The sequence below is a fragment of the Erpetoichthys calabaricus genome, chromosome 6, assembly GCF_900747795.2.
Source record: "Erpetoichthys calabaricus chromosome 6, fErpCal1.3, whole genome shotgun sequence".
NCBI lineage: Eukaryota > Metazoa > Chordata > Cladistia > Polypteriformes > Polypteridae > Erpetoichthys > Erpetoichthys calabaricus.
Window position 1 is genome coordinate 209,555,221 of NC_041399.2, and position 243,793 is coordinate 209,799,013.

A 243,793-nucleotide genomic window follows, 5' to 3' on the forward strand; every position below is an offset into this window, starting at 1 on the left:
CTTGGGCTCTCACTCTCTCACTCTCTCACTCTCTCTCTCACTCTCTCTCTCTCTCTCTCTCTCTCACTCTCTCACTCTCTCACTCTCTCACTCTCTCTCTCTCTCTCTCTCTCTCGCACACACGCACGACAGAAGAAAGAAAAACTTTCGGCATGCAACAAAAACAGAAGAGCATTTCACGGAAAACGTGCCCTAAACGCTTGCTATACAATTACAACGCGCGTCGTACACGGGGCAGAACAGCTGTCATGATTTTCTTAAAAATTTCTAATAATTAGGGTGCGCGTCTTACATGAGGGCGTGTGGTACACGAGTAAAAACGATATTATCATACACTGATCATTTCTCTGTTATCTATATCTATTATCCATCCATCCATTTTCCAACCCGCTTTATCCTAACTACAGGGTCACGGGGGTCTGCTGGAGCCAATCCCAGCCAACACAGGGCACAAGGCAGGAAGCAATCCCAGGCAGGGTGCCAACCCACCGCATATCTATTGACTGTATTTATGTACTGTATCTAGATTGCTAATACCATACATTGCATCAGGTGGCACAGTGGTAGTGCTGCTGCTGCTTTGCAGTAAGGAGACTGTTAAAGATTGTGAGTTCGCTTCCCGGTTCCTCCCTGTGTGGATAGCGCTTTGAGTACTGAGAAAAGCGCTATATAAATGTAATGAATTATTATTATTAATGTTCATATTGCTAACTGCATGTGAATATTGCTGCTACTTCTTTGTCTTGTCTTTGCACAATGTCTTGCCTTGTTTGTGTTTTAATTTTAAATTTTAATTTTAAATCTATTTTTATTATTTGCACTTCATGTTGTTGTGGACCCTGAGCTTCGCAATTTCGGCTATCTGTATACTTGTATATGGATGAGATGACAATGAAGTTCACTTTGACTTTGATACTCAGATATGGGGATGGATATTTGAGGAAAATACTCTTAGAAAAGAGAAAATCCACACTTTCTGAAATGTCTGCTATTGCACCACGAGAGCAACAAGCCACGGAATTAGAGAGCGGGTTTAATTAACGACAAGAATCGGCGCCTCATTAAGCAGCAGGTTGGAGTGAAATTGGTTTGAGTTTGAGGCCTTCACTTAGTTGGTCTCCTGTTGACTCCCTCACTTTACATTTCATTTCTGTTTGGGTGCCATTTAAGGAAAGAAATGAAGCAATTCAGGGGAACAAATATTAAAAAACAAGCCCATTAAAATGAATGGAAAAGAAGTTAATTAGCAACAAAAACAGGTCACTGATTAAGAAAAGGGTTAGAATGAAAACCTGCAGCCTCTGTGGCCCACCAGGACTGGAGTTTGAGACCACTGCCCTACTCGGACCTCGCAGCACAGAGAAACGTCCACCAACGGGCACAGACATCCTTCAAAACTGGCCCAATCCACACCGGACCCTGCTGCCGTGCCCACCGCTGCCAATCAAAGGCTCCACCCGGTGAAAGAGTGCCGTCCTCCCACCGCTGCCAGTCACAGACCCCATGCGGCGAGAGGATCCTCCTGAGCGTAACGATCACTCCCTGCTCCTGGCCACATGCTACCTCCTGGGCTGCCATTCCCATCCGCCTGCTTCCACTTGCTGCTGCTGCTCCTGCCATTCTCACTGTCCTTTAACCTCCACTCTCTTTTGTTCCGATACTCTTTTTCTTTATTGTCTGGTGGAGCGGTTGCAGGTGCGATTGTCTGATTACCTGATAGCAAAGCCATCAAACTGCCAGCACGTGCCAGCAAGGCAACGCACAGACGGCTGACCACCTCGTACCAACCCAGAGATGGGGCGTCTTTGGCAGACCACTCACACCTGCTCACCCTCCTCAGCGCGAGCGCGTTCATCATTTATTCTTTTATTAAAACGGCCACTCTTTTTGAGCCACGGACCCCCTATACCATGTAAACAAATGCGTCACCAACAGCCTGATGCTTTGTATCAACAGTCCAGGCTGGTGGTCTAACAATGTGGGGCACGTTTTCTTGGCACACTTTGTGCCCATTAATACCACACAATCATCGCTTGAAGGCCACAACCTATCTGAGGATTGTCCACAGTTTTCCCATCTTCTAGTGGCTACTTCCAGCACGAAAGCACACCGCGTCACCAATGCCATGACAGTGGCTTCAGTGCTCTTCAGTGGCCTTCCCAGTCACCTGATCTGAAAACACCAGAAACACCTTTGGGATGCGGTGGAATGTGAGACTCGCAGCATGAAGGTGCACCTGACAGAACTGCGGAAATTGTGTGATGCGATCCTGTTGGTGTGGAGGAGAGTCTCAAAGGAACGTGTCCAACATCTTGTGGAATCCATGCTATGAAGAAGTGAGGCTGTTTTGAGAGCACCAAGGAGATTTCAGACCTGGAGAGGCTTGGACCCTCCACATCGAGAGGAGTCAACTGAAGTGGTTCAGCCATCTGAGATGGATGCCTCCCTGTGAAAGTTTTATGGGCACAACCAACAGGGAGGAGACCCCCATGGTAGACCCAGGGCTTGTTGGGAGGATTATATCCCCCAGATGGCCTGGGAATTCCTTGGGATCCCACAAAGTTGGCGATTGTGTCTGGGGAGAGAAGCATGTGAGTCTCATTGCTAAGACTGTTGCCCCCCATGACCTGGTCTTGGGTAAGTGACAGAAAATGAATGAATGAAGTTGGGTGACCGGGTGGAAGGCCATCAGAGGGGGTCTACTCATATTCACCAGTTTAGAGCTGCTAGTTGACCTCAAGTTTACATCTTTGGAAATAACCTGAGTACCCCCTGGAACAGCCACAATGGCACGAGGAGAATGTGGACATGTCCCTTGAGACATTTGACGGTAGGGTGGCGGGACCTTCAGAGAGCAGGTCACCTAAGGTTCCGTTTTCTTACGCAGCCCTTTTGAGCCATAAAACTATTAGACATCAAAACTCCATCCAACGCTAAAAATAAAATTCTTTGCATAAAACAATGAAACGACCGAAAAAAATTTGAATTCTCTTTCCGTTTCCATCATGGTTTCCGAGAGAACGAAATACGAGAAGTGAAGCGTGACCCTGGCCCCACTTCTTCATCCTTTTAGATTATTCAGCAGCTGCGGATTTTTTTGGCCTTTTTTTTTTGTTCCACTAAAACTGTGTGCCTAGGGAAATTAACTGCATGTTCCCAAGGGTGTGACAATGTCCCCCCCCACCCCGGCCCCCCAACCAACCACACACACATTCAAATAACACACACCCCTGCAAGATTAGCTAATCCCTCGTAACGTTAAGTGAGTTGCAAGTCAATTTCTAAGAAGTTTGCTGGCTCTGGCTGAGACCACCCTAAACCCACTTCCTCTAATTCGTTAACTGAAGTCAAAAGGCAATCGGTGGAGTGGGGGCTGCTGCTGCTGCTGCTTTTGCAAGTGGTCTCGAACATCTCGTAGTGTGTGCTCTGGAAGTGGGCACAGCTCTGCAGAGTGCATTCTGGGTGAACGGGCCAACTCCCTGAGCCAGGGGTCTCCATTAGACCTCCGACATAATGGGAAATATTGAAGGGTTATTCAACTTCCATCCATCCATTTTCCAACCCACTGAATCTGAACACAGGGTCACGGGGGTCTGCTGGAGCCAATCCCAGCCAACACAGGGCACAAGGCAGGGAACCAATCCCAGGCAGGGCACCAACCCACCGCAGGGTGCACACACACACACACACACACCAAGCACAATTTAGAATTGCCAATCGACCTAACCTGCATGTCTTTGGACTGTGGGAGGAAACCCAGGCAGACACGGGGAGAACATGCAAACTCGGGAACCCAGGTCTCCTAACTGCGAGGCAGCAGCGCTACCCACTGCGCCACCGTGCCGCCGGTTATTCAACTTGACCGACTAAATTACACTTTACATTCTGGTTACTTTTGTAAAAAATTTGAAATGCCACACACGCCGTACCCACCACACACACGTGCGCATCTCTTTATGGTCTGCGCTGCCTTCCTATTTTGCAGCACCAACAACCTTTCACTTTGTTCCCCCTTTTCGTATGTTCCCCAAAAGATACGTTTTTTTATGATCCAAACTTTTTTATTTTAGGTTCAGTAATCACAAAAAAGGGGCGGCATGGTGGTGCAGTTAGGAGACCTGGATTCACGTCTTGGGTCCTTCCTGCGTGGAGTTTGCATGTTCTCCCCGTGTCTGCGTGGGTTTCCTCCCACAGTCCAAAGACATGCAGGTTAGGTGGATTGGTGATCCTAAATTGTCCCTAGTGTGTGCTTGGTGTGTGTGCCCTGCAGTGGACTGGCACCCTGCCCGGGGTTTGTTTCCTACCTTGCGCCCTGTGCTGGCTTTGATTGGCTCCAGCAGTCCCCCGTGACCTTGTAGTTAGGATATAGCAGGTTGGATAATGGATGGATGGATGGATGTGACATCAGTTACCCACTGACTTAGAATCGGTGAGTTAGGATTCAAGGACAAGTCAACGTGCCAATAGTGTAGTAAAGGTAATCACAGTTTGTTTGTCCTTCTCCACTTTAAATCCCCTCTGTGAGCCCACCAAACACAGCCATTAGTGGATTAGGAGGGATTGTGACCCCAAGGCTTTTTGAAAGGCATTTAAAGATGTTGGTCCAGAATGTTGTTAATTTAGTGCAGGCCCAGAACATGTGGCCCAGTGAGGCTGGAGCTCGATTGTAACATTCGCAGGTCGGCTCTCGCCCCGGAAACATTTTGGACAATTTTAAATGAGACAGATGTGCTCGATAGATCATTTTGAGTTTAATAATTGTGTGGTAGCGCTGCTGCCTCGCAGTTAGGAGACCTGTGGTTCGCTTCTCGGGTCCTCCCTGTGTGGAGTTTGCATGTTCTCCCCGTGTCTGCGTGGGTTTCCTCCCACAGTTCAAAGACATGCAGGTTAGGTGCATTGGCGATCCTAAATTGTCCCTACTGTATGCTGGGTGTGCGTGTGTGCCCTGCCCAGGGTTTGTTTCCTGCCTTGTGCCCTGTGCTGGCTGTGATTGGCTCCAGCAGACTCCCGTGACCCTGTGTTAGGATATAGTGGGTTGGATGATGACTGACTGACTGACTAATCAGAACCCCCCCCCCCCCCCCCGATAAAGGGCGCCATCTTGATATTTAAAAACTACCACTACATAGACAGACACAATCAGCCCCACAGAAGTGGAGAATGAGGGATTCAGATTAGGGGCGCGACGCGGACCCCTCGAAGGCCACCACCGAACTGAGGGCGCAGCAGGTTGAACATTTTTCTACAGACGGGGACAACTTTGTCGATCCCCTTATAGTTCATTGAAGAAGTGCTGTCTGCCTCCTGATACGGGGTGACATGAAGTGCCGTCGACCCCCCGTGTACCTGCAGGCCTTTGACGTGGCATCGAGTAAACCAAAGCCAGTGTGACAAGAGGTCCGGTGTTGCTTCATCTACAACACTGTCGGGCAACCGGTGCAGTGCGCCGCAGCATTTTCTAGGGGCGCCATGAAAACTTTTGTAAAATATTTAAAATTGCTAGTGTTTTTGAACTTTTGGTTGATTAAAAAGATAATGTTTAAAAAAAAATATTTTATGTTGGAAAAACAGATAACAGTTAATCAGATTGTTGAATAAACGAATGTATTTAAGTTAAAATTTTCACTGTTCACCATTCATCATAATATCAACACCAGCGGTGTCAAAAACACATCTCGTGAGACTTAAAAAGTCTCGTTGTTAGAAGATCTCGCTCACTGTACGGATAGAAGAAGGCGGAGCAAATATGTGCTGAAAAACAAACTTGTAAAATGAACTGTTTTTATTGGCGATTGTCCATAGATTGTGTCGTCACGACTTTATTTATGGGCAGTCCTTCAGCTGCGCCGCAAAAGAAAATTTTTGGACTTAGTGCGCCGCAACTCGAAAAAGGTTGCCTTTCGCTGATCTACAAAGATCTCCTAAAACTGTACACGTTTGTTGGGACCCCTAGAGCCAGTGAACGAGTTCAAAAGAGGCGCATCCATTGAACAAGCTAATTTTTCTAAGAACGGCGAACTTAACGTAACGTATTTGCAAGTGAAGACTTGAACGTGAGCGAGTTCAGTTTTAGGTGACATTCTGGATCTGGTTTAGGTCCCAATTAAACGTTTGGCCTTATCCTGTAATGTAGGGGTGGAGCCGAATACGGTATTTGGATAAGCAGAAATAAAGGATTTTTACGAATATTTATTTCGTACGAATTTTTTGCCGTTTATTTGTATTCGGAAAAAATAACGTCAAATCAAATAGGCGCTGTCTGTGTCTGCCTGCTTGTGCTTGACATGAGCATGAGGTGAAGCTCCGCTTTCACTTTAAGGAAAACGTTGTACTTCACGAGGCTACTTTATATTTTTCCCTGTTGGACATGCAGCATAATTTGACCGGCAGCGTAATAACTTAGTTCACCTACATGCTGGTTTCACAGTCACCATTTGTGTCACACGGTTGGAAATAGAGCGGTCATTTACATGTATACTTGCATCTATTTCATTTCTTTTTTGACCGGCAGGATATTAGCATATATGGTTATACTTGTTTGTTGCTGAGTGTGTGATACGCCTGGACACCACCAGACTGAGATCTTTATCCAAATCACACGTTTTATTTCTCCAAATTGCACACAGCACACTGTGCCCCCAGCACCAATCACCCCTACTCCGGACTTCTCTCTCACTGTCTGTGGGCTGCCTTTCCAATCTCCACGGGAGCCTCGTCCTGCTCCCACTCCCGACTCCAGCTCCCTGATTGTAGGGAGGCGGCCCCTTTTATATTGACCCGGATGGGCTCCAGGTGCTCCATCTGATGACACTTCCTGGTGTGGCAGAGGTTTCAGAAGAGCACCCGGAAGCACCCCAGGCGTCCCTGGAAGGATCATCCTCCATGTTCCTGGGTGTGGCGGAAGTAAATGTTTCCCGGGCTCTCTCAGACTCGGGGTGCCCCCTGGCGGTGGCCATGGGCCTCAATGGGCTTGAGCCTCCTTGATGCAGGGTGGTTGCCCCCTCGTGGCCTGGAGGACGAATACGCCACCTCCCGGTCCTTCCTGGGTCTGTCCCCCAGCCGCTTGTGACATGAGTATAACTAAATAAAGTGTCTCTCTATTATAAAAGAAAATCTTGGGACGCGACGAGACTTTTTTTCCTGCCACGAGACATGATCTTTTGAAGAGAGACAGAGAGACACTTTCACGTCCCGCGAGATGGTCAAGTCACGTGATACTTACAACCATTTTCAAACAAGACCACGGTCATCTAACCTCTCAGTTGTTGGAATGCTTTTGGCAGACACACTTCCTGTGCTCTCAGCTCTTAAAATGTTTATACGTTCTAGATGACACGTCAACGACTAAGTGAAGAAGAAAGAGCAGCGCGTCGAAAAGAGACCCAAAAGCGTTGGAGAGAAAAGAATGCAGAAAAGAACAAAAATAATCTAATGTGCAAATTCAGAAAATAAGGAAAGTACAGTAATCCCTCCTCGATTGCAGGGGTTGCGTTCCAGAACCCCCCGCGAAAGGTGAAAATCCGCAAAGTAGAAACCATATGTTCATATGGTTATTTTTTATATTTTAAGCCCTTATAAACTCACCCACACTCTTATAAACATTTCCTGCACAATTACAGGTGCTGGTCATAAAATTAGAATATCATGACAAAGTTGATTTATTTCAGTAATTCCATTCAAAAAGTGAAACTTGTATATTAGATTCATTCATTACACACAGACTGAATCCACTGCAGTTGATTCTCCATGATTGACAGGAGTCTGCTCAGCGCCCGTCGCTCTGCCGCTCTGTCAAACTGTCCAGCTCCATGCCTACAATAGTGCCTGCCTTCCTCACCAGTTTGTCCAGGCGTGAGGTGTCCCTCTTCTTTATGCTGCCTCCCCAGCACACCACCGCATAGAAGAGGGCGCTCGCCACAACTGTCTGATAGAACATCTGCAGCATCTTATTGCAGATGTTGAAGGACGCCAGCCTTCTAAGGAAGTATAGTCGGCTCTGTCCTTTCTTACACAGAGCATCAGCATTGGCAGTCCAGTCTAATTTATCATCCAGCTGCACTCCCAGGTATTTATAGGTCTGCACCCTCTGCACACAGTCACCTCTGATGATCACGGGGTCCATGAGGGGTCTGGGTCTGCGGGAAAGGGACAAAAAGAGAAAAAAAGTCAGTCCCCTCTGCCACATCTCGGTATGACTCGGAACTGCCCTCACTCAAGCCCTTTAGTTGCCTCCCATGCGCACGTGTGTGACAATACATACATATATATATATATGAGCTCTACCAACTTGAGCTCCAGATAGATCTGACTAAGGTTACATCCTGGCTGATATATATATATACCAGACAGGAGGGGTGGGTTTAGGAAGTGATGTAGACCACAGGGTGGAATCCTGAGAACCAGAAAATGTAAAAGTGAAAAGAGATCAAATATATGGACAGAGGTGATACGACAGAAGTATGTAGATATTGTTCGGATTTCATCTTTGAGTCGGAGACTTGTAGATCGTCTAATTCGTGTTGCCATCAGGGAAAAATCGTGTTACTTCCCAATGAAGAGGCATTTCCACGAGAATTAAAAGATTTGTTGTTTGGTGAAAATCCTGCGAGAGAAAATTTCAAGCCCTGCGAGACAAGACTTTGTAAAAGCCCCACCCACATCTAAAACATTTACAACCACGCACACGGTCCAATCATTTCTCATTTGTGTCAATGCTATTGTCAGACGCAATTCGTGTAGAGAGAAAGAAACGAGATTCACTCACGGGCAGTTATACGTTGCGTTGTCACAAAGTAATTCCAAGTATGGAATCAAAATTCAATGCGATATTGACGAAAAGGTAAAAGCGAGAAGAGAGCGCATATATGAACACGGGTGATATGACAGAAGTGCGCTGTCCGAGATGACGATCACATGGCAGCAGCAGTAATCCAGCAGCTGATCGAGCAAAGAGGAGGTAAACTGTATTTGTTTCCCATTGTATCACCGTTTAAGAGGGGGTTTCGGAGGAGCGATCGCGTCTCCTTGGGGTGCGTTCAGCCCCCCCCCCCCTTCACAATGCCGTATAGCACTGGCAGGGAGGAAGGGGGCAAAGCCCCCTAGTATTTAAATAAAAAAGTCTTCATAATTATTGTATTTTATTCAGGAGCACTGTAATAGCCTCATATAAGGCGTGCAAAATTGAAAAAAGTAAACTCCTGGGTCATTTATTCTCACTCCTTAAAAAATACAAAATGAACTGAAGATGAACGAGTTCAAATTTGAAATGGTGGACTAGGAACGTGAATGGATTCATTTTAATCTGTGTGAACTGAACTTTGAGTGAGTCCTTGTGAGCTGTGAACTTCCACAACACTGGATTGGAGTTTGTCAGAATCGTTGCGGTTTTTCTTTGCCCACCCACCTCTTGAAGATTTGACCACAAGTTCTCAATGGGATTACAGGTCTCGGGAGTTTCCTGGCCATGGACCCCAAATTTCGATGTTTTGTTCCCCGAGCCACTTAGTTCTCACTTGTGCCTTATGGCCTGGTGTTCCATCATGTTGGTCACCAAACTGTTCTTGGATGGTTGGCAGAAGTTGCTCTCGGAGGATGTTTAGATCCCATTCTTCATTCATGGCTGTGTTCTTAGGCCAAATTGTGAGTGAACCCACCGCCTTGGCTGACATGAATGGTCTCAAGATGTTTTACTGTTGGCCTGACACAGGACTGATGGTAGCCCTCTTCACCTTTTCTTTTTTATCCGGATGCCCCAAACAATCGGAAAGGGGATTCATCAGAGACAATGACTCAACTCCAGCAGTCCTCAGCCGTCCAATCCCTACAAAATGAGCTGAACATGAACGAGTTCAAAATTGAAATGATGGACTAGGAACGTGAATGGATTCATTTGAATCTGTGTGAACTGAACTTTGAGAGAGTCCTTGGGAGATGTGAACTTGAACAGCACTGCTCAGAGAAGACCCTAAATAACTGGATTTGAGTATTTTTTTCAAAACTCACTCTTTTCTTGAATTCGTATCACATACACACACGCGTCTCCAATCGTGCAATCAGTCCATCGGCCGATTCAAATGGAGATGAGCAGTCACTCTGCTGTTTGGTGTCTTTGTGTGTCCAACATGGAGCCAAGAAAGCAAAGGAGAGAGTCGTGTGAGGAGATCAGAAAGAAAATGATAGACAGGCAAAGGCTAGAAGACCACCTTCAAGGAGTTTGATGTTCTGGTGACAACAACTGCAAATATTATGAAGAAGTTGAAGATCCATGGGCCTGTAGCCCACCACCCTGGACGTGGCCACAAGAGGAAAACAGACCCCAGAATGGGCAGAAGGAGAGTGAAAATGGTGGACAAAAAGCTGAGGACAACTTCCAAGCTGAACTCCAAGGTCGAGGTCCATCAGTGTCTGATTGCAGTGTCGGAGTGGCAGTGGGCTCAATGGAAGAAGACCCAGGAGGACCCCACATAACAAAGTCAGACTGGAATTTGCTCAGATGCACATCGAGAAGCCTTTGGACAAATGGGACAACACTGGGACTTTTTGTCAAGTCACATCAGCTCTGTGTCCACAGAGCTTTCAAAGATAAGACCACCAGGCCTACTGTGAGACATGAAGGAGGCTTGGTTATGTTTGGGGGCTGCTTTGCCACGTCTAACATTGGGGGCCTCGAGTCTGTGCAGGGAAACAATGAAATCTCAAGACCATCAAGACATTGTGGAGCAAAATGTCCTGCTCAGTGTTAGAAAGCCCAGTCTCAGTCGCAGGTCATGGACCCTCCAACAGGATAAGGAGCCGAAACACACAGAGACAAGCCCCCAAGAACATTGGACTCATCTGAGAGTCGTCAAAAAAGACTGATCTTTTAGTTATGTCTATCATACAGTGGACACATGGGTACAGTCATTGGTGTTCTTATGTATCGGATATGAGAGGAAGTGAAATCAACAAACACAGGAACAGGAAATGATGTCTTCAAGGAGGCGAAGGAAGTGGCATCATTAGTTGGGGGACCAGAAGTGATGTCATCAGCTGGGGACCGGAAGTGGCGTCATCAGTTGGGGGACCGGAAGTGATGTCATCCGCTGGGGGCCGGAAGTGACATGATTGTTTGGGGCCAGAAGTGATGTCATCAGCTGGGAACCGGAAGTGACGTGATTGTTTGGGGCCAGAAGTGATGTCATCAGTGGGGACCGGAAGTGACATCATCAGTTGGGGGACCAGAAGTGACGTCATCAGCTGGTGACCAGAAGTAACGTCATCAGTTGGGGTACCAGAAGTGACATCATCACCTGGTGACAGGAAGTAACGTCATCAGTTGGAGGACCAGAAGTGACATCATTAGCTGGGGACCGGAAGTGGCGTCATCAGTTGGGGGATCGGAAGTGACGTCATCAGTTGGGGGACCAGAAGTGGCGTGATTGTTTATGGCCAGAAGTGATGTCATCAGCTGGGGACCGGAAGTGACGTGATTGTTTGGGGCCAGAAGTGATGCCATCAGCTGGGGACCGGAAGTGACGTCATCAGTTGGGGGACCAGAAGTTACGTCATCAGCTGGTGACCAGAAGTAACGTCATCAGTTGGGGGACCAGAAGTGACGTCATCAGCTGGTGACAGGAAGTAACGTCATCAGTTGGGGACCGGAAGTGACATCATCAGTTGGGGGACCAGAAGTGGAGTAATTGTTTGGGGCCAGAAGTGACGTCATCAGCTGGGGACCGGAAGTGACATCATCAGTTGGGGGACCAGAAGTGGAGTAATTGTTTGGGGCCAGAAGTGACGTCATCAGCTGGTGACTGGAAGTAACGTCATCAGTTGGGGGACCAGAAGTAATGTCATCAGTTGGGGGGCCAGAAGTGACATCATCAGTTGGGGGGCCAGAAGTGACGTCGTAGCTGGGGACCAGAAGTGACATCATCAGTTGGGGGAACCGGAAGTGACGTCATCAGTTGGGGGACCAGAAGTGACGTAATCAGCTGGTGACCAGAAGTAACGTCATCAGTTGGGGGACCAGAAGTGACGTCATCACCTGGTGACAGGAAGTAACGTCATCAGTTGGGGGACCAGAAGTGACATCATCAGCTGGGGACCGGAAGTGGCGTCATCAGTTGGGGGATCGGAAGTGACGTCATCAGTTGGGGGACCAGAAGTGGCGTGATTGTTTATGGCCAGAAGTGATGCCATCAGCTGGGGACCAGAAGTGACGTCATCAGTTGGGGACCAGAAGTTACGCCATCAGCTGGTGACCAGAAGTAACGTCATCAGTTGGGGGACCAGAAGTGACGTCATCAGCTGGTGACAGGAAGTAACTTCATCAGCTGGGGACTGGAAGTGACGTCATCAGTTGGGGACCGGAAGTGACATCATCAGTTGGGGGACCAGAAGTGGGGTAATTGTTTGGGGCCAGAAGTGACGTCATCAGCTGGTGACTGGAAGTAACGTCATCAGTTGGGGGACCAGAAGTAATGTCATCAGTTGGGGGGCCAGAAATGATGTCATCAGTTGGGGGACCAGAAGTGACATGATTGTTTGGGGCCGGAAATGGTGTCGTCAAACAGGTAATGGAAGTGTTGTCTTCTGGTAAGGATGAAAAAGAGAGAATATTCTTTGGTCGGCCTGTTGGGAAAGGGAGAAAGGCGCTAGTGCTTGTGTTCAACCCTGAACCCCTTGAGTTCTCTGTTGTGCTTTCACTCTGTCTCTTAAGTGCACGTGTGTGACAAGACTTAGGAGACTCGAAGCTGGAAGTGCTGCCAAAGGGGCTTCAACAAAGTACCTCAATGAAGGGTCCAAGTACTTCTGGGAACACGTGGTCATTATGGGTTATTGAGTGTAGACCGAGGGGCGAAACGTGCCTCCATTTTTTAACACTAAATCTACAATAGAGAGTGAGAGCATAAAAAACAAAGGAGGGGTTCTGAATATTTTCTGGATCTTTTGGCACGTTTTGGGACCACCATTAACGACACTCTGAAGTGGGACGTTTGTCCCTACGCCATCTTGTTAAGCTCATTACTTATTTTTTCAATTTGTGTTAACGAGTTTTTAGGATGTGGCCGGAGGTCCAACGTGCGTTTGCTCTGCAGAGAAGACCGCTGGCCGTCAGGTTCCAACCATCAAGAACTTCATTGCCAAGATTAAGAATGGAGCAGAGAAGATTGTGGCAGATGCCACTTGCCCAGGCAGGCATTTATTCACCAGGCATCCATCCCAGAGGTGGCACAAGTCCATTAGCTGCAACTTGGTCTTGGTGGGCCGCAGTAGGATTTTTGCAGGAGTGGGCTGAACTCTCTCAGCTTTGTCATTTTGGTTGGATCTCTTCTGGCTGTCACCGATGCCCAGACCGGTTCCTGTATGGTGTTCTGACTAACCAGCCCAGAATAGGATGCCAGTCCACAGCAGAGCCCACTCACCCACACACACACACAGATGGACTCCCAGTTCTTCAAGTAGAATCCACGCCGAGGAGAGCCTGCAGTGCAGAGAGCGCCCATTAAAATGTAACCAGCTAAATCGAGCAGATCAGCTCCCCACGTGAGAGCCAGCGGGCTGCCAGGCACAGAGTCCTCCGGTGTGCGCCACTTTTTAATGGCCATCCCATGGTGAAGCAGGTGAGCGCAGAAAGGCAAAGTTCAACTTGGGAGCTTTCTCTACTGGGGCGTAAAATTGCTGCAACATGTTCTTCAAGCACCACTGCAAGAAGACGAAAAAGACTGAAGGTCGTTGAGCATTGCGGAGGGCCGATTGGGCAGAAAGGAGCTCCGTTTACAAACGACAGCCTGGCATTTTTTGTGGATGTGGTATTCATTAACTGGCAGGAGTGGCACACGCAGGTTAAACATTTCGGTGCCCCTTATTTAAAAAGTAGTGGCAGAACTAGTGACATTATCACGAGTTAACACGCCACCACCACGGGCCCACGAGTGTCAAAGCTCAAACGGCAACCCCCCTTCACCCTGGCACACCTCCCACCATTCACTCTGAGGAACCAACTGATGGCCCTGGCCGGGACATCTTACAAACATCATAGGCCCCCGGGCAAAGCAGTGCACTGGGACCCTTGTTTTGATAACAAAACCGAAACATACATTGGCATCAGAAACATCGTGGGCCCCCGGCCAGTACCCATTGTGCCCAAACATTAAGACAGCCCTGCTACCGAGACGGGTCCTGCTTCTTTACCAGGCTAGGAGGCCATGAGAAACAACGGACAGCTGGGGAGCGGCGATATCCCCCTGGCGTGCCAGGACACGGGCACAGGAAGATACTGCAGTGGCAGCAGCTACACCAGGGTTGGCATCCCAGCAGTCTCGGGATGACCACTCTGAGTGGTACCTGGGATATTGGGACAGTAGGGGACTGCCTGCTATAATATTAATAATGATACAGTTTATTTATATAGCGCCTTTCCCATGCTCAAGGTGTTTGCTATGGGTAGAACATTCCTCTGTACCCTCTGTACCCTTGTACCCCTGTAGCTTCCCTTCTGGTGATTCCCAGTATGGATACCTGCAGGGCAGCATGGGAGTTGTGGTCCTGGGGGCTTGCCCTGCTGGGTTCTGTGGGGGGGGTCACCAGGGGGAACTGTGGGATACGGATGGCAACAAAGACTGTCAGGGGTCCTGTCTGACCCAGAAGTGCTTTCCAGGGAGGGGCTTAAGCACTGGAAGTGCCCCCCAGTTCTGGAGTTAAAAGTGAGCCCTCCACTCGACTCTGGGGGGAGTCGGACGTGGGGAGTGGAGAAGAAAGAAAGAGTTGTGCTGTATTGCCGAGTTGTTTAAATTAAAAACACTGTAATTGAAGTGGAACTCTTGTGGTGCAATTGTGTCCGGGGGGGCAGGGGGTTGGGGTGCTGATGCCACATCCCACATTAAAGACATCCAGTACAGTGGATTCAGGAATTGTTCAGCCCCCTTCACTTGAGACAAGACGTTCCACCCGCCTACCCAGATGGGCCGCCTCAAACTGGGACCCAAGTGCTGCCATGCAGCGGGCGACGCCGCAGCGCCACACCAGTTCTGATCCCAGACAAGCCGGACCTCATTGACTCCCAAGGATCCGAGCGGCTGGACCGGGCCACGTAACACCTGGGTGCGGCAGAGAGAGGGTCATTTCCAGAGGGTGGGACTGGACCGGGTGTCTGCTTTTGGGGGTTGCCAACCGGGATCCCCAGCTGTTTTGTTGTGAGGTGGGTGTGCATCGTGGAAAACATCTTCATGGAGACCAAAATAAAAATGGCACCAGAAAAGACATGAAATGAATGTCCACTTGTAAACGGAAGCTCCTATCACAAAGCTATTGACATGAATCGACTTTCTGGATGTCAAAACCTCAGAAATGACATGAGATCGTTTTTTAAGTCCGCAGGAAACTCGTTAAAAATGTAATAAAGACGGCCAAACGTAACAGGACTCTGTGTCTGACAAGTGAAAGAAACGATTTGAAAACATCTGTGCTAAGGAGCCTCACAGGTGGCTTACAGTGACGGTGACCACACCATCATAATGTCACCGAGGCAGACCTCATCTCAACGTCTGTCTGTCCGCTTTTCACGAGAGGACTACTTCACGGATTTAGGTCGGGGTTTTTTTTCGATAATTTGCTGGAACATTCCGGTTGATTTTGCGACTTCTCTCATCGCGCTAAGCGTCATAGTTCGGTTGCAGTACCGATGCATTTGCACAAATCCGAGAGAGAGGCTGCAGGCCGAGGGGAGGGAGAGGCGGGGCCTCATGGGTAGGGAGCTGGGCAGGGCCCTCCCCCTCACTCACGCGCCAGCCTCCGTTCGATTTGCTCTCCCTCTCGCCATGCGTTGGAGTGTTTTAGAGTTTGTCCTGTCTCACCTCAATGTGGGCGCAGCCACGGGGGACATCTAGTACCTGTATATTTACAAAAAATCCAACGTCTGCCCGTCTGTCTGTCTGTCTGTCCACTTTTCACGACAGAACTACTTCATGGATTTCGATCGGGTTTTTTTCTATAATTTGCTTGAACATTCCTGTTGATTTGGCGACTTCTCTCATCACACTAAGTATTAGAGTTCGCTTGCGGTACCAATTTGTTTATGCAAATCCAAGAGAGAGGCTACGGGCTGAGGGGAGGAGGGAGGTGGGCATCACCTCAGAGGTAGGGAGGTGGGCGGGGCCTCAGGGGTATGGAGGTGGGCATCACCTCAGAGGTAGGGAGGTGGGTGTCACCTCAGGGGTAGGGAGGTGGGCGGGGCCTCAGGGGTATGGAGGTGGGTGTCACCTCAGAGGTAGGGAGGTGGGTGGGGCCTCAGGGGTATGGAGGTGGGTGTCACCTCAGGGGTAGGGAGGTGGGCGGGGCCTCAGGGGTATGGAGGTGGGGGTCACCTCAGGGGTAGGGAGGTGGGCGGGGCCTCAGGGGTATGGAGGTGGGTGTCACCTCAGGGGTAGGGAGGCGGGTGGGGCCTCAGGGGTATGGAGGTGGGTGTCACCTCAGGGGTAGGGAGGTGGGCAGGGCCTGTGGGGTAGGGAGCTGGGCGTCACCTCAGGGGTAGGGAGGTGGGCAGGGCCTCACTGGTAGGGAGGTGGGTGTCACATCAGGGGTAGGGAGGTGGGCAGGGCCTATGGGGTAGGGAGGTGGGTGTCACATCAGGGGTAGGGAGGTGGGCGGGGCCTCAGGGGTATGGAGGTGGGTGTCACCTCAGGGGTAGGGAGGTGGGCGGGGCCTCAGGGGGATGGAGGTGGGTGTCACCTCAGGGGTAGGGAGGTGGGCGGGGCCTCAGGGGTAGGGAGGTGGGTGTCACCTCAGGGGTAGGGAGGTGGGCGGGGCCTCAGGGGTATGGAGGTGGGTGTCACATCAGAGGTAGGGAGGTGGGCGGGGCCTCAGGGGTATGGAGGTGGGTGTCACCTCAGAGGTAGGGAGGTGGGCGGGGCCTCAGGGGTATGGAGGTGGGTGTCACCTCAGGGGTAGGGAGGTGGGTGGGGCCTCAGGGGTATGGAGGTGGGTGTCACCTCAGGGGTAGGGAGGTGGGCAGGGCCTGTGGGGTAGGGAGCTGGGCGTCACCTCAGGGGTAGGGAGGTGGGCAGGGCCTCACTGGTAGGGAGGTGGGTGTCACATCAGGGGTAGGGAGGTGGGCAGGGCCTATGGGGTAGGGAGCTGGGCGTCACCTCAGGGGTAGGGAGCCAGGCAGGGCCCTCCTCCTCATTCACTTGCCAGCCTCTGTTCGAGTCACTCTACCTCTCGCCACCTGTTGGAGTGCACTTTGCCTCTGCTTAGCTAGCGATACCCGTTTGTTCAGCAGACATTACCATCTAGAGACTGTTAAGGAATAACGTTTGACGTTTTTGAGAGAGAGATCAGAGCTCCGTGTGTTTTAGAGGGTAGCTGTTGATTGGCAGAGATATCACAGCCTTGTGCTTTTCTCACGGGGGACGCTCTCCCGTCAGAGCTGAACACGATCAGATACAGTGGCGACGTTTGACGTTAGAGCATACTAACCTTCTGCTTGGCCAACATTTTACATTTTTGCCAAAGAGATCACAGCGACATTCTCGCCCCTGATAGCAAAACCAAAAATATTGTTAATGAAGAGGCCCTCGGATAAGAACGCTATCAACATCAATTCTTCTCAATACAAATTATTATTGATTTTTAAAGTTTGTCCTCTTTCACTACTATGTTGGTGGAGCCACTTTGCAACTAATACAATAATAAACTGACAAGCCTAATGTACTCACAAAACAGAATGAAATCAAAGTATAATAATCATCTCTAAACATTTATCTCTTTAATTCCCATTTACTGTACACTCACTAACATATGCAAAGAATGCAATACCACCGTCCAATCAGTGCACAGTGCAAGACCGATGATGAAGAACGTGCTTCAAACCTCTCATAGATAGTGATGAACCCCCAGACCGGTGGTCTCCATTGAATTAACTCTGGGACTCCTAAGACCAAACCAGCGTGGATTTGGGGGTGTCCCATTAAAGGGGATGAATATTAATCCTATTTTTGTTTTAAATTTGTAAATATTTTAGACCACTTGGCAGAGATCTGTTTTCATTTTGACGTAAAGAGTCTGAGCCTAACACTATAGGACTTGAGAAATGACCCACCCGCAAATGGCACCAATGACACTCCTCTCACTCGCCTTCTCTGTCACCTCTGTTTGTCACCTCTGCCATTTCTTTCTTCCAGTGATCTTGTCACTCATCGTTACCAAACCCCAAGCTCAGTCACTGACTAAATGGAGGGGACTTTTAAAGTGGGAATCGTTTCTGGGTTAAAGGTGGTCCTTGGGGACTCCATCTTAGAAATTCCCCCTACAGATCTCGGGATGTCCCTGACATTGTGGACGTCGGGTCTCCTGTCAAAGAAGACCCCCGGTGACCTGCTCACTATGACAGGGAGACACTCACATGTTGTGGCCGATACCTGCTGGCACTTGCTGTCTTGGTGGAGTCAGAGACGTCTCTGCCTTCACTCTGCTGCCCACCATACTTTCCCTTTTTGGTTACACTTGTCGTTTTGGAGTTCTTCCTAACCGTTCCTAATGATAATCCCGTTTTACTCCCACTATGGCCACCTGTAGTGTCTCTAACCTCTGGAATGTGTAGGGGGTGACTGCATACGAGATCCGTTATTTTACATTTGCTATGACCTGAGACCACTTTGCAGAGATCTGCATTCACGTTGACATTTCTCTTGATTTGTGTCATTATTATTAACAAAATGTGAAAACTTCCAAGGACCCCCGTAAACGGCTTGTTCTCTCTCACGGACATTGCTGTTCTCCACTACTTTGCTTTGGTCACCTGGACCCTCCAGACCCCTTGCACTGTGGATTGTAAGTGTTGTCGGAGATCATCTGACGTCCTGACCAGGTCAAGAAGTATGAAGGGATCAAAGAAGTTGGCTTTTCCAGACCCTGATAGACTGCAGGGCTGTATTCTTGTGTTGCCGACCCTGCTTTTTAACCCAGAGGCATGCTGGGAAGTGTAGTCCGGTGATACTGCCCTGTGGTATCCCATGCTTGCTGCCAGGGGGAGCTGCAGGGATGAAACCATCTGTGCCTTCTAGAGACTTCTGCCTGATTATGGGGAGACACACTGGAAGTACCCCCGGGAGGGGGGGGTCTGGTTTAAAGGGGGACACCCTGCCACACTTGAGGAGGTCCAAGTCGGAGTGGCAGAGGACAACACTTGCAGGAGGACGAGGATTTGGGAAAAGAAGAAAGAAAAGGAAGAATTCACCTCATAACTTGGTATCGTATTGTTTAGAAGGTACTTGGAGGAATAAGATCCATTATTTGAACCCGTGACTATGTGAGTGTCAGTCGTGTTGGGGGTTAGGGGGTTGAGGAGTGCCCCCTGTCTTCCACAGGATATATTACCTTTCCCTGACCAGCCCCATGACAAAGAATTACAATTTTCAGCCCCCGTACTTGTGCTCGCCTGACAATCATTAAACCCGCGCCACAGCAGACCGGTTTGTACCACCCTAAACACTTCAGCATAGCTGAGCCCACCTTTTCGTGCAGTCTGCACACTCCGCCTCACGTTACAGTGCTGTGCCAGTTGACTGCGTCCTCATTTATTAACACCAGCGCCTAATGAACCTCTGAAGGCTCCGACGCGACGCCGAATGCTGACTAAAGTTTAACTTCTCGCCAGCGCGGGCGGCTCACCCTCACATCTCGCCACTGAAGGCTCCGTCTGGTTCTTTATGTGTTAACAGGGCAGCTGAATGTTGGCAACCCGGCAAACTCTGGCACGGCCGGCTAATCCGATCATCCAAGCTTACGAATTACTCTACTGGGCTCTCCTCTGGCACGTGGAGTCATACGGCGGGCTGAGAAAATGCAAAGTCCTGCGTGCTTTAGACTTCATGGTGGTGATGGTTGCTACACAACTCCAAGCTTTTCTTCTCGACAGAACACTCCATGAGCCTTTTCAGTCTGGCATTCGCACACAGCACAGCACTGAGACGGCTCTCCTCCGTGTAGTTAATGATCTTCTCCGCTCTGCAGATTGCGGTTCTCTTCATATTCTCCTCCTTCTTGACTTACAGTCGGTATAGAAATGAATCCCCGTCTTTGAAATATTCCCATTGTTTTTGCTTTACAGCCTTAAATGATAACACACTCAAACTGATGTTTCTTCCCAGCTTTACTTACTCAATGCAACCGATAACATCCAAGTGAAAGACATCACAGCTACAGTTCATCCATCCATCCATTTTCCAACCCGCTGAATCCAAACACAGGGTCACGGGGGTCTGCTGGAGCCAATCCCAGCCAGCACAGGGCACAAGGCAGGAACCAATCCCGGGCAGGGTGCCAACCCACCGCAGGACACACACAAACACACCAAGCACACACTAGGGCCAATTTAGAATCGCCAAGCCACCTAACCTGCATGTCTTTGGACTGTGGGAGGAAACCGGAGCCCACGGAGGAAACCCACGCAGACACGGGGAGAACATGCAAACTCCACGCAGGGATGACCCGGGAAGCGAACCCAGGTCCCCAGGTCTCCCAACTGCGAGGCAGCAGCGCTACCCACTGTGCCACCGTGCCACCCACAGATAGAAATATTATCCACTTTTTGCATCTTGAAGATGTGTGCATATAAATGTCAAAGGAAGTGTTAAAATATCCATCTATCCAACCCGCTATATCCTAACTACAGGGTCACGGGGGTCTGCTGGAACACCTTTAAATCACATAGTAAATGTATTAAATGTGCTTAATTACTGTAAGGTATAAAATTCAGGCTTCACAACTATTAAAATATCATAACATATTACAGGCAAGGAGGATGCAGCTAACAACTATGCCCGCAGACATTATACCATTGATCAGTCAGTCAGTCAGTCATTATCCAACCCGCTATATCCTAACTACAGGGTCACGGGGGTCTGCTGGAGCCAATCCCAGCCAGCACAGGGCACAAGGCAGGAACCAATCCCAGGCAGGGTGCCAACCCACCACAGGACACACACAAACACACCAAGCACACACTAGGGCCAATTTAGAATCGCCAATCCACCTAAGCTGCATGTCTTTGGACTGTGGGAGGAAACCCACGCAGACACGGGGAGAACATGCAAACTCCACGCAGGGAGGACCCGGGAAGCGAACCCAGGTCCCCAGGTCTCCCAACTGCGAGGCAGCAGCGCTACCCACTGCGCCACCGTGCCGCCCTATACAAATCTTTTCTTTGTAAAATTGTCGAGATGGTGGATTTCGACATGCTGTACATATTAGCGAGATCGGTCACATGAACACCACTCTCATATTTCCGCACAATTTCCTTCTTCGTTTCGATTGTGATCGCTTTCTTTACCTTCGTTACCTTCTCTTCCTTCCTTAGCAATTATCGAAATAAATTATATAAATCACTGCACTGACCGAAATTACGTCCACAAACACACATATCTGGGCTCCGACTGACGCTTACAAACGCTCTCGTCTGTTTGTTTACAATCGCACAAGTGGATACACGTGACTGCATTCAGGTCGTAACGCAAGACGTTGGTCGTAATTCAAAACAAACATTTTGGTCGTAAATCAAGTTGTTTGCATGTCAGGCCGGTCGTACATCAAGGGTCGACTGTATTTTGCCCCATCCATTTTATCCTCCTACCCTAACGAGAGCCACAGGCCCCCCACAACAGGGTGCTGCCACCTCCATGCTTGACTGTAGGTATGGTGTGTTGTGGATGGTAAGCTGCATTGGTGGACCATTTGGTGTTGAGGCCAAATAGTTTGATTTTGGTCTCCTCTGACCAGAAGACCTTTTTCCACTTGGCATCAGAACCTTCAAGGTACATTCTGACAAAGCTCAAGCGAGCCTTCATGTGGCCTTTCTTGAGAAGTGTGACCCTCCAGAACAAGTCACAATTGTGGAGCTCTTGTGAAATTGTTGTCACATGCACACCATTAATGACCACTCTGTGCCATCAAATCCTGTAACTCCTTCAAAGTGGCCATTGGCCTCTCGGTAGCCTCTCCTACCAGTTTCCTTCTTGCTCTTCCATCCAGTTTGGAGGGTCCTAGTCGTACCAAACACTTGGCACTTCTTTATGATGGACTTTACTGAGCTCCTTGGGATTGAGAAAGCCTTTCAGATTTTTGTTGTGGGCGGCACGGTGGCACAGTGGGTAGCGCTGCTGCCTCGCAGTTGCGAGACCTGGGGACCTGGGTTCGCTTCCCGGGTCCTCCCTGCGTGGAGTTTGCATGTTCTCCCCGTGTCTGCGTGGGTTTCCTCCCACAGTCCAAAGACATGCAGGTTAGGTGGATTGGCGATTCTAAATTGTCCCTAGTGTGTGCTGTGTTTGTGTGTGTCCTGCGGTGGGTTGGCAACCTGCCCAGGGTTTGGTTCATGCCTTGTGCCCTGTGTTAGCTGGGATTGGCTCCAGCAGACCCCCCGTGACCCTGTAGTTAGAATACAGAGGGTTGGAAAATGGATGGATGGATGGATTTTTGTTGTCTCCATCTCCTGCCTTATGTCCGTCCACAACTCTGAGATCTTCTGAAAGTTGATTGCCACCCACAGTCAGTTGTTTGCTGTCAGTTGCACTAGATAGATAGATACTTTATTAATCCCAGGGGAAAATTCACATACTCCAGCAGCAAAAAATATTAAATTAAAGAGTAATAAAAAATGCAGGTAAAAAACAGACAATAACTTGAATAATGTTAACGTTTACCCCCTCTGGTGGAATTGAAGAGTCGCATAGTTTGGGGGAGGAATGATCTTCTCAGTCTGTCAGTGGAGCAGGACGGTGACAGCAGTCTGTCGCTGAAACTGCTCCTCTGTCTGGAGATGATCCTGTTTAGTGGATGTAGTGGATTCTCCATGATTGACAGGAGTCTGCTCAGCGCCCGTCGCTCTGCCACAGATGTCAAGCTGTCCAGCTCCATGCCAACAATAGAGCCTGCCTTCCTCACCAGTTTGTCCAGGCGTGAGGCGTCCTTCTACTTTATGCTGCCTCCCCAGCACACCACCGCGTAGAAGAGGGCGCTCACCACAACCATCTAATAGAACATCTGCAGCATCTTACTGCAGATGTTGAAGGATGCCAGTCTTCTAAGGAAGTATAGTCGGCTCTGTCCTTTCTTGCACAGAGCATCAGTATTGGCAGTCCAGTCTAATTTATCATCCAGCTGCACTCCCAGGTATTTATAGGTCTGCACCCTCTGCACACAGTCACCTCTGATGATCACGGGGTCCATGAGGGGTCTGGTCCTCCTAAAATCCACCACCACTTCCTTGGTTTTGCTGGTGTTCAGGTGTAGGTGGTTTGAGTTGCACCATTTAACAAAGTCCTTGATTAGGTCCCTATACTCCTCCTCCTGCCCACTCCTGATACAGCCCACGATAGCAGTGTCCTCAGTGAACTTTTGCACGTGGCAGGACTCCGAGTTGTATTGGAAGTCCGATGTATATAGGCTGAACAGGACCGGAGAAAGTACAGTCCACTGCGGCGCTCCTGTGTTGCTGACCACAATGTCAGGCCTGCAGTTCCCGAGACGCACATACTGAGGTCTGTCTGTAAGATAGTCCACGATCCATGCCACCAGGTATGAATCTACTCCCATCTCTGTCAGCTTGTCCCTAAGGAGTAGAGGTTGGATGGTGTTGAAGGCGCTAGAGAAGTCTAGAAACATAATTCTTACAGCACCACTGCCTCTGTCCAGTGGGAGAGGGATCGGTGTAGCATATAGATGATGGCATCCTCCGCTCTCACCTTCTCCTGGTATGTGAACTGCAGAGGGTCGAGGGCATGTTGGACCTGTGGACTCAGGTGATGAAGCAGCAGCCGCTCCATGGTCTTCATCACATGTGATGTTAGAGCGACAGGCCGGAAGTCATTCAGCTCACTAGGACGTGATACCTTTGGGACTGGGGTGATGCAAGATGTTTTCCAAAGCCTCGGGACTCTCCCCTGTTCCAGGCTCAGGTTGAAGATGCGCTGTAGAGGACCCCCCAGCTCTGATGCACAGGACCTCAGCAGTCGTGGCGATACTCCAACACTAACACTACCAAGGAAGGGAATGAATTCTCCAGGAACAGCTTCACTAATCACACTCATTACTATTGATCACAGGTGGAAGGAAACCAGTAACCGTAATGGAAATGGTGGGCACTGACACCTGAGTGAGTTTAGGGGGCGGGGGTCCTTTATTCATCTCAGGATTTCTTGTTTTTGATTTTTTAAGATTCTTCTGAACTGTAGCTGTGATATCCTTCACTTCGATGTTATTGATTGCATTGAGTAAGTAAAGCTGGAAAAAATATCACTTTGTGTTTTCATTTAAGGCTGTAAAGTAAAAATAATGGGAATATTTCAAAGGGGGGTTCTTTTCTATCCCCACTGTTAGTGCAGCATTTGACCGCGTTAATCGTGAAATCCTCCTGGCAACAGTTTGTCGGCCGCTGGAAATCCTTCACCTCACCTGTGTGTCGCGTGGTGTCCCTCAGGGTTCGGTCCTTGGGCCGTCTACTCTTTCTTCTTTATATCTTTCCTTAGTCTCAGATTATTCACAGACTCGGCCTTAACTCCCACTGGTGTGCAGACGATACTCAGTTCTATCTGAGGACCCACGGCTCCCCTCCCAGCACACTCACTGATCTCACACTATGGATGGAGAATCACTTTCTCAAACTTAAACTGAAGTGTTACTGGTAGGTCCAAACTCCCTTACTTTCCAGGGCCTCTGACGTCTCTGTTTCTATTGATGGTCCACTTGTCAAAGCGGCTCCTCTTGGTGTTTTGTTTGATTCTTCACTTAACCTTGAGCTACACTTTAGGCCTCTTTCCAAAAATTTCATTCTATGATCTCCGTAACTTTGCTCGACTCCGTCCATTTCTGTCCTTTAATGAGATGAAGTCACAAGGGGGCTAACAGAGTCTGACAAGTCCACCACCGGGCAAACTAACACACACACCCACAGTAAAGCATATTTAGAGGTCCATGGCAGCGTGAGGACTTTATAAAAATAAAAACAGTGTGTCTCTGGGGTCTGTGGGGGCGGCCGCAGGGTGTTCAGTGTGGAGGCGGGTGGGTTGTATGGTTAGGTCCACATCGGCACTCCGCAGAAAGGTTCTGGAAAATAAAAAAGCTCTGAGTACTTTGAAGTAGCAAACCTTTTGTTGCTATGTGTCCATCCTTGGATTACGTCTACTAACGTCCCGGGTTCGAGGGAGGAGTATCCGAGCTGTCGGCAATCACAGCATCGCGACGTAACCACAGAATAAAAATATCATTTACATTTATTTGCTTGGCAGACTTCGCCCGTCTCCGTCCATTTCTGTCCTCGTCTGATGCTCAAACTCCGGCTCGTTGTTTCAAGATGTCTCGTAATTCCCTCTTCGTCGGCCTCCAAGCAAAGTCTACACAGAAGCTCCAGTACATTCAGGACTCCAGTTCACTCTGCTGCCCACCATACTTTCCCTTTTTGGTTACACTTGACGTTTTGGAGTTCTTCCTAACCGTTCCTAATGATAATCCCGTTTTACTCCCACTACGGCCACCTGTAGTGTCTCTAACCTCTGGAATGTGTAGGGGGTGACTGCATACGAGATCCGTTATTTTACATTTGCTATGACCTGAGACCACTTTGCAGAGATCTGCGTTCACGTTGACATTTCTCTTGATTAGTGTCATTATTATTAACAAAATGTGAAAACTTCCAAGGACCCCCATAAACGGCTTGTTCTCTCACACGGACATTCGTGTTCTCCACTACTTGCTAGTCCACTGCAAGTGCTGTTTTTCTCACCTGAACCCTCCAGACCCCCACAACTGTGGATTGTAAGTGTTGTCTGGGATCATCTGACGTCCTGACCAGGTCAAGAAGTGATCCCTTGGCAGGAAGGGAGGCCAGAAGGACGAAGGGATCAAAGAAGTTGGCTTTTCCAGACCCTGTACTCCTCACCGAGAAACTGGAGGGCAGCATTCTTGTGTCGCCGACTCTGCTTTTTAACCCAGAGGCCTGCTGGGAAGTGTAGTCCGATGCTACCGCCCTGTGGTATCCCATGCTTACCGCCAGGGGGAGCTGCAGGGAGGATCCATCCCTGCCTTCTAGACAGAAGCTCCAGTACATTCAGAACTCAGCAGCCACACAAAGCGTTTTCTGCTCACATCTCTTCTGTTCTCTCCCAGCTTCACTGGTTATTGGCTCCATCAAGGATTAAATTCAAGATTCTTCTTCTCACCTTCAAAGCCCTACATAACCTTGCCCCTCTCTACCTCACTCAGCTCTTAGCTCCGTACACTCCTTGTCACTCTCTCAGGTCCTTACTGTCCCACACATCGGACTCTCCACCCTGAGAGGTGTTATGGCCCCTCTCTTCCTCAGCTTCTCCAAGATTGTTCCTCTTTCTTCACCTTTACATCTCAACTCAAAACTTTCCTCTTCGACAAACTTTTCTTTTTTTTCCCCATCTTGGGTTTTTTCCACATTTTGTTATGTTACAGCCTTATTCCAAAATGGATTAAATTCATTTTTTTCCTCAGAATTCTACACACAACACCCCATAATGACAACGTGAAAAAAGTTTACTTGAGGTTTTTGCATTTATTAAAAATAAATAAATTGAGAAAGCAACATGTCCATAAGTATTCACAGCCTTTGCCATGAAGCTCAAAATTGAGCTCAGGTGCATCCTGTTTCCCCTGATCATCCTTGAGATGTTTCTGCAGCTTCATTGGAGTCCACCTGTGGTAAATTCAGTTGACTGGACATGATTTGGAAAGGCACACACCTGTCTATATAAGGTCCCACAGTTGACAGCTCATGTCAGAGCACAAACCAAGCATGAAGTCAAAGGAATTGTCTGTAGACCTCCGAGACAGGATTGTCTCGAGGCACAAATCTGGGGAAGGTTACAGAAAAATTTCTGCTGCTTTGAAGGTCCCAATGAGCACAGTGGCCTCCATCATCTGTAAGTGGAAGAAGTTCGAAACCACTAGGACTCTTCCTAGAGCTGGCCGGCCATCTAAACTGAGCGATCGGGGGAGAAGGGCCTTAGTCAGGGAGGTGACCAAGAACCCGATGATCACTCTGTCAGAGCTCCAGAGGTCCTCTGTGGAGAGAGGAGAACCTTCCAGAAGGACAACCATCTCTGCAGCAATCCACCAATCAGGCCTGTATGGTAGAGTGGCCAGACGGAAGCCACTCCTTAGTAAAAGGCACATGGCAGCCCACCTGGAGTTTGCCAAAAACTCACCTGAAGGACTCTCAGACCATGAGAAAGAAAATTCTCTGGTCTGATGAGACAAAGATTGAACTCTTTGGTGTGAATGCCAGGCGTCATGTTTGGAGGAAACCTGGCACCATCCCTACAGTGAAGCATGGTGGTGGCAGCATCATGCTGTGGGGATGTTTTTCAGCAGCAGGGACTGGGAGACTAGTCAGGATAAAGGGAAAGATGACTGCAGCAATGTACAGAGACATCCTGGATGAAAACCTGCTCCAGAGCGCTCTTGACCTCAGACTGGGGCGACGTTCATCTTTCAGCAGGACAACGACCCTAAGCACACAGCCAAGATATCAAAGGAGTGGCTTCAGGACAACTCTGTGAATGTCCTTGAGTGGCCCAGCCAGAGCCCAGACTTGAATCTGATTGAACATCTCTGGAGAGATCTTAAAATGGCTGTGCACCGACGCTTCCCATCCAACCTGATGGAGCTTGAGAGGTGCTGCAAAGAGGAATGGGCGAAACTGGCCAAGGATAGGTGTGCCAAGCTTGTGGCATCATATTCAACAAGTCTTGAGGCTGGAATTGCTGCCAAAGGGGCATCAACAAAGTATTGAGCAAAGGCTGTGAATACTTATGGACATGGGATTTCTCAGTTTTTTTTATTTTTAATAAATTTGCAAAAACCTCAAGTAAACTTTTTTCATGTTGTCATTATGGGGTGTTGTGTGTAGAATTCTGAGGAAAAAAATGAATTTAATGCATTTTGGAATAAGGCTGTAACATAACAAAATGTGGAAAAAGTGATGCGCTGTGAATACTTTCTGGATGCACTGTAAGTTCAAAGTGAAGACACATCTTCAGAAAGGTCCACACAATTTATTTCTATTAAAAATAACTCCCCAGGTTAAGCCAGTCCCGTGCAAATCGATGTGTTGGTACAATTCAGCAGATATGGAGGGGACTAAATTACAGAGGACCTCCTTCAGTGCCTGAAGCCGAATAAAAGACCTAGTGGGGTTCTGTGATAATTAGAATTTGTTACTCACCCTCACCTCTTCTGTTCATCTTCTCAGTACTCAAATGTGCCAGTTGGTGCCCACTGCCCACCTGCCAAGTTGTTTTGCCTGCCTAAGATAAAGTCATCTCTGATGGAGGATCGCAGGAATCATCAGGTAGAAAGGTCCTTCCGTCGGATTGGCTGGCCCAGCGCTGACTCAGCTGTGGAATGGCCAATAGGAGGAGGCAGCTTGATGGCTGAGGTCTCCAGGACTCTGAACAAATCTGAATCCTATTATGGGATATCATCTACTGTTAAATTCTGCTCTGTACTTGTAATATTTCTATTGTACTATTGTATTGAACCAGAAGAAAAGGGCTTTTAATGGCGGTGATCAGCATGAGCTCAAGCGCATGCAGAAAGAACTCCGAGTCCAGCTCAGGGCGGCGAAGGAGCAGTACAGGAGAAAGCTGGAGCAGAAGTTGCAGAATAACAGCATGAAGGAAGTGTGGGATGGGATGAAGATCATCACTGGCTGCAGCTCAATGTGGGATGCCACCATCGAGGGAGACGTGGAGAGAGCAAATCAAATTAACAACTTCTTTAACAGGTTTGACCACCCTAACCCACTCTCACCTCAGAGTACTGCACCCTCCACCCATCCTTCTACTGATACCAGCATAGGAGAGAGTTTACCTCAACCCATAATTACAGTAGCGCAGGTGAGCAGAGAGCTGAGGAGACTTTGTGCCAGCAAAGCAGCGGGTCCAGATGGAGTATCGCTACGACTGATGAAGGCCTGTGCATTGGAGCTGGGGAGTCCTCTACAGCGCATCTTCAACCTGAGCCTGGAACAGGGGAGAGTCCCGAGGCTTTGGAAAACATCTTGTATTACCCCAGTCCCAAAGGTATCAAGTCCTAGATAGATAGTGAAAGGCGCTATATGATAGATAGATAGATAGTGAAAGGTGCTATATGATAGATAGATAGATAGATAGATAGATAGATAGATGGTGGTGGTGAAGCAGCAGCCTGTCCATGATCACCTTCCGGCCTGTCGCTCTGACATCACATGTGATGAACACCATGGAGCGGCTGCTGCTTCACCACCTGAGGCCACAGGTTCAACACGCCCTCGACCCTCTGCAGTTTGCATACCAGGAGAAGGTGGACGCGGAGGATGCCATCATCTATATGCTACACTGATCCCTCTCCCACTTGCACAGAGGCAGTGGTGAAGTAAGAATTATGTTTCTGGACTTCTCTAGCGCCTTCAACACCATCCAACCTCTGCTCCTTAGGGACAAGCTGACAGAGATGGGAGTAGATTCATACCTGGTGGCATGGATCGTGGACTATCTTACAGACAGACCTCAGTATGTACATCTCAGGAACTGCAGGTCTGACATTGTGGTCAGCAGCACAGGAGCGCCACAGGGGACTGTACTTTCTCCGGTCCTGTTCAGCCTATATACATCAGACTTCCAATACAACTCGGAGTCCTGCCACGTGCAAAAGTTCACTGACGACACTGCTATCGTGGGCTGAATCAGGAGTGGGCAGGAGGAGGAGTATAGGAACCTAATCAAGGACTTTGTTAAATGGTGCGACTCAAACCACCTACACCTGAACACCAGCAAAACCAAGGAGCTGGTGGTGGATTTTAGGAGGACCAGACCCCTCATGGACCCCGTGATCATCAGAGGTGACTGTGTGCAGAGGGTGCAGACCTATAAATACCTGGGAGTGCAGCTGGATGATAAATTGGACTGGACTGCCAATACTGATGATCTGTGCAAGAGAGGACAGAGGCGGTTATACTTCCTTAGAAGACTGGCATCCTTCAACATCTGCAATAAGATGCTGCAGATGTTCTATCAGACGGTTGTGACGAGCGCCCTCTTCTACGCGGTGGTGTGCTGGGGAGGCAGCATAAAGAAGAAGGACACCTCACGCCTGGACAACCTGGTGAGGAAGGCAGGCTCTATTGTTGGCATGGAGCTGGACAGTTTGACATCTGTGGCAGAGTGACGGGCGCTGAGCAGACTCCTGTCAATCATGGAGAATCCAATGCATCCACTGAACAGGATCATCTCCAGACAGAGGAGCAGCTTCAGCGACAGACTGCTGTCACCGTCCTGCTCCACTGACAGACTGAGGAGATCGTTCTTCCCCCACACTATGCGACTCTTCAATTCCACCCGGGGGGGTAAACGTTAATATTATATAAAGTTATTGTCTGTTTTACCTGCATTGTTATCACTCTTTAATTTAATATTGTTCTTTATCAGTATGCTGCTGCTGGAGTATGGGAATTTCCCCTTGGGATTAATAAAGTATCTATCTATCTATCTATCTATTATATAGTGCCTTTCATGTCTATCTATCTATCTATCTATTGTATTGAGGATTTGTTCTGTTCTGTGTATTGTATTGACCCCCCCTTTCTTTTTGACACCCACTGCACACCCACCCTACCTGGTAATGGGGTCTCGCTCTCTGAAGTGCCTTTCCTGAGGTTTCTTCCATTTTTTCCCTACAAGGGTTTTATTTTCTTGTCTTAGAGAGTCGAGGCTGGGGGGCTGTCAAGAGGCAGGGCCTGTTAAAGCCCGTTGCGGCATTTCTTGTGTGATTGTATTGTATTGTACTATTGGAGCCTGTAAAGTGTCCCCCATGCCCCTGTGTGTGACAGCTGACATACACAGTTCAATGTATCTTGGGAAGCAGGTGGGTGTGCAAATGGATGCACTGCTCTAATAAAAAAGGTGACTCTCAGGTTTGACCTCAACTCGTTTTTTGACTTTGCGTATCTCCTGGTCCTTTTCCTAAAACGCTGCACTGCGTCTCTTTGAGTTGGTAGACTGATGTCCACATGATGGGGTTCATCAGACCAGGCAACATCCTTCTGTTAATCCAATGCTCCAAACATGGACACCTGGAGAGGTCTCCTACAAGGCAGGGTTCAGTGCACCACGTCCTGTGACACGACTTCAGTAACTGTCACTAAAATTATCTGGGATTTGTGCCACAGTAGCCGCTCCTGTTGGCCTGGACCTGACAGGATGGCCTTTATTGAGCTCTCATATTGTTGAGCCTTGGCAGCCCCAACATCAATGTCGCCAATTTGTGGTTTTTGTCTCCTCAGGCCACTATTGGTAGGTGATCACCATGGCTGACTATCTGTAGCGGTCATGGAGATGCTCAGATTGTCGGTGGTTTGTTTCTTTTATTGAGGGACATCAGGAACGCGCCCAGCCCTGAGCCACAGCTGGCACACGATTCACATACAGAGATGGCACACGGCAGCAACTCCATGCATTTCGGCCTGTAGACTTTGTCAAGACAACCTGCTGAAGTTCAGAATGTTGAAGAAGGTGACTGAAGTGACTTTGAACGTGACGTTTGCTGCTCTCTTTCAGAAACTGCTGATCTGCTGAGATTTTCACACACAGCCATCTCTAAGGTTTACAGAGAATGGTCTGAAAAATGGAAAATATCAATGAGCGGCAGTTCTCTGGGTGAATATGCCCCATTGATGCCAGAGGTCAGAGGAGAATGGCCAGACTGGTGTGAGCTGACAGAAAGGAGACAGGAACTTAAATAAGCACTCGTTATAACTGAGGTGTGCAGAAGAGCAGCTCTGAACACACAACACGTCAAACCTTGAAGCAGGTGGGCTACAGCAGTAGGAGACCCCACCACTGACACTCCTGTCAGCTAAGAACAGGCAGCTGAGGCTACAAGTCACATGGGCTCAGCATAACTGGACAACAGAAGATTTGGAGAAACATTGCCTGGTCTGACGAGTCTCAATTTCTACTGTGACTTTCAGATGGTGGGATCAGACTTTGCAGTCAACAACATGAAAGCAGGGTACCATCCTGCCTTGTATCATCGGTTCAGGCCACTGGTGGGGGTGTAATGGTGGTAAATGATATTTTCTTGGCACACTTTGGGCCCCTTAGTACCAACTGAGCATCCTTTAAATGCCACAGCCTACCTGAGAATTGTTGCTGACCGTGTCCATCCCTTTGACCGCCATCTTCTGATGGCTCCTTCTAGTGGTATAACACACCACGTCACAAAGCTCAGATCATCTCCAACTGGTTTCTTGAACATGACAGTGAGTTCACCGGACTCCAATGGCCTCCACACTCCCCAGATCTCAGTCCAGTTGAGCACCTTTGGGATGTGGTGGGACAGGAGATTCACATCATGGATGTGCAGCTGACAAATCTGCAGCAACTGTGTGAGGCTATCAGGTCAATGTGGAGCAAAATGTGCAGCACCTTGTTAAATTAACGCCATGAAGAATTACGGCAGTTCTGAAGACTAAAGGGGGTCCAACCAGGTACTGGCAGAGTGTACCTAATAAAGTGGCCAGTGATATGATGATGATGATGATTATTATTACCCCAGAATGACAAAGTGACAACAGGACTCACTAAATGGGACGCACCTCCTCCAGATTTCTCACTGGTCTGAGTGCTGGTGTCAATGAGATATTTCAGTTTTATTTTATTTTTAATGCATTTGCACACATTTCTAAAATCCTGTTTTTCATTTGTCATTCTTTGGGGTTTCTTGATGAGGGGGAAAAAATGAATTAAAAAACATTTTAGCTCAAGGCTGCAACGTAACAAAACGTGTAAAAGGTGAGGGGTCTGAAGACGTTGTGAGGCCGCCGTGTTCTGCATCCATCCATCCAGTATCCAACCCGCTGAATCCGAACACAGGGTCACGGGGGTCTGCTGGAGCCAATCCCAGCCACCACAGGGCACAAGGCAGGGAACCAATCCCGGGCAGGGTGCCAACCCACCACAGGTATTCTGCATTTCGGCCTTTTATTCCACCCATCAATTCTGCAAACCCACACCTTCCTGAATGGGGTCACCGTCACTATTCTGAGGGTTAGCACCTTTAAAGAGTTAGTCACTTAAAACACCCACAAAAAAAAAAAGACAATATGTCTCCCCCCTTTAGTAGCAGTAATTAAGAAAGGTGGTATTGGCCATTGTAGCCCTCCAGAAAATGACTTGCAGCCCTCCAGGATGAACTGGTCAAGTTGAAGGGACTTTGTGTAGCTGTCTTTACGAGTGGGTCCTGCCACCCTGTACCCACCTTGTACCCCGAGCTGTTGGCATATATCATTACCCCCCCCCCCCCCGTGTGACAGTAACTGGTTCAAAACAAGCATGAATGTCATTGTCCCCTGTCCATGTGACAGTAGTGACCCTGTAAGCCTGCACTTCAGAAAGGGCCGCAGATTCTAATTTACAATGTGAAGTTACTGCCATCTGGTGGTTAGAGACAGAAACTGCGCAGTTAATTGTTGTATTACAGATCTGAAGGCTCAGTGTGGTCTATTTAAATAAAAGGAAATAAAATATCATTGGAGTAAAACCTACAAATTACAGCAAAGTCATTAAGACCAAGTTAAGGTTTTTCGTCACATGTGCGCTAAGGCTATTATCCATCCATCCATCCATTTTCCAACCCGCTGAATCCGAACACAGGGTCACGGGGGTCTGCTGGAGCCAATCCCAGCCAACACAGGGCACAAGGCAGGGAACCAATCCCGGGCAGGGTGCCAACCCACCACAGGACACACCAAGCACACACTAGGGCCAATTTAGAATCGCCAATCCACCTAACCTGCATGTCTTTGGACTGTGGGAGGAAACCCACGCAGACACGGGGAGAACATGCAAACTCCACCCAGGGAGGACCCGGGAAGCGAACCCAGGTCCCCAGGTCTCACAACTGCGAGGCAGCAGCACTACCCACTGCGCCACCGTGCCGCCCAAGGCTATTATTATGAGTGAAAAGATGAAACTTAATAAAAATATAAAAATGACAAGAAACTTCTGACTCAAAATAAAACGCTAAACTACAAAGAAAATGTTCAGTTATCGTCACACCCGGACTTACAGGTGGGCTGCCAGATCCCAAACATGACCCCAAATATTCACCTATCCATTGTCCTGAGCCAAGCAGGACAGCGAGCATCGGGCACAAGGCAGGAACAATCAATCCCAGAGGAGCCACAACCAACTAAACGACGCAAAGTCAGCTAACCTGCAGGGAGCCCCCACTCAGACACGGGGACAACATGCAAACTCCACGCCGAGAGGGGACCCTCGACACAAGCCCCCAGTCTCCTTATTGTGGGAGGCATCAGCGGCACCCACTGTGCCGTGACCCTTCAGGTCATGTGACCGAATTGTTTCTCGTTGCTTTGTTTCTGCCGCTAGGTGGGCCGGTCTACTCGTCTCCTTACTGCTCGTCGCCCCCCAAATATACACACCTGGTGGACGGCGGTCATTGGAACAGCAACAGGATGAGCTGATGATGGAGCAAAATGCACGTGAGAAGAAGAAGATGATGATGATGAAGAAGAAAGTGATTACTTGTATGGTAATGTGGTGGATTCTTCGGACCCCCTTCATTCTCTCTTTGCTGTAGATTTCAGTTGCAATGGATGAATTTGCCATTTTCATCCACCATTCAGTAGTCCACCATGACAAAGTGAAGACGTGTTTGCAAATTTATGGAGAATCCAAAAATGGGAATCTCTCATCCCTAGGAGATCCTTTGCTGGGACTCTCCAAATTGTGGTCCAGTGCCTCCAGTTTGCTTTAATTTCTTCTTGAGATGTTTGAAGAACTTCACCAGTGCCAAACTGATCTGATTAGACATCGTTCAGGACGGCAGATACGTCTTCATCTGTAGAGGAGGTCCCACCATTCATACCCAAAACAAACCATGAAGTCCAAGGAGTTCTCTGTAGACCTCAAACGGTGGGGAGGCAGCGATCAGGACATCTGAGAGGATCACACCATTTGGAAAGCTTTGAATGTTTCAAGCGAGCATGGTGGCCTCAATTGGTGTGAAACAGAAGAAGTTTGGGACCACCAGGGCTCTTCCTAGAGTCAGCCAAACCGAGTGACCCGTCTAGTAGGACCTTAAGTCAGGGAGGTGAACCCAATGGTTGCTCTAACGGGGGTCCTCTGTTGAGATGGGAGACCCTGCACTTGGCTGCACTCCATCAACGAGGTGTTTGTGGTAGCGTGGTTGGACAGAAGCCCCCCTTGAAAAAAAAAGCACATGACAGTTCAGAGGACTCGGAGGACTTGGAGGAGGAGAAAAGATTCTCTGCTCTGATGAGCACAAAAATTGGAACTCTTTGGACGGAACTCCAAGCCCCTGTGTCTGGTGAAGATTCAGGCACTGCTCATCACCAGTGGTCTTTCAGTCAGAGGGCAGGCACGTCTCAATGTCTCTTCATACCGTACCATCCTGGAGAGACCCCCCACCCCCACCCCGAGGTAGAGCTCAGACCACCTGAGGGCAGTCTCAGGGATACCAATGTCAAAAAGAAGGATCCGGTGGTTGACCGTGAGGATGAGCACAGATGACACGTTGGTAGCTCTAGCCCACCATGACGTGGCCGACACCAGTGAGATGAGCCCCTTCTTGAAGCTGGGCTGATTAGGTTCAAGCAGACTGTTCTGGAGAAGAAAGGAAGAGGCTTGGTTAGAGATGACATCTTCAAGGAGTTTAAGAGAGAGGAAGAGGAGAGACCCCAGTCTGTGACGACCTGCCTGGGATCAGAGATGTCTTAACAGCATCACAGGCCCGTCGACAAAATAGTGCGCTGGGCCCCCTTGGTTTGATAGCAAAACAGAAACCTACAAAGGGATCAGAAACATGGTGGGTCCCTGGGCAGTGCCCATTGTGCCCGTATGTTAAGATAGCCCTGCCTGGGATGGGTCAAGTGGGGGTGTCTAGAGAAGAGGACTTTGTTAGGGGTCTGTTTGAATGCAGTTGGGAAGGTGTGGATGAATTCTGCAAATCTCCAGCTCTCCTTAATTTTACACACACAGCAAGACCTCCCATCAAACACTGGGGGACTCGATGCAACACCATGTCCCCAATCAGGGTGACCTGCATGTCATTTCTAAGAAGGGGCTTTAGAGGGCCAGAGTTGGAAATGCTTCAGTGATCTAATCAGCGTGAGAAGCTCAGGTGTTAACTTTTGTCACGCTCCGCCATCGGGCTTTGATGTGGGGAGGCAAACCAGAAAGGTGGTCTGCAAAACAAAACTTCATTCAGACCCCTGCAGAACTTCCTGCCGAGACCCCGAAGCGCCTGACAAGTCTGCAGGTCTGATCTCAGTAGCAGAAGCTTGACGTTTGCCACATCGTTCACAAGGGGCTGAAAATGACCTGCTAGCTAGCGGTGGGCTGAGCAGACCCCTGAATGTGAGGCCATCAGTAATGTGCCCCTAATGTGGAGCGGGCATGTCTGCTCTGAGCTCCTCCACCAGTCGAGGCCCCAGCTCTTAGCTTACAGAAACTTCTCCAATGGCTCCCTCTGCAGGACTTCATTAGGCATTGCAACAACAACTAGGAGCAGCCAGTTTAGGAAAAGAAATAACTGAGGGCGGCGTTAAGGGGGCAGCCGGACTGGCAGAAGGCGTTTAGTGTGAAGGTGAGCCTAACATACTGGGCAAGAGCCCCGCTTTACTGGGGCACCACAATGCGGCGCCATACTGAAATACGGGGACACAGTCTACCTATCTCTCTATTATATAGCGCCTTCCAAATTATAACCTGATTATTAAATAGTACCTTTCCCACTTATTTATTATTTCACAACATTCATACCTGTTATAGAGTACATTTCACATCTACATATTTACTGTATTAAATAGTGTAATTCATTACCACCTTTCATTTCTACTTATCTATAATACAACAACAGTAATATCAACAGTAATAATAATATTGCATTGATAAATATTATCTATACACATACCCAAAGTACTTCATAGTGCCTTTCATATTTATTACATATCACCCTTCAGACCCCTCTCTAATATATACTGCCTTTTGAATCTATTTGAGTATTAAGCAGGGGAGTCGAACTCCAGGCCTGGTGGGCCGCAGTGGCTGCAGGTTTTCATTCTCACCCTTCTCCTAATCAGTTTTCACTGCCAGTTAACTTAACTTTCCCTTCATTTTAATAGCCCTGTTTTTAAGGAGTCAGCCCTCTGAGTTGATTCTTTTGTTCATTAAATGGCAGCCAAACAGAAATGAGACGTGAGACGAGCCGACAGATCACCAGCTAAACGGTGGCTTCAAACTCCAACCAAACTCTTAATAAGAAGCCGATTCTTGCTGTCAATGAACATCAGGATGTGTTGCTGCTCTCATTCTGCCACAGCTGACTGTTGATTTTGTGTTTTTTTTCTAAGACCACCGTCACAATGATTTGACGACCTGAGAGATCAACCTTACTGAGACCTTTCTTTATTTTGAGATATTGTGTGATGGACACAGGTGAGATGCTCACGTGGCGTTGTTTTGTGTCTCATAATTGTTTGGCTGCTAAGTGAGGAAAAAGAAACAACTAAAGGGTCTGAGCCAAGTTAACTAAAATTAAAGCAAAAGAAGCTGAACATTTATTAAGAAGATGGTTAGAATGAAAACCTGCAGCCACGGTGGCCCACCAGGACCGGAGTTTGACCCCCCTAAAATGGAGCCTTTAATAACTGATATATAGTGCCTTTCATATCTCTCTATTACGGAGCACCTTTCTGTCTATGTCTATTATGTGCCACCTTTCATTTCTATTGATTTATTATACACAATATTTCATATAAATCTGTTATATAGTGCCTTTCATATCTATCAATTTATTATATAGAATATTTCACATGTATTTCTCTATATAGTGCCTTCAATGCATATTTATTTTATAAAACATTTCAGTGAGTCATTTTCTAATCTGCTCAGTCACGAACACAAACACAGGGTGTGCTGGAGCCTAACGCAGCGAGAAAAGAGCACAAGGCAGGAACAATTTATTACTCCATTTCTATACATAGTGCCTTTCATACTCTATCTATGTGATACATAGATAGATAGTGAAAGGTGCTATATGATAGATAGATAGATAGATAGATAGATAGATAGATAGATAGATAGATAGATAGTAAAAGGCGCTATATGATAGATAGATAGATAGATAGATAGATAGATAGATAGATAGATAGATAGATAGATAGATAGATAGTAAAAGGTGCTATATGATAGATAGATAGATAGATAGATAGATAGATAGATAGATAGATAGATAGATAGATAGATAGTAAAAGGCGCTATATGATAGATAGATAGATAGATAGATAGATAGATAGATAGATAGATAGATAGATAGATAGTAAAAGGTGCTATATGATAGATAGATAGATAGATAGATAGATAGTAAAAGGTGCTATATGATAGATAGATAGATAGATAGATAGATAGATAGATAGATAGATAGATAGATAGATAGATAGATAGATAGTAAAAGGTGCTATATGATAGATAGATAGATAGATAGATAGATAGATAGATAGATAGATAGATAGATAGATAGATAGTAAAAGGCGCTATATGATAGATAGATAGATAGATAGATAGATAGATAGATAGATAGATAGATAGATAGATAGATAGATAGATAGATAGATAGATAGATACTTTATTAATCCCAAGGGGAAATTCACATACTCCAGCAGCAGCATACTGATAATTAAATTAAAGATTGATAACAATGCAGGTATACAGACAGACAATAACTTTGTATAATGTTAACGTTTACCCCCCCGGGTGGAATTGAAGAGTCGCATAGTGTGGTGGAGGAACGAACTACTCAGTCTGTCAGTGGAGCAGGATGGTGACAGCAGTCTGTCGCTGGAGCTGCTCCTCTGTCTGGAGATGATCCTGTTCAGTGGATTCTCCATGATGGACAGGAGTCTGCTCAGCGCCCGTCGCTCTGCCACAGATGTCAAACTGTCCAGCTCCATGCCTACAATAGAGCTTGCCTTCCTCACCAGTTTGTTCAGGTGTGAGGCATCCCTCTTCTTTATGCTGCCTCAGCAGCACACCACTGCGTAGAAGAGGGCGCTCGCCACAACCGTCTGATAGAACATCTGCAGCATCTTATTGCAGATGTTGAAGGAAGCCAGCCTTCTAAGGAAGTATACTCGGCTCTGTCCTCTCTTGCACAGAGCATCAGTATTGGCAGTCCAGTCTAATTTATCATCCAGCTGCACTCCCAGGTATTTATAGGTCTGCACCATCTGCACACAGTCACCTCTGATGACCACGGGGTCCATGATGGGTCTGGTCCTCCTAAAATCCACCACTAGCTCCTTGGTTTTGCTGGTGTTCAGGTGTAGGTGGTTTGAGTCACACCATTTAACAAAGTCCTTGATTAGGTCCCTATACTCCTCCTCCTGCCCACTCCTGATGCAGCCTACGATAGCAGTGTCATCAGCGAACTTTTGCACGTGGCAGGACTCCGAGTTGAATTGGAAGTCTGATGTATATAGGCTGAACAGGACCGGAGAAAGTACAGTCCCCTGTGGCGCTCCTGTGCTGCTGACCACAATGTCAGACGTGCAGTTCCCAAGACGCACATACTGAGGTCTGTCTGTAAGATAGTCCACGATCCATGCCACCAGGTATGACTTTACTCCCATCTCTGTCAGCTTGTCCCTAAGGAGCAGAGGTTGGATTGTGTTGAAGGCGCTAGAGAAGTCTAGAAACATAATTCTTACAGCACCACTGCCTCTGTCCAAGTGGGAGAGGGATCAGTGTAGCATGTAGATGATGGCATCCTCCACTCCCACCTTCTCCTGGTATGTGAACTGCAGAGGGTCGAGGGCGTGGCGAACCTGTGGCATCAGGTGGTGAAGCAGCAGCCGCTCCATGGTCTTCATCACATGTGACTTCAGGGCGACAGGCTGGAAGTCGTTCAGCTCACTAGGACGTGATACCTTTGGGACTGGGGTAATACAAGATGTTTTCCAAAGCCTCGGGACTCTCCCCTGTTCCAGGCTCAGGTTGAAGATGTGCTGTAGAGGACTCCATTGTACAGACCTTCTGCAGTTGTGGAGATACTCCATCTGGACCCGCTGCTTTGCTGGCACAAGGTCTCCTCAGCTCTCTGCTCACCTTGCGCTGTTGTAATTGTGGGTGGGGATGTCTCTCCTATGCTGGTATCAGCAGAAGGATGGTTGGAGGGTGCAATACTCCGAGGTGAGAGTAAGAGTGGGTTAGGGTGGTCAAACCTGTTAAAGAAGTTGTTCATTTGGTTTGCTCTCTTCATGTCTCTCTCGATGGTGGTACCCTGCTTTGAGCTGCAGCCAGTGATGATCTTCATCCCATCCCACACTTCCTTCATGCTGTTATTCTGCAACTTCTGCTCCAGCTTTCTCCTGTACTGCTCCTTCGCCGCCCTGAGCTGGACTCGGAGTTCCTTCTGCACGCGCTTGAGCTCATGCTGATCACTGCCTCTTAAAGCCCTTTTCTTCTGGTTCAAAAGGCCCTTGATGTCACTTGTAATCCATGGCTTGTTGTTAGCATAGCAGCGTACTGTTCTTACTGGAACTACAATGTCCATACAGAAGATGATGTAGTCAGTAGTGCAGTCAACAACCTCCTCAATGTTCTCACTATGTGATCCCTGCAGGATATCCCAGTCTGTAGTGTTATATAGTGCCTTTCACGTCTATCTATCTATCATATTGTGCCTTTCCTGTGTATTGATTGTATTCTTGATCCAAGCAGACTTACCAAATGGGGTACAAAGCCACCCCTCAGTCAGGCTGCACAGCATCCCGGTGCTGAAGGTCCGCTGCGTGAGCCGCTACATCCCACAATCCACCACCTCCTGTTTGTATTTTTTTTTTTTCGTCTGGTTTGGCCGGTTTTTCTTTTCTTCAGCAAGAACTCCACTCCTTCTTCTCTCCTCCTCTCCTCTCCTCTCCTCTGAGGGTCTTTTGTCATTTTGTAGGCCCTGATTATAATTAATAACAACTGATATAATTATAAGAGTGAAGATGGTGGCAGTGCCTCACGCTGGAGAGATCAATTATTGAAGCACATGCAGCACTTTTATTTCAAAGCCGGATAACAAAACAAATAAGAAGAAATGAACATAAAAGACATCTGAGGAAGAGAAAACACAAAGTCTCTCGCTCTCTCTCTTTTCTTTTTGGTCATTTTGACGACAGGCTGCTGCGGTCCTGGCACACGTGTGGCACACGTTTACTGCACGCCAAGTCATGTGACTGCGCCCCCACAACAGTACGACACACTCCGTGACCACAAAGGCGACGGTGGGCATCTGAAGAAGGGGTGCAGTCGGTGGGCTTCACCGCCGGCTGCCCGTGATGTTAACACCCACCCTTTGTGTTTATTGGGGAGGATGACGTGAAGTTCGGAGTGGAGCTGAGGACACTCTGTGCACCACTAAGGGGTGACGGAGATTCGACTCCCACCAATTCTGTTATCGTTTTCTTCATCAAACAACACTCGGTACCCAAAACTGAGATAAGCGTAAAGAGAATTTTAGAAAATTTTGTAAATGTATTAAAAATAATCAAAAACCGAAATCTCCCATCGACACAAGTTATGCAGACCTTTTACTCGGTTCTTAGTTGAAGCCCCTTTGGCAGCCATTCCAGCCAGGAGTCTCCTTCGGGTTGACGTGATAAGCTCGACACACCTGGACTTGGGGGGGTCTTCTGTCATCCTTCTCTGCAGATCCTCTCAAGCTCTGTCAGGTTGGACGGAGACCCTCAGTGGACTGCAGTTTTCAGGTGGGTTCAAGTTCAGAATCTAGGTGGGCCATTCAAGGACATTTGCAGATTTGTTTCTAAGCCACACACGTCTTGCCTTGGCTTTGTCCTGTTGGAAGGTCGGAGGTCCCAGAGCACACTGGAGCAGGTTTTCATTAAGGTCCTCTGTGCAGTTTGCTCCGTTCAGCTTTCCTTCCACCCGGACTAGTCTCCTGTTCCATGATGCCACCACCAGCACCACCACACGCATTCGGAATGGCAGTGTGCAGGAGATGAGCGGTGCCCGTTTTCCTCCAGACATGACACTGATCTTGGTTTCATCAGGTCAGGTCTTTAGGTGTCTTCTTGTGAACTCCAAGCAGGCCTCCATGTCTCTTCTACTAAAGAGAGACCTCTGTCTGGCCCACATTGGTGGAATGTTGCAGTCACAGTTGTCCTTAATAATATGGTGTTGCAGTGATGGAAGTTTCTCTCATCTCCATGCAGGTTCTCTAAAGCTCAGCCAGAGTGACCATCGGGTTCTCTGTCACCTCTCTCTTTTCGAGGTCCTTCTCTCACAATTCCTAGGTTTGGCTGGGCAGCTCAGCTCTAGGTAGAGTGGTGGTTGTTCCGAATGTCTTCTGCTTAAGAAATATGAAGGCCGCTGTGCTCTTGGGAGCCTTCAACGCTGCAGATCTCAGCAGGTCTTCCTTTCCCAAGCTGTGTAAACCAATGTAGGCCTGGCGTCCGTCTCTTCACTCAGGCTAAGGAAAAGGCCTACAGAAGTGGGGTCAGAATCCTGTACAATCAGGCCAGAAACACATTGACAAAGGAGAGGCGCTACACTGAAAAGCTGGAAGATAGGTTTTCAGCCAATGACCCTGCATCAGTGTGGAGAGATCTGAAAGACATCACCAACTACAGGCAACCATCCCACCATACTGAAGAGAACCATCAACTGGCCAACGAGCTGAATTTGTTCTACTGCAGGTTTGATAATCCCTCTTTCATACCTCTCACAATACACTCCCAGCACTCACTACCATGCCCCTGCCCCTGCCCACTGACACCATACCTGCACTCAGGATCTGTGAAGGAGATGTGAGTCAGCTCTTCAGGAGACAGAAGATCAGGAAGGCACCAGGTCCAGATGGCGTGTCAACCTCCCATCTCAATGTCTGTGCTGCTCAGCTGGCCCCCATATTTACACAGATCTTCAACAGATCCCTGGAGCTATGTGAAGTTCCCTCCTGCTATCCCGGTTCCCAAGAAAACCTCCATCGCAGGGTTAAATGACTACAGGCCAGTCGCCCTGACGTCTGTGGTCATGAAATCCTTTGAAAGACTGGTGTTGACCTACCTGAAGGACATTACAGACCCCCTGCTTGACCCCCTACAGTTTGCTTACCGAGCAAACAGGTCAGTGGATGATGCAATCAACATGGGACTGCACTACATCCTGCAACATCTCGACTCTCCAGGGACATATGCTAGGATCCTGTTTGTGGACTTCAGCTCGGCGTTCAATACTATCATTCCAGAAGTCCTCCACACCAAACTCACTGTACCAGCTCCCATCTGCCAGTGGATCACAAACTTCCTGACAGATAGGAAGCAGCAAGTGAGACTGGGAAAAAAATCACATCCAGTACACAAACAGTCAACACTGGCGCCCCCCAGGGATGTGTCCTCTCCTCTCTGCACAAATGAGTGCACCTCAAGTGACCCGTCTGTTAAACTCCTGAAGTTTGCAGATGATATGACAGTCATTGGCCTCATCAAGGACAGTGACGAGTCTGTATACAGACGAGAGGTCGAACAGCTGGCCCTCTGGTGTGGTCAAAACAACCTGGAGCTGAACAAGCTTAAAACTGTGGAGATGACAGTGGACTTCAGGAGGAGCCCCCCAGTGTTGCCCCCCTCTCACACTACTCAACAGCATTGTGTCCGCTGTGGAAAACTTTAGGTTTCTGGGATCCACAATTTCCAAAGGACCTGAAGTGGGCACCAAACAGAGACACAATTGTTAAAAAGGCCCAGCAGAGGTTGTGCTTCCTGCATCAGCTCAAGAAGTTCAACCTGCCTCAGGAGCTGCTCATCCAATTTTACTCTGCAGTCTGTTCTCTGTTCATCTATCACAGTCTGGTTTGGTTCGGCCACAAAACAGGACAGGAACAGACAACATGGACAGTCAGGACTGCAGAAAACATCATTGGTGCTGATCTGCCCTCCATTCAGGACATATAAAGCTCTCGAGTCAGGAAACGGGCAGAAAACATCACTGCAGACCCATCACACCCTGGTCACAACCTTTTTCAACTACTACCCTCTGGTAGGCGCTACAGAGCACTGTACGCCAAAACTACCAGACATACAGTGCATCCAGAAAGTATTCACAGCGCATCACTTTTTCCACATTTTCTTATGTTACAGCCTTATTCTAAAATGGATTAAATTCATTTTTTTCCTCAGAATTCTACACACAACACCCCATAATGACAACGTGAAAAAAGTTTACTTGAGGATTTTGCAAATTTATTAAAAATAAAAAAACTGAGAAATCCCATGTTCATAAGTATTCACAGCCTTTGCCATGAAGCTCAAAATTGAGCTCAGGTGCATCCTGTTTCCCCTGATCATCCTTGAGATGTTTCTGCAGCTTCATTGGAGTCCACCTGTGGTAAATTCAGTTGACTGGACATGATTTGGAAAGGCACACACCTGTCTATAGAAGGTCCCACAGTTGACAGTTCATGTCAGAGCACAAATTAAGCATGAAGTCAAAGGAATTGTCTGTAGACCTCCGAGACAGGATTGTCTCGAGGCACAAATCTGGGGAAGGTTACAGAAAAATTTCTGCTGCTTTGAAGGTCCCAATGAGCACAGTGGCCTCCATCATCCGTAAGTGGAAGAAGTTCGAAACCACCAGGACTCTTCCTAGAGCTGGCCGGCCATCTAAACTGAGCGATCGGGGGAGAAGGGCCTTAGTCAGGGAGGTGACCAAGAACCCGATGATCACTCTGTCAGAGCTCCAGAGGTCCTCTGTGGAGAGAGGAGAACCTTCCAGAAGGACAATCATCTCTGCAGCAATCCACCAATCAGGCCTGTATGGTAGAGTGGCCAGACGGAAGCCACTCCTTAGTAAAAGGCACATGGCAGCCCACCTGGAGTTTGCCAAAAACTCACCTCAAGAACTCTCAGACCATGAGAAAGAAAATTCTCTGGTCTGATGAGACAAAGATTGAACTCTTTGGTGTGAATGCCAGGTGTCACGTTTGGAGGAAACCAGGCACCGCTCATCACCAGGCCAATACCATCCCTACAGTGAACCATGGTGGTGGCAGCATCATGCTGTGGGGATTGGGGATCAGCGGCAGGGACTGGGAGACTGGTCAGGATAAAGGGAAAGATGACTGCAGCAATGTACAGAGACATCCTGGATGAAAACCTGCTCCAGAGCGCTCTTGACCTCAGACTGGGGCGACGGTTCATCTTTCAGCAGGACAACGACCCTAAGCACACAGCCAAGATATCAAAGGAGTGGCTTCAGGACAACTCTGTGAATGTCCTTGAGTGGCCCAGCCAGAGCCCAGACTTGAATCCGACTGAACATCTCTGGAGAGATCTTAAAATGGCTGTGCACCGACGCTTCCCATCCAACCTGATGGAGCTTGAGAGGTGCTGCAAAGAGGAATGGGCGAAACTGGCCAAGGATAGGTGTGCCAAGCTTGTGGCATCATATTCAAAAAGACTTGAGGTTGTAATTGCTGCCAAAGGTGCATCGACAAAGTATTCAGCAAAGGCTGTGAATACTTATGGACATGGGATTTCTCAGTTTTTTTATTTTTAATAAATTTGCAGAAACCTCAAGTAAACTTTTTTCACATTGTCATTATGGGGTGTTGTGTGTAGAATTCTGAGGAAAAAAATGAATTGAATCCATTTTGGAATAAGGCTGTAACATAACAAAATGTGGAAAAAGTGATGCGCTGTGAATACTTTCCGGACGCACTGTATGAGCAGTTTCTACCCTCAGGCCATCACTCTCATGAACACTTAAGTCAATTTCACATATTTTTCATATTTTCGATTCTTGTTTTTTTTTTTTCCACATCTTCTCGCCCCCCTATTTGACAACCACTGGATTGATAAATACTGTCCAAGTATGGGGGGGTACCCCCCCACCTGGAAATGTAAAGACTGAATGGGTGTATACCGGCCCACACCAGGCAGAAGCAGGGCGCCAGCATTGAGAATGATGGATTAGGTACATATCCTCAAAGTCTGAGTGGGGGTATCCCCCTTCGGAGATTTGAGAAAGACAGTATTGGTATATACTGTCCCACACCAGGCAGCGTCTCTGCAGAGATTTTAGAACAATAAAGTGCGTACGTATACAGGAGCAAACGGAAGGGGAAGATTTGGTGGACTGATGTAATACACAGTAATAATGCAGGCTGGTGGAGGGTTTTCAAAAATAACCCCAAATAGCATGTTGTTTTTCAAAGGGTATCCCAAGGCCATTCCCCATCCCGACTGTGATCAAAAATAGCCCAATTGTGCAAAAAAAAAAAAAGCATGGACCTGACAATATTGTTTCAGATCATTCTCAAATTTTCTGCTGTGTAAAAATCAAGTTGTTATGATGATCAGTACCAAAGCAGGTAAGTCGCAAAGGCACTTCCAAAATTGCCCACTAGAGGGGGAAGTCCTGTCCAAAAGCCTGGCTAGACACAAGAGCGGTGTTGTAAAAATTTATTTATCCTGTATTAAAATACATTTATCCTTCACAAAAATGCTCTTCAATAACAATGAAGCTCCATGGAGCACAAAGGCAAAAAGATTTACCCAAAAGTAACAAGACATTCCAATGTAATCAGGAGTTCCAATACGAAACCCCAAGAAGAGTCGAAATACAAAGCAAAATGCCAAAAATCTGGTGAATAAGAACAAAAAGCACAGGAACTCACCAACTCTCTAGTGCATTCAGATGAACTAACAGGAACTGCATGAGACCCTCTGGTTTTCTAGGACAGAGACTGGCAGGTGATCCGCCTCTCGGAGGACACAGGTGAAGACAAAAACAGCAGATAATTAACAAAAGTGACATTAACATAAATACACGGCTCGAGTAAAAACATAAAGGTCATGAAATGTGAATTTGAACCCTGGCAGAAAAATAGCAAAGGTGACATAAAGATGCATTCCAATTGGCCGTTCAGCAGATCTCCAGCAGTTCATGTTCCGTACTTTAGGTTGATGCTTCTTGACATGTTGCACTTCAAAAGCAGAAAGTGCCACATATCGCTACAGATTCGTGTTCTGCATTCACTCTTGCTAATCTTGGTAGTGTCAGGAATCCATCAAACGTGGAGTCCAAATGCAAAGCCACAGGAAAACATGCAACATATTAGCATCATTAAGCGATTAAACACAGTAAACTCTCCAACTTCTTAAGTGATACAACCTGAAATTCTACTTGTGTTCAACTTGAAGCTGTCATAATCTGCAAAAGTATTTCAAGAAGTAAGACTTCTCTTTGTTCATTGTTGTTGTCTCTTTAAACATTTGACCTTGTAGTCATTTACACAGCATTGCACACCAATTACCTTGGCTCATCTGATAGACCTTCCTTTATTTATTTATAAAATGTTTTGCATTACACATCAGTAAAATCCAACATACAGCTTATAGCCCAGATAACAATCAGGATAGTATTCTTCTGCCACCTAGTGGATAAAATAACATTATGCAACAAAATCATGAATATTTCAATATGTTTTGCCAATCTAAAGTAACTCATCAATATTTATGAGTGGGGCGGAGCCTTTAGCTAAAACACAAAGGTGTGTGAAGGAGTTGTAAAACCAGTTTTAGAACAAACTGAATTAATAGTTGAACCAACTGTTAGTGATGACAATGTGATAGAGAAACTGGTGCATACGTCACTGGACAACAAACTGCTATGACATGCCTGGTCAATTTGGTCACCCGATAGTTAGCCGTGTTGCAAGAAGCTGCATGGCAAAAAGACAAAATGATTGCATTCAAGTGGAAGAACAAGAAAAACGTTAGCCACCTAAGCTCTCTTCACAATGCAGCAACTGTCAAAGTTCATGCCAAGAAAAATGTGGAAGTCACTAAGTCTTGTGCTGTGGTAGCCCTACAATAACACAAGGGTATGGCTCAGGCCAACTGGCATTCAACCATCTCATGTGTAAGAAACAGAAAAAAAAAAAAAGTGGTTGCAGAAACTGGCGACATCGGGCTGTGATCTGGCGATTGTTTCAAAACGTATCACATGAAGGACGTGTACTGAATCAGCATCACTCGACACACCAGACGTTTCCTGTATTTAGTTTGATGTTTTGCTATTTACACATAATGCTTTTTTTTTGGTGAGAAACGTTAAGCAATTTTTGGCTCGGGGTTAAACACAACGCTAATGAGGTCAAGTCTGTTATCACCAAAGTGTCAGTTTAGTAAAGTGTTGCAATGAGTCTGAACAAGGCTTGGTGTTTACGACAGTGCAGACGTTTGGAAATTAACAAATGGTGGGAAAATGTAGCTAGACACCTAACACCATCTACAATAATTGATTAAATCGAGGGCAGATGAACCTGAACATTTAACACTAGAATTACCAGAGTCTACGAAAAAACTCGTATATCCAGCCCACCTCAAAACCGTTCTCACCTCTCCGCCAGCGTCTTTTGTCTTCTAAATGTGCCGATTAAGACAAGCAACCGGCTATTCCATCCGCCACCGTCGCAGAACGTTCACTAAGTTCTCCCAGCTCAGGCCTTGTTTGATTATCTGGGAGTGACTGAAGTGCTGGAGTTTTAGAGTGGAAATAATAGATCGTTATTTGGAACACATGCATTTCATGCGTGTTCCGTTTCTACAGTAACCTGTGTAAACACATTGTTAAAACAGAAACTTTTTCATATTTTAGTAATAAATATTACAAAATGTAGGCATAAACTATAGAACATGTGAAGCCGGATTTCCAAAGACCAAATAAACACTTTCACAAAAGGTTCAAGAATGCTACAACAGCTTCTGTGGCATAGCACTAAGATTTGCTGTCTCGGAGCGCAGCAGGCTTGCCGTGCTTCAGAGACCCGAGTTTGATTCCCCTTTGGGGAGAAAGTGTTATTTTTTTCTTTTTAACCTTCGCCGCTCTGCCTGCCTGCACGCGTCTGCTTTCTGCGTGCTGGGGCATTTTTCTTTTTCTTAAGTAAATCGTTAAGTTTGAAATGTCGATCGCGGTTATTTCTGTTGATTAATTCATGCTTTCATTCATTATAGCTAATATTGTTATCAAGTGGTCGCTATTTTTGCCTGTTGTATACAATCTATCTAGCGTCTTTATCTCCACTCTCACTGTCCGCTTGCCTGTGTACAGCGTGTGTTGATTGATATATGATTTAATGTATTTCTTTTTGACAGTTCTCCAAGTTGTAAAATACATATACATCATATATAAAATAAAACTACTATATAGCTAATACAGTTACGTATCTGTCTAGTGCCTTCTCTGTCTACCTATTATATAAGTGTCTTCCCTATCAATCCATTTATCTAGTGCCTTTCACATGTGAATGTACTCTCACTGCCTGCTTGCCTTTCTGCAGCACCTGTCATATAGTGCCTTTCACATCTATCTATCTATCTATCTATCTATCTACAGTATCTACTTCTGTCTGTGCATATTCAGTGATCTGTCTTACAGAACTTAAAAATATGAACAGTTATAAGGACACTTGTTCATGTTAATTGCAGTCTCATTTGTTAAAAAACATTTTAAAAGGGGCATCCCACATGAAAATATAACGATCTCATTAACTGACAGTGCATACCAATTTATAAATTTTATGTCCGTTTGAGGTTAAAAAGAAAAAAAAAAATAACCCTTTCAGCCCAGCGGGGAATCGAACTCAGGTCTCTGTGGCACAGCAGGCCTGCTACGCTATGAGACAGCGAATCTTAGTGCTACGCCACAGAAGCTGCTGTTAGCACTCTTGAACCTTTTGTGAAAGTGTTCATTTGATCTTTGCAAATCAGGCTTCACACATTCTATAGTTTATGCCTACATTTTGTAACATTTATTACTAAAATATGAAAACATTTCTTCAGAAACTGAAGGATTGCCAAGAGAAACCACCTGGAACAGGGGTGGCAACGATGGCCCTGGAAGGCCAGAATGGCTACAGGTTTTTGTTCCAACTCAGTTGCTGAATTAGATACCAATCCTTGCCCGTCTCAGACCTTATTTAATTTTATGGCTTGTTGGTCTACAACGTTAGGTTCTTACATTTTAGATTTTTTCTTATTTGGCTGACACTTTTGTCCAAGGTGACTTTAGATAGATAGATACTTTATTAATCCCAATGGGAAATTCACATTCTCCAGCAGCAGCATACTGATAGAATAAATAATATTAAAGAATGATAATAATGCAGGTGAAAAACAGACAATAACTGCTGAGCGCTCTTCTCTCAGCCACAGATGTCAAACTGTCCAGCTCCGTGCCTACAATAGAGCCTGCCTTCCTCACCAGTTTGTCCAGGGGTGAGGCGTCTTTCCTCTTAATGCTGCCTCCCCAGCACACCACTGCGTAGAAGAGGGCGCTCGCCACAACCATCTGATAGAACATCTGCAGCATCTTATTGCACATGTTGAAGGACGCCAGCCTTCTAAGGAAGTATAGTCAGCTCTGTCCTTTCTTGCACAGAGAATCAGTATTGGCAGTCCAGTCTAATTTATCATCCAGCTGCACTCCCAGGTATTTATAGGTCTGCACACAGTCACCTCTGATGATCACGGGGTCCATGAGGGGTCTGGTCCTCCTAAAATCCACCACCAGTTCCTTGGTTTTGCTGGTGTTCAGGTGTAGGTGGTTTGAGTTGCACCATTTAACAAAGTCATTGATTAGGTCCCTATACTCCTCCTCCTGCCCACTCCTGATGCAGCCCATGATAGCAGTGTCATCAGCAAACTTCTGCACGTGGCAGGACTCCGAGTTGTATTGGAAGTCCGATGTATATAGGCTGAACAGGACCGGAGAAAGTACAGTCCACTGTGGTGCTCCTGACCTCAATGTCAGACGTGCAGTTCCCAAGACGCACATACTGAGGTCTGTCTGTAAGATAGTCCACGATCCATGCCACCAGGTATGAATCTAATCCCATCTCTGTCAGCTTGACCCTAAGGAGCAGAGGTTGGATGGTGTTGAAGGCGCTAGAGAAGTCTAGAAACATAATTCTTACAGCACCACTGCCTCTGTCCAAGTGAGAGAGGGATCAGTGTAGCATATAGATGATGGCATCCTCCGCTCTCACCTTCTCCTGATATGCAAACTGCAGAGGGTCAAGGGCGTGTTGAACCTGTGGCCTAAGCTGGTGAAGCAGCAGCCTCTCCATGGTCTTCATCACATGTGACACATGTGCTCACTAGGACATGATACCTTTGGGACTGGGGTGATGCAAGATGTTTTCCAAAGCCTCGGGACTCTCCCCTGTTCCAGGCTCAGGTTGAAGATGCGCTGAGGAGGACCCCCCAGCTCCGATGCACAGACCTTCAGCAGTCGTGGCGATACTCCATCTGGACCCGCTGCTTTGCTGGCATGTAGTCTCCTCAGCTCTCTGCTCACTTGCGCTGTTGTAATTATGGGTGGGGATGTCTTTCCTATGCTGGTATCAGCAGAAGGATGTGTGGAGGGTGCAGTACTCCGAGGTGAGAGTAAGAGTGGGTTAGGGTGGTCAAACCTGTTAAAGAAGTTGTTTATTTGGTTTGCTCTTTTCACGTCTCTCTCGATGGTGGCTCCCCGCTTTGAGCTGCAGCCAGTGATGATCTTCATCCCATCCCACACTTCCTTCATGCTGTTATTCTGCAACTTCTGCTCCAGCTTTCTCCTGTACTGCTCCTTCGCCGCCCTGAGTTGGACTCGGAGTTCCTTCTGCACGCGCTTGAGCTCATGCTGATCACCGCCATTAAAAGCCCTTTTCTTCTGGTTCAAAAGGCCCTTGAAGTCACTTGTAATCCATGGCTTGTTGTTAGCATTCATGATACAACCGGTTATATTTCTTCTGGTTTTCCAATTCTGAGCACAGGCAGGTTGAGTGACTTGCTCCTGATCCCACTGGGTCAGTAGCGGGATTTAAATTCACTACCTCAGGGTTTAAAGCCTTAACCACTACACCACACTGCCTACTTTTCAGTCTGTCACATTTTTCCCGTATGCATTTTATTAAGCCAAATAGTGCAGGATGAATCCACACAGGTGTAAATGGAAACAAATTAGATAGCAGGCTCTATTGTAGCCATGGAGCTGGACAGTTTGACATCTGTGGCAGAGCGACGGGCGCTGAGCAGACTCCTGTCAATCATGGAGAATCCACTGCAGGATCATCTCCAGACAGAGGAGCAGCTTCAGCGACAGACTGCTGTCACCGTCCTGCTCCACTGACAGACTGAGGAGATCGTTCCTCCATCACACACACTATGCGACTCTTCAATTCTACCCGGGGGGGTGGGGGGTGGGGGTAAACGTTAACATATAAAGTTATTGTCTGTTATACCTGCATTTTTATTACTCTTTAATTTGTTTTTGTATAAGTATGCTGCTGCTGGAGTACGTGAATGTCCCCTTGGGATTAATAAAGTATCTATCTATCTATCTATCTATCTATCTATCTATCTATCTATCTATCTATCTATCTATCTATCTATCTATCTATCTATCTAATGAAACCCTCTGCCAGAGATATGCTGCGTATTGTCAATGACTTGGATTCTGCACGGTTAGATGACGATTTTGAGTGATAGAGTGCTGCTGAAAAACCGTTTTGTGTTTTTTCACAATCTGGATAATAAAAAAAAGAAGTTTGATAAAACAAAACAAATGAAGCATCTAAACAGAATTTATAAATACAGTAAATAACTGACATTTGAAAATGTTTCATTTTTTAAAAGAACCCACAATATCAGTTTTAGAAAAACAAAAGCTTTTTATTTATTCCACAGCCATTCATTTTATAAGTACATGCATACGCATTTTTCCTGTTACGCACACATCACAGTTTAAAGTTAGTTATCAAATTAAAGGTCAACTTAAAACACACACTCATACAAAAATAATAATAAACAAAACACAAGTATAAAAAAAAAATCCAAAACATTACAATCTGAATTCCATTGTGCTGGGTACCTCTTGTACAACAAAACACATAATTTAAACAATTTCAGATTTATTTTTTTAATGTTCACACAAATCAGAATTAGAAAAAAAAAAATGAAGATGCACTAATTCTTAAATAGCGGAGAGGCAATCCTGTCATGCTGAAAAAGCAGTATTAAATATTAGTTGAAACAAAAATATTTTTTTTTTCTTGAAGTCTTTTACTTTCAAGTCGATTAATTACCCCTTTTGCAGACAATCCCCCGGAGTATGCATCATTAGCTGCCACTTGCATTATGGCCATTCTGAAACATAAAACATTTAGGTTTACAGTTTTCTTTAACTTTTTTCACTTTTTTGAACAAAATTTTGGCACGGAAAATGAAGATATCTGCTTAATTTAAGAGCAATAAACTTTTTTTTTTTTATTTAAAAAAAAAAAAAAGGTAGCAATTTCATTATATTAAAACAATCTGTGCATCTCAGCCATAAGGGAATACTGTCTCCCATGTCTTTCTGCAGTCAAGGCGCTATATCCCAAGGAGTCGGTGTTACTGCAGCATAGACTTGATTTGCTTGGAGGTAGTCTCATCATTCAAATGCTTAGTTGTGTACCTGGTAAGAGAGGAAAAAAAACAATTTTTTTTTTTTTTGCTACTAACTGATAATGACAGGCAATTATAAAACAATAAGACAAATATGTCTTTAATAAACACATTTCTTGAATACCCTAATCTTAATGATTATTATGCATTAATGAAAATGGCATACAGATACAGTGCCCTCCATGATGCTTGGAGCAAAGACCCATTTGTCCTTGATTTAACCTTCTGCTCCCACAGTTAAAAGTTACAAATCCAGCAATTCAGATATCGTGATTAAGGTGTACTGTACACTGCAAACTTTAATTTAAGGGGATTTGCACATATTTCTGTCACATAACACCCATTTCAGCACTGGCAGGTCTATTAGAGCGGTCATATTTGGGACTCTGTCACAAATCCCCACCATGCAATGACTGTTTGAAGTCTGCCATTCATCAACATTGCCAGGTGCTGAGGGTCTTCTCTAGTGAGGTTCTGCCAAGCCTCTAATGTACTCACATTCAGCTCCTGCTTGCTTTGGAGGGGCTTGTTCCCTTAAGTTTTCTCTTCAGCATATGGAAATCCTGCTCAATTGGATTGAAATTGGTTGACTGGCTTGGACATTCAATAATTTTCCAGTTTTTAGCTTTGATAAACTCCTGTGTATCCTCAGCAGTGTGTTTGGTTCATTATCTTGTGGAAGGATGAGGAGCCATCCAGTGAATGTGGACGCATTTACTGGAATTTGAGCAGATCAGATGCTTCTACACACCTCAAAATTCATTATGCCACTGCAGTCAGCAGTTCCATCATCAGTGAAGTGTGACAGGACCTGTGGTAGCCATACATGGCCAAATCATAACACCCCCCCATCACTGCCATGTTTAATACATGAGGTGGTCTTTGCTCTTGCCATCATTCTGATGAGGTTCATCTTTGTCTCGTCTCTCCACAAGACCTTATTCCAGACTTCTGCAGGCTCTCTGAAGTCCTTTTTCACAAACTGTAATCTGGCCAATCTTGTTTTGCTGGATAATTAGTGGTTTGCACCTTGCAGTGTGTCCTCTGGATTTCTCTTCATGAAATCTTCTCCTTACACATCCACATCTGTCTCCTGAAGACGGGTTCTGGCTTTTTCTTTACCATAGTGAGTTTAAGAGCCATTTGCTAGTTATTTAAACTATATTAAATGCATGCCTAAATATTAGTGTATAGTCTATGTGAGGTTCTGATAACCCCCACAAGTTGAATTGAATTGGTATATTCCAACAACTTTTTGCCCCTTTCACTATAGAATAGTTTCAGTAAGTGACTTGCCTTGCCATGTGTAAGGCATGGAGGGCACATAGTTTTAAACCGTGCCTTATGTGCTCAATAATATGAAAGTTAACGTGCTCTATTAAATGTGCAGTGCCATATGTTAGAAAGTACTGAAGACAAATTAAAGCATCTTTAAGTATAGAAACAACTGAGGTTTGACAAGAGAAGATAAGTTTCTTCTATAAACACTTTCTCACATATTTTTTTTGCTTTTTATTCTACTTGTGTAACAACCCTTTTTCTTTATTCTTGTGTGGATTTTTTGCTTTGAATTTTCACTAATTCTTTTAAAACAAACTGTTGGACTGAGAGAATTCTTTCAGCACGCATTTTACCCGTGCTTGATCCTGCCTTATGCACCCAGAGCTACAGTGAGGATTCTCCTGTTATCAGCAGTGGTGGTCTTCCTTGGCCTACCAGGCCCTTTGTGATTACTGAGCTCACCAGTACATTTTTTCTACTTCATGATTTACCAGACAGTTGATTTTGGTCATTGTAAGGTTTTACTGATGTCTCCGATGGTTTTATTCTTGTTTTTCAGCCTCGAAATGGCTTCTTTGACTTTCATTAGCACAACTCCTGTCCTCATGTTGAACAATGGCAACTATAGACTCCAAAGGGTAGAAGCAAACCGAGGTATCTCATAAAGCCATGAAACCAACCTGAGGAATCACAAACACCTCTGACACTAATTGTTCCAAACAATATGTTACATGTGTTCTCAGTGGTTTACACTATTTTTCAGATAAATTGAGTCAATGGCAGCAAACATAGTTCCAAAGAAAGTGTTTCGGCAAGTGCTCCTAAGCATAAACTCATTGTAATGGGCTTAGCTGGTGTTTGTCAAACAAAACTGTGTGTTTATGGTAAAGGGTAGCAGACGTGTATAGTGAACAGGGTTTACCAGAACCTAACCTTATTTTTCCCATTGGGTCAATGCTTCAGTATTCACGGTTTTCATTTCTGTGATAGCTTTGAGGAACACAAGCTAAACGGATAACAAGAATCGACTGGAAGTAAATATTTTCATGTATTTGAACTTAGGCCAGTGATTCTAGCTGTCACATGTACATTGATACTTTTGTTTTTTTTTTTTTTTTAATACTGTATTTTTATGGTAACATTGGCAGTGTGGTAACAGCAAAAACAAAAGTCAGCCCCTACTGTGCAGAAAAAAAAAATCATAGTGGCACTCTGGGAAGGGTTATGTAAATGCAGGTGCCCACTCAATTTTCCCTCTGGGACAATAAAATCTACCTAACTGAACCCCCATAAAAGGGAAGTGTCTGCACAATCCACTTGTCTTCAGTCTAGAATTGAAAGCTGGGTGTAGAGTTTTTTTTTTGAGATGGCAAGCCATAAAATAAGCATGAAAAAAAGGTTAAAACCTTACGAACCACAAGGGTTGTACCATGCCGAACTACATTTATATATATATATTTTTTACTCAAAGCGAGTTGCTTTAATATTTTTAATCGTACCTCTTTGTTTTAGGTATTATGGTTCAAACCAACATCCACATACAGAGACACTAAGTGCTGGCTGAGTTAACTAAATGTGCACTGCTGACACTGAAAAGTCTCTTTAAAAGCAGGAGGTATAATAAAAGGAACATTAGAATTATTAAGTTATTTTCCATTTGCATTTGTGAGAACATACAAGTATGTTGTGAAAGGTTGTGATTGTAAATTCAAATTAAATCAACAAGCTAACTATTCAAAAAGACAAAATGGCTGGTCATGGAAGTGATGAGCAAAAAGAGATCTGAAAAAAAAAAGGCAGTGCTGCATAGCGTGATTGGAGTTAATAAGATGCAAAGTTCATGCAAGGTAACAAAGTAAATGCTAGCTTTTGCCATTTAATGAGACCTTTGCCAAATAATTCAGAATTATTTTAGAATAGGGACAATCAGTCTGACAGCCCTGTTCAATCCTGTTACTTAATTGAAAGTCAGCTCTTACTCTTAATTTTATTAAGTGGCTTCAGATAAGCTACAGATGTTACTAAAATTGAAGATGTACATTTTCAAACAACGTCATCAGTGTTTTGAGGACTGGGTCAGTCCCATATGCCTCAGTTTGGCCAAAATGATTTACAGAAGCAGATACTTTACAAAGAGCACACAAAGGATATCAGTTAGCTGTTGCTCTCCTTGTTATTTACATCTGTGTTACTAAAAGCTTCTTAAAAATGCAATTAATATTACACAGCATTCTGAATCTTAACCAATGATGTACAGGAATGGTTTGGTTGGTTTAGGTGCAATATTTGGCCTCTTATATAAAATATTTGTCAAAACACAAACCTTCCTTCCACTGATATAATGGTAGACACCCCTCCACAGAAACATAGGATCGCTATAGCTTCATGATACCCATACATATATTTGGGTTGCAAATAGACCTCCAGAATGTACTTGGTGGTACAGTAAAGTGAAGGAGCTTCTTTGCTTATGACTTGCTTGGTCTCTTTTCACCAAATCAAATTGAATCAACCTGCACCCATATTTATGAAAAATGTACATCAGATACAGCTGTAGGAGACTGCACTAATATCGGATTAAATGGTCAGGAAACAGGTTGATGGATATCTAAAACAGCTATAAGTATATAAAAAAGAACAAACCAACCAAATCTATAAGAATGCATTTTTTTAAGTTTATTCACCCGCTCACCATATACCTGCTAAAAAAAAGTGCTTTTTTCCACCATCTGTAAATTCACATACCTGAGAGCATTAAGTAGGCCTTCTACACTGTTTACAGGCTGTTCTCGCAAGACTTTAATACACCCTTTCATCTAGGAGGAAAAAAACAAAAACAAACATTACTGATCCTAAACAAGAAAAAATGGCTGTGATAAACTGTAAAAAAAAGCAAACACAAAACAACCACTAAAAGAAAATACAATACAATCTGCTCAAGGGAAACATTACTAATCATGTAAAAAAAAAAATTAAAGGATGTTAAATCTACTAATATGTATTTTATATCCTGATTCCTCTGTTCAGGTGGCAAGGGATGCAGCTGTAATAAACATGAACTATGCAGGTTAAAGGATTTTTCAGCTAAAATTTTTATAGTCTATACAGTAGTCCTCTTTGCCAAGTACAGAATCATAGTGCTACTTAACTACTGAATTACTATTAAATTAGAGAGCATGTAACATTTACATACACATATATACAGTGCATCTGGAAAGTATTCACAGTGCATCACTTTTTCCACATTTTGTTATGTTACAGCCTTATTCCAAAATGGATTAAATTCATTTTTTCCCTCAGAATTCTACACACAACACCCCATAATGACAACGTGAGAAAAGTTTACTTGAGATTTTTGCAAATTTATTAAAAATAAAAAAAAATTGAGAAAGCACATGTACATAAGTATTCACAGCCTTTGCCATGAAGCTCAAAATTGAGCTCAGGTGCATCCAGTTTCCCCTGATCACCCTTGAGATGTTTCTGCAGCTTCATTGGAGTCCACCTGTGGTAAATTCAGTTGACTGGACATGATTTGGAAAGGCACACACCTGTCTATAGAAGGTCCCACAGTTGACAGTTCATGTCAGAGCACAAACCAAGCATGAAGTCAAAGGAATTGTCTGTAGACCTCTGAGACAGGATTGTCTCGAGGCACAAATCTGGGGAAGGTTACAGAAAAATTTCTGCTGCTTTGGAGGTCCCAATGAGCACAGTGGCCTCCATCATCCGTAAGTGGAAGAAGTTCGAAACCACCAGGACTTTTCCTAGAGCTGGCCAGCCATCTAAACTGAGTGATCGGGGGAGAAGGGCCTTAGTCAGGGAGGTGACCAAGAACCCGATGGTCACTCTGTCAGAGCTCCGGAGGTCCTCTGTGGAGAGAGGAGAACCTTCCAGAAGGACAACCATCTCTGCAGCAATCCACCAATCAGGCCTGTATGGTAGAGTGGCCAGACGGAAGCCACTCCTTAGAGAAAGGCACATGGTAGCCCGCCTGGAGTTTGCCAAAAGGCACCTGAAGGACTCTCAGGCCATGAGAAAGAAAATTCTCTGGTCTGATGAGACAAAGATTGAACTCAGTGGTGTGAATGCCAGTCGTCACGTTTGAAGGAAACCAGGCACCGCTCATCACCAGGCCAATACCATCCCTACAGTGAAGCATGGTGGTGGCAGCATCATGCTGTGGGGATTGGGGATCAGCGGCAGGGACTTGGAGACTAGTCAGGATAAAGGGAAAGATGGCTACAGCAATGTACAGAGACATCCTGGATGAAAACCTGCTCCAGAGAGCTCTTGATCTCAGACTGGGGCGACGGTTCATCTTTCAGCAGGACAACGACCCTAAGCACACAGCCAAGATATCAAAGGAGTGGCTTCAGGACAACTCTGTGAATGTCCTTGAGTGGCCCAGCCAGAGCCCAGACTTGAATCTGATTGAACATCTCTGGAGAGATCTTAAAATGGCTGTGCACCGACGCTTCCCATCCAACCTGATGGAGCTTGAGAGGTGCTGCAAAGAGGAATGGGCGAAACTGGCCAAAGATAGGTGTGCCAAGCTTGTGGCATCATATTCAAAAAGACTTGAGGCTGTAATTGCTGCCAAAGGTGCATCAACAAAGTATTGAGCAATGGCTGTGAATACTTATGTATATGTGATTTCTCAGTTTTTTTATTTTTAATAAATTTGCAAAAACCTCAAGTAAACTTTTTTCACGTTGTCATTATGGGGTGTTGTGTGTAGAATTCTGAGGAAAGAAATGAATTGAATCCATTTTGGAATAAGGCTGTAACGTAACAAAATGTGGAAAAACTGATGCGCTGTGAATACTTTCCAGATGCACTGTATAAATTGCCTGAAAAACCCAGTAAAATTGAATAATCTCATTGATTAATATTTTTGAAATTGAACTTTTCATTTTTTTTGTCATTGCTGTAGGCTGAACATCTTTTTTGAAAAGCTCATTTTTTGTGGAAGATAAGAAAATTACTCAATTTGTGGAAAAAATATAATCTTAATACATAATTCGCCTGCCTCCTCACTCACTCACTCACGTCCGTCTGAAGCCGAATGCGCAGTCGCCTTCTGTGCAGCTGCTTGAAAAACCTTACGAGACCGACATCCAACCCCAACATCGCGGCAGGCGGCGGATTTACGGCCGCAAAAATTCAAAGAGAACGGCAACTTCGATTAAAGCTCTAGAGGCCTGAAAGGCGATTTCGACTACAGCTCGAGGCCTAATTACGCATTCTGATTCAATTACGCATTCATTCAATACACCTATATCAGGTTTGTGGTGCTTATACTTATTACTATTCCATATTGTACTGGAACATTCATCATTCAATATTATACTATAGGCCTGGAAAATTCATCAACTAACAGTACAAGCCTGTACAGTAATGAGTAAAGCGGACTACAATCATTACAAAACAACTTCTTCGTTACTTATCATTTGTTCTTCATACACTGCTGACACAAACTTGTGCCCGTTTCATCCTACGTTGTCGAAACGGGCTCTTTGTCTAGTTACAAAATATATGAAGATCCTATAAATGGTAACTCTGAAGCAAATATAATACCTCAGAGCAACTAAGTGCATGCAGTGGTAATGCACACTGTTAACAATATGCATCACAACACCCAAGCAGGTTTTTCTACTGTTGTTACTGCATTTCATTCTCCTTGTTTACACAATTGGTTAGAAAATAATGAAATGGCAATGTGTGGGCAAGTCAAAGGGAAAATTAAAACAAAGTTCTCTGTCTCCACACTCATCAGAGTATGATTATTGGAAATAACCACCTTTCTTGTATTGTAGTCTGTAGGCTCTCAGGTATCAACCTTTGGAGATTCTTTTCAAATGACAGAGGCTGGAATTTGTAAGGTGACATCTCTCTTAACTCACACTTGGGGACATTTCAGCAGCTCCCTGATTGTTTGTCTTCTGAAAGTTCAAAATTCTCAACTGACAGAAATATAAGTTTGTATGGTCTTCCACCTCTCAGACTGTCTCCTTACTAGCACAGGTGCTCCTCAAAGCTGTGTGTAGTGATCCCTCGCTATATCGCGCTTCGCCTTTCGCGGCTTCACTCTATCGCGGATTTTATATGTAAGCATATTTAAATATATATCGCAGATTTTTTGCTGGTTCGCGGATTTCTGCGGACAATGGGTCTTTTAATTTCTGCTACATGCTTCCTCAGTTGGTTTGCCCAGTTGATTTCATACAAGGGACGCTATTGGCAGATGGCTGAGAAGCTACCCAACTTACTTTTCTTTCTCTCTCTCTTGCGCTGACTATCTGTGATCCTGACGTAGGGGGTGTGAGCAGGGGGGCTGTTCGCACACCTAGACGATACGGACGCTCGTCTAAAAATGCTGAAAGATTATCTTCACGTTGTTACCTTCTGTGTGCAGCTTTTAACTATGCTGCACGGTGCTTCGCATACTTAAAAGCTCAAAGGGCACGTATTGATTTTTGACTTTGTCTCTCTCTCTCTCTGCTCCTGACGGAGGGGGTGTGAGCTGCCGCCTTCAACAACTTTGTACTGGCGGTGCTTCGCATACTTAAAAGCAAACAGCTCTATTGATTTATTTGCTTTCCTCTCTGTTTCCTTTGAAGAGGAAGATATGTTTGCATTCTTTTAATTGTGAGACAGAACTGTCATCTCTGTCTTGTCATGGAGCACAGTTTAAACTTTTGAAAAGAGACAAATGTTTGTTTGCAGTGTTTGAATAACGTTCCTGTCTCTCTACAACCTTCTGTGTTTCTGCGCAAATCTGTGACCCAAGCATGACAATATAAAAATAACCATATAAACATATGGTTTCTACTTCGCGGATTTTCTTATTTCGCGGGTGGCTCTGGAACGCAACCCCCGCGATGGAGGAGGGATTACTGTAATTCCCCCCACCTTATTCTTTGTATAACCAATGACTGATCCTTCAGTAAAAATAGTTAACTTGGCTGATGAAAGTACCATTATTGGACTAACTACTAATGGTAACAAACAGCTTACAGAAAGGAAGCGTCTCATCTTGTGTCTTGGTGTGCTACCAATTAAGTTGGTCCTCAGTACAACCAAGACATAGTCATTGTCTTGCATTAATAGCAGTTACAGCCTCTCCAACTGGTAATTAAGGTTTCTGCAGTCAATATGGTACAAAACTTTAAATATGTGGGCAAAACAAGCACAAACACACTCAAACTGGGGCATTACGTTTTACACCAACTAAAGAAATTAAATATAGTATTTCTCAGCCTTCTAGCAGAGATGACCACAAAATACATTATAGTCAACCCAACCCTTGATGGAGACTTTAGTCACAATCCACCTTCCTACCCTTTATGTCAATTTTTGACAACTCCCTGGCTGGAAACAGTTAATACACAGTAATTAAACATTCTTATAATGTAAATGAGATGTTGTGGGTTGTGTATTGGTGGTGCACGCTTTAACAGCATTTCTGAGAAAAATTAATTGGTTCCTATGACCTGAGGCTACTGGACATACACCACCTCCTGATCATCAAGTATGCTCTAGATGGACTGATACAAGGATTTAATGTGCTTCTTATAAGTGCTGTACAATGGCAAGGAGCATAACGATTAATTCATGCCAGCAAATCGTTACGAATTAAGAATTGTGAGGTTGTCCGTAAATACGGTATGGATCTCTGCAATGTTTAATGTACTTGCTGACAGTCAAATGGTGGGACAGTGAAGTGAAAATTGGTATTTTTAAAGCATACTTGAGCATTTCAAACTAAAAAGTTAATATGAGGCAAAGGTTTATAAGGGACCCGAGTATTTATTAATATAATGCATTAATAAAGTGGATAACACCTCACACTTGCAAAATATTTTATTAACAAGGTCTGTCTGTCTTGCTTGTTGCTGGCATTCCAGTTTTCTTGGAGGGTAATACTTAAGCTTGGTGGGAACAACAATGTCAATGTCAACTCATTTCTTTAAAGACAACCGGAGCCAGAAACACCCCTGGCCTGAATATTTCTGCCAAAAGAAATTACTAAAAGTGTGCTCATGCATTTGAGATAATATGTGAAGTATCTGGAATGCTCCTATGGCTAATTTTTCCCTTTTGTCATTCACTATTGTCTGACCAAGAATATGTAAGATGGCAAAGTCTAGGTATATCCAGGCCATGACACTTAAACTAATTGTTCTCTTTAAGCTTTCAGGTCAGATAAAATTAAAAAACTAACTATTTCATAAGCAAGAGCAGTCATGTGGTAAGCAAATCATGTTACGTTACCTTGGACCTTATTATCAGAACATTTTAATGCTACCAGAAATTAACTGATGTGCTGCTAATTTATCACACCCATTTGTGGTTGCCTACTATTTGATTCAACTTTTTGCACAGGCTGTGTGTCTCACAAGCTGAATAAATAATGACACGATACCCAAGCAAAAGAACCATACACATAAATAAAATTTGGCATTTCCAGTAAACACTGTGGTTATTTTAGTTTCAGTTTTTGAATTAGTTTTTATTTCTATTTTTCTCTTAAACACTAACTAACACCTATTGAATGTTAAATTTCAGTTTTGATTTTAGGTGTATCTTTCACTAACAGAATGACATTTATTTCAAATAAAATTTGCTCTGTGATATGCTAGGCTAGACAAAGCTTGCTTTGGGCACCTTTAATAATGTCTAACAACTTTATCAAGGAAGTGTTCATATTAATGGGATTCATTTGTCCGAGGGTGTACGAAATGGCCTGAGACTTTGCATCCTCTTCTGTGCCCACCTTGCCAAAAAAAATGACTGCAAAACTAATGTTCATATTTTCTGTTTATTGTCACTTCTAATTTTATTGAGGTGACTCTGCCTATTCCTCTTTGGGTGCAGAACTGTAAACTTAAAAAACAAAGGATGGTTGTGCTTGTTCTTTAGACCTAAGACTTTGTTGATTATGCAGGTGGAGAGGATTCAACACGCCACTGCAATCAGTGTTGTCAGTGGAAGGAAACGCAATGATGAAAATGGGTGTTAAGGTGAATCTTCACCTGTATCTGTACAATTTTAGTTTGCTAAAGTATTCTAAAATATAATCTTTGTCTTTGTGGAAATTTACTGATGCATGACAGACAAACACTAAATGTCTGTAAAATCTACTCACCTGAAAAACTGAGAGCAATATACAGGTCATTACATATACTTCTCACAACCACCAGCCAAAAATGTGTTTGGCTTTGTATGTATGTTTTTATACCTGTTCTGACAGTAGCTAAAAAGTGACAGCTGATGAGCAAATTTTTTTTATTATTTTAGTCAACAAATTTGTTTTTTCAAAGTTTAAGTTTTTATTAATGACAGTAACCATGGTTAACACAACAGTAATACTTTTAAAAAATCCAGATAAAAACAAATGCAAAAAAAGGGGGCACATTTTTTACACTGAGTACAGTTTATTTAAAGTATTTAAATGTTACATACTGCGCACTGTTGACTGAATGGGAAAACATACATAAAGGGCACTTTAATATGGCATCATACTTCTCGACTCCACAATTTCTACTTCAAAAGCATAGCAAATTACACAATTGCAATTGCTGAATTTTGTTCTCTGATAGTGTCAAACTAACTTCAAATCACAGGGAGTGAGTGACGTTTTCCTTAAGACTTTTCAGCACGCTTCCTGGGACAAACGGTTGCCTCATTTCAGCAGCCAAAGAACATGAACTTACATGCCTAGTGATTGAGCAAGCCTTTACTGGGTAAATTGGGTTCAGCTACAACTGGACCAATTTTTTCTTCTTTCAAATGAGGCGACGTATACGCTAGCCTCCGTTTGCACAGTACAAAACTTTGACTGCTGTCCCTTTCTTGCAGCCTATCTTGTTTGGTTACTGCTTTGATCTTTTTATGCATGGTAGTGCTCATTGGCTGTCAATTCTCACACAAACAAGAGTCTTACCTATCACATGCAACTTACTGCAAGGAAAATTGATTTTGTCCTAGCAAGTCGCAGTGGGTATCACGCTATATAGATCACAATCATCATGAGTACATACTACCAAGTATCTACAACTGGTACAACTTATTTAAAATTATGTATATGAAGGTTACAACTGAAAACTGTTGATGTGCGACACTGGCTTTAGATAAAAAGTAGCAAACAATCTTTTGCACTTACATCAATCTTGGAAGTCTTTGCAAAAGCCCCAACAGGATGAACATAGTCATAAAGAATTATGACGCCCACCATGACCCGTAAGCAGAATGAGGCTGTTTCTTCACTTGCAAACCTGCTTCTGTATTCCCTAAATAAAATACAAAATTACAGTTATACAATGAAAAGTTTAGCAATAACCTTTAACTAGTTCTTAAATATGAAATGATTTTGTCTTTTCTACTAAATTAATGATCAAATTTATTGAATATTACGTATTTATAGTAAAAGGAAGAATGTACAAAGAAGGAAAGAATAGAGCAAAAAGAAGTCAATTATCACTTTACCTTCACTATTAAAATACTCAATAGTTTGAAGTCAAAATTCAAATACAGTACATTTAATAAACTCCCATTAAAGTTAGCCGGTTATTTTCTAACCCACTTAGTTCTGAACATGGTCGTGGGGGTCTGCATAAAAAATACTAATTATTTTCAACTTTGTCTTCTTAAAACATTTACTTCTTATTAGAACATCCATATTAATAGTTGCAAATGTAGCACATGGGTTTTTTTTTTTTTTTAAATGAAAAATAATTCTGTAGGAGTACAGCATTAATTCTGAAATGTGAAATGGTACACAAGATATGACACACAATCTGTTGGCTGCTTTGGAAAAAAGCATCTGCTAAATAAATATACATACTATAAAAGTCAAACAAAGAAAACTAAACTATTAATAAAGTTTCGAGGATTCAGACTTACGGCGTTTCCAGCATGACTTTACATACACTGGCCATTGTGCTTAAACAGTCTGTGGTATTTTCTATTGGCAGGTTTTTGTGCTGCAAATAAAAGAACCTAATAATCAGTTATTTCTAAACAGAAATTATAAAAACCATTCCAAAATGTTATTACAAAGATTCTACATGTATATATTGTAAACATACGCTAAATGCCTTTCGTCCATTTTTTAAAAAGTAATGATTACAGTAAACTCTTTAACTAAAGTCTAAAAGTACTGTATATTGAGGATGTTATACACACACGCATTATATATCAATTTATTAGTTATATACATGAGGTTGTATTCTTGCATAGATAATAACTGCATACTAATACAATCCTTGTATTAAATTACGATTTCCATAAGAGTAAATACATGACATTAGGTTAAAAGAAAATATTTGTCATCACATTGTCATAACATGCTTTGCATCCTTGAAATTCATTAAAATTACAGAGATGTGGGAAACATGCATATTTTATTTTTAATAAAAAAACATACAGCTTCTAATTATAACATCAAACAGGACTTGAGTGCAAAAAATACTTCAAGTTAAGAAATTTTCTATCACCGGCCTTAACCCGATATAAAGTAGGGTCACAATATGGTGCAAAAATGTGTAATGAAGAGCTTAATATGCATTTGAAATGCTTACACAGTACTCACCTCTGATACAAACTTTGTTGTGGCATCACTTAAAGTTTTTAGCATTGGCGTTGCTTCAGCATAAAACAGGGACATTCGGTTAGCTAATTCATTATTTACTTCATTTTCTCCCTCTGCCTATATATAATAGAAAACCAGTAACAGAAGAAAACATGATTTTTTTTTCTTTTATCATAAAAAATGTTGTAATACTGAATATATCTACTAACATAATGCATATAATATAGCACTCTTACTGTACCTAAGGGTTATGCCTGTAGTTATCTTTGATTTGCCAAAAACAACAATAAATTAACCACAGTATTTTTTAACGAAACTGCAAAAGCAGTTTTAAAATTGTTTACACACTGTTTTGACCAATCTATACGTGTGTGTATACATACAATACTGGAAAAATATCTGGCTCCCAACTGCTTTCCACATAAATGATTGTCATAACATAAGATTCATAAATCAATTTGCCTGGAAAGTTTGATTAGTAAATCAAACAATCTGTTTTCACAACACTGCACAAAAATGAAAGAAAAAGGTAAACCATTAAATTTAATTCCAAAAACTACCATGTCAATAGTTTGCAAGTACTCCACCCAAAATCGTGGTTACTGACATCAGCAACTCCGTCAGGATTGACAACTGACACCACAGTAGCCACTCTGACAAATGCCATTCTTGAGGGGTAGCCTGACCTTGGCAGTGAGGCTGTAGTTTTAGATTTAATCCAGTTATGTATTATGGACTTTACTGATATCTAAGGTATGTTCAGTGCATTTGAGATGGTCTTGTACCCTTCCTGTGCTCCTCTATAATTTTATTATTTTTTATATATATATATATATATATATATATATATATATATATATATATATATATATAATTTGTCTTTATTTTGTTTTGCTTTGAGATTTACCTTCTTAAATTAACTGAAAACAGGTGAACTACCCATTTCCTACACAGGAGAAGACCATTAAACATTTGGGGCAAGTTAGTAAGGTGACTCTGCAAAACCAAAATACACTGCACCTGAGCAAAGTTACCACTAGATTTACAAAGGGTATGGATATAAACCTCACAACACTGACCTCCCTATATAACAGAGATCTGAAAACCTTTCAAACTTTGTTTGATTTGGCATTACACACACTACTTTGTAGATCAGCTGAAAAAAAAAAAATTCTACTTAAATATTTTATAAGCCATTACAATTGGAAAATGGTTCTGGGGCTGAACTCTTTTCCAAAGCACTGTATGGACAAAAGTAATTGTAAGGAATTCTTAAATGCATTTAATTCAGTTCTGGGTTGCAGATATCCAGATCCGATTCCAACGGCACTTCAGTTTAAGATAGGAATCAGTTTATTGAAAGGCATACTCATGCATACAGTGACACTGGGCCAGGTTAGAGCTGACAGCTAACCTAATGTACCTGCAGGAAAACCATAGCAGACTCAAAGAGAACAGGCAAACTCCACAAGGACAATAACCTAGGGTGTGTAATTTGAACCAGGATACTGGGTCTGTGAGGCAGCTGCACTAACCATTGCAACCAAAACAATGATGAATACACATTCCTAAGAAACTGTACTTATTCTAAAAACAATAACAGAAGTTTTAAAGAAATGTACCTGGACATTGTTAATCCTCATGCGGTTCAAAGTTCTTCTGTAATAGCTGAAGTCATTTTGTATTGCAGGGTTAGTCATCTATGGAAAAAAAAAGCAAAAAGATTATTGTTGCTGATCAGAGCTATTAAGAGTGCCCTATTAAGTGATCCCATTTATAGTTATATAGACCTATAAACTAGTAAGAAAATGGGGCATAATTATTATCTCTCTCTCTCTCTCTATTATATACAGTGATCCCTCGCTATATCGCGCTTCGCCTTTCGCGGCTTCACTCCATCGCGGATTTTATATGTAAGCATATTTAAATATATATCGCGGATTTTTTGCTGGTTGCGGATTTCTGAGGACATTGGGTCTTTTAATTTCTGGTACATGCTTCCTCAGTTGGTTTGCCCAGTTGATTTCATACAAGGGACGCTATTGGCAGATGGCTGAGCAGCTACCCAGCTTACTTTTCTTTCTCTCTCTCTTGCGCTGACTATCTGTGATCCTGACGTAGGGGGTGTGAGCAGGGGGGCTGTTCGCACACCTAGACGATACGGACACTCGTCTAAAAATGCTGAAAGATTATCTTCACGTTGCTACCTTCTGTGTGCAGCTTTTAAGTATGCTGCACGGTGCTTCGCATACTTAAAAGCTCAAAGGGCACGTATTGATTTTTGACTTTGTTTCTCTCTCTCTATCCCTCTCTCTCTGCTCCTGACAGAGGGGGTGTGAGCTGCCGCCTTCAACAGCTTTGTACCAGCGGTGCATACTTAAAAACAAACAGCCCTATTGATTTGTTTGCATTCCTCTCTGTTTCCTTTGAAGAGGAAGATATGTTTGCATTCTTTTAATTGTGAGACAGAACTGTCATCTCTGTCTTGTCATGGAGCACAGTTTAAACTTTTGAAAAAGAGACAAATGTTTGTTTGCAGTGTTTGAATAACGTTCCTGTCTCTCTACAACCTCCTGTGTTTCTGCGCAAATCTGTGACCCAAGCATGACAATATAAAAATAACCATATAAACATATGGTTTCTACTTCGCGGATTTTCTTATTTTGCGGGTGGCTCTGGAACTCAACCCCCGCGATGGAGGAGGGATTACTGTATACACGTATACATATATACATATACATATATTATTTATATATATTATATATATATATATATATATATATATATATATATATATATATATATATATATACACACACTAAAAATTTCTGACAATATTAACGTCAACTAAGTTAATGGATATTCTATAGCTTTGATAGGAGACTTCAGGTATTGTGATTATAGCTGTAAACATTCCACTTTGATGATTTTGTTAAATACAACCCATAACTTGAAAATCTACTTAAATTATAAATGGCTTTTGTGGAATTCTAATGTGAGCAGACATTCTGCTACCTACTTGGAACAGGTAAATATCCAGGCCCCATTAAAAAGGACTTACTTAATCAACCCTCCGACTGGTAATCACTTTGTGCCTTACATAAGAAATCTGACAAATGAGAGCCTACCAATCAGTTTATCAAGCCTTTTTATTTAGCTAACAGCTAAGCTTTCCCAGTCTCTCATCCAGGTTTGTCTTAAAGGTTGACAATGTTTCTGCTTCAACTCCATGTCTTGGTCATCTATTCCAGAGTCCCATAACTCTTTGGGTAAAGAAGAGCTTCCTGGCTTCAGTCTTAAATGCACTTCCCCTTAATTTCCACTGATGTCCTTTTGAGTATGTGATTCACTCTTAAACTAAAAGAATGGTGCTGGATCTTCTTTGGCATTGTCTTTAAGGACACAGTTTCCTTTGCTTGAGACTAAACAGGCTTAATTCACCGAGTCTGCCCATGAGACTTGGGATGCTACATAGCTTCAAGTACTGCTATGTCTTTCTTTCTTGTACCACAGTGGCCAGAACTTCACATAATACAACCCCAATTCCAATGAAGTTGGGAAGTTGTGTAAAACGTAAATAAAAACAGAATACAATGATTTGCAAATCCTTTTCAACCTATATTCAATTGAATGCACTACAAAGACAAGATATTGAATGTTCAAACTGATAAATTTTATTGTTGTTTTGCAAATCTTCACTCATTTTGAATTTGATGCCTGCAACACGTTCCAAAAAAGCTGGCACAGGGGCATGTTTACCACTGTGTTATATCACCTTTCCTTTTAACAACACTCAATAAGCGTTTGGGAACAAACGACACTAATTGTTGAAGCTGTGCAGGTGGAATTCTTTCCCATTCTTGCTTGATGTACAACTTCAGTTGCTCAATAGTCCGAGGTCTCCGTTGTCATATTTTGCGCTTCATAATGCGCCACACATTTTCAATGGGAGACAGGTGTGGACTGCAGGCAGGCCAGTCTAGTACCCGCACTCTTTTACTACGAAGCCACGCTGTTGTAACACATGCAGAATGTGGCTTTGCATTGTCCTGCTGAAATAAGCAGGGACATCCCTGAAAAAGACGTCGCTAGGATGGCAGCATATGTTGCTCCAAAACCTGTATGTACCTTTCAGCATTAATGGTGCCTTCACAGATGTGCAAGTTACCCATACCAAGGGCACTAACACACCCCCATACCATCACAGATGCTGGCTTTTGAACTTTGTGCTGATAACAATCCGGATGGTCCTTTTCCTCTTTGGCTTGGAGGACACGACATCCATGATTTCCAAAAACAATTTGAAATGTGGACTCGTCAGACCACAGCACATTTTTCCACTTTGCGTCAGTCCATCTCAAACGAGCTCGGGCCCAGAGAAGCCGGCGGCGTTTCTGGGTGTTGTTGATATATGGCTTTCGCTTTGCATGGTAGAGTTTTAACTTGCACTTGTAGATGTAGCAACGAACTGTGTTAACTGACAATGGTTTTCTGAAGTATTCCTGAGCCCACGTGGTAATATCCTTTACAGAATGATGTTGGTTTTTAATGCAGTGCCACCTGAGGGATCGAAGGTCACGGGCATCCAGTGTTAGTATTTGGCCTTGCCGCTTACGTGCAGAGATTTCTCCAGATTCTCTGAATCTTTTGATGATATAATGGACAGTAGATGATGAAATCCCTAGATTCCTTGCAATTGTATGTTGAAAAACGTTGTTCTTAAACTGCTGGACTATTTGCCCACGCAGTTGTTCACAAAGCGGTGAACCTCGCCCCATCCTTGCTTGTGAACGACTGAGCCTTTTGGGGATGTTCCTTTTATACCCAATCATGACAAACACCTGTTTCCAATTAACCTGTTCACCTGTGGAATGTTCAAGACAGGTGTTTTTTGAACATTCCTCAACTTTCCCAGTCCTTTGCTGCCCCTGTCCCAGCTTTATTGGAACGTGTTGCAGGCATCAAATTCAAAATGAGTGAAGATTTGCAAAACAACAATAAAGTTTATCAGTTTGAACATTTGATATCTTGTCTTCGTAGTGTATTCAATTGAATATAGGTTGAAAAGGATTTGCAAATCATTGTATTCTGTTTTTATTTACGTTTTACACAACGTACCAACTTCATTGGAATTGGGGTTGTACTCTAGATGTTGTCTTACAATTGCATTACATAGTTTGAGCAAAACGTCCCTTGACCTAAATTCAGCAGTTTTTATGATATAATCTAGCATTCAGTTTTTGCTTGTTAAATACTTCTGTACATTGCTTAGTCGATGGAAATGTGTCAACATAAACCTCTAAATCTTTTCCATACATTGCCACTACAAACCTGCTGCCAAGAATTTTCAGATGGAGAAGACATGCGTTTGGAAGTAAAGTAGCTGTAAAGCATGTTGAGTAGCACAAGCAAGTAAGAATTTCAGGGTACTCTGTACATTTGACAATAATGACCCTACATAAACCTGTATAATGATTAAGACAGTTTGGGCTAGTTGTAACAAGGTTTCATTAAACTGAATTTCACCTTGAGTTCATCAAATCTGAGAGTGAAGTGCAGAATTTCCGCAAACTGCTTAGCAAGAGCCTGCTCTCGCTCTAAATGCTGAGTGGGACTGTAAGGCGTACTGGTCAAGGCCCCAAGGAGGCCATGCAATGCTGCCTCTGCAAAAAAAAAAAAAAAAAAAACAGATTTAAATGAAAATGAACACTGGACACGTTTAAAACCAGCTGTACATAAATTTTTTCAAAACATGTACTTCACAAACATTCATTTTGTTTAAATTATTGTATGTTTGGTCAAAAACTATATTACTCAAGGCAATATAATAAAAACGTAGACACCTGATAATTAAAAATTTAAGTCTATAAATATGCATATACTACATTAATACTGTGTCATTAATTTAATTTCATACAAGTAACTAACTTGCTTACCTAACCTCTGGGAGAATTCATAAAACTTTTTTAGTTTTCCAACTAATGGTACCACAGCACCCCATGCTTTTTCCTGTAAATTATCATCATTTGGATGTTGTATTGCCTTTATTAGAAATAATAAAAAGACAAGACACTGCTGTTACTGGTTATGCAATGACGACTATGAGCAGAAATCAAATTAGTAACTTGTTTTGTATAATCCACACATCAAGTCATACTTTCACAACATCCCAAACACATGTATCTTTAGCTCAGAAAATATTGAAAAATCAAACACACACAACCCAGCCCCACATATACAATATAGCTTAAAGACAAACATAACCATGAATTAAAAAATGTGAAAATGGTAACAAAAACAGTAAATTCAACAAACGTACAAATTGTGCTTTGTACATTTTTCCATAATATGCATCCTGCCTACCTCTCTTATTTCCTCTCCTGCCCCTTTGTATGCTTGGAGATCATCCAGAATACCCCTTGCGTCTTTTAATACTACATTCACTTGGTTCCATACCTCCCGTTCAGCTTCAGTGGGTTGTGCATCTGAACAGAGGATTGTTGAAGTAAATATGGGAAAAAATGCAATCACAGAAGTTTAAAAAGACATCAACAGAATACTACACCACCTTTATAAGCTGCATGGTAAACATAAACTAAACAGAAAATTGCATGAACAAAAGTTTGCAAAAAAGCCAGAATGCTGACCTCTGAAGAAATTTCTGAAACTGTGCTTCAGATCCATTCATTTGCTAAAACTGCTTTGTTCTTGGTCAAGACTACATGAGCTGGAGCACATGGGCACAAGGTAAGAAAACACCCAAAAGAAAGCAGTACTCAATTACAGATAGCACCATGACTCGTACTGGACCAGTGTAACATCGCCAACTGAGAAGAGTTTGATTAAGGAATGTGGGAGGAAACTTGCACGAAAATGAATTCCATATAGAAGGCTAATGGCATGAACCACTATTCAAGTGCACTTAGATCACCATATTGATTAATCACAGTATTGCAGTATTTCAATAAACCTAACTATAACCTGAAGCAAGCGAAAAACCTTTCTGTAGCATCACATTATATATTGGCATTCCGCAGCCTCAATGGATGAATAATATGTTTCCACAGGTGCTGTGTGTGCTCTCTATTGTTAAGTAAGCTTAAAAGAATTGGCATCTAAAATCATGAAAATATGAACTACAAAATATGCATCTGAAGTAAACGGGTAAATGAAAGTCTGCAATCTGTACTTTTAATCACATCTGAATAGAAGGGCAATTCAAGGAAAAATGGGGCCTTGTCCCAAACATTATTGAGGGCAGTGTATTTGCCAAAACCTTTACAATGAACAGCCTGCATAAAAAGTTCCTTTTGATATATACATTATTGTGTTATTTTGTTTGTGTTTTTGTGTTTAAGAGTACCTTTGCAGTTTTTTTATTCAAAAAAGTTATAACTAAAACAGAAACCTATGTGGACTCAGGATAAAAAATGTTATATCTTAAAACAACTGCATAATCCTCAAATATGTCAAACTCTAAAAAGAAAAACAATGAAACTTGATATGTCCGCCACGTTGGTTATAGGCCCAAAATCTATAGCTGGTTACCATTTAATATCAGAAAAAAAAAACTTTTAAGCTTCTCTTTAACTGCATATATAGAGTGGCATGCAAAAGTTTGAGCCCCCTTGCTTAAAATGTCTGTTACTGTAAATACTGATCCCCAAAAGGCATAGGTTAAAGATGACACTTCATTTTAGTATTTTATGCAAGATTAGCGTCTTGTTTTTGCTTTGTACAACTGTAAAGTGAAAAAAGGTAAGGAGCACCATGCAAAACTTTGGGCACCCCAAGATACTTGAGGTCTCAGAACTTCACCAGCTCATTAGGGCTATGGCTTGTTCACAGTCTTCGTTAGCAAACCCCAAGTGATGCAAATATCAAAGCTGTATACATTCTTGGACTCCTCAAACCTTGTCCCAACAATCAGCCATGGGCTCCTCTAAGCAGCTGCTAAGCAGTCTGAAACATAAAAGAATTGAGGCTCAAGAAGCAGGAGAAGTCTACAAGCAGATAGAAAAGCATTTCAGGTAGCTGTTTCATCAGTTCGTAATGTTAATAAGAAATGGCAGTTAATAGGAATGGTGGAGGTCAAATTGAGATCTAGAAAACCAATAAAAGTTTCTCAAAGAACTGCTCGTTGGATTGCTAGAAAGGCAAATAAAAAACCCTGTTTGACTGCAAAAGACCTTCAGGAACATTTAGCAGACTCTGGGGCGGTGGTGCACTGTTCTACTGTGCAGCAATACCTCAACAAATATGACCTTCATATTAGAGTCAGCAGAAAAAAAAACCTTTCCTACGTCCTAGCCACAAAATTCAGTGCTTTAAGTTTGCAAATGAAAATCTAAATGAGCCTGATGCGTTATGGAAACAAGTCCTGTGGACTGATGATTTGTAGCCACAATGTGCAAAGATATGTTTGTAGAAAAAAACGCTGCTGAATTCCAGGAAGAAACACATCTCCAGCTGTTAAGCATAGGGGTGGATCGATCAGGCTTTGGACTTGTGTTGCAGCCAGTGGCATAGGGAACATGTCAATGGTAGAGGGAAGGATGGTTTCAAACTGTGAATTTCCCCTTAGATAGATAGATACTTTATTAATCCCATCTATCTATCTATCTATCTATCTATCTATCTATCTATCTATCTATCTATCTATCTATCTATCTATCTATCTATCTAATAAATAAATAAATACCAGCAATTCTGGAAGCAAACATCACACCTTCTCTAAAAAGTTAAAGTTAAAAAGAGGATGGGTCCTACAACAAGATCATGATCCAAAACATATCTCCAAATCTATACAGTAATCCCTCGCTACTTCGCGGTTCACTTTTCGCGGATTCACGACTTCGCGGATTTTATATGTAAGCATATCTAAATATATAACGCGGATTTTTCGCTGCTTCGCGGGTTTCTGCAGACAATGGGTCTTTTTACTTCTGGTATTTGCTTCCTCAGTTGGTTTGCCCAGTTGATTTCATACAAGAGATGCTATTGGCGGATGGCTGAGAAGCTACCCAATCAGAGCACGCAGTTAAGTTCCTGTGTGCTGCTGATTGGCTCAGCGACGGAGTGCTGCATTAACCAGGGAGTCTCATCTCACTCATTCAGCATTAACGTGCTCTTGCTACTGCATTCAGGGGATTATCACTTTCATCGTCATCATTTTTACTGCGCAGCATATTCATCACCATCATCACGTCATATATAGCTACGTGTACTTCGCTATACAGTAAGTGTAAACTTATCTACCGATTTCATATTGCTTAGCAGTTGTCCCTGTTATTAATAGAGTAAAGGGTGGGTTGTAAACAATACAGGGAGGGTTTAAAAACGTCCAAATACACGTTAAATAATAAATATGGTGTCCCTACTTCGTGAAAATTCAGTTATCGCGGTCGGCCTTGGAACCTATCTCCCGTGATAAGTGAGGGATTACTGTAATGGAATACCTCAGGAGGTGCAAGCTGAAAGTTTTGCCATGGCCCTCACAGTCCGCCGACCTAAACACCATTGAAGATCTGTGGAGAGCTCTCAAAAGGGCAGTGCATGCAAGACGGCCAAAAAATCTGGCAGAGTTAGAAGCTTTTTGCAAGGACGAATAGGCAAAAGCACCCCAAGTAAGAAGTGAAAGACTCTCATAGCTGGCTACAAAAAGTGTCTGCAAGTTGGAATACTTGACAAAGTACTGACCAAGTTGGGGGCCCAAAAATTTGCTTCAGGCCCTTTTCATTTTTTGGAATTTTGTACCTGTGAATGATGGAAATAAAAATGTAATCTTAAAATATTAAAGAAATGTGTCATCTTGTAAGTTTATCCCTTTTGGTGATCAGTTCATCTTCTGCTCACTTAACTATTCACAGTAATAGACACTTTAAACAAAGATGTCCTAACTTTTGCATGCCACTGTATTTCAGGCACTGATATAATGTTACTGCACATACATACCTACACATGGCTGTACAGTACAAATGGTCACTATCTTTGTACAGTTTTACACATTTTGCTTTCTCTGGGTATTCCAGTTTCCTCCAAAATGTCAGAGATGAGCAGGCTACTTTGCAACTACAAGAAGGTCCAGTATACGGGTATATGCAAGTATGTATGAGCTTGAGTGGTAATCAAATGCCTTCCCATCTTGGGGTTGTTCCTACCTTGTGCTCCATGTTCTGGGGAAGCCTCTGTCCCCCAACCCCAAGATGCCACTGAAACCAGTAGGCTCCAAAAATATATGTGTATATTTTCAGACAATGAGAAATTAAAACACACTTACAGTAAATAATTAAGTCAAACAAAAGCAAAAATGCACGTTAAGGATAGACAAAGTTAGCAGAGTTGAATAACAGCATGGGTGACTTGAGCAGAGCAGGGAGTTAAAAGGATTTTTAACTGGACATTTTAATGACCTTGTATTTTATTTAAAGTATAATCTACATTATGAACCAGAGTCATGTGGACCCTAACCCACCTACACCAAACATTTCAATTTCATCCACTCAAATCCCTGCTGCATTTATAATGGTTGCATGTTTATGCAGTTTGCTGGCCACACAAAGTTTACTTTTACAATTATGGGCAAGCTGATTTAGTATATAATACAGAAGAGATTAAGCAGTGTAATGTGTACTTTCCAAATAAAATTTAAGTTAATAATTCAAATGTAATATTGCATAGAAACACTATTTTTTTGTCTAAATGTAATGATAAAGTGGCAAACAATGCAAGACATAAGACTATAATAAATTCTGCATTAAATGTAAAAATCAGCTTGCACCAAAAATACTAAATTTTCACACTATACATTAATAAACTACTGGTCTTAAGTTTTAGAACACCTCAATTTTTTTCAGCTTTTATGGAAATGCACATAGTTTAATGTCCTTGTGAAAGTTTCATGAAATCAAGGCACGGAACAAAAACACAATGGCAAATAAAATCAATAAGTCAGGAATCATTAAGTGTGTAAAAATTTTATTCAAAGTTTTGTTTCATCAAAGTAGCAGCCCACTTGTGCTAACCGATTTGATTCAGAAGGCCAGTCACTCTGTACAAGTCACCAACTCTCCCTCCAGATAAAGATCTCCAAACCATTACACTTCCTCCACTGTGTTTGACAGTTGGTGTCACGCACTAAGGAACCATCCGGTCACCAACTCAATGGCGTACAAACACCCTGCTTGATGAACTGAAGATTTCAAATTTTGATTCTTCGTTCCATAAGACTTTCTTTCATTCTGCAGTAGTTCATAGCTGGTATTTCAAGGCCTTATTTTGTCCTTTAAAGAAAGACTTTCTTCCTGCCACTCGCCCTGTCAAACCTACAGCACAAACTCTCCTCTTCAAATTACAAACTGACACTTTTTTTTTGACCTGCTCTGTTAGCTGTGCTTGAAGCTGTTGTGCTGTGAGGCGCCTGTGATCACGCAAGCTGGTGACCCTAAGAAACTTATCTTATGATTGGCTTGTGACTTGTGCCAGATCTCATCCTATCAGAGGCTCTACCAGTTCCCAATTGCCTTGGTATTGTATAGGACACCACTGGACTCAGTGACACGTGGATTTTTTTTTTTTTTTTTGAAGTTTATCTAAATGAAAGGCCTACACTTCTAAGGGTAATAACGCTCTCTCTCATTTCGTTTGTTAATTGCCGTTTTTTCTTGCCATTCTACAGTGTAACACTGTCCATGTAGCACTTCAGAGTGTAGTAACACAGTCTGTTCCAACTCTGCTTTAAGATGCACAGGGGTTTTTTAAGTAATCAACAGATGTTGGGACACCTGTACAAATTGTTTGCTTCAACTTATAAGGCTTAATTTACTTTTATTGTTAATAATAATTAATTCTTTGCATTTATACAGCGCTTTTCTCACTACTCAAAGTGCTCAGCAATTGCAGGTTAAGGGCCTTGCTCAAGGGCCCAACAGAGCAGAGTCCCTATTGGCATTTTACGGGAATCGAACCGGCAACCTTCCGATTACCAGTGCGGATCTCTAGCCTCAGAGCCACCACACCATTGCTGCAGAACATTTGTAGGTTGTAACCTATTAGTTGTTCCCTAAACAATAATGGGTAGTTGTGCCCATTTGTAATATTCTAAAAATTTCCTTTTTTTCAGTTTTTAACAACTTTAAATTTAAACCTCTGGCAGTTTGCAGCTTACCTTTTCACCATTTCGGGTCATTCATTGCATTTCAACCGATTAAATTTGAAGAAAAACTGGGAAACCCGATGCTCTAAAACTTTTGACCAGTAGTGTAAATATAAACCAGTTTTATAAAACACCTTTTGCATTTTTTTTTTGTAACATGGTTAAGGTAAAAGTTACTTGCACTCTTATTTACAGACACAGAAGCTAAACACATGCAAGCATGCAAGAGACATCACAAAAATCACAAAGGATGTAAAAGCACATGCCAGCAAGGATAACAGGGTGAAAATGAAAATCATTAAATCTCACTTTCAAAATCAAGGAAAAAATTTGGTCCCTGTTCAAGGTCTGTGCAAGTCAATACTTTAAGAAGGTTTCCCATGATAATGTACCTGCCAAGACAAGAGAGAAAAAAAGAGAGAATTCCCCTTTATATGAAAGAACATTCCCTTGTTTATCCCAAGAAGGAAAAAAAAAGCAAGGTGAAAAAGTACCAAAGTTATCTACTTCTGGCGTCCAATGTGGATTTCAGTGGCAGATGCATGGCCAGAAGCAGTTTCCATCAAGTAGAATCACCAAGTGACACGGAATGCTTCATGGTGACCAGTCTACAGAAACAATCCATTTTTTTTTTTTTTTTTTAAGGGAAAATTTTATCCAAAAGAACAAACACCTGATTTATAGATGGTGTGTAACGATGGCCTCAGAGCTATAACTGAATGATGGGAAATGTTGACTGCACACTGAGAAACTTATTTGCCTTTGTGTGATGCAGTCGTTTGGACTGAACTGGTGAGCTTGTAGTTTTCAATGTACTTCCACATTCATCAGAACATACAGTCCGAGCAATGCAAAGGACATTTGTGCCCTAGCTTTAAGACTAACCATAGTGAAAGTCAGAGCATTGTGAATGCTGACACTGCAGCCTCTACTGAAATCTAAATTTGACAGTATATTAGGCAATGCTATCGAGTGAAAGCAGACCTGCTGATGGTGAGTCAAATTCTTTAACCATGCGCTACTATAAACTTTAAAAAGCAGTTCTCATGCCCAGTCATTAAAGCTAATCCAATCCTGCGCAAGTGTCAGAGTCTTTTGCTAAATTTTACCGAAAATGGTACAACTCCATCACTGACACAATGATAAACTCCACAGACACTAAAACATGTGGGATTGAGTTTATGATGTGCTTTACTCTGCACAGGTACACTAAATTAAGCACTTATCCGATGTTACCACTGCATTATAATTGGTCTTTTGCAGGCCCCAATTGTTTGCTAGCTATAAACCTAGTCAAGTAACAAAGTGCAAATTATAGAATTGAGTGCTGCTAATGATCACTGCACATGTATTGAGTTTTTGCCCTTCTAACAGAGGAAGGTGAAACTCTTAACACAGATGGTTAATTTCATGAGTAGCATTGTCAAAAAAAGTCAATTTATTTAAAAAAAAAAAAAAAAAAAAATAGATTCTGAAATTTTGAAAAGCGAGACTGGACACAGACGCGCACACTGCTCCCCGACACAGAGAAGCAACCCTGCATCCTCTCACTCATTGTGCAGCAGTTCAAAATTAGTAACGAAAACTGCAGCCTTCAAACAAAATTGTCCTTTTGAACTTGTGCTCAATACCTTAGATTGTCACTTCCCCATTTGATTCAACGCATGCTATGCCAGTAAGGTGCACACGCAGCTTCTTCTTCTGCTGTTTATTCCGGGAGTCAACATTTTTAGTTTATGGATGTTTTATGTGTTATTTTCACTTTGACAGAGTGCTCTTTCTTTGAAGGTTGACACTAAACTTAGTTTAGAGAGTATAGAAAAACGGCACTTTTCAGAAGGAGTTGTTTTTTTGTTAACCGAACTATTGTGAATACTGTGTTCTATTATTAATACATTAAATTTACTAAAAATGCAACATGTAAATATGATATAAGCTGAATAAAATAAAAATTATAGTAGTAATAATAAAGTATGAGGGATATCCCGGCCAGAATGGACCACGGCCAGGAGACCTTTGAAAACTAAAGGTCAGTGAAAGGAGCGACAATATATCCTTTCAATGTAATGACCAGGATGTAGAAGGACGATACAGCGGGGCTGGTGTCCTAACAGCCACTAAGCAGCACCTGGAATGGACAGCACAGAGGGTGACTGCCTACTATTAACAATGTAGTGGTGGCTCTGAGGCTAAGGATCTGCACTGGCAATCGGAAGGTTGCCGGTTCGAATCCTGTAAAATGCCAATAGAGACTCTGCTCTGTTGGGCCCTTAAGCAAGGCCCTTAACCTGCAATTGCTGAGCGCTTTGAGTAGTGAGAAAAGCGCTATATAAATGCAAAGAATTATTATTAATGTGCCCCCTGCTCGTTTGGCAAGCCCCAGTATAGACACCTGCAGGGCAGTATGTGAATTATGGTTTGGGCTGCCAGGAGGAGCTCATGTATAGTGATGACAGAAGCACCACTCTAGTCCTGCCTGACCTGGAAGTACTTCCCGGATGCAAATGATTAGGCACCGGGAGTGCATCCTGGTCCGGAATTAAAGGAGAGCCGTCCACTTGGGCTAATAGAGTCTTGAGTCGGGAGAGAGTGTAGGATAATTGTTACTTTACCCCGTATTGGAGTGTGAGGAAGCCACTATGGCACAGGGCGAAGGTCACCTGTAAATAATACACAATATTGTAAATAAAAGCACAGTATTTGCATCCGGACCTGTAGTTGTGTGAGGGGTTTGGGACTCTTTAACGGGCCCTGCTGGTCACAAATGATAATTTGTTTCTTGACAACCATGAACGTATACAAAGATACATAAAACATACACTTCCATGGTTTCCCTGCCTATCATGTTAGGGAGTCCAGCAGAATTTTGAAGTCTTCAAGTGGGTCACCACGGACAAAGTTTGGAAAGCACTGCATAGAATCCAGAAGACTGTAATACTTTACTTGTACTACTGCCTACTGAATTGTAAATGTGGCGAAGTCAGAGGCTTTTGAACCCGTGCACTACCCTTTCAACAACATTTTTTATTAATCTTAATTTCTAAACTATTGCCAATGTTTACAGATGACTACACTTCTTTTTTTGCCTTTTAATTTACTTTTGAATGCATGACAGTCTGAGAGGCGTTTGAACAAATGCACTCATTCAAGAGGAATCGAGTTACTGCTGCAGGTTTTTTTTTTCTTCTATTTTGCAAACATCTATGGCTTTGACAATTGTATCTAATATTGATATGTTTCAAAGTATTATAATGGAGATGCAAATTTTATTATCATGACTATCCTAATGGAGAGCAACAACTCTGGGTGAAAAATGATAAATCATATCTCAGGGGTGGCTCTCTGTTGATATCTTGACGGTTTCTGATTCAAATCCTGTTGCTGCTAGGAAGGATCTTCCTCCGTCGCACCCTTGAACAAGGCCGTTCACCCCGAAAATGGATCCAGGGGTGCTATACAATGGCTGACTCTGTACTCTATACCTCAAAGGTCATGACAAAACATAACTTTCCCACAGGGACTAACATAGTATATCAAATCAGAAAAAAGGGGCTCAAGGGGAGGTTTTTAGTGTAAAAATTCTTATTCAGCATCAATAATGAATTAAGGTTCAAAACCCAGCAGGCATGGCTCACATTTTATATAAGTAAGATCAAATACAGCAACACTGCCCTTTACTGATTAAGTGGTGCAATAATACTTTGACTTCTCGTTGTAGGATGTGTCAGATTTGCCAACTGCCACTGCTGAACTCATCACCAAAACATGTCAGTTTACATAACTGAAAATAGTTGGGCATGTCGCATTTAGCAACTGAGTGCCAACTTTCCAGCACAGTTGCGCTCACCCCTCTTTCTGACAGCCAATAGACTGCTGCCTGATGCAACCAGGGCTCTAAGAAGGGTTAATAGGTAGGGGGAGTTTAACCACAATCACATCCCTTTTTATCTTTCATCCATTTTGTCATGGTAAGCAAAACAAAGACATCATAAAGACGAGCTTCTATTCTATCTGTGCTCTCCAAAACACTATTGTTCCTTATTCCTCATCGCTGCATTATACATAATGTACTTCTGGGTGAGCATTCATGAGTTGACTGCTCTCATGCACCCTCCACTACATCTAGAGACAAAAATCAAACCAGTGTCATTTTGTCAGAGGGAGTTGCTTGGTATGTCACACTAGGCATAGTCCTCAGGGGAGTGCACTGTCAACTGCCTCCGACCCGCTAAGATTTTATAAATGGAGGCTACAACTGAAAATTGCTGGAAAAGATATCTAACGTTCATATTGCAGCTTTGTGAATTAGTCACTTGTACATAAATGTGTTACTGGTCCTCTTCAACTTTGTTTCTCTTCACAATATTCTGCTGTGTCAAAAGAGTTCAGCAGCATCAGCAACATACGCCTAACGCCCATGGAAAGACACAGAATACTGTAGACTTCAAGGAGCTTTGGGATTCAACAATAAATGGGATTCATTTATTAGTCTGTGATAAAGAGGAACAACCTGGACTGAAGAATGGCGTGCTGGAATAATCAGCAGAATTGTGTCCTTTACTGGTATTACTGACTGTCCAGAAATGTTATTGACTGGAGTTTTTATTTTAGTCTCCTTCCTTGTTTATTGGCCATATTTTCATTATTATGGTAACGAACTTCACATTGTGTGTCTGGGTACCAGGCTATCAAGGCTAAAAGGGGAAAAAAACAGCGACAAAATAGTGAGTTGGGTATGCCCAAGCGGAGTTCATGATAGTAATAATTTGAGTAAGCCACCAGGAGAGGAAACCTTTATTAAGTGTTCTGAAATAATTACGCCAAGGATGCTGGAGTGCAAACATGCCAATTTTGATGCAGGGACTACTTTTGAAGTATTGGGGGATTAGACATTTAAGAATGACAGGAGCTCAGCGGGTGCAGAGGAATATCTGTAAATTCTGTAAATCTGCATGACTTTCTGGGTTACACTTCTAAGCCCAGAAGTGATTCTGGGGACTGCCATGGAAGTAACTCCAAGATGGAGTATAAAAACAACCCTAAGATAAGAAGGTCTTGGAGCCAGGAATCAGAAATTTAAAGATTAGACAGATGGCACTATGCCCAAGTATATCGCTAGACAGATTAAAAGGATTTAGGAGATGGGCAGGTTGGCTTTTTAGGTAATTATGCACTGTACTGCTGGCTGATTTGTTGCAGTTGGTTCTCTTGCAGTGAAACCATCCTAATCATCTTTGTTTTGATAAAGGACAACGTTTTTGGTATTTTATTCTGGATGAGGGTGGCACAAAGTGTTGTTCCTTATTAAAAAATATCAAATTTGCTTATGTTAACAACTGACATTAATTATATTTTATTTATTGGGTTTGAAATGTAATTTGTGCATTTATGAATGCAAATGTATACTTTCACAGTTCATCGAAATACAAATAAACGTGTAAGCATTCCGAGCATGTATTATAGACTGTGAAACATATAACAATGAACTTAACTGAATATTTGTACCTATCAGCCAGATAAACTTAAATAATAAGTCACTTTGGTTAGGTGTTTTTTTTGCTATTTTAAATGATATGCACTTTCTTCATGTCATCTCTAGTTAAAGTATGTCATAAAAATGGTTTCTCTGTAATACTGGCCACCAGACAAACATGGATTCAGAGGAGTGGAATAGAAAGAAAGCTGAAATTACTTCATGTTTATTAATTAAACACAAGTGTTGGACACAGAGCACATGCAACCTGCATAACTGGCGATAGCTTCTGAGAAGCATTCCATTCTGATCAGTTTGGGCTGGAATGGTCAACGAATTTTCTTTTTTGCATAATCATATGAAATGTAAATTAAATCACCAGCTGTTAGAGCACAGACAAAACTTACTTTCAAAATCCAAGAAAAACTTGGCAGCATTGTGGTCTATATCCCTGGTTAGCACCTTAATGAGATTACCCATTCCAGCAAACCTAAAAATAAAAACATCTTTTAATTCTGGAGCACTATAAGCGAAGCCCTTTGAGGACTTCAGGGGGGAGCCTGTTTCTGTATCACTGTGTGTGTGTGTGTTTTTTTTTTAATAAATTGTATGGCAAAAGCATACGGTGAACAACAATCCAATTAAAGAAACACTGCTAAAACAAAAGCAGTCTACGGCAAGTGTCAACAGCATTATTCTAAGATTTTGAACTCTGGTAAATTTAAGATAAATGGAAGAGGAAAGGGATGTCTTTTTAGATGCCCACTTCACGTTCATTCTGAGGAACAATATGCTCAATTCCTGAAAGAGGAACCATTTGTGGTAAAAAAAAAAACTACAGCCACAAACATGAAGATCACAAAACCTGTTAAAAATACAATTAAATATAACCATTACATAATATATAGATAAAGATTCAACTAGCTTTAAAGTAACACACACTGGGGAGCTTAAAAAATGAATTTCAATGGAGTAGGTTTCATAAAATGAAAGACGTAAATACATTTTTCAATCCATGCTAAAGATAAATTAGACTTTTTTATGCTATAAACTGATACAATTTGTATTACTTCTGTTCAGGGTAATAACGGCTGTGCTGTGAACTTATATATATAAAAAAAAAAAAAAACAAACAAAAAAACAAAAACAAAATTCCAAACAAGAAGCAAAAGTTTTATGGTCTAGTCAATTCAAACAAAATAATTATAATTAGTGTTTTCAACAAATCAACAATCTGATCGCATGTATACATTTTAAAGTGTTAATAAAAGCACCCTGAAAATTATAATTGTAAATAATGAAAAGCAGCTTAGAATATTATAATGCATCTAACCTGAATAAATTTAAAGTTACAAAAAAACCCAAAAAACTACATTTTTAGTAAAAATGTCAACCAAATATACAAAATGAGATTAATTAAAAATAAAAACAGAATTAAAAATTTGCAGGATGGAGATTAAAAGAACACTTTAAAAGTTTAGTTTTTTATGAGAACCCCATACTACATAGGGGTGTCAAACTAGACTCTGAAGCAAGGGCGGCAGTGTTTCAGGTTTTCATTTGAGCCACCTTGCCTTCATTGGCATTCAATTACATTTGCTAACTTAACACCTTTTCCCCATAAAAAGCAAATAAGTAACAATTAAGATTCAGAATTCTTGTTTTTTTTGTCCCCTTAACCAGCAGCCAAACAATAACGAGATGCAGAGTGAGCCAAAAGATGACCATCTAACTCAAGGGTCTGAAACATGGATCCTGGACAGTCCAGTTTTCACCACATACAATTTCTTGATTAGAATCCAGTTCTTGCTGTTAATTAAGGTATGTTATTTTATTCTATGACTTCTTAGTGTTCCCATTCTGCCAAACAAGGCATTTCCAAAGCTGTTAACTTTCTTTTTCCTGAGAGAACCATCAACATTTTGTGTGAGCCAGGGCAGATGAATACTTCTCAGTCCTTCACTTTCTTCCTTTCAAATATTTTATTGAAACATACATTGTTTAATGGACACACAGGTGCAAATGGGATCAAGGGAGCTGGTCTTTGCTTAACATATTATTGTTTGCTGGAAATCCATCCATCAACCCATTATCTAACCTGCTATATTCTAACTACAGGATCATGGGGGTCTGCTGGAGCCAATCTCAGTCAACACAGGGTGCAAGGCAGGAAACAAACCCCGGGCAGGCTGGAAATCATTAGATGCAAGTCAGTTAATATTTAAGCAGTGAAGGCTGCATTAATTGCTTACTAATTTTGGAAAGTGGTTTGAAAAAAAGAAAAAAAAAAACGCTGTAGCTATTGTGGTCCTCCAGGATCGGAATTTGACACCCCTGCCTTAGCATAATATGCAGTATATTCTTTCACAATCTAAACCCAATCCCAATGTGGTACTAACTCACCTACTGCTGTACAACCAAGGAAAAATGGAAACTTCACCGGGAAACCATGCAGCACTACAGGAGAGTTGTTTGCCAATCTCCAGTACACTGTATAGGCAACCACCAAAAAAGGATGATGTACATTGTCAATGTTATTAAACAGTGTATCCGATATGCCTCCACAATACTTAGTTCAATTATTTTGTTGTCTTTTTGCACTAATATGACAGACTCTCTGTATCCACTTTTTCAGGAGCTCATTGTTCATCTGGTCAGAGATGTTTCCTTTTCAACATTCATGCCTGGGTGAATATATTGGCAGTTCACAAATAATACTCTCTCCTCAAAGTATTAACTTTCTCAAATATTTGCAATAAAAATGTATTTCTAAAATGGAATAATCATGAAAACAAAACACAACAAAATAGAATATGTATACTCAGTGTCCATTTTATTAGGTCCACCTAAAAACACTCTCTGGACCCCCCCCTGGGGGTAGAAGTAGAGGAGAGAATGAAGACAAAACTGAGTGCCATTATGAACAAAGCACACATCCTTTCTCTGTGACACACCAACACAGGACTTTCAGCCAACAAATTATTCAAAGTGTGTCAAGAAATACGACTGGGCTTCTTTATACCAACGGTATAACCAGACTGCCTGTATAGTGCCTTACTATGACCACCAAGTCAGAAATTCGCTTTCTTTTTACTTTTCTTCCCGTTTAGTCATTCTAGTGTGTGATCAGACCACAGTGTGTGTGTATATCTATCTCTCTACCCATATCTATGCAATTAATTTTCCCATGGGATTAATAACATTTATCCAATCTAATTTATTTATTTGCATAAAGAGCTCCTGTAAAAAGCCAAATTTCCCCCGGAGGAAAAATAAAGTTCTATCTGTCTACATACCTACCTACTCATTAATGCATACAGCCTGTTACACCACACTGTCAATCATATGTTTGAACTTTGAAGTAGCCAGAGTGAAAATGCTTAGTTATTGAACAAATCTGCCAAATGCATTTTCTAAATCACTTTGATCATAGTATGTTTGCTGATTCCAGACGGGCTGGTTCAAGACATGGACCCATATTTGTACTTCCTGTTCTCCAATCTGGAAAGGGCAATCTCAATTGGACACACTACGCCAACAACAAAGACGTCAAATCAGCTATTCAGCAGTGGCTGCATAAGCAAGACAAAATATTTTGTTTCAATGGCACAGAAAAGCACTGTGAATGTTATAACAAGTGTAAATGCATTCACAGAGATAACGTAGCAAAATTGAAACGCGTTTGGTTTTACTGATGTTTCTCTTAATAAATCAGAATCTATTGATCATCCCTGAAATGGTATACAAGTGTTTTACTGAGCTTAACCATCACAAGGATTGTGGGTGCCATGTCAAGAGTTGTAAATTCAATAGGAGAAAAAGATAAAATGACCTTAGAAGGCACTAAACTTCAGAATAATCTTTATTTTTTAAATTTAATTTACAATTTTAACTAGTTTCTGTGGGCACCTATTATCCCAGAATGTGTGAACTGCATTACTAAATATTTACTTGTTTCTCTTATCTTTGAGTGTACACATTAGCAGGACTTGGCCATTTATTTAGACATGCTAAGTACTGAGGCTCCTTGTATGCGAGTGATAGTCTCATATTTGTTTAATATGTTTTCCCAGACAGCTGGTGGTGGTGTTAGTAGTATGGTGACTGGCCTTAATTGTAACTGGCACACAGTAATACAGTACAAAGAATAACATCCTATCTGTAACTGAGGTACATAACTGTATATCATGAAGACCTCTTGTGGTAGACCACCTGTACCCACAGCAGTTGGTAATGGAGGTTGCAATTATCTATCTGTTCCACAAGGCTGGACAAAGCTGACAGTATTGTGAAGATTCATTTTTTCAATTTCTCCAGTGCCTTCAATACCATCCAGTCATCAGCTCAGAGATATGCAGGTGGATGAGCCTACGGTGTCCACAGACTGCAGTTTGTGAGATTCAAGGACTCCTCTCCTTTTCTCCTCACTCTGTACACCTCCGATTATAAATATAACAGAAGGTCATGGCACTTGCAGAAATTCTCAGATGATTCTGCACTTATGGGGTGTATTGATAAGGAAGATGAGACAGAGGAGAGGAGAACTTTCTTCCTTGGTGAAAAGAGAATAATCTGCAACTTAACATCAGCAACAGCAAGGAACTTGCTATTCAATTTCATCGTACTAAAGGGCTTCTATGTCTGGTGGATGTGGAGGTAGTGCATTCCTACAAGTACTTGGGTGTCCACATCAATGACAGGTTAGACAGGTCTTGGAAGACAGAGGAACTATATAAGAAAGGGCAGATCAGGCTCTTTCCATAAGAGACTGAATTATTATAATGTGGGGGGAGTGACATCAATCACATCTTCTACAACTCTGGTGGCCAGTGTGATTTTCTACTCTGTGGTGTGCTAGGCAGGTAACATCACTTCAAGAGAGGGCAACAGAATCAATAAGTTAATTAAAAGGGCAGGATTAGGTATGGGACACATTCTAGACCCCGTATAAATAGTAGCAAAGGATCGAATGAAGACAAAACTGAATGTTATTATGAACAATGCTGCACATCACCTCGCTGGCACACTAAAACTGAAGAATGTCAGCCAATGAATTATTCAGCACAAGCATGTCACAAAACGCTACAGGAGGCTTCTTTGTTCTTTGCAATAGACTGCAGAATGCCTCATTGTGACTGGCACTGCCAAGTCAGAAGTTTTCCTTCTTTTTTTAATTTTTGTTCCTTTGTAATCATTCTGAGGTGTGTGTGTGAATATATATATATATATTGTCACACATGTGTAATTGGAAGACGGGCCTGAATAACTTTTTATCCACTGGAACAAGGGTTGGCGCTGTCAACTAACACTTTCTCTTTTTCCTCCTTTGCAGACCATCAGAAGGAAGTCCTGCATGATCACCTCACGGCTGGTCCCGACTCTCCTGACCATATTTAACTTCCATCTTGTCTGTTACAATTCAGTTCTGTGTTGAGCTCGGTCTGAAAAGACATTTTTGTACTTTCATTGATTGATTTTCAAGTACAGTTAGTTATGCTTGAAAGTTTGTGAACCCTTTAGAATTTTCTATATTTCTGCATAAATATGACCTAAAACATCATCAGATTTTCACTCAAGTCCTAAAAGTAGATAAAGAGAAACCAGTTAAACAAATGAGATAAAAATATGACACTTGGTCATTTATTTATTAAGGAAAATGATCGAATATTACATATTTGTGAGAGGCATAAGTATGTGAACCTTTGCTTTCAGTATCTGGTGTGACCCCCCTTTGCAGCAATAACTGCAACTAAACGTTTCCTGTGACTGTTGATCAGTCCTGCACACCGGCTTGGAGGAATTTTAGCTTATTCCTCCGTAGAGAACAGCTTCAACTCTGGGATGTTGGTGGGTTTCCTCACATTAACTGCTCGCTTCAGGTCCATCCACAACATTTCGATTGGATTAAGGTCAGGACTTTGACTTGGCCATTCCAAAACATTAACTTTATTCTTCTTTGACCATTCTTTGGTAGAACGACTTGTGTGTTTAGAGTCGTCGTCTTGCTGCATGACCCACCTTCTCTTGAGATTCAATTCATGGACAGATGTCCTGACATTTTCCTTTAGAATTCTCTGATATAATTCAGAATTCATTGTTACATCAATGAAGGCAAGCCGTCCTGGCCCATATCCAGGAAAACAGGCCCAAGCCATGATACTACCACCACCATGTTTCACAGATGGGATAAGGTTCTTATGCTGGAAAGCAGTGTTTTCCTTTCTCCAAACAGAACTCATTTCATTTAAACCAAAAATTTCTATTTTGGTCTCATCCGTCCACAAAACATTCTTCCCATAGCCTTCTGGTTTGTTCACGTGATCTTCAGCAAACTGCAGACGAGCAGCAATGTTTTTTTTGGTGAGCAGTGGCTTTCTCCTTGCAACCCTGCCATGCACACCATTGTTGTTCAGTGTTCTCCTGATGGTGGACTCATGAACATGAACATTAGGCAATGTGAGAGAGGCCTTCAGTTGCTTAGAAGTTACCCTGGGCTCCTTTGTGACCTCGCCGACTATTACACGTCATGCTCTTGGAGTGATCTTTGTTGGTCGACCACTCCTGGGGAGGGTAACAATGGTCTTGAATTTCCTCCATTTGTACACAATCTGTCTGACTGTGGATTGGTGGAGTCCAAACTCTTTACAGATAGTTTTATAACCTTTTCCAGCCTGATGAGCATCAACAACTCTTTTTCTGAGGTGCTCAGAAATCTCCTTTTTTTTGTGCCATGATACACTTCCACAAGTGAAGTGAAGAGCAGACTTTGATAGATCCCTGTTCTTTAAATAACACAGGGTGCCCACTCACACCTGATTGTCATCCCATTGATTGAAAACACTGGACTCGAATTTCACCTTCAAACTAACTGCTAATCCTAGAGGTTCACATACTTTTGCCACTCACAAGTATGTAATATTCGATCATTTTCTTCAATAAATAAATGACCAAGTATAATATTTTTGTCTCATTTGTTTAACTGGTTTCTCTTTATCTACTTTTAGGACTTAAGTGAAAATCTGATGATGTTTTAGGTCATATTTATGCAGAAATATAGAAAATTCTAAAGGGTTCACAAACTTTCAAGTACAACTGTATACAGGGTGGCCATCTCAAACCCTTGTTTTTGTCCTTATGATTCCTTTACTCTATATTACTATATTATTATGACTTTTTACAGAAGCTCTTTACATAAATTATCCCTTAGGGACAAATAAAGTTCTACTTATCTAAAATCTACATATTCATAGTTTGACTGCTAATGAGCATACACTGATTAAATTACTTACATTTAAAATTGCGTATATAATATAAAAATATCACAAGAACAGCATACAATAAAGCCTGTGGATAATTTAAAAATAAAATGAAACAAGATTAAAATTTCACATGATGCGTTGTTCTTAAATAAAACTAGGCATACTTGCCCCATAATGCAACTCAGCTGAGCTATCTTCAAATACATATATAGGTTACTGGAATACAAGATTTTAAACATGACCTAGATTCACCGATAAAAATGTCATTGCAAATTAGTGTAGAGTGCTTATTATAATCTTACAGAGCTGAATGATGCTGTAGTAAAATGTCAGAATCTGACAAGCAGAAAACAGAGAAATGTTTCTTATAAAGGACTTGAAGGCATCTTCATTTTCCCTGACCTGCCAATTTATTTTCTAACCAAAGTGAATATCTGAAACCATTTAATAAACTAAAATAGGTTTGCTGTCTCTTGCGACTTCAGTGTGGTGCTGGTTATTCATTATTCAAAGGTGCAAAGAAACTCTTAAATATATTTGAAGTGCTTACGATTATACATTATTGTGTTTATTACTATGCCCTGAGCATGGGACAGGCACTATATAAATAAGATTTATTATTATTATTATACACCAAGTAGTACACTAGCATGTACACTCTAGAACTTCATACTGTATGTGTATGTCGTGATCTTATCTATTAAATCAACAGATATTTATGAATCAGTACATTAGTATCTACCGTAAACGTAATGAAGTATCCCTTCATTTTTACAGATATAACAACAGAGTTTTGGGTCAGGAAGTGAAATATAGATGGCATTAACAAAGCAAAGCTGTTAAATTGAGACTATAGGTAATTTGCCTGAAACTTTGGGAATCAGTGAGGTTATAATTGGTGGCAGAGTGGTGGCTAACTGGCTAAAGGATCTGGACTGGTAACTTGAAGGTTGCTCGTTCGAATCCTGGCAGTGAGCAAGACTCTTAACCTGCAATTGCTCCAGGGGGGTTGCACAAATAGCTGACCCAACACTCTGAACTAAAAAACTAAAAAGTTGGGGTATGTGAAAATTCCTAATACAACAAATTGTACATGGCAAATGAAGGAAAAAAAAATAATTTCAAAACCTAAAGGACATTTGCTCAAATATTCCAACAGTATTATTTTTTTCATTGAAACGAAACCTCAAACAGATAGAAGACAAACCCACTACTGCTTGACAAATTAAGCAATAAAAATGGGTAACAAGGTCAACCAACCAGTAAGTGCTATATAAATGTGATTAGTTACATTAACACTCATACCCCATATATTTTTCAGGAACAGGTCAGTTCTAATTTAGCTGCTAGGAAAATAACTTCTGCCAGACAAAGGCATGAGAAAGAGAGGAAAGGACCAGAAGAATGGTTATATGTGGTAAAATGGAGCATTAATGCGAGTGCAGTTTTCTGCACTGTGGTGTGCTGGGCTGATAACACTTCAAGAGATGCCGCCAGAATTAACAAGTCAATTAAAAGGGCAGACTCAGCTATGGGACATGCTCTGGACCCCTGGAGGTAGTGTTGGAGGGGAGAATGAAAGCAGAATTGACTGCCATTACAACCAATGCTGCACATCTTTCCCGTGACACACCAACAATAAAGACTTTCAGCAAACAAATTATTAAAGCAGAGGTTTGTCAGGAAACGTGACGGGGCCTCATTTATAAAAACAGCAACATGCTTGTATAATACCTTGCTGGGACTGGGACTCCCAATTTTAGTAATTCTGGTATATGTTAAAACCATTATTATATATACACACATACACACACACACATCTAATTATGTCTATTTATTTAAAGAGCTTCTGTAAAAAAACACATTTCCTCCTGGGGACAAGTAAAGCTTTATTTCTTTCTCTTTCTCTCTCACCTAATTGAGACAATAAAATATTCTGAAAGGTGGGCGCTCGGCTTAGATCCCCTCAGTAAACAAGAACTATGGAACAGGTAGAAGCCAAATTGATTATTTACAATACTGGGTTAATCCAACTATTAACATTGACCTTTTCTTTCCTTTAATACAGTAAGTCAAAAATAGATAAATACTACTATGTTGAACAAATAATTAAGAATGCACCTCATGATATTTCTGGATTTTGCCGATTTTAAACAGAAAAGTTACTTAATATAAAACTGGCCAATTCAATGAACTCACCAAGCCTGAGAATGTGCTTCAAATAAACATTTCTAGCACTATACTCTCACTTTTACCCTAGTGATGATATGTTTTTGCTATAGCTGCTGAGTACAAAATGAATTTCAAGTGTAACATTTGTGTATAGTTTGGTAAGTTAATAATATGTTAGTATTTACAGAAAAAAATGCTACCACATTCAACCCAGAGCAGGGCATATTATGTGGCAGAGATCAACCCAGAGCAGGGCATATTATGTGGCAGAGATTTAGTACAAGTAGATAGGTAGGTAGGTAGGTAGGTAGATAGATAGGTAGATAGATAGATAGATACTTTATTAATCCCAAGGGGAAATTCACAGATGGTATGAGTAGCTCAAGGCTATCTGCGAAATTCTGTAAAGGCAGGGAAGACATTCTCAGTTGCTGACAATGATTGTTCTGTGCCCACTACTCCCTGATCAGTAATGATTTTTGATGCAACTCCCTCAGAAGACATTTAAGTATTGTAAGTGTCCGCACACTTATTAAAATGAAAGAAATAAATGACTCAAACAGGATGTAATAACGATTGAGAAATCTTCCAGTATTTACTGTCTGCAACTGAGTGTAAATTTGGGTCACACCCATTCTAAAATGTCTGTGTGTCTGCATATGCAGGGTTGTCCAGTTTAATACAACTCCAGGGAAAAATGACATTTAATTGTTTACCTGTCTGATGAGGTCTCTTTTATGGTACATGGACGAGTACACATGCTGCTTACTTTAAATGTGTGCAATGAAATCACTGCAATTTACCCACTGCCAATGTTGCACTTGTCACTTAATTTTTCTGAACAATTAAGGATTACAGCAATGGAGCTGCATATATTTGAATATTATACAACTTAAAAGCTGGTTGTTGAAACAGAATAAGCAAGGAATGGAAAAAAGTATCTGAACATGTTATTTAGATTGAAAATTGAAATTAGAAATTAAGATTTGGGGCTGCTTTATATCATTAATGGATTGTACTTGTGTCAATTTACATTGAAATTACAGGCTGAAAAATACAAATGTGAAAAAGACAATAACCTAACACAACAAAAATTCTTTTGATTGATGAGTGAATATTATCAATGGGATATTTTGGCTACAGGAATGTAGGAAAGTAAGAAGGAATAAGTTAGCATTACTCCCATGTTGTATGTAGAAAAAAGTAGGAAGGGTTAAAGACGCAATGTTGGGGTGTATAAGCCTTGAAAGTGCTTGCACTTAAGATAAGCTAAGTTAACCACAAACCTAACAGGCAATATTTAATAAATAAGTTTAGAATAGTGTGCACACTCTAGTTTTACTGGGTGCTCTGCTGAATCCAGTAAAACATTTCAAAGTTTCTGAAAATTCTAACAATATGAATGAAGCCCTTTCATATTTCTCTGGTATCAAGATTTGATACAAGCCCGCACTGTATAATCACAGAAGACCAAAATATAAAAGCAAACCTCTGAGTACTAATATACTGCTCTCACTACCTGCCGTGTAATGCTATGTTGCTGCATTTCTTTGGGATAACTGTACAAAACAGGCACAAATGAATTCAAAATGTCATCTACTTTCCTCCCTTCAGTGCAGCCCAATCTTCTAACCAGATTCTAAAATAATCCCAAGAAATGTCAAGTCTGATACACATCTGAAACATACACGACATATGTATCCTGAGAGGATGCCACCCTGCTCTTTGTTTTAATAGCGGGATAACAGTGACCTCTACTGAAATACTGTATAAATTACATCAATGAATGAATAAATAAATCCAAAAACACAACGAAAAATCCACTTCTACCAGCAATTGTCCCTTAGGCTTTGATATTAATCCTTCTGATGTCTCAGCCACATCAATTTAATGACTGCTGGCAGCAATAACTGCTCTTCAAATGATGAAGAGAGGCAGATGTAGAGGTTACTAGAATGAAATTCCAAAAGGATATTCCTAAAATGACATTAAAACAAATTAAAATATTGTTATGCAACTTTATAACCTTTAAATATAACAGTTTTTTAAAATGAGACTGAACTGTGAATAAGATTTTGTTAAAACCAAGCAGAAGTAGTAGTACATTAACAGCTGGCTACTCTGGCACTACTCCTCACACACAAAACATTAGTTTTGGTTCTGCTTGGGTCTCAGATTTATTCTGAACCAAAATTTACTGTTCTGGTATGAGAATGATTAAAGATCAGCAGCAACAGAACAAAATGTTGTTTCCATACACTGCCATATTTACATTCAATACTCTGGGGTTGATAAGAGCATTGTATTTATTTTCACATTAATGGATACAGATTTGCTGCAGGGAAAAAATAAAATCTTACTCCGTTTTCTCCCACAGACTTGTGACAGCAGCACAATCAGCAACAGAAAAGAAATAAAAACAGATAATAAATGCAATACCACAACACTAAGTACAACGTCACACCATATACGCAAGAAACACGTCAGGTTCTCTTCATGCAGATGTTTAGCATGAATGGTGGTTGAGAAGCCTTATAATAGGAGGATAAAAAAGTCATTATCCAGTTAAATGTAATATTACATTTTATAATTAAAACACAGAATTATTTTAATAGAATATTTAAAATTTAAAACTAAATATTTTCATCAATTGATACAACTTTACCAATCCCCAGGGGATTTAGATAAATACATAGATAGATAAACAAACACAGACACTAGGGTTAAACACACACACACCATAATGACTTAAATGAAGAAAATTTATAAAGAAAGAAAAGAAACGTATTTGGCAGTCACAGTGAGGCATTATACAGGCATATTGCTGTTGGTATAAAGGAGCCCCAGTCACGTTTCTTGATACACTTTTGCTGAATAATGTGGTAGCTGAAAGTCCTTAGTGTCAGTGTGTCAGAGAAAGGATGTGCAGAATTGTTCATAATGGCACTCAGTTTTATTACAATTCCCTCCTCCTCCAATACCTCTAGTGGGTCCAAAGTGCATCCCATAACTGAGCCTGCCTATTTAATTAGCCTGTTGATTCAGTGGGCCCTCTCTTGAAGTGATGTCAAAAGCCCAGCATCACACAGAGCAAAAAACTGCACTTGGCAATCACGGAGATACAGAAGATGTGCAGGATGTCTCTTCCCACATTAAATGAACACAGTCTCCCAAGGCAGAAAAGCCTTCTGTGTCCGTTTTTTTCTATAGTTTCTCTGTGCTCCGAGTCCAGTCCAACCTGTCATTGATATGGTCTTCCAAGTATCTGTAGGAGTGCATCACCTCAACATATTTAAATTTAATTAATCATTCCATGATTTTTATGGACTGATTATTAAGGCACAGTCAAGATTTGGAGGTTATCCAGTTTCAGAACCTAAGTACTTTATTTCTACCGTTTGTAGATGACATTGCCACATATGATGTGATTGTGGTGAGAATTAACCCTTTCAAACATACAGTCATGGACCTCATTCAGAAAACAGTGGTTTGCTCCCTTTAGATAAGAGGTTAGCCGCTGCCCTAAACAAGAGAAGTGAGAGTACTGTAAAGTAGAGTGTTGTTTACAAAGTTAAGGTAGTGGAGAGAATGAGATTGAATGCTGATTGGTGCAGTGACTGGTGGTGAGGTAGGAGCTATGTCCATGGATAAAGCAGATGATTTACTGGCCAGCCTATATCCCTTCTGCAAGCACAATGAGGTTCCGGTGTAAGGTGTTGATCTGACTCTCTTACAGAATAAGCAGCTCTATAATACTGGAGAACTTCAGAACTGCGGCTTCTCCAGATTGACACGTGTAAGTTGAAATGGTTTGAACATGTAATTAGGATACACCCTGGAAATCTCCTTTGGGAGACATAAAAGATGTGGCGAATTCGGAGAAGTCAAGACAGTCAGACCCAGGACATACTAGAATGTATATATAACTAGATGCTCCTGGAAGCATCTTGAGTGTTTCTGAAGAAGAGCTGGAGGAGGCTTCTGAGGATAGACAGACCTGTCCAACCCATGACCTTCACCAGGAAGGACAGAAGCTTTAGCAAAGCTGCTCTTTGCTTTCACACCTTTCTGTATGAAGCAAACACACTTGTGTATTTTTCCAGACAAGGTGAATGCCTCATTTTTAAGTGTCCATCCACGGAAGTAGTCGCTGGTATTGTTCACGAGGTCAGACACTCATTTGTGATGCGCCCCTCTTTTGCATAATCTCTTCTCCCAGTGAAACGCAGTCAATGAACGATACACTAGGTTTAGTTTTTACCCTAACATATTGATGTATCAGGTTAAAAACTTGGGTCGATATATAGTCTATGGTCTCCTTATCAAATGAGGGTGCTGCGCAAATTTTGGCTGAGGGTGGTCCAACGATGTGGATTTATATACAAGACATACACACACACACACATTATATATATATATATATATATCTAAAAATGACTCAGCTGTTTTAGAAATTACAGACAGTAGCTCACTCACTAAAGTATACAGATATGGTACAGGTTGATCTTAATATTAAGAGAGACTATAAAAATCACCTATTTTAACTGTACAATGTGCACTTGTGTTTACATGTTAATTTATTGTGCAAGTCAACACGAACACCTCCAGTGACGTGCACTGAGACCCTTGGTATACTCCTTGATCACATGACTGGCTACAGACCAACTCCTTCATTATGTTTGCTGATGACAGTACTATAGTAGACCTGAAACACACTCTATTTTAATATCAGCAAACACAACCTTCTGACCATAGACTGCAACAAGTAGAAGGGAAACTCCGCTCACATCTGCATTGGTGGAGAGGCTGAGCAGCTTAAATTTCTTGGGGTAATCATCACTGACAACCTGAAATGGATGCAACTAATTCTGGCTAACATCAAGAAAATTCAAATCTATATATATAATTCACTAAGCCGGAAGACAGGTAGCCACCCATGGAAAGCATGCCGGAAGGGGTGTGGATTCACTAAGCCGCCGATAAGTAAGCTACCCATGGCGCACGCAGGAAGGAGCCACACCCACCAACTCTAAGACCATTGGATACGACGACAACTCGCAGAGCTACGCCCACCAACTCGGACGCGACGACTGGGAAAAAACGCCGTCATTTATGTTCGTCTGGGCTACAGTACACATGCACCTCTGAGCCACGTTGACTTTTCACTTAGCAAACTTTTTTACACGCTACATACAGCAATTTGCATCCGTGACAAACATGCGTCTTTTTAGATGGTCCTGCAGGAACACGGAAGACGTTTACCCGCCCACCAACACTCCTTTTTCCCTGTACCGCGTCTACCCTCGCTCTCTAGGCATTCACACTGCCTGCTCATGTGCCCGGACGCAAAAACTCACCGACCACCCAGTTAGTCCCTTTTGTCTGTGCTATGAGTCCACATGCACCTCTGAGCCACGTTGACTTTTCATTATTCTTTTCGGTTACGACACCAGACCGCGTCCCCCATCGAAAACCTGCCTATCAGTCAGGTTTTTTTGGAAAAATGTTATTGACGAAACTGTTGCTCTCAAACTTCGCAACATGGCTGTTGGCTTTGTTTGCCAGCATTGGAATAACTTCGGTGACGTGGTCACAAATTGCAACAACTCACCACACAAGGACGCCCTGTCTCTCGAGGCATTCACACTGCCGGAAGACAACCATGGGATACGCAGAAAATAGCCATGTCAGTCAACGCAGATCAGACACCCAGGCAAACAACACTGAATAATCAATAGCTGCAACTACTTTGCCCGCCCCAACTCCTCACCTGAGTCGGTTTCGTCTGTGTTCAGCAGTGTTTCCAAAATCAGTCCTGGTCAACCCCTGTGGCTGCAGGGTTTTGTTCCAACCAGATTCCTAATCATTAATGCCGGTGAAACTCATCAGGGATAAGTCGGTTTTTCAAACGCAGCCATGTAGCAGATTAGTCAGGATGTAATAATCCGAGATGAATGCGCGTTACGGATTTTGCAAATGTTCATTTTTTTCCCTCTGCTTAAAAAACATTTAAAAAGCGTCGTGATTATGCGGCATATACTATGCCACGGATTGGTATGCAGCGTGTAAAACAGTTTGTTTGTCGCGGATAATTTGCTATCCACACAGGGAGGAACCGGGAAGCGAACGCACATTCTTCCACTGTCTCCTTACTGCAAAGCAGCAGCACGGGCCATATGTTCATTTTTTTCCCCTGTGCTTAAAAGACATTAAAAAAGTGTTTCTCAACTGTGACTCCCGAACAACTCAGTACGCGAAAAAGCGGCCAGAACCGCAAACAACAATGAAAAGTCTACGTGACTCACATGTGCATATCGACTGTGCAAACAGGAAAACGACTCAGGTGACGAGTTGGGGGTGGGAACATGAGCAGGCAGTTCATACTGAACGAGAAATCAGCAGACTAGCATGACGGACGGGGCGTAATGGGCGTCCTTCCCCTCTCCTCCTGTTTTCTTGGTGGTTTATTAAATTACGGATTTTTCAAATGTTAATTTTTTCCCTGTGCTTAAAAATCATTAAATAAGCGGCCTGATTATGTGGCGTATGGTACGCCACGGGTTGGCTAGTGTATTTTTATTTCCTCAGACATCTGCAGGAAGTCAAGATGTCTTCAACTATTCTCACTAACATCTACAGGTGCAGAGAGGAGTCTGCCTCACTGGCTATGTAACATCCCAAAATGGCATCTGACTAGTCAAGGCACACAAAGCAATACAGGGGGTGATGGAAGTATTACTGGTACAGTTTCCCCTCTCTTCAGGACATAACACATGCTATCCTAAGAAGGCAAATAGTTATTAAGACCTTAGCCATTACATAGTCACTGTTGGACTCAAGAACTATTTTAATGTTCTTGTCATGCTGCTCATATTGATAACAGCCTGGTGAGACCTGATATGATATTGTATTTGCTGTCTGTTTTGGTATTCCAGTATTATCACTGGTCGTGGGAGACAAATAAGCAACAATTTCATAGTACTGTGTACTCAACACAAAAGTTTAAACTCGGGAATGTAGCAGCAAAAGCTGGGTACGCAGATTTAAAACAGTTACAGATTTAAAGGATTTCTGATTTCAGGTAAAATCAAGTATCCATGACTATCACATACACATAAAAATAAAAAAGGAGAGAACATGTAAAGGTTATTACCATGCAGAAAACAAACTGAAAAGACTCATTTCGACTGCATAGCTTTCAAAAGATTATGCGTGTAATACATTCGATGAAGGCTATTTAGCTGAAATATTATATCTCTGCGGACATGCAAAAGGGACAGTTTAGGGGCTTTGGTGATGGTAATTTTCCACTTCGCCAGGGCTTGGTGCTGTATGATAAAGCCTTTTCCACCTCCAATGTCACTTCTGGTGTTCGTCCACCTGAATCCGCCTATTCCTGCCGGAAGTACACATAACCAGAAGCTCCGCCATCTTCAAGTCAGTCAGAACCAGACTCCCATCTAAAAAGGTGTTTCTTTAATGCTCTTAATTGTGTTTTGTTTCTTCAGTTCTTATTGAGTCCTCTTCTTCTTACAATATACATAATAAGTTTGTCATTCTTCACAAAATTGAGCAGCTCAATACACAAATTCCCACTACTAAAATCAAGAAAACAAGGACTTATATGCTTATTTCTTAAATTAAAAAAATAAATAAATATACATTAAAAACTCAAAGTCCTCAAAAAATATTCACAAAATTTTTTGACTTTTGTTTCCACTCTACTGAGAATGCCAGTGTACAACAAAATAAAACAAATATTTGTTAATTAACTACATCTCTGGGTTTAGTAAGCATTACCATGAGCACAAAGATGAAGGACAGTACACTCTCCATAGAAAAATGACAGAGTTTTCTTTGCCATAAACTGCCAACACCTTCTAATGAAACAAAACCATTCAATTAGAAAAATGGATGAGTTAATATGCTGGTGCGGTGAAATTTTATTTTCAATTAATCATGAACATATCTGTTTAGTATATGTACAATGAGGAAAAAACAGTATGCGGACATTTCTTTATACACTTACCTATGACCAGAGTTGCACGGTGTTCAGCAGACTGTGAAGCTGGAAAACAAAATACACACAAACATTATTTAGTATACAGAAGGAATAAAAAGACATGAAATTTTTTTGATAAAACTTAAAATAGTATGACACAAAGTGGCAACTCTATTATTATTTTTATAAAATCAAGTGCATGCAGTAGCAGGTGTTTATTCAAGTCAAGTTCAAAAACTGCTCACAAAACTTCGGCAATTCAAAACAATAAAATGAACATACTTTTTTTCAGGTGACATGATTCAACTGATGAATTTCAGTCACTATTAAGCTTCTGTCACCTCTAGACTAACTGTCACCAGTACTTTTATGTTGTCATTAAACCACACAGAATGTGTCACTCGATTCTCAAATGGGGTACAACATTTACTGCGACTTACTGTAACCTTTGAATTTGTCTAACTGAAAATATAAACTGCACGTTGTCTCTTTGTTAAAGACACTTCAAAGAAACAAACTTTTACAAGTTGATGTTGAAAATGCTGTTCTCTTTTCTAGGCAGTAACATTTAAGGATAAGTCAAAGACAAACAGGCCAAGTGTCCTAATAGATAGTTTCACACAGAGCAAAAACAAACTCTTGGCAGCCTATTTAAATAATCACATAGAAAAAAGGAATGAGAAATTGCTTCAAAATGCACAGCACTTCAAGCAAAATAAGCTGCCAATGGGGCATTCCAAGACAGAACTTTCATTCCATAATCATCATTCTGATTGGAGTTATGTCCTATTACGTGATAAAACATGTCCAACACACACACTGCAGATTCTAGGAATTGGAGCACATTACACACCCTTGCAGTGTAAATCATATCCCAAAAGTCTCTTCATATGGCAGTTGTTATTCATTGATCCAGCAGTCGAGTCAATTAAGGACTGCAAGGCTTCTTTAAGTTTACAATTTCTGGATGTCTATATACAGAAGTATTTCTTAAAAGTAAAATTTTCCTAGAGTGTTAAGCCATTTTCTTTTTATCCCCCCAGCTTCTTAGAATACAGTGCAACTATTTTAAGCTCATTCATATCAAAGGAGCTACTTCCATTTTCAAGTTAAGAAAACATGTGGTATTATTTTAAAATGCAGTGAGTACAGAACTAAACATTAAAGAAAAACAGAGTTAAAACACCAGAGCTGTGCAATACTCCTCTAAGTTAAATCAAACTTTTTTTTTTTTGAAAAGTAAACATTTTATTCTGGATTAATACTTATTAGAAGATAAGGGTCCACTGTATCTAGTTTCAGCATTTTTACAGGAGGTGTTAGTGAGGTCAGCAAGGAGTGCTACACTGTGTGGTCTTTGTGCGGACCCCAATGTCGTAGTGCAGTTACAGGGACATTGTGCGGCTGAAAAAATGGCACCGTCCTTTAGAGACGGTGTGGTACCGAGGTACTAAAAGACCCCTGGAGCCTTTCAAAGGAAAATCATATCATTAAATAGTCTCTTTCAAAGACAGAAGGGTACACTCCAACATCCTGGGTAAGTTGCCCATCATGGCCTTGTCCGATGAACCCCCCCTCCCACTCAAATTTTCCCCTCTTTCACCCACTGACCACTTAATAGCTACCACTTCAGCGGTCTCAAAATACGTAACAGATCTCATTATTTAATAATCGCTAAATTAAAGGCTACAACTGTGTAAAGGTAGGCAGCACCAATGCACATTTAGTGTCTCAAGGATCCAGTGACCTTGGTTTGGATGTTTTTGTGTGCAGTCCCCAAAAATGTACTGGTTGTGTGATTTGGAGATTCTTAGACCCATACAAATGAAAGTCTATAATAGATGGCCATGCAATGGACAGTCATCCCAACTGGGGTTGCTTTTGGCCTTTTGCTGGGATAGGTTTTGGCTACCTATGCCATGTTTACTGTTATATGTTAAGGCCACATTCTGAAGGTGATTCTGAGTTTGTGATTTACGGAAAGGAAATGACTGATGAAAGGTAAAAACAGCTTAGCTCTGTTGGGAATCTGGATTAGTGCTTTTGTGGCCAGATCAAGCACAGCAAGAATTCACATCATCGGTTTTCAGAGACAGAATACAAGCAGTGTGGTCCTGTGGATAAGGCATTGGTTTAAATCCCAATGCTACTGCTTCAATTCTTGCATACTTGTATAAAACTAATAAAGTAATTTTTTGTTCTTTGTTTCGCCTTATACAATTTCTTGTATTAGGAATTTGGTAGTTTTCGCATACCCCTTGGGGTCAGAGCGCAGGGTCAGCCATTGTACAGCGCCCCTGGAGCAATTACAGGTTAAGGGCCTTGCTCAAGGGCCCAGCAGAGCAGGATCTCTTTTGGCAGTGACGGGGATCTGAACCGGCAACCTTCGGGATACCAGCGCAGATCCTTAGCCTCAGAGCCACCACTCCGCCCCAACTACAATAAGAAAAAAAACAAATAATACACATGTATGATTTTACTATCTCTCTGTGTTTGTAAAGAACCTTAAGATGCTGTTTCACTGCAGGAAGGTACTATAGAAAATATATGGTCACTGTGCCAAACTCATAGCTACAGTAGTGTCTACTTAATTTCACTGTCCACTGGATATGTGATAATAAATTTGAAATTATGACTACACAGTCTTCTTTGCTGCTATATCTCAAGGCTAAGGTTTATCTTTTGCAACTGACACACAGTTATACACACACACACACACAGTAGAACCTCTGCTCACAAACGTTTCCGAACACGTACAAATCGGATTACGATCATAAAGTTTGCCAAAACTTTGCATCTGTTCACGTGAACAAAAACACTGGTGGCTAGTTTCCCTATTCGCGTTCGTATGCACCAATGATTTCCCATTCTCTGTTTCCCATTTTCTTTTGTTTGCGTATACAGGGTCTAACAAAGCAGCTGATGTTGCAAAAGGAGTTATAATGTTAACCAAGCAGAGACCTCAAGTGCTGGAAGAGGTGGAAAAATTGTTGCTAGTGTGGTTGAATGAGAAGCAACTTGCAGGGGATAGCTTAAGTGAGACGATCATATGCGAGAAAGCCAGGAAGATTCATGGCAATTTGCTGAAAAAAAATCTAAAGCCAGTAGAGGATGGCGTGAAAAGTTTTGCAAGAGAAGTGGCATTATTTTTCCTCCTGTGCTTAAAACTCATTAAAAAAAAGTTGTTTACAGCGAGCGGTTCACAAGGGTCTAGCGCAAACTCTTACAATGTCAGTTTTCTCTGTTGTTCAAGGTTTTTACATTTAGTTTATTATGACACTATGCATTCTATGGTATAATTAACTATTTTTGTGCTAAAAAAAAAAAAAAAAATTTATATATATACACACACACACAGTTCATATAGTCTGGAACGGATTAAATGTATTTACATACAATCTTATGGGGAAATTATGTTCGGATCGTGACCAAATTGGGTCGCATCCAGAGTTTTGGAACGAATTACGGTCATGACCAGCGGTGCCACTGGGTGTGTGCGTATATATATATATATTTTTTACAGCTATTGCATATGGGGAAAACAAAAGGATTTTCTTTTGCATCTCTCTACAGCAAATTAAAGTTAAAAGGCATGTATAAGGGGAAAAACTTATAGAATCTTACACCATCTCTATATAAAATCCAACATTTGTTTGTCTGTATGACTGTCCGCTTTCACAAGAGAACTACTTAAACGGAAAGATCTGTTTTTTTCTATAATTTGCTTGAAAATTCCAGCTGATTTTGCAACTTCTCTCATCATGCTAAGGATCATAGTTCACTTGCGACATCGATTTATTTGCTTGAATCCAAGAGAGATGCAGCGGACCCAGGGGAGGCGCCAGCTCCGTTCAAGTCACTGTATTCCGTGCCATGTGTTGGAGAGTACCTCGCCTCCGCTTAGCTAGCAATACCCATTTGTTCAGCAGACGTTATCATCTACAGAGTACGTTTGACGTTTTTGAGAGCGGGAGATCAGAGTGTGTGTTTTAGGGGGTAGCTGCTGATTGGCAGAGATATCATGGCCACATGCTCTTCTCCCCACACGGGGGGCGCTCTCCCGTCAGAGCTGAACACGATCAGATACAGTAGCAGCATTTGACAGTGTTCTTCACCTATACTCCAGTGACCACACAATTTTAATGTGTTGCTTAGCTATTATTTCTATTAAGAATAAGTAATAATTTCCAGTACTTTCAAACATGTTACAAGTATATTAGCATAACCACAGGCCTCAAATATATTGTAGATCACTGGATACAAATATGTAAGGCATAGATTGCTGATGCTACTTTTCCCATATGAAAAGCATCAGAATCCATAAAGATAATTTTCCCTCGGGGATTAACAAAGTATATCCGAAAAAAGTCAACTAAGGAAATATCCACAGAACTTCATGTACTTCACTCAAAGGCAAATGCAACAAGTCAGTGAAGCACATTGAGAATACAGGTACAAGACAATCATTGTTCATTTATTTCATTTATGTAGAATTCTGTGCAAATAAATATTTTTTGTTGTGTGGTATATTTTATGATATACCAATGGTAAACCATTTTAGTTCATTTCAGGGTCAAAGGTGGCTAGAGCCTATCTTGGTGTTACTGCGCATATGGCAGGATACAACCCTGAAATATTTCAGTATATTTTGAAATAAACGCAGAAAATGCAAAATGCCTCCAAGCCAAAAATTGTCACCTGTGACAAATTTAGTCATATGAAAAAGTTTGTGATCCTCTCTCAGCCTGCATAATAATTGACTCTGCTTTCAACAAAAAAGATAACAGTGGTATGTCTTTCATTTCCTAGGAACATCTGAGTACTGCGGTGTTTTCCGAACAAAGATTTTTAGTGACGCAGTATTTAGTTGTATGAAATTAAATCAAATGTGAAAAACTGGCTGTGCACAAATGTGGGTCCCCTTGTCATTTTGCTGATTTGAATGCCTGTCACTTACAACACCAAATTGATTGGATGAGCTCGTTAAGCCTTGAACTTCATAGACAGGTGTGTCCAATCATGAGCTATAAAGGTATTTAAGGTGGTCAACTGCAAGTTGTGCTTCCTTTCCTTTGACTCTCCTCTGAAGAGTGACACCATGGGATCCTCAAAGCAACTCTCTAAAGATCAGTCTCATGGTTTAGGGGAAGGCTACACAAAGCTATCTCAGATGTTTAAACTGTCAGTTTCAACTGTAAGGAATGGAATCAGGAAATGGAAGGCCACAGGCATAGTTGCTGTTAAACCCAGCAGGTCTGGCAGGCCAAGAAAAATACAGGAGCGGCATATGAGCAGGATTGTGAGAATGGTTACAGACAACCCACAGATCACCTCCAAAGACCTGCAAGAACATCTGGCTGCAGATGGTGTATCTGTACATCGTTCTATAATTCAGCGCAATTTGCACAAAGAATATCTGTAGGGCAGGGTGATGAGAAAGAAGCCCTTTCTGCACTCACACCACAAACAGAGTCGCTTGTTGTATGCCAATGCTCATTTAGACAAGCCAGATTCAATTTGGAACAAAGTGCTTTGGACTGATGAGACACAAATTGAGTTATTTGGTCAGAACAAAAAGCGCTTTGCATGGTGGAAGAAGAACACCGCATTCCAAGAAAAACACCTGCTACCTACTGTCAAATGTGGTGGAGGTTCCATCATGCTGTGGGGCTGTGTGGCTAGTTCAGGGACTGGGGCCCTTGTTAATGTTGAGGGTCGGATGAATTCAACCCAATATCAACAAATTCTTCAGGATAATGTTCAAGCATCAGTCACAAAGTTGAAGTTACACAGGGGTTGGATATCCCAACATGACAATGACCCAAAACACAGTTGGAAATCTACAAAGGCATTCATGCAGAGGGAGAAGTACAATGTTCTGGAATGGCCGTCACAGTCCCCTGACTTGAATATCATTGAAAATCTAGGGGATGATTTGAAGCAGGCTGTCCATGCTCGGCAGCCATCAAATTGAACTGAACTGGAGAGATTTTGTATGAAGAATGGTCAACAATACCTCCATCCAGAATTCAGACACTCCTCAAAGGCTATAGGAGGACAGCGTCTAGAGGCTGTTAGATTTGCAAAAGGAGGCTCAACTAAGTATTGATGTCATATCTCTGTTGAGGTGCCTAAATTTATGCACCCGTCTAATTTTGTTATGATGTATATTGCATATTTTCTGTTAATCCAATAAACTTAATGTCACTGCTGAAATACTACTGTGTCCATAAGGCAGGTCATATATTAAAAGGAAGTTGCTACTTTGAAAGCTCAGCTAATGGGAAACAAAAATCCAAAGAATTAAGAGGAGGGTTCCCAAACTTTTTCATATGACTGTGTGTAGTATGAGATAAGTAAACTGATACAATACAAAACTGCAAGCTACAAATTCATAGAGCAAAACTTAAGGAACTTGGAGGGAGAGATCAGGTATATGGGAGTGCTTAAAATACTGATAATGTAACTCAAAAAAAAACAAGGCTGGAAAAATCATGTGGCTGTATTCACAAGGAAGGAAGGAATTAATATGATAGTGATAGAAAGATAAGGAAATTTGATTAATAATGCAAAATGTTTGTCTTTTAATGTGAGGAGCATCTTACTGCTATAAACAAGTCATCTTAAAAGGCTAGTTTCTTCTTTGTTTGAGTTCGGTCATGATAACCTTGCTTCTTCTTGGAATTCTACTTGAATTTGCAGCATTTAACTAGTTTAACTTTGGGGATTCGTTAAAAAAAATGAGTAAATATGCTGCACATTTAAAAAAAACAAAACAGTAATTTAAAGGAGGATGTTTATAACCAGACTTGGGAAAAGAAACCACATCATCCCTTACTTCAAAGGTTTTACATATTACATACACACAGCTCCTACATGCTGGCTTTTTTTTTTTTTTAAATAAATACAAAATACGTCTGTTATATATTGCATGAAATGTAAGGGTATCACATGAAAACTTCTGAATATTATAATTCAAGGAATGTTCTACTCTAGCTGGCACTAGTGAGGCCTTATCTGGATTCCTGTGTAAAGGTCTGGTTAACATGCTGCAAGGTAGGATTGAAATTCAGCATGAACAGAACCTGCTTCTGCACTGTTTAATAAAACAGGAAAATTCTGTTGCTCAAAGAAACCAGTCACAAGCATCATTAGTGTTGGTTCATTAATAACAAATATACCAGTTGTGCATAGTATGAGAGCACAATGAAGTGACCTATAAAGCTGGGAGCTGTAAAGGTTTTAATTCATATCACTCCATAGTTGATTGAGGGAATTAGAAATAGCTGGGTGGCATGTTGGTGCAGTGATAGTGCTGCAGACTCGCAGTAAGGAGGCCAGGGTTCGCATCACGGGTCCTCCCTGCATGGCTTTTGCATGTTCTCCCAGTGTCTATGTGGGTTTCCTCCCATTGTCCAAAGACATGCAGGTAACGTGAACTGGAAATTCTAAGTTGGTTGTAGTCTTTGCGTGTGTATGTCCTGCAATGGACTGCCGCCATGTCCAGGTTCCAATACCCAACCCCCCCCCCCTTTCTTGCACCCTATGCTACCTAGGAAAGGCTCCAGCAGACCCCAACTCTTTTCTGGACAAAATGGATAAGAGAATGACTGGCTGGCTGGCTGGCTTTAAAAACACCACATAGCTCACAGAAAAGAGTGCAGCCTTCACATTCATATTCTGGACATAACTGACGTGATTATAGTCGTCCATCCATTATCCAGTTCAAGCATGTGGATAGTCAATGCCTGCCCAGGCAACACTACACAGAGGTTGAAGTCAAGCTTAGACATGGTGATCCTCTATCTCAGGGTACTCATACACACACACACACTCCCCTGGCTCATAATGGGGCTCTCCGGAGGACAATTGTGTGACATAACCTTCAAGACGCAACAAACAAAAAAATACTAATACTGAAATTATACATCAAACATTAATGGAGGATAAGTTATAAACTGGTTTCCCAGTACAGATGGCAAGGTAATCTACTATTCAAAAGGTAAAGATTTATTTACCAGCAAGCAGGATCTTCAAGTGACACTGTGCAGTTCCAGCCTTGCAGACTCCCGAGACTCAAATTTCTTATCTTAGCAATCACTTTCTAGGAGAAGAAATTAACAAGAATTACTTACATAGCAGTTTCTTAACAGACTACAATTGGTACTGCCTTGAAATTTACTTATTTCATGGTCTGCTATGACATCAACAGAATATCAAAAACTTCAACATAAATTTGCAAAAACCTTAAGGAAAAAAAAGGTTTACAATGAAACACTGAAGTCTGCTAACATAAATACATTTCAAACAAAAAAAAAAAAAGCATGTACTGTATGCTACACTTGTGATGTTCACAATGTTAATACACCAACAACACAGAAGAGGGAGCTCCAAACTCACACTCATCATGAGACAGGTGTCAACGTTCTGACAACTAAATACTCTGACAAAAGGAAAAACCGAACATTGGATCACAAAACACAGGGCTGGTCAGTAAAGTCTCTCCTTATGTATGTCCTAGAAGCAAAAACGCAATTAGCTAAAATTAAACCTTTAACATTTTAGGATTAATTTGTGGAACGACAGCTTTTAGCGAAATGCAAGAAAATTTACTTACTGGGAAATTAACAACTCCCTGCAGCAAAAGAATTTCCGTATTTGTAAATGTATGGATTCTAGAAAGTACAGTGTCTTCATTAAATTTAGGACAGCACCAATACTTGTAAAAAATATCAAGTCCTAAAATTTCTCAAAATTCTACTCTGACGTTGCTGGGCAGCTAAACTAAAATACTCCACAAAATAACCATATAAACATATGGTTTCTACTTCGCAGATTTTCTTATTTCGCGGGTGGCTCTGGAACACAACCCCCGCGATGGAGGAGGGATTACTGTATTGCGAAAGCCAATGTCTGTCTGACTGTTAATTTACACTAAACAACTCTTCCACCCGCGCCATGGACCAACACTGTTGAGATGTGGCACACTTATTCTTTATAGAAATTTGTCAAGACAGTTCCATTTTTGTTGCTATATCTCAAAACACATCAAGCTGTACAAAGTTTTAAAATTTCAGTATTTCCCATTGAAAAGCACTGGGGAATGTACAAACTCCACCATCTTAAAACAGAGGAATATTCTGTGCAACTTCAGCTAGTTTACTGTTTTAGTTTTTACCTTGACACCAGTTGCTTGAACTTGTATATTTTCCTGTTTTACTTGTCCAACACCAGGCAGAGCAAACGTGCAAATGGCTGACACAGCAACACCCTTCTCCTGGTACTTTAGGTAAGTTAACTAATAGAGGACAAAAGTAAAGTCACTTCTCTGGAAATAAATGGAAGGAGAAAGCAATTATGTCAGCACATATGAGATTGAATTAACTGCACTAATATCATCTGCGGATTATTATTATAAAGAACCAATGTTATTAATCAGCAGCTAACTGGTGTTTGAACTAATTAACTATATGGGAAAGGTATAGCTGCCCTAATTGTTTATGTCAGTTTATATAAGGATGGGTTTAAAAATGGACGCTGGTGCTGGGAAGTGCGGGGGCTTCAGTGGCTTAAGCCCCTGATCTCTGGCGCAAAACCACTGATTGTTCAGTCACATATATGCACAAGTAATCGTGGCAAGACCCTGATGTTCTTGCCCATCATGTGCCATTTGTATTTCTGCTATACAATAAATCAGTCCCTTTCCAAATCTTTACTTATTTGTATCATTTCAACAAATTACTGTGTTTTAAGTCATTAATAGCTAGGTGGAGAACTTATTTCTGGTCCTTTTTTCTTTTCAAAGGGTAAAATCAATGTTGATTTTATGTGAGTATTGCCCATTTTGTATTCATAGATATTTCTCAATTGCTACTTATTGGATACAACTGAATATAATTTCAAAAATGTTATTTTAAAAAAAAGTGAACAATTAGTTGCAGACGCTCCACCAGTGACACACATCAGTCGATGCCATTGTCATGTCATTTGAATTGCAGCCTGCGGTGTATGAAAGCTACTGAGCCACCACAAGCCTCTTTGTGCTCCATTTTTAACACCAATGTAAAGTACTAATAAAAAGCATGGATTTGATGTTTTCTAATAATACATGGAATTCTATTCTGTTATGGCTATTCATTATTACAAAACAATTTAACAATAATGTAATACATGACCCCTGGATGAAGTAAGTTAAAGATGTGAATGTGAAATTCTCCATCTTTCGTAGCAGTTAACTTTAGTCGCAGAAAGCACTTGAATGTTTTGCCATGCCAACACTGGCTAACTTGTTAGCTATAGCTGATGCTGATAAGCCATATATTACTGCTGGTTTCACTACTATGAGATTCATGTTTTCTTTCACCTTCAAATGGACTTTTCTCTCACAAATTAATCTTGTCATTTTTCTGCAGTTCACCCATCCAGCTTGTATCCTTTTTTTTTTTTTTTTGATTTCCCCATCTGTAACTTTATAACTAAATTCCCTTTTTTGATGATGTATCCACATATACAATACACAACGCACAATAATGATGATAACAAGAATTCGCCAACACCAATGCACATAATGTATCGCAAGGTACTCTGGGTTTCCGCTGCCTCTAACTACCCTTGAAGCGCAAGTGGCTGTCTCTTGGGGAATCCCTCACAAAACACATAGAACATAATAAAAGAGACATAGACACATAAACACTAATGATCCACAATACTGAAAATGGCAACATAATTATACAAAAAATGAGCACGAACCACAAAATTAACATAAACAAAAGAATCAAAAATGAACAAAACAAGACATAAACAAAAACATCAACTCCAGCCAAAGGAGGGTACTAAAACATGACACAGTTCTGTATGAAGGGTTAACAGGTACTGAGAATCCTGCCTCAGTCTTTGCCCTTTTTTCTTTTTTGTCCACTCTGTCATGAAACACAACACGAGACATCACACAGTAAAGCTTCTCTTCTATTTAAGTGGTCCAAAAGACCCACTTTTCCTTATTCCACATCTCTACATTTCATGTATTGTACTTCTGAATGAGCGTTCACTGGTTGTCGGCTCTCCTGGGTATACAAGCTCACCTCTCTGACTAAATACAAAATCCAACCTGGTTGATTTTGCTGGGTCGCTGACTAGTTAGACTGAGTTGCTGCACATTACACTACTGGCCATCAGTGGTATAAACCACCGACTGGCCTCGCAATACGGTAAGACAATCAATGGAAATAAAGGCTATGACAGAAAACCAATGGAAAAGTCAAGATCAGATGAGGTTGGATGTATTCGGGGTGATGAGAACATAAGCAAGAGGTGCTGGTTTTTCATAACACTTTAGAAGCACAGAACAAAACTCACAAAAATGACAACACTATAACTTAAAGGAAAAATTAAAAATATTTAGTAGCAATGGGTTGGTTACCAATAGTGATTGTAAATGCACAATTAAAAAGTTGGCTGGTGTTCAACAGTAGCTTATTCCATATTTGGAACACTGGAGGAACTCAAACTAAAAGTAGTCACCTTAATATGACAAAACTGCAAATATCTGGTATATGTTAAGACTGGAGAATGACAAGGAACCATCCTGTCTCCATTTTTTTCTCACTCTACACCTCCAACTATAAATATAACAGCAGGTCATGTCACCTGCAGAAATTCTCAGATGACTCTACACTGATGGGGTATTTTGATAAAGAGGACGAGACAGAGGAGAGCAGTCAGGTGAAGAAAATATGTTTCTTGATGCAATGAGAATTGTCTGCATCTTAACATTAGCAAAATCGAGGAACTGCTAAATGACTTCCATTACACCAAAGAGCCTCGATATCCAGGCACCATTCAAGGAGTGGATGTAGAGGTGGTCCACATTAACTACAGGTTGGACTGGTCTTGGAACATAGAACTACTATGTATATAAGGAAAGGCAGAGCAGGTTCTTTTTCCATAGGAGATGGTGTTTCTTTAATGTGGGAAGTGGCATCCTTTGCATCTTCTATAACTCTTGTGATAGGCGGTGGGATTTTCCATGCTGTGGTGTACTGGGCTGGTAACATCACTTCAGGAGAGGCACACCAAATCAACAAGCTAATTAAAAGAGCAGGATCAGTTACAGGACGCACTCTGGACCTCCTGGAGGTTATCTCATAGGAGAGAATTAAAACAAAACTGAGCGTCATTATGAACAATACCGCACATCCTTTCTCTGACACACTGAGACTTTCAGACAAAAAATTCTTCAGCAAGTGTGTCAAGTAACAGTATAAAGGCGCCCCCATAGCAACAGCAATACATCTGCATAATGCCTTACTGTGACTGTGACTGTCAAGTCAGAAGTTTTCTTGCTTTATAGTCATTCTAGTCTGTGTTCAGATCAATATGCGAGTGTATATTTATTTACTTTTGTATTTATCTATTTATTTATTTATTTAAAGCTCTTCTGTAAAAAGACAAAGGCACAAATAAAGTTCACTCTATGACAGCAGTTTGGTGAATTATTAGGACTGGCAGTAACTATCCATATAATTGAAGACGTAACAGTAAAATTTAAATCAGAAGAAGCACTCGACAGGAGTCAGATGTTTCCCTTTCTTTTATTTTTTTCAGTTGTTCTGGTTTGTGTTCAGAGACCATAATGTATGTGCATATATATTTATTTATCTATTTTTACATTTATTTATTGAAAGAGCTTCAGTAAAATGGCAAATAAAAGTCTAGTTGTGAGTTAACCAACCATGTGATGACAGCCTGTTCCTACCATAAACCAAGAAAGTCTAATCCCAGAGAATGAAAAGACAGGATCAGCAAGACAACAGAATAAAAATGAAGAAGCCATCTTTAGAGCAACACAACAGCCCCCCCCCCCCCCCCCCCCCCCCCATTCAAAAATCTAAACAGGCAAGGCAGACAGTGATAAGCACAGGCAATTCTGTTCACCGTGAAATTATTTTTCTGCCCACCACTGCTCTGACATAACTTGCAAGGCTGATAACATTTCTATTATTAGATGTAGGGCTTCTGCTCCATACTCTTAATTCATTTTCTTATGCAAGTTGGCCACAGCCACTACCCCTTTAGTATATTTATACAAAGTATTCATCGCTGATAATGGGTGGGCAAATAGTCGTATACCTAATTTGGAGACATTTGAATTGCCTATTCTACTTACAGAATAAAAAATTCAATCTCTCAATGACAAATAGTCCATTACGTTACTTTATTTCCAAGATAACAAAACCTCCTACAATAAAATGTGAAAAAAGGAGAAATAACATGGATTTGCAAGTAATCAAATAATTTTTCCTTAAGATAATACTTAAATGGTTTAATACCTAAAGATCACATATGAAAATGTGAAAACCTAAACTTTGAATCTAAGAATTGGGTTACGTACGCAGAGTTAACAGGTAACTTTGTGTCTTGGGTTGAAACAAAACCTAAAAAAAGTTGTGCAAACTGCTGGCTTCCCCTTTTTCTGTGGAGACATGTCAACCTGTCTTTCACAAATAAATCTGCAGTGGTTGGCCACCTCTGACTTCCGTAAACTCTTTGATTAGACTTCCTTTTTTACATGTAAAAACACATGCTGAAAAAAAAGATAAGGAACTTAAAGCTCTAAGTCAGAAGTCATCTTTAGCATAACAGAAAACTATTTTATTATTCAAATTTTTTAGGATGCCTTCTCAACTAATTTCTACTTAAGTTTGCACGATATCTGGAGTTCTTTTTTTTTTTTTTAAATAAACACCCCATCTACATCACACAAGACCTGTTTTAAACAAAGTGTCGAGCCACATTTCCTTATGTGTGCTAGACATTTCTGGCTCAAAGGAAATGTGAAATAAGAACAGTTCCAATGTCAGATAAATATCAGATATGCCCCTCCATGCAAAAGCTTAAAATGTAACGATATAAAAATGTAGCAAATTTCTATTCCTTTGCATGAAAAACAAAAATGAAGTAGCAAAACTTGTCAAATCACTCAGCCATTCCAAAACAAATGAGGTTTTTGAAACTTCTCAATGTAATGTTGGGCATAGTGTCAATATTATTATGCATGAGGTATCTGTAGAATCCTCTTAGCTGCTAGTGTGCTCCCTGTTACAGGCATAGACCAGAATGAATACAATGGGCAGAGCTAACAAGGGGGATGAGTGTCATGCATCTCAAATTACCTTTAAAAATCCATTAGCATAAGACATTATTTGTGTGAATTTTAGTTGTGCGTTGTAATGATAACCCAGCATTTTACTTTACCTTTATGTACTTCACCTTTGCCACTGGACAGTATGAGAGGAGTTAAGGAAGATGGACTCTTATGTCTACAAATTGAAAGCCCAGTTTCTGGTAAAAGAGGAATGATTTAATCAATTTAATACAAATTGACTTTTAATGACCCTCCTTTTAACAAAAAGACCTGCATATTAAGCATTTCTAGTTATTATTGCTTATTATTTGGAGGACACCTTTTTTATCCAAGGTGACTTAGAACCAATTGTGTTTCAGATGTTGTATTTACTTTGTTTTTTTTTTTTTTTGTTCTTCCCTACTGGAGCACATTCAAGTGAAGTGATTAACTCGTGGTCACACAGTTTCAGTAGCAGGATTTGAACTGACAACCACAGGGTCTGAAATCCAAAGTCTTAACCATTATGACACACTGCCTGCTTTTCAATTTCAATTCATTTCAGTTTTTTTTGCCCCCACTGAGTTCTCAGGTAAAATGCAAGTATAAATTTTACAGATTACTAAATACAGATTTAGTATACACAAAGACACACATTTATTTAAACACACAGGAAAACAAAAGTAGTTTGAAACAAGACAATAAGATCTGTCCACGAATTAATTGTTGAACTCTTACTCCTCAAGGTCTGCAGTTTACTTTTCCACCTTAAATGGAATGCAGAGCTATTCTTTGCATGTTTCATTGAAAGAGAGTTGTCAGTCAGCGCAATTGTTAGTACAATATGCTGAACAAGCTCGCTCAATGCAACTTCCTCCAACCTTCAATCAGCTTCTTTTGGCAATGTCGCCAAAACGGAAGGTTGTTGTACTTCAACCTCATAAGAGGAGTGCTTCTTTTGTATGTGGTAATGCATGATTTCACTATAGTATTGTACAGCTTGCAATGAAGCTTTATTAAATATGCCTCAGTTACACTGGAATAATCTGTTCTGTTCCTGAAAGTAAAAAAGATTTGGACAAAGCTTAAATACCAACCTCATCTAACTATTTAACTTAAGTGTCTTACAATACGTGTCTTACAGTAAGTCTATTATCAGGTCTTACATAAAAGCAAGGGAACTGAATTTCTCAGTGTAAATTGAAATAATAACCATATAATCAATAAAATTACTTAGTTTAAAATCTTAATGTAGGTTAACCAGACAATGACTTATTAACATCCAAACCATTTTAACAAATTAACACAACCAATGCATTATCAACTAATGGATTTAAACTAAAACCAAAAAAATCTGGCAACGTGCTTTCCTGGAGTTTGATCATCTGTTCTTTATGTGGTAGCATTTAAAATTAAAACAGAAAGAAGAATTATGATGAAAGGCAATATATAGCAAATTAGGGGGTTGGGGCGGATCAATAAAGTGGGGTTCAGAGGATGTTGGTCATGAAGTCTTTTTTTTTTTTTTTATTATTTAGGTGTTGTTCACATACACACATATAAACATACATATACACCAGGGGTGCCCACACTTTTTCGGGTTGCGAGGCACTTTTAAAAATGACCAGGTCAAAATGATCTACCTACATTAAAAATGCTATACATATACACATATATACGCATACATATATATACTGAGTATACATAAAATATATACTGTCGTACCTTGCATAACTGAATAACCTTTATGGCACAATAACAGTTCAATACATTTATGGTCACTACAGTATTGGCGCAGTGGTAGTGCTGCTGCTTTGCTTCGCTTCCCGGTTCCTCCCTGTGTGGATAGCGCTTTGAGTACTGAGAAAATCGCTATATAAATGTAATGAATTATTATTATTTGGATTTAATAATCTTCATGTGGGAAAAGGCTGACTCACATAAATAAGTAGAGCCGAATAATGAAGTCAAGGAGGTAGCACATTTCCTCATGTTTGGGTACTTTTCCTCTGTGAGTAAGTTCCAAAACTGTCCAAGAGCCCCAGACTTCAGCTGAATGTCATCCTGTAGTGTCAAAATCTCATTCTCCACTATAGAGGAGTTTTAGGTGAAACAGTGTTGCAATTTTTGATGCGGGTGTATCCCCCTCAACATCTTCCCTAAATGGATGGCACTTAAATGTAGCGATTGGCTCAAGTAAAGCTGAGTCTTGAAACCATCTGTCAAAGTCTGACAGACAATTTTCAATCTGCTCTGTGTAGTGTATGCTGTCAAGTTGCGCATACGCCTTCCATTGGGTCTCCAGCTCTAACGCAAGGTTTTGGATGTTCCCCAAATCATGGCGCTGCAGCTCTGAGGACAGATGTTGCATTTTTCATTTGAAAGCATTTACTGAGCTAATCATATTGACCATGGAGTTCTCTTTTCCTTGCAGCTGTAAATTAAGCTCATTCAACATGTTGGTCAGATCGGAAAAAAAATGCCAAGTCTAGCGGCCATTGATCGTTATTAAGCTGCTTGTATTCTGCATGTTTAATGACAAGGAGAAACTCCTTTTTCTCCGGCCAGGGGTCTTGAAATTTCAGTAGGAGTTTCTCCCTAGCCATCTGTCTCAAAGAAGGCCTCTTTTATCATCTCTCCATCTTGGCAGGACTTCTTATGCTTAATGATCGAGTGACTCACCCGGAACGATGCTTCGGCGTGTCTGCCTTTGCTTTTGAATTCAGCCGAGTGAAAAATGACAGCTGTCAGATTAACCGCGATTTTAGTTCCCTCTCCTTTCTCTTTCTCAGATCGCTTTTCGGAGGGAAGTCAGTCTCGTAGTTTTTACGAACAGTTCAAAAGTGCCTTTCCACATTTTCCTTCTTTGGAAATGCACTTCGATTGTGACATTGTGAGAAAAAAAATCGTCTTCCAATTCCACATCCAGCCCATACCCTCCCCAAACAAATTTTTTTTAAATCCCTTCTTTAGTCGATATAAATTGGAATTTGAACTAGATCACAGACGGAGTTTTGCAGTAGGTCGCGCGTTTGATCGTGTGTGCGGGATGACCAGTGTGTTAGAAGAAGAGAGATCTCAGACTGGCCGCCCTGTATGTCAATCAAGTGGCAAATGCCATAGGGAGGATATATAGACTAATGTTTAAAAAAATTTTTTTTGAATGCAATGCGATCTACCTGTACTAACATTCCGATCTACCAGTCGATTGCGATCGACTTATTGGGCACTTCTTCACACACACACACACACACACACACACACACACACACACACACACACAGATGTACAGTATACACACATAAATAATCTGCCAAATGTTTGAGAGACTAAGTAGGTCCAGCTTGCCATACTCAAAGCATTTGTACCTCCATGCTGGAGTTCTATGTTATCATCAGGGACAGCATCAGCATCCAGTTCCAATCCTAAAACAGAGGATTGCAGAGATACTGTGTACATCTATCTATCTATCTACAGCATCAATTATCATAATTATTTATAAATTAGTGGTCACTTAAGGAAAAAGATGGTCAGATACTTCCAAAAGTTAAATTAGCTGGACGTGTTTTGGACCTGGCTTTTGCATTCAGTTATTCTGTAAAAGCATCAATCTATATGGAAACTACTCAACAGAAGTTTGATCAAAATCTGACATTAAGACCTTTATTAGATTAATTGCTTTAGCTTCTTACATTTTTACTATGCCGATTTCAAATTTGCACCATTGCTGTGGCACTGCATGATTTAGAAGAGGACCATTTTGAAATAAAACACCAGACAACACAAAAATATAACTTACAAAGCCCCTCTAAGCAGGAACTTACTGAGGGATTACGCAATGTTTCCTTCTCAGAACTCTTGCATCAGCCTAAAAGGATTCACACAACAGTACGTTGGGCAATTTAGTGCCAAAAAAGTTATTGGTAAGCTTCTTAAATTTTGTGGGCATGGTACATATGAAAACCAAAGCTGAGCAGAGATGCAAATCAATTAACAATATATTTACTAATCCACGTTCAGTCATTGCCATAGATGTAGTTTAATATATTGAGTACCATGTAGCATTGTCTCTTCCCTCCAGATTGCCTGAGTTGTTCAATGCACATCACCACCAAGAATTGTAGTTAATTCTGACCCAACGGTATCAAACAGTTCTTGCAGATTTTTTGCCTGTGATCCTCTCCCTTCTAACTCACTCCAAAAGTGTATGAAAAGAGATTTATGAATATGAAATGATAAAGGAGCATGTAAACTTTCTCTTTCTCAGGCTGTATGGGCTATAGACCTATGTTTCTCAACCTGTGGGCCACGGCCTGGCCAACCCCAGACAAAATACCCCCACCCTACTGTAACGAATACACTCAATTAGAAGCAGCAGCATTGCAGTGGGATCTCGGCTTATCTTCGACAACCTCCCCAACCCGCACTCTGATGATTGTGCTTGATTCATGAAGGAAGAAAATCACTGAAGACCATGCTTGCTTGATTTAATGCTCTGGTGATCACATAAGGAAAGAACACTTCCCCCTTTTTCTTTGATGATTGTGCTCGAGTCACGAAGAGGGACCCAGGATGGGTAAAGAACACAACGGGATATGAAAAACTGGGTTGTGACATGACAGAGGTTGGGAAACACTGCTATATACTATTTCAACAACAAAAAAAAAATCTCAAACTCACTTTCATATTCAAAATAACAGAATTCATTCATAGCACAAGAGTTATCAAAGAATTATATGTGCAGGTATACACAGGTACAAGACAATGAACAGCACAAACATAAATCTAAGCTGATTTGGTTTTCTTCTCACTTCCTCTTATAATTAAAGTTCCCCTTTTTAATTCTTGATAGCAACACATCCACGAGTACTACTCGGAGAGGATATCATACTTGATGCCTGAAGATGTCTAACTACACAACTAGTTTCACAAGGGATAATAAATTGCATGACTCCATGATAGCCTTCCTAGAACAGTTTCAGTTTTCTAACATACTGTAAGCATGCAGTAATCTGACAGCAAATAATGTGCTGTCTAACATAGCTGGTGCTGTCTAAATGCTTTCCAGCTGCAATCCCCGTCTTTCTTTCCTTTTTTTCACCCCAATATGTCATGGTACAAACACAAGACTGATAACTTGCTTCTGCAGGGACCAAAACACCCACGTTCCTTATTCTTCATGGGTGTATTCTATGCATTGTACTTCTGAATGAATGCTGATTGGTTGTTAGCTCTTATAAGCACAGAGCCCGCCCCCACAACTGAAGACCAACTGAAGACAGGTCACAGACTGGTTGGATTGAGTAACTGGGGATGTCAAATTACACGATTGTCTGTCAAGGGAGTGGAGCATAACTGTCCCCCAAACTCACTAAGACTATGGAAATTAAGTCTGCAAATGAAAAAAGAAAACAAAAATCATGTAGACCCTTACACCATGAGTACCCTGGTATCAGGCCCAGAGATCATTTAAAAATCTTTTATCATATCATACAGGTGAATTATGCCATATAGTGACCCAAACAATACCTCATTTGCAAGGGATGGGTGTCAACTTCAAACTCCTAGTAATCAAATTGTTACAATATTTATGGTCGACTTTTACTTTGGTATGAAATCATAAATGTCATGTTTCATAAATTCTTACTAACGATATTTGAAGAAAAAAATAGTAATTATTCTGTATAAGGAATACCCAGGTGTTATGCATCAATTAAAAAGTCCTGACCAATAGATTTCAACCAATGTGATAAACCCTCTCACTGACTGAGCAAGCACGAGCTACAGGTTGAAAACAGAGTTACACTGCTCTTCAGATTATTCGTGTGCTCTCACATATTACTGTACTTCGCAAAAGTAACTTAAGTACTTACAGTAGATTCTCCTGATCAAAACAAGTACATTGCATCAATCAGGAGATATCCTTCAAATAAGAGAAGTCACAAGGTGACCTTTGGTAAGTTCCACCTCACATTTCCAGGTCATTAGCTCTGACTCAATAGGTCACACATTCGCAAACCTCATACCATTGGATGGTAGCAACTGTGAGGTCTCTCCAATGATACGTACATGTCCAAATATGGACATGAGACACAGCTGAGAGCATGCGTAATGAAAACAAATACACTATTTGAAGCAGGAGCAAAGAATGTAAATAGCTTCATTTAAATGTGTAGGTGGGGTGAAGGGGTTAGAATAGAATACAGAATGCCTTTTATTCTCACTGTACACATATACAATGAGATTAAAAGCAGCTCCTTCAGTGCAGACATACAGTGGTGTGAAAAACTATTTGCCCCCTTCCTGATTTCTTATTCTTTTGCATGTTTGTCACACAAAATGTTTCTGATCATCAAACACATTTAACCATTAGTCAAATATAACACAAGTAAACACAAAATGCAGTTTTTAAATGATGGTTTTTATTATTTAGGGAGAAAAAAAATCCAAACCTACATGGCCTTGTGTGAAAAAGTAATTGCCCCCTTGTTAAAAAATAACCTAACTGTGGTGTATCACACCTGAGTTCAATTTCCGTAGCCACCCCCAGGCCTGATTACTGCCACACCTGTTTCAATCAAGAAATCACTTAAATAGGAGCTGCCTGACACAAAGAAGTAGACCAAAAGCACCTCAAAAGCTAGACATCATGCCAAGATCCAAAGAAATTCAGGAACAAATGAGAACAGAAGTAATTGAGATCTATCGGTCTGGTAAAGGTTATAAAGCCATTTCTAAAGCTTTGGGACTCCAGCGAACCACAGTGAGAGCCATTATCCACAAATGGCAAAAACATGGAACAGTGGTGAACCTTCCCAGGAGTGGCCGGCCGACCAAAATTACCCCAAGAGCGCAGAGACGACTCATCCGAGAGGTCACAAAAGACCCCAGGACAACGTCTAAAGAACTGCAGGCCTCACTTGCCTCAATTAAGGTCAGTGTTCACGACTCCACCATAAGAAAGAGACTGGGCAAAAACGGCCTGCATGGCAGATTTCCAAGACGCAAACCACTGTTAAGCAAAAAGAACATTAGGGCTCGTCTCAATTTTGCTAAGAAACATCTCAATGATTGCCAAGACTTTTGGGAAAATATCTTGTGGACTGATGAGTCAAAAGTTGAACTTTTTGGAAGGCAAATGTCCCGTTACATCTGGCATAAAAGGAACACAGCATTTCAGAAAAAGAACATCATACCAACAGTAAAATATGGTGGTGGTAGTGTGATGGTCTGGGGTTGTTTTGCTGCTTCAGGACCTGGAAGGCTTGCTGTGATAGATGGAACCATGAATTCTACTGTCTACCAAAAAATCCTGAAGGAGAATGTCCGGCCATCTGTTCGTCAACTCAAGCTGAAGCGATCTTGGGTGCTGCAACAGGACAATGACCCAAAACACACCAGCAAATCCACCTCTGAATGGCTGAAGAAAAACAAAATGAAGACTTTGGAGTGGCCTAGTCAAAGTCCTGACCTGAATCCAATTGAGATGCTATGGCATGACCTTAAAAAGGCAGTTCATGCTAGAAAACCCTCAAATAAAGCTGAATTACAACAATTTTGCAAAGATGAGTGGGCCAAAATTCCTCCAGAGCGCTGTAAAAGACTCATTGCAAGTTATCGCAAACGCTTGATTGCAGTTATTGCTGCTAAGGGTGGCCCAACCAGTTATTAGGTTCAGGGGGCAATTACTTTTTCACACAGGGCCATGTAGGTTTGGATTTTTTTTTCTCCCTAAATAATAAAAACCACCATTTACAAACTGCATTTTGTGTTTACTTGTGTTATATTTGACTAATGGTTAAATGTGTTTGATGATCAGAAACATTTTGTGTGACAAACATGCAAAAGAATAAGAAATCAGGAAGGGGGCAAATAGTTTTTCACACCACTGTATGTGTAGAACAGAACAAGTAAATAAACAAATAAACAAATGGTGCAAAAAGTTGCAAAAAAGTTCTGCGACGCTATATACATATTGAAAGAATAATAACTATTGCACTATTGGGTTATTGCACATTATTTAAATATTGCACAATCAAGATGATCATGTGCAGTGAGTAGTGGATGTTGGACCCTGAGAGTAACGATGTTTTACAGTATACAGATATTGCACAGTTATTATCAATACCATTTAGATATTGGATATTGCACAGTTGATGGATAGAAGGAAGTCCAGGGGTTGGGGGGTTAGACTGTGTAGTTAGTGCGTGTGTGAGTTTAGAATGGTTATGGCTTTTGGGGAAAAAACTGTTCTTGAGTCTGTTTGTTCTTATTGTGATGCACCTGTAGCACCTCTCTGAGGGTAACAGGTCAAACAGATCAGAACCAGGGTGGGAGCTGTCCTTGATGATGTTTTTTGCTCTGCTGAGGCAGCGGGAGGTGTAAATGTCCATCAGGGATGGGAGAGGGCAGCCGATGATCTTCTGTGCTGCCTTTACGACTCTCTGAAGCCACTCCCTGTCTGCCATGGTGCAGCTGCCGTACCATACTGTGATACAGTACGTCTTGCAGGCTCTCGATGGACGAGTGGTAGAAGGTCAGTAGCAGGTTGGAGTCCAGGTTGTGCTTTCTGAGGACCCTCAGGAAGTGTAACCGCTGCTGAGCCTTCTTGATGACTGCTGTGATGTTGTCTGTCCAGGAGATGTCAGCGGAGATAAGGACGCCTTATGCTTGGGTGTAAGAGTGTATTGGGGATGGGGTTCATTGTTTTTATACGATTAACTGTTCTATATGCAAAAAAAATGTTTTGAATCTGAATCCCTGGGGACCCATGGTGCCAAATGCTGTAACTATTTCTTTCATTGTGTTACCAACATGAAATTTTAGACAGGTACAGTTGACATGTCTGGGAACACCTCAGAGGTGAAAAAAATTCATTACTAAAAATATTACTCTAAGCACCTGTTTATTTTCAAAGTTTAGCAGCAGTTTCTAAATAAAGGAATGTTAAAATATGACACAAACACAGACTCTTTATCATATCTGAAAAGTTATCTGTTAGGTTTAAGTGAAAGAAACATTGACTATCCTGCCTTTATTTTGGGATAAGCCTCTCAAGTGGAGATTGCTGAAAAATGCCGCCAGGGTGTAAGTAAAGAAAAAGATTGGTATTCTTCAAGTCAAAGTTATTGCTCCATAAACATGGCACATACGCGTTTGCCTCTGGAAATTGTGTTCTAAAGTCAAGTGCTTTCTAAGAATTAAAAAAATATATACATCATGCCTGCTCTGGCAGTTTACATTGTAGTCTACAGGGCACGGAAGAAAGGCATAAAAATGTACCAAATACATTCATTTTTCAAGCCAAGACAGTAGGCGAGTATTGATCCATGTCTTGCGATTACACACATATTGTGAAATAGTTTTTTTGAACCAAAAAAAAATAAAACTACTAATATTATTCGATTCAGCCGTTTTAAAAGAAGACCAGCCATATGCCACAGCTCAGCACTTAATCTTGCTGTCTAACAACCTTTCTCCACCCTGGGACGTGGTTTCTCCCCAACAGACCAAATCACAGTAAACTTTTCATGCCCCTTGGTTGGTTTTCTTTTGATTTACATCCGTACTTAAGTGAGAATTCGCACAAGCGAACAGACCACCAGGAAAACAGTAGCAGAATAGGAGATAAATGATTATTTCCAGATTGCTTTTGTTATCACAAACATGTGTAAGAAACGCGGAAAGCATGGATCAATACTTGGCAACTGCAGTTATATTTCATTGAAAACTGTGACATTTCAACAACCCAGCAAAACTTTACTTTCACTTTCAATCCCAATGAACAGTTAAGTAACATCTCCCTATTAAAATTTGGCATAAAACAAAATTACATTTATATTTTAATATCCTACTGCTAACCTGTGCACACAAAGTAATATGGCTGTATTCACTTCCACCTATAATTCTTACTGATTCAAAGATCAGGAAGACAATGTTTTTGTAAATATTAAATGCAAAATGTATCTAATCTTGGGCTGTAAAATTAGCCAAAAAATAAGGTTTGAATACTGAAATTAAAAACAGCAAATATTCAAATATATGCAAACTTGCATTAATGATTTTTGATGTTACATGTACGTTTCTTTGAGGTTTTTTTTTTTTTTTTATAATTTATTATTATGGTAACAACCACACAGGTGAGTACAAAAAGAACAAACAGAATAAAAACAAATCCTATGGATGCATGAAGGGAAACCTTTGTCATGCTTGCTACATCGGCATAAATAGCAATTAACAACAATGCATAACGCTGTATTTTGCATATCTAAGCACTGTAGCAGCATGTCCTCAGATAGACGTTGGACAGTACTGTGTGTACGACTGATTTAAAGAGGCACAAACAGAAGTGCTAATAAACAGCATCAAACTACAGCTTTCACTCAAGTTCGTGGTATACATTGCCATTTCGGATTGACGTCCTACTCTAATGTCAGGCAAACTCAAAATCGACAGACCAGACCCCGGGTTTCCTAGTTTGAAACACGACTTATGGTGGCATTCCACTTCAAATGGAACACAGCATTTGAGCCATCAAAATCCCGAGCATCTGTACTATCATCTTTTCTTCACTCTAGTACCGAATGGCTGGGTGCGAAGTTGGGACGACGAGCCAAAAAATCAGCATAAAAGGAAGAGAAAACCATATGAGCCACACATGGTGACAGTGCCCTTGGCTACATTAATAATAATATTTTTTAAAACTTATTTATCTACAAAACATCAAGTGCTTTTGACACAGTTGCATTGGTCTCACTTAACACTTAGCTGGAGTCCTGCGGTGCAAACAGATTGTGATGTGTCTTGCAGTTTGATACACACACACACACAAAAAACGACCACAGACAGGCAGGCCCAGTGGTGGACCTGTATTATTCTTCTTCTTATTATTTTGGAAGGGTCCAACGAGTAGCAGCATTCAGAATAAAGAGCCATTCGGAACCTGTGCCCTCACTCAGAAAAGATCAACTGTTAATAGCAACAACGTTAATAGTTTTATATTTCAGTATAAGGACACAATTGACAAATGCTTATGGTCAGCTGCACCTATTTTGCCTGTGGTTAAAATAAAAAATAAACTAGTAGTGCAGTAGAGGAACAACACTTCTGCAAGTTTATGATGCCTTCTGCTCAAAGGCCATCTTTTCCACTTTAGGCATGGTGCATGAAGGACAGTATTTTAAGCCCTTATCTTCACTTGATTTAACCACCAGTATGCAAAGTGGGGCCCTGTTTGCATGTTTTCATCTCTAAATAAGGACAAAAAATGTAATAAAAAATGACAGGCTGTCAAATACACAAGTGCATCCATTTGCTTATTTTACAACCTTGTGCTCACAGAGAGAACTGAAGGACCATCAGTACTCAAATCCTAGATGAGAAGTCTGTCAGTGGCACATCCAATGAACCTAACAGGCTCACCTTTAGGACATAGCAGTTAAACAGAGCATTCTGAAAATAAAAAATAAAATGAGAACAGTTGGATAATATTCAAAGAAAACATAGAAAGAGAAAATGGCATGAGAATTAAACACCGGTCATGAAGACGGCTCCTTCAAAGCGTGGAGGACTGAATGACTAAGTCTAGGGGGTTGCCTGTTGGGGTTATGACATCAGTGGTGAAGAGTGACTGAAGTACCACCTAGGGTGCTGCATGAGGTGAACAGGCTCAACAGGAACCCTGAAAATGTCGGCCAACGACAGCATCAAAGACTTGGGTAGCAGGAGGTCTTGTGTTTTGTTGGGTGGAGGACCACCTTGAGGGGACAATGGCCAACATGAGCCAATAGCAGGGCTCTTACCCAGTCTAACAAGGGAATGGCTTGATAACTGCAAGGTGGAAAGAGTTAGGCACCTACCACCTTATTAGCCTAAGACAGTGAGTGGATGGAGGCTTGCAGACAGGCCCCACTCACCGCCAACCCTTCCACAAAAGGACGGCATTGAACACCAACAACAATCTGGAGGTGAAGAGGAGGCTGCGCTAACGACTGAACTGCTGCGTCACTCCAAAGATGGAGAGATGGTTACTGTTAAAGAGTATCAGAACACAGCAAGCAGCACATCAGATGCAGTAGTAGTAGCCATACTTCTTAAAACCAACAGTTACAGCTAATCTATCAGCTAAACAAGCTAGCTTGATGGTGTAGCATTAGAAGCGTGGAGCCACCTCTAACACCCTCAGGTACCACTCTGAACACCAGGTGAAAGTATAATCACTATTATTTTTATTATTATACTGTGCACAAAGCACCCTCCACTCCACACTCATAAATCACTATTCTCCAACAATACTACAATTCCTCCTCGCCCAGACACTTTGCCACCCTACCTCCCAGCTCAGCTCAGTGTACTGGGCTTCCCAGAGTCCTTTTATACACCCTGACCCGGAGGTGTTCCCGTTCAACAGTCCACAGTTCCTTTTCCCTTCCGGGTCAGGGTAAACAGTCCTTTTCTTCAACCCGGGAGCACGTCGTTTCTTCCTGTCACGTGACCGTGACGTACTCCCGGGTTATAGGGCACATGCGAGCCTACGAGCCCCCCTACAGCGACGCCTGGTGGCCCCCAAGGTATCCAGCAGGGCTGTGTATAAAAACTACATAGTCCAAGATGCCCTGCTGGAACTCGGGGCACGAATATGCTGTCCGGAGGGCTCCTCCTAGCGGCCTGGGGGTGAGGGCCGGACTTGGAAGCCGGCAATCCTCCACAATGGACTCAACGGTCTCCTCGGATTTGTCAAGTTTCTTATGTTCTAATTAGGGTTGTGCAGTATACCAATACTGGAAAAAATACAGGAAAAAAAATGTAATATTGTAAGGTACAGCATTTTGGGATTTTCAGTACTGGAAGTGAATATCAGCTTCCAATTCAATCCTATTCCATCTACCTTGAACACTCGCTATTAAAGTTATGGAAAAATATTTGCTTTGTAGACTTCACAAAACAAAACTACACACATAGATGCAATTAAAAAAACCACAAGCACCCACGGCATCACACGCTTATAGCTTCGAGGTGACAGGGAACTTCACGGCTCTCAAGATGGAAGCAATGCGTAGTGTAGTAAACTAGCACACCGCACCAGGGAGGCTGGAGGGGGGAGATGTTGGTGGGGTTTGGTAGTAGAGATGCTCTGATCTATCTGCCACTGATCTAAATCGGCAGATTTTCACTACAAAAGAGTCAATTAGTGTTCGGTAAACTGGACGATTACAAAAAAAAAAAACATCTTTTCATCCCCTGAAAATGTATTTATGTTAAATTAGTTGTAGTGCTCCTTTACACAAAATATTACAGCAGTTACATACGCCAGTGTGTGGCGAACTTCCAGTAAGTCAAGCTTGTTTTGCCAGAGAGCGAGGGACGATTGGAATATTAGCTTTTTACATTAAAGAAAGTGGAGTAATAAACTGAGAAAAAGGAATCTGACAAGTCAACCAGTGCAGTTAGACAAAACGGCAAGAAAAGCTGCTTCAATGAATTTAGAACTTCTTATTTTGTCCTTTAATTAAAATGGACACCGATTTGATTTTTGTGCAGCAGCTTACATTTTTAAATCTTTCACTTACAAACCTGTCAAGTATTTCAGCCTTTTGTATTCTTAATAAACATATTATGAACTTTTGATAAATTTGTAGCTTATAAGTTAGCACTTTGCTTATTATTTGTTTACGTGTCAAACAGTATACATTTTGAAGCAAGTACTACATAATTAAAATGGTAATCCATATTTATAATTACAGACCAAGAATTGCGTAAGTGTAGCTGGTACACACCAGTATAAATACAGTAAATGTATATTTTAACAGCAAAAAAAGCTGAAGAGCAATTCATGATTAAAATCTTTAAGTGCATGTATATTTACATTTAAGCAGTCCTTAATTGTGGGGATTCCGGGAGAGAGCAAAATATACTGAACAAAAGACTTGACACCGAGAGAAAACAAAAAGCTGAAATTGCTGTTAGCCATTTAGGAGCTCAGTAGCACAAGTAACTGAAGCTAAACCATTAATTTGCACCTTGTAATGAGCTCTGCAACAGTGGAGACAAACAGACAGAAACACATGTGAACCACCACAGTGAGAAGTGCTTCTGTCTGCTATGATATCTGTCTGTCACTTTAACTATTATACCACTATACGATATAACAGCAGCAAGTAGAGTTCAGGGGCCTCATGTATAACGCCATGCGTAGAACTCACACTATAATATGGCGTAAGCACAAAAGCGGAAATGTGTGTACGCACAGAAAAATCCAGTACGCAAACTTCCACGTTCCTCCGCTACATAAATCCCCGATCAGCGTTAAAAGTAATGCATGTGCACGCGCCTTCTGTCCCGCCCCAACTCCTCCCAGAATTACGCCTCTTTGAATATGCAAATCAATATAAATAGCCTTCTGTGAAAAGACAATGGGAAAAGCACGGGGGAAAATATAAGAATTTCAGCGAATACCAAGTGGAGGCAAAGGAAAAACGTACTATTTGTTGGTTTAAACAGTGATATAATCAACAAAAGTAAGTTGATCGAGTGACAGAGTGTCGGAGAAACTCGAAAGCTCAAGTTCACAAAGTCGCACAGTGCCTGAAATAAAAAAGTCACATATCAAAGTCGGTGTGAAAAGTCGTAGCCCACCGTCTGAGTGCCATATGAAAGCTTATTAGGGTACATACAAAAAAAATAGGCACACAGTGGGGGAAAAAAGCACGAAATGTCAACTTTAATCTAGAAATTTCCACTTTCATCACGTAGTTTATTTTGCCATTAAAGTAGAACATCATAAACTTCATCTTAAAATCGTTTAATAGTTTCTCAAATCCCATTGTAACTAAAGTAGCATGTTAAATGCTTTGTTCTGTATTTGATCTTCTATGCGCTCTGTGTGTGAATCACTACCTGCTTCTTAAACGGGCTTTCTCTTTCTCCGACAGGACACATAATCCATTTCTTTCGTGATATTACAGCTCTCTGAATAATTAAAATACTGAGATGTATACGTGATATCTTTTTCATGATGATAGGAATGAAAGCATGTTATTAAACATGGGAACATGGTGGCGCAGTGCTTGTTCATGTCTCACGCAAGAGTCTTGGTGCGCCATGCGCGAACTTCGATGAAATCATTTATTACAGAAGTACTGTCTCTTTCAAATGTACTAACCTCCAATTCCTGTTCTTACTTTTCTTTCTCCAAATACCCAGTCGCCACACAATCAGCTCTGTGATAGACGTGAAGCCATTTGAAAGCTTAGAACGCCGATTCTTCAAAACTTTTAAGGAACACTAAAATATGTTCGTAGTACATGTTTAATTGTTCTATCTGTCTATCCTTCCAGTGTCGCGTCAGCACCAGCAACAATACAACGCAATGCAGGAACAATCCCTGAACTAGCTAGCGCTGCAGCACCGTGTCCTCACATGTTTAATTATTAACAATACAGATTATTTAAATTAAGTTAAAGTTTTATCTGTATAATATAATCAACATATTTTGCTGCATTTTATCTTAAAAATGATATCGTCATCATATGTAAATACACGCTTTATAAAGTGGTGCAGGTTGTACAATATTATAACTGTAGTGCAAGTTTACAGTGAGGTAATTGTAGTTATAAGTAGAAACAGTTCTACAAGGAGCACTTGATGGACTGATTGAGTGCATTTATAGTTCTTGGGATGAAACTTTTTCTAAACCTCGAAGTCCGTCCAGGAAAGTCTCTGAAACGTTTTGCCGTGGCTCAGGCAGCGTCTGCTTCATGCTGTATACCGATAATTCTCTTTCCAATTAGCTGCTGCTGTGATTCCCCACTCAGATACAGTGATAGAAATACTCCGAGTGGTGCAGTGAGAGTAACATGGAAAAAGATGATCTGCTGTGGCAACCCTTAACGGGAGCAGCTGAAAGAAGAAGAAGATGCATTGAGAGTAACAACGCTAAAGCAGTTATGGTATTTGGAATACTATGGCTATTCCCTGGACCATTATATTGCTGCAGGTTAATTACAATCAGATGCATTACACTAATAAACAATATGCAGTTAGTTTCAGGGTATTTATAAAGCCACGTCAGGAATGTGGATCTAAGAAAGAAAGGGTGACCACATAGGAACAGTAGCACTGCTTTGAAGCTGGGTGCCGCCAGTCTGCAAAACCGAGCAGAGAAATTGCATACGCCAGGGTATGAGGTACCATGGAAATGTGCATGGCTTTACGCCAAGTTTAGGTTTTATACATCACAATTTGAGAGTGGAAACGTTCGTATGCAACATTTCTGTGCGTACACACCGTTTATACATGAGGCCCCAGGTCTGTGGATATAAAATGTGTTAAAATGTTGCAGCTATTTTGTCACAGCATGTTTGCATTTCCAGTCAGACAGCGGCGTTCAATTTCTTCAGTTATTCGTTTAGACGTGAAGTCAGAAGGTGGATGCTGTGCAGTCTCATCTGTGCATCTACTGGTGTCATTAGGCAGATTTATTGATTTGGGTGTTTTGAGATCTGAAATCTGTCTTCTGTGGCTCTTTTTTATCTACTTTCTTAATGGAAGTCCTTTTCACAGAACATGACACACTGTTTATTACAAATGTAAATTCTTCACTTCAAATTTTCATGAAAATAGCTGACAATTTTCAAGCTAACATTGACTCCCAACACTATAGTCATAACTGTGAACCACAGACAGCACATGAAACAACGTATCATTCATATTTGCCCATTGAATGCCAATGTATAGTCTGATGCTACAGAAAGGTTTTTCCCTTGCAGCAGATTATGTTTACTTTTAAAATATGCAATGTGCCCTCTGCACACGTGGCACGTTTATATGTCTAATATGGTTTTTTAAGAGCCTTTTTGACTGTAAACAGTTCATTGTGAACCGAAGCTTGCTGCCTGTCGGACTAGGTTAACGAGATCTCCTCCGATTTTTAAAGTTCAAAATCACTATCTCTGCTTTGAGTGTCCACTTCATGAGGCATTGGATTGGTTTCGAAATGTGGCAATTAAAGTGAGCTGTCTAATTGTTCCCACTAGGAACAATTGTCACTAGGCGTATACTATCAGTCATAAGTTTGACCTAAAATGGTGAAAAGGTAAGCAATAAACTGCCAGAGGTTTAAATTAAATTAAACCTTGCAAGTTGGAGTAAACAATTTGCACTGCTGTCCCAACTTCTGTTGATTACTTAAAAACCCTGTGTCTGTCTTAAAGCAGAGTTGAAACAGACTGTGTTACTACACCCTCTGAAGCACTAATTAGATAATATTCCAGTGATACTGGCAATTTACTAGAACTGTTGTAGAACATCTGAAGGTTGTAATTTGTTAGTTGTTCCCCAAAGAATCTCCCTTTGTAATATTCTGAAATTTTTTCTTTTTCCAGTTTTTGCTAACCTAAACGTTAACTTTAAACCTCTGCGGTTTACTGCTTACCTTTTCACCATTTTATGTCATTCACTGCAGTTCAACTGATTAAATTTGAAGAAAAACTGAGGTGTTCTAACCTTTTGACCGGTAATGTATATGTTATACATCTGGCTTCAGTGAGACTACCTACTCATTAATGCAAAAAGTGGACTCTGAATATAAATGGTCTTACCAAAAGAAAAAACAACTATTTAATTTCAAAGAAAAAAAAAGACTCTATAGCACACTTATAAAACTGAATTTGCAAATCATTTCCTTTTTCAGAAATAAATAATTCAACTGTTGAAATGTTTTTTAATCGATTTTTTTCTTTTTTATTTAGCTTACCAAGTACAGTGTTTTAGGAAAAACTGGCAGAGTATCAAACTCCAAAACCTTACGCACTCAGGCTTTTTTTGACAGCGATCAAGTTCTAACCATTTTATTTTTTGTACAAACATGAAGTCCATTAAGTAGAGGACATCATCAATCTTTGCACTACTCATGGTGGAGCGCACTGTGATGCAGCTTACTGAGTTACCACCTTACATCTCGGGCTAGGCTTTTGATATTTCCATTAGCCGGGCATCAAATGAGATTACCATGAACATGCAATATTTCACTATTCTGATTGAATATTTCCAGATTAAAAAAAAAAGTTATATCTAAAAATGTCAATAGAGGGGAGAATAGGCATCTTACACAGTAGTAGCAACAGTTGGTGCATTTAGAAAAACCCAAAAGGCTAAACTGAAAATAAAAATGTGAACGATTCTGGATTTAAAGGTAGATGTGTTTAAAACTCAACAGATTGTTATGTAGTTATAACAAAGTTTCATAATGTCACAAACCTGAATGATTTTTATGCATAATTTTATTTTCATACTAAATCCCTTTCTCTTTGTCTGCATCTGTGATTTTACTTTTTTATTTCTCCATTTAAAATATAATGGTCGGATTAACGATGAGTGCACATTATCCTGCTTTGTCATGAGGACATTGAGCATATTCTTGACTGTCTAACTATGCCGTGCCTCCACAAGGTTCCTAAATTTATGGGATAATAAGCTACGGTCTTTGCCAACAGAGATATTAAAATCAATTTGCTTAATCACATCAAAACCTTGTTTGTTTACAGTCATGTGGGAGACTTTCATGTTCTTTCAGTTATTTGCTTGCACAGCTGCTTTGTTCTGACATACAAATTAAAATTGTGTTAACTTCTTTTGAAATTCTTGTTTTATGTAACAGTTTACAAAATTATTAAAATGTATGCCTCATTTTTTTTTCATCTGGAGCTAAAACTGTGCCAAAGTTTGAAGCCCAGAAGATGAAAAAAACAGCATTTCCCCCCCCCCAGTGTGGTAATAAATTAAAACTAGGGCGCTAGAAAACTTGATTTGATTCTTGTACCCACTTAACAGCATGGCCCCAAGCAGTGATGAGCAAACCCGGCAGAACATGTGGGAAAGGTATGGGAAATGCATGAAAACCAAAGGGGAAATAGAAACTGAACTAGTTTCAATTGGATTATAATGGTGCAGTGGTCTATTAAGTGTCCCTGAGGGCTATGAAGTGTCTGACAACTATGCTGGACTGATTGTGGCTAAAAGTGTGACCTGGGCTGTGAGAGGCTGCTGCAATAACCACTGATCCTTCATGTCTGTGGGAAAAAAATAAGAGTACAAAATTCTCCAAATTCGATGGGTAATTGCCATCAACCGTTCTATCATCAATGAAGAGAAGTGTGCCAGGACCTGTGGCAGCCATACATGGTCAAGCCATAACAACCCCACTGCCATGTTTAACAGATGAGGTGGTCTGCTTTGGCTCTTGGGCAGTTCCTTTTGGTCTCGCCATCACTCTGATGAGGTTCATCTTTGTCTCGTCTGTCCACAACACCTTTTCCCAGAATTCTGCAGGCTCTTTGAAGTCCTTTTTCACAAACTATAATCTGGCCATCCTGTTTTTGTGGTCTGCATCTTGCAGTGTGGCATCTGTGTTTCTATTCCTGAAGTCTTCTGCTGACAGTCGTCTCTGACACATCCACATCGGCCTCCTGAAGTCCGTTTCTGATCTGTCAGACATGTGCTTGGGGCATTTTCTTTACCATAGTGAGGATTCTTCTGTCAAAAGCAGTGGAGGGAGGTCTTTTTTGGCCCACCAGTCCCTTTGCAATTACTGAGCTCACAAATGTGTTCTTACTTCTTCATGATATTTCAGAGAGTTGATTTCGGTCATCTTAAGGTTTTACTGATGACTCTGATGGTTTTATTCTTGTTTTTCTACCTCATAATGGCTTCTTTGACTTTCATTGGCATTGCACTTGTCCTCTTGTTGAACAATGGCAACTACAGACTCCAAAGGGTTAGAAGCAAGCCGAGGTACTGTATCTTATGAAGCCCTGAAACACATCCGAGGAGTCACGAACAGCTGTGATGCCCATTGCCCCAAACGTTATGGTGCCCTGAAATGGATGTATAAAAAGTGTTGTTATTTCTACATGGTGTGACCAAAATGTCTGCAAATCTCCTTAAGAGAAAGTCTGCAATGTGCACTTTAAACATGGCTGAACTGTTAATTTTGTAATTTTAAACTGTGGAGCAGTTATTTTTTAAAAAAATAAATAAAAATAAAGTGCGTTTGTCCAAAACATTATGGAGGACACGGTTAAGTTTCTGAGGCAACTGAATGTACACAATTACGAAAAATAACACACTTTAAAAACACTGACTTTACCTATTAAAGAGTAATATCCTTAGCCTGCTTGCGGCAAACCAATGATTTCAATGATGCAAACTTTAAAATACTCTAGAATTTTGATATAAAACAACATGCTGATCGACATATTTTTTCTTACAAAACAAAAGACAAAGGAAGTAATACAATTTTCCGGGTTTCTGAAGGTCCATCTTTATCTTTCAGCAAGAAAAATAAAAAGAGTCTTTGGAGAGCTTGGGAAGTCATTTATATTCTTCAAAGGCAGAAGCCAGCTTGTGAACAGTTCAAGTTGTAAATTGTGCCTTTTAACACAATTATTTCTAAAAGGAGGTGAGGCTTTTCTTTTGCCCAATGAATATTCTATAGAATATGGAGTAGAAATAAAGGAAAAGAAAAAACATTTGCAATCACATAATCATGACTACCAATCCTGTTAATCATTTTTTTACTATTGTGTAACATTTTCAAAATGCATTTAATCTAACTCAGTGTTGCAGAGAACCAGAGAGCCCATGACAAAAGCATCTTGCATCCCAGTAACAAAGTAAACCAAATAATTTCTATAACAAAAATGTAAAACAGAAGTATTTTTGGTGGTTTTCACATTTTCAAACAAAGTCTGTTTAGCCCATAGACGTATCTTGCTTAACTGGAAGAATCCCAACCTACGTTTTATAACTTAGTGAATAATGGATGTTCTATTATTTGCAATTTAAAAAAATCAAATCTACTGTTAGATCTGTCTAACATGTTTTTAAAACAAGGCAAGATTTAATGGAAAAAAAGTTTAGAATAAGCATTCATAGAGAGGGAAAAATGTTTTTTGTGTTCTTTTATCTCCCTGCTCTTGGGTCTCCTCTCTTTTTCTCGGTGGGAGTTGAATTCTTGTTCTGTGAGGTTTTGTTTTTTCTATGTTTCTTCTTTTTTTTTTTTTTTTTTAATGATCTGGAGTTTTTTCTCTCAAGGGTGACTTTGCAAATTTTGTCTGCTTGGCTGTAAACTATGTTATTTTCTTGAAACAAAGTATGCAACATGAAGACCTAGGATCACCCCCAGACAAAGCTGAGGAGAAGCAGAGATCGGGGATGGGTTATAAAAAAATATCCCAAACTTTGATTACTCCACAGAGCACTACTAAAACCATTATATCAAAATGGAAAGAATATGGTAGCAATACAAACCTGACCATAGTTTGTATGATCATAACAATATTTTGTCATCATTTAACTCAGTTGGAATCCCAATTAATTTTACTGAATCAGCCCGCAATCTAGGAGTTATCTTTGACTCTAACATGTCATTTAAAGCGCATATTACAAAGTTGTCCAAAACATGTTTCTTCCATCTTAAAAATGTTAGGAAATTAAGGTGCTTTCTAAATAAACAGGATTCTGAGAAATTAATTCATGCATTTATCTCTAGTAGGATTGACTACTGTAACACGGTGTTCACTGGATGTTCAAACTGTTCTTTATACAGCCTCCAGTTAATCCAAAATGTGGCTGCAAGAATTATTACAAGAACAAGAAAATACAAACACATAACTCCAGTTCTTAAATCCTTACACCTGCTCCCGGTTAAGTTTAGGGCAGATTTCAAAATCCTCTTTTTAACATATAAAGCATTAAATGGCCAAGGTCTGGCTTACTTGTCTGAACTAATCATGACTTACAAACCAGAGCACACATTAAGATCTCAAGATGCTGGTCTGCTTATGGTTCCAAGGATTAATAAAATAACAATGGGAGGTCGAGCTTTTAGTTACAGGGCCCCTAAACTGTGGAATGGTCTGCCTGCTACTATAAGAGATGCCCCTTCAGTCTCAGCTTTTAAATCCCGGCTGAAGACTCACTACTTCAGTTTAGCATATCCTGACTAGAGCTGCTGATTAACCGTACATACTGCATCTCTGTTGTCAGTCATTAGCACTAAAATATAAGTAACATGATAGTTAGAATTGGATACTAACCCTCACCTATTCTGTTTTTCTTCTCAGTACTCAAATGTGGCACTTGGTGCCACGGCCCACCTGCCAAGTTGTTTTGCCTGCCTAAGGTAAAGTCATCCCTGATGGAGGATCGCAGGAATCGTGAGAAAGAGGGGTCTTTTCATCGGATTGGCTGGCCCAACACTGTTTCAGCCATGGAATGGCCAAATGGGGGAGGCAGCTTGATGGACGAGGTCTCCAGGAGTCTAAAATGACCTAAATCTTATTATGTGATATCATCTACTGTTAAATTCTGCTACGTACTTCCAAAAATTTTTTTATTTTTTATTGAGGATTTGTTCCGATTATTGTATTGTATTGACCCCTTTTGACAACCACTGCACGACCACCCTACCTGGAAAGGGGTCTTTCTTTGAACTGCCTTTCCCAAGGTTTCTTCCATTTTTCCCTACTAGGTTTTTTTTGGGAGTTTTTCCTTGTCTTCTTAGAGAGTCAAGGGGCTGTCAAGAGGCAGGGCCTGTTAAAGCCCATTGCGGCATTTCCTGCGTGATTTTGGGCTATACAAAAATAAACTGTATTGTATTGTATTGTAATAGAAGGCCGCTCACAAAAACTCACAGACTGGGCAAGGCAAAAGAAATGTAAAAAATAAGGCCATCGATAACTTGACAAACCTCTCCAAAGGAGAGGAGAATTAGGAAAATGTATTTTTATTATTATTATTATTAAGAGTCTCTTCCTGGTCAGTCACTGTTTAAGTGATCAAAACATAGTAATATCTCTTGGTACAGGGGCTCACGCTGGCTTGATGGATACTACTTTGTGTCTTTCCTAGTAAACAGAAGGGCAGACATGGATTGCACCACTAGCACAAACATGACACATAAGAAACAAATTTCTACTGCTGCAGCATACTAAAACAAAACTAGGAGCAAATATTGTTTTTATTCCACAAGGAAATGGGAAGTGGAGATTAGAAACTAAAAACAATGCAATTAAAATCTGTGGAACCAACGAGTCAATGGTAGATGAGCACACTGACATTACAATGGCATGACAAGATAGATTGACGTAACATTATGTCCTAGACTAAATGCACTATAAAAACCATACATTCTATGTACTACACAGATGTGAAATTGACAATATGATAGACACACATATTTTGGAATGATTTACTTATGTATGCAGTGTGTTACAAAGTCTTCCAAAATTAAGGGTGCCCCGATCAAGGTTTTTTTTTTTTTTTTAAGGACAATGCTGATCATCGACTTCATGTTACTTAAATCAGCCAATTCCAATTTTCTTTTTTTTTTCCCCCCCTTTAAAAAAACTTTTTACATTAAGCTCCTGAATAACCAGATGCATAGAAAACATCATCAGGTTAGGTTGGGGAGCAATAACAGGTACAGCATGTTGCTACACACACCATACAACAAAACGGTTCAGGATCCTGGTTGGCAACCCCTCCAGTCCCACCGTGCGGAAATGACCATCTGTCTGCCGCAGCCAGGTGTCACGTGGGCGTCTCCTAGGACTGGTCCAGCCGATCAGGTCCTCAACAATGAGGATGAACCTCTGAGAATCACGCCACATGGCTGTAGTGCCATAATTGACATTCCCTCACAATGCGGATAATGTGCCTCATTCAAGGACTTCGTGAGCAACACGTTGTAAATATAAAAGTCAAAAGTGAAATAAATTCATTCCATGATATCGGTACAAATTTAATATCACAACTTTAATACAGGTTTTTCCTCTGTTGATGTGTGTATACATTTTTTGACCCTCTCATATATTTCAATGGGTGTGTATTTTTTTGAGGGTATCAGCTAGACATTCCATATTCTTGAGGTGTACTTATAAATATGGATTATCATTTTAATAATGCAGTTCTTGTTTCTTACCAAAATGTATACAGTACAACACACAGCCACAAATAATAAACACACTGCAAATCTTTAAAAAAGCCGCAAATGTATCAAATGTTCATAAGTCATTTATCAAGACGACCCATGATTAACATGCTTAATAGATTTATAAGTAAAAGACACATTTTCTGTTAAAACAACAAAGCAGTAATTTCAAATTTGTCTCTATTTTTTCTTTTTACAATTGAAAATTCCAATCCAAATGTAAGCTGCTGCAATTAAAACAAGCTCGCTGTCCAAACTGAAATGGTGCCTGTTTAAATTTAAAGGACAAAATAAACTGTGTCTAATTGCACGGGGTGACTTCTCACATTCCTTTTCTCAATTTATTACTCCACTTTCTTTAGCGTAAAGGTTAATATTCCAATTGTCTCTCGCTCTCTTGTAAAACAAGCCTTGACTTGCACTGTTTACAGTACAGGCCATTCGCTGCAAAAAAGACACGTGTTGGCTCCATTACCGTAATACCGCACCAAAGGAGCACTGCGACTAAATTACTGTAAAGCATAGAAAAGCAGGGCTAAAATAAAAAAAAAAAAAAGATTGTTTTTTGTGATGAATCAATTTACTGATCAAATTGTTTTTAGTAAAAAATCGGCTGATTTAGATCGGCTGCCAATCGACTGGAACATCTCTATCCAAAATGAATCGGTTCATTTATTTCTACCTGCTTTATCCATCTGTTTGAAATCTAACTGCAATGCTGGAAAAGAAATACATAAAGTGGGGTCTATGTCAAGTGACATGTTGATGAACAAGTACTAATGTACATTTAAATTCGAGTTAACTAAACTTGTCAGTTTTGTTTACAAGCAGCTCTAGAGGCAACCTATGGGACTTAAGGACATGTTGTACTCCAACAAACTAATTAAACCTGTTTAGTCTCAAGCAGAGGTCTATTCCAGGTCTTCAGAATTCATTGAAAAGTAGACTCAGCTGAATTCTTCCAATTTAAAGGTAAATCACATATATATATGGAAATTAAGGGGAAGTGCATTAGGACTGAAGCTAGGAAGCACTTCTTTACTCAAAGAATTAAGTGACTATGGAACAAAACACAGATACATGTAGTCGAAGCAGAAAACCTTTAAGAAAGATCCGAGTGAGATACTGGGACACCTTAGCTACTGGCTAAACAAATTGGCCTAATGGACTCCTCCCATCTGTCAAATTTCTGATGCTGAGTTAGTCTGGGTGTGTGACTGATTATGCTATGCAAAAGACTATCGTCACATACAAGACTGAAGCTACTGTGTATTGGAATAAGCTGATAAGGAAATTAAATTAATCTGTCAAAAACCCCAAAGACGATTTCAGCAAGGGTAAAGGGTTGGATAATATACATTATAGGATCCAATGGCCAAGTGATTTATGATCTATAGCTCCACACACCAGCTTTATTTATACAGCACATTTTCATGCAGACATATTGTTCAAAGTGTTTTATAAAGCGTAAAAGAAAAATGAAAAGGTAGATAGGGAAGAATCAATAATGAAGGTGAACAAAAATTAAGTTACACTTGAAATTAGATTGTTTGCAAGATTCTTGATTATAGATTATAGAAATGAATGATTAAAATGATCACCTGCCATCCATTCATTTGTTCATTTACTGAACCTGCTTAATTCAATTTTAGTGCTGCAGGAAGCCGGAGTTCTACCTGGCGAGACTTGTTCTTGCCTTGTGCCTTATATGTTAGATCCCTTGTGACCCTATAACTGGATTTAAGTCTTATTATTGGTTTTGGCTTGAGCCACTTTCTACATCAGCAGAATCTATATCTTTAATTAAAAATTTAAAAAAAAAAAAAAGCAGCACACCACCAGCACTACCTGGGCAAAATTGTCTTCCTCACCTTTCTTCCTGTGCTATGATATTAGTTAATTTATGGTTGTATTTATCATGCACCTTGTTGACAAGCACTTTAAGAAAACCATTTTATATGGTAATGATGGTCCATTGCTCCTGTTGTTTGTGAGCATGCACCTTTAATTTTTAACTTGCTATGCCCAAACTGTCTACTAATCATACTGCAGTTTAGATTTAGCATGGACAACCAAAGACCCTAAAACAGACTGCCACATTTTTTTTGTCCGGCCTTTCCCTTAAGATCACGGACTTGAGAACATTACTTTATAAATTACAAAATTTAAAAAGTCTTTCCACTGCCAATTGCTAAAAGGCAGTAGAAAGTTTAAATTTAGAAACAAGAAACTACTATGCAAAGACGCTTCTTCAGTGTCATAATTTGACAGGTCCCTGCCACTCAAATCCCCCCCATATCATATCACACTCTTGAATACCATTTCTGCATTAAAATCAGCAATATGCTGCCCAGTATAGCTCTAAGACCTGTACCATGATTACTTCTGTCAGAATTAGGATTTAGTTTATTCAAATAATCCATTTATCAAACAGAGACTCAAAATGTTCCAGTTCATATACAAGACAGATTGGCAGACATATTGCACATAATATCCTCTGCCAGCACACAGAGGAGCAGAACAGCAAGCTACAAAAAGTGATTAAAAACTATGAAAGAACACTGTTGACCAACATCAAATGGAGTTATTTATAATGTACATGCCGAACAATTTTAGACTAATCAAGAACATTGTTGTTAGAATTTCATCTTGTGCATTTGCATAGACCTAATGTGCACTTACTGCTGTGACGATGCTATTGTGTGTGTGCAGAGTTGCTAATATTCGCACCTGCATGAGGCTGAAATCAGCCATAAAAGCTTCACAAAAGCACTTCTGCTTAGGCTGTAACCTGCCATGGCCCAGCCATGTACATACACATTTCAGAAATAATAATTTTTGACATTTTAGGAACGCAGATTCACCAGGTTTAGCAGTACCAAAAAACAGTGACACACCTTCTAGGTTGGGACAGTGTCATCCTTGAAAATGGCACCAGACCCCTCTGATCACAAAAGGTGTGGTGACAAGATGGCCTTGACTATCATTGTATGTTCAAATTAAGCAGCCTCGTATTGTAAGAGATGGTGTCCTACATCATGATACCCACTGCTCTGCTGCACACATGGTGTGCACGCGTGCTTACTGCAGCAGAAACCCAGAAGCCAGTTTGATAACAGATTGCAGATTAACACTTCCATTACACATACAGTGCATCCGGAAAGTATTGACAGCGTATCACTTTTTCCACATTTTGTTATGTTACAGCCTTATTCCAAAATGGATTAAATTAGTTTTTTTCCTCAGAATTCTACACACAACACCCCATAATGACAACATGAAAAAAGTTTACTTGAGGTTTTCTCAAATTTATTAAAAATAAAAAAACTGAGAAATCCCATGTACATTAAGTATTCACAGCCTTTGCCATGAAGCTCAGGTGCATCCTGTTTCCCCTGATCATCCTTGAGATGTTTCTGCAGCTTCATTGGAGTCCACCTGTGGTAAATTCAGTTGATTGGACATGATTTGGAAAGGCACACACCTGGCTATAGAAGGTCCCACAGTTGACAGTTCATGTCAGAGCACAAACCAAGCATGAAGTCAAAGGAATTGTCTGTAGACCTCCGAGACAGGATTGTCTCGAGGCACAAATCTGACGAAGGTTACAGAAAAATTTCTGCTGCTTTGAAGGTCCCAATGAGCACAGTGGCCTCCATCATCCGTAAGTGGAAGAAGTTCGAAACCACCAGGACTCTTCCTAGAGCTGGCCGGCCATCATCTAAACTGAGCGATCGGGGGAGAAGGGCCTTAGTCAGGGAGGTGACCAAGAACCCGATGGTCACTCTGTCAGAGCTCCAGAGGTCCTCTGTGGAGAGAGGAGAACCTTCCAGAAGGACAATCATCTCTGCAGCAATCCACCAATCAGGTGTGTATGGTAGAGTGGCCAGACGGAAGCCACTCCTTAGTAAAAGGCACATGGCAGCCCGCCTGGAGTTTGCCAAAAGGCACCTGAAGGACTCTCAGACCATGAGAAAGAAAATTCTCTGGTCTGATGAGACAGATTGAACTCTTTGGTGTGAATGCCAGGCGTCACGTTTGGATGAAACCAGGAACCGCTCATCACCAGGCTAATACCATCCCTACAGTGAAGCATGGTGGTGGCAGCATCATGCTGTGGGGACTGGGAGACTAGTCAGGATAAAGGGAAAGATGACTGCAGCAATGTACAGAGACATCCTGGATGGGGCGACGGTTCATCTTTCAGCAGGACAACGACCCTAAGCACACAGCCAAAATATCAAAGGAGTGGCTTCAGGACAACTCCAGCCCAGCCAGAGCCCAGACTTGAATCCGATTGAACATCTCTGGAGAGATCTTAAAATGGCTGTGCACCGACGCTTCCCATCCAACCTGATGGAGCTTGAGAGGTGCTGCAAAGAGGAATGGGCGAAACTGGCCAAGGATAGGTGTGCCAAGCTTGTGGCATCATATTCAACAAGACTTGAGGCTGGAATTGCTGCCAAAGGTGCATCGACAAAGTATTGAGCAAAGGCTGTGAATACTTATGTACATGGGATTTCTCAGTTTTTTCATTTTTAATAAATTTGCAAAAACCTCAAGTAAACTTTTTTCATGTTGTCATTATGAGGTGTTGTGTGTAGAATTCTGAGGAAAAAAATTAATTTAATCCATTTTGGAATAAGGCTGTAACATAACAAAATGTGGAAAAAGTGATGCGCTGTGAATACTTTCCGGATGCACTGTAGGAAGTCGTACCTTGAATGTTGACTACAGCAACTAAAATGGCCATCTCTGATGTTGAAAAGACCCTTATAAAAGGGTGATCAGACATTTGAAACAAAGGAATCTAGCAGCTGTTTGGCTGCTAGACACATGGAATAAGCTACCAAGTAGTGTGCTTGACAGATGGACTTTTGGGACTTTCAAAACTCTACTTGATGTCCTTTAAGAAGAAATAAGTGGATAGTACTGGAGAGCTTTGTTGGGCTGAATTGCCTGTTCTTGTGTAGAAAATTCTGATCTAATGCTGTGATGCGATATTTAAATGCAATGGGCCATGCAGCACAGGTTTAAGGGCACACAATGAAGGGCTCAGAACAATACTTTTAAGGTGTAGCAGACGCATTAAAAAAAAAAATCAGTGTAGAACAAACCTAGCAGGTGGGCAAAGTAATGCAATACCCAAAACACTTTGAAGGAGCTGTACTTTCAGCAAAGAAATGAAGGCCACTTCACGACTGCTGATTAAGGCTAACCAATCAAAATATAAAAAGGATGATCGCTGAAGGGATGAGCAAAATAAGCATCTGAAAAATAGAGCAATGATGTAAAGTGTGTCAGGAGTAACTTCATGCTAAAATTAGCAGAAGGTAATTGCCTATTATACATTTGATTGCACGCTGTTGTCTTTGAATAAGGCTTATACATATATATATATATATATATATATATATATATATATATATATATATATATATATATTTAATAAATTAACTATTGCAATTCGATCTGCCAGCTGAGTGCACAGCTTGAGTGATCGAGTCTGACACGACCTGGGCACAGGGCTGTGGAATTGGAGGCGGAAGCAATTATTGGGTTACTGGAGTCAGAGTCAATAAATATGTATTAACTCAGACTAACTGTAAATTATAATAAAATGCATTAAAATTTCCAAAATTCATATATACTGATTTGACTAAGCTAAGTTTTTCTTCTAGACTTTTGATAAAAATATAGCCTATTTTTTTTATTAATTTTTATTGTAATCATTCCATACAAATAGATCAATTTATAACCAAACAAAATTGAAGACAAATCAAACCCTACCCCTGAGAAGGAGAGCTAAGCCAAAGGAGAATTGCTTAGGGCTTTTTAATAAGGCAACAATAAATAAAAGGGAGAAATAAATATATATGTAAATAAGAGATGGAGAAGGGAATTAAATGCGGTAATAGTTATTTCTCTTATTCTAAAATAATACTGATCAGATCCTGCCAGGTTTTGAAAAAATTCTGTACAGATCCTCTAACTGAGAATTTGATTTTTTCCAATTTCAAATAATATAAAACATCGGTTTCCCACTGACTTATTAGAGGAGAGTTAGGATTCTTCCAATTTAACAGTACAAGTCTGCGGGCCAAAAGTGTAGTGACTGCAATCACCGTTTGCTTGTCCTTTTCCACTTCAAGTCCGTCTGGAAGAAAACCGAACACAGCTGTTAGTGGGTTAGGAGGGATTGTGACCCCAAGGCTGTCTGAAAGGCACTTAAAAATTTTGGTCCAAAATGATGTTAGTTTGGTGCAGGCCCAGAACATGTGACCCAGTGAGGCAGGAGCTTGGTTGCACCGTTTGCAGGTTGGATCTTGCCCTGGAAACATTTTGGACAGTTTTAAGCGAGACAGATGAGCTCAATATATAATTTTTAGTTGAATAATTCTATGCTTTGCACATATGGAGCTCGAGTGAATTCTCTGCTTTGCTACCTTCCACTCCTTTTCTGATATACTGATTAAGAGATCTTCTTCCCAATGTCCTCTTGTATCTTTGAAAGGTACGGACTCTAATAGGATTTTATATAATGCGGAAATGGTGTTTAATTCCTCGGCAATGAGCAGTATTTTTTCCAGTATTGTGGAGGGTGCGAGGAAATCGGGCAATTTCTGTTTAACAAAATTTCTAATTTGAAGATAGTGAAAGAAATGTGTAGCTGGGAAGTTGAATTTTGAACATAATTGTTCAAAAGATGCAAATATGTTGTCTATATAAAGATCTCTGAGCATTTTAATCCCAAACCTTTTCCAGGTATTAAAAACTGGATATGTTTGCGAGGGTTGAAAGAGGTGGTTCTCTTGCAGAGGTGCCATAGGTAGAAGATTTTCCATCTTAAAATGCTTTCTAAGTTGGTTCCATATTCTGAGTGAGCAAAGCACAATTGGGTTATTAGTATATTTGCGATAACTTGCATTTATTGGAGAGCAGAGCAGGGAGTATAAAGAAGTACTACAGGATTTTACTTCTATTGCGGACCAAGCCTGTGTATGTTCATTTATTTGTGTCCAGGTTTTTATGGCTTGTATGTTTGCTGCCCAGTAATAAAACTGAAAATTAGGTAAAGCCATGCCACCTTCTGCCTGAGGTCTTTGTAGGGTCGCTCTTCAGATACGTGGGTGTTTTGAGTTCCAAATGAATGAGGTTATTGTTGAATCTAACTGTTTAAAAAACTATTTATTGATATATATTGGAATGTTTTGAAATAAAAAAAAGAAGTTTAGGAAGGATATTCATCTTAACAACGTTAATTCTTCCCGGCTAGAGTGAGATGAAGGGTTGACCATTTATGCAAGTCTTGCTTAATTTTTTCCATACAGACGGCAAAATTTTGTTGATAAAGATTTTTTTATTTTGTAACTTTAGGCTTATGTTTCAATGTCTCTCAGTGTAAACCACAACAGCATCACTGCAGTCTTTAAACCCAAACTTAAACAGTTTTGGGTGTGAAAAAGTCACCTGGTGATTCACAAAGGCAGTGATGAAATGCCTAGCATCTTGCATGTTGTGTGATTTCAATCAACATAGTAAATACAAGTCTAATTACAAAGATAGGGGTCCGAGGCATCAGGTATCGAGGGAGTCCGAGTCGAAGGTTTTGTGTACCGACTCCACAACTGTGCCTGTGCAAAGCAAGGCGTCAACAGATGTCCTCAATTTGTTTCCTCGTAATTAAGTCTAATATCTTTTAGTCACTGGCCCACGGTTGGAATTGTTACTTAGTGATACCCAGACTAACACAAGCTCCATTATGGCCTGTAGACTGTGACAACCACCATAATCACAGTATTATACCTGTAAAGCAAATAGGTCAAGGAATTTGTGGGTCAACCATTTTGCCTCAGAAACTCTGAGTCAGTTGCTCAATGAAACAGATGACTCTATAGATGGATATACAAATAGTACTTAATTTGTCCCAAGGAGAAAATTCAGCCACTTCTTACACTCAACTGAGCAAATTATTAGGAACACCTGTACATCAGCTTCTCTGTGCAATTATCAAATCAATCAATTATGTGACAGCAGCACAAAGCATAAAACCCTACAGTTACAGGTCAGAAGCATCAATATTAACATCAAAAACTATAATGGGGAAAAAAATGAGATCTCAGTGATTATGACCATGCCATTATTGTTGGCGGCAAGCAGGCTGGCAGAGTATTTCTGTAACTCTTGATCACCTGGGATTTTCACCACAACAGTTTGTAGAGTTTACTAAGAAGGCTGGAAAAAAAAATCTAGTGAACAGAAGTTCTACAGACATAAATGTCTTGTTGATAAAAGAGGTCAAAAGAATAATGGCCAGCCTAGTTTGAGCTGCCAGAAAGGCTCCAGTAACTCAGATAACCATCTGCTATGAGCAGAAAAGCATCTCAGAATGCACAACATGTTGAACTTTGAAGCAGACAGGCTGTAACAGCAGAACAACATGTTGGTTTCCACTTCTGTCAGCCAAGAACACAAAGCCAAGGCTGCAGTGGGCAAAGGCTCACCAAAACTGGACATTTGAAGACTTAAAAAAACAAAGCCTGGTCTGATGAACCTCGGTTTATGCTGAGACACAAATGGTTGGGTCAGAATTTGGCACCAACAACATGAATCCATGCATGCAATCTGCCTTGTGTCCACAGTTCCAGCTGGTGGTGGTGATGTAATGGTGAGGGGAATATTTTCTTGACATACTTTGATTGCTTTTATTTATTTATAAAAGCACACTTAAAACAACAGATATTGTGTCAAAGTGCTGTACAAAGAAGCTTTAAAATAAACACAACACAATCATACAGAAGCAGATTAATAAAACAACCACTTAAAACCACCCCCCCACAAACCCATTATACACAGTGAAAGGTGGAAGAAAATAAGCCAAATTTTAAAAACCTCGACAGACGACGAACACCTGATGTGGAAGGACTCTGGACCCGTCAATACCAATCAATCATCGCTCGAATGTCACAGCCTGAGTATTATTTATGACCATGTGCATCACTTCATGGCCATAATTTATCCATCTTCTAATGGCTACTTCCAGCATGATAATGCACCATGGCACAAAGCAGAAGTTGTCTCAAACTGGTTTCATGAACAAGAAAATGAGCTCAGTGTTCTACAGTGGCCTCCCCAGTCACCAGATCTGAATCCAATAGAAACACCACTGGGATGCAGTACACTAGGAGACTGAATGTGTAGCTGACAAATCTGCCAAAATTGCGTGATGCAATCACATCAACATGGACCGCAGTCTCAAAGGAATGTTTCTCACATCTTATGGAATCCATGCAGTGAAGAATGGAGGCTGCTTTCAAAGCAAAAGGAGGCACTGTGTAGTACTAGTATAGAGCTCCTAATAGTTTGCTCGCGAGTGCAAGTACCTGACATACAGCAAGAAACATTACAGGTATGCTGTTGCATCACTGCGTCCGGAAGTCATGATGACCAGATCTGGGGCCTCATGTATAAATGGTGCGTACGCACAAAAATGTTGCGTAAGCCCGTTTCTATGCTCAAATCGCGATGTATAAAACCCAAACTTGGCGTAAAGCCACGCACATTTTCACAGTAGCTCCAATCCTGGCGCACGCAAGTTCTCCGCTCAGTTTTGCAAACTGTCGGCACCCAGCGTCAAAGCAGTGCTGCTGTTCTCGGGTGGTTTCCCTTTCTTTTTTACATCCACAATGCCGACTTTATCAAATACACTGAAATTAACCGCATATTGTTCATTAGTTTAAGGCATCTGATTGTAATTAACCTGTAACAATATAATGGTCCACGGAATGGCCAAACTATTCTAAATACCACAGCTGCTTTACCGTTGTTACTCTCACTGCACCTTCTTCTTCGACTTTCAGTTGCTCCCGTTAGGGGTTGCCACAGCTGATTATCTTTTTTCCATATTACTCTCACTGCACCACTCAGAGCAGCTGATCGGAAAGAGAATTACCGGTATACAGAATCAAGCACACGCTGCCTCAGCCATTCGCTATTTGAACTGCTCTCATCTGACAAATGCTTCAGAGCCTTTCCTGTATGGACCTCACGGTTCAGAAACAGTTTCATCCCAAGAACTATAAACTCACTCAATCAGTCCATCAAGTGCTCCTTATAGAACTGTTTGTACTTACAAGTACAATTACCTTACTGTAAACTTGCGATACAGTTATAATACTGCACAACCTGCACCACTTTATAAAGTGCGTATTTACATATGATGATGATATCATTTTTAAGATGAAATGCAGCAAAATATGTTTATTGCATTATACAGATAAAATGTTAATGTCATTTAAATAACCTATATTGTTAATAATTAAACATGTGAGGACACAGTGGCGCAGCGCTAGCTAGTTCAGGGATTGTTCCTGCCTCGCGTTGTATTCTTGCTAGGGCTGGCGTGACACTGGATGGATAGATAGATAGAATAATTAAACATGTACTACGAAGATATTTCGATGTTCCTTAAAAGTTTTGAAGAATCAGAGTTCTAAGCTTACAGATGGCTTAACATCTATTACAGAGCAGATTGTGTGGCGATTGGTTACTTGGAGAAAGAAAAGGAAGGACAGGAATTGGGTGTTATTATGTTAGAAAGACACAGCACTGCTGCAATAAATTATTTCATCGAAGGTCATGCATGGCGCAGCAAGCATCTTGCGGGTGGCAGGAACAATCTGTCGACGAGGCACCTGCTTGTCAGTATCACTGCGCCACCGTGTTCCCATGTTTAATAACATGCTTTAACTCATATCATCATGAAAATGATATCACGTATACATCTCAGTATTTTAATTATTCAGAGAGCTGTAATATCACGAATGTAATGGATTCTGTGTCCTGTCGGAGGAAGAGAAAGTCCGTTTAAGAAGCACGTAGTGATTCACACACATAAGAGCACATACAAAACAAAGCATTTAACGTGCTACTTTAGTTACGATGGGATTTGAGAAACTAGTAAATTAAACGATTTAAAGATGAAGTTTATGATGTTCTACTTTAATGACAAAATAAACTATGTGATTAAAGTGGAAATTTCGAGATTAAAGTTGACATTCTGAGCTTTTTTCTCACTGTGTCCCTATTTTTTTTTTCTTTTCTCTGTACCTAATCAGCTTTCATATGACACTCAGATGGTGGGCTACAACCTCGCCTTTTCACGGCGACTTTGATATTTGACCGCTTGTTTTTTTATTTCGGGCACTGTGCATCTTTGTGAACTTGAGCTTTCAAGTTTCTCCGACACTCTGTCACTCGATCAACTTCCTTTTGTTGTTTATACCACTGTTTAAATCAATAAATAGTAAGTTTTTCCTTGCCTCCACTTGGTATTCGCTGAAATTCTTCTATTTTCCCCTACGCGTGTCTTTTGCCATTGCCTTTTCACAGAAGGCGGAGCTTAAGGGCTATTTATATTGATTTGCATATTCAAAGAGGCTTAATTTTGGGAGGAGTTGGAGTGGGAAAGCAGGCATGTGCACGTGTGTTACTGTTTATGTACCGGAAGAATATGGAAGTTGGTGTTCACACAGATTTATGCATCTGGATTTTTTTGTGTGTACGAACATTTCCGCTTTAGTCTGTACGCCATGTCATGGTGTGAATTTTGCGCACGCCGTTATACATGAGGCCCCTGGTCATAGAAGTTCAATGTCCAGCCCTGTAAAAGTGGTTATGAGTACAAAGACAAGTTAAAAATATGATGGATCTGTTAGCTAGGGTCTTGAACATCATCAAATTATCATTCCACAATGGTCTTCCATTTTACAACCAATTCAATTAAAGGATAGCCCCCGGACATCACAAATCTGGGACTGCACAAAAAAGCAAACACACTTGCCTTTTGCCATTTATGAAAACACATTGAAAAAAAAAAAAAATGTGCTTGGATATATAAACAAACTAGGGAAAGCAGTTTAAAAAAACAAAAAAAAAAAGCATCAACACATGTGAAACTTCATGTGCTTGTACACACAGCTCTTGCTTTATAATGCCGCAGGTAGTGTGGCATAGTGGTTAAATCTCTGGACTTCAAACCTCGAGGTTGTGGGTTCAAATCCTGCTGCTGACACTGTGTGATCATAAGCAAATGACTTCACAAAATAAATGTAACCAGTCGTATCTGAAACGTTGTAAGCTGTCTTGGATAAAGGCATCGGCCAAATAAATAAATAACAATGTCACAGACTAATTATAAAGCTGATTTATTAAAGGTGAATGTACGTCCCAAAACAACAAACTTCATGTGGCTTCAATAACAAAAAGAAACTCAACGATATCAGATCTCAATTCATCTAATAAATTGTATACCTGACTAACAAAAAATAAACTTAGGAAAATAACCGAACTGGGGTCTGCTCTCAGTGGACAAATCGCAATTGGGACTTAAAGAACTGTATAATAGAGGCAAAAAAAAAAAAAAAGCTGAAAAGACTGTAAAGGGTCAAACACACTCCCTGAATAGACACGATATTGCCAAAATTTAAAACAAATAGAAGTAGAAACAGTTTTACACCAACTGTAAAAACTTTTAAACAGGCCAAATTCATTTTTGTTAACATAAGTAGCCATTCCAGAATTATCTCTTTTTATTGTACAGTATGTACAATGGCTGAACCAGCACTCTGAAACCCAAAGGTCATGCAAAAAGACAATTTCTCTTCAGGGATGAACATTAAATCCAAAAAATATAAATATGAGGTTTTTTTTATTACTTTTATGTATGAATATATGTATGTATTTAGGAATGCTCTTGTATATGTTTCTGACTGGATCAATGCAAAGTTTCACTTATGGACAACAAAAGTAAACTAACTAACACGATCTCTCACGCCAGTTTTATTGCTAATGGTACCACTGACTGTAATTCTTTAGTTTTTGTCACTACCTTAATTTTAATAAGAGTCAACTAAAATTAACAAAAAGTGTGAGATTGGAACTGCATGATTTTCTGGGTGGAACCATGGGGGTATAAAAACAAAAGAATTGAGAACATCGGTAACACTTTAGTCTAGGTACTGAAAAAATTCATCTAAAAATGCAACGTTACACATTTACACTTAGATAAGAAGACGTTAACAAGGGCTTCTATTGGTGATAAAACATTTATAAAGCTTCAGTAAAGCGGTCATTCCTCTGCGCAACAAGAGATACTAAAATAACTTCACTTTGGAATGGGTCGAACTTGCATATCTTGATATTGCATACTTTTGTTTTTTTTTTTTAAAGATCTGGGAATTCTTAATATTTGTAAGTAGTTGTGAATTTCCCATTGGGATTAATAAAGTATCTATCTATCTATCTAGTTTTACCAGCATATCAAACGTCACATTGAAGAGACCAATAACCACTTTACTGATGCTTTATAACCATAATAAATACTAAAAGAACCCTTTGTTGGGGTCTTGCAAAAATGCATTATTTTACAAATTCATGTGACGTCACCTAAACTAAGGCATTAAATATAACAGCACAAAATCAATCAGTGATATTTAAGAATAAAACACACGTAAATAAAACTGCAGATGCAAGTCAAAAATCTTAAAAATGTACTGACACTGAATTTGAAGAAAAGCATGCTCCTTAAACTCTTTTGAAGCTATGCGATTCAGATGATTATATCAGCAGATACTAGAAGTCAACCATCACAACGCTGACTCAGATCTCGAGTATAACAAAAAATTATTATTAATAATAATAATAATGACAGAAGTCGATGACGCTGGGATAAGCTTTGCCTTCCAATCCTGAATTGGAAAAATTGGGTATTGAGAATGAATGAGTGAAAATGGCAACGATATCAATGACAATGACTCGTATTTAAAATACTACCACAATAAAATAACGACAAGGACTCAAATCTAAACTAATATAAGATGACAATGCTGACTCATAAACTATAATAATAGTAATAATAATGACTCAGATGTGGAGGAGGAATAAACAAACGGATTTAAAATGCTAAGATGTCAGTGACACTATAAGCAGTATGGCACCAACACACAGCTCAGCCATCACAACGGCAACAACAAGCTGACTCATATAAAATGATCAGGATGCGAAAGATGAGTAACTAAATGAAAAATTAAATGAAAAAGGAAAATTGTTGGTTTATGAATACAACCCTTCCTGATAACATAATTACTCAATAATATAGCAAGGCTAATGACGTAAATCAATTGAACCTTGTCTCAACTGCAATCTCATTCTCCCAACTTAAGTCTCGGTATGAGACTACAGCATGCAGCGGCTTGGACAAGTCTGTCTGTCCACCTGTGTCTGCCCGCCTCACGCTATTCATTTGCCGATGTTCTTCTATATGCGCTTCTCCTGCGCTGCTTTTTCCTTGAGGGGCGCTCATCAGTCCAAACCTCAGACTGTATGCCTATCCCGGCGGGAGCGCGCACTACTAACCGTCACTGCTTACGCGCGTGTCCACCCGAATTCCCTTGCCCGAGTATTCTTCTTTGCTAATGTCCAATTATGTGCGCCGACTTAAGGCTGCCAGGAGCTGCGCTAACCCTTCCTTTGATCCAATCCATCCGGCTGTACCTCTAAGCAGCTCACTCGAATATGTTTTTATCGTTCCCGGTTCGGCAGGCGCACCACAGCACGTGGACACGGGTAACGGGCAATGACAGTCATCACCCGGCACCGCAACGACTGCAAACCAACCAGGGAAGGGCGGCTCGTGCTGCTCCTCCCTTCAGCAACGGCGTGGCCAGAACGCTGCCAGCCTTTGCTATTGCTCTCGTGGTTACCGAGTACGGCGCAGACAGGCCCAGCCACTACATCGAGCTTCGAACCCGTGCCGAGTTAATCAAGGATACCGCCTTACCTGCCGCCGTTTCAGCCGCAGGAACACATATTCCTCTCTTGTTGCCCTTCCCTGAATGCGCCGGTCAGGGGCTGAACCGCAGCGGAGCGGAGCTGAGCGAAGTACACAAAGCGCCGGCGCCGCGTCAATGACGAGACGTGAGAGAGAATGGAGCGGAGTGACGCTACGCTGAAAAGAGCTGCGCGGTCCTAGCGCCCGACATGTATCACCGCGTCTTGCGCGGACTCGTGACGCCTTTTCACGCTACTGGGAATCATTGCTTCGGGTTATGATCTCCATCAGTGACGGTTACTTTGGAAGTTATATGTGTTTTGTATCTAAAAACATTATTTCAAATTAGGAAAAAATGCCTTTACTCGAAAAAGCCACACCCACCTTTTCCCACAAAATAATATATGGGGCGGGTCTACGCTCCAATTCTGACCGTAGTGAGTAACAAGGGGAGGGGAGCGGAACGAAGAGCGAAGTTTCAGGGAAAAGAATTTTGAGGTGTGACACGAGGCTGCAGTAGTTGCCTGTGGCGTTAAAAAAAAAAGCGATTCATCATCACTGAACGTGGCACAAATCGGAGGCGTCTGCCTCCTTCCCTGTAGGTAATGTATTCGTTTCGGCTCGATATTTAGTTCGTTCACAGATGAAGAGGTCTAGCAGAACATGGACCAACTCGAGCAATGCTATTAGAAGTAACCGCTGGTAGTAGATGCGCTCAAGAAAGGGCTTGTGGTGGTCTTGAAAAATGACAGATGTAAAGAAAAAAAAGCATTGCAACCAGAGGTTATGAGGCTCTAAAGAAAATAATTGTCTAACTATGAGCAGGCAACTTCTATTTGGTAATTTATAAGCGAAAAGGCAGAGCTAGTAATAACAGCTCTGGCACCAGCAATATTCAACAGTAATGGCGCTTTCTCCACCCCAGAAACATTTTTCAGGAACCATTGACTTTTTAGAAACTCAAAAACTTTTTTTTAGCATTCCCACGGCAGGGACTTGAGTCATTTGTAGCTCCTGATACTATTTTTGCTCCTACTCCAGGGTATGTATTTTTCATTCAGTCAGAAAGTACAATATTGTGGGTGGGGCTTGAGCAATGAATTGTGCTGATTGGTTGACCACAAGCATTAGCACCATGTTACAAGTCTGCTTGTAGTTTGTATTTTGGAGAATGATCAGGGAAGATGGAGTGCTGCACTTCACACCACATCAGTCTTCATAGCTGCCTCCCTGGTGTGCCGTATCAAAACACTAATCTCCATCGTGTAGTCTGGAGCACCTCGAGCTAATAATGGTGGGGTGAGAAGTGTCCCTGTCCCCATGAACTGCTGAACACACCTCACTTCGCACTGCATCGCTCTTCTTTGCACGTCACATATTTTGCATAAAGATTACAGTTCCTGTTTTGTGGTGGGAACACAACACATAAAAGTGACCAGGATCCATAAGTCACCTAGGATCTACAGGTACATTGTCCAGGAACCCATTGGCTCCTGAAAACAATGTACTTGTGGTGGGAAACGCATTAAATGTATTTGAATGTACGTGTTAGGGCACATAATAACAACTTTTCAATAATCTAAAAATAAAAATTCAAATGTGGCTAAAAGTCAAAGGTGGCATCGTTCTGTCAGTCCTAGAGTTTGACTGTGAACTGGGAGGAAGATGGATTACCTGAGACAACGGAAACTGACAGAGGGAGAACAAGTAATCTCCAAAGACAAAGTGACTGGAGTCAGATTTAAATCCATAAGCCTGGAGCAGTGAGGCATCAGCTTGCCGTCTCTGTCTGGAAATAAAAGTGATTACTAAAAAAGATGGTGAAGGACCGACAGGAAAGGACAACTTTAGTATAAGGAAACACTACTAAAGGTTAAAGTCAGATTTGTAACTGTGGATTAAATAAAGTTAATCACATGCACACTGGGGTGGGCTCCAGTTGTCCCACGAGCCTTCCCTGGATATGCAGGTTTAGAAAATGAATGGAAGATGGATCTTCTGACTTTTCAGAACAAGATAGTGTATATCTTAAGGCCAGCTAGAATTCTTCTACTACATCTAAGGACAATAGAACATTCTGAATTAAATTTTAAATTAATTTTCAATTTATTCTTATAAAGTGCACTTCAGCTTAAAAGACTGTTAAAGTATGGTTAGAAAATAACAAAGTGACATGCAACTAAAATACAACATACAACAATGAAACACAACAGAAGAAATGCGATATAATTTTATATTCAATTACAATAGAACACCAATTATCCATGCCCCGGTTTACAGAAGTTCCGCATTATCCGAGGTGAACCAGTAAGGGCAATACACTACTTTTCTTATAATTAATAGAAGCTTTGCTGTAATTACTATACTGTTTAACCTTTGGAAATATGGACATGCCTCACTCACCCCTCGGCTGTTCTCGGAAAGAATTTGATATGTGAAAGCATTTGATAAAGGTGAGAGGATGGGCATCAAACTAAAAGAAGTGGGAGTTCAGAGTGTGGAGTGTAGGTGGGTGCAAAATTGGCACAGATACAGCAAGCATATGGCGATGGTGTGAGGAACCCTCTCAGAATTGGCTGATGTTAAGACTGGTGTCCAGGAAGGGTGAGTGCTAGGGCCGCAGCTATGGTTAATATTATAATAGATATGAAAAGGAACATGAATAATAAGCTGTTCAAGTTTTACAGATGATACCAAGCTGGGTGGATTGGCAGATAATTTAGAATGCATTGAATCATTGCAGTGAGACTTTGACAGCTTACCAGCTTGGACAGACTTGTGGACAATAACATTTATTGTAAGTAAATATAAAGCATTACATGTAGGAATTAAAAATGTGTGATTTGAATACACAATGGGAGGTCTGAAAGTTGAAAGTACCCCTTATGAGAAGGACTCAGGAGTTTTAGTGGACTTGACACTGTCAACGGCCAGACGGTGTTCAGAAGCCATTAAGAAGGCTAACAGAATGTCTGGTTATATAGCGCCGTGATGTGTGGAGTACAACTCACAGGAGGTTCTGCTCAAGCTTTATAACACACTGGTGAGGCCTCATCTGGAGTCCTGTGTGCAGTTTTGGTCTCCAGACTACAAAATGGACATAGCGGCACTAGAAAAAGTCAAGAGAAGAGCAACTAGGTTGATTCAGGGCTACAGGGGATGAGTTATGGAGAAAGATGAAAAGAGCGGAGCCTTTTCATTTTGTGTAAAAGAAAATTACGAGGTGACATGACTGAAGTGTTTAATATTATGAAGGGAACAAGTCCAGTAGATCGAAACTGTGACATGTGATGAAGACCATGGAGAGGCTGCTGCTTCACCACCTGAGGCCACAGGTCCGCCACACCCTCGACCCTCTGCAGTTTGCATACCAGGAGAAGGTGGGAGCGGAGGATGCCATCATCTACATGCTACATCAATCCCTCTCCCACTTGGACAGAGGCAGTGGTGCTGTAAGAATTATGTTTCTGGACTTCTCTAGCGCCTTCAATACCATCCAACCTCTGCTCCTTAGGGACAAGCTGACAGAGATGGGAGTAGATTCATACCTGGTGGCATGGATCGTGGACTATCTTAAAGACACACCTCAGTATATGTGTCTCGGGAACTGCACGTCTGACATTGTGGTCAGCAACACAGGAGCGCCGCAGTGGACTGTACTTTCTCCGGTCCTGTTCAGCCTATATACATCAGACTTCCAATACAACTCGGAGTCCTGCCACATGCAAAAGTTCGCTGACGACACTGCTATCGTGGGCTGCATCAGGAGTGTGCAGGAGGAGGCGTATAGGAACCTAATCAAGGACTTTGTTAAATGGTGCGACTCAAACCACCTACACCTGAACACCAGCAAAACCAAAGAGCTGGTGCTGGATTTTAGGAGGCCCAGGCCCCTCATGGACCCCGTGATCATCAGAGGTGACTGTGTGCAGAGGGTGCAGACCTATAAATACCTGGGAGTGCAGCTGGATGATAAATTGGACTGGACTGCCAATACTGATGCTCTGTGTAAGAAAGGACAGAGCCGACTATACTTCCTTAGAAGGCTGGCGTCCTTCAACATCTGCAATAAGATGCTGCAGATGTTCTATCAGACGGTTGTGGCGAGCGCCCTCTTCTACGCGGTGGTGTGCTGGGGAGGCAGCATTAAGAAGAAGGATGCCTCACGCCTGGACAAACTGGTGAGGAAGGCAGGCTCTATTGTAGGCATGGAGCTGGACAGTTTGACTTCCGTGGCAGAGTGACGGGCACTGAGCAGACTCCTGTCAATCATGGAGAATCCACTGCATCCACTGAACAGGATCATCTCCAGACAGAGGAGCAGCTTCAGCAACAGACTGCTGTCACCGTCCTGCTCCACTGACAGACTGAGGAGATCGTTCCTCCACCACACTATGCAACTCTTCAATTCCACCCGGGGGGGTAAATGTTAACATTATGCAAAGTTATTGTCTGTCTGTACACCTGCATTGTTATCACTCTTTAATTTTAATATTGTTTTTTTTTTTGTTTTGTATCAGTATGCTGCTGCTGGAGTATGGGAATTTTCCCTTGGGATTAATAAAGTATCTATCTATCTATCTATCTATCTATCTATCTATCTATCTATCTATCTATCTATCTATCTATCTATCTATCTATCTTATAGTGCCTTTCTCATCTATCTATCTATCTTTAAAATGAGTTCATCGAGAACATGTGGACACAGTTGGAAACTTGTTAAGGGTAAATTTCACCCATAACATTAGGAAGTTCTTCTTCACACAGGGAACCACAGTCACATTGAATAAGTGACTAAGTAGTGGGGTAGAGTGTAGGACTTTAGGAACCTTCAAAACTCAACTTGATGTTATTTTGGTAGAATTAAGTGGATATGACTGTCTAGCTTTGTTGGGCTGAATGACCAGCTCTCATCTAGATTGTTCTAATGTATAAAAAAGGGTCTGAAGACTTTGTGAACCCCGTTGTATATTACATAAATATATAAAAATAACAAAATGATATTTCATGACTTTAAATACAGTAGATATCGGAGTTCAATTTAGTATTGCAGAGATACTCCATTTGCAAATCATGAAATTAACTTTTCCTACTTCCCTGCCTGGCTTCCATCCATCCTGCTTCATATAATTTAGGGTCATATGGGGGCGGCACTGAGCACAAAGCAGGGAGCAACCATAGACAAGGCACCTGCACATAGTTCTATAGACCCCAGATGTCACTGTCCCAGGTCAACTACAATCTTCCAGGAGGCTATGGCACAGGCAACAATAGCCACAACTACCATAAAATACCATGAAGGTCTGATAATGGGGTCTGTCATTGTCAGCACAATCCCACCAGGCCATTCACCCTACAGCTCACCAAATCCCACTGCAAGATGATAAGAAGAGAAAGAAAAAAGGGGAAACCTGATCTGCCATACAGAACTGTTACATGCACTGAAATGAAACGGGAAGGGGCTTACAGCAGCTCTAACAGGTACACACCATACTCATGAGCCTCACACCTTGATTTAAACGTTGAGACAAACGGCACTTCTTTAATATTGGCACGTAGATAAGGAAGATGCTGTACAAGGTAAGTGTTATGTGTTTTGAACCAAATTCTTTGGAGCATTCTGTTTTGATATGCACCAAGAATGAAAGAGACAGAACAGGCATTATGGAGAAAGGAATGTTGGAAAGTTTATAATTTGAAGTTTCCCATTCAGTGAACAAAACAACTGTGAACAATGTGATACTGTTTAGGGGATTTCTAGTATATTAACAACAACAAAAACAAAATAATTCATTTTTAGGAACTTATATAGGCTAAGTAAAATCCATTCACTTGAGGCAGTAACTCGCCTCACACTCAGAGAAAGACAGTCCACCTTTTTCCAACTAAGGACCACAGCCTCAGATCTGGAGGTGCTGATCCTCATCCCTGCTGCTTCATAGATGGTTGCAAACCATGTTAATGCGTGTTGGAGTTCACAGCCTGATGAACCCAACAAAAAACAAGTGACGCAGTTCTAAGGCCACTGAACTGGACCCCCTCCCTGGCAGCGCTTTGACATCTTGTACATGGAAATCACAAGCAGGATAGGAGATAACACACAGGCCTGGTGGTGTCTCACACCCACTGGAAACGCTGCTGATGCTGGTCCGAGTATGTGGGCACAGCTCTCACTGCGACTATATAGGGGCCCAACAGCCTTTATTAGGGTGACCCAGACCCCCTACGGAATCCTTCGAGGAACACAGGACCTTAAGGCTTCTTTTGGTGTTAATGATATATACAAACACCAGTACAGTGGTTATTCATCTCTCCAACATGGACTAGGAAAATGACCTCACTTTAGAATGGTTAGAAGTGGCTTAACTGGGACATATTTCTCTTCATATTGCATATTTCAGAATGAGATTGGTGAATCCTTCATATTCATAAGTCATTTTTTGAAGCATATCAAAGGCTCCTAATATGCCACACTTGCCACAGATGAATAACCCATCTACCGATGCCTGATAAGCATAATAGAGGCCAAAAGGAGCCTTTGTTAAGGTCTTATTAGGAAAGACTAAATGAGTAATAGAAGAACTTTTGCAGTACCTAAACTAAAGTGTTGCCAAAAGTTACATTCTTCTATAAACAATAAAATTTAAGATGACCGTAACCTCAGATTTGGAGGTCATGTCATTTTCTAATGTGCTTATTCCAGACCCTGGTCTGGGGTTTGAGCCTATCCCAGCTTGCATAGGGTGGAAGGCAGCATGAAAATCTGGATAGGGTGCCAGGCTGTCACAGAGTGAACACACACACACACACACACACACACACACACACACACACACACACACACACACACACTAGGGGTCAATTTACCTAACCTGCGTGTCTTTTCACCTAACATGTAAACTCCACACAGGGAGGACCTGGGATGCGAAACTTGGTCTCCTTACCTGGACCGCTACGACTGTGACATGGTGCTGCCCATATCTGAAGGTGCTAATTCTGATCTCAAATGCATTATGTGGCAAATTTCAGACTTTTCTGTATACTTCAGCACAGGACCAGGCCAGACATTCTCTCTTGCATGGCAGCTCAGTAACCCTTGTGCTCAATTTGCTAATAATGGCTTGATTCTCTGTGTCTCACATACACAAAGCCAGATGGCATGCACCCCCCCAACCACAAATAATGTAGATGTGTCAAAATCAGCCTTAATCCACCTAAGATGGGTCAGCACGGCACAAAAAGGCCACACTTACAGAAGACAGATTACAGTGAAGCACCCATTACTGTGTCAAGCTGGCGCAGCCTGTAAAACGGCATTAGAGTGGCTTACACTAAAGTGGCTTTGCTCAGTAACCGTAACCTGACTTCCTGCAAGACGCACACCACACAATTAGGTGCTTCTTAACAGGGAGCAGACTTGCCTTCTCATCAGAAATTCTAACTGCTCTGTTTAAAGAAGCAGCACTCAGTAATTTGGCCATTTAGGAAAGTTGCTGACAGGCCAAGTGCCTGCATTTTAAGAGGGCACCACGAAACTTTCACATTCGTCCTTTTCCAGAACTCTTACCTGAAAAGTGAGAATGTGTTGTCCACAGCTGTGGCGGACAGCCGGGTCCCATGCCAGGCAGGGATACCCCTGCTGCTTATGTTCTGGGGGAGCAGCCATGGACAGCTCAGTACCTCCCCCGGGCCGCTTGGTGGCAGCCTCCCTGGCCAACGGTGATTCCCCAACCTCCCGCAGGGCTCCATGGGAGATGGAGTCCTCCACAGCCTGGTTGGGGCCCAGGGGGGCCTCTGTCTGGTTTCAACAGCATGGCTGGACAACTCTTCGGCCCCACCTGGAAGTGCAATTAGGACCAGGTGGTCAAGCACCTGGAACGCTTCCGGGTGGGCTATAAAAAGGGCCGGCCACCACCACTTGAGGAACCAGGGTTGGGAGGAGGAGGACTATGCTTGCGAAGGAGTGGTGGTAAAAGAAAGGATTGTTATGTTATGTTGGGATAGTGCTTTATGGACTGTGTATTGCCTGTGGGTCACGGGGAAGACGTGTGCCCATGGGTGAAGAAAAATAAAACATGTCTTTAGTTTACACGTGCCTCTGTGTCCATCTGTGTCGGGTTGGGCGCAATATAGCGCCTTTGTTACACAGCCTAGGAGAAGATTCATACCTGGTGGCATGGATCGTGGACTATCTTACAGACAGACCTCAGCATGTGCGTCTCGGAAACTGCAGGTCTGACATTGTGGTCAGCAGCACAGGAGCTCCGCAGGGGACTGTACTTTCTCCGGTCCTGTTCAGCCAACATACATCAGACTTCCAATACAACTCGGAGTCCTGCCACGTGCAAAAGTTCACTGACGACACTGCTATCGTGGGCTGCATCAGGAGTGGGCAGGAGGTTAAAGTCATAAAACCTCAGCAAAGCTGAACAGACCACCTCCCATTTTCCAGTAAAATATTGCGACTACAAAAGAGTGGTCAGTTTGACAAGTGGCATGAGAAGAAGCAGAAAAAACAGGTGGCTTTGTTTGAAAAAGGATCAGGTACCTATTACTATACCAGATTGAGTGGCCAAACTATGAATCAGGAGGAGGATTATATGAACCTCATCAAGGACTTTGTTAAATGGTGCGACTCAAACCACCTACACCTGAACACCAGCAAAACCAAGGAGCTGGTGGTGGATGTTAGGAGAACCAGGCCCCTCATGGACCCCATGATCATCAGAGGTGACTGTGTGCAGAGGGTGCAGACCTATAAATACCTGGGAGTGCAGCTGGATGATAAATTAGACTGGACTGCCAATACTGATGCTCTGTGTAAGAGAGGACAGAGTCGGCTATACTTCCTTAGAAGGAAGATGCTGCAGATGTTCTATCAGACGGTTGTGGCGAGCGCTGGGGAGGCAGCATAAAGAAGAGGGACGCCTCACGTCTGGACAAACTGGTGAGGAAGGCAGGCTCTATTGTAGGCACTGAGCTGGACAGTTTGACATCAGTGGCAGAGTGACGGGCACTGAGCAGACTCCTGTCAATCATGGAGAATCCACTGTATCCACTGAACAGGATCATCTCCAGACAGAGGAGCAGCTTCAGCGACAGACTGCTGTCACCGTCCTGCTCCACTGACAGACTGAGGAGATCGTTCCTCCACCACACTATGCAACTCTTCAATTCAACTCGGGGGGGGGGGGGACAAACGTTAACATTATACACAGTTATTGTCTGTTATACCTGCATTGTTATCACTCTTTAATTTAATATTGTTTTTTGTATCAGTATGCTGCTGCTGGAGTATGGGAATTTTCCTCTGGGATTAATAAAGTATCTATCTATCTATCTATCTATCTATCTATCTATCTATCTATCTATCTATCTATCTATCTATCTATCTATCTATCTATCTATCTATCTATCTGCAAGAGAAGTGGCTAGTTTATGCATATGAATCCAGCAGGCATCTATAAAGAACCCAGAATCCTTTTTTTTACATTTGAACAAAACTTTTTCTTCACAGTTCCCCCCATTTCAGGACACCATAATGTATGGGACACAGCAGTGGCAGGTCTAGTAAAGCCGTTCTATTTAGTTCGTTGTTGCATATCCATTGCATGCAATGACTATTTGAAGTCTGCGATTCGTAGACATCACCTGGTGCTGAGGATCTTCTCTGCCAAGCCTCTCATGCAGCCATGATGTTTTTATTTTTTTTGGACCACAATTTTTAGTGCCAAAGAGTCTGAATACTTCTAAGGAGGAGTGTCAGTTTTTGATTTTCAGTAAATTTACAAACCTTTCTAAAAAATATGTTTTTGCATTGTCATCATAGTTTATTGAGTGTAGACTGATGGGAAAAAATGGCAAATATATCCATTTAAACTGAAATCTACAACACAAGGCAGTCTGCACAAAGTGAGGAAGGTCTGAACACTTTGTGAATCCTGGCATCACTGTGGTCAAGGATGGAAGCAGCTCTGGATGGGCCTACTCACATACACGATGGCACTAGCACAATTTGAATTGCCAGTTTACCTGAAATGTGCAACTGTGGGAATGTGGGAGGAATACGGCAGGTAGGCTGCCCAAATCCAGGTGTGTAAAGCGTGTGGAGACTTACCAAGCAGACTGAAAGCTGAAGTTGCTTCTACAATGTACTAATTAATAGTCTGAATGCTTACTGTATATAAAGGAGACATTTTGTTTTTTTATTTTTTTGTGTCATGCGTGCACACAGGAGGACCTCATCAAGGGCTTGAATGAGGTATGTGATAACTCGCCCGGGTGAGAAGGGGCTGCCGTCGGTGAAGTTCTCTTCCCCTTCTCTCCTTGCAACTCCCAGGAACTGCCCAGTGAGGGCTCTTAGCTCCACTCCTTCTGGAACACGCCGCCATAAGAAGCCCAGCTGCCCGGAAAAAGATGTAATTTTCCGCAGAGCTAACCGGCAGAGGGAGCTCCCAAACAATTGACCCTTTCCTCACAAGCAGCTACCTAGGAATAGCCTATTGTTTTGATTTTTCGAGAATTTTGTTTGTATTAAACACCACTAACTAAATGGGACAATCTGGTTGGTGTCCCAACTTTTTCTTGTTGTCTGTCCTGTCTTCCTGCACCCAGCCACAGCAGTAAAAACATGTCTTCACTTTGTCATTATGGGTTATTGGAGTGTAGATTGATGGGGGAAAAATAGCAAATTTATCCATTTAAAATTAAATGTACAAAACAATAGTGAAGGAGTCTGAAGAGTTTTTGAATCCACCATGGGCTCAGACTTTATGTAACTCTGAAATGGGTTAAGAGGGTTTTAGAATATAACTAGTCATTTAGCCCGTTCCAATAACGGGCGCTAGAACAGTAGTGCATAAACATTAGTAGGAACAGTCTGTATTAAATGGCAAGGGACCTTGACCACATTCTGTTTGTTGGTCGTATTTTTCTTTCTTTCAGCCTTTCTTTTGTTGATGTTTACTTGCTGAGCTGACCGTTCTTCGTGGGCTGCCGCCGTGTATTGTGCGTCTTTAATTTTCTGTGACAGCAATACTGTCTTGTACGGCTCTATTCAATAAGGGCGCGCACAAAAAGGCGAGCTTCAAAAGGGCGACCTCAATTGAGCGCGGCGAATAAAGGCATTCGTAGATAATTTAGTTGAAATGGCTCTGGAATATGTGAAGAGCAACAAAGGTGCAGATCTTTATTTACGCGCGCCTTTATTCGCTGCGCCCAATTGAGGTCGCCCTTTTGAGGCTCGCCTTTTTGTGCGCGCCCTTATTGAAGGATACCGTCTTGTATGTCCGCTGGCTTGTACGTCCGTAATATACCTTTAATTTTCTCTGGCTGTAATACAGGCGTGCGCGTCGGTAATATGCCTTTAATCTCCTCTGACAGTAATACTGGCTTGTATGTGGCTGTAATATGCGTCACTATATTGTGTACCTTTAATTTCCACTCGCAGTAATACTGGTTTGTATTTCCGTAAAACGACTCTAACTTTCTCTGACAGTAATATCGCGCATCGCACCGTACCCCACGCATGCGCACTTCACCAGAAGACACCCACACACGGACACCTGGACGCACACAGGGATTTTATTAAAGAGGATGTTATGTCATAAACACTCCCTGGTATTCTGTGCTCTTTGACTCGTGAACACAGTGGGCATAAAAAGTCTACACATCCCTGCCAAAATCGCAGATTTTTAGTAATAGAAAAAAAATGAAGTCAAGAGAAATCCTGTCAGAACGTATTCCACTTTTATTGCAAAATTGCAATCCATACAAAGAAGGTGAAAACAAATCAGAAGCTGTTTAGTGGAAAAAGGAAAAACAATCCTACAAAAACCTGGTTGCATTCATGTGTAGGCCCCCTAAACTAATACTCAGTTGAAGCCCCTTTTGCATTGATTACAGCACACAGTCTTTGTAGGTAAGAGTCTATCAGTTTGGCACATCTGGACTTGGCAATTTTTGCCTACTCCTCCTTGCAAAAATAAACTCCAGATTTGTCCAATCCTGAGGGCATCTCAGACATTATACATATACCACTCTTCAGGTCACCCCACAGGTCTGGGTGGGCTCTGGCTGGGACATTCCAGAACATTGAAGCCATTGCTTTGTTGATTTTGATGTATGCTTTGGATGGTCCTCTTCATCTTCATTTTTCTAGCAAATACTGGAAGGTCTTGTACCAAAACAGACTGATACTTGGAGCTCTTCATGATTCCACCCACCTTGACTAAAGCTCCAGTTCCAGCTGAACAAAAGCAGCCCCAAAGCATGATGCTGCCTCTACCATGTTTCACTGTGGGTATGGTGTGATGTGCTGTGTTTTTTTTTTTGTGTGAAACTAGGGGGCTCCGCTCGCTCACCCCCGGGTTTGGTTATCCGGATATACAATTTAAAGAGATTGTTATTTTCATGGGAATTGTAACATACTCTTTCGATTCTATGTTGCATCGCTTCTCCGTGATCATAAATATACACCTGACCGAACTGTGGTTTCTTCGAAATTAAACTTGTCGTAGCTTTAATTGTTGTGGAACCACAGATTCTCATAGCATATGCTCCATTATTGTATAAATCTACGTTTTGAGCATTGAATGATGCGATTGTGAAAAGTTTATTGTAGACTCGGATATTTTGCCTGTATTGTATTGGATTTCACTTTCACTAAACAACCAATCTTTTAATTCTCGCGGATATGCCTCTTCATTGGGAGGCAACACTACTTTTCCCTGATGTCAACACGAATTAGACGATCTACAAGTCTCCGACTTAAACTTTAAAGCCTTACAATAACTACATACTTCTGACATATCACCAATGTCCATATATTCAATCTCTTTTTGCTGTTCTGTTATTTCATTGAGTAATAATTTCCGTTTGTGCTAATTGCGATCTTTACTTTCTTCTTTTGATACTTTCGAATTCCACTGCTTTCATAATTTCTTACTTGCTCTGCGCCAACGTTTTTGAACGTCTTTATGAACTCGTTTTTTTTTTCTGACCCCGATTGGACCTACAAGGTATTCAGTTCCACTTGGTCCGGGCTGATTATTATTTTCCTTATTTTCTGAATTTGCACATAAGATTATTATCGTTCTTTTGTCCATTCTTTTCTCTCCAATGCTTTTGTGTCTCTTTTCAACACGCTGCTCTTTTTTCTTCGCTTAGTTGTTGACGTGCCATCTAGAACGTATAACATTTTTAAGTGCTCATGAAGTGTGTCTGCCAAAAGCATTCCAACAACTGAGAGGTTAGATGTCCGTGATCTTGTTTTAAATTGTTTTTAAGTAGGGCGTAACGTGCAAAAGTCACTGTCTCACGAGTCTTGCTTCCAAAGCTTGTAAAGTCTAGTCTTGTGGGACGTCAAAGTGTCTTTCGGAGAAGATCATGTCTCGACCCAAGATTTTTTTTTTTATAATAGAGAGACATATCTTTTGGAATTATGGCCAAAGAGTTCAACCTTGGTGTCATCAGACCATAATACATTTCTCCACATGGTTGTGGGAGACTGGGTTGACCTTTTTGCAACGTTTTGCTGGGCTTGGATGTTTTTCTTTGTTTTGTCTCGTTACCCTACCTCACAACCCAGACATATGAAGAACACAACTGACTGTTATCAGATGTAGGGAACAACCAGTAAGTCCTGCAGCTGGGTTAATGTTGCTGTGGGTCTCTTGGTGACCAGTTCTCTCTTTGTCTTCTCATCAATCTTAGAGGGACATCCTAATATTTGTAGAGTCACTGTTGAGCCATATTTTATCTACTTGTTGATCACTGTCTTCACCCTGCTCCATGGGATATTTCATGCTTTGGATACTTTTTTGTATCCCTGTCCTGATTGATACCTGTCAATGGTGAGTGTCCTGTTCATGTTTTAAAAGCTCTTTGCAGACCATGACTTTTGGAGTTATGTTGCAACCAAGAGGATATCAGAATAATCCTACAGGAACAGCTAACCTTTATCTGAGCTGAATCAGTGCAACTTTATTTAATGCTAGGTGTCTACTAATGACTGTTTGAGATGAGACTTACTGTGATTGGTTGTTTCTGAACGCAGCCTCATCCTCGATCGTTAAAGGGCCTGCAAACTAATGATAGGTTTTTGTAGGATGTTTTTTCCTTTCTTCACTAAACAGTTTCTGATTTGTTTTCACCTTCTTTGTACTGATTGTAATTTTGCAATAAAGGATGAATAAGTTCTGACAGGATTTGTCTTGGTTTCATTTTTTTATTACACAAAATCTGTGATTTTGGAACGAGTGTGTAGACTTTTACATCCATTGTATTTAGTTATAAGACAGTAAAATTGTATTGTGGTCCGATAGCTGGAGCTGCTGCGATGGGTTGGCGCCCTGCCCGGGGTTTGTTTCCTGCCTTGCGCCCTGTGTTGGCTGGGATTGGCTCCAGCAGACCCCCGTGACCCTGTGTTCGGATTCAGCGGGTTGGAAAATGGATGGAAGGATGGAGCTGTCATTATCTTTCTCTTCAAAGCTGACAATGTTTGCACTGAAAATAAAAGCCTTGATATAAAGTAACAGATTACAGGTTCTCTCAGTGCTGTGCTTTAAGTGTTTTTTTACAGATTTATTTTATTGTTTCTTTTCTTGGATTTATATTTTTAGGGCAGCATGGTGGGTCAGAGGTAGTGCTGCTGCCTCACAATAAGGAGACCAGAGTTTGCGTCCCAACTCCTCCCTGTGTGGAGTCTGCATGTTCTCCCCATGTCTGCCTGCATGCTGTGGCCGGACTGCAATGAGAAAATTTTGCGGTGCCAACTGGGTCGTCCCTGTTGCTTTGCCAGAGACAGAAAAGAGAGAGAGAGGTTAGGAGCAGGCGCTGATACAGTGCATTGCTGCACTCACCACATGACAAACCAACTCAGGACCCCAGATTAGGACCCGAGTGCAGCCATGCAATGGGTGACACTGCAGCACCACATGATGGAATGGAACAGTATGGCTGGAGTGCCAATTCTGTCACCAGCCCCCAGGTTTTTCCTTGCCTACATGCAGGGGTGGATGCAGATTAATGTCGTAGCCAGGATGGAGCAATTGCAGGTTAAGGGCTCAATGAAGTAAAATAATTTTTTGCCATTTACAGGCTTTGAACCAGCAACCTTCCGATTAAAAGTGCAGATTCCCATTCTCAGAGCCACCACTCCGCCCACAGATACAGAGGCCAGAGACAGAAAAGCAAAGAAAAAAATGAACAGAAATAATGCTTGATGGTGTGTGTCCCTTCAGCGGGAAAATTCAAAACACAGACTGTAAGGTAGCTGCTCCAGCAGAACTCCATCTGGTGGGTTGCTCTGGCCAGTAATGACGCCCCTTTCCCGGAATGACTTCACCGCTGGCTTTTGGGAAAGAAGGAGATGACGGCGTTAGCGCCGGTCTTGGTGGGTTATTACATACCTCGACTGAGCCTGTGAGGAGGTCCTCCAACGTGCACGCATGACACTACTTTTACTGCCACTGTCCAAAGACATGCAGGTTAGGATAATTGGTGATACTAAATTATCATGTGTGTGTGTTTGCCCTGCAATGGACTGGCGCCCTGTCCAGGGTTTGTTCCTGCTTTGTGCCCTATGCTGGCTGGGACTGGCTCCAGCACCCCAACCATGCCCCTGGTCAGGATTAAGCAGGTTAGAAAATGACATGCCATTTATATTTTTATAGTAGTCTGAGCTGAATAAAGTACAGTATATTATGGGAAAAACAATTTATTTCCTTTGGCCGCTGCCTGACACAAGAAAGTAATTTCTATGGCTGTTGTAACATACACAGCTTTTTGGAATATTTTACAATCGGGACTTACACTGTTCATGCGAACAGGAAGTTGAATCTGAATGGTATCTCCTGACACTGTCGGTTATGATAACATTTTTATTATTTTAAGATATGGGTGTTTCTATAGATTTCTATAACTGCGTTTATCTATATCTTGATAGCAAATCATTTTGATAATGCCGTCACTCTCAATATTTTCCCACCCCCCATAAGGTTTCAGCATAACTGAAATGACATGGAACCCGGCCTAAGAAGTAAATCAAGCAAACTGATTTGTGTTTTCAATTCAATTAAGCAGAGTTGTGTAAATTTTACTCCATTTTGATTTATCATTTCACTGTAAAAGTGGTTATGTGCCACAACGTTGTTGTACATTCAAAGTAAGAATTTCACTGCACTCTGCACACATGACAAGACTAAACTATTATTTGTTGTGTTTCTGCCAGAATTTCTCTGCTGGCTGGGGTTCAAAGTTGTGTTTTTTGTCTGATTTTGTATCATTTATTTGTATTAATGTTCCCTTAGTTTATTATGTACATTATTCTTTGTGTTCATTTAATTGCGTCCCTTGAAGTTTTATAGGTGGTTCCCCAAAGGTGCGGGTCCGCCTGCCAATCACTGCCCTCCACCCTATTTATTGGAGGGCGTTCCATAGTTTCTGGCAGTTCACTTTGAGCGCTCTAGGCAGTGGAGTGTTTCTTGCGTCTAACTGGGCCTTTTGCTATTGCTTATCGTGATTTCTGGATTTTTGAACCTGTGCTCTGTTTTTGACCTTGCCTTTGGGTTCTGAATTGGGACTTTGTTTGCAGTGGATTACTTTGCCTTCTCAGGCAATTCATTTTGTGCTCTTCAGAGCTTCATGGATATTGAGCCTTTGCCTCAAGTAAATCCTTTATTTTATAAAGATTATTCAAGGCGCTTTTTATATCTAGTCAGGGTTTTAACGGTATTTCCTCCCTGCAGGGCAACTTTGAAACTATTTTGGGACTTGTGTGCTTTTAGGATTCGCCAGTCACGGCACTATTACTGTCATCTGATAGACATAAAAAGAAATGTCAGATCCTCATGTTTTTCTGACATTTTTATCCCACACTCTTAAAAATGCTGGTTCTTTAATGGCACTTTATGGTTCTTTGATGGGTTGTGTGGTTCTTAGTAGAACCTTTACCTGACCGAGTGCAATTTAATTCTGGGACAGGTTCTTTGCATTTGAAGTTGGTTCTTTTTGCTTTGAAAAAACTTCCTAATATGTAGATAGATAGATACTTTATTAATCCAAAGGGGAAATTCACATACTCCAGCATGTAGGAATAAAACGAAAATCTTTAATGTATGGAAGGCAGAATTAAACGAGGGGCACACACACTCTGGGCACTGAGGACACCAGGGTCATAGAAGTATGATCATAAGGTCTGCAGCATGTACACAAAGGGACGCGGTTTGTATTTCTAAAGGCTTACACGCTCTGGACACCAAGGGGGAAGGCAACCCCAAGCCCCTATAAGTACCACAGTGGATAGACAGGCATCCCAGAGAGGATGGAGGATGGTGACCCTTACCTAGCAGGGGAGGCCAATATAATGGAAGGACCAGGGAGACAGCTTTATTGACTGGTATGTTAGATGGCAGGAACCCCTGGTTAGGATTCTCACACAGACACCCAGAGGGCATTGTATCAGAGGAAAAAAGGAACCAAACATTGCTGTCTCCCCCAGTTGGCCCTTCCATTAAATTAGCCTCCCTGCTGGGTAAAGGGTTCCTGCTACGTTCTTGCTGAAAAGCCTGTCTGTCCGCTTTCCTTTATTATGGCGCCCAAGCTGAGCAAAGACTCATCCTCCATTCCCTTCGTGTTGCCTGTTCATTCACTACGGCGACTCTGATGATAAACAGTGGGCGGCGTTACCCCCATGAGGCCATTTATGTACACCGTACACCAAGGGGTGAGCACTTCTTAAAGTCTGTGGTATATGGACAACTGGGAGCTGCTTGTACTATTGAAGGGGTACGCGCTCTGAACACCAAGGTGGGAAAAACAGGTCATCAAAGTCTTGCCTTCTGGAGCAAAGAGATAACTGCATCCGTTGAGGCAAAGGCTTAAATATAGAAAGCACAGTGTGATGATAGAGTTCAGCGATGGGGCTACTTCTCTTTTGAATTCTACAACTAAAATTCTTTCATTAGTGTATCACGCATTAGAACTGTAACGTAAGATTCCTTCTTAATTCAAGTTGTAGGTGATGAGCCCTATACTGCCATCATTGAGTGTAAGGTAGGAACCAACCTTGGACTGGATGCCAGTCCATCACAGCACCCACTCTTGGGGCTGATGTAGAATTGCCCACATGCTAAGCTAACTTTTGGAAAGTGGGAGAAAATCAATGTAGACTTTGTAGAAACCCTAAGCTGTGTACCAATTCAGGGCCTCCATCAGCCTTTCCAGCAGCTCCGTGTATGACTTTACCTTTCTACCTTTTTATCTATTTTATCTATTTAACTGATCACTCTTTAATTTAATATTTTCTTTATCAGTATGCTGCTGCTGGAGTATGTGATTTTCCCCTTGGGATTAATAAAGTATCTATCTATCTATCTATCTATCTATCTATCTATCTATCTATCTATCTATCTATCTATCTATCTATCTATCTATCTATCTATCTATCTATCTATCTATCTATCTATCTATCTATAGGTAACATTATTATTTATATAAGAAGAAGGACAGACTATGGGCAGAGTCAAAGCATAATCCTGACAAAAACACTCAATGTTTGAAATGAAAAAGCATTGGGGTCTCGAGTGCTGTCACTTACCAGGTCAGGATGCACAAGCAATTAAAAAGGCCAATGCGATGCTGCGTTGTATAACACCAAAGAAGTCAGAACATCCTTAAAATGCAAATGTCCTGGAGGCCTAAAATAGTTTTTTGGGGAATGCAGACATTTTGCTTGGAAGGCCAGAACAGACTGGTTTTTGTTGGAAGTTTTGCTCAGATGAGCTGTGGTGAAGTGTATTTGAACTCTGGGACTTTACTCACTGATATTTCATACAATGCAGCATTGGGAGACACTATGAGTGCGCACTATGAGATTTTGCTTTAATGTTTTGATACTTCTATGTACTGTACATATTTTATTTTATTTTAATTTATCTCAGTGTATAACTAGCCTTAAAATCTTAGGTTGAGATGACTAGTCAATTTATGACTCAAACACCAGATGGAAAGTATCCACCCCAAGGGATTTGGTCAGAGCCTAAGTGTTATGATTTGGAATCATAAACATGGTGAAAAGGGGTGTGAGACCTTCAAAAGACCTTTTCTCTCTGCTCAGAAGAAGTTCCCTCAAAGTCAGCCAGTACCCAACTACTACCTGCAGGCTTCGGCCTACCATGACACAAAAAAGGAGGGAGCTGGCTTTAAAAGTTCAAAAATAGCAAGGGAGTCCAAGATATCTCAAAAATGTCTCACAAGGGAGAGAAACTGTAAAAATACAGGCTCCTAAAGACAATACAAACAAAATATTGTTACAAATGAAAATGAGAGAGGGAAAAAAATAATAAAAATGCTTATAAGAGCAAAAAAGGATTTGCCTAAAGGTAGTCCCAATGCACAAACCAAACACACAGCAGAAATAATCAGAAAAAAAATCGAAATGAAAAGCAATAATTATACGATAAGACCCCCAAATACACACAATCGACCACTGCTGAATCCTTTTTTCTTGCCGACTTATAAAGCCAGAGGAAGGACTCAGAAGCAGTGATGTCAGGGTGGACCTGCCTCCTAGGGTTTCACCCATAAATGGATGCATATTAAAAGACATAGAACATAATTAAAAAATAAGTCAGCTAAAGTATTAGAAATACCAAAAACATAAACATTAATAATTCAAAATTGACAAAAAAAAAAAAAACAAAACCAGAAAATAAGCACACGCTAGGAAATAAACCTTGGCTACAACTGTGACGGTCTGGGACTGTTCATAGTCATGACCAAGATGAGCCATGCAATGAGGGCACCTAACAAAGCAAGACTATGGTGTAAATGTGCAAAAGTACTTTAATTTTTCAAGTGCAATGTCTTTAAGCAATAAATAATCCCATAAAAACAGTAATTGTCCTTCAGGTAATAAATAGACCCATTTTAAAAAAATGTATGGTTTCATGCAAAGAAAGAACACCACAGATGCGATGTTTGCTCTGAGGGTATTGATGGAGAAGTAGAGAGAAGGCCAGAAGGAGCTGCATTGCGTCTTTGTGGACCTGGAGAAAGTATATGACAGGGTGACTGGAGAGGAGCTGTGGTATTGTATGAGGAAGTCGGGAGAGGCGGAGAAGTACATAAGGGTAGTACAGGATATGTACAAGGGGAGTGTGACAGTGGTGAGGTCTGCGGTAGGAGTGACAGAGGTGGGATTACGTCAGGGATTGGCTCTGAGCCCTTTCTTATTTGCAATGGTGATGGACAGGTTGACAGACGAGATTAGACAGGAGTCCCCGTGGACTGTGATGTTTGCTGATGACATTGTGATCTGTAGTGAGAGTAGGGAGCAGGTTGAGGAGACCCTGGAGAGGTGGAGATCTGCTCTTGATAGGAGAGGAATGAAGGTCAGTAGGAACAAAATAGAATACATGTGTGTGAATAAGAGGGAGGTCAGAGGAATGGTGAGGATGAGGAAGTAGAGTTGGCGAAGGTGGATGAGTTTAAATACTTGGGATCAACAGTACAGAGTAATGGGGAGTGTGGAAGAGAAGTGAAGAAGAGAGTGCAGGCAGGGTGGAATGGGTGGAGAGGAGAGTGTCAGGAGTGATTTGTGACAGATGGGTACCACCAAGAGTGAAAGGAAAGGTCTATAGGACGGTAGTGAGACCAGCTATGTTATATGGATTAGAGATGGTGGCACTGACCAGAAAGCAGGAGACAGAGCTGGAGGTAGATGCTATGATTTGCATTGGGTGTGACGAGGATGGAGAGGATTAGAAATGAGGACATTAGAGGGTCAGCTCAGGTGGGACGGTTGAGAGACAAAGTCAGAAAGGAGAGAATGTGTTGGTTTGGACATGTGCAGAGGAGAGATGCTGAGTATATTGGGAGAAGGATGCTAAGGATAGAGTTGCCAGGGAAGAGAAAAAGAGGAAGGCCTAAAAGAAGGTTTATGGATGTGGTGACAGAGGACATGCAGGTGATGGGTATGACAGAGCAAGATGACGAGGACAAAAAGATATGGAAGAAGATGATCAGCTATGGCAACCCCTAACGGGAGCAGCCGAAAGAAGAAGAAGATTTTAAAAAATCAATAAAAAACAATCAAAAAGATATCATTCCCATTCATAGTGCCGCAATCTGTAAGCCTTTACATGCGTTCCCTCCGCTGATGGGCCTCATTGCATACCTCACCCTTTTACTAATGAAGCTCTCGATAACTAATAAATCATTTCTTGAGTTTAACTAGGAGATGCCAGTCAAAGACAAAACAAACAAAACAAATCGACCTAAACCAAGACAAGATGCAAAAATCACAGTCAAAATTCAGTCAAGAAGTCAAGAAACAGGCAAGGCATGAAAATTAATCACAAAGGGAATACAATAAAGGATTTGAATGATTTATCTGTGGATCACTGACCTTTTAACTCATTTGCTGATGTACTCAATTTTCTGCTACTACGATTCTATTTTGCATTGCCTTTAAATTTCTGTACTTTGCATATCTTGAGTGATTGAATTATCTGAGTAAATGTAGGGCACCTGTCATCCATAGTTTGCCATTTCTTTCCCAAGGGGTTAGGGCTGGGGAGAGACACCTCCAATAGTTAGCAGCACAAAAAGGATTAATTCGCTTTTGATAACCAAGGTATGTCAGCCACTAGGGTCTATCGGACATCCAAAGACCAAAGTGTGTCAGTGTTCAGTGTTTAGGGCATATCCGGAGTCTCTTGTGTTGATCTTTCAAGCCAAAGTTAGTGGGTCTCTATGTGGTGTACTAATGAATGATGGGCTCTGCAGGCATCACTCATATAATCAGTGCTTATGTGGACTGTGTCTGTGTCTTTTTAAATAAGTTTTTTAAGCTTAGGGTGTGTGAGAGTGAGCCAATCCATTAATGAACTCTGAGTCCACTCACCCAACAATAATACAGCTTGTCAGCCATATTGAGAACACGATGTGTAGGCTCATCCTCCAAATTACCAGAAAGACACAATGGTACTCGAGAAGGGCCAGAGATGAGAGTCTAGACCAAAGGCAAACTAACAGTTCTGGTCTAAGCCCATATGGAGCCCTGGGGGGTGTGTGGATGGATGTCGGCTCTCATTCTCCATAGCCGGCAATCAGTATTATTAGAGTTCAACAACCTGTGTGGTCCCCCTCTGTGTCTGGAGTGTGCACCCCTTCAGTAGCACAAATGGGGCACCATTGTATATATAACGTAGACTTTAGGGAATACGCACACCTTGGTGTACAGAGTGCGCACACTTTTATTTTCATAAATAGCTCACTCAGTATTATAAAAGCTTGATGATCGATTCTGCCTCGATGTACAAAGCACGCACCCCTTAACTTTTATAAATGGCACCCTAGGCACGTGAACCTGACATTGAGGGGGAAGGTCATCAAACTCTGATGATACATTGTTATCTGCTGGGCACCATTTATGAAAGTTAAAGTGTGCACGCTCCATACACCAAGGGGCGCCCGCTCCTTAAAGTCTGCAATACACACACAAAGGAGTGCCATTAGCTACTGAAGGGGCATGGGCTCCAGAAAACAAGGGGTCAAGTGATCAATGAATGAATTGAATAATGAATTGACCGACTCTGGTCATGAAACTCAAAATGGCGGTGCCCATGAAAAGCAAAAGTCCTAAGATGGCACTGTGGTAAAGTCGCAATCGCAAGGAACAAATATTTAAAGATCCTTCAACCCAACCTATACAGTTACAAAAAATAAGGAAAAGAACACAAGGGGAAAAGAAATCCAGATAACAACAAGAATTAAGTACAAAGAAGACAGCAGCCTAGGATGAATGCCATACTGGAACAATTCATAGTAGTCAATTAACCTAGCAAGAACGTGTTTGTCGATGTTGAAAAAAACTCGGACAAAGGGTAGATTTGGGATTTGAATCCATGGCTCTGGAGGTATGAGACAGGAGAACGTTATAACCAGTCTGCCAGACAAACAGAAGATGTCTTTATTCCATTAACCATCCATTCTGATCATCATTTCCATCATCAAAAAACACCCAATGCCCAGAATGATGGCAAAAACAGGATTTTTAGACATTTCTCCAAATTTATTAAAAAATAAAAAAAATTAAAATACCCCATTGACACAAGTATTCAGACCTGTTGCTATGACTCTTGAAATGTGGCTCAGGTTCATCCTATTCTATTGATCGTGATTAAGATGTTTCTATGCCTTGCTTAGAATCCTCATGTGGTCAATTGAATTGGTTGACTAATTAGGAAAGGCACACAACTGTCTATGGAGGGTCCCACAGTTGAGCAAAAACCAAATCATAACATTGAGGGAATTACCTGCAGATCTTAGAGACAGGAATGTACAGTGGTGTGAAAAACTATTTGCCCCCTTCCTGATTTCTTATTCTTTTGCATGTTTGTCACACAAAATGTTTCTGATCATCAAACACATTTAACCATTAGTCAAATATAACACAAGTAAACACAAAATGCAGTTTTTAAATGATGGTGTTTATTATTTAGGGAGAAAAAAAAATCCAAACCTACATGGCCCTGTGTGAAAAAGTAATTGCCCCCTTGTTAAAAAATAACCTAACTGTGGTGTATCACACCTGAGTTCAATTTCCGTAGCCACCCCCAGGCCTGATTACTGCCACACCTGTTTCAATCAAGAAATCACTTAAATAGGAGCTGCCTGACACAGAGAAGTAGACCAAAAGCACCTCAAAAGCTAGACATCATGCCAAGATCCAAAGAAATTCAGGAACAAATGAGAACAGAAGTAATTGAGATCTATCAGTCTGGTAAAGGTTATAAAGCCATTTCTAAAGCTTTGGGACTCCAGCGAACCACAGTGAGAGCCATTATCCACAAATGGCAAAAACATGGAACAGTGGTGAACCTTCCCAGGAGTGGCCGACCGACCAAAATTACCCCAAGAGCGCAGAGACGACTCATCCGAGAGGTCACAAAAGACCCCAGGACAACGTCTAAAGAACTGCAGGCCTCACTTGCCTCAATTAAGGTCAGTGTTCACGACTCCACCATAAGAAAGAGACTGGGCAAAAACGGCCTGGATGGCAGATTTCCAAGACGCAAACCACTGTTAAGCAAAAAGAACATTAGGGCTCGTCTCAATTTTGCTAAGAAACATCTCAATGATTGCCAAGACTTTTGGGAAAATACCTTGTGGACTGATGAGTCAATAGTTGAACTTTTTGGAAGGCAAATGTCCCGTTACATCTGGCGTAAAAGGAACACAGCATTTCAGAAAAAGAACATCATACCAACAGTAAAATATGGTGGTGGTAGTGTGATGGTCTGGGGTTGTTTTGCTGCTTCAGGACCTGGAAGGCTTGCTGTGATAGATGGAACCATGAATTCTACTGTCTACCAAAAAATCCTGAAGGAGAATGTCCGGCCATCTGTTCGTCAACTCAAGCTGAAGCGATCTTGGGTGCTGCAACAGGACAATGACCCAAAACACACCAGCAAATCCACCTCTGAATGGCTGAAGAAAAACAAAATGAAGACTTTGGAGTGGCCTAGTCAAAGTCCTGACCTGAATCCAATTGAGATGCTATGGCATGACCTTAAAAAGGCGGTTCATGCTAGAAAACCCTCAAATAAAGCTGAATTACAACAATTTTGCAAAGATGAGTGGGCCAAAATTCCTCCAGAGCGCTGTATAAGACTCATTGCAAGTTATCGCAAACACTTGATTGCAGTTATTGCTGCTTAGGGTGGCCCAACCAGTTATTAGGTTCAGGGGGCAATTACTTTTTCACACAGGGCCATGTAGGTTTGGATTTTTTTTTCTCCCTAAATAATAAAAACCACCATTTACAAACTGCATTTTGTGTTTACTTGTGTTATATTTGACTAATAGTTAAATGTGTTTGATGATCAGAAACATTTTGTGTGACAAACATGCAAAAGAATAAGAAATCAGGAAGGGGGCAAATAGTTTTTCACACCACTGTATTGAGGCAAAGGCTGCAAAAAATTGCTGCAGCATTGAAGGTTCCCAAGAACACAGTGGCCTCCACAGTTCTTAAATGGAAGAAGTTTAGAGCAACCATGACTCTTCCTAGAGCTGGCTGCTCAGGGCCATGGTAAGAGAGGTGACCAAGAACCTGATTGTCACTCTTGCTGAGCCCCAGAGAACCAGTGTAGAGATGGGAGAAACTTCCAGAAGGACAACCAAGACAAACCCGAGCGGGGTTTTATGGCAGAATGGTCAGACAGACAGAAGCCACTCCTTAGTAAAAGAAATATGGCTGCCTGCTTGGAGTTTGCAAAAAGGCACCTAAAGGACTTTCAGACTGTGAGGTTGAAGATTGTTTGGTCTGATGAAACCAAGATCGAACCATCTGGCCTCTAAGCGTCACTTCTGGAGGAAGCCAGGCACTACTCATCACCTGTGCAATACTATTCCAACGGTGTAGCATGGTGGTGGTGGTGGCATCATGCTGTGAGAGGCTTAGGGACCACTCTGGGAGTATCCTTTACTTGAACCCAATTGAACATCTATGGAGAGACCTCAAAGTAGCTGTCCACTGACAGTCTCCATCCAACCTGACAGAGCCTGAGAGGATCTGCGAAGAAGAATGGCAGATAATCCCAAAATCAAGATGTGTGACGCTTGTCACATGAAATCCAAGATGACTCCAGCCTGCAATCGCTGCCAAAGGGTTTCATCTTACAGACAAGATTGTGTCAAGGTGCAGGTCTGGGGAAGGCTGCAAAAAAAGTCCTTGCAGCATTGAAGGGTTTCCAAGTGCACAATAACTTTCATAATTGTTAAACGGTAGACGTTTGGAACAACTGTGACTCTTCCTAGAGTTGGCCACCCTGCCAAACTAAGCAATCGTGGGAGAAGGGCTGTGGTAAGAGAGGTGACCAAGAACCCGATGGTCACTCTGGACCTCACTCTGGGCTGAAGGTTCACCTTCAAACAGGTTTAATGACACTAAGAACAAAGCAAAGACAACACGGGAGTGACTTAGCGACAATCTGCGAATGCTCTTGTGTTACCCAGACAGAAATCAGACTCTGGAGACACTGGATAGCAGCGGTCCACCAATGGTCTCCACAACTTGAGAGGATCTGCACGTAAGAATGTCAGAAAATCCCTTATTCCAGGAGCGTGAAGTTTGTTGCATCATACCCAAGAAGACTCCAGGCTGGAATGGCTGCCAAAGAGGATTGAACTAAGTAAACCAAGTAAAGGATCAGGATAATTGTGTCAATGTGATATTTCAGTTTTTTTTTTATTTTTAATAAACTTGCAAACATTTCTCAAATATTGTTTTTTGCTTTTTCATCCTGGTGTTTCAAGTGCTGCTTGATGAGGGGAAAAATTAATTTAGACTTCAACATAACAAAATTTGAAAAAAAGTTGAAGGGTCCGAACACCTTCCACAGGCAGTGTACCTAACAGACAGGTGGTATAGCCTGATGACAACGAGGCCAGAGAAGAAGTCATAAAATAGTTCTGAGCAGATCACTGTGCTTGACTTAAACCTAATCGAACATCTGTAGAGAGACCTGAAAACAGCTGCCCACTGACTTTCTCCATCCACCCTGACAAGATCTTGAGAGGATCTGTGGAGAAGAATGGCAGGAAATCCACAAATCCAGGTGGGGTGAAGCTTGTTGCGTCAGACCCAAGAGGACTCCAGGCTGGAATGGCTGCTGAAGGGGCTTCAATTAAGTCCTGAGCAAAAGGTCTGAATACTGTTCAGTCTTTTATTTTTTAATAAATTTGCAAAAATTTCAAAAATCTTGTTTTCTCTTTGTCATTCTGGGCTATCGAGTGCTGCTGGATGAGGAACAAAATGAATGGAAATCATTTGAATATAATTCTGCAACATCACAAAATGTGGGAAAAGTGAAGGGGCTTGAAGACGCACTGAATCCACTGTACATGCACGCATGTATACAGTGCTGTATACTGCCAGCCCCCCAAAACCCCCACCATCATTTACATAACCCTTTTAACAAAACGATTCACACTACACTGCCCGACATGGGCACGGCTGCAGATATGCAATGAAAAAGATGGGCCATCCTGATAGAAAAGCTCACACGTTCAGAATGTCACCGCTGATGTGGCACACAGCCTTGCATTCTGCAAAGAGGAACTTGAGCATAACGACACCCCACACACTTCCTCATTTTATGCCTTCAACTTTTTTTTTTCTTCTGTGCTATAAAAGGATTAATATAATTACCCAGAAAAAAATCAACAGAAAACTAGACTATTTTAGAATCACGACGGTCTAATGGCATACCCAGGCTTCTAGGCGCCTGTCAGCCATGTACAGAACAGAGAGAGAGAGAGATAACATGGCACACATATTTGACAAAGAGGAGCAGCATCAGCGGCACAAGCAGGACAGAAAGGCCTTTGCAGCAGTGGGCTGCTTCACTGGACCTCACGATGTCTCTGCTGTCCCATCAGTGTCACTGTGTTGGTTTTCAGCGCTCTGCCAACGCACCTCCGAAGCTTAGTCCCTCTGTTTCCATGACAACCCATGCTTCCTGGTTTTGGGAAGAAGACTGCTAGCAAGAAAAACTGGAGAATCAAACTCTGACACCTTTTTTCTGTCACTGCTGAATTAGAACTGTAATGAAGAAAATGAACCCAAATCCCGAATGAAATCGCTGCCCTCATCTACTGCAAAGAGAGAAATGAAAGCAGGGGCTCTTGGAGAGGTACAGATAGTCCCCTATCAGCTTCCATTACTTGTAAGGTTCAAGTGTTAAGGCAGCCATAGCTCTCTATTGTGCTGAAATGTTTTTCAAATGATATTCCTACTCACAAACGGTGTCTTATTATGGATTCATTCTCTGATGTTACTGTGCTGTTTCTGTAAAAACAGCCTCTTACATAGCATTGGAGTGCATTCTGAGGCCCAAAATAATATCTTATATAACACCTTTCAATGTACATGTGTATTTACATGTCTTGGTAGAGATTTTACTTTAAATTAGATTGCAAAAATGTTTATTTCATATAATAGTGTCTTTTATGACAATCAGATCCTACTCCATTGAGCCCTTGAGCAAAGCCCTTAAAACTGAAAATTCTTCTAGGGGGCTGACCCTGAAGGATTAATAAAGTATATAAAAATCAAAATATAGTGCCTTTCCTACCTATTGTATAAAGCACCTTCCATATGTATCTTGCCCTATTTTTTATTATCATTTATTTAAACATTTTTATCCTACGTAACTTTTATATAGTGCCTTTCATAACTATCAAATAGTGCCTCTCCTATGTATTTGTACATCATTTTTGTTATTAATAATACTATTTACATGACTGAAATTTTTATTCTAGGTGTTTTTTTTCCTGTTATTTACATAGTTTTAATTAGATTATGGACATATTTATCTAATATATAGTGTCTTTCATAACTTTCATATAGTGCCTCTCCTACCTATCATATAAAGCACCTTCCACATCTATCGATACCTATTTTTTTATTGTTTTTATCCTAATTTATTTGACTGGCAGTTTAATCCTAGGCAACTTTTTTCTCTCACACACTATATCCAGTATATAGCGCCTTTCATAACTATCAAATAGTGCCTCTCAAAACCTAATAATAATAATTCTTTGCATTTATATAGCGCTTTTCTCACTGTATATAGTACCTTCCATAGCAATCTAACCACAATTTTTTATGTATTTTGTATTATTTTCACAATTTATTTCAATGACATTTTAATCCTAGGTGACTTTTTTTCTATCTTTTTAATATATTAGTTTTAATTACATTATGGATATACAGTATTTTTCTAATATATAGCATCTTTAACTATCATATAGTGACTCTCAAACCTATCATATAAAGCACCTCCCATACACATCTAGTCCTATTATTACTTTTATTATCAGTATTATCATTTACTTGACTGACATTTCCTATGTGATTTTCTCCTGCCATATACTATATTAATAATATACTGCCTTTCATAACTATCAAAAAGTCCCTCTCCTATCTATTATATATTGCATCTTGCATTGCTATCTAGCCTCATTGTTTTGTTTACTTATTATTATTAATATGTTTTTATTTTTTTTACTGTTTATTTTTAAAAACTTATCAGAGGTAATGTTTTTTCAGTCATGTCCTACTGCATATTAAAAATATAGTACTTTCATAACTATCAAAAAGTGCCTCTCCTGTCTGTTGTACTGTATACAGCACCTTCCATAGCTACTGTATCTAGCTTGTTATCATTACTATATTTTGACTGACATTTTTATACTAGGTGACATTTTTCTGTACTCTGGCTTTCCTCCCACTATTTTTAATTTGATTGTAGATATATTTACTGCGGTGGGCTGGGGCCCTGCCCGGGGTTTGTTTCCTGCCTTGCACCCTGTGTTGGCTGGGATTGGCTCCAGCAGACCCCCATGACCCTGTAATTAGGATATAGCAGGTTGGATAATGGATGGATATATTTATCTAATATATTGTGTCTTTCATAACTATTCATATAGCACCTCTGATGCCTATCATATAAAGCACCTTCCATATCTACAGTATCTAGCCCCATTTTGTGTTATTTTTTATTACAATTTATTTGACTGACATTTTTTTTCCAAGGTGACTTTTTTCTGTCACACACTATATCAATTATATTTTTCTTTTAATAACTATCAAAAAGTGTGTCTCTTATCTATCGTACATAGCACTTTCAATAACTATCTAGCTTAATTTTTTAATTATTTTTGTTATCCTTATTACTGTTTTTTGACTGACATTTTCATCCTGAAATCCTGGGTGACATTTTTCTGTCACACAATATACAGTATCAGATATACAGTACCTTTCATAACTATCAATTAGTACTTCTCCTGTCTGTTGTATATAACACCTTCCATAGCTTCATTTTTTATTTTTTTTTGTTATCATTACTGTATTACTATTTTTTGACTGACATTTTCATCCTGGGTGACATTTTTCTGTCATTGTAATATAAAATTATTTTTAATTAGATTGTGGATATACTGATCTACTGTATTGTGTCTTTCATTATTTATTATTCATATAGTGTCTCTCACTAGGCTTGTGTTAACATAATCTCACAGTGCTTCAGAATTAGAGCAGCAGATGTGCAATTCGGAGCTCATATTACAAGAAAAAAAAAGTGCATTGGTGGGCACAAACCTACTGGACCTACTCACACTAAAGTAATTTAAATGTGTCAAGCCAACGCTGACAGAGACAAGCAGGTACCTCATTGTTCTGGCATCCTGTGATTTAACCCCATTCCTTAAACTTGTGACTTTTATGTTCTCCTCACATCTGTGGTGGGGTGGGGTCCCAGCCCCTAGGGGTACTCTGGTTTTCCTCCTACATCCTTAAAAATGTGCAAGTTAGGTTAACAGACAGTTCCAAATTGGCCTTTTGAAAGTATGTGTATGAGTGAACACTGTGATAGACTGGCATCCATTTCCGGGGCTGATTCTTGCCTTGTACCTGATTCTACAAAGTTAGGCTGCGATCCCCCCCAAAACCCTGAATTGAATTAAGCAGGTTTGAGAGTGTTGTGTAATTTTTAATTAAGTTCATGTTGGCTAAATGATGCAGAAAAGATTAACCGGTGCTGCTAAATAGAGGTGACTACTGTAAACATTCTACGAGGGCAAACCAAAAAGTAAAAGCAAACTGAAAATTACGCATTAACCACAACGGATAGAAGTTGACACAACACATTTGCAATGGCTTATGGGTAGTATGAACAAGCACAGTGTAACACTTTGCCCTTAGTAGAGTTGAAGCCAAGGTCAAATGAACATAGACTGGTTTTCACCACTGTTGAACAACACGCTGTAGTTGACGGTTGTGGCGAGCGCCCTCTTCTACGCGGTGGTGTGCTAGGGAGGCAGCATTAAGAAGAAGGACACCTCACGCCTGGACAAACTGGTGAGGAAGGCAGGCTCTATTGTAGGCATGGAGCTGGACAGTTTGACATCCGTGGCAGAGAGACAGGCGCTGAGCAGACTCCTGTCAATCATGGAGAATCCACTGCATCCACTGAACAGGATCATCTCCAGACAGAGGAGCAGCTTCAGCGATAGACTGCTGTCACCGTCCTGCTCCACTGACAGACCGAGGAGATCGTTCCTCCACCACACTATGCGACTCTTCAATTCCACCCGGGGGGGTAAACATTAACATTATTCAAAGCTATTGTCTGTTTTTACCTGCATTTTTATCACTCTTTAATTTAATATTGTTCTTTATCAGTATGCTGCTGCTGGAGTATGTGAATTTCCCCTTGGGATTAATAAAGTATCTATCTATCTAAGAGGGAGTGAAACCTGCAGAAATTCATCGGTTCATTTTCGAAGGCGCTAGGGGGACGGTGAGTTTTTTTGTGTGCTACTGTAGTTTTGTGATTATTGTCTGGATTCCTGGCCATTTTGCTCTGTTTGTGACTCTGCCTTCGGACTGTGTACTGGGACTTGTTTTCTTTGGATTGCCCTTACCGGCAACTCCTTTTTGCCCTTTTGCACTCTACAAAGCTTCATGTATGTAAAGAGAATTTTTGTAAAAATAAATCTTTTATGTGGCCCTTTTTGTGTCTAGCCATGGTTTTTGACAGGATCTCCCCCTCTAGTGGGCCTTTTTCAAAATGCCTTTGGGACTCACGTGCTTTAGAACTCCTAGCCGTAACACTCCCTAGTGATTTTTGAATGTTAGAGGCCTGTTCTCCATTTTGGGGCCTTGTCTGGTCTGAAGCTTCTCAGTTGCCTAGAGTCAGACTTGCCTGGGTTAGACCTAAATGAGTTTTTTTTTTTTGTCTTTTCGAAGCCCTTGCCCATTTTTGCTACTGTTGCACTAGTAAGTCATAGATTTTGACCTCTAAGACCATGCACCTTAACAATCAGCCATCACATTATGACATCAAAGCTATAAAATGGCGGCACCCATGAAAAACAAAATGGTGTCAGAAAAGATGAATAAATGATTTAATGACCTTAAAACTAATATTGGCTGTGAAGTCCTTTGGTACCAAAATCCTTAGAAATTATGTAAAATGTTTATGTATAAGCCCAAGGAAAATTAAATAAAAACACAAATCATAACAAGAATAATCTGACTCATGAAGTTGAAGTATCTGAATGAGATTTTTGGAGATCTTAGTTATTACTGTATCTAACTTGACAAGCTTGATGGACTAAACCAGTGTTTCACCAGTTCAGGCCTGGAAGATTTTATCCTGACCAGCGTCTTTTTATAATTGGAGTCGGATATTAATTAGCAGTCTGTTACTTCACAGTTTTGTTTTTCTTATTAATGTAGAAATTACAAACTTTATTTGCTAAATATTTACAGAATAATGCAAGAATTAGTGGATGTGAAGTCCTTCTATCTGTTCCGGTTACTGTGTAATTTTCAAATTGCTTTTTTTAATTTACATTTGTAAATGTAAATCTGTAATTAATGATCTTTTTGAAATATTAAATAAGAGAAGGAAAAATAGTAGTTAATTAAACAATGAGATCAATTGTAAAATTGATTGGAACAAAAACCTGCGTGGGGGCCCCAGGACCGAACTTGGGAATCACTGGACTAAAAGGCCTCTTCTGTAAGTGTGGAAACCGTAAAGCATCGGCAACTAAAAGACACTTCAGCACTTGAAGCTGTGCAGTGGAGAGCAGCCAAGTACAACCCAGGACTTAAGAACATGTCCTACCATGACAGTCTTAGAGCAACATTTCTTAAACTTATTTTTCTTGTGATTTTTCCAATTGTGTTTCTTCACAACCTGCAGTTGCCTCGGAAGGTTACCCCACTTGTGGAACTGCTGCGGATTGTTGTTCCTAACCCCCTGTAGGACTCCTTGCACAATCAGTGACGTCATTGTCCAGGGGGGACTGTTTTCCCTTTGCAATGGCGACTCAGCACAATTCTTTTTGCAAACCATTTGCTTGTAATTCATGACTCAGCGCCATTCAAGTTTCAGGCATCACTGGATCGTGACCCATAGTTTAAGAAACATGGACTCAGAGAATTAAACCTGTTTAGTCTCAAGCAGAGGAGGCTGTGTGGGGACCTCATCCAGGTCTTCAAAAATCCAACTCAAAGGCATTGATAAAGTAGACCAAGGAGAATTCTTTCTGCTTAAGAGTGAATCACTGAGGACATCAGTAGAAAATTAATGGGAAGAGCTTTTAGGACTAAAGCTCAGAACCACTTCTTCACACTAAGAATTGTGGGGCTCTGGAGCAAACTACTGAGACATGGAGCAGAAACTTTAAGTAGTATCTGGATGAGATATTGGAAAAGCTTAGCTGTTAGCTAAACAAACAGACTTGATGGACTGAATGGTTCCCTCTCATTTGTCAAATTTCTTATCTCCTATGCTCTTATCTAACCATTCCTTTTCTGAATTTTGTAATAATGAAAAAAAATGCAGTAAGGAATCTAAATTACTTAAAGAATACCTGCCCACACATGTAAACCTCACAAAGGCGGCACCCAGGGCAGGATACTAAGTACTGGATCCCTTTTAGTCAGGCTTTCGAAAGCATCACTCCACAGAAACAGCTCTCCTTAATGTTTCCAACTAATGGCTGCAGATGCAGTGAAGTGTTCTGTGTTAGTACTGCTTGATCTTAGTTCGGCTTTTTATGTGGTTGATCATAAGACCCTCATAGCAAGGTTAAATCACTCTGTGGGTACCACAGGTCAACCTTGGCTTGGTTAACCTCATATTTATCTGCTAGGAGTTTCTCCATCTCTGTGGATGAATAACCTTCTGCTTTTGCTTCTTTGACTTGTGGGGTGGCCCAAGGATCTGTCCTCATACCTCTCTTGTTTTCACTGTATAGGCTTCCTCTAGCTCAAATTATCAATTATTTTAAAAGTTTCTCCTACCACTTTTATGCTGACGATATTCAGCTTTATTGTTCTTCTAATCCTAAAGAACTGCACAAGTTATCTTCTTTGGTCGACTGCCTGAAGGACGTCAAAAACTGGCGACTAGCCAACTACTTAAAAGTTAAATGGCCAGAAAACTGAAATTTTAACTGTTGCCCCTCCTGATCCGCACCTGGCAGTTATTCAAAACCTTTCTACGATCTCCACCTCTTCAAATGCATCCCTTCATGATTTAGGTGTCATATTTGATCAGTCACTGAATTTTGATGCACATGTCAGATGTCTCAGTCATTGTTTTCTTTCTTTCTTTTTCTTTCTTTCTTTCTCATTTAAGAAACTTATCCAAGTTTAGATCTGTTGTTACCAGGGCTGAGAGGGAAATGCTTATTCAGGCTTTCATCTCATCACATCTGGATTATTCTAATCCTCTCTTTACCTATCTAAGTAAGGCTGGTTTGTCTCATCTTCACTCTGTCCAAAATGCTGCTGCCAAGCTTTTGACATGTTCACACAAATGGACTCACATCTCCCCAGTTTTACACTCTCTACATTAGATCTCAGTGGAATTTAGGATATGGCTCAAAATTCTGGTACTTACTTAGAGTTTAGCATGGTCAAGCTCCCCAGTATATCAAAAGCCTCCTTCATCACTACACCTCAGGCTGTGCTCTTAGATCTTCTCAGTTAGATCTCCTTTCAGTTCCTCGTAACAGGCTAAAGACACTTGGGGTTCACACATTTCAAGCCACTGTTCCAAGTTTATGGAAGAGGCTTCCACTGATATTGAGATCAGCAGAAACTACTGAACCATTCAAGTGTCAGCTTAAGATGCATCTGTTCAGACAGGTATTTGGGTAGCGTTGCCCTCTGTGGGTGTTGTTTATATTGTTCTTGTTTTGTATGTTGCTTTGATATTTCATTTTCTTCTGTATTAGTGAGAGAGAGGTTAGAAGCAGGTGCTGATACAGTGCATTGCCGCACCAACCACATGACAAGCCAACTCAGGATCCTAGATTTGGACCCGAATGCAGCCATGTGACGGGTGACACTTCAGCACCACGCTAGTTTAGATGGAATGGAACAGTGTGGGTTTTTTTTTTATGGTGGCCTGAGTGCCAATTCTTCCACCCACACCCAGGTTTTCCCATGCAGGTTGGAGGGCCTACATGCAGGGCTGAAAGGAGATTAATGTCATACCCAGGACAATTCTGTATTAGGCACTTTATAAATGCATTTTTACTTACTTATGCTGTGCCACCATCTTGGTCACTGCTCATATTCAACATTCCATTACTGACTAATGGGGGTCTGAACCTGTCCTGACAACATCGGGTTTATTTATACATTCAAGAATCTGTTATTTCTATATTTATTATATAAAGTCAGTTGCATTAAAACAGCCAAAAAATAACACAAAATAAACAAACTAAGAAAAAATCAATTTCCACTATGTGTCCTATCCTTGAATATATTAAGAAATGCTTCTATTTTCAAATCTGCTAATCCTGAGCATGGATTTGGGAAAGTTGGAATTTATCCCAGCAAGCATTGGGTATAATGCAGGAACAATCCCAAGACAGGGCGCCAGTCCGTCACGGGGTTCAAGGTTAGGTTTATTTGTCATTCGTAACCACACACAGCGGTGCACAGCAAAACAAAATTTTTTTTTCCCAATTATATGCAAGAATAGCCAACAAAAATATATAAGAATAATAACAAGAATCGACAACAATAAACCTCTAAGAACAACCAACATACTTAACTTACATACATACAACCTACAGAAAAAACATAATCCACCACATTAATTTAACTTAACGGGTAATATCAGAAGTTAATATTTCACCATATGAACAGACAATCATTATCTATGAGTCTAAAGGCCTGTGGGAAAAATCTTTTATGAAACTGGCAGTTCTGCACGCGTTTTTCAGTATTGCTTGCCATGGGGCAGAACGGCAAACAGCTAATTGTAGGGGTGAGTGGTCTCTGATAATGTCAGTGTCCCCTGTTTTTGCAGCATTTGCTGGGAGGGAGAAATGGCCCAGTGATATTCTCAGCTGTTGGTGATTCTTAGCATTACCAGTACTTGGGGATCCACATCAATGACAGGATGGACTGGTCTAATAACACAGAAGAGTTATAGGAAAAAAGGGGCAGAGCAGACAGTTATTCCTTAGGAGAATGTGCTCTTTAAATATGGGTAGTGACATCCTACACATCTTCTACATCTCTTTGACGGCCTGTGTGGTGTGCTGGGCTGGTAACATCACTTCAAGAGAGGCCCACCGAATCAACAAGCTAATTAAAAGGGCAGACTCAGTTATAGTAGGCACTATGGACCCCCAGGAGGTCGTAGCAAAGGAGAGGATTAAAACAAAACTGAATACCATTATGAACAACATTGCAGATCCTCTCTGTGACACACCAACTCTGAGGGGCTTTAAGCCAACAAATTGTTCAGCAGAAGTGTGTCACTGCAGGAACTGCAACAGGGGCTGATTTATACCAACAGTATCTGTATAGCGTCTTACTGGGACTGCTCTTTTATCTTTAGCCAAGTCAGAATTTTCTTTCTTCTGCTTTTCTAATCAATCAGTCAATCTATCTAACTATGCTGGGCTGGAGGTGTAACTTCAAGAGAGGCACACAAAATAAACAAGCTGTTTAAGAAGGCAGGCTCATTTATGGGATGTCTTCTGGTCCTGCTGGAGGAAGCGGTGGAGAAGAAAATGAAGACAAAACTGAGTGGCAGCCGGGATGCAAACCCCGGTCTCCTTACCTGTCACCACTATGCTGCCCATACTAAGAAATAATTAAATAAATGTATAAAGAAATAAGCAAGAAAATATGTATATTTTGTGACATATTGAATTATTTATGCTCTCTAAAAAATGATTATTGTTTTTCACATTTCACTATATATTTATTTATTAGTCAGTCAGTTTCAACCCGTTTACTCCTGAACAGGGTTGGGGGGGGGGGGTCTGCTGGAGCCTATCCCAGCTACCATAGCGCACAAGGCAGGAACAAACCCTAAACAGGGTGCCAGTCCATCGCAAGACATTTATTTATATGCACAATTATTTATTCCTCCAGGGTATTGTATCTACACCTGCCTTACTTTTGAGTTTTAACCCAAAACGTGGATGCTAATAATTCCACATCACCATCCAACTCTACAAACCTCCACAGCAAACTCTTCAGCGATTCACGGCACTCAGGATTTTGCTCTCTTTCTTCCTTTTTTACCACAATTTCTGTCGTGCATTTTTGGAACCAACAGTTAGCTCTCCTGCACTTCCCGGTTTTGACTTTTACGTTCCTCCTAACAATCTACTGATGATTTCATTTCCTGGTCCATTTGCTTCTCAAGCTTTATTAGTAATACTACCTTCCACCTGCTCTTAACACAGACTGTTAACTGAAGATGGCCACTCTCACCCCGCACGCCCCATAAAGTGAAATGCCAGCCATCAGGTTTAGCAAGAAGATAATAAAAACAAGCATTTCTTCAAACTCACCGTTTTCTTTTACAAAAAAGCAGAATTCTCTTTTTCCTTTCTGTCCAGAAATGAACGAAGACCCTGTGCTGACATCGGGCTAATCAGGTAGAGATGTGCAGTTTAAAATGTTCACTTAACTTAAAACTCATGCAGCAGCTTGAAGAGTTTAAAGCAGGCGCACCCTGAACAAAGCAGACTTATAAGGGAGCTCACTTCCTGCAACATGAGGAAGTAAGGGGACTGCATCAAGAGGTGGTGAAATCTGCAGCCTTTGGTGTGAAGCAAGCAGCTACAATAGCAGCAGACTGCTGCCTGCCTCAGCGGAAAAGTGAGATCCTGGGCACAAGGCTGGGTTGTTCTCATGAATGTAGGCCTCTAATGCATTTTTGTAAGCTGTTTAGTTGGTGGGGTAATGGTTAGCACTGCTGTGTCACAGCTCCAGAGACTCCAGTTACTGGTATGAGATTTAGATGTTTTCACTCATGTTCTTCTGTGTCTTCTGCACTATTCAGTTAAAAAGAAACTCCAAGCCTAATGTAACAGGAGTGCTGTGTACTGTATATGTATGTGTGTTTATATTAATGGTCCCTGCAATGGAATGTCATGGCTTATTGCTGCCAGAATTGGCTGTAGGTCCTTCTGACCATGAACTGGTTTAAGAAGTGTTGAGAATGGATGACTGGGTGGTTTATGAATGTGGGAAGGGGTTACAAGGGCCACAAGTCTGAAGAAGAGAGAGAGAAAACCGCACTGGTAGTGAAAGAACACCATGGCTTATCAATGTGGGTGGACAAGAGGAGGTAGGAATTGTTAAAGGCTGCACCTCAGAAGAAAATCCTCCAGGCCCATCCTCACAAGTGGGAGGTTATGACACCTCCAGAAACAACAAGATTGAAGTCAAACTGGCTCATGTTTAGGGTACCTTATTTCTTGGTCACAGAGAGAATGTGGACACAGAAGTCTGGCAGAAGCCCACAGAACCTCCAGGTCAGCATTAGCATTGGATTGCTACTAAAATTCTGATTTTGCTATTGATATCAGCTTTTGAAACAAAACAAAAGACAAGGTAAAGAAAGATTCAAAAGGGGAGAAGGCGGAGATGTTGTCAGAGTGACAGGCAAAAATATCTGACGAGTTCAAATTTACGACTGACTACACCAGGACAAAGCTAAAATATTCAAGTCAAAAAGTCAAAGCAACAAAATCAACACCAAACAAGTTGAATCTTTAAAATGAATTCGCAAAAGCTGTTCTAAATATCTCAAAGCCAGGATTCCTCTGCCTCTGCTTAATGAGACGCCAGCTTGCAAACAGCAGAAAGGAGTGGTAGGCCTCAAAAGGGAGCAAAATTAGACTAGGACCTACACTGGTCAGCCTTGACGCAAGTCTCGTCTTAGACAGCCTGACCCTAAAGTCCACTGGCAGGCTTCCAGTCCTGCACAGACTCCAAATGAGTCGAGTTTTGAGTTTTAGAGCACATTTTTCACCCCCCACTCCCAAACTTCCGTTTACATAGAAGTAAAATCCAATAAGCAGAAGCAAAAATTTAATAAACCATAAAAAGTCAAACGATGCTCACAAAAGATCTGCACTCCACAGCTCCCAACGACACTGTGCTGGGACTGTCCCGTCAACCTGAATATAAAGGCTGAGGGCGGTCCTGCAGTAGTGACATCATGGTGGCCCCGCCTCTTGGGGCTCCACCCACAAAATAAAAGGCATGTGCTTTATATGTAGCAATACACAATACATAAGAATTAAAGAATATTTACATAAACCAGTATTTGTAAACATTACATAAAAAATTGGGAGTGGTCTCCTCTAGACTCATATATGGGGATGGATATTTGAGGAGTAAACAACAAGAAAATTATTATATTTTTATATTATGTACATTAAAGAACCATCAACAACAAATCAAATCAAATTAATAATACAGTCATATGAAAAAGTTTGGGAACCCCTCTAAATTCTTTGGATTTTTGTTTCTCATTGGCTGAGCTTTCAAAGTAGCAACTTCCTTTTAATATCTGACATGCCTTATGGAAACAGTAGGATTTCAGCAGTGACATTAAGTTTATTGGATTAACAGAAAATATGTAATATGCATCATAACAAAATTAGACAGGTGCATAAATGTGGGCACCCCAACAGAGATATGACATCAATACTTAGTTGAGCTTCCTTTTGTAAATCTAACAGCCTCTCGACACTGTCCTCTTATAGCCTTTGATGAGTGTCTGGATTCTGGATGGAGGTATTGTTGACCATTCTTCAAACAAAATCTCTCCAATTCAGTTCAATGTGATGGACAGCCTGCTTCAAATCATCCCATAGATTTTCGATGATATTCAAGTCAGGGGACTGTGACGGCCATTCCAGAACATTGTACTTCTCCCTCTGCATGAATGCCTTTGTAGATTTCCAACTGTGTTTTGGGTCATTGTCTTGTTGGAATATCCAACCCCTGCGTAACTCAACTTTGTGACTGATGCTTGAACATTATCCTGAAGAATTTGTTGTTATTGGGTTGAATTCATCTGACCCTCGACTTTAACAAGGGCCCCAGTCCCTGAACTAGCCACACAGCCCCACAGCATGATGGAACCTCCACCAAATGTGACAGTAGGTAGCAGGTGTTTATCTTGGAATGCGGTGTTCTTCTCCCGCCATGCAAAACGCTTTTTGTTCTGACCAAATAACTCCATTGTTGTCTAATCAGTCCAAAGCACTTTGTTCCAAAATGAATCTGGCTTGTCTAAATGAGCATTGGCATACAACAAGCGACTCTGTTTGTGGCGTGAGTGCAGAAAGGGCTTCTTTCTCATCACCCTGCCATACAGATGTTCTTTTTGCAAATTGCGCTGAATTGTAGAACGATGTACAGATACACCATCTGCAGCCAGATGTTCTTGCAGGTCTTTGGAGGTGATCTGTGGGTTGTCTGTAACCATTCTCACAATCCTGTTCATATGCCGCTCCTGTATTTTTCTTGGCCTGCCAGACCTGCTGGGTTTAACAGCAACTGTGCCTGTGGCCTTCCATTTCCTGATTCCATTCCTTACAGTTGACTGACAGTTTAAACCTCTGAGATGGCTTTTTGTAGCCTTCTCCTAAACCATGAGACTGAACAATCTTTGTTTTCAGATCTTTGGAGAGTTGCTTTGAAGATCCCATGCTATCACTCTTCATAGGACAGTCAAAGGGAAGGAAGCACAACTTGTAATTGACCACCTTAAACACCTTTATATCTCATGATTGGACACACCTGTTTGTGAAGTTCAAGGCTTAACGAGCTCATCCAACCAATCAGCATTGAGCAGTGACAGGCATTCAAATCAGCACAATGACAAGGGGACCCACATTTGTGCACAGCCAGTTTGTCACATTTGATTTAATTTCATACAACTAAATACTGCGTCACTAAAAATCTTTGTTCGGAAAACACCGCAGTCCTCAGATGTTCCCAGGAAATGAAAGACAGACCACTGTTATCTTTATGATTGAAAGGAGAGTCAATTATTATGCAGGCTGAGAGGAGTTCCCAAACTTTTTCATATGACTGTATATTGAGCAATTATTATAAAAGTAAAGTTGAATATACTGTATCAGACTCTGAAGCTGCATGATTAAAAGGTAAGTACCATTTCCGGTTAGCAGAAATAGCTCAAAAGTTGATAGAAATCTACGTTTTGAACCTAATACTTGTATGCAAAATTTGGCTGACCCAAGTGAAAGTGTACTCAAGTTATTGTGTTTACACACACACGCACACACAGTGTCGGACACACAGACATAATTCCAAAAATGGTATTTTCAGACTCAGGGAGGTCTATAACGTTGAGATTCATCAAAATCTTGAGGTTGACTTTTTGAACATTTTTTTTTGTTTTGTTCTTTATTTCGCCTTATACAATTTCTTGTATTAGGAATTTGTTAGTTTTCGCATATCCCTTGGGGTCAGAGCGCAGGGTCAGCCATTGTACAGCACCCCTGGAGCAATTACAGGTTAAGGGTCTTGCTCAAGGGCCCAGCAGAGTAGGATCTCTTTTGGCAGTGATGGGGATTTGAACCGGCAAACTTCTGGATACCAGCACAGATCCTTAGCCTCAGAGCCACCACTCTGCCCCTAAATGAAAATATGAAAAACAATTTGAAAACAGGAATAATAATAATAATAATAAAAATGAAAATACACATCAGCCAGGGGACAAACCCTGGTTGTAACAGAACCATTAGGATCAGCAGTTTTCTTTTCTTAAAAGTTTTTGTGTGTCCCTCTAACTTTTATTATAAAGCGGTGTTTTCCAACCTTTGTGGTGTCACGACCCAGTTTTTCACATGGCAGTGAATGTTCACAGACCCACCCATGTCCCTTCAATGATTCGAGTGCATTCTTTAAAGCTGGTGGGATTGGGAAGAGGGAGTGTGGTGTGTCCCATGCAATCACCAAAGCATTAGATAAATCAAGTGAATTCATCAATGCTTTGTTCATCATTCTGGCAGCCTGTTAAGTATGGTAGGATCACATCTTCCACCAACCTCTCCATGCAATTGGGAATTTTGGATTCAAGGGAGCGTCACATAGTCGGGAAAATTCAGTGTGCAGTGCGGCTGCAAAAACCCATCATGTGCGAGCAGTCCGAGGGGGCATGACTCCACATCTGATGTCATTATTGCTGTTCGGACGTGTCACATACAAACCAGACTTATAGCTCCTTATAACTGTGTGACAGGTTGAGAAATGTCTAGCTACACACCACCAGTAGAAGTTCTCTCTGTGTCTGCTCCTGCCATAGGCCCCCTTTGCCATAATTAAGGGGCCTATACTCTATTGGAATCATGTCACTGAGGGATCACGTGTACAAGGACAACAGTGATCACTAGTGGAAGATCTAGAATGACAACAGAAAAGTGGAAATCCACTTTAAGCAGAAGTCAGGGACATAATCCATATTACTAACCGAGAATGGTAAACCGGATGGCATGGACGCAGGGACACGGCGATGGGACCATGAGACATACTGCGCAGGCGCGTACAGCGCGCGTCTCATAAACCGCATGCGAAGTCTTATCCACCGCGCATGAAGGAGTCACAGCCCAAAAACGAAAGAGCTCAACTGACGTGAATGAGTAATGAAGCAACAATGCGCCTATGGCTAACGACTACCGACACAGCCACACAAATAAGAGGACTCTGCGCTGCAGCCCAGATTCAAACGGAAGAGGCTACGGAGGCCCCACGGGTCCATAAAGTACAGAAGGCGCAGGCTTCACCGCCATATTGTGAGTGGCACTACTGCGGAGTGAAGGCACAGGCGTCACCGACATATTGTGAGTGGTACCACTGCGAAGTGAAGTGAACGTGCGTCTGAAACTGCGGAAGCAAAGCAGTCATGGGTTCAAAACGAACGAGCTCGACTGACGGATATACAAACAATGTATTTTGGGATACCCAACGCCAGGGGTAGGCGAGCGAAGCGAGCAGGGGGCGGAGCCCCCTTGTATAAGTGGAATGGCAGGATCACATCTGCCATCAGCCTCTCCCTGAAATGCAGCATTCCTGGGCCAGTATGCCCATTCCTGTACCTGAAGGGCATGTAGGGAATTGCAGTCCTGTGGGGCAGCCCCGCTGGATTCCCTGAGTACCAAGATGGGGAACTGCTCGAGAGAGCTGTCCCTACTTTCATGGACTTCCATCTGACCTGGGAGTACTTCCTCCTTAACACCAGAAGCGTTTCTGAGTATGGCATAAAAGTGGTCGCCTCTGTCCACTAAGGAATCAGAGTCGGGAGGAGGTGGAAGAAATTGCATGGGAGGTGTAGAGGGAGAAATCTATTGCTTGTTGTGAGGTCTAGAAGGAAGGAAACTGAAAGCCTGTAGAGATACTGTCTGAAATGAAATGCCTCTTATTTGAACCCAGGAATGTGTTGTGAAGATGTCCCTGGGGATTTGAAGTGCTGCAACACCCCCTACAGGCCACAATCTTATTTTCTTCCCCTCTGTTTCAAATTAAGATCCCCCATCTAAGGGATGTGTGCGTCTCAGCATTTATTTTAGGTGAGGAAAAACAAGAAAAGGTTTCCATTTTTAAACTCAAGCCCACTCTGCATCTCTACGTCTGAGCCTTCCTGCTTTACATTCTAGTGAGGCCTTCTGGAATGCATCAAACCGCCATATCTGAAGAGCTGAATCAATACAAATTCAAACAGCCGATGTCGAGCGTACATTAAGCGGCTGTCTCAACGCCATTCAGCGGCTGCCACGGGCATCACAATCCAAATAATCACATTACCTCTAAAGGGTAATGAACTTCAAACACACCAAATATTTTAGCAGCTTTCACTTTTACTAGGAGTGCATTCCCTCATGACGCAGAACATGCCCTGCATTATTAAAATATCTTTACTGAGCTGGAGAAACGAAGTGGAAGAAAAATTGCAGCACCTGATATGAACTCCAACTGTATCATCTTATCGGTTGATTTATATCGTGAGCTCCAGCGGAGTGCTTTGCTATTGAAGTTTGTTGACAGCCGAGGGTTTTCAAAGACAAGGAGTGCTCTTGAGCAGCCCCCGCAACCCAAAATGATAGCAAGGAGTCCCAAATGAAAATGAACAGGAATTTATCTGAAAAAGAAAATGAGAACTGAAAGGGGTTACAAAAGGACAAACCTAGCATGATCAGCAGCCACAGCGCCACCATGAGGCTAGGGCAGTGGTTCTCAATCTGTGGGGGTGGTGGGACGGGGGCGGCGAAGATGAGAAAAAAAGAAAACAAGAATCAAAAATATGAAAAATACATCTACTGAAACCAAAACAAATGAACTTAAACTGCATTCTGATACTAGAAAAATAAATATAGAGTTAGATAAATGTCGATAAAAGTTAAGCAGGTATTATAAAATATGCATCTATGATATATCATTAATTAAAACAGAACAAATTGGTATTAGTGGGCTCCTTTCAAAAAAACGTTAGGGGGGGTGTGATTAAAACTGTTATGAAAACTCGGGTCGCAAATACTTAAAGGTTGAGAAACGCTGGGCTAGGGGATGTTCACACCGGTTCACCATCCTAATGGAGGGTCTACAAATGGGAGAACATTCTAGAACATCCTAATATACAGCAGGGGAGTTTCTGGGACTTGATTGTTGTTAGGGTCTTAGCCCCCCTTTAAGGTTGTCTAGTAGCATCCTTCTGCGAGTTTACTGCACCACCAAATGTAAATGCGTAAAGTGGAGCCAGATCACTGTGGGTACTACACTACCGGTCAAAAGATTTAGAACACCGCATTTCTTCAAATGTAAATCAGGTGAAATGCAATGAATGGCCCAAAATGGTTATTCTATTTATTTCTTTATCTTCCCTACTATTAAAGTTTTACTCTGTTGGCCTAGCTCTCTTTCTTATGGGTGGGGGTTGATTTGTTTCAAACCTAGTTTTGTAAAACTTGACTTGCTTGTATGGAATGTTATTTGATTTTAATAAATTCAACAAAATGTTTATAAAAAGAAAAGGTAAGCCTTAAACTGCCAGAGGTTTAAATTTAAAGTTTAGATTAGCAATAACTGAAAAAAAGGAAAGTTCACAATACTACAAATGGCCCTCCTTCAGGGAACAACTAATAGGCTCCAACCTACAGATGTTCGGCAGCAATTAAAGTACATGAAGCCTTGCAAACTGAAACAATTTGCACAGGTGTCCCAACTTATGTTGGTGACTTAAAATCCCTCTGTGTCTTGTAAGAAAGGTGCTATATTGCGCCTGACCCGGTGGCACGTGTAAAACAAATAAACTATTTATTTTCTTCAGCTGGAGGGCAGGTCTTCCCCGTAATCCCTCCAGCCACAACACAGTCCCAAGCACAAGACACACAATACTCCTTTCTCTTCCACCACCACTCCTCCACAAGCTTTGTCCTCCTTCCACCCAACTCTACCTGTTGAGTGGTGGGTGCTGGCTCCTTTTATGGCCCACCCGGAAGTGCTCCAGGTGCTTGATCACCTGTTTCCGGTTGCACTCCCAAGTGGGGCTGAAAGATTAGTCCAGCTGGGCTCATGGACTCATGCCGTGCCCCCTGGCAACCACCCTGCATTTTTATCACTCTTTAATTTAATATTGTTTTTTATCAGTATGCTGCTGCTGGAGTATGTGAAGTTCCCCTTGGGATTAATAAAGTATCTATCTATCTATCTATCTAATAGGGCTGTGGAGAACTCCATCTCCCATGAAGCCCTGCAAGACACTGAAGCACCGCTCAAACCCAGGGGGGTGGCCATCCAGCATCCAGGGGGAGGTACTGCACCGTCCAGGGCTGCTCACCCTGAATACACATCGAAGGTGCATCCCGGCCGGGGTCCGCTACAGTGTCTTAAAGCACAGTTGGAACAGACTATGTTACTACACCCTCTGAACTACTACTTCAACAATATTCCAGTGATAATGGCAAGGAAATGGAAATGAACAAATTCAATGAGACGGAGCATTATTACCCTTAGAAGTGTAGGCCTTTAATTGAGAGAAATTGCAAAAAAATCAAAATCAAAGTGTTTGTGAGTCCAGTGGTGGTCCTACAAGGCAATTGGAAACTGTGAAGAAACTCCGATAGGAAGAGATCTGTTTCTGAGGGTCACCAGCTTGCGTGACAGACGCCTCACAGCACAACAGCCACAAGCACAGCTTAACGGTGGTCGTCAAAAGTAAGTGTCAGTATCTACTGTGAAGAGGAGACTTTGTGTTGAAGGTTTGATAGGGCAAGTGGCAGGAAGAAAGCCATTCCTTATAAAGGACAAAATAGGGCCTTGAAATACTGGCTGTGAACTACTGAAAAGAGGAAGAAAGTCTTATTGCCTGATGAATCAAACTTTGAAATCTTCGGTTCATCACACAGGGAGTTTGTGTGTCGTTGAGTTGGTGAAAGGTGAAACGTTCCTCAGTGTGTGACACCAACTGTGTGATGTCTGAGGTTCTTTTGCCGGAGGCAGAGTTGGTGACTTTCACAGAGTGACTGGCATTATGAATCCATAGGGTTACCCTGTACAACAATTTGGCTGTTATATCAGCTAATTTTATGAATCAAAAATGTGAATACAATTTTGTACACTTAATGATTCATTGACTTATTTTTTTTATTTGCCACTGTTTATTTGTTTTATGCCTTGATTTCCTGAAACACTAAGACAATAAACTGCATGCATTTCCATCCATCTATCCATTATCCAACCTGCTATATCCTAACTACAGAGTCACGGGGGTCTGCTGGAGCCAATCCCAGCCAACACAGGGCGCAAGGCAGGAAACAAACCCCGGGCAGGGCGCCAGCCCACTGCAGGGACAATTTAGAATAGCCAATGCACCTAACCTGCATGTTGGAGGAAACCGGAGTACCCGGAGGAAACCCACGCAGACACGGGGAGAACATGCAAAATCCACGTAGGGAGGACTCAGGAAGCGAACCCGGGTCTCCTAACTGCGAGGCAGCAGCGCTACCCACTGTGCCACCCATTCATTTCCATAAAAACTGAGGTGTTCTAAACCTTTTCACAGGTAGTTTATATGTTTTGTCATCATATTGTTCCTCCTTGTGAGGCATTTTAAATTTGAAACAACCTGTAAGCCATGTGTTGGTCCCCCTCCGAGTTTCCATTGATACATGTATTTAGAAGAATGGATCCATCGTAGAGATTCAGGTTCACTGATATACGTAATATGTGAGGAAAAGTGTGGTTGAGTTCACATCTTATACATAAACGTCTATGTGTGGAAGTGTGTGTGTCTGTCCAGCCCAGAAGTGAGAGGTGGAGTCGGGGTAAGGGCTCCAACTCCGAGGAAACAGAAAACTCACTTAGCCACCAATAATACAAGCGAGGCCAGCACGTCAGCAAAATAAACCTCAGAAGAAAGACAAAGTCGCTTAGCCCCTAACATCTGCAAAACAGTATCCCTTTAACTAACGCACAAGCGATGCAAACACATCGGCAAAACGAATCCTCCTAGGAGAGAGATGCCCAGAGTAGTTCCTTTCGATTATCTGACATCTCTACATTTCAATTTTTTTTTTCTGACGATTTCAATAGTTTCTAGGACCCCGGGCTTTTTACAGCACGGACTTACACATCTAATATATTTATAAATATACTAGTCACTTAGCCCGTTACAATAACAGGCGCTAGAACAGTAGTGCATAAACATTAGTAGGAACAGTCTATATTAAATGGCAAGGGACTTTGACCACATTCTTTTTGTTGGTCGTATTTTTCTTTGTCTTTCAGCCTTTCTTTTGTTGATGTTTACTTGCTGAGCTGACCGTTCTTCGTGGGCTGCCACCGTGTATTGTGTGTCTAATTTTCTGTGACAGTAATACTGTCTTGTACGTCCACTGGCTTGTACGTCCGTAATATACCTTTAATCTTCTCTGGCGGTAATACAGGCGTGCGCGTCAGTAATATGCCTTTAATTTTCTCTGACAGTAATACTGGCTTGTATGTGGCTGTAATATGCGTCACTGTATTGTGTACCTTTAATTTCCTCTTGCAGTAATACTGGTTTGTATTTCAGTAAAACGCCTGTAACTTTCTCTGACAGTAATATCACGCAACGCACCGTGCCCCGCGCATGTGCACTTCACCAGAAGACACACACACACGGACACCTGGACGCACACAAGGATTTTATTAAAGAGGATACCTAAAGGACAAGCGGATCAGGGCCTGTGAAACCCCTCCCTCCCACTGATATAAAGTCTCATACAAATAATGTATATACTAAAGAGCGCAGTTTTGATGTTTAAACTGACTGCATAGACACATCACACCCCCACAAGACTATTCTCCTCACTTGCTATCCTGCTAGAAAACAGGTAAGCACTCATTAGGCCTGATGGAGTGAACAAAACAGAGAAAAAGCCCCCGTTACATCAACTTTGATTCTGCTTACAAACTTAGTTCCTTCAAGACAACTGACAACTACACTATTAAGTCTTCAGCATAGAAAAAACGGTCCTCACTGGTCTGTCCAGCAGGAGGCTCATGAGAACTTAGCCAGGCCCTTAATACTACCTGCTGGCTTCAGCCAAAGCGGGCCTAAAAACAGGGGGACAAATACAGGAAAAATATAACAAAAGCCACACAAGAGGAGGGATGACCACAAACCCTTGGCTAGAATTAAAAAAGTAAACAGAAAATATTTGTAAATTAATTATCCATACAGAGAAAACTAGATAATACAACAAAAAATGGCAACAGATCAAAAAGAGGCACAAAGGAGTTGCCTAAAAGGTAATCCTAAGGAAACAAGTGCCAAAACGTAATCTAAAAATAATAACTCAAAGGAGAGGTTTCAACAGCCAGATCATTGAATTTTCCACATTCTGGGCGGCACAGTGGTTAAGCCCTGCTGTCTTGGCTCTGGATGCCACCGCCTGTACAGAATTTGCATATTCACCATGTTAAGTTACAGTCATGATTGAAACTTTGTGAACCCACTGCAAGTGAGTCTTTTATGTTTGAGCATAAAGTGCATGTTTAATCAGAATGTCAGTCAGTCCTTTTTTAACTGTTTTAAGGGCTGATGTCGACTTTAGTCGACATCCACCCTCAACCCCTTGGGTCGACAAAAAGGGTGGAAAAAAGCTGTAAATGTTGATAAAACTCACCATTACACTATAGGTAGACCCTCTTTGCTAGGAGGACCATTAAGACTCGTCGCCTTTACTTCAAACCCCTGCGTGAGTGTAAATACCGTAAACAATGTCTAGATGCCATCAACATTGGACGAGAGAGCAAAGGAGATGCACAAAGCAGAATACTCCATGCGTATTAGTTATTTATTTTTTTGTGTGTTATTGCTGAATTGTACTCTGAATTATCAAATTCTGATTTTGATGCAAGTGATCTGGAGGTCAAAAATGAAAGACAGGTGCCTGCATCAGCTGTTCGGTCCCCAATCGGTCAATTGTATGTTGATTTATGTCTAAACCATTGTTTTGTGTGCTTTTTTTGGAAAAATATTCAGTCCTGGTACAAAAGGAAAAAAAATAATTAGCCCTGAGAGACTTAATCCACTTTGTCCTGAACAGGGTTGTGGAGGGGTGCTGGAGTCTATCCTAGGAACCACTGGGCGCAAGGCAGGAGCAAACCTTGGACAGAGCATCAGTCCATAGCAGTAATCAGAAAGTGTCTCATACATATTGAAATTAAGTATCATCCACCAGATTGAGTGTTTTGAAAATGAAAATGCCCAAAGGTCCGAAATACAGATATTATATGTGTGCAAAAATAATTGACCCTTCATTTTATCCCTTGCATCAGGGCTAAGCACATCAGGTGGGTCATTAAGAGTGATTACCAACTAATCAAGGTGACCAATGAACTTGAAGATCTGAAATGATGTCTTAGGAAGGAACAAGCAAAAATTGTAAGACAGCAAGTCAGTGAGTCTTCCAACGCATCCAGTACCATACACTGTATTAAGGAAACAACAGCAGAACTGGGGCAAAAAAAGGAGCAGATGATCAATAATCTGGATGAGGTTATAAAGCCATTTGGTAAAGGTTTGGACTCCATACATTCACTGTTAGGCAAATTTCATACAGGTGGGGGGAATTAAAATAATAGCCACACCACCAAGAAGTGGACATCCACCTAAAATGATAAAAGGTAATCCTAAAATAACATCAGAGACCCACAAGCCTCCCTAGCTTTCTCTGGAGTAGTGGTGCATAGATCAACAAAGAGAAGTGAAGATATCTATGGAAGAGTTGCCATGAAGAGACCTCTTCTGTCAATAAACAAGAAAAGTGTTCATTGGAGGTCTACCTGAGTCCAATAAGCTTCAACAGGCCTTCAGTTAATGTCTAGATAGATAGACAGATAGATAGATAGATAGACTTTATTAATCCCAAGGGGAAATTCACATACTCCAGCAGCAGCATATTGATAAAAAACAATATTAAATTAAACAGTGATAACAATGCAGGTATAACAGACAGTAAATTTGTATAATGTTAACGTTTTACTCCCCGGGTGGAATTGAAGAGACGCATAGTGTGGTGGAGGAACGATCTCCTCAGTCTGTCGCTGAAGCTGCTCCTCTGTCTGGAGATGATCCTGTTCAGTGGATGTAGTGGATTCTCCATGATTGACAGGAGTCTGCTCAGCGCCCATCGCTCTGCCACAGATGTCAAACTGTCTAGCTCTGTGCCCACAATACAGCCTGCCTTCCTCACCAGTTTGTCCAGGTGTGAGGCGTCCCTCTTCTTTATGCTGCCTCCCCAGCACACCACCGTGTAGAAGAGGACGCTCGCCACAACTGTCTGATAGAACATCTGCAGCATCTTACTGCAGATGTTGAAAGATGTCAGCCTTCTAAAGAAGTATAGTCGGCTCTGTCCTCTCTTGCACAGAGCATCAGTATTGGCTGTCCAGTCTGTCTATGTATGTTTGCAAAGTCTAAAATGTAAAATCTGGTGAAGCGTTCTATGAACTTCTACAGTTTAGTTAGGTTAGCTCCAAAGGCTCATGGTACTTTTCACCAGAGAGACTATCAAACCTTTAATCCTTTTACAAAACTGACAAACCAGTGGATGGTCTACCTCAAAATAAAAGAGGAGCTACATGAAATGTTAGTAAATGGGAGATTTGAGAAAGTAATCACAGAAGAAGAAGAATAAAGAAGAAGTGATACAAAGAATTGCGACGGTGCGGGAAGCCCAGAAGAATGCCGTGATACTCAATATACAGCGTGTTTCACAGTATGATAAGGAAATATGGACATATTTGAAATGGTGTAACTGGTCACTGCCAATCTTTCATGATGAAATGATACAGAACGTTGACAGGAAGAAGAATAAAGCAAAAATGGGAAGCTGGTATCAGGAAACAGAGCTCAATAAATCCGAAAAAAAGCAACAAAAAACTCATATATGAATGTGAAGCAAGAAAGATGAGTTTCTTTTAAAGGAACAGCTGACTAGGAGAAGCCCCAGGACACAACCAAACTATTATATTTCTATATATTCGATTGCTTGAGGGCACCTTGTCATTCTCCAAAAGCTGCTAAAGATAGGAAACTCCAGTCTGCCCTGCTCTGCCAAGGCTCTAACCACCACCACCATTCTCAAAGGAAGTAGATACAAAAAAAAGTGGCAAGACTACAAAAGATGATTTCATTCTGCTCCACTAACCTCATGTGTGTCGCTGAGCAGGTCACGTCACCTCCCATGGCTTTATTTATATTTTCATTTATTTGTTCAAATAAATGTTCAATGAATATTTAACCCTCTAGCCCTCCATTTAGCCAGTGATTTGCCCTTCTCCCCACCTACTGTACATGAGCTTGAAGCTCCACCCAGTTGTTCCGTTTGTCTGCTGTTTGCCCCTCCCATCTGGGTCTGAAGCCCCTCCTAGCTCTTCCTTTTGTTGCACTTTGCCCTTGGCCCCTCCAGTCTATGTCTGAGGCTTCACCTAGCTCTTCTGTTGTTTGCCCTTGGCCCCTCCCATCTTTGTCTGAGGCCACACCCAACTGTTCCTACTGTTAGTGACGTGGCTTTAGTTTATATTGGAATGTGTTTTTTGCCTTTACTCCATTTGCAAACATGTAGATTTTGATTTGCTAATTAATTGACATGTTCAAATTTGTTAGCATTTTTCTTGGGTCTCCAATATTTCACTCTGTTGCTGTTATGAATATGGGGTTTATTTAACTTTTTTGTGTGATTTTGTTCACCTTTTTGTAAGTTTTTAACTCATTATGGGCTTTTTCTTATACCCAATAATCTGAGTTTACCGTTAGTTTTGTATTTGGTAGCTTAATTATGAGTCAGAAAATTTATTTGGGCCATTTTGCAGCCATTTTGTTTGTTTACTCTCAGCTCCATTTTGTGCTCCCATCATTAGAAAGTTGTTAGGGGTGTGTTCTCGGGAGATCGTGATTTTAGTCAATGATGCGACAGGTTTCATAAGGTCATTGGAATGTTCACTTCCTATCCAAGTGTGTGTATTAAAAAATACAACCCTTGTAGTGCATTCAGATTCTCGACTCTTTTTCTACTGTCTTTCGACTTAAGGCTCTAATTTTTGTCTCATGTTTTGCCACTAGTAACAGTGCAGTGTTCTTCCCAGTATCTGACATTTTTTTGGTTTCTGATTTCGCCTACTCTCTAGGTTACTTGTCCAGCATTCTTGCTAGTCTCCTTGTATAACAGCTGCTACCCAATGACAAAATAAAGTTGTCCCGTGTGACATCACCATGGAAATGGTACAAAGGTCAGCAGCATGCATTTCCTGGTTGTCCAAGTTTCTGGATGAAAACAAAAGGCTCTTGTGGTGTTAATATTGCTAATTGATTTTAGGCTACGATTTTCTCACGTATGATGAGAGAAGTGCACAAGCTGCTCAAGATCAGAAATGCAGCCTTCAGATCTGGAGACAAGGCCGCCCTCAGGGTGGCCAGAGACAACCTGTCTTGCGCTATAAGGACAGCTAAGTGGGCATATGCGCAGAGGATTAACAAACACTTCAGCAGCACCAGAGACACACGTCGTATGTGGCAGGGAGTTCAGACAATTACAAACTACAAGCCCAACCCACACAGCAGCGATGGTGATGCCTCCCTTCCGGATGAGCTGAACAACTTCTTTGCACGGTTTGAGGCGCAGAACAAAGAGCCTGTGTGAAAAGCAACACTCCCTCCACTGACCAGGTACTCTGTCTCTCTATAACTGACGTGAGGAGGACTCTATCCAGAGTCAATCCACGCAAGGCTGCAGGACCTGACAACATACCTGGTTGTGTGCTCAAAGAATGTGCCAGTCAACTGGCTGGTGTCCTCACAGACATCTCCAACAAATCTCTGAGCCAGTCGTCAGTCCCACCATGGTTCGAGTCGACCAACATCATACCAGTGCCGAAGAAGTCATCAGTGACATGCCTGAATGACTACCGACCAGTTGCACTCATGCCAATCATAATGAAGTGCTTCGAAAGGTTAGTCATGTCACACTTAAAGACGAATCTCTCTGCCTCCCTTGACCCTCTTCAGTTTGCATACCGCTCAAACAGGTCAACTGAGGATGCCATAAGCTCTGCCCTTCACCTCTCCCTGACACATCTGAATAAAAAAGACACATATGCCAGGATGCTATTCATAGACTTTAGCTCCGCCTTCAACACAATCATCCCTGAAAAGCTGGTTGTAAAACTGAACAGGTTGGGCCTGAACACCACCCTCTGCAATTGGATTCTGGACTTCTTGACAGAGAGGCACCAGTCAGTTCAGATGGGCTGCAACACTTCCAGCAACATCACACTGAGCACTGGAGCGCCGCAGGGCTGTGTGCTTAGTCCACTGCTCTTCACCCTGCTGACTCACGACTGCACAGCCACGCACAACACCAACCACATCATCAAGTTTGCGGATGATACGATGGTGCTGGGACTGATAAGCAGGGATGATGAGACAGCATACAGAGATGAGGTGGAACGGCTGTCTGCATGGTGTGAAGACAACAATCTATCTTTCAATGTCGACAAGACAAAAGAGATAATCATGGACTTCAGAAAATCACATCCTGCCCACATCCCACTCAGCATCAATGGTTTAGATGTGGAGACTGTTAGGAGTACCAAGTTCCTCGGTGTGCACATAACTGAGGAACTTACGTGGACGCATAACACCTCATCACTAATCAAGAAAGCCCAGCAGAGACTACACTTCCTGAGGCGGCTGAAGCGAGCAAGTCTTCCCCCTTCCATCCTCACCATGTTCTACAGAGGCACCATTGAGAGTGTTCTGACCAGCGGCATCACTGTCTGGTATGGCAACTGTAACATATCCGACCGCGAGCGCCTGCAAAGGATAGTGAAGACAGCAGAGAACATTATTGGGGTGCCTCTCCCTTCACTACAGGACATATTTTACAAACGCAGTGTCCGCAAGGCCTGCAGCATTGAGCAGGGCCCCTTACACCCCTCATATGGACTTTTATACTTCTGCAATCCAAGAGAAGATACTGCAGCATCAGAGCCAGATCTGTCAGGCTGCAGGAGACTTTTTACCCCCAAGCTGTTATACTCCTTAACACCAGGCTGCCCCCTGGGACCTTCCACACGTCCTCAACCACCTCTAAAAACAAAACTTTTATACATGTGAGCCACTGTCCTGTAAAGACGAGTGTGCAGGTAGAAAAGAACTGATACTGACCTTTAAGGATTTTGACACTCTTGTTATCCTTCTGCTGTGAAACATTCTGACCTGTCATTGTTTACATATGCCTTAAACAACTATTATCATACACTGATCATTTCTCTATTATCTATATTAGTTATTTATTATATTACATATCTTATACATCAATATTGCTGCTACTTCTTTGTCTTGTCTTTGCACAATGTCTTGTCTTGTTTATATTTTAATTTTAAATTTTAGTTCTATTTTTAATTTATTATTTGCACGTCATGTTGTTACACAGTGGACCCTGAGCTTCGCAATTTTGTCTATCTGTATACTTGTATATGGTTGAGATGACAATAAAATTCACTTTGACTTATTTTTGACATTGATTATCTCTTGGATTTGTTCTTTGTTTTTTCTGATAATGACCAACGCTTACTTTTGTTTTAACTTCAAGCCTGATAAGCTAATTTCCTGATCCTTCAACCTTGTTATCAACCTGCACCTTCCAACAGACTCTGGGACCTGAAATAAGATGGTGCCCCATTGTTATACTATGTGTTTTTTTTTATTTAAGTTTAATGTCACTGTTCTCTGTGCCCACTGTTATGGATTCATTCATACAGGCCGACCAAGTATGGCACACAGGGCACAGCATCAGTATTTAGAATTGCAGAGCCAAGCACAGGACTATAGAGAGCTACAGACAGCTGGAGAATTGAATAGTCAGCCTAAAGACAGACTAGTATATTTCTGTCTTCTGTCAGCACAAAAAAACCTTTCCTTGTTGGGAGGATAAGAACTGTATGTAGGCATTGTGCTATTCCTGTATGTTTGAAGCTGGGGTTTGAGTACTGTCCTGTCCTTGTTTGGATCGGAGCCAAGAGCCTGCACATGGAGCAACCTGTATTTAAGAATGGACACCTACGGCCAACACTTTGAAGCTTCCGGGCGGAAGAGTATGTCTTCTGTCCAAGGCCGAACAGAAGATTCTGTCTTCTGTCCGGTGAAAATCCTTTCAGCGTGGCGACGAATGATGATGGACTGCACAGATCAAGCTTCCCACGACTTGATGTGTCTGTCATAAGCTTCCCGTTTGTAATACCACGTGAACCCGTCAGTAAAGAGCTAGCTTATTATTTTTGTTCTCGTGTAATGCAGGGGAGGGATAATACCTTTTTATTTAAATTCAGGTTAATTAAAACGCCGCAATTGAAAAGAACACATTTCCAGAGAGCTAATGCCTCTCTTAAGGAAACGCCCGTACAAGGCTGGTTCCACCCTTGTGCACAGTACTGCGAGGATAGGCCTGAACTGGGTATGTATACTACCACAGATGATGATGGCAGGTATTTAAATGGGAAGGCATAGCATAGTGAAACACGTTTATTAAAACCGGCTAATGGTGCAATAGTAAGTCAGTCTGTTTTGATTGTGTCATACATTTACAAACCTCTGTACACCAGATATGCCAGCCCTTACTTCCCTCTTTCTTTGTGTTTCTTGTTGCCTTTGTTCATCAGACATTCTAGCCTTTACCGCCTCCTTTCTTTATGGTCATTGTTGCCTTCCTTCACCGGCTATGCTAGCCTTTACATTCGTCTTTCTTTGTGCTTCTTCTTTCCTCTGTTCATTGGATGTTGCTGCCCTCTTGTGGACGCCAGAAAACATTACACCTGGGATGTTTCAGCATGTATAGAGATAAGAAATCTGACAAACGAGGAGATCATTCAGTCCATCCAGCTCATTTATTTATCTAATAGCTAAGCTGTCCCGATATCTCCTCCAGATCCCTCTTATAAGTTGTCAAAGCTTCTGCTTCAACTCCATGACTCCGTATAGAACGGCTTCCCAAATTCAGTCCTACATGCATTTCCATTTCATTTCTACTGGTGTCCTCGAGTTACATGATTGACTTTCAGGCTAAAAGAATTCTTTTGGATCTATTTTATCAATGCCTTTGAGGATTTTGAAGATCTGGATTCTAGTTTCCACAGTTTTGCATTGCACAGAAGTAAGACATATTGGTGTATAATTACTAAAATCCAATTTGTCTCCCTTCTTGAAGACTGGAGTCACATTTGCAACTTTCTAGTCCTCAGGTACTTCTACAAAAAAGTGACTGCTTAAATATGCCAAAAAAGGGATTACAGATGACCTCTTTTATTTCTTTTGATAGAATTTGGAAAATCCCATCAGGTCTGGGGGTTTCATTAGTCTTCAACATACTGAGGGCTTGAAGCGCATCTGACTCTCCTATTTTGAAACCTATGAACTTTGAGCTTTGTTTTTCTTCTGAATGGGGCGTTCTACATGTTTCTTACTTTACAAATACTTGGGTGAGATATTTATTCATTTCATTTGCTATTCCCTTCTCATTTTCAAATGATGTCTCCTTTTTCGCCCCTGAGGGTTCTTAAATTCTCCTTTGTCACAAATAATGTTTTATAATGGAGAATCCACTGCATCCACTAAACAGTATCATCTCCAGACAGAGGAGCAGCTTCAGCGACAGACTGCTGTCAATGTCCTGCTCCACTGACAGACTGAGGAGATCGTTCTTCTCCCACACTATGCGACTCTTCAATTCCACCCGGTTGGGGTAAACGTTAACATTATTCACAGTTATTGTCTGTCTGTATACCTGCATTTTTATCACTCGTTAATATTTTCTTTATCAGTATGCTGCTGCTGGAGTATGTGAATCTGCCCTTGGGATTAATAAAGCATCTATCTATCTTTTTACTAGTGTAGTACTCAAAACAAATGACTTGCTGTTTAATAAAAGAAAAAAAAATTCTTGCTGTTGAAGATAAGGTGTAACCTAAATAAGCAGGGCAAGGTCGAAACCAGAAAGTCAAAACGCACTGTCGTCAAGGCCAAACAAAATCCTGAATTGAATTCAAAAAGTAAAGTTCTTGTGTCAAGAAACACCAACCAATAATAATCACACACTATCCATAATCTCAGGTACCAGAGGCCTCATTTATAAAACTTTGCATGGATTTGTGCATGAAAATATGCACATGCCCAAAAAATATTGAATTTATAAAACCTGATCTATGTATAGTTCTATGCAATTTACTGTTTATAAATCACAATCACCTTGTAGATATGTGTACATGAACTCTCCTTGAAAGCTGCCCTGAAACATCCATGTTTGGAGTATGCTAATCAGCCTCACACGTATGCAGTCATGTTGCTGCAGAACTTCATGTGCTGGTAGAGGAGCCTCCTCCTGGGACCCCATCCTTTGAATTCAAGAGTATCTGGCTGTGCACAAGATCATGTGTGGCATTACAGAACCTTTCCTTTCTGCTCTGGGGGTCTGGGAAAAGTGTAAGGCACCACTGTCCGAGAAGGTAGTCGCTGTGACCTGGCACATCTAATGATGTAACTGCTGTTACAATGGTGAGTTCGGGCCATGTGAAACACTGCGGGTTCAGCCAGTTACCTTACCAACAAGCCAGCTACCATGTACAGCACCATCATGTTTACCAAAGCTACTTTATCCCAAAATGAATGAATCACAAACTGACCCAGGCCACCGAGCAATAAGGTTTGCCAGACACATCTTGGATGAGTTGTGCATTAACTAAATGTCACTGCTCATGGATAACAAAAGCAGCTTCATTCTCACTAGGTGCCTTTATTGTAATACGAGTGCAGTCGGTTGCTCCGATTACATTAGGAGAACTGGGTTCGGCCGCACATTGTCTTTTATGTTGGCAAAAATGTGTTTTATGAATGTGCACCCACATCATATGAAAATTGGATGTAGCGCCTCTCTGGTCAGTTATGGCTTCCAGCACAAGCGGGCATGACAGTGTGAAGCTTGGCGGATATTCCTGATCTGTTGGCCAGTTCTCTGAGAAATGATAATAGGTAGCCGATATAAACTTACAACAAACTGAAAAACGTTCTTCAGTGCAAATATGCAGCATTGACTCTCTTAAAATGGAACTCAAATACAGTCTTTGCATCATATTCATCACGTATGATGTTTAATATGATTGTCACTTCATCACACATTATGACAACGACTCAGAGTACAAGCTGTCACTTAGCTGGTTTGGCTGCATTTCCTTCCTTGATCAAGGGTGTTGTCATTTCCCAGTTTCTCTGAAATGTTGCGTACGCATGGGTCAGAGCTCCCCTAAATATACGCACGTTCCCCCATCAAGTTTTCTTTCATAAATCCTAATGTTTACGTGGGAAGTTGTGTACGCACGTTTTAAGCCACTTTTTGTGTGTATGCATGCATTATAAATGAGACCCCAGGTAATGAGTGGTGCCCACCTTTAAACCGTTGGAACCAAGGAGTCCCAGGTCACAATCTCCTAACAAAGGATCACCGCATCACGGGAATGAAGGCACAAAATGGCACTGTTTGTGGAAAATATGTGAACTTCTTACATACAGTTTTTAAACAGATAATTAACAAGAGTATTGGAATGTGGGTATTTCAAAACCTGGAGCAGCAAAGACTTAAGACAAAAAAAAGAAAAACATATCTTAGAATTTGAAAACAAAAAAATAAAACACTTCCCAGTTATAACAATAAATAGGTTAGAAAACAGACGGATGCGAACGTATTCACATAAATGTTCTATGGCTGTGCATTTTTCTTATACCTTACTATTTCTATTAATATATGTAAGGTTTCTTGGCCTGACTACAGTAAAACATGCTATATTATAATAAACTGAATTGAATGAAATATCAGTAAATTGACAAATCTAGCAGTCCTGACAGTGTGACCTTAACCTGCATGATCTCCATGGTTCACATTGTCAGGACTGCTCGATTTGTCAAGTTCAATTCAATTGATTTTTATGACTCACTTTTCACCGAGAACAGGTCCAGACTATTTTGATAGTTTTAGGGAATTTAAAATGCATTATTGTGCTGTTAGGGGACACTTTTTCATGCTTTATACATAGTGCTGGGCGGTATGACCAAAATTCTATATCACGGTATTTTTCAAAATGATACCAGTTTCACAGTATTCAACGGTATTTTTTCCCTTGCATGAGTGGATGTTAACCACATTTTCCCCTGCAATTTCTGCAGTAGACTGGCTAAGAATAACCTATTCCACTGTAATGAGAATTGTACATTGTACAAAAAAACATTTTAATATACACACATGTATTAATACAGATTTGCATGACCCCATAAAGTAATAGTTTTCAAGGGGGTGGCACTAATGAAGAGAAGGAATCACAGTGCATGACAGCTGCAGTCAAAATATGGAACCTTTTTATTGAACAAATTTTGCAAACAACTTAAACTATAATTTTGAGAACAGATTTTCAACCATCCAAAGAGGCATTTAGACTTAGTAAAATATTCAGAGGAGCTTGTCAAAAGTTGTATTGCACTGAACATGTCTTAGAAAAGGAATAAAGAGTAAATATTTTTTGTAAACCAACTACACTTTCTGTTAATGTTACCAATCTCTGTCCACTGACACATTAGCTATATGGATTGTAATGGCATTGGTTATCTTGATCGACTGCTTGCTTTTTTTGTTGTAGGCACTACCTCTAGCCAAAGCGTCTACAAGTGACATCTGACTCGAGTGTCCTCTCGCTTTTTCAGTTTTACCTGAGGACATGGAGGGTGCCAATCTTAGTTCCATACATTCATGGTACACCAAAACATGTTTGCGGCTAAGGTGGTGCAGCAAATTGCTCATGTTGTCGCCTCTGGTGACAACTTTAGCTCGACAGCATTTGCAGTGTGGAATATGGCCGTCCGTTCATCCCGGCCAATACCCCCAAGCCGCCAGGTGGAGCCCTGCCTGCAACATAGAGGTGCCCTGAGTTCCAGCAGGGCATCATGGACAGTGGAGTTTTTCATCACAGCCCTGCTGGATACCATGGGAACCTCCAGGGGACGCTGCAGGAAGGCTCAGAGACTTTTGTTTCACCTATAACCCGGAAGTACGTATTAGTCATGGCGACAGAGCGAATGACTCACTTCCGGGTTGAAGAAAAGTTTTTATCTGACCCGGAAGTGTTAACAATCACATGGACAGAGAGAAACACTTCTGGGTCAAGGACTATAAAAGGACTATGGGAAATCCCAGACAGCGAGCTGAGCTGGGTGGAAGGGTGGCAACGCGTCTGGGAGTGGAGGATTGATTAGTGATTGATTATTGTTTATTTATATGAGTATTGTGGAGTGTAGGGTGCTTTGTGCACTGTTTATTGAAAATAAAGTCATATTGGACTTTTACTTGGTGTCTGACGTCTCGAACAAGTGTTCAAGGGAGCGATAGCGCCCTCTATCTGTTACAGCAGTAAATAGTTGTTTGGTCTACATCCAACCTTTTAAAACCAAAGTATCTCCAGACAACAGACACGGCTCTTTTTTTCGGCAAAAGTTCTTCTGTGTCATCACGTTCAACTTTATCATCTGCTACAGCTTCAGTTTCTGAATGTTCTCCGTCCATTTGCATCGCTCAATACCTCCATTAACGCATGTACTCCGTTGCATGCGTGTTTAGCAGTGTAGCAGTGAAAAAGGTCCCCCCTTAAACAGTTTTCCACTGCACCATGTTCCGAACGCTGTTTAAGCTATTTAAACTGGTATTGCGGTATAAGAAAAATCCATATCATAACAAAAATAAAAAACGGTTTTCGGTATGAACTAGTATACCACCCAGCACTACTTTATACCTTCCTTTATTCTTCTTCGTAGAAAGGCATTGTGATATGTTGGAAAGGGCATTAGACATTAAATGCCAAGGCTAGCGATTTCATCCTCACTCCTGACTCACTGCTCATATCCATCTACACTGCCAATCTCTCCTCAATGTGTTTAAGGAGCATTTGAAGACTCTTATTGGTGAATTTCTGTCTAACTGATATTAGCTACTAGAGTTTTATAATTTTAGATTTGTAACTTGCTTGTCTTTTGTTCTGAGTTCTTCACTTGCCATGATCACTTTTGTCACCTTGATCCAAAACAGTCCCCCAGACTGAGGTTTACTTGATTATGTTGATTTTGTAAGTCATTCTGGATTAAAGTGTCTGCTAAGCAAATAAATGGAAATGTAAAAACAACAAAAATAAAAAGAATAACACATGAACAATTCCCTAAAATGCACGCTAATACATTTGTCACACAGCGTATCCTGAGAGAAAACACAGGCTAACATTTTTGGCTCTGGATTGGTAAAGTACCAATGGTTTGCTCTATAAAGCTGCTATAACAATAATAATATTAATAATCAATGTTATTTATATAGTACATTTCCCATGCCCAAAGTGCTTCACAAAATTCATAATGAAGAACAGGTCATATAAAACATTGGATACCAATACTAACATTTGCATAAAACACTAAAGAAAAATAAATACTGGAAACACAAAGCTTTGAATTAGAATAAGAGATGTCAACGCATGGGCATATGGGGGTCATCCCAACGAACTTGACTGAGGTAAGCAGTAACACGCTGGGGAAGGAGGGGGCGCTGTCACTAATGGTATCCCCTCTTTTCTCCACAGTGACGGCACTCCTGCCCAGCCTCGCCATCTGGAGCAAGCTCCTCCCTCTGCCCCCCACGGTTTATCTGCCATATAAAGTGGTAGCCTGGGAAGGTGGCATCTGACTGCGGTCCAGGATACGAATCCGTTAAGACCTACAGAACAAGGAAACGAGAGACTCACTGAAAGCGCACATGGCTGATATTGATATTGGCGTCTTTTGAGTTGTGAGTTCTGCACCCTTTTATTTTACAATTAAAAGGGGTTACTGGGGTGTTACCCTAACATTTCTTCCTGTTCCTGTTTCCTTGATGCTGGTCATAGAGAACCAAACTAGAACCAAAATACAAAAACAAAAATGCAACTACTATAAGAAAACCCTGAACAAGTAACATATACTAGTTTGTAATACAAACTCAAATAATCTTGAATATCTGGACTAAGAGAGTAAACTAAAAGACGGGTCGGAATGTAGAGGAAGTCAGATGCCTTCCTGAACAGGTGAGCGTTTTTATTTGTTTTGTTTTTTTTTTTTTAATTGAAATGAGTTAGCTGATCTCATTAATTTTGGGAGGGAACAGAAGTACAAAGGGGAAGAGAAAGTGAGGAAGGCCAAAGTGGGGGCGGATGGATAAAGTAAAATGAAATCTGAAGGAAAAGTGCTTGACTGAGGAGGCCGAGCTGTATGGAGAAGGTTGATCAAGCACATTGATCCCACATAGAAGTGGGAAAAGATAAAGAGGAAGACGTTCTAAAGTCTGGGTGCTATAAAGCTTATGCCTGTCACCCACAGAGCACAGGTTAGTCTGAGGCACAACGAGAAGGCCAGAATCAGTGGACCTTACTGGGCAAACACAAGTGTACTGATGGCGGAGGTTACTGTTGTAGTTTGGTGAAAGGCCATGCAGAGGTTTATAGAGCATTAATAGAATTTTACATTTAATCCAATAAAACACAGGGAGCCAGTGAACGGAGACCAGGATGGCTATGATGTGCTCGCTGTTGTGGGTTTGTTGTAAGGACTCCTGCTGCAGAGTTTTGAATCAACTGGAGGTGTGATAACAGATTAGGAGGGGGTTACAGTAGTCGGTGTGGGTTGTAATAAAAGCATGGACAAGTTTCTCTGCATTGGAAAAGCAAAGGCAGGATATGTTACTTCCACCTTCATAAGAATGTTTCTTAATGTGATTTACGGATGAAGGCAGAATAAGAAAGGGAGGAATCAAAAATGACACCAAGATTCCTAGCTCCTATGTGGAACTCATCCAACAACAACAACATTCCAATCCATCCATTTCAGTTCCACAAAAACCGTTCAGGGCCATGGCAGGCTGGTACCTCTCCTAGCACCAGCTACACTGAATCTTGATATGTCAGGAAAGCTGTGCATGGACTTAATCTAAAGAGAAACTGGGCTGTGCAGCAAGACAACAACTCCAAACACACAAGTCGTTCTACCAAAAAGAGTGGTTGAAGAAGTCGTCCTGACCTTAAGCTAACAGAAATATTGTGGAAGGACTTGAACTGCGCAGTTCATTTGAGAAAACTCCACAACATCCCTAAGTTGAGGCAATTCTGAATGGAGGAATTGACTAAAATTCCTTCAAGCTGACGTGCAGGACTGATTAAGAACTACTGGAAACCTTTAGTAGCAGTTATTGCTAAAAAAGGGGGTCACACCAAATACTAAAAGATAAGGTTCACATACTTCTGCCACTCACAGATATGTAACACCCGGTCATTTTCCTCAATAAATAAATGACCAAGTACGATATTTTCTGCTCATTTGTTAGCTGGGTTCTCCATTTCTCTTTTTAGGACTTGTGTGAAAATCTGATGATGTTTTAAGTCATATTGATGTAGGAATACAGAACATTCTGAGGGGTTCACTAACTTTCAAGCACCTGTAGGTGCTAATTCACCGACTTCTCCTTACTAAAGATTTTAACTCAATATGTGCCACTACAGGGAGTGAGTGTAGTGATTGGAAAAGAGGAGTGATATTTGCCCACCTCAGCAGGTTGAACAACAGATGTGCCACTACATTTTCAAACATCTGCAGCAGCTTGGGGACACATGCTGGTACCCCTGCCGGGGGAGCGTTTCAGTAGTTCTGCAGTGAAATGACCAAGAGTTGTGCTGTATATCCTGTTAGATACACTTTAATCTTGAAAATGTTGTATGGAGTGAATCTGCATGACCAAGAAGGTGGCCTATACGGAATTTATCCATCCATTTTCAATTCCACTTACACAGTTCAGGGCCATGGTAGGCTATTGCCTCTGCTCGTACCAGCTAAACTGATCCTAGATATTTTCTACTTGACATAGTAATCGATTACAAAAACCTTTTGGGATTTCTTAGGACTCCTCCATGGGGCACCTTCTCAGAAGACGACCCGATCCGCTTATGGTACTGTCAGTACGTGTGTCTATTGAGAAAAATGACAACCAAAAGTCAAATTAAAACGGCAGATTATCCACGGAAGGAAGGGGCTATTTTGAAAATGTCTTAAGTTAGAAGCTCGTCTGAAATGCACACTAGCGGTAGGGCTGTCACACGATTAGGATGAGGTCCGGTTGGGGGGCTTCATTTCAAACTGGCACCCCTCTGCGCAAAAGCAACATCTGTGCCCCGAGGGATCGCGCAGCCCGAGTGCCTCCTCCCACGCAGAAGACAGCACGCCCGCGCCAGTAGGATGTGCTCCGACTCCCGATTCGACGCCGAGGTAATTCCTTGCCTGTTCCTTCATTTACCGTTAAAGGGTAGTGCAGTCAGCGGACCCCCATTTTGGAGATGCACGAGGAGAAGGGTGCCGCTTGAGGTGGCTACGGAGTAATGCGCGTGCACAACTGCACCACCTCGGCTCATGCACGTACGTACGCGTGCGCCGCCCGCCTTCCAGCTGAGACGCCCCCCCACCACCTCCCTTACCTGCCCCTCTTGCCGTTTTTTAATTTTTCCCTTTACGTAACTTACCTCGATGTCCACGACGACGACCGGGAGTTCTGTCTTCAGATCGATGGTGAAGGGGGAAGTCAACTGCGCGCGTGGTCGGGCTCCCGATGCGCTCTCGGCGGTTTCCGGGTTTTTGCGCGAATCGCCAACGTCATTGCTACAGGTTCAAACAAGAGCCCAGCCGGCGAGCCTCAGAATAACTATAAAAGGAAGCGAGCTGTGTGCGTGAACAAAGAGGAAAAGGTGTCATCACCTCGTAGCGGCAGAGGCGGCAGTGCTGCCGAGCAGAGAAATGAGGAACCTGTGCCTGGGTGGTGCTGTCCACTGAGCGGTGACTGATCGAAACCGATAGCAGACTGGAGAACGAGGAGTCCCCGGGGCGAGCCGCTAAGCAGCAAAAGTTGCCGATTTCGAAAAAGCGCACCCTCGGGTCACAAAATGCACACGTGCGTCATGTAAAGAAACGTGGAGGCTTACTGCGCGCTTGCTCCGTCAGATATTAGGCAAGGGGCCTGTTGAAACTGAGGCGGTACGGGGAAACCGGCAGTTGTTTTTTTGAAGAACGTGAATGGGACACCGCTGTCACTTGCCTGCCGAGCGGACTGAGTGCTGTTTTATCTGATGCGACAAGGTCAGGATGAAGGGTCCCCAACTCCGGTCGTGGCAGGCCCCAGTGGCTGCAGGTTTTTATTCAAACCCTTTTCTTAATTAGTGACCTGTTTTTGGTGCTTTGAATTTATTTTATTGGACAAGCTCTTGAAGACTCAGACACCGTAATTGTTTCTTTTTCCTTAATTAGCAGCCAAACAATAAGGAAATGCAAAATGAGCCAAAACATGACCAGCAAACTGTGTGCATCATACAATATCTGAAAATAAAGAATGGGGAAGGTCTCGGGAATGTCAATCTGCTCAGGTCCCCAGTACTCTTACAAAGGAGAAAATCAAGTATTTTGAAAATGTATGCCATTGCACATTGAGAATAGCAACAAGCCATGGAAGTAAAGAACAGGTTTAAGGAACAACAAGAATCAGAACCCAATTAAGTAACTGCTTGAAGTTTGAGGCCCTGACTTAGTTGGTCTCATTTCACGTTTCATTTCTGTTTGGGTGCCAGTAAGGAAACAAATGAAGCAATTCAGAGGAATGATGAAGAAATTCAGGGGAACAAATCTTAAAAGAAAAAATAAAAATAAAGTCAATTAAAATGAATTCAAAAGAAGTTAATTAGCAGCAAAAACAGGTCACTAATTGAGAAAAGGATTAGAGTGAAAACCTGCAGCCACTTTGGTCCTTCAAGGCTGGAGTTGGGGACCCCTGGCCAGGAGCAATAATCAGAAGCACTGGTGTGGCTGAGAGGAGTTTCAGTAGATAGATACTTTATTAATCCCAAGGGGAAATTCCCATACTCCAGCAGCAGCATACTGATAAAGAACAATATTAAATTAAAGAGTGATAACAATGCAGGTATACAGACAGACAATAACTTTGTATAATGTTAACGTTTACCCCCCCGGGTGGAATTGGAGAGTCGCATAGTGTGGTGGAGGAACGATCTCCTCAGTCTGTCAGTGGAGCAGGACGGTGACAGCAGTCTGTCGCTGAAGCTGCTCCTCTGTCTGGAGATGATCCTGTTTAGTGGATGCAGTGGATTCTCCATTATTGACCGGAGTCTGCTCAGCGCGCCTACCAGGTATGAATCTACTCCCATCTCTGTCCGCTTGTCCCTAAGCAGCAGAGGTTGGATGGTGTTCATTAATAAGATGAACCCCCATCGCCATTAGAGGGGTGGCACAATTTAGAACCCTCCTGGGTCTTCATTTATAAAGCTTATTTATGCCAAAAAAAAAAAAGGTTAGAATTTAAGTCCTCACAGATGGCGCAGTGGTAGTGCTGCTGCTTTGCAGTAAGGAGATTGTGGGTTTGCTTCCCAGTTTCTCCCTGTGTGGATACTGCTTTGAGTACTGAGAAAAGCGCTATATAAATGTAATGAATTCTTATTATTAGGGTTGCTACTTTTAATTTGGGGAAATGTTGAACAAACCTCCACATGGAAGTGATATGACTTTATTGAAAGACAATAAATGGGCAAGGTGTCTGGGGGTGTGGTCCCCAATGGGGTTAAAGCGTGAGTTATTTAAAGGGTAATGTATACAAATCGCCTTGATACCGAACAATTCTGAATATGTACACAACCCACGAGAACGTTAGGATTTATAAAAGAAAAACTAAGGGGGGAACATGCGTATATTTACGGCAACTCTGACCCATACGCAAGGAAAGTTTTGGAGAACGTGGGAAATGACAACACCCTTAGGGAAATGTAGGCAAATTGGCAGGTTAAATGACGACTCGCACAAGTAATAATTCCTATCACCAAGCAGTTATTATAATGCATGTTGATGTGACAGACACCTCAAAAGTGATACATATGATGTATAGACTGCATTTTAGTTCCCCCCCCCCTAGAGGTTCAATGCTGCGTATTTGCATTTAAAAACATTTTTAGTTTTTCGTCAGTTTATATAAATAGGCTACTTGTTGTCACTTCTCAGGGAACTGGCTGACAGGTCAGAATTATCTCAGCCAAGCTTCAGTCCATCATGCTTGCTGTGCTGGATTCCGTTAACTGACCGGCAAGGCACTACATCCAGTTTTCAGAACGTGTGGGTGCACATACATAACATAACAATATGCAGCAGTGTCCGGTCCTCATAACATAATTGGAACAATTTACTGCACTCATATTGCAATAATTGAGAATGAAGGAGTGACATTCTATTAACACACAAGTCATCTGTGATGCCAAGATGAAACTTGACAAACGTTGTGTCTTGGTGGCCCAGGTCAACCCATGATTAATTTATTCTGAGGCAAATTAGATTTGACAGACGTGATGGTGCTGTGCGTGGTGGCTGGATTATTGGTAAGATAACTGGCTGAACCCTTAGTTTTTCATATGGCCTGTACTTTTCATTGTACCAGCATGTACTAGGTAATAATGGCTACCCACTCCAAAGCTGGCACCTCACACTTTTCCCAGACCCCCAGGATGGAGCCAAAGACGCTCTGGAGCTTTGTGACTGCATGAGGTTGATAGCATGCTCCACAGATGGCTGTTGTAGGGCAACGTTCAAGGTGCATTCATGTGCCCATATTTACAAGGTGATTGTGATTTATAAAGGGTAAATTGCTTAGAAAAGTGTGCACATCATTTTTGGCAATACACATTTTCTCTTTTTAACATGCAGATATTTTCATGCTATATAGATAGATGGCACTTTATTTGTCCGCAGGGGGAAATGTAGCTTTTTAGAGAAACTCAAGTGTGTTCTTCAACTTGCCTGAAGTAGGGGCCTGAGCTACCTCGAACGCTTGCTTATTGTAATCTTTTCATGTAAACCAATAAAAGGTGTCACTTTGCTTAATTTCTCATTGCATATAGAAGCTCAATAAAGTAAGTATAATAAACACCCCCCACCACCCAAATACAAACCAAAATAGCTAAAAGGAGAAAAAACAATCTGACTGCTTAAGATTAAAAGAGCAGTCCCAGTTTCAGTGAGACATTATAAAGGCATATTGCAGTTGGTATAAAGGAGCGTAGTGTTTTGGCATATTTTTTGCTGAATAATTCATTGGCTGAAAATACTCAATGCTAATATGTCAGAGATGATGAAGATAATAATAATAATAATAATTGTAGTATTGTCACGAGTACAGTGAAATTCTGCCTGACCAACATGCAGCCTGCCATGAACTTCCTAAACCATGATAGTAAAATATTATTAGTATGCGACATATTTTACACTCTCTGCGGTGGGCTGGCGGTGATTGGCTCCAGCAGACCCCCGTGACCCTGTGTTTGGATTCAGCGGGTTGGAAAATGGATGGATACTTTACACTCGCTGTGTCCCTATAGAATATATTGTGACAATATGGGGAGGGGGGGGGGGGGGGACAGATGGAGCAATGGAATCAGCCACTTTACACCAGACCAATGGTGAGTAGCCCGGTAAAGAATCATCAGCTTCTTCTGCAGCTGCTTCGACTATGATGCTCGGGTCTTATGCTGCGGTACAACCTCCAGCGGCTTCATCCCTTTATCCGCTCATGCAGCGCATCACTTTTTCCACATTTTGTTATGTTACAGCCTTATTCCAAAATGGATTAAATTTATTTTTTTCCTCAGAATTCTACACACAACACCCCATAATGACAACGTGAAAAAAGTTTACTTTAGAGGTTTTTGCAAATTTATTAAAAATAAAAAAAACTGAGAAGTCCCATGTACATAAGTATTCACAGCCTTTGCTCAATACTTTGTCGATGCACCTTTGGCAGCAATTACAGCCTCAAGTCTTTTTGAATATGATGCCACAAGCTTGGCACACCTATCCTTGGCCAGTTTCGCCCATTCCTCTTTGCAGCACCTCTCAAGCTCCATCAGGTTGGATGGGAAGCGTCGGTGCACAGCCATTTTAAGATCTCTCCAGAGATGTTCAATCGGATTCAAGTCTGGGCTCTGGCTGGGCCACTCAAGGACATTCACAGAGTTGTCCTGAAGCCACTCCTTTGATATCTTGGCTGTGTGCTTAGGGTCGTTGTCCTGCTGAAAGATGAACCATCGCCCCAATCTGAGGTCAAGAGTGCTCTGGAGCAGGTTTTCATCCAGGATGTCTCTGTACATTGCTGCAGTCATCTTTCCCTTTATCCTGACTAGTCTCCCAGTCCCTGCCGCTGAAAAACATCCCCACAGCATGATGCTGCCACCACCATGCTTCACTGTAGGGATGGTGCCAGGGTGATTTGGCATTCACACCAAAGAGTTCAATCTTTGTCTCATCAGACCAGAGAATTTTCTTTCTCATGGTCTGAGAGTCCTTCAGGTGCCTTTTGGCAAACTCCAGGCGGGCTGCCATGTGCCTTTTACTAAGGAGTGGCTTCCGTCTGGCCACTCTACCACACAGGCCTGATTGGTGGATTGCTGTAGAGATGGCTGTCCTTCTGGAAGGTTCTCCCCTCTCCACAGAGGACCTCTGGAGCTCTGACAGAGTGACCATCGGGTTCTTGGTCACCTCCCTGACTAAGGCCCTTCTCCCCCGATCGCTCAGTTTAGATGGCCGGCCAGCTCTAGGAAGAGTCCTAGTGGTTTCGAACTTCTTCCACTTACAGATGATGGAGGCCACTGTGCTCATTGGGACCTTCAAAGCAGCAGAAATTTTTCTGTAACCTTCCCCAGATATGTGCCTCGAGACAATCCTGTCTCGGAGGTCTACAGACAATTCCTTTGACTTCATGCTTGGTTTGTGCTCTGACATGAACTGTCAACTGTGGGACCTTATATAGACAGGTGTGTGCCTTTCCAAATCATGTCCAGTCAACTGAATTTACCACAGGTGGACTCCAATGAAGCTGCAGAAACATCTCAAGGGTGATCAGAGGAAACAGGAGGCACCTGAGCTCAATTTTGAGCTTCATGGCAAAGGCTGTGAATACTTATGTACATGTGCTTTCTCAATTTTTTTATTTTTAATAAATTTGCAAAATCTTCAAGTAAACTTTATTCACGTTGTCATTATGGGGTGTTGTGTGTAGAATTCTGAGGAAAAAAATGAATTTAATCCATTTTGGAATAAGGCTGTAACATGACAAAATGTGGAAAAAGTGATGCGCTGTGAATACTTTCCGGATGCACTGTATGTGCCGGCCAGCTTCTCTTCACTCCAATCACTCTGGGTCAGAAACAACTCGTATGCCACACGTTTCCCGGCTCTCAGAGCTGACCCAAAGCCAGGGTCCACATCTGAGGCTCAACAGTGGCCATGTATCAGGGTCAAAGGGATTTATCAAATGGAAGACAAAGTATTCTCTAAGTGATGTGTCTGCTCCCTCCTTCTCATGCTGCTCACGGGGCTTTTTTTTTTTGTTTATAGGTGGCTCCTCCATGTATTCCTTCCCTCTTGTGTAGGTCTCGACCACCTGAGGAATATGCCCCTCTCAGGTCTGACTCTAGGGAGATACATTAGGCAGAATATATCGGGTTGCTAAGGAGGCGACAGAGTGCTGTGTGCCTGCTGTGTCCCTGACTCAGGTTGGGATGGTTTGCCTGTGTGTTTAGCTTAGTGGTCTAATACACTGGAGAACCAATAATGGAGGGTCCCCAAAGGTGCAGATGGACGTTGGCTTCACTTAAAGTGAACTGTGCCTAAAAAGCAAACCTAATGGATGTGCTTTATAGTGACTGCAGATAGAGTGTGGCTTAGGTGCATTAGGCTGCTTTGCTGGGCTGATTGGTCTGTTCTAGTCTAGATTGTTCTAATGCTCTAATCTAAAGCATTCAAATTGGGGTGCCAAACTGGAGTCACACTTATCTGAGTAAATCATCTATTCACTGTAGGAACAAAAAACAAATGACAAAACACAGTTTCTTAAATAAATTATAAAAAAAGTAAATGCAATACAGTAATCCAAAAACCAACCATGAAACTTAACACTCACACAACCCATACAGTTATAAGGTAAGAAAGTGCATTTTAAAGTAGTACTTCATATACAGTAAAACAGAAAATACAATAAAAAAAGTCTTAGCACAGGTTCTGTGTGCTTACTTTACAGCTACATCAATGAGTGTACCCGACAACTGACTGGCACCCTGTCTAGATGTTGTTCTTTAAAACTGTAGTGAAGGATGAGGCAGGGCTAGAGGCGCAGGCTGGAGAAGGGTTTGTTGTCTTTCTTATGGGCTGATATTTTCCCAAGCCATGGGCAGAAGAGAAGCACAAACATGCGACAGCATCTCATCTAAATCCTTCCCCTCTGCATCTGACAAACCATCTTCTTCAAAATACACATCACACCCACACATTTGACAACATGTAAAGAAAATCTTTACCATAATGTGTCATTCCACCTTACTGAAAGAACAAGTGACTGTGTGTCTGTATAATATCTGTGTGTCTGACTGGTTACTGTGTCTCCTATTATGTGCCATTTGGTATGGTATTCCAAAAAGCAATGTTAATGTTTGTGTTGCACCATCTGTTGGGATGAAAAATGCAATGCTATAACTACATGCATTACAAAATACATTCCAAAAATATGGTCCACTGCAAACTTAAATTTCAACCCAAGAAGAATTAGAGAACCCAACAGGGCTGCCCTGCGGGAATAAGATAGATAGAAACTTTATTAATCCCCAAGGGGAAATTCACATACTCCAGCAGAAGCATACTGATAAAAACAATATTAATTAAAGTGCAATAAAAACACAGTGCAAGTTAAAAAAAAAAAAAGCAAGGTGGAGAGTACAAGGCAGGTATAACAGACAATAACTTTGTATAATGTTAACATTTATCACCCCCCCGGGCGGAATTGCATAGTGTGGTGGAGGAACGATCTCCTCAGTGTGTCAGTGGAGCAGGACGGTGACAGCAGTCTGTCGCTGAAGCTGCTCCTCTGTCTGGAGATGATCCTGTTCAGCGGATGCAGTGGATTCTCCATGATTGACAGGAGTCTGCTCAGCGCCCGTCGCTCTGCCACGGATGTCAAACTGTCCAGCTCCGTGCCTACAATAGAGCTTGCCTTCCTCTCCAGTTTCTCCAGACGTGAGGCGTCCCTCTTCTTTATGCTGCAGCACTCAGTATGCCCTGTGGGTGTCTGTGTGGGAATCCTAACCTGGGTAGGTTTCCACTCTGTGTTCTGGGGAAGAAACCAGCACGAATAAATTGTTTTCCCCTCTCCTTCCATTATAATGGTCTCCTGGCAGGGTAAAGATCTATGTTTGGTCCCGGCCAGGATGCCTGTCCTTTCTCTTCTGAGGACCTTTTTTGTTTAAATGAATGTTTTAGTTTGTATTGCCTTTGGTTCATATGCTGGAGGCTTCTCTAACTTGTGAGGCATTTTTTGAACATTTAGGTTTATTTGTGAATTTTTGTGTCCAATCAGGGGCTTGCTACATCTACGTCTGTAGTGTGGAATACGCTAGACTAGGTGAGCCTCATGTGGGCTGGTCTGTGAAGGCCCCAGCCTACTAGGCTTAATGTGAAGACCTCATATTAATTAACTTTTGTCATGGCTCAGATGCCATCTAATAACACCAGGGTTAATTAACCTAACACATGTCTTTGATAATATAAGAGGAAAACCCGTAAAAGGTAAAGATGACATGAACATTGCACAAAACAACAAAACATGTATGGGATTTAAGAACCCGGAATGCTGGATCCCTGAAGCGACACCATAAACCACAGTGCTACTGTACCATAATATCACTGAAAAATCAAACTATGATGAAAGTGATGGAATGGAAGTCTTTTTAAGAAGAAGGAGAAGAAGACATTACATTTATATAGTGATTTTCTCACTACTCAAAGTGCTTTACATAGTCAGTGGGGAGCCACTTCAACCCCCACCAATGTGCTGCATCCAGCTGGATAATGAGAAGACAGCCATCTTGTAGCAGTACGCTCACCAAATATTAACTATTACAAAAATAAGAAATTTGACAAATGAGAGACTGTCATTCAGCCCATCAAGCCAGTTTGTTTAGCTAATAGCTAAGCTGTTCCAATATTTCATCCAGATTCTCCTTAAAGGTCGTCAAGGTTTCTGTTTTCACTCCATGCCTCAGTAGTTTGTTACAGAGTCCCACAAGTCTTTGTGCACAGAAGAGCTTCCTGAGTTCAGCCTTAAATGTACTTCCCTTTAATTTCCACTGATGTCCTTGAGTACGCAATTCGCCCTTAAAGTGAAAGAATGTTGCTGGATTACATGGTGAAGGGGTGAGAGAGATGATTAGGGGGCCAGAATGACCAGGTTGTGATGGGCAATTTAGTCTGATCTGACTAGGGGGCTCTGCCCCCTGCTCGCTTCGCTCGCCAACCCCTGGTGTTGGGAATGACAAAGAGCGTGATGTATGAATGAGATATAGAATAGTGTGAAGGTGTAGATGATGCAAATAGAAAGCAAACAATAAAGTGTGTGGCACAGTGTAAAGGTTTATTTGAAAATTTCTTTGTACACGCCGTTTAAGTGTAAAAGGTAATTCCAGCTCAGAACTTGTAAGGTCATTTAAGATGGTTATTGTTGTGATCAGAGTCAAGTTTGTCAGAGCTTAGAAAGAGTTGTGTCTCTCCAGGAAGTAATGGAATGACTTGGGTATTTATGTTTTGCACATTAATATTTTTTGGACATAATATAGTGCGTTGTGTTAAAAGGGGCATTTGGTCTAATGAGATTGCTGTTCCAAATGTCTCTGTAACTAAGTCATCGCAGATTAAGGCTTGAGGAATTGTAATAATATGTGGCTGAAGTCCATCTGTATTGGTGAGTGTACCATCTCTCAGTTGTAATAAGCAATTGTTATGATCTGGTTCTGGACATCGTATCTTTTTTACTAACTGTATCTTTTGAAAGCAATGCCAATTGTCTGCGTATTTTAAGGTGCACTGAACAATAGCTGAGTGCATGGCATCTGGAAGAATAGCTAATCACTGTCTAAAATCTCCTCCTCATAAAAGTACCTTTCCTCCAAATGGAATATTATTATTCATAAACGTTTGTAGAAGTTTAAGAATGGTGTTGAGTAAGTGACTTCATGCCATTGAACATTCATCTATAAACAACATTTTTTCAAGACGGATGTCACGTGCAGTGCCACCGTTAATGTTCATAGTGGATACCGATTTGTAGGATCTAATGCAGTTGTTAAAGATTTCACTTTCAGGTACATCGTTAGTTAGAAGCTTTTGTAGATATTCAGTATATGAATGTAAAGGAGGCAGTCTAATTTGACCCTTTTGACAACAACGTGTAAATGTATAACTTGTATTGCCAGTTGTTTCTTCAGGGAAGTGAACTGAATGACAATGATTGAAAATGACATTCATTAATCCGAATGAATTTTCCTGGTGTATGTTTTCCTTGTGTAGTTTGAGAGGCGCGTTGTTGCATGTGTAGTATTTGGGACGTGTTGTTTTGGAGCTGTAATCGATTTGCCTGTGCTGTGTGAGAAGCCCGTTGTAGCCTTCGCTGCCATTAACGTATGTCTGAGACGGGAGGTGTTTCGTTTTGAATCCGTGCCTGTTGTGATGCAGCACTTTGATTGATAGTTTGCGTAATGTGGATCTAGGATGTAGATTTGTGCATATTTGCGTTGTTGATTTGTTTCAGGGTGCACTGTTCCAATGCGATGCAGTATTTGTGCACATATGCGAAAGCAGTATGGGCCATTGCCTTTTGGTGGCCTGATATTTACTCCGGTATATGCAAAAGCAAATGAACTATTGTAGGATCTAATGCAGTTCATAAAGTTTTTACTTTTAGGTACATCGTTAGTTATAAGCTTTAGTTGAGCTTTGCGTTTTTGGAGTCGAGACATTTTTTCTTTTAGAAATATGGATAAGTAATAAGGAGTATTGCACTCACTGTTAATATGGAGCCTTTTCTGCGGTTGAACGGTTAATATTGCCTTATTGTAATGAGATCCACCTATGCTGCATAGCCGTCTATTTTGTTGTTTCTTTCGTGTTCGTGTGTTTGTTCCTGTTATCATTTCCTTTTCGTTTTGTACCCGTGACCGTGTATTCATGACTTGTTTCTTTCTCAGCATGCGAAATATGGATAAGTAATAAGGAGGATCGCAGTCACCGTTAATATGTTTCCTTTTCTGCAGTTGAACGGTTAATAGTGCTTTATTGTAAGGAGATCCACCAATGCTGACACCTATGCTGTCTAGTGTGAAGGTGTTGATGTTCACTTTAGAATATGTGGCTTTGGGTGTCACTTCTTATGGATGTGTGTGTGTGGGGGGGGGGGGGGGGGGTTGAGGATTGTTGTTGCGCGAGCGTCTTCTTTCTTTTTGTGTTCCTGTGTCTTGTTGAATCCCCCTCTTTGTGTGTGTCCCGTCCCTTGCTTGTAGGGTCTGTGGGGTGGTTTTGTGTTCTTTTTTTTGTGTTCCATGGGCTTGTTGAATCCCCCTCTTGGTGTGTGTCCCGTCCGGTGCCTGTAGGGGGGGGGGGGGGGGGTGCCTTGCTGTTGTGCGCGAGCTTCTTTTTTTTTTTTTTTTTGGGTCTAGTTTCGTGTGCAATGTGTTTCGTGCTTTACTTGCGTTTGAATACTTTTTTATGTGCCTTTTCCTTTTTTCGGTGCTCTTTGCGCCTCATTTCTCCATTTTTCCTGTGCTCACTCCTTTTTTCTGTGGTCTTGTCCGCCTCTCTCGCCCTCTTTTGTCTGCCTTTCTCGGCTCCTCAGCCGACTCTCGCGGACTCTTTTTGCGCCTGCGCAGTACGTCTTTTTGCAGCTACGGCCCATTGCCGGATGTGCCTGCGTCCATCATCCGGTTTAGCATTCTCGGTTAGTAATATGGATATACAGTGGTGGGTGGCAAAAGTAGATTTACTGTGGTTCGTATGGAAGGTTATGGTAATTACAATAGCTTTATTACTCAATAGCTTTATTAACTCAAAAGAATGGCACAGTGCACTTATGTACCATCTCGTAAGTGCTCAAATTGCTGCCCTTGCATACTCACAACTGTAAACCTATTTTTACCCTCCCCTGTATTTAGATCTTTTATAACCACAGAGCGACAGCACCTTGGTTTTATGTATCATCCAAAGGACAGTGCCATTTTTACAGCACAGTGTCCCCATCACTGCACTGTGGCATTGGGATTCTCACACAGACCAGAAGGTAAGTGCCCCCTGCTGGACTCAACAACACTTCATCCAGCAGCGACGTGAGTTTTTTTTTTTATATGGTCTCCCATCCAAGTACTGACCGGGCCAGAACATGGTTACCTTCAGGTCAATTACCTGTTTGAAAGTGCAGGTGGCATGGCTGCTGGCTAACCTGAAGGCACTGTTTACTACTGTATTAGTAGATTTTTGTGTTTTCTGATCCGGATGACTCAATAATAGAATGCTTATGTGCACTATGATGTGGCAGCTGAACATTACCCTGCGTGTCACAGTGAATCAACAGTGAAATTGAACCGAACAAGAAAACAGCTCATATGCTATGTGAAACTGACCAGTGAGATACATGAATATGTGTCTGTTCTGTAAATCGGAGAAATGTTTTTTTCCTTCTGGTTACAAAGAGTGAAACATCAAAAAGAATTTGCATCACATGGCAGCAAATGGGAGGCTACAACTGCTCACATGTTCACTGATAGATGTGGCATACAAGGCACATGATGTCGGATGAGAAATCAGCCGGATTTCTCCAGAAAGTTAAAATATGATCAAAGTCACACCTATGGGTGTATGGTTACTACTTAACTGATCTATACAATAAGTTAAAAAAGTGTACACACACACAAAAAATGCAAAATTCTGGTATTTTTGAAAATAAATGGCCTCTCTAGACATAGCTGAGAATTCTCAACCTTCTTGTGAGGTATTCTTACTTAAATCTTCTAATTGATATTCTGCTCTTTTGGCCAGGCAGTGATCAATCGAGATCCTTCATGAGTTCTCCCTTCATCAATCCTAAACAGGACCATCGAGGACTAGATTCTATATTGGATGATGGGGCAACTCATTGTAATTTTAGATAAATCTATGAGGAAGGGCCCGGAATTCATGGAATTGTTAAAAAATATATAAAATTTACAGCAATTCCCTTTTAAAACTTTCTCTGGGATGCAATACACTTATCCCAGTGTTTCTTCTATTCCTGGAAACATTTCCAGTACTGAAGATGTTACAGATTCTAGTGTCACGTGCAATTTTTTTCCTGAATTAATAACATGGTAGCCAATCATCTTCCCTTCAGTCTCATTTTTAATTTTGGGAAGAAGAAAATGTTCCACGCACTTACCTGAATGGGTCACATCAAATTGGGACCAGTGTGCTTCCATGCATCCGGCAACGCCACAGCACCACACCAGGTCCGATCCCCAACAGGCCTGACCCCATTGGCTCTCCAACGGTTTTGACTCTTTTGGGGAGGAGGCTCCCAAAGGCTTTCCTCCATCCCCATCATAATGCGGGCAGCCTTCCTATGGGCAGCTGCAGCAGAGCTACTCCCGCAGAAAGGAGTCCTGTCTATGGTCTCAGAGCTGCGTGAAGTTTTTTTTTTTTACGGTGGCTAGAGTGCCAATCCTGCCACAAACCTCCATGATTTCCCTGCAAGTTGGAGGACTGCTTGCAGTGCCGGATGCAGTTTAATGTCAGATCCAGGACCAACGTAACATCTGGCTGTGGCAGATAGGTGGTCATTTCTGGAGGGTGGGACTGGACTGTGTGTCTGCTTGGGGGGTGGCCAACCAAGATCCCAAGCTGTTCCATCATGTGGCGGGTGTGGTGATGTGTTGTACCAGTGTGTGCTCCCCAACCTGACCTGACCTAAAAAGACAAAAACAAAAAAGGCCCAGACAGAGACAGAGAGAGAGAGCTTTTGGATTTGGCAAGAGTGAAGCAACAACCATATTTGTTTTGTTCAAAAACTCTTTGACTGATAATGTGGTGTGTGCAGGTGTGCTGTCATTAGGCAAAATGTAGTTTTCAGTGCGCCACTGCTCTAGACATTTTTTTTCCTGAAGCTTTCACACAGATGCTTCAGTATTTCAGTGTAATTTTGCTGATTACTCTGCAGGAAACTCTTGTAATAACAAGTCTGTTAATGTCAAAAATCAAGATCATTGTTGTTTCGATGTTCAATATGACCGGACATGCTGTTTTCAGCTTGTAGAAATAAAAAAAAATCACCACACGACTGTAGGATAAATGTCAGAAATACACATTTCACAGACTGATTAACAAGATTGTAGGCATGTAATACCTAGTAGCATGGTTGATAACTACACTCTACCCCTATGCTATTGACTGATGGTGGGAATTTCCGGCTACCTCCACTTACATGTTTTTCGGGGTTCCAAAACGTGAGGAGTCCGTTTCAATCATCATTTTCACATGTCTCAAACTTCAAAAGTTGATTTTCGTTAAACGACTTTGAAGGTTATGTGACATCATTTTTCATAGCAATGATCTAACACAAGTTACATTATAAATACAGGAGTTCAGACTGTATGTTTTCCCTCAGTAGATAAAGCAGACCTTAAGAAACATTTAGGGTTAGCTTATTTGTCAAATAAGTAGGCTCCACTGGTAGGATTTTCTGTTTTGTTTCGACTTTACTTTGCCTTTGGAGTATCATGGTGTCCTTTTGCTCTTAGTAGACTTGGTTCCTTTTGATCTCACGGTTCTGCTCCTTGCTTTGCCTGACCACATTGTGTTCTTATTATTATGTCCCAGTATTTTTCAGTGCTCACAATCATCTCTGGGCACTTTTACATGTCCTTAACACTCACAACTAATAGAACACCAAACCTATATATGAAAACCAGTGTCACGATTTTAGGGTTTAAAGGTTGTACTTTTGCATTTTTTGTTCGTCTGTTCATTTTGATCATGCTATTATTTTGTTTTGTTATTTTTCTGATGTTATCTTGTAACCATTTTGTTGCGCCTTCTGATTTAATTATTTGCCATTCTTTTGTGTTCTTTTAAAGGAGGAGACTATAATGTTGGCGCAGTGGGTAGCGCTGCTGCCTCGCAGTTAGGAGACCTGGGTTCGCTTCCCGGGTCCTCCCTGCGTGGAGTTTGCATGTTCTCCCTGTGTCTGCGTGGGTTTCCTCCGGGCGCTCCGGTTTCCTCCCACAGTCCAAAGACATGCAGGTTAGGTGGACTGGCGATTCTAAATTGGCCCTAGTGTGTGCTTGGTGTGTGGGTGTGTTTGTGTGTGTCCTGCGGTGGGTTGGCACCCTGCCCAGGAGTGGTTCCTGCCTTGTGCCTGTGTTGGCTGGGATTGGCTCCAGCAGACCCCCGTGACCCTGTGTTCGGATTCAGCGGGTTGGAAAATGGATGGATGGATGGATTATAATGTTGTTGGTAATGGTTCACTTGTGTTACCAAATGATGACCGGAAGTGCAACATGTGATATCATTGCACTGCCAGTATTTAAGATGGCAGCACATAACTGAATATTGTGACTTTTCTTGAAGCACATTTAGCATGTGAAACACTGATTTAATGAGTTAGTATTTTTTTTTTCAACTTTTATTTTTAGGATACGTAATGGTTACGTCATTTTGCATTTTCTTGTTAAGTTTTGAACACTGCCTGTTTCAGAGTATGTTTAAATATCTCATTTCCTTGTCCTGCTGCTTGAATTTTTTATTATGTGTTTTTCTAAAGTTGGAGGGATACAGAGAATAATTAGACATATCATATTGCAACTCAGGCACTGTAACAATAAATCCTTTGTGCTTCAGTGTATAGAAAATTAGTCTGTTTTGACAGGGAAATGCTGTTAGTGCTAGAAGAAATGGGTGCATTTGGTGTAAACTGTACAAATCCAGGGTCTCAGACTCAGACTACCTTGTATCAGTTGTACAGGTTGGGAGTGGCAGTGCAATGAAATCGGAATGCCTTCTTGGTTCATATTAGGCTTTTTAATATCAAATGAATTTCTTTCAAATACAGTGTCCTTTTATTGCAACTGTCTAGCATTTTTCAAGGAGATAAGTTGCTTCAACGAACATTTTAATGACTTCAGTTTTCTTGATGACCTGCACAATCCCCAAATCTCAGCCCATTTGTAATAAATTGTAATAATTTGGAACTGTTGGTTCAAGTTAAAAAATAAGTCAGGAGTACTGATACTATCAAGATAGCCTGAAATATTTTATATATATACTAGACATTAAGCCCGATACAATAATGGGTGCTAGAACAGTAGTACATAAACATTAGTAGGAACAGTCTATATTAAATGGCAAGTGACGGCCTATTTTCTGTTACAGTAATACTGGCTTGTATGTGGCTATAATATGCGTCACTGTATTGTTTGCCTTTAATTTTCTCTCGCAGTAATAGTGGTTTGTATTTCCGTAAAATGCGTTTAATTTTCTGTCACAGCAGTGGGCAATCAACAGAGTCTCCCCAGCAACTGATGTAATGTGTGGTGTGCAGCTGATAATCGTGACCATGGCGTCTCTCCAGCAAGTACTGTGCAGCTCTTTAGCAAGTATTTTAATCTGTGCTGGCATGCAGCTGATTATTGTATGTATGGAGTCTCCCCAGCAACGGATTTTATGTGCACGAAAATAAATCTACTTTTAAAAGTCATCCTATTGTAATATCATGAAAATTTGTATATTTAGGAAAACCCCTTTAACGACTGACACTTTACACTTTACCGGGCCAAGCTTCTTAATCGCAAATCTGACATCCTCAGAGTGAACACTTGCACAACAACAAACACTAATCCCACCTCTTTGGGGAAGCTGGTCTCCATGTCTCAGTACCGATTGGATTTTTCGTGCGTTATGTTTTAGGTGTTACCTCATTTACCGAAATCCGATTGGATCGGCCGCGCGATATTTTATAGGTCTTTGAAGCACTCGCGCATGCGCACTTCACCAGAAGACACACACGGACACATGGACGCACACAGGGATTTTATTAAAGAGGATTATTTGAAATTGGAAAAAATCTAATTCTCACTTAAAGGATCTGTGCAGAACTTTTTCAAAACCTGGCAGGATATAATCAATAATATTTTAGAATAAGCTCTTAAAGCAGAGAGGAAGTAGATTCTCTCCCCATTTCTTTTACTTCTCCATTTATCTGTATCCACCTAACTCTTCAATTTATTTATTTATTTTTACTATTTCTAAGTTTTAGTCTGTTGGCCATGCTCTCTTTCTCAGGGGTGGGGGTTGATTTGTTTTCAATCCTATTTTTTTTTTGTAAAAATTAATCGATTTGTATGGAATGATTACAATAAAATCAATAAAATTAAAAAAAAAAAAAAGATAGTTTGAAATAATCCCTAAGAAATGTTTCCAGTACCTTGCTGAACTCAATGCCTTGAATATTTAACCTTGTTCTGGAGGCAAAAAAGGATTACCTCGTGCTAGATTGGTGGACCAAATAAAATGGCCACTAGGTTTATAAACATGTAGAAACTGATGTCGACTTTCCAATTGTAGCAATGAAATCTTGAGAAGAGACTAACCTCACCCTAAGCCTGGAGGTTACAGTGTGATAGGTACACTGGAGCTGGTGAGGTGAGGCCTGTAAATTACCGGCAGGCTTTCATTCCTAACAGTAATTATAGTTTTTGACTTGAATTAGATTTGAAAAAACAACTTCAACAGGAAAATGTTAAGCATTCACTACAAAATTGGACCAGGCAGATCTGAATGGCAGAGAGAGAGAAAGAATGTGAAAGTGTCATATGTAAATCATAAACAAAATAGAAAAAGAAAAAAGAATGGTGTTCATGCTTTAGTTTTACTTGCTTCGCTTCATGAAAGTGTTCCTTCAGGCTAAAATACATTACAGAGCCGGCGTGCCAAGACAGGCCGTCATTCAAACTGCAAGTAGAGCTTCTGTGCTTGAGGCCTTGTGAGTAAACTGGAAGTCGCCAACTCGCTGACATCAGCTGCTTTATTTCTGAGTATTTGTGAGTTCACAGCTGGATTTGTTCACTTTGTAGCTTAATAAAAAAGAATTTCTTTTTCATTGTGGTTAGGGAAGTTTTCTTTATCAGTGCAAAAAATGCATATATAAAAACTAGACAAAAAATGTAAATGAGAGTTGTTTTGCTTGCATTTAGCAAAAAAATCTGCCAATGGGGTAAGCAGAATTTACCTGCCAAGATTTCTTAAAGTAAGCTAAAGAATCATAAATACAAATTTTTGGATAAGTCAATAATTCTTACAATAAGGAAAACTAGATTTAATGTCATGACTTAAATATTTTTTAACTTGGCTTACAGTTCATTGTTTGCAGTGATTGAAACATGATAAAATGTACCACAAATTTTAAATAGGAAACACAATAATTTTTGCCCCACCAAATTCAAATTTCTGTAAGATTATAGGTTTTTCTGTTTTTAGAAAAAATAAGGAATAGACCCTGATCCAACACTGCAACACTAGATCATAACTTTTTTTGCAATTTTTTTTTTCTCATGGTTTGAGCATAGCTGACATGATGACATATTTGTGAGTGTTGTCACTGGTTCCTGATAGTGGTGTAAAAGGTATTATAAGAACTAATTTAATTCATTTCCTACATTTTAGTATTTCTGGTGACAATACTACTCACTGAACAAATGTGTCATCTGAGAATGGATTTCAATATATGAAATAAAGGTTAAGGTTCAGGCAAATTTTATTACTGCATCCATTTCAAAACAACTGGTTGTCAGAATTAAGTGCAAGGCAGGAATCAATCCTCCGGAGGGCCATTTGAAAGTTGTCAGTGAATATAACATGCACAACTTTACAATGTGGGAGGAAATCAAATTTTATATTAGGTGAACAGGATTTGTTTTGCTATTTTGGGCAAAATGGCCTGTTATTCTTATAATAGGAGAAAAGCAATGCAAACATACAGAGAACATAGAAAGTCCAGCCAGACGGTGGCAAAGTAGGGAATCAAACCCACGACTGTGAAAGTGTGTGGCAAAGCTGTGCTCTGGGTCACTATGCCATTTTCTTAACACTGTGACATTTTATTATTCCATTTGTTGTCAAACCCAGTTAATCTAGTTTAGGGTTGTAAGGAGCTGAAGTTTAATGAAGCAGCATCAGCAACAGACAGGCCAATCTTGGATGGGGTGCCATTCCTTTTGAAGGGCACACTCAAGCATACACCCACACTCATTCATCTGGGAACCAAACCCACACTGGCACGCAAAGAATGTACAAATTTTAAACAGATCAGACCAGGATTCAAACTAAGTCACCTAGAGGTGTAAACAGCAGTTCAAACCACAGTGCTGCCTCTGTATTATTCTACAAAAGGAAATTCACTGGGTCTTCTAAGCTTCTTGTAAATGAATGAAAAGCGACAACAGAATATTGAATAAGTCTTTCTATTCTTATTCCTGCAGAGGCTCTTGCCTTGGTCCTGAAGAGCTTTGCATTGATTCCCGTAAAGAACTCTCACTTTTGCTCTTCAAAGGAAGCATTCAGACCTTTACTCTGGCCCACCAATACATCGATTCAGGCTGAGCTGTGCCTTAGATGAATTAGAAGACTTTGAACTCTGAAAGGCCATTCCCAGTCCTCAGCCATCCTTCCTTAAATTCTAAACTTGTTTTTCAATTTTCTGCTAAAAAGCAGTTGCTCTTTCTCTGTTTTCTTAAAAAAGTAGTTAAAGGAGACAATTATTTCTTGGATTATTCTAGATTTTGTACTTAAAGGAGATAAATCCATCCATCCATCCATTTTCCAACCCGCTGAATCCGAACACAGGGTCACGGGGGTCTGCTGGAGCCAATCCCAGCCAACACAGGGCACAAGGCAGGAAACAATCCTGGGCAGGGTGCCAACCCACCGCAGAAGGAGATAAATCATTTGGTAAAAAAAAAGAAAAATAATTAAATACAATTTCAAGGTGATATTATACAACCATAACCGTTCAGGGGCAATAGGGCGACAGACAACTCGGCGAAAAGACAACTTGGCAACATCCTTTACCAGTTAGATAATAGATTCAAAGAGATTTTTTTAATATTTAAATTACAACGTAGGGCGCCGGAAAATCCACAGAATCACCTGCTTTATGAGAGTCCCAATACGCTGAGAGTAAAGATATTCCTTAAGCTGTACTCACAGGTCACCTTTTGTATTCGAAATAACATTATCATACGATTACAATCAACACAATTTATATAAAGTATATATATGTCAATGCTGTCAATGTCCTGCTCCACTGACAGACTGAGGAGATCATTCCTCCCTCACACTATGCGACTCTTCAATTCCGCCCGGGGGGTAAATGTTAAAATTATACAAAGTTATTGTCTGTCTGTATACCTACATTGTTATCGGCATTGTTATCATTCTTTAATTTAATATTGTTTTTTATCAGTATGCTGCTGCTGGAGCATGTGAATTTCCCCTCCCTTGGGATTAATAAAGTATCTATCTATCTATCTATCTATCTATCTATCTATCTATCTATCTATCTATCTATCTATCTATCTATCTATCTATCTATCTATAAAGGATTAGCAATTTAGGTTGCAGAAGATAATATAAGATAGAGTTTGTTCCATCTGCTGAATAAAGTTTGTTCGTCAATTATATAAATTTATTTTCAACATTTTAAATCATGTTGTCATTTAAATAGAATTAAAAAATCTCTTTGAACCTAACGATTACCTAAATAGTAAAGGATGTCGCCGTGTTGTCTTTTGCCAAGTTGTTTCTTCTCCAAATTGCCTTTTGCCGGGTTGTCTTTTCGCCCAGTTGCCACCGAACCATACATAACATTGCTGAGCTGACTTAGTCTAATTTAGAGTCTTGGGGACAAAATCTGTCCTGGCAGCTCTGGAAGGAAGGCAGGAACCACTCAAGGACAGAATACAAGTCCGTCACAGCACACATTTGCATGTGGTGTTTACTATTACGTGACAAACATAATTCAACAAGTAATAAAGCCTGTCATTAATGTGTTTATCTTTAATTGTATTTATTGTTCACTAATCATGACAAGGGGCGGCACGGTGGCACAGTGGTAGCGCTGCTGCCTCGCAGTTAGGAGACCCGGGTTTGTTTCCTCCCACAGTCCAAAAAAAAAAAAAAAACATGCAGGTTAGGTGGTTTGGCGATTCTAAATTGGCCCTAGTGTGTGGTGGGTGTGTTTGTGTGTGTCCTGCGGTGGGTTGGCACCCTGCCCAGGATTGTTTCCTGCCTTGTGCCCTGTGTTGGCTGTGATTGGCTCCAGCAGACCCCGTGACCCTGTGTTCGGATTCAGCGGGTTGAAAAATGGATGGATGGATGGATGGATAGTCATGACAATGGCTAACTCTAGTAACAGTATTGTAAATCATGATTTTTATATATTTTATCAATCTGTTTTGTAGACTCACTATTCACATTTCAGTGTTGTCTTGGGTCTATACAGGTAGCATCAGCCAGAAAGCAGACACTAGCTCTGAACAGGGTACTGCAAAGCACCTTCACACTCAACGTGCATGAAGCCAGTTTGGAGTCTCTGAAATCTGATTGATTGAAGGCGAATGACTGCCCTGGAGCAGCAACCTTGATATAGTTCTGGTAACGACAGAATCCTGGCAATATCATATCCTCCTTCCTCATTCTCTAAACTTGACTAAACCTATACTGATACTCTGTACGAACAGTCCTACAACTTAACCAAGAAATGTCAGTTTTTCTTATGCAGACAGAGTGCATGGATATAAGATCGTTCTGATTCCCCAGATCAGACACCTTAGATATTACATATGAACCAGTCTCGTTGCAGCTGAGGTATCTGAAATTTGTTAAATCTTGGCTCTTTCTGTTACATCTAATACAATATAGGTCTTCACTGCACTCTAGTCCAGCTCTAATTATTTTCTTTCACAGTTCTGGACACTCTGCCTTGTTTTTCCATGCTCATATTCTTTTTTTATGGCATTATATAAAGTAATGAGCAAGTTATCACTTAGTCATATGACTGTTATTTATCAAAAGGAGACAGCCTTTGAAAGCTGCCCTGGGTAGCTTCAGGCTTAATCAACTTGAACCACACAGCTTGAAAGAAGATATTCTACAACACAGATCTCAAACTCAGTGAGTGCACATTTTTGTTTCAGCTAAATTTGCTTAATTAGATACCAATAATAGAGTACACTTTTAATGTTTTAATGTTAGTCCACTCACATGTTAAGATCTTGAACCCCTATAATTGCATGTTGCGTTATCGGTGTTTCCTCCCCATTTCCATCTTCCAGATAACAATGCAATGTAAATAAACCAAAACCAAAAGGTAACCAAAAGCCAATTTTCTCCCACTTGTACCTGTATTCACCCAGAAGTATCTGTTGGAATAAAATATCCGCAAAGAAGACAGAAAATTAAAGGAATGAAAATTCTAGTCATGTTCTCAGAATAGAAAAAACCTATGAAATTTGGTGTTGCTGAATGGCACTAATAAACTGTAACAATAAATAATGTACTTCATTAATACCAAACATCCATCCATTATCCAACCCACTATATCCTAACTACAAGGTCACGGGGGTCTGCTGGAGCCAATCCCAGCCAACACAGGCCACAAGGCAGGAAACAAACTAATACCAAACATTGCTTTCTTATTTATACATTTCATGAAATGAAAACCAGCAGCTACTGTGGACCCCAGGGAATTGACTTTGTGACCCATAGAAAATACATTTTATTATGTAGCTATGCCATGCCATTTTAACTAAGTTAACCAGTGTCATAATTCTTGGTTCTCATCTATTAATATTGTTTTTGTACAGTTTTGTTAATGGTTAATATTTGTTATCTTTAAATTTATTAGAATAATGTCATTGCAGCTGCACTTTAGAATGGGTTTTTCTTATAGGTGTCATCATTTTGCTACTCATGTGGCCACTGATGTTGTGCCATTATGACACAGTTACTATAAAATGTGGTAATGTAGGCAATCCAATCTTCTAACTAAAATCGACAACCTCTTGCGCATTGTAAACATTCGCCATGTAAATTCTGGTAGTATCAGCTCCAAATTAATTCCAGCCCTTTGATCATTGATTTTTTCTTTAACTTTACTGCAATTTTGAAGCTCTGATTTCTTAGGTCTTTCTGATGTCAAATCACTTGCCTGACCTGTGACTACAATTTAGCCTGGTTCTTTTAATTTTTCATGTTCCAGTTTTTGTATAAAGCTCTCTATCCAAGTGTGTACAACAACTGCCTGTTAGACTCGCATAGTATTTTCAAGCTGTGGTTTGGTATGAAGTATGTTATTCACTAAAATATGATCTATCTAACATAAATTGTTATTTAAGCCAATGCACATTATGTGAATGCGCACAGCATTCATCCATCAATTATCCTGTCATCACGATCGCTTTCCAGTTTGTTTAACATACATATTATTGAGACTTTGCTTAAAATATGACTCACAACAGCCATTTTCAATAGGGATACAGATATGCTTGAAACAAAATAGAGACTAAACAGATTATAAAGAAGAGTTACTCGAGTGGATTCTTTCAGTCACATCAGAATACTGAACCATTTGTTTAATTTACATAATGATTAAATATAGTTTGACTGTTTACATTGTTAAATAATGTGTACAGACTAGGTAGCAGATTTTTAATTAAGAAGCTTAAAGACCTTTCTTCAGCATAATACAATCTTACCAGAGCTGCTACTTAGGCTTTTCATACTACAAAGATGTCCATTACTTATGGTTGTTAAAAAATAGGAAGTTAACCATCATTAACAATGGTTTCTGACCCATTTTCTTTCTCTTTTTCACTTAGGTTTCCTGCAGAGTTTCTGGATTCCACTGCCACTTTCTACAGACTCACACTCCTGGACATGGAAAGACATGTAACAGCGATAGGAAATTTTTCACATCAAAAGTTACAGATTCAGCGTTAAACCATATTATATTATTATTGTTTGGTCTAAGGATGTTGATGGAGAAGTACAGAGAAGGCCAGAAGGAGTTACATTGTGTCTTTGTGGACCTGGAGAAAGCATATGACAGGGTGACTAGAGGGGAGCTGTGGTATTGTATGAGGAAGTCGGGAGGGGCAGAGAAGTATGTAAGAGTACAGGATATGTACGAGGGAAGTGTGACCGTGGTGAGGTCTGCGGTAGGAGTGATGGAGGTGGGATTACATCAGGGATCGGCTCTGAGCCCTTTCTTATTGTCAATGGTGATGGACAGGTTGACAGATGAGATTAGACAGGAGTCCCCGTGGACTATGATGTTTGCTGATGACATTGTGATCTGTAGCGAGAGTAGGGAGCAGGTTGAGGAGACCCTGGAAAGGTGTAGTTATGCTCTAGAGAGGAGAGGAATGAAGGTCAGTAGGAACAAGATGAGAGGGAGGTCAGTGGAATGGTGAGGATGCAAGGAGTAGAGTTGGCGAAGGTGGATGAGTTTAAATACTTGGGATCAACAGTACAGAGTAATGGGGAGTGTGGAAGAGAAGTGAAGAAGAGAGTGCAGGTAGGGTGGAATGGGTGGAGAAGAGTGTCAGGAGTGATTGGTGACAGACAGGTACCAGCAAGAGTGAAAGGGAAGGTCTACAGGACGGTAGTGAGACCAGCTATGTTATATGGGCTGGAGACAGTGGCACTGACCAGAAAGCAGGAGACAGAGCTGGAGGTAGAAGAGTTAAAGATGTTAAGATTTGCATTGGGTGTGACGAGGATGGATAGGATTAGAAATGAGGACATTAGAGGGTCAGCTCTGGTGGGAGACAAAGTCAGAGAGGCGAGATTGCTTTGGTTTGGTCATGTGCAGAGG

At 41.4% G+C, this 243,793-nt stretch overlaps 1 protein-coding gene across 4 annotated transcripts; it reads right to left on the minus strand.

Moving 5' to 3' along the window:
- Window positions 1-52,783: 52,783 nt before the first annotated feature.
- Window positions 52,784-219,738, minus strand: fam49bb (family with sequence similarity 49 member Bb). 4 transcript variants are annotated; one of them, XM_028804401.2, is made up of 14 exons: window positions 154,466-154,626; window positions 109,534-109,619; window positions 101,543-101,581; window positions 84,490-84,572; window positions 78,919-79,001; window positions 72,819-72,940; window positions 72,392-72,497; window positions 71,982-72,118; window positions 68,078-68,155; window positions 66,456-66,572; window positions 65,768-65,847; window positions 65,028-65,154; window positions 57,605-57,675; window positions 52,784-53,588 (listed from the first exon to the last, which is right to left on the minus strand). In XM_028804401.2, the coding sequence occupies exons 5-14, from the start codon at window positions 78,989-78,991 to the stop codon at window positions 53,525-53,527; spliced, it is 975 nt and encodes a 324-aa protein (XP_028660234.1). In that variant the 5' UTR covers window positions 78,992-79,001; window positions 84,490-84,572; window positions 101,543-101,581; window positions 109,534-109,619; window positions 154,466-154,626; the 3' UTR covers window positions 52,784-53,524. The 4 variants fall into 4 exon arrangements, with proteins under 4 accessions (XP_028660234.1, XP_028660232.1, XP_028660235.1 ...); XM_028804399.2 differs by lacking the exons at window positions 84,490-84,572; window positions 154,466-154,626 and adding an exon at window positions 219,504-219,738; XM_028804402.2 differs by lacking the exon at window positions 78,919-79,001 and having other exon boundaries at window positions 154,466-154,627.
- Window positions 219,739-243,793: the final 24,055 nt, after the last annotated feature.

What these genes read in the sequence shown, in the direction of transcription:
- fam49bb (XM_028804399.2), bottom strand. Translation starts at nt 78,991, where the DNA reads ATGGGAAACCTTCTTAAAGTATTGACTTGCACAGACCTTGAACAGGGA. An exon ending in TGAATTCTCCCAGAGGTTAG is followed by an intron (nt 72,119 to 72,391) that starts GTAAGCAAGTTA and finishes TTTTTTTTGCAG; the next exon opens with AGGCAGCATTGCATGGCCTC. An exon ending in CAAAGACTTCCAAGATTGAT is followed by an intron (nt 57,676 to 65,027) that starts GTAAGTGCAAAA and finishes TTTTCCTCCTAG; the next exon opens with ATGAAAGGGTGTATTAAAGT.